The sequence below is a fragment of the Phacochoerus africanus genome, chromosome 11, assembly GCF_016906955.1.
Source record: "Phacochoerus africanus isolate WHEZ1 chromosome 11, ROS_Pafr_v1, whole genome shotgun sequence".
Lineage (NCBI taxonomy): Eukaryota > Metazoa > Chordata > Mammalia > Artiodactyla > Suidae > Phacochoerus > Phacochoerus africanus.
The window spans coordinates 135,236,225-135,472,884 of NC_062554.1; the positions used below are offsets into that span (position 1 = coordinate 135,236,225).

Consider the following 236,660-nt stretch of genomic DNA (forward strand, 5'->3'; position numbering starts at 1 on the left):
GCTGTGGCTCTGGTGTAGGCCGATGGCTGCAGCTCCAATTAGACCCCTAGCCTGGGAACCTCCATGTGCCACGGGTGCAGCCCTAAAAAGACAAAAGACCAAAAAAAAAAAAAAAGGCATATATGATATGTAATGAGAACACCTGGGAATACAGAAGACGCAAAATGTGGATGTGCACAATTTTATTTTTTCCTGATTTCATCTATGGGTTTTATTCTGAGAAAAATAGTTTCTCATTATAACATCAGCTAATTGTTCAACTACTTGTTCTAATACATAATTATTTTACATTAATAATACAACTCTTTGGGAGTTCTCCTGTGGTACAAAGGGCTAAGGATCCAATGCTGTCACTGCAGCAGCTCTGGTAGCTGCTGTGACGTGCGTTCGATCCCTGGCCTGGGAACTTCCTAATGCTGGTGCACATGGCCATGTATAACCAGTTACTTGTTTATGGATGAGAAGACTCTGTATTATCAGGATGTCATTTCTTTCCAACTTTATCTATAGATTCTATGCATTCCCAATCAAAATCACAACGGGTTCGTGAATCTTGAAAAAATGATTCTAACATTTCAATGGAGAGGCAAAATACACGGAATAGTAAACACAACATTGAATAAGAACAAAGTTGGAGAACTGACCCTGCATGACTTCAAGACTTACGACAGAGCAAGAGCAATCAAGACAACGTGGTAATGACAAATGACCAGATCAACAGAACAGAATAGAGAGCCCAGAGACAGACCCACAGAAACATAATCGACTGATCTCTGAGAAACTAGCAAAGGCAACACATGGAACGAAAAGATAGTCTCTTCAACAAATGGTGTTAGAACTGACATTCACCTGCCAAAAAATGCATATAAACACAGACCTTATGCCCTTCATAAAAAGTAACAAATAGGAGTTCCCGTCGTGGCGCAGTGGTTAACGAATCCGACTAGGAACCATGAGGTTGCGGGTTCGGTCCCTGCCCTTGCTCAGTGGGTTAACGATCCGGTGTTGCCGTGAGCTGTGGCGTAGGTTGCAGACGCGGCTCGGATCCCGTGTTGCTGTGGCTCTGGAGTAGGCCAGCGGCTACAGCTCCGATTTGACCCCTAGCCTGGGAACCTCCATATGCCGCGAGAGCGGCCCAAGAAATAGCAACAACAACAACAAAAAAGACAATAGCAACAACAACAACAAAAAAGACAAAAGCCAAAAAAAAAAAGTAACAAATAAACAAAAAGTATAATATCCTAGAAGATACCATGCGAGAAAACTTACATGACCCAGTAATAACTCTTAGATACAACACCAAAGGCATGGTCCATGACAGCAACAATTAATAAGCTGAACTTCATTAAAATATAAGAATTTGCTCTGTGGAGTTCCCACTGTGGTGCAGCAGAAACAAATCCAACCAGTATCCATGAGGATGCTGGGTCAATCCCTGGCTTTGCTCAATGGGTTAAAGATCTGGTGTTGCCATGAGCTATGAGCTGCGGAGTAGGTCACAGATGCAGCACGGATCTCACATTACTGTGTCTGTGGTGTAGGCCAGCACCTGTAGCACCGATTCAACCCCTGGTAGCCTGGGAACTTCCATATGTCATGAGTGCGGCCCTGAAAAGAAACAAACCAACAAACAAAAAAGAATTTGCTCTGTGAAAGTGTCAAGAGAATGAAGAGACAAACCACAGACTGGGAGAAAACGCATCTGATCAAAGATCGTTTGAAATGCTTTGCATACCTTCCAAAGTCTACAAAGAGCTTTCGAAGCTCAACAATACAGAAAACAGTTCAATGAAAAAGGGGAGTGAGCCACAGCCTTGCTAGGCAGCCCACGTGCGATATGTACATGACAAACAAGCACATGAAAGATGAGCCACATGGTGTCGGCAGGGACAAACAAATTAAAAGCACAATGAGGCACCACTGCATACCAGTTGAAACTCCAAAATCTGGGAGACTGACATCATAAACGCTGGCGAGAATGTGGAGCACCAGGAACTCTTACTCATTGATGGCGGAATGCAAAAAGGTACAGCCACTTTAGATGACAGTTTGGCGGCTTCTTACAAAAATAGCCATACTCTTACTGTATGATTCAACAGTCATAGTACTTAGTATTTGCCCAAAGGAGTGGAAAATGTATGTCCTCGGGAAAACCTGCATAGGGATGTTTACAGCAGCTTTAACCCTAATCCCTGAAATTTGGAAGCAAGCAACGTGTCCTTCGGTAGATGAGTGGATAAATAAACTGTGGTCCATCAAGACCATGAAATAGTGGGTGATAAAAGTGAAAGGAGACATGGCACAGAAAGCCATGAGGAAATCCTAAATGCGTATCACTAAGTTAAAAAAGCCAAGCTGAGAAGTCTACACACTGAACCATTCCAACTCTGACAGCCTGGAAAAGGCAAAACTTTGGAGACAGGAGAAAGGTCAGTGATTGCCAGGGATGGAGGAGAAGGAAGGATAAGCAGAAGGAACACAGGCATTTTAGGAGCATGAATATACTGCAAGATACCATAAAAATTCATTCATGTGATTACTCATTTGTTCAAACCCACAGAATATACAGCATCAAGAGTTAACAATAACGTAAACTACAGACTCGGGGTGATAATGACAGGTCGACGTAGGTGTATACATGTCCGCAAATGTACCACTCGGATAACAGGGAAAGCTGTGCTTGCGTGAGTGTGGGCGTGGGTATGTGGGAAATCCATCCCTTCCCCTCAATTTTGCTATGAACCTAAAACGCTCTAAAAATAAAGAGTCGTCATCAAACAACTTTTAAAGGAGAAGTAACTATTCCAGTTATTAACATAACATTTCCAAATTTTTATTCTCTCCGTTGTTGATTTATAAGTATTCTCTGTTAATATTTTAAGGTGATAAGTATACTAGTACCCACTGTGAAGAACTGTTGTTTCCTTGATAATCTGGGGTTTCTTATTGCATGCATGCATATATTTTAATAAAGAATAAGACAGGTCACCCCCTCAACTGTCTTCATTCTCAAACTACACTTAGCAAATCGTGGCGATGGGGGAGGGATTCGAGCAGAGTACATTCAGCTTCTGGATTTCAAGGGAGGATTAAACACAGACATCCAAATTTGCCCCTTCCAGATACACTTTTAAAGTAAAGGTTGGAGTTCCCGTCGTGGCGCAGTGGAAACGAATCTTTCTAGGAGCCATGAGGTTGTGGTTCCATCCCTGGCCTTGCTCAGTGGGTCAAGGATCCAGCGTTGCTGTGAGCTGTGGTGCAGGTCGCAGACGCAGCTCGGATCTGGCGTTGCTGTGGCTGAGGACAGAGCACCTCCCTCCCACTTCCCCAGACCAAGCTCCCAAAAGACCGTGGAAGGAGAGCCCTCATCCCATGACAGAAAGGTGAGTCTCTGGCTAATTCAGTGGAACCCAAGAGGAAAGACCTAAAGATAAGATGCCAGTGGTTTCCCTAAGCAGCTCCACTAGTCAGGTCAGAACCGTCAAGCCTCACCCATTTCAGAGCTTCCAATCAGCTTTTCGGCCCTCTATTCTTGATTATGAGATGAAAGCCATGTATTAGCAGATATGTGAAGAAAGCTCCTATCAGGGAAAAGAGAGACTTCCTGAAAGAAGAGGAAAAAACAAACAAACAAAAAACAGAAAAAACAACTTGGCGAAAACAGAGACCATGCTGGGAGAAGAAAACTAACAAAACAAAAAGTAACCTGCTCAGAGAAAGAAAAAACTGTTCTATAAATGAAGTAGGTAATTATATATAATTAAGAGATATATGTATGATAAATGTTTATCATAGTTATATGTAGTATACAGTTAATTTTATAATCATAGGTAATTCTTAATAAATACAAATCTTACATACACACATGTGTATACTTGACATATATACATTATGTCGTATAGATTAAGGTCAGCAAAGAGTAAAAAGTTCATAGGTATTGAGGACATGACAGCGTGAATATAAAAGTGAGGAGAGCAACTTACAGGGAGGTCAGGTCTAGAGCGTGGAGGAGGCAGATTCTGAGCTCACACCCTCCCAGGACACGCCAACGCTAGACTACATATTAAAACACAATTACATCTTAAAACAAAACCAACAGAGCAGGTTTTCTGCCCCGAGGATATAAAGAAAGGGGACATGGAGCCGGGAGGAGGTGCAGAGACATGGTCCAGCCAGAACCAGCACCCCCCGGGCAGCCACTCACCGGTGGAAGGAATATCCCAACCACACGAGTCCCCTGAGAAATGAGGGGTCCAAGCTCCACACTGGGTTCCCCAGCCAGGGCACCTGCACCGGGAGGATGAACACCCCCGCCCCGCGTCTGACTCCGGAAACCAGCAGGGCTTATTTATAGCCAGGAGAGACCGAGGGCTGTAGGAAGCCAAGACTTAGATCCAAAGGGCTCCCCACAAACTCCAGAGCAGAGGCAGCAGCTGGAAAAGCACCTGGGTCACAGGAGAAGGACAGGCATTGACTAATTTTAAGGTGTGTGCCAGGTGGATAGGAATCTGTTGGCACTTTTGGAACGTTCTTGGCAACAGATGCGCTGAGGGTCCTTTGCTTTTGTTCACTCTCCTTGCAACTAGCTGGCCCATCTCTGGGGGGCACCATTTCCGTCACTCTCCATCAAACTAACTGACCCTGTGCACCTTTCCCTGATGTTCCCCCCGGGGACTGCCTTCCCCAACACCCCCTCCCAGCTGACCCTCCAAAGCAGCTACTGCCCTTCTCTGCTGGAGCAGCTGCCCCACCACAGTGGCTCCCAGTCTGGGGGGCTAGCCTCACCCCCCCAGGATGCCTGCAGCAGTCATATAGCCCAAGCACAGCAGAGGCCCAACCAGGGGACAACCCTGGAGCGCCCAGCTCTGGTGATGGCTGGGGACTATACCCCTGGACCTAACAGGACACCTTCTACAAAAGGCCACTCTCCAAGACAGGGCATACAAATGAAAAGACACAAACACAGAGAGACAGTGGACAAACACTGCTGGTTTAAAAAGTGGGCAGAGGACCTAAATAGACATGTTTCAAAAGAAGACATGCAGATGGCCAAGACACCTTTGAAAAGATGCCCCACATCACTAGTCACCCGGGAGACCGCAAATCAAAGCCGCAGCGAGCTATCACCTCCCACCGTCAGAACGACCTTTTGTCTAAAAGAGAAGAAATAACAAGTGTTGGTGAGGATATGGAGAAAAAGAGCCCTCCTTCCCTGCTGGTGAGAATGCAAACTGCTGCAGCCACTCTGGAAAGATGTCAGCTACCTCCCACTGAGCGACTGGAAGGAGGTTTGCTGGACACGACAGCACTCAGCCAGGTGCTGCAAAATGATGACACTCAGGTCAAAATCGACTAGAAAAGTTCCGGGTAAGGAGAGACGAGCCCGTGCAGAGGACGTGGCAGGAGGGACAGACCAGAGCCTGGGGGTCCGGGAGCAGTGCCAGCTCCAGCCTCCATGGGGAGAAGGGGCCATAAGGTGATGTAGGAAGACAGTCATCAGATCAGAACTGGCATCAGAAGTTCCACGAACAAACAAAACTCCAATTGCTTCAGGCAGATTTACTGGACAGAACACAAGGGGACGGAAGCTTGAACCCTTTGTGAATTACTTCCTTGGACGGGAAGACAGCTGCCTCAAGTCACCTAACCTCATACCCCCGTTGAGACGAACACCACCCAGTTTTGTAAATATCGACAAGCGGATGCCCCAAGCATCACATGTCCTCCAATCTACTGGTAATGAGTGATGGACCCAATGGAAAGTCAGGGTTAATTAACGTTCAGAGATCATTTCAATCACATCCTTACCACCCTAAAAATGATTAAATACAGGCAGTAATCTGAAAGGAGGTTTTCAGTGAAAGGAAGCCCCCCCCACCAAGTTTATGGAGAAGTGCAGGAGAGGATTTGAAGAAAAAGATGAAAAGAGGAAGGAAAAGAAGCAGCAGGAAGACTCAGGCTGACTGACAGGCATGGACCACTAACTGATGCTTCTTCTCAACCACACTGTGTGGACAAAAAGCCACAAAATATCAGCAGAAGCTCCTTCCTCTGTGTTGACCACACTTCCACAGAGAGGCTGCAACCCGGGGTCTCCAAGGTAAGAAGTGGAGCCCGGCTCACATCCCCAGCTTATGGGCCCTTTTGTTCTAGGAAGGAAAAGGCGCCTCTGAAATCCCTGTGTCACTGACAGCCCCCCGGCGCTCTGTGTGAGCCCCTTCTCTGAAAGAGCTGGGCCCGCGGGAAGAGTCTCCTTTGCAGGCTAGAGATTTGCGGGAGAGGAGAAAGACAGCCCCGTCTCAGACATTGGCAGGTGGAGAAGCAGTGCTGTAATGAATGTGGGACCAAGTAAGGAAATGACTTTCTTTAATTCCCTGAAGCAGGTGGATCGGTGAGGTTCAAGGCTTCCTTGAAAATTTATTTGAAGAAGAATGGGGGGTTATAAAACAGGCCTCCTTGGTAATCAGGACTTGGGAAACGTAAGCTCTATTTCTAGCCCGTGGAAGCACCTATTCTGAGTCTCCCTTTGTTTCTGAGCCACAGTTCCGCAACATCCACCATCTGTGGAGAGATGAGCTTTGTCAGGATGGGTTTTTCCAAAGCAAAGAAATATCCAGGGCCACCTGCCAAATAAAGGTATCGATCAATTATAAGCAAAGTATTGTAAAGGGATACTCCACGTGCCAGCCGAGGACAAGGCCACAGACACTCAGGAGGCAAGAGGCCATGGAGCCCCCAGCTGTGCCTGTTTGTCACAGCAGTAAAATGTTTGCAGGCAACAGTCATCTCCCAGCCAAGCGACATCAGGGGCTGTTTCTAGACAGTTGAGATGGCCGAGCCCTCCTTCTAAGAATTCCAGTATCTTCCTCATTGGCGTCAGCTTGTAAGTTTCCTCATGACGGATGGATCCGTCCAGATGACCCACTCTGGCCTGGGATGCACACAGCCCTTCCAAGAGAAGGCAAGTTCAAGCGGCTGTGAAGCTGATTATTGGATGAACTCAAAGCTGCAAAAATGCAAGCAATCAGCTGCTGTGACTGGAACAGACTGGGTTCTGCAAAGGGAAATCGAGAAGATTCTAACCTTGAGGTTGGAAATTGCCTGTAGCATTCGGAGAAGCAGTGGTCCTGAGTGATAATTACTAAGACACAAAAAGCAGAGTGTCCTCTTTAGGCCTTCAGAATTGCGTGAGTGTGGGAACATACACGCAGTTGGCGTTTAAAAGCGACCTCGCAGGCTATTACGGAAAGCTGTTTCTGTAAATATGCCTAGAGCCGTGGTCACAGGCTGGCTGCTTGAGCCTGAGACACAGTGATTCTAAAAATATTACACACACGCTTTTTCATCTATATAGCATGAAAGGAATCCATCAAGATGCGAAGAAGTTGGAGTTCCCATCGTGGCACAACAGGATCAGTGGTGACTGCACTGCCGGGACGCAGGTTCCATCTCTGGCCCAGCACAGTGGGTTAAGGATTTGGCATTGCCACAGCTGCAGCGTAGGTGGCAGCTTACCTGCGGCATAAGGAAGATCAAGATTAGGGATCAAATCAGAGCTGCAGCTGCAGGCCTACACCACAGCCACGGCAACATGGGATCTGAGCTGCCTCTGTGACCTACACTGAGCTTGTGGCAACACTGCATCCTTAACCCACTGAGTGAGGCCAGGGATTGGACCTGAATCCTCATGGATGCTATGTCTTAACCTGCTGAGCCACAACCGGAACTCCAAGAAGCTTTTCTTAAGTGGTCAAATGACTGTTTATCCCTTTCCTAGACATTGGTATAATTCTCCAAATGTCCTTAAATGAGCGTATGTTATTTTTTGTTAAATGCCCTTCTAAGAATATCAGTAAGAAGAGTGTGTTTCCTGCCCTCAGGGAGGTCACAGTACAATAAACGAGTCCAGTTCCACACAACCTTGGCTTGGATCCTTCCCTAGAATTCAAGATCAGAAAGTTATCTCACTAAACGTCAAAAATCTCAACCAGCCAAGCTCTGATCACAGAGAAGAGTAGAATGTTAAAATAGGCGTATTTCTTTCTCTTATCTTTTGACTTGGAAAGAAGGGAAAGCTGTCATCATAATGCCTTCTTATACAAACTCTTAACACAAAAAGTCAGCATTATGCAATCAATGGAAATAGAGCTGTCAGGTTTCTAGCAAGTGAAAACGAGGGTGCTCAGTTAAATGTGAACTTCTGATAAACAACGTACAAACATGTCTCCTCTGGGATTCTATGCATGCACATGGCACTCTCAAGCACAAGAGCCCGGGGTTAAGAAGTCTTATTTTTCTGCTCAGATTCTTGCCCTTTCTCTGAGGATCTGGCTCTCAGTTTTCTGTGTTAAATAGGAGGGCTCACCACTGACTCTTCCGACAGTCTGTGTAAAGACCTGCAGGGAAAGGAAAAGTTCCTTATCAACTTCACTCCCAGAGGATGGAGGTGACTGACTAATTTTTTGTCCAAAGTGAGACCCAAAGATCCTGCACATGGACTTGGAGTTTTTTATATTTGTTTCATTGATTTTAAGTTTTGTTTATCAAATAATTTTTAAAATCATATAAACAGGTTCCACTTCAGTTAGTATTTAGAAGGATGTGAAAAAAAAATCCTTCCTATTCTACCCATAAAAAGTCATAGCAAAGTGGGTTTTTTTATTTTTTTAGTAAAGTTGATTTACAATGTTCTGACACTTTCTGCTGTACAACGAAGTGACCCAGTTATAGAAAAGTGTTTTAATGAATCACTGAGGAGCTGTGGCTGCAAAGAAATCTGAAAGAAGGAAACTCCAAAAGGTCCAGTCTATCCTAGTGAGCAAGGGCTGGCATCCTCTTCCATCATTCCTCAGCTTGGCAGCCGGTGTGGTGAGGGGGTGGGGGAGGTCAGCCTCAGACGGACTTACAGAAAGGAGAACCCACACCATCTACTTATAAACCCTGGGGCTGGCAGGACACCTGTGAGTCTGGAGAACATGCAAAGGCAAGGATTCTCCTTTCCACCCAGTGGTTCTGTAACCCATGCGTTTGGCTGAGGGATGCAGGGGGAGGGATGAGTCCGGAGAGCAGAAAGCAATGATGAGATCCCAGTGTGAGTCTCACAGTCCTGCTGGACACGGACCACAGCCTCCAGGTCCCCCAGCTCCCAGAGCTGGCCGTCTCTCAGTCCTCCAGCTACGCGACAAGCAGTCTCAAGGGCTCCTGTCCTTGAGGTGGGGCAGTATCCTTGCGCATAACTCAGGGCCCTGGAGCACTACAAGAGACAGGGGCCCAGATTCACCTTTAAAGCATTCGAAGGGAGTCTAAACAGAGATGCAACTAAACCCAAACCCAACTAAACTTCTGTTAAAATCAAAGGTTGGATATGTCCAGGCTCTTGGGATAGACCATGATGGAAGATAACATGAGAAAAAATATATATATATACGTATGACCGGGTCACTCTGCTGTATAGCAGAAATTAATGTAACTCTGTATATTCTCATAAAAAATAAATACGTAAGCAACAACAACAACAACAACAAAAAAGACAATAAATAAATAAATAAATAAATACGTAAAAGGTTGAAGACCCTTAGGGGTTCAGGAAATTGGAAGCCAGGCTGAAAAAAAAAAAAAAACAAAACTAACTCCTGGTGCTTAAATTACTGCTCTAGGTATTAAAGCCATGAACATCCATCTAACCAGTTCGACTCCTGATTGAATAAAACGGATCAGATCTAACGCTCCAGTTACATAGCAGAAAAAATGTTCTGAGAGTAAGGAGATTATTTCTACGTCTATGTCATGTATATCTGTATCTCAGTCTTTGTCTTAATAATATCTGTCTATACACACACACACACTTTCTCAGCATATATTATTCTCAGCATATATTATTCTCTTAGAAAATGTCCCGTGCATCAACATGGAATAATAGAGATATGAAAGAAAATGATTGACTGCAAATCACTTGATATTGAGAAATAGCAATCAGTAGAAATATGCCAATGGATAACTAAGATTTTAGAATCAGCAGGTAAGTATTTCAAAATACTAGGAAATGAAATTTTTAAATTATAGTAAAAAAGGGTAAAGAGAGGAAGAATTTTAGGTAAGATAAAAAAACTATATAAAATAAAATAGTAGAACCAAAAACATGTAAAATCTTAAATAAAATTTCACTGTATGGAATTGAGGGCATATTGGACACACTTGGGTGAGATGTCAATTTGAGGACAAGTCAATATATATCATACAATTTAAAGTACAAGTTGAGAAAATATCGGCTTTAAAAAAATGAATAGAGGAAATAAAAGAAATAGAAACTAAAAAGACAATAGAAAAAGAGTTCCCACTGTGGCAGAGTGGATTAAGGATCTGGTGTTGCCACAGCTGGGGCACAGGTCATGGCTTTGGTTTGGATTCAATGTCCAGCCTGGGAACTTCCATATGCCGTGGGCATGGCCACCAAAAAAAAAAGACAATATAAAAAAGTCAATGAAATTTGCAGCAGTTTTTTAAAAGATAAAATAGACAGAATTTTAGCTAGCACACTAAGAAAAAAACAAGAGGACTTAAATAAATAAGACTGGAAATAAAAGAGGAGATATTACAATGGATACCAGAGAAACACAATGAATGTTAAGCAATTGCTATGAACAATTGTACACCCACAAACTGAACAACCTAGAAGAAAGAAATGACTTCCTAGAAACACACCACCCACCAAGGACTGGATCACAAAGAAACAAAAAATCTGAATAGATCAGTAACAAGTAAGGAGATTGCAGGAGTTCCTGTTGTGGCACAGCAAAAATGAATCCAACTAGTATCCATGAGGATGTGGGTTCAATTCCTGGCATTGCTCAGTGGGTTAAGGATCCAGCATTGCTGTGACCTGTAGTATAGGTCACAGAGGCAGCTCAGATCCCGAGTTGCTGTGGCTCTGGTGTAGGCCGATGGCTACAGCTCCAATTCAACCCCTAGCCTGGGAACCTCCATATGCGGCGGGAGCAGCCCAAGAAATAGCAACAACAACAAAAAAGACAAAAGACAAAAAAAAAAAAGAAAAAAAAACAAAAAACCTCCCAACAAAGTCTGGGAACAGATGATTTCACTAGTGAGTTCTACCAAATATTTAAAGAAGAATGAATAGCAATCCTTCTCAAACTCTTCCAAAAAATAGAAAAGAAGCACATTTAAACTCATTTTTCAAGGCCAGCAATATCCTGACACCTCAGGTTAAAAATAGAATGACCATTTGATCCAACAATCCCACTCCTGGGTATTTATCTGAACGGGGGGAAAAAAATCACTATTTTGAAAAGCTACATGCACCTCCATGTTCATGCAGCATTATTTACAATAGCTAAGATACGGAAACAATCTAAGTGTCCGTTGATGGGTGAACAGATCAAGAAATATGGTATAACTGTACACAGAATAATTATTCAGCCAATAAAAGAAGAAAATGCTGCCATTTGTGGCAACATAGACCCAGTAAGCTAAGTGAGATAAGCCAGATAAAGACACTGCATGAAGTCACACACATGTGAATCCCAAAAGAAGCTGCAAAACTACAATGAGCTATCACTTCACATGGGTCAGGATGGCCATCATTAATAAAGTCTACAAATAACAAATGCTGGACAGAGTGTGAAGAAAAAGTGTAGGAACCTCCTACACTGTTGGTGGGAATATAAACTGGCACAACCACTATGGAAAACAATATGGAGGTACATCAGAAAACTATACGTAGAAGTACCATATGACCCAGCAATCCCTCTCCTAGGCATATATTTACACAAAACTTTCATTCAAAAAGTACATGCACCCGTATGTTCATTGCAACACTATTCACAGTAGCCAAGACATGGAAACAACCTAAATGTCCACTGACAGAATGGATTAAGAAGATGTGGTATATATACACAATGGAGTACTACTCAGCCATAAAAAAAGAACAAAAGAATGCCATTTTCGGCAACATGGATGGAACTAGAGACTCTCACACTAAGTGAAGTTAAGTCAGAAAGAGAAAGACAAATATCCTATGATATCACTTATACCTGGAATCTAACATATGGCACAAATGAACTTATGTACAGAAAAGAAACAAACTCATGGGCATGGAGAACAGACTTGTGGTTGCCGAGAGGGAAGGAGTGTGATGGACTGGGAGTTTGGGGTTGGTAGATGTACACTATTACACTGGGAGTGGATAAGCAATGAGATCCTGCTGTACGGCACAGGGAACTACGTATAATCACTTGTGATGGAACATGATAGAGGATAACGTGAGAAAAATAGCGTATACACATGTATAACTGGGTCACTTTGCTGTACAGCAGAAATGGACAAAATATTGTACATCAACTATAATATAAATTTTTAAAAAATAAAATGAAGCAAGTTAATAGATACAAGAGAACATCTTGGTGGCTGTCTCAGGTGGGGGTGGGGGTGGGTACAGTGGTACAGACTTCCAGTCAAGGTTAAGTTCTGTAATGTTCTGCCTGCAGTTAATAACACTCTATGCTAAGGGGGTGAATAAAAGTTCTGTGATTATGTCAGGTGGTGGATGTCAACTAAACTTTCCGTGACAGTCATTTCACAGCATGTACATTTTTGTCACATCCCTACGTTGTACACCTGCAACTACCACAATGGTATCTGTCTACTACATCTTAAGAAAACTGCACAAAACTTTGATAAAAAATAGAGCGCTGGTGACCCGTGTTGCTAAGCATTCAGATGCACTCACAAGAACGGGTTACTGGTGCCCCAGCAGGACAAAAAAAAAGAACAGGAAAGAAATTATTTTTAATGTTGGCCAATTTTTTTCACACTTGAGCAAAACGAGCAATTCAGAGATACAGGAAGCTCTCCAATCTTTAAACAGAATACGTCTAAATGAAAAGATACTTCGGAACAACATCGTTAAAAGGCTTAAAACCATAATATATAGGAAATCTTAAAAGAACCCAAAGTAAAAGTCATAGTAGGTATAGGGAACCAATGTTTGAAAACTGCTGGACTTTGCATTCAAAACAATGGAAGATCAAAAAGAGGGAAACAAAATCTTTAAAGTTCTTGGGAACATAAAAGTCTATCAGCCTAGAATTCAATATCCAGTGATAATTTCCTGAAATGGAGATGAAATGTTCAGAGAAATGAAGGCTGATTTTACTGCCAGCAGACCTGTACTATAAGATGTGCTAAGGAAGTTTTTTGAGTTAGAAACAAACTAAAAAGGGATACCAGATGGACATGTCTGTCTTTAGAAAGAAATGAAGAGAACTAGAAAGAATAAGCATGTGAGCAAATCACAATATTATTTTGCTTTTTTTCTCATTAAAAAACTTAAGTGACTGTTCAAAGCTATACGTATTTATATAGTAATTAATCCGTTATATTGGGCTTTATAACATATGTTAAAATAAGATGCCTAACAGTCTAGCATAAAGAATAGGATAGGGCGTAGATGGAATTCTATTGTCGTAAATTTCTTACCTCACATATAAAGTGCTCTAACATTAATCAAGGTCAACTGGCAAGTTGTAATCCTTACAGCAACCATGAGAAAAGTCATGCAAGGAGACACAGCTATTAGCTAATAAAAGAGATAAAATGAAATAATGAAAAATACCTAATGAATCCACAAGAAGACAAGAGAGGAGGAACAAAGGAGCAACAACATAAAGAGAAAGAGAAAACAAATAGAAGGTAGTCATAAACCAGATCATATGAAGAATTGTAATAAATGAAAAGGCACTAAACTCTTTATCTAAAAGGCAGAGATTTTCACTTAAAAAGCTATAAAGAAGGGACACAGATGCTCATGCCTCAGGACAGCCAGACGGGCCTTGCCCACGTTCGTGTCAGTCCGAGATGAATGTGAAATGCAATATCTGCAGAAAGAGGGAAAGAACAAGAAGGGATTTACCACCCAAACGGCTAGAACTGAAAAACCAATGTGACTACATCAATACCAGAGAAAACAGAATTTCAGATACGAGGCTGGCCAGATTGGAAGAGGATCGTTTCGAAATGGTAAAAAGGCCAAGTAATCAAGAAGTCACAGCAACCCTAAATGTGAATGAAAATATACAGTTTTTCATATGTAATTATGAAATACATGAAGCAAAAATTGACGAAACTAAAAGCAAATCCAAAGTCACAGTTAAAGAGTTTAATGCCTCACTCTTAGCAAATAACACAAAATATACACAAAAGATCACTGAGAATATAGAAAATATGAATAACATTATCAACCAGCTTGACATAATTGATGTTTGCAAAATGCTACACAAAATAGCTTCAGAACACACAACGTTTTCCAGAGCTCTAAGGATACTGACCAAGGCAGATCCTATACTAGGCCGTGAAACAAGACTCACTACATCGCAAAAGGTTAAGATCATAAATATTATCTTCTCTGACATTTATTTTATATTACTTAGGAGTTTGGGATTAACATAAACACTATTGCTATATATAAAATAGAAAAGAGTTCCCTGGTGGCCTAGTGGTTAAGAAAATACTGCTGTCACTACAGTGCAGATTCAATTCCTGGTCCAGAAAGTTCTGCAAATTGTGAGTGTGGCTAAAAAATAAGTAAGTAAAATAAAATAAGCAATCACCAAGGACCCATTGTATAGCACAGGGAATTTTACCCAATATTTTGTAATACTGTATAAAAGAATACAAAAAAGAATTTAAATACTATATACTCTTACCTGAAATTGTTTTTTTGTTGTTGTTGTTGTTGTTGTTCTTTTTAGGGCTTGTCCCACAGCATATGGAGGTTCCCAGGCTAGGGGTCGAATTGGAGCTGTAGATGCCGGCCACAGCCAGAGCAATTCCGAATCTGAGCTGCATCTTCAACCTATACCACAGCTCAGCAACACTGGACCCTTAACCCACTGAGCAAGGCCAGGGATCGAACCCACATCCTCCTGGATCCTAGTTGGGTTTGTTACCACTGAGTCATGACAGGAACTCCTTGAGATTCTATTTTGTCTGATATTAATGTAGTCACACCTACTTTTAAGTTCTAATATCTATAGATAGATAGATAGATAGATAGATAGATGAATCACTGTGCCATACGCCTCAAACCAATACAACATTGTAAATTTGTAACTCAAGTATATTTCGATTAAAAAAAATAAAAAATAAATATTCTTTAAAAATACTAAATTTAAATTCAATGTTAGTAATAATAAAATATCTAGAAATTTTCCAAATATTTGGCAAATTTGTGGCAGATTTTAAATAAGAAATAGGTCAAGGAAAAAAATCTCCAGAAAAATTAGAAAATATTTTGAACTTAATGATGAAAATACAACATATAGAGCATACGGGACGGAGATATAGTGATCCTTAAAGTACAACCTGTAGCTTTATTTTACTTTATTTTATTTGGCCACACCTGCGGCATGTGGAATATCCTGAGCCAGAGGCTGAACCCACACCACAGTTTTGATCTATGCCACAGCTGCAGCACCACCGGATTCTTAACCCACTGCACCACATGGGAACTTCCTAAACAGTTGTGTTTTAATAGAAGAATATAAAATCAACTATCTAAGCTTCCAATATAAAACACCAGGTAAAAACAGAACACAATATACCCAGTGAAATAGAAAGTAAACTACAGAACACATCAATGGAGCCCAACATTCGAAAAGATTAATTTCAAGAAAATAGAAAGAAAGCACAAGCTAGAAGGATGAAATTGGAGAGACAACTACAGATCAAATTGTTCCGGTATTAATAAGATAACAGAGGCATATTATGAACAATATTATGCCAAAACTTGACAATTACCCAGGTGGCACAAATTAGAAAATCTGCATTGTTATATATTTATTGTAAATACTTAATTTATAATGAAAATTCTACTCACGAGTGTTGGTTTGCAACCTCAGGAACTTCCCAGGTGCGATCTGAAACTGGTCCCCACGCACAGAAGGCAAGAGGAGAATGGAGAGAGAGGCAGACTCTCCAGATGGGCAGGTGGCCGTGTAACATGAAGGGAACTTGCTTATGAGGCTTGTCTTGTGTGCCTCACACAAGAAGGAGAACACTCGCCCACCACTGTCTTTTTTTTTTTTTTTTTTCAGCTGCACCCATGGCACATGAAGTTCCTGGGAGCCAGGGACTGAATCCTAGTCCCAGCTGCAACCTACACCACAGCTGCAAGGATGCCAGACCCTTAACCCACTGCGTCACAGCAAGAACTCCAGAATCTTAAAAGATCGCATGGGGAATTCAACTGGGTTCCGTCACATGTGTCCTTGCAGCGGTCTCCACAACACTGACTACCTCAAGGCTGTGTCCTGGAGCAGCTTCTGTCCTTCGGAAGGCAAGGAGGTCGCACTTTCCAAGGATGGGGGCGGGGGAGGGGGAGGAGCTTCCTATTCTCCTGTTGCCCTGGTCCCGCGGGAGGAGTCACCCAGCACTCAGGTCCTCTTAATGACCTTCTCCAACGGCAAGGAATCCCCCCAAGTGCAGATGAATTCATCAGTGAGTTGTATCATTTAGCGAAGAAATTATGTGAACCTTAAATGCTTTCAGAAGAAAGGATGAGAAAATGCTTCCCAGTTTCTTCCGTGAAATCAGCATTACCTAAAAGCAAAACAGGATAGAGATCTTACAAGGAAACAAATATAGACGGATGTTTCTCTTGAATGTGAATATAAAAGTCCTCATTAGGTACTAGAAAATTGAATCCAGCATCCTGACCTACTTGGGTTTACACCAGAAATGCAATATTTGTCCAACATTCAAAAATCAAGAAATATAATTCACATATTAAGAGAAAAGCATATGATCAGGTTAACAGATGCAGAAAATTGAGAAATTCAACACTTGTTCATCATAAAAACAATGAGCAAAGGAAAAATAGAAACTTATTCAATATAACAAAAGTCATCCACAAATAAAACCTACAGCCAACATTATACTTAATCATGCAATTTTGAATGCTTTCTGTGTATAATTGGAGACAAGTTTCCGAATCTTATTTTTTTTCCCACATTTTGCTGGAAGTCCCTAAAGAACGCAGTGAAGTATTAAAACATAAAACATAATAAAGACTGAAAAATAGTTAAAACTGTCTTCATCTGAAGCCCATATAATTCCAGCTTGGAAAATTCTGGGGCATATACAAAGTAATTATTAGAATTAAAAAGCCATTACCCAGGTCATAAGACAAGGTCATAAGACAAGGTCATAAGAATTAAAAAATCAACTTACCAGGTCAATATACAAAAACCAGTTGCAATACTATATACTAGAGATAAATAATTGGAAAACAAAATTTTAAAGTATCATTTACAACAGCATCTAAAAATGGAAAATACTCTTTCTAATAAATTTAAGAAAATATGTGTAGGACGGTTGCACTAAAAGCTCCATATAAAAAATAGAGCTAACCATGTAGAGAGATATACTATGTTCATGAATTAGGAGACTCAATGTTACTAAGATGTCAGTTTCCCCCAAATGAGTTTACAGACTCAACACCATCCCACAAGCATTTCTGTGGAAAATAAAATACCGATTCAGCTATTTCCATGAAAATTCAGAACACTTGGTAAAGCTAATATAATTTTTTAAAGGTCAGAAGGATTTACAGTAATTGAGTTTAAGGCTTATTATAAAGCTATTTAAATTAGACAAGACAGGTGTTGCCTGTGGATGTTTCTACAAATCCGTGGAACAAATGAGATATCCAAAAAATACACAAAGTGGTTGATAGAATTTTGACAATTCTGAAAGAAAAACTGTCTTAACAATGGTGCTGGGAAAACTAGATATCTAAGTGAAAAACAAATAAATAAATCTTGACCTCTAACCTGGAATACATGACAAAATTATCTTGACCTAAACATAAAAGCTAAAATTGTAAAGCACACAGAACAAACCATGGAAAAAACTGTTCTCAACCTCAGAGTAGGCAAAAATGTCTTAGAAAACACACCAGTACTGATGAACAAAACACAGCTTAGATAAGCTGGAATTTATGAAAATTAAAAATTACTGCTCTTCATGAAATTTTTTAATTTAAAAAATTAAAGCATGGACCTTTAAAACTTTATTTTCAGGGTTCTCACAATTTCACCGAGAGAATGATCCAACTTGTCTTTGTGGAGGTGCTGGTTTGATCCCCAGTACAGTGGGTTACGGATCCAGTGCTGCTGCGGCTGTGGCTTAAAATTTTTAAATGCAAGCTTTTAAGACTTTTTTAAAACAATGAAAACAGAGGAGTTCCCACTGTGGCTCAGTGGGTTAAGAACCTGACATACTCTCTGTGAGGATGCAGGTTCCATCCCTGGCCTGGCTCAGTGGGTTAAGGATCTGGCATTGCCATGTGGCATAGGTCACAGATGTGGCTCAGATCAGGTGTTTCCATGGCTGTGACACAAGCCTGTAGCGGCAGCTCTGATTCCAACCCCAGCCCAGGAACTTCCATATGCTGCAGGTACAGCATGAAAAAGGAAAAAAAAAAAAAAGGAAAATGGTAGGAAACATTCACAATTGTATGCAAGGAATTCTATCCAAAATGTATACTCCAGAAACTCAAAAAGACAGACAACTTTAAATATGGCAATTTCAAATAGTCTTCCAAACATAACACATACATATACAAAAGCCTAAAAGCCCATGAGAAAGTGTCCAACATTTTTGGGGTAATAGGCCAGGGAAAACCACACTGCGATTCCGCTCCACACCCACTAGCGTGGCTAAAATCGGAAAAACCGATCACATCGTTGCTGCCGAGGAGGTGGGACAGTGGGAACCTGCATCTTGCCAGCAGAAGGGTAAGATATTTACATCTGACGTGGAAAGTAGTTTGGTAATTTCTTACAAAGTTATGTGCACACTCAGCACAGACACAGCAATTGCACTCAGAACAAAAAAAAAAAAAAACCAAACCCGCATATCCACAAACAGACCTGTGTAAAACTGCTCATATCAGCCTTTATTCTAAAAGCCGGAAACAACTTAAATGTCCATTCGCAGGCAAGTGGAAGAACAAGCTAAGGTAGAGCCCACCCACAGCAATGAGGATGATCGGCGTCTTTGCCCACATGACACGTGTGGGCCATTCAGCAACCTTAGAACGTGTGACGGAAGCCAGACCCGAAGGGCTTGCTGGTGCCGTGTGGTTCCCGGTGTAGGAAGGCCTTAGCCAGCACAGCGCAAGCAGTTTTCGCGGACTGGGGAGTGAGGGTGGGGTTGGCGCTGAGCGCAGGGATTGACGGAAGGGATTCATAAGGAACCTTCTGAGGGCAGCGATGCCTATCTTGATTGGCGTGTGGCGATACACTTACGCCTTCCCCAAGATTTAGCACAGCCTGAAGTCTGTGCCAGTTATTGTTTGTAAAACATTCCTCAATGAAGTTGGTGAGAAATGCAATAAGCATGTTCTGGAGCCTCGGTGACCACTTACAGAGGACAGCGGGGTGGTTCATTTCCCACTGCGGGGGGCAGGCATCACTCTGCGGACCCCCCGCGGGGTACGATTTTAATACTCACGCACTAATTGGAAACAGCAGTGAGTGACCGTACGTACAGGACAGAAGCAGACTCACGGACGTAGAAAACAAACTTAGGGGTACCAGAGAGAATGGGGACCAGTGAGGGGGCATAAATTAGGAGTTTGGGACAAACATATACACACGACTATGCATAAGCGGAGGAACCAACAAGGACCTACAGGATGGTACAGGGTGCTCTATTCAATATCTTGGAATAACTTATAATGGAAAAGAATCTGAGAAAAAAATATATATATATAACTGAATCACCTTGCTGTACACCTGAAGCTAATACACTGTTGTAAGTTAATTGCACTTCAATTAAAAACGGTTGTTGAAAAAAAGAGCAGTGACGCTTCATAAATAAATGCAGTCGTGATAACGAGAGGCCGGGGACTTTATGGGAAGCCAGATTAATTAAGCACGGAAGTAGTTTGAAGAGAGAACATTCTGAAGGACCCAGACCCCCCCCCCCCCCCAATCCAGGCACAAATCTTCTCCCCATGCTGAGCTCATAGGAGCCCGCGTGAGGACACGGCCCCCACACGCTGAGAACAGATCCTCAGGGGTGTTTTGCTTCTCTTCTGTCTCCTTAAACCAACAGGGTTCCTTTCTGTGCCATTGGTTTCAGTGTATTTTATATCGGATCTGCAAATTTACCCTGACAGTTGCTTAAAAGCTAAAGGCCTAAGAGTGTATAGTAGTTCATATGTGCGTATATGTCGGTGCAATTACAACCAAAGAATTGAAGGTCTGGGAGAACACTTCTCCTTTTAAAGGGATCAACACATTATTCAAGGCTGGGAGATTGAGTATTCCTAAATGCCGTTATAATTGGAAGGGACCCAGAAATCTTGATTGGATGCTGGCCTGCCAGGGAAGAAATGCAGGAGTGCTGGCGGTCTTTGCACAATTCAGACACAGCTCTGCCTCTGAGCACACAGAGGCCCATTTGCTGGGATGGCATGAAAAGAATTCTTGTTTAGAAAACGCAGTGGCTTCATTTCCAAGTGAGAGGGCACTTTTGAGTATACTGACGAAAGGCCTAAAACCATTGACAGTCTAACTGTCACGGTGGGATTTGGGTGTGTGCAGATATACCGGGGCAGCTATTTGACTCATGATGTCACTGAATTCCATCCATGAACCATTCTACTTGCCAGAGCTTTCGATCTGCAGGTGATAAGAAAGCTCCAGTTCAAGGTGAATGGGGCAAAGAAGCTAGGCTGTGGCTTTGGTCACTGAAGACACGGGTCAGAGTCGTCTTTGAGGCTGTGAGGATCTCACTTTTTCAGGACTGAATTTGTCTTCTTTTCTTGCTTGCGTTTTCTTCCATGCGGTCTCCTTCTCGGGAAGAATCTACAATCAGTGATGCTCCTGACAAGTCCAGCCATAGTTGTTGTAAGACTCAAGTTCAGGGACAGAGAGGAAAAAAAAAACCACTTTTATTCCCAGATGATTCAAGCAGAAGTCATAGACCTGACTCCCCTTGTCCAGCAGGACCACAGAGACATCCCTGAACCGTCCATCATGGGCGAGGCACGGAGATGCTGGCCAACCCTGGTCCCTTGGCCCTGGCGGACAGCCCTGCCCGAGGAGCTGGGGGTTAAGAATGCAGTAGGGCTTGGTTCTCTAGAGGAAGCCAAGTTAATGTGTGCTACCAGAAGACAGAGCGCAGATATTGGGTGGCAAACATTTATAACCACCTAGAGATCTTTCTCTCTTTAACTGCAAGCATTCTCTCATGCAATCCATGTGAGTATAAATAAGTAAACACCACAATGTGAGGCATAATAACAGTACCCTTGGGCCACAAGGGAGAAGCATGATTTGAATGCAAAGATAGAAGGCGGCTTTGGAATTGTTTGAAAGATTTTATTCCAAAAGTACTAATGAGTCCACTGGTTTCCTCCTGGGAGCAAGCCAGTGGAAGTCCTCTTCTTGGTGACAGAAGCTTGAAGCTGTGCTCATCACATCTCCAAGTGACACGAAGGCCAGATGGTGAGTGAATTTGCTGGCAGGTAGGATGAGGGTCGCCAGGATGATGGGCCAACGGAATAACTTGATGCAAAGCATATACTACGGAGGCTGAGGATTACGTACGCAGACCGACTCCACGAGGATGTGATGAAGAACCGCTTCCGCTGTCAAGCTCCAGGAACACTGGAGAGAGAATTAAGCAAGGATATGCGCACCGTCTTACAGATGCTCAGGAGAGGAGATGTGAAAGCAAAAAGCTGGTGGCTCGGTGGGCAGTTGGGTGGTGTCAGCCTTGCTCTGGTTTGCAGGCTGCCTGGAGAACCAGCAGAATTGGCTCCCTCGGAAGTTTCTGTGGGCAGCAGAAAGGGTGGATGGGCCCGGGGCTGCCTCACTTCCACGTCCTGCCCATCACATGCTTTCTCCTGGTCCTTGATTCCTCCTGGTTTAAGTGCCAACCACTGACCACTTTCTTCTTATCTCAGATTTATGAAGTCCTGGACCTCAGGATGGTCCCATGTTTGGAGTCTATGGGGAAGTAGTTTGAGACACGGAAGCACCTCCATATTACTGTGGGCCCACGACATCTGTGATTCAGATGCTTACGTCAGAAGCCCCATGTCTGAGCCCAAGCAGTGTCCCTGGCCAACCATCTCCAGGATGAATGTCTTGTGGGCCCCCCTCCTCTAGCGCCACCATCACTGCAGTAGCTGGTGACATCCGCAGAGCGTTGAGAACCCCCAGAGAATTTCGCAGTACCCTGGGCATACCATGGAAGGATCTGGAAGCCAATCGGCTTAAGGCCCTAGCAAGATGCCATTCCAGGGAGACACGTTAACTGACTCCCCACCAGAGACACATCTACACCCACTCGTGTTATGAATCCTCCGGGAAACACCCTCCACTCCTGACACTGCTTTCTGCCAGGCTGCACTGTGCTATGTCCCACTTTGGGGGACCTGGAAGCAGAGGATAAACAAAGCTAGGTCTATGGCTGTGCTGTGGCCTAGTCTGGTGCCTGACCCCTGGGAAGACCAGGGAAAAGAGACACAGTCAGAAGAAAAGATGCCCCATCTGGATGTTCCCTGAGGTGGACTCCAGGTCTTTTTTTTTTCTGTCTTTTTTGTCTTTTTGCCATTTCTAGGGCTGCTCCCATGGCACATGGAGGTTCCCAGGCTAGGGGTTGAATTGGAGCTGTAGCCGCCGGCCTACACCAGAGCCACAGCCACGCTGGATCTGAGCCACATCTGCAACCTACACCACAGCTCACGGCAACGCCGGCTCTTTAACCCATTGAGCAAAGCCAGGGACTGAACCCACAACCTCGTGGTTCCTAGTTGGATTCATTAACCACTGAGCCATGGTGGGAACTCCTGGATCTTTTTGTCAACTACAAGGCAAACCCTGCCTGGAGTTGACCTGCTGCCCAGCAGCTGCCAAGCAGCCTCCTTTGGGACATCCAAAAAGGCAAAAGCCTTACACAGTGCCACCAAAGGCTTGTCACCACTGCTGGACACATCCAGGCCCCTGCTTCAGAGCCCAGCTTGTGCAGGGAGAGTCCGACGCCAGGTGCTGCCCTGCTGAAGCCGGTCCATTACTGACCGGTCCCATTAGGATTGGTTTTGAAACCTTTGCACTGGCCCGTATGTGTGTGCGGCCTCGACGCGAATGCCATGAGTGACTTTACAGTATATTCGAAACAGATCCCTGGACAGCTTCTTTCAAGAAACACGGGTTTGCCACTGACTTCAGAAGAATATCCATGAGTCATCCATTCGATTCTCTGAACAGATACTGCTGACTTTAGGCAGAACAGCAGGAGGGATGGGTCTCCGAGGTGCGGTGGAATCTGGCACCTGCACAGCTGGCCGGCCTGGGAGCAGTAACTCTTAGCCCCTGCTGTGGATCAAAGGCTGAGCGAGAAGGGAGCTGTGGCCTCTGCCAACCGGCAGCCAGATCCAGAGCTGAACTTTAATTCTTAACAGCCAGGTTTGCTCTGTGCACATTCATGAAAAGCCCCCTGAGCACCCAAGGTGGCTTCTCCGCTCATTAAATTGAGTTTGTGGTCAGCCTTCTGCCTAAAAAAAGCACAGCAATCGCACTGACCGCGACTTCAGGTGCAAGTGGCGTTTATTCCCTCTAACTAAAAGATGAAGATTGTACAGCGCTCCCTTTCCCCGGCCCATGTCCAGAATTAAGTTAAATTCAGATTTTGCGAAGGTGTGAACTAAATACAAACAACCCTCATGCTTCGGGCCCAGGCACTCAGTGACCGGCAGGAGGCAGCCAGAACCACTGTATTTTCTGCAAAAACTCCTGGGGCCGCCCGGACCTTACCTGGAACAGGAGCTCCTGGAAGGCTCTCCTTCCTGCAGAAGCTATGCTGAGTCTCCTCCCCTTAAAGGCTGGCAGCTCTGCCAGCCCAGCGTCTTCTCCGTCCACGGGCACCCTGGAGATGCTCGCCCAGCATCCCCAGGCAGCTCTCGACTTGTCCAGAAAGCACATAGGCCTAGGGTTACCCCCAGGTGTCCCCCATGTCCCTTCATTTCCCACTCTGTCCGCCGACATGCTCCCATCCCAGGGCACCCGGTCTTTTTCCCCCCAAGGAGAGAGAGACCTTCCCTCCGCTGTTCAAAGTCGAAGAAGCCAAAAGGGACTGGGATCAGATTTCATGGCCATACGGGGCCTTGGCCCCTCATGTAGGTGGGCCTGGCCTAAACACATGAACACGAGGACGTGTTCAGAACACACTGCCCACGCTCGTTCGTGCCATCCCTGCTGCCTGGCGGTGCTCTCAGGAGAGGATGCCCAGGCTGAGAAGTCATGTGGGGCAGGCTGGATCGGGAGGCTGCGGGGAACCGTGTCAGGTGCTGCAAGCCACTCACAGGGAGAGGCTGAGGTTTCTGTGCCAAGCTAGCTCCTGCCCCGAGGGAAGGGAAACTACCACGTCCCCAAGACCAGGGGTGTTGGACAAGATGATGGAGATGGCGGCAAAGGGGCCCAGGACGGTGGGAGGCATGAGGCCTGAGTGCCCTTCTCTCAGCTTTTCCTCCCGGCCCTCCTCCTGGGGTCCCTCCTCCCGGTGTCCCTCCTCCCTCCTTCCCTCCCCACTTGGCCCTCGCAGGTCCTGGATGGGGAGCACAGGGAGAGCAACCCCCTAGAGGTCTGCCCTTGTTTAATAAGCTGCTGTTTCAGAGATGGGTGCAGACTCCCTGCACTTAAGACACAGCCGCTGCTCCAAGGCCTCCAACAGACAGAATTGCAGCGCCACAGCAGCGAGGGGGGAGGCGAGAGGGCTTATGCCCAAGGGGACAGAAAGGCCATGTGGAGGCAGCTTTGAACTTGGCCTGGACCCCATCTGCTCCACTGCTGCTCAGGATGGGCAGGGGCCAGGCACAGACTCGCTGAAGAAGACCGGGCTCTTGCTATCGGGTTTAATCTGGATCCCAGAAAGAACGATGGGAGGGATAAAACGAGTTAAAACTGGATGAGGGGCCAGGAACATGCTGCAGTCCCAGGGGACTTTGGGGTGCCCACCCACCTGAAGATTTTTTTCTTCTTATTCCTTTTAAAGATGAGAAAACAGGGACCCTGAGACATCAGCTGTCCAAGATCACAAAACCGGCCCCTGGTAGAGCCCGACAAAACTCATGTCACTTCACTCCCTCACCCGGGATTCTGCTGCTGATGCTTCCTCTGCAGCTTGAGAAGAATGTAGATAAAATAAATAAAATAAAATAGGATTCGCAAACTCCATGATTGTTCTTCCAGTGTCGCAACTAAGCAAGGCTGCCCAGGCATCGTTCTCCACAAAGGACAGAAGTCCTCCTAAAATTGCTTCCCCCCCTCACCTCCCCACCTCCGAGTGTCGCTGCTGAAATAAAGAGGTTTGGACCTTGGGTAGCATAATTAGATCATTCTGTCCACCCTCCCTCTTCTCCGCGAGCTCCAGGTCTCATCATCTCAGCTTTCTACCCTGCCCCTGAGAGCTGCCACAAAGGCTTTCTGACTCAAGGGGACCCAGGATGGCGGTGGCATCAGAAGAGACTTTGTGATTCTCTCCATCAGACCCCCAAACAACTTTCCAGCTAGAAGTAGAATCTTCTGCACGTGCTGGTCCAGTTTTATTCTTATGAATTGCACCTATTTGGGGCCCCTCCCATGTAACCATACGACAAACCATGTTGTCCAAACAAAAACAAATGTGATCCAGAAAGACTTGAGAAGAGTTAGTCTGAGTGGCCAGGCTGCTGAATCCCAAGACCTCAGTCTCTTGCTGTGGGATAACAGGAAGAAAGAGGGGGCTGGCAAAGGCCGAGGGGCTTAAATCTTTCTAGACACGGAAACCATCCACCCAACTCTTTTTCATTTTTGTGTGTTTTGGTGAATTAAGGAGAAGCAGCTTCTGGCCCAGTCTTCCCAAGGCAGGGGATAGATGGGCTCCAGGATAGACACTTACAACCAGCCTCTTGTTTATACTTCCTGAGGGAGGAAACAAGTGGGCTGCAGGATGGACGTGTAGAACCAGCCACCTATCTGAACCTCAAGATAGAGCTAACAGGCACAAGGCAAATAACTGGTGGGTGTCTTCGGTGAACTTGTGAAATAAATGGTAATGACAGATCAGAAGAAGGGCTGAGCCCTGCTTGGGCAAAAGACCAAGAGGTCACATACTTCCTATCCGCAGGGTCAGGGAGACCCCAACTCCACAGGTGCAGCAAGACCCTCTGGGTCAGAAAGGGAGGGGGCGCCAGGCCATGCTAAGTCCAGATCACCTTCCCACCACGCCTTGCTCGGGAATCCATCTTGGCCAAAAGATGCACCTGCAGATCAGGGAGGGGCCTGGGTCTGGTCAGGTGTCAAAGAGAAAACAAGATAACTGGCCAAAGGAAAGCCAAGACCTGGGAGAACTGTCCTATGGAAGTGGTTTGAATCACCTCTCTGGTGCGCTCCTCATTCAGGGGGGTGCCTGCACCCTCACTCCTCTTTGTGTGTGTGTTACCCTTTGCTTCTGCATTAGATAAACAGACTAGTCCCCCCACTGCAACAGTGTATTATGTTCCTGGCATTAAACATTGTATCTATCTTTGTCTCCTTGAAACATTCTTGCTTCCAATGGGGATGGGGGCAAGAATCAGGGCAATTCTGCTTTAGCCTGTAGCTGACCTAGTGGCTGGGATTCCCAGTTTTCATCCAGGCTGCCCAGGTTCAATTCCTGAGCAGAGAATAAAAATCTCGCTTCAAGCCATCACCCACTGCTGTCTCTCCAAGATCATTCCTATGGCCTCCCTGTCTTCTGCAGTTCATGGAAATGGGGTTTGTCCACCTTTTTTTTTTTTTTTTTTTTAGTCTCTTTAGAGCCACACCCATGACATAAGGAGGTTCCCAGGCTAGGGGTAGAATTCAAGCTATGGCCAGCCACCTACGCCAGAGCCACACAGAGTCTGCAACCTACACCACACACAGCTTGTGGCAACGCTGGACCCTTAACCCTCTGAGCAAGGCCAGGGATTGAACCCACATCCTCATGGATGATAGTCGGCTCCGCTAACCACTGAGCGATGATGGGAATTCCTCGTCCACTTCTTATAAAGAAGTAGGGGAGGAGAAAAAGTGGTCTCAAAGCACCCACCCACAGCCCAGGGCCTGACCCCGCAGGGAAAATGTTGTATGTTCATACATCTGAACTTTTTCTTTCTGTCCTTTTAGGGCTGAACCCACAGCAAGTGGAAGTTCCCAGGCGAGGGCTCACTATAACACTTGTCACCACCATAGCCACTGCAGGCCAGATCAAAGCCAATCTGCAACCTACACTGCAGATTGCAGCAACCCTGGATCCCAAACTCACTGAGTGAGGGCAGGAATCAAACCTGCCTCTTCAAGGATACTAGTTCACTTCTTAACCCCCTGAGCCACAACGGAAACTCCCATCTGAGCATTTTCAGTGATTCTAAGATGACGCAGTAGGAATTTGGGAATGGACATCCCTATAGAAATTCCATTTTAGGGATTAATTCGAAGTTACCTTTTTTTCTTTATCCAAAAAAAAAAAAGTAGCACATCCATGCATCACTATCAAAAAGTAAAAAGAAGTCTGAGCCACACTGGCCACTGCCTAACAATTTGGCATTCTAGTGAAGTTCATCTGAAATCTTTCTATTCATGACAGGAGAGAGTGGACAGGGAAGGGGAGACAGAGGGATGGGGCAGACAGATCGGCAGAGGTTCAGAAAGTCCGCTCCACGGATTGCTGAGGACTTTCTTACTCTTACAGACCTATACCTCTGGGTTTCTTAAATGTAAGGAGGAAGGAAAACAAAACAAAACAAAGCAAATCCTCCCCATAGGCTGCTAAGCAAACGCGGCCTGCCTTCGAATTCCTGAATTCCTACCTGAGCACAGTTTGTTTCAGGTTTTTCCACAGTCGCAAGACCCCAGCTGTCCACAGGGAGGAAAGCCAGAGGGGGCCAATTAGGAAGGAAGGAATTAAAAGGAAGAAGAACGCAATGGAAAAAGCCCAGATGAAAGGTCCAGGGGAGAGGGAGAGACAAGGCAGGCGAATGGCAGCCGCCGGCGGAGGTGGGGAGGCGGCTGCGCGGGAGGCAGACAGGTGGGTCTCGGGCCAGGCAGGGAGCTGGCGGGCGGGCGGTCCTCCCCACCGTGGGCAGCGCCCGCCGCCGCGGCGACGCCTCCCGAACCCGGGCCGCAGAGGAGGGGGCGGGGAGCGCGCGGGGCGGGAGGCGGCTGCGGCAGGGGAGGCGGGGAGGCGGGAGGCGGGCGCGCGGACTCCCACTCCGGCCTCGGTGCCACTCGCCCGCCCGCCTGCGGTGCTCCGGGCATCTCCTCCGCCTCCGACGCGCCGCGGATACCCCAGCATCCCAGCCGCTTGGTCGCGGGCGTCCCCCGCTCCTGCCGGAGGCGAGAAGCGAAGCCAAGTCTGGGTGCCCCCAGAGCTCAATTCGTTGCGGAGACGCGGGGACCAGACCAGAGGATGAGCGGCGGAGGGCGGCGCGGGCACTGACGCGAGTTGGGGCCACGGCTCCCCACCGGCGGCAGCGCGATGAGCCAGCCCGCGGAGACGCCCTAGCCGGGTGCACGCGCCGGGCGGAGCGCGCAGGTGGGGCTGTGCTCTCCGTGCGCCCTGCGCGGGTCCCCCGCGGGCCGGAGGATGGGCGCCGGTGCCCTGGGCCCGCGCCCACCGCTGCTGCCCCCGCGCCCGCCGCGAGCCCGGCGTCAGGCCGGCCCCCTGCGCTCATGTATGTAGGCTGGGCGCCCGCCCGCCCTCCGGGATGAGGGTGCATGTTGGGAGTTCGCGTCCCGGGGCGCCCTTCCGCTTCCCTGCTGCTCCGGAGGGGTTCCCCCCATATCCCAAGTTTGTACTTAGGCATGATCACCTGGGCTGAGGTCGACCGGGCAGGGGCTGGGGGTGAGCAGAGGGCAGGAACGACCCCAGCCTGCTGGAATTGGGTGGGGATGAGCGGGAGGAAGCACCCCGAATGGCGCTGAATTGGGGGGCTGGGGGGAGCCGGAGGGCTAGGTGGAGAGGGGCTGGGTGGCCAGCACCCTGCAGCATCTAGGGTTCAGTTGGCCCCTTTGGGCGGAAGAAAGTTTGGGAGCCAGAAAGGCTTTCAGAACCTGGGAGAGGGAGGGGGACTAGACCCTGCCTTGCGCCCTCCAACCCTGGGCTCCTCCACCGCACACCTTAGTGCTGCCGGCCCTTCTGCTCCACCGCCACGATCCGCTTCCCAGTCAAAGAATTTAGGAGGCCGAGCGCCGCGGCCCACGCAGGGGTCAGTGCTAGCGCCGCGAGTCGCTGAGCGGCTGCCCCGGTGGCGGGTGGAGGAGCCAAAGCTTCCCGAAGCCCCGACACGCAGCCTGAATGGGAGGGTGGGCAGGGGGGGCGGGTAGTCAGGGAACTTCCCCGCAACCCCGCCTGGGGAGCAGGGCGGGGAAGGGGCGTTTGCTCCCTGCACCGGTGTTGTGTAAAAAGTTGTTAGGATGAATCACCAGATGCTAAGAGCTTCCTCCCCCCCCCCCCCCACCTTCTTCTTCCCCAAACACCCTCAGGCAGCGAGGAAGGGTTTCCCTCTTATTTTCCCGCACGACCGCCAGTCTCCACTCCACTGCGGAATTCTCCACTGAGTAATAAGCGTTAGGAAAGTGTGGCCAGGACGCAGAGAGGGGCGCCCGGACGCCTGGGTTATGTGGCTCCATCCCATCCTTGCAGGGGGCGCGGGCCCGGCTCGCTGCATCCCAGAGGCTCCGCCACCCGCTAATCAGGACGACACGGGAGAAACACTGCTGGCCAGTGTTTTTCTGGGACTTGGCCTCCATGTACGTGTCCGCAGTCTGGGACGTGTAGGAACCCTGGCCGTGCCCCGATGCTGCCCCTGCCCGCGTGGTCCAGCGCGCTCATCTAGGGAGCAGCCGAGCTGGGCGGCGCGGGGCCGGGTGGGGGCCGGGCGCGCGCGGGCCGCGGGGCTCAGCTGTGCTGCTGTTCTCTCCGCAGGGACGGCGGCTCCCGGCTGGCGGCGGCGCGCCCCCGGGCTGTGAATGCGACTCGCCCCTCGGCCGCGCTCCCCGCCCGCCCGCCCGCCGGGACGCGGTAGGGGATGCCCAGCTCCACTGCGATGGCAGTTGGCGCGCTGTCCAGTTCCCTCCTGGTCACCTGCTGCCTGATGGTGGCTCTGTGCAGCCCGAGCATCCCGCTGGAGAAGCTGGCCCAGGCGCCGGAGCAGCCCGGCCAGGAGAAGCGCGAGCACGCGTCTCGGGACGGCCCGGGGCGGGTGAGCGAGCTCGGGCGCCCTGCGAGGGACGAGGGCGGCGGCGGCCGGGACTGGAAGGGCAAAGGCGGCCGCGGGCTGACCAGCCGGGAGGCGTGGAGCAGGCAGAAGCAGGCCTGGCCCGCCCAGGGCGGGGGCGCCAAGGCCGGGGACCTGCAGGTGCGGCCTCGAGGGGACACCCCCCACGAAGAGCCCCCGGCCGCCTCCGCCCAGGACGCCGCGGGCTCGGACCCGGGGCCCACGCTGGAGCCGCCGGAGGAGTACGCGTACCCGGACTACCGCGGCAAGGGCTGCGTAGACGAGAGCGGCTTCGTGTACGCGATCGGAGAGAAGTTCGCGCCCGGCCCCTCGGCCTGCCCGTGCCTGTGCACCGAGGAGGGGCCGCTGTGCGCTCAGCCCGAGTGCCCGCGACTGCACCCGCGCTGCATCCACGTCGACACGAGCCAGTGCTGCCCGCAGTGCAAGGAGAGGAAGAACTACTGCGAGTTCCGGGGCAAGACCTACCAGACTCTGGAGGAGTTCGTGGTAAGAGGCGAGCGCCCGCCGGGCGGCTTCGCAGCTCCCAGGAGAGGGTGGAAGGCTCTGTGCGCCCCGTTTGGAGAAGAGGCGCTCTCTGGTTCTCAGAGGTGGACGGCGCTGTGCTCGCCTCTCCTTGGCAGGACCCCCTCCCCCCCATTTCGGTGCAGAGGTAGTTCTTTAAAGCCACGTGCCCAATCCACGTTCCTTCGTTTGGCCTTCGCTGTACAAGGGTTTCCTTAGAGGGAAGCCCGGGGCGCTAAAGGCAACAGCCAGAGCAAAAGTACTGGCTGTACTTTAAACATCAATTTGCTGCTGGTAATTTAAAAGTGTTACCGCTGAAATGCGCAACCTGTTTTCAAACAAAGGGTAATTCACCGTGCCATTTGGGATGTATTCTTCAGCTAATAGCTCATTAGGAGAGACTCTTCCCATAAATAAGCCATTTCCCTAGATTCTGTGTTGGATATCATGCAAACGTTCCAGAAATTACAAGAAAAAAAAAATGCTTTCTCACTGGATGCCAAAACAGAGTAGATGGCAAAACGGAGAAATCCAGTTTGAAGTTTTATTGAGTACGGGTGTTGGTGAATAAGCAGCCCTGGCTATTTCCTGAATGTCCACTAGGCTCCAGCCTGCCTTTTGCACCAGTATTAACTTAGTTAAACCTCATACCACACTGTAAAGTAGGTTATTGCCTGGTATTCCCAGTTTATGGAAAAGAGACAACTGAGACACAGAATATTTGACTAAGGTGTTGAAGGGCTAACATAGCTGTTAAGAAGCAGATTCATGTGTCCAGTGGGCTTTTACCCCCTACACTGAACCCAAAGCCCACCCCCACCCAGGGCTAGTGCAGATCAGGATACCACCCAGCATTTGCTCTAGTTGGGGGGTGAACTCCCCCTGAAAGCCTGCTTCTTCACTAGTAAACCAGGAAGAGAGGTGCTTGGCTGTTCAGCCATTCCAGGCCCCCAACGTAGGCTCCCCCCTCCCCTGGGCTGGCCTGGACTTCGCCAGTTGCCTTGTGTGCCAGAGGTTTCCCCGGGCCAAAGAGGGGGTCCTTGGCCCTATAGCCCCCAAAGCTGAGCAAGGAAGGCAGGTGGGGAAGAATCCCTCAGGGTCCCCAGAATATAGCCTCTGAGATCTTCAGATTCAGAATGTGCCCAGGATGTGACAGCGTGTAGTGAGTTGTAGGAGTCAATTCCCAAGGTTTGTAGAAATACAACCTAGGAAAGACAGATCTATAGAAAATGCCCCAGTGTTGTTGAAAGACTGCTGGGATTTAGTCAGGAAACATGAATTCCCATACTGGTGTTGCCACTAACCAGCTGCGTGACAGGGACAAAGCACATCTCCCCTCTAGTTTTCTTTTTCCTCATTTGTAAAGTAAGGGCCAGCCATTCCTAAGGCTCTTTGGATCTGTAGCCCGGGGTCTGTCTCCAAGCAAGCCTGTTCAATACAGTTCTTTGGAGCGACAGATAAGAACCTCGTAGGAACCAGGCCCTGGCCATACAACAGAAGCAAGTCAGGAACCCGGCCCTCAAAATGCTCCTGGAGTACCTGTCCAGGTGTTTGGGGTGCAGTCCAGAAGTGCAGAAGTGAAGATGGCCGTAGGAGCTGGTGAAGCCTAAGGAGGGACCCTCCTCCATTTCAGCCTGGGACAGCACCTAAGGAGTCTCCAGAGTTTTAATTTCTTAAGAAAATCCAAGCGTTTTAAGATCAAAGACGAGGAGTTAGTTTTTAATGAAGAATTTTATTGTTTGCGTTATATGTAGTTGCATAGTCATTTAAGAGTCCCGTGAGCCAGGCTGCGGGCTTACTAGCATTTTGATCTCAAAAACCCGAACACATCACAGGGCAGCCATCCCAGATAGAAGGAGGAATTCAAACTTCTGTTTCAGTTACTCATTGCTAGAGGCTGGATGCCATGAAGCTGCCTCCAGCCTATGGGGAAGGGGGTTCTTACTGGATCTCTCTTTTCAAAAACTGGTCCACAGCTAGAAGGTGTTCTCCACTCTGGAGATGGGAGATGAGAGTCACAAGAGAGATGGGGAAGATTATAATCTGGGGAAGAATCAGAATACCAATAAAGCTCTTTTTAGAGTATTAAGTGCATTCTTTGTCTTCAGGTGACACTCCATTCTCTTAACTTGCACCCAGTCCTTACCAGCTGCTAGGAGGGGCATGGACACATGCATGAGGGTGGCACAGCTGCCACAAAATTTTAATTATAATTATATCCCCCCTGCTCCTCCAATAGATACAACTACTAATGATTTCCTTGTCTATATCATGCTTGTTCATTTCTGTTAGTATCAGAAACATTGTGGGCCTTTGCACAATTTAGTGTGGCTTCGTGTGAGTTTCCTGTCACTTACAAAAGAGGATGCAGTACTTTGTTGGGGAGGATGAGTGTAGAAGGGTGTAAGGTCAGCTGGGGGTTCAAGGGGGTTGTGGGCTGCGGTGATGGAGCGTTTTGTGAGGCTGGGGCCCCAGGGCAAGACTGTCCCGTGTCTGCTCTGGGTCCCCTGGGCTTCAGAGGAGCTCCGTCATTGCCCACAGTTTGCATGGCCCAAAGTACATGGAAAACGGAAAAGGGAAGCGTGTTCCACCTGAACGCTTTAAGCTTCTCTGAAGAAAATGAAATTCAGTGGAGGCTCTCGTACCATAAAGATCAGGCTTGGAGCAGTGGTCTTGGCGGCAGAAAGGAGGTGAAAGGGAGTCCTTTTTCCCTGGGAGGCATCCAGGCGCTTAGGCAGTCTGTCTCCTGCTTTCCAAGAGAGGGAGGAGGTGGCTGCTGAGGCTGGGAGCGTGGTGTGGGTCTGGAGTGAGAAGACAGAACCAGGATGCTGCTTGCGCCTGTGTTGAGCGCATGGCCCTGGACAGCTTCGCTTCTCCCTGCTCTCGCCCTTTTCTCTATCTTTGGGTACCCACCCGCCTGCAGTGTGTGGGCCCAGTGCACAGGGAGGCCAAACAAAACAACCCTGGGAGATTAGAACAGAGAAACGTGTATTTATTGCAGGCCCTTCAAGGAGAATGGGGGACTCAAGCTCAAAAGACCCAATGGGTTTCAGGGAAGAAGGTTTTACAGGCAAAATCCGGTGGGGGTGAACTGGGGTGTGGGCCCCTCCTCTGATTGGCTGGTGGTGAGGGCACAGGGCGGGGCTCCAGGAATCTGGGCTCCGCCTGAAGTTACCATCCTCCGCTGGGGTGGGTGCCTTAGTTCCTGCAGAGCAGCTCAGAGGTTGGTGCCGGACATGTATGTTCACCCCAGGAAGAGCCAGGACTGAGCTATTTTTTCTTGCTGCATTCCCACATTCCCCTAATTAGTAGCTGTTTGAATCTGCCCTTTGGAGCTCTGGGAAGGTCTCGGAGGCTGGAAGCTTTTTCCCCCCCGCAAACAAGAAACAAGGGGCACAGAAAGGCTTTTATACTTGGAAGGGCCCTGGGGCCCTGCTCAGTTTCACTCTCTGCCCCATTTTCTCTGTACTTCAGACCCATCTGTCCCCTTCTCTCCATGCTCTTTATCCCGTTCAAACACCCGTTGCCTACAGCCTGGGTGCTCTCAGCCAGATGTCAGCAGAGAGCCTCACTGCTTCCATGAAATACCGTTTGGTTGCTAATAATAATTAGAATAATATCCTCCATCCCCCAGAGATGTTTGTTATTTCATCTGCATCTCCAGATAAAACCATACTTAGCAGTAGAATGGTCACCACTGCCCCTCAGATTATACCAAGTGTCCTGTTCTTCAGCTTATAGCAGCAGGTCTTCAACTTTGAGTGAGTAAAAGCTGGTGTATTGGTTTATCATTTTTATAGGCGAAGGCCACGTCCTGTGCTCTCTGCTTCCCCGGGGGTCCATTTGCACAACAGAGTATCACAGACCCAGTGGCTTAAACAATAGAAATTTAGGGTTTCACAGTCTGGAGGCTGGAGTCAGAGGTCCAGGGGTGGGCAGGGCTGGCTCCTCCTGAGGCCTCTCTCCTTGCGGTGTAGACCTCTGTCCTCTCCCCGTGGGCTCGCACAGTCTTCCCTCTGTGTGCGTTCCAGTCGCCTCTTCTTCTGAGGACTCCACTGCATCAGATTAGGAGAAGCTCACATGACCTTTTTTTACCTGAATTGCTTCTAAAAAGACCTTTTCCCAAAAAACAGTCACAGTGTGAAGCATTGGTTTAGGGCTTCAGTGTCTGAATTTGGGAGGGGGCACAATGCAGCTTAAAGGTGGGGTGTCAGGGACCGGAGCCGACCTCACAGACCTGGGTCCAACAAAGTATAAGGCAGGTGGCGGGGGAGGGTAAATCAGCAGGTTTGATCAAAACCAGTATTTATAGAGCAGGCACAGAATTATGGGAAATGCACTAAAGGCCTGATAAACAGAACTCAGCCGCCCACCCAGACCGTGGTGATTCTGTGCCTATTCCATTCTGAGCGCCACTGAGGAATTCTTCAGTGACTTGTGTCGGTGGGTCCTCGGAGCCTACATATGAGGCCTCACTTTTAAATTTCCCCTGATAACTACCATAAGGGCCAGCAGCAAGTCAAATTTGAAATTCATTAATAATAATAGTAATAATAAAAACTATTCCATTTTGGGCAACAAAAGAATCTGTTCCCTTCCTGGGACTCCTGATCCCTGGGGAACTGTGAAGACAGAAATGGGGTCTGCAAGCTTGTCTCTGTGTTTATAGGACCTAGTGGAACCGATGTGACTCCCCGAGATAAGGCCACCCAAGAGAATTAAAATTTCACTTTGCTTTTGGTTGGGTTGCTGTCAACTCAGTGTGTCCATGCTGGTTATCACGGCATATCTGGAGCGCTGATTGGCAATTGTATAAGTCTTTGAAGAAAAAGAGGAGATGAATTATTAATCAGTGCTGCTTGCTAGGCTGTCTTTCAAAGCATGGGGACTGTTGGACTGGTGATAAGTAACTAAACGTGTGAGTTGCCGGTGAAATGATTTGGGACTGTTGAGTCACCCCAAAGCCTCTCCTCTGGCCTCAGCATCTGACTTGTTGCAAAATCTCATTTCCAGGAGTTTATTAATGAAACACATCTTCCATGAATTTTGGAATTAAAGGCTCCATTTAAATATATCTCTATTGCAATTATGAGAAAGTGCCAAGAAAGACAAGGACACAATTCTCCCTATTTTTCAGTCTAAGGGTATTTATATTCATTTGGCTGATGTTGCTTAACCCCAAACCATGCCGTTATTATTTTTCTTTGCGTGTAGATTGAATGAAGTTGTGTCAAGGTGATGGTCTTTCCTGTAAGTCAGTTTAATATGCGTCCTGCTGCTGCCAGTGACAGTGCTTTGGTTTCTAGTAAGATGTGGCACATTTGGGACTTAGTTTCTGCCTTTCTGTCTAAAGCCATTTAAACAGTTAACGATTAAAAAAAAAAAAAAAAAACGGAGAGTCCATGTGGCTTATCTGGACCTTTCAGAGGCACCCCTAACTCAGGTGTGAGAAACGCAGCCTGGATGGCTGCTCCTTTACACATTCCGTGCAATACTTGGTTGCACATATGAGGAGATAAATGCTAGGAAAGTTCCTGAAGGATCCTGGGTCCTGGCCAAAACTTCCATAAACTCCTGGTCCATAACATATTCTGTCCAGGCCAAAAGGTCTCTGATATTTGCAGGACCATTTGCTCTGGTCCAAAACTTCCATAAGACATTTGGTCCGTACCAAAAGGTCCTTGAAGCAAGATAAATGGAGAGTCTCATACTAACTGATGTCAGACAAAGACAAAGACCCCACGATATCACTTATATGTGGAATCTAAAAAAAAAAGAGATACAAATGAACTTATGTACCAAGGAGAAACAGAGTCACAGACACAGGAAACAAACTCATGGTTACCGAAGGGGATGCTGGGGAAGCGATGAATTAATATTTTGCGATTAACAGATAAGCACTACTGTGCACAAAATCGATGAACAACAAGAACCCACTGTAGAGCACAGGAGACTCCAGTGGAAGAGCATCTGAAAAAGGACAGGTGATCTGTATATGCATGATGAAATCACTTTGATGTCCACCTAGAACCAACACCACACTGTAAATCAACTCTGCTTCATTAAAAATGGGTCCTGGATAACTTGATATTTGGTTCTGTCCAAAATCACCTGGTATGGACTCTTGGGATGGAACCAGATTTCAAGGACCTTTTGGGGTGAACCAAATGTCTTTTGGAAGTTTGGGACTGGACCACATGGTCCTGCAAACATCAGGTCCTTTTTTGGCAACGATCTATGGGGACCAACGAAGTTCTATCCACATCGCAGGGGAAAAACCGCTTGCTCACGTGGGCCTCGAGGTGTGCTGTGCTGAGTGGGGGTCTCGGGAGGTTCTGCCCCGTGGAGGGCCTCACCCCTGGGGCTCTGTGTCCCCTAAATGCCTCCTTATCCCCTGCTATCTGCAAATCTCATAGGTCCCAACAGAAAACTCATGCTTGCATCGATTTATTCAAAAAGGATTTTTTTGAATAAACATCTGCAGGCCTTGGGCCAGATCCTGGAGATATGGTGACAAACCATCAGGTCCCTCCAGGAAAGGGGCAGGGACCCTAGTGGGTGGGATGTGTTAAGAGGACGGTCACCAGGGACCCCGAAGGGCCAGCAGACGGAGGTCCCTCATCTGGACCCCAGTGCTGTTGATGGTTTGTTTTCAAGGACAGAAGAATCCTGGGGCGTATTTCTAGGGAAAAGCCCAGAGCCTGTTTCAACTCGAGCAGTTGTGAGTTTGCCTAAAGGATCCGGTTTTTCTGCTCACATCTCCATCCCCTGGAGCCATCCTTCATGGCTCAGTCCTGACCACAGAGCCGGAAAGCCTTCTTGCGCCTTATCTGTTCCAAGGCTGAGATCCTGCCAGCTGGATTTCACTTCTCATTCTATTTCTGTCGGGCACTGGGGGGCGGCCAGGACATAGAGTGCCTTTCGAATCCGCAGAAAGCGATGACATCAGGCATCTGCCGTGGCCCTGCGATTTCTCTGGGAAGCCCTAGGCCCCTGGGAAACCAGAGCAATGGAAAAATTAAGATACGGCGTGGCTCCGCCTAGCCCTCTTGCGGCAGAACCAATTTTGCCTGTGAATGTGGAAGACTCATCGCCTGGGTACACACTGTTTACCAAAGTCAGGAAATCCTGGATGTCATGTGATGAGAGACATCTTAAAATTACATCTGGCATGGCCCAAAAAGGGAGAGAAATTAATCCCCGGAGATGGGTGTGGGCATCCAGAGAGGAGAGTCAGCCTTTCAGAGGCTGCCAGCTGAAGGCATCCACGGCTGCCAGGCCCTGGACCCTTGGTACTCGAGGCCAGGCTGGAGCACCAGTCATGTCAGACACCCACGGAGAGAGTCAGCTGGTCACATGTCTCATAAAGCCAGGCCCCCCGGAAGAGCCTGTCCTGCAGGTCGGCCTCAGCCCAGGGCAGGGCTGGAGGCGCCTCTCTCCAGGGCACGTGGCCTCATATTCACGCTTTGCTTTGTATTCAAGCATATTCACACCTCATATTCTCCAGGGTGCCTGCCGAGAGCCCATATGCATGCTTCCCTGAGGGGTCTGGAAAATCCAAGTGGCACATTCGTATTTGAAGGGGTCTCAGGATGGCAGGGCCCACAGGTGTCCCACGGAGGCACACACACTCTGGCTGCAAAAGATCCCCACAGATAAGGTTCCAGGGTATGTGATGTCAAAATAACAATTACGCAAGAGAAGAAAGGGCAGGATAGACAAGAGTCACCGGAGACAGAAGCCGCCGGATCAGATCCAGATGTTGGAATAGAAAGAGAATATTTTTATGTGCAAAGAAATAAATGCTGCAGTAGAATGCATAGGTAAACAACATAAGCCAATCCACAATACCCCTCTGCTTCAAAAAGGAATCATCTAGAACCTTTATAAATGGGGGATACGGTAATGGCACATACCACCCCACAGGAGGGTTGGAGTACGGTCAGTGCGGAAGATGAGATGGTTTAGTGAAGCGGGGGGCGGGTCTGGAGAGGCTGCCCAGAGTGCAGCACAGGTGCGCGGATGGAAGGTAGGAAGAAGGGGTTCCGATGCACGGAGGACAGAGAAGGTCTAACACAGAGCCAGTGAGAACTTCGAAAGCGGCAGAGGAGAGCGTGAGCAAAGTGAAGAGATGGAGTTGGACTTTCTCATCGAAAGACCTCTATTTACTGCTTCAGGAATCCCAGTGAATCTAAAGAAAGATAAATAAATCGATAGATAGAGGAGTTCCTGTCGTGACGCAGTGGAAACGAATCCGACTAGGAACCACGAGGTTGCCGGTTTGATCCCTGGCCTCGCTCAGGGGGTTAAGGATCCGGCGTAGCCATGAGCTGTGGTGTAGGTCGCAGATGCGGCTCAAATCTGGCATTGCTGTGGCTGTGGTGCAGACCAGCAGCTATAGCTCTGATTCGACCCCTAGCCTGGACACCTCCACATGCCATGGGTGAGGCCCTAAAAAGACCAAAAAAAAAATAGTAATAAATAAATAGAGAGATAAATAAATAATAAAATATGTGTGATCTATAAATAAATAATAAAATATGTGTGATCTATAGCATATATTATATTTATCAAATATAATAAATAATAAATTGTCATCTATTCTAATAATGCATAATAAATGTACATATGTGTATATATACAGGCAGATAGACAGATAAATATAAATATATAACATACCTAGTGGGACTGCAGAATGCCAAAGAGAAAGGAGATATTTTAAGGGGGACCACAGAGGAAAGACTTTACCTACAAAATGATAGTAACTGGACACTAACATCTTGTCAAGAGTAGAAAACCCACAGCCTTCGAAGAACATCTTTAAAGAACAAAATAGGTGTTAATGTGATTTCTGTATCCAGCAAAACTGTCTCTTAGGAATGAGCCTGAACAAAAATATTTTCAAACAAAAATCATGTACCACCAAAAAAATCGTTACGTAAAGGAGCTCCCGTCGTGGCTCAGAGGAAACAAATCTGACTCGTATCCATGCATCCCTGGCCTTGTTCGCTCAGTGGGCTAAGGATCCGGCGTTGCCATGAGCTGTGGTGGAGGTCACAGATGCGGCTCGGATCTGGCGTTGCTGCGGCTCAGGTGTAGGCTGGTGGCTGCAGCTCTGATTCTACCCCTAGCCTGGGAACTTCCATGTGCCTCAGGTGAAGCCCTAAAAACTTAAAGACCTTGAAAGTGTAATCTACAGGTTGAATGTCAAAGAAGAAGGACCCGGATCCAGAGGCAGAGGCACTGCCGACGGGCGGTTCTCAACTGGGGGCCACCTTGTGTTGACTGGGGACTTTTGGCCGTGAGTGTTTTGTGGTGGTCATCACTGGGGGTGGGCAGGGGGGATGTTACACAGGCTGCTGGAATCCTACTGAGTCTAGAACAGCCCAGCAGCCGGCGTCAGGAGGGCAGGGCTCGAGAGCCCTGACTGGGACTCTACCTAAGGGGGCCTCCAGGATGCAGATGGCTTATCTGGAGATGGAGGTACTATTTCTTCACGCTGCGGGGTTTGGTGTGTCTTGCACTGAATTTTAAGTTGTGAACTTTATCCTTAAACAAACAGGAGATGCCATGAAATTCAACTTGGGAAAGTTCTTGGGGAAAAAATGATTGTGGTGGGGGCGAGGGGGCAGAGTGAGGGCAGTTTTAGGCCAAACCATGAAACAGGTGAACGTTTTCAAAGGCCCCTTTTGCTGCCCAGGGCTGCAGGTCACAGATGACACCAAGCTCCCCTTGGCCATAGACGATTGCTCTGTGCGTCCTGTAAGAAAATTCAGTCACTTCTAAATGAGATGCCCTCTTGCATGGCTCTTGGTATTTGGTCCCCAGGCAGCTTGCGAATAAATAGTACTAGCAACTCTACCAGATGGACTGATCTTCTATCACATGTCTTTGCCTTCGGCATAGGTTGGCGAGCTGCAACAGGGTACATCTTCCTGTCCAATGTTTAAAACAATTTCTCACATTTTACTTTTAAATTTCAGGTGTTGTGTTTTGTTTTAGTTTAGTTTTATTTTATTTGTATTACAACACTCATGGCATATGGAAATTCCCAGGCCAAGGATTGAATCCGAGCTGCAGCTGCAGCAACACCAGATCCTTCAATCCACTGTACCAGGCAGGGGATCAAAACCGTGCCTCCACAGCAACCCGAGCTACTGCAGTCAGATCCTTACCCCGCTGCGCTGCAGCGGGAACTCCTCCTTTGTGTTTTTGAAAAAGTATCTTCATATATTTTTTAGAAGGCTTGAAACAAATAAAATACGAAATTAGTTTCGAGCAGGCCAGGGCTCATAGCGATTAATTCCTGTGATGGTATCAGCAGCTATAGCACTGTTCTTGGTCACCCTCTTGCATGGTTGACAGGTCTGTTCTGGGGACACAGGGCCCTCAGTCCACTGGACAGGCTGTCACAGTGCCATCTTTGTCCCCTGGGACTTCAGCACAAGGAATCCTCAGGTGAACAGGATGCTGGTGGTCCCCCCGCCACCCCCCACGTGGAGCAGAGCTACCCTGAGCACCTCTGCCTCAAGCAGCCTGCAGTGTCGCCCTGTCACACATAACAGAAATGTCAGGGACAGGGAGGGAGGAGAAGAAAGAATTCTGACAAGGCTGCTCCCAGGGGACGTGGGTGGCCCGAGGGATAAACTGTGCTCTGATGTCAGCCTCTCAGCTCAGGTCACCTTCTGCCAATAGCCGCATCGCCCTCTGGCTTCAAGTGCCCTCCAGGGAGCCAAGGAAATAAGCTCCTCATGCTCCGGGGTGACAGCAAGAGGGGACTGACACAATTTAACGGTTCGCTCGCAGGGACAGGTCTGAGCTCAAAGCTGGATCCCTTTCTTGTGCCTGCGCCTCGCAGTTTCTGAAAACCCCACGGACATGGACCTCATTAACTGGAGACCTGGCCGTGGCCGTTTGGCCTTTCGGGATGCTTTGGAAGAGGCTCAGCTTCAGGGAGACATGCAGGGCAGAAGGTGTGAGCCCAGGATGCCCGCGCGCTGGGCTTGGCCTGTGGTCCAGCACCTTCCAGGTGATGGGCAGGTGAGGCACGTCGATGGCAGCCAGACTCTGACCTCAGGTGGCACCCAGATGGTGTCCATGTGACCCCTTTTCCATTGGGGCTTGTGAGCCCAGTTCCTGGAGCCTGGTCAGCTCAGGGCAGCAGAAACCAACACCCTCCCCAGGGCACCTGCTCACTGCTCCCCGCTCAGGGTGTAAGCGGTGTTCCCACTGTCGCAAACGAACAACAGGGAGCAGCATGGCTTGGTTTTCTTCTGGGGCTGGGGTGTCTGTGTGTGTCTCTGTGTCTGTGGGTTCGGAAGAGATACACACGTTGGTTGCGAGGCATTAAGTGTCTGTCCCCATCGTCCCTGTGGCCAAACCCAGTGCACTGCCTCGGTTTCTGACGTGACAAGCCCCTGAAAGTCTTTGAGTTTGGAATCTCGGAGAGAACGGATCTCCGTATCACACCTCACACCCATCTTTTAAAAGCCTATTCTTGGAACGCATTTAGTTTCAGTCGTTTACATAATGAATGAAAACCAAGTGCCATTTCTTTCTGCTAAGGATTATTTATCTTTAATCCTATAACACTGATTCTAAAACAAGTGTTTTAGTACGTCCCATTTTTAAGAGGCGTTTGGCTTTTACAGAAGTGTTCACAGGGCCCTTCTCCCTCCTCTGCCCCCATCCTCGGGGGTCATGCCCAGCTGGCCTCATGTCTCTTCTGGTAAGATCTTAATTTAGAAGTCTGTGAATGAGGAGTTCCCATTGTGGTTCCTTGGATTAAGAACCTAACTAGTACCCATGAGGATAGGGGTTCGATCCCTGGCCTTGCTCGGTGGGTTAAGGATCTGGCGTTGCTGCGAGCTGCCATGTAGGTCTCAATGTGGCTTGGATCTGGTGTTGCCATGGCTGTGATGTAGGCCAGCAGCTGCAGCTCTGATTTGACCACTGGCCCAGTAACTTCCATTGGCAGCAGGTGCACCCCTAAAAAGGAAAAAAAAATCTGAATGAGCAAAGTATCTGTTAAAGTAACTCCATCAAAATCTCTCCATCATCCATGCCCTAAATGGGAGGAGCCCCACTCTGTTTGTGCCCAACGTCCAGGATGGAGCTCTGAGTCTCGCTGCATGTGGCCCTGGGGTCCCTCAGCGCCTCTCTGGCCCCACCTCCTCTCTGTATGGCTCTGTGGGTGGCAGGCCAGAGGCTGGATGTCAGGCGCTGGCCCACCATGGGGACATATCTGCCTCCACTGCAGAAATGGGCACGCAGCTGGTGCCTTAGTGCGGGCTTCCAGAACAGAGAGCATCAGAGTGGGGGCTGCAAGGCAGGCCTTTACCTTCTCTAGTTCTGGGAGCTGGAGGCCCAGGTCAGGGTGCCTGCACGGGCTCCTGCTGAGGCCCCTCTTTCTGGCTTGTGCACGGCGCCTTCTCACCAGGTTCTCACACAGCGGAGAGGGGGCTCCCTTCCCCTCCTTATAAAGGGCCCTCCCCATGAGGGCCTCCTCTATCCCGTATCACCTTCCAGAGGCTTCACCTCCAAATACCATCCCATCGGGGGTTTGTGTTCCACTGTATAGATTTTAAGGGGGACACAAACATTCCACTCGTAATAGGAGGCCAAAAGCCAGCAGGGTTTTTCTGCATCTGGTCTGACTGCGTGATCTGTCAGGTCGGTGCCCTTCCTGAGCATTCGCCAGGTCCTGCTCGGTCTTCGGCCGAGAAGAGGCAGGCTTCTTCATTCTCATCCTACAGCTGCTTGACTGTTTGGCATGGGGTGAGCTACACCGTTGTAAACCCTGTCAGCACTTCTCCCCTGGTGAGTTCCTGCTCCAACTCCCTTAATCCGAGGGAGGTATTCACAGGAGCATTTGAAAGACAGTGTCCTGCCTCAAGCGAAGCCGTGAAGAAGGAGTCCGCATGCTGGTGCCTGAGAAGAAAGCAGTGCCTCGAAGGGTTTTCAGACCATTGTGCTGTGTGTGTGTCTGTGAGTCTGTGTGAGTCTGTGTGTGTGTGTGAGTCTGTGTGTGTGTGTGGCAGATGGAGTTACTTTCTTCCTGAGACTGGAAGCTGACAGCTTCTGGGGACAGTTCTTAATTAAGTCCCTTTGTGTGCAAATTCATTCTGTGACAGAGAGTGGAAAGACAAAAAGGACAAAACAAAGCAAAAATCTTTTCTGAAGGCACAGGAAGTAGCAGCTTGCACTTGCTACAGCGCCGGCGACTTGTATGGGAGGCTGGAGGTGGACGTGCATCAAGTTCATGTCACGTCAGAGAGAGGATGGAGGAGCAGGGTGTGTGGGCGGGAGCCCTCCACGCTGGTCCTGATGGATGTGGGGCGCTCAGGCAGCATCCGGAACCTGGAGGGTGCAAACTGTTGCAGGAGGGGGCGGGATGGATGCTCTGTGTCCAGGCAGCACCCCTCTGCTTCCCAGGGTGAAGGCTGAGCTCAGAGATGCCTCGCCCTAGTTTAAGACAGTTTCAGGTAAGGAACCTGGAGCAAGGTTGGGGACAGATTTAGTTCCAGGTGACTCTGATCTGCTTAGCACCTTCCAGGCTTTCTGCGGGGAGTTGGGAGGCTGGTCAGAGCAGGCAGGGTGGCTCAGGACACCCTCCTGAAGATGGCACGTGAGTGGCCCAGTGTTCTGAGCAGACCTGACTTGCCGTGTAGGTGTCTTGGCACTTGCCCAGACTCGTGGGCGTGTGCTCACCCTCTGACAAAGCAGAGTTGAAGCACGCTGCCCCTCTGTTTACCCCAGCTCCAAAATAACACAGCTTCCCTGGGTTATTAGAAGCTGATGAGACCTAGTGGTTTGACTAGAAGGGGACTTTGTCATTTCCCTTAAGTGCATCATGCTAACAAGTATGACAGGGGCACTTTGGGGAAGACACGCAGCAGCTGGAAAGGACACTTTCGCCATCTGGTGACAAAATTGTGACAGTGGCTTTGGGAGGCTCTGTCATCGGGGCCAAGCAAAGACGGCTTTTGGTGCAGGGCAAGTGGAGCTCCTGACTCTGGCAACTTGGTTCTTAATTAAAGGTTATCAGAATAATTGCACAACAGGGTCAGAATGTGTAAACAGAACGCAGATCTTATTCTTTAGCTTTAGAACAATTCTTTGAGTTCTGCAGTTCCCCGCGGCTGCTGATGGTGGCAAACATTTGTTCTTACCCCTTTGCGATGTCTCATCTCCCCAGGGAGGGGTCTCGGCCCCCCACCCCGATGGCCCCCTTCCCCAGCCGCGCCTTCCTCCGCAGCTCTGTCACCATATTCCGCTCTTGTCTCTTCCCCTCCCTCCAACATTAAAACTGGTAATAGGAGGAGTGCCCTGGTGTCTCAGCTGGTTAAGTATCTGGTGTGGTCACTGCTACGGTTCTGGTTACAGTTGCAGTGTGGGTTCGATCCCTGGCCCGGGAACTTCCGCATGTGCTGGTGTTGGCCAAAAAAAAAGTGGTACCATGCACACCTCTCCCTTGACACCTGCCATTTCCGGCCCTTTTGTTTCTCTCTCACACATGCTCATGTCTCAGCTCCCCAGGCAGACCAAGCACAGGGGTGAGTGACATGTCTCTGTACCTCCCTGTGAAAAGAGAGGCAGTGAGCCTGGGGGTCGGCTCAGCGGATGAAGGAGATGGAGGACTTGATGGTGGGCCTGGGGGGCCTCTTCCTGTCTGCTGTCCCGGGACCCACAGGAGCATAATCCCCAACCTGCAGGGTGGGTGCATCCATCTGCATCTTACATCCCCTCCTGGGAAGATTTAAAGTTTGTCGACTGGCTAAGTGAGTATGAATTCTCAGGTACTGCATATAAATTGCAGCTATTTCAAGGAGACACTGACACACAGAGTAGAATGCTCAGCAAAGATGCAACAGGCCGAGCGTGGAGTGCAGGACTGTCCCAGGTGCAGGACTGCATTGCTCCAAAATCTGCAAGTTTTGCTTCCTGACCTCGGCCGGGCAGCCGTTTCTTTACACAGAGTCGGATCCCCCCTGCAAGGTCACTGCTTCGGTGTTTATGTCATTCTAGTGTCTACATCTTCTCTTCCATTTGTGGATTAAATGTTTAAATCCAATCCTTGACCCCTCATAAGAGAAAGATTTGTCTTTGTTCCCTTTGCCTTGTGTGTGGGTTTTTAATCCCTGAGTAGCTCCTCAGCAGGTGGTGAGCAGCCCTTCCAGAAGCAAAGCTGTAGATTTTATTTATTTTTTTATGTTTTTCATAGTGTGCTGTGCAGGTTAATTTCAGCTCTTGTGTCTTTCCAACCATTTCTTTTTTGACTCAGTCAATATTTATTGAGCCCGTTCAGCGTTTTGCAGCGGCTCAGTCACTGTGACAATCCTGGATGTGACAGAGACATGGCCCTGGCCCTTGAGGTGCACTGAATCTAGTTGGCAGCTCACCTCGGGCTGGGATGGGGGCTCTCAGTGACAGAGAGGCTGTGCTCAAGACTGGCCTGCCCTGGGGAATCCAAGGCATCCCGGGGCTCATAGAGATTCAGATTTGAAGGAAGATGAGGTCAAGAAGGAGGAAGGGAAACGGGACCCCAGATTTCAGGGTTTCTTTTCATTTATACATTCATCTTATTCTGTGTCATCGTAGAATCTGACAGTTTTAGGGGGGTAGAAAAATAAATGGAACCTCTCTGCTGATGGACAAAATAGTGAAATGGAGAGAGAGGGTTTATTTTGAGGTTGAATGGTTTTATTTTATTATTTATTTTTCAACTTTATTGAAATATAATTGATTTATGGTGTTGTTTTACTTTCTGCCCTACAGCAAAATGAGTCAGTTATATATACATATTCCTTTTTTATTATCTTTTCCAATAGGGTTGATTACAGGATATTGAATATAACTATACACAGGACCTCGTTTATCCATTCTATATATACTGGTTTAAATCTGCTAATCCCAAACCCCCAAGCCTTCTGTCCCTCCCCCACCTCCCCCATGGCAACCACAAGTCTGGCCTCTGTGTCTGTTTCGTAGATTGGTTCATTTGTGCTATATTTTAGATTCCACATATAAGTGATATCATATGGTATTTGTCTTTCTCTTTCTGACTTACGTCACTCAGTGTGATAATCTCTAGGTTCATCCTTGTTGCTGCAAATGGCATTATTTCAGCCTTTCTATGGCTGAGTACTATTCCATTGTATGTAAGTACCGTATCTTCTCTGTCCATTTATGTGTCAGTGGGCATTTCCATTGCTTCCAGGTCTTAGTGCTGCTGCAAACACTGAGGTGGATGTTTCTTTTAGAATTATACTTTCGTCCAGATATCTGCCCAAAGTGGGACTGCTGGATCATGTGGTAGTTCTGTTTTTCCTTTTTGAGGAATCTCCATACTGTTTTCCATGGTGGCTGCACCAATTTACATTCCCACCGACAGCGTATGGGTTCCCTTTTCTCCACACCCTCTCTGGCACTTGTTATTTGTAGGCTTTTTAATGATGATCAAGGGGTTTAATTGAGAAAGGTCTGGACTGACAGCCATTAGCTGCCTGTCACCTGTCTGTTCCTGAGGAAGTGTATCTGCATCGCCCAGAACCACCAGGAGGCGGTGCATCCGGCAACAGTGGGGTTTCATGGTGCCGAATCTGGCAGCTACAGTAAAAAGTTCCAGATTGGAAATACAGTGGTGGTCACTTTGCAGACAGCTGGGTTCAGGTGACACAAGGCATCTTTTTTTTTTTTTTCCTGTCTTTTGTCTTTTCTAGGGCCACACCCGCGGCATATGGAGGTTCCCAGGCTAGGGGTCTAATCGGAGCCGTAGCCACCGGCCTATGCCAGAGCCACAGCAACATCAGATCCGAGCCGCATCTGCGACCTACACCACAACTCACAGCAATGCCAGATCCCCAACCCCCTGAGCAAGGCCAGGAACCGAACCCACAACCTCATGGTTCCTAGTCGGATTCGTTAACCACTGAGCCACGATGGGAACTCCAAACACAAGGCATCTTTGATCCTCATCCTGCCATGGCCTTTCTGGGCAGCACAGAGCAGGAAGACAAGTCTAAGCTGGATTGAGGCACGTATGCTGGCATTCCCACAGGACATTGATAGCATCCTGCTGGCTGGGCGGGATGGAGCAAGAAGACGTGTCTGGAGACTAGTTTCTTTTTTTGTGCATGAATTTTCCTAGCCGCTTTCTGGGTAACAGACCCTAAACTAGAAACATCCCGAAGGTCCATAAGCAAGTACATGGCTAAACCAGCTGTGGCGTATCTGTCCAGTGGGATATTATCGAAAAGGAATGAAGGGCTGGTATGTGCTCCAACATGGGCACGTCTCAAAATACTTTCAAATAACCATGCTGAGTGAAAGACATCAGTCATGAAAGCGTATGTATACACGGTACGTGTCCGCCTTCCGGAGTGGAAAAGCACTGGCGACATAGACACGAGTGGGATCCAAATTCACCCTGCTTTCTGCCGTATTTCAGAGCCCGGTCTTTCTGATGGTCGGAACGATCAGAATCGCAGTAATGAAATTACCCAAGGCAGAGCTCCTTACACATAGATCTAATTGCATCCAAGTTCATGAATGTAAAATATATGTGATAAAACGCAAGTGCTCAGAGGCGACTTGTCTAGAACGGACGTTACCCACCACCACCCGCCTGCTACCCATGCGTGACGTGTGTGCATTGATGGGAGCAGCGTCCTTAGGAAGCCCTCCTCAACCTCTGAGAGTTGTTGCATGTGTGAATTATACAGCTGCCCCTATTACCTGTTTAGGAAGTAGATTCAGTATTGATTTTATCCTTGCCGCCTAGGTGCATGGGGTAGAGACATATATATCATTACTGAGCATTTCAAGGGTCTAACTAATTATGAAAATACTCTGGTTTTTTTGGCCGTGCCAGGGACTGAATCCACACCATTGCAGTGACCCGAGCAGCTGCAGTGATAACATCAGGTGCCTAACCCACTGAGCCACAGGGAACTTCAAAAATACTCCACTTTAAACACCATCAAGTTAACACCTCTCTTTCACCTCTGCTACGCAGTTTGCATTCAGAGTGGCTTCACTGGGTGTCTGTTCATTGTTTTGCTTCAAACTTGAGGGTAGATTTCTTAGATCCACTGTGAAGAGCTGTCATTCGTAAGCCGCAGTCACTCTGGTGACTCTGAAAGCAGAGGGGCTGGTGAGAGAGAGCAGAGCTCAGCATTGGTCCTGGGTCCCGTGCTGGTCCAGGAGCTGGGCCTCGCCAGCCTTCCTCCTCCCCTTCCCCCCCCCCCCCCCCCCCGCGGCCACCATCCATGGTCCCACCTTCCTGGAAATGGTGCAGGTGGGATTCATTGGTCTCGACTTGGGACTGGGACGAATGAATGAACCACCTAGAGCTTGTCCTCACTTTCACTCCTGATTCTGAGAAACCGTGGTCTTTATATCCAGCACAGCTGTTGATGGCTCCAGCCCACAGCGGATACCTAAAGAATGATACGAGTTTTCCCTAGGCTCTGCATCTAAGGTCTATTCATACAGAACTTGGAAGATTGCGCAGGATGGTAATTCTGTCTCGAGTGTGTCCTACAGATGTAGGTTGCTGTTGCTACCAGGAGCGACTGCAGAAACACACCTCAGAAGTGTCTGTTGCTGCTTGTATTTGCTGCTCGCAGGTTCAGTAACATAGCGCACTGGGCATCCTCATCTTGAGATTCCGCAGAAGGTCAAAGAACGGGATGGCAGGAGGCCTGGTGGTGCTTGAGCTGGTAGCTGAGGACTTGGGCTTTGGGCAGTGCTCAGACCTGGTGCCCGGACTCTGAGCAGCAAGGGGGGAATCCAGCCAGGTCCTGCGCAGCGGCATGGATGCTGGAGTTGAGGGCCCGCAGCTGCTATTGGGGGGTGCCAGCCACACATGTGGGTTGGGGACAGCAGAGCAGGGGCGGGAGGTGGGGGCCTGGGAGGGCCACTCATGAGGACCCATCTCTAAGCCTCAACTCAGATATTTGAAAAGTAAACAGATCTCCAAATAGTTGAATCAGGAGTTCCAAATATTTTGTGATCGTAAAATGTATAATCGAATTTTTGATCAAGTTGCAAACCTTTAAGAAACTAGCAGTCCTGGAGTTCCCATTGCGACTAGCACCCACGAGGACGCAGGTTTGATCCCTGGCCTCTCTCAGTGGCTTAAGGATCCGGCGTTGCCGTGAGCTGTGGTGTAGGTCGCACACGTGGCTGGGATCTGGCGTTGCTGTGGCTGTGGTGTAGGCTGGCAGCTACAGCTCCGATTCCACCCCTAGCCTGGGAACCTCCATATGCTGAGGGTACGGCCCTAACAAAGCAAAAAAGACAGAAAAGAAGGAAACTAGCAGTCCAGGCCGTGTGTGTCCTGGGAGCCGTGGTCTGTGGTGGGACACGGTGAATTCTCAGGCCCACGGCAGGGCCACATAGAGGAGCACAGAATAACGGGTAGAGTTCTTGGCTCTACAGCGGGCCCCCATTGGCCAAATCAGTGTTGTCTTTCTTTTGCGACTTTCTAAGTAGCACACACACCCTGCACAGGAACATGCCTGCGTCTTGATGCCCAGCCAGCCTGTGGTCCAGTGCCTGAGAAACAGGCCTTAAAATACACCTTGAGCGTTTGCTTCATGCAATAACCTGGCCATTCCGGGGAGACTGCCGGAGACTTGTCTTCTGCGTGGTGTAGACAGAGCAAGCACTCATGAGGGCGGTGTTCGTCCACCTGGCCCGTGTTGGTGGAGTCGTGGGTCCCATATGCAAAGGTCTGCTGGGGCCTCCCTGCCCAGGAAATTCCATTTGGCCCCCCACCTCCACTGTCCCCTAAGGCACCTATTTCCACGTCCCAGCTCCTGACGGCTGGCTCTGCCTGTGCTGTTTCTGCTTTGTCACGGGTCGACCCAGATGAAACCCCACTCCGTCGGTGGTTTCCAGGAACACAGTCGGCCCCGTCACGCCCGGCCTGAGTTTGCATAGGAGGGCGTGTTGGCAGTGCCAGCCTTTCCAGGAACGGCCGCTCTGCGTGCCTGGAGTGCCCCATAAGGGAGAGCTGGAGCCAGTGGCTGGCAAGTGCAGCGAGGCTAGTTGGACCCAGGGGACAAAGACGACAGTGGGTGATAGAAGGGGATGACATGTGAGACCCATGGAGGAGAGTGGAGCTGCCCTGGCCTTTGCAGCCTGGAGCCCCGCCTCTGATGAACGGTCTGCCCACAGCCAGTGACCTGTCGCCTCCAAGTCTCCGTTTCCTCACCAGAAACAAGGGCAGTCTGTTTTGTTGGATGTAAAATTGTATTTTTTTTTAAATATTATTGAAGTATAGTCGATTGAGGGCAGTCATTTTACAGGTGTGTTTCAGTGTGGCCGTGAGCGCTGGTGAGGTCCCCTTCCCGCCAGGTGCCCGGCTCTGGGAAGCCCTGCGTTTCTCCTTCCCTCACTCCTGCCCACCCTGTGCTGCTCTGCTGTCTTCTCACAGTGGGAGGCTGGGAGGGTGCGGGGGTGGGGGGGCCAGGTGGCCCTGGGCAGAGCAGAGGGAAAGGGTTCATCCGCAGGCTGCCTGGTTGGGCAAGAATTCAGTGGGCTGTACTGTTTAATTTTTAAAGAAGCAAAAGAAAGAAAGATGAAGAAGCTCACTATGTGGATGAATGAAGTCAGGGGCCCCTTGCGGAGCTGGGAGGAGAGAGCAGCCCTGGGCCCCATGGGCGTCCTTATCCCCTGGGAGCCTGCTCAATGTGGGGGACCCCTCTCTACCCACAGGGGAGCCTGCTTAACCCTGGGCCCCCCTCTTTACCCCAGGACAGCCTTAACCCCAAGCCCTGTCCTCACGCCCTGAGAACCTTGGGTGCGGGTGTGACCTTCCCGGCCGAGGATGGAGAGGCTGTGCTGTGACCATGGCCTGTGTTGCAGGTGTCGCCGTGTGAGCGGTGCCGCTGCGAGGCCAGCGGGGAAGTGCTGTGCGCGGTGTCCGCGTGTCCGCAGACGGAGTGTGTGGACCCGGTGTACGAGCCCGACCAGTGCTGCCCCATCTGCAAAAACGGTAGGTGGACGTGCGCCCGGCCCCTGCGCCCCTGGTCCCGCGCCCCCGCCGGCTCCTCTGGGCAGATGGGCTGGATGCGGGTGAGTCTGCACAGGCGCGTCCGCCCCTTCGAGCGTCTCCCCGCCCTCTGGGCTCCAGCGACTTGCGGGAGCTGGACCCCAGCCCGGCCTGCCCTCTCATCGGTGTCAGCCCCGTGTTTTACACGCAATAGGAAGTTCTTTCGGGAGAGATGCAATTTCCACTCTGGAGGAGAGTCGCTTATTTCCATTTAACTTTATTTGTTCTTGCAAAGCAGTTTCTCTCTTTCCAAGACAAATCAAACATGCTGGTTGGGCTCATTTACTTTTCATTACTAAGTGAATTAAACTTGAAACATCGTTGAATATTTTTCATAAGCAATTTTGGCAGGAAGAGAACTCCCTCGTATTCCCAGCGGGAGCCGAGGGAGATGAGAAACCTCGTCAGCACCGTCATTGAGGAATGGCTGCATGGCCTCTCGATCGTCAAGGGACAGTGGTCCCTTGTCCGAAAGACAAGAAGTGCTTTGCCCCTAAGGTGCTGACCGGCAAGCGGGCATCACACCTGAAGAGGGGTTGATGGGAGTGGGTCCCAAGGAGGGTGGGGTGACAGACGGTGGCTCGGGCCGGTGCGGATAAACAGCTGAGTGCAGCTTGGGAGAGAGCGGGCCTTGGAGGTGCCGCACCTCCAGGCAAATGGGGGTCCCGGCCGAGAGGGTCGGGCCGTGTCTGTGTGGCCCCGAGGCGCGGCGGTAGGACAGAGCCAGGGCAGGTTGTCCCAAAAAGATGAAACCATCCGGAGCACTTGAGAGCAGTGGGCTCCCTGACCAGCTCGTCGGCCGCGGGGTTGCTGGGCGTCAAACCCTGGGACACGGGCTTCGCGGTGGCGGTCATCCGTGCCGGAGGCGGTCCTGCGCCTGCAGCCTCCCCACCAACATCGCGTGGGCCGTGAGGTCCCACACACGCCCCTCGCCAGGTACACCCAGAGACGCACATTCCACCCCCAGGAGTTTGAAAACTCTGGAAATGAAGCAGTAGAAGAGGAAGTGAAGTTTCAGAGGAGGAGGGTGGTGGCAGCCCCTCCCTGGGGTGCGGAGAGGGATGGAGGCGCGGCAGGGGGAGTGGTGCCTGCGGCAGGATGGGCGACTCCGGTGGCGGTGGCTGGGGTCCAGGCTCAGAGCCTGGCTCCTGGGGGCATGACTCAGCCTCTCAACGGTTTTCAGTGCTTGGCTCCAATACAGGTTGCTCAAATGTTTGGCATCGGAAGTGTATCAAAGACATTGCTTGTTTCTCTGGTCAATTATGATAAGAAAAAATTTTGGCCTTAATCAGGGAATCCTTGATTGGACCTTGTCAAAAGATCGGAAGACACTGGAGTTCCTTTCGTGGCTCAGCAGTTAACGAACCGGACTAGGACCCCTGAGGATCTGGATTTGATCCCTGGCCTCACTCCGTGGGTTGGGGGTCCGCGTTGTGGTGAACTGTGGTGTAGGTTGCAGATGCAGCTCAGATCCCCTGTTGCCCTGGCGATGGCTGTGCCTGGCAGGTGTAGCTCGGATTTGACCCCCAGCCTGGAAACCTCCATATGTCTCCAGTGTGGCCCTAAAAAGCAAAAAAAAAAAAAAAAAAGTTAGGAAGAAATGATTTACCCATCGCTGAGGATTTTTTCATTCCTCATAACTTTATCCAAGTTTCAAACCTACAGAAAAGTTGAAAAGCAGCGCAAAGAAGAGTGGTATACCTTCCACTGTACTTCCCTAGTGTTCGCATCTTGCCCTATTTGCTCCATCTCTTTCGATCTCTGTTCCTGTCTCCCCATCTCTGTATATGACCCAATACCATCACTGCATTCTTTTGTTTGTTTTTTCCCATAATACTCACAGGATACCTTTTATTTATACCACCACCAGCAGGAAACGTAAGAGTATAGTTTAAGGTAGTTTGCAGTGCTTTTTGCCCTCAGGATGTATCCCACTTAGGGTATGGAGTCAGAGAACTATGTTTAGAAATTATTTGAATTAATTCTTTATCACGTGTGGATGTGTTTAAATTTTATGAAGATTTAACGTCACTCATTTCTGTTTGAATTCATTTTTTGTCATTGGCACAATTTTTTTCTTTCTTTTTTGGCCACACCCGCAGCCTGTGGAAGTTCCCAGGCCAGGGACTGAACCCACATTGCTGCAGTGACCCCAGCCACAGCAATGACAATGCTGGATCCTTAACCCACTGAGCCACAAGAGAACTCCAAGATACGGTTTTATTTTTTGAATAAGCAAACTGTTCAAAAGCAAAATCTGTACAAATAAGGTAGTGTCTGCGGTTCACAGGATGTTTGGAGATGGCTGTTTCCCTGATGGCAGAGTTCACAGATGCTCCCCCACTTGGAAAGGCAGCACACGATGAAGTAAGGCAGGATTGGGGGGTATTATATTAGAGAGTCTTAGAAGGAGGTTTAATATGTTTAAAAAAAAAAACTTGAAAAAGGATTACAGGTTACATGTAGATTTGTATTAAAAACTTTGATTTCATTGAATTGAAACATCAACAAGTTTTTTATTTTCAGGAATACACGTAGAAATAAATTTCAGTATGTCTAGTTGTGTAAGTACGCTTAGGTTTTGTTATCACCTGTTCACTGGATATAATTTGGCTTTCCTCTGTCTCTGATTATAGGGTATTCTGACCTTGACAGGGCAAATAGAGCTTGGAAATCTTGGTAAAAAAAAATAGCTTAAAAAATGAAAATAGTTTCTATAAGAAATGCATGTCCCGTAATAATTGGTTGAGATTAATGAATAATTTACTGCAGTCTAGCCTTGCTGCTGCACACAAAAATCAGTGTTTTCATAAGAAAAAAATACACGTCTGATAGATCACAGATTATGAGACATCAAAAATGATGCCTCATATAAAATTAAATGCTTGGATAGACTTAGCTTGCCTGGAACATGAAGGTTTTAACACTTGATCTCAGGAAATTGGCCTTTCCTCCTCACCCTCTGATGTTTTGACCTGTGGCATTAAACAGCTCTTTCTCCCAACAGAAGGAAAATTATGGTTCTGTGGCCAGTTGCCGAAATCACTTGCATCAAAGGAGCAAATGTTTGAAACCACACATGCTTGGAATATAGATAAATGATCACAAATCCCATACAGCTTCATACATCCCCTTTGTTGACTCGTGCAGATCAGTCTCCCAAGGATTTTCTCTGATAAAATGGATGTTTGCATGGGACTGGCTTGGGTTTTTTGTTTTTTGTTTTTTGTTTTCCTAGTGATATAAACAGTGAGTGTTATATTGACTTTCCAGATTTCAAGGTTTTCTCTGGTGCTGGTGTGTTTCAGAGTCACAGCTCATGTTCAGGACACCCGGTCCCTTCAAGCCTCTTAATCTTGGCTGCATCAGTGAACACCCAAGCTCAGAAGCCCTCCATTCTGCATGAATCCATGCTACCTTACTTGAAGCATTCAAAGGAAGGAAACTGACAAATGTAGAACATTGACGTTGAAATAGGAGGGTCTCGTTGGGTAGCGCTGATGCTCTAAGATGGAATGGCTTTACCCGAGGGGCACACAGACACCAAAGCACACAGGCGCTCGAGATAAAGACGGCGTAGCTCCACGAAGCAGTCAGTGCTCTTTGAGGGTCATTATGTAGAGCTTTCCGTCTGTAAGAAAATGAGTGTGGATTTTTTTTTTTTGGAGGAAAATGAAAATGTTTATGAAATTTTTAAGATAAATAGTGAGACTTCAGATTATTAGAGGCACTTTCATGGAAAATAGAGAAGCACGAAGCATTGACTAAGAATTCGACATGGTTATTATTTTTTCTCGTGTGTACCTCAGTAGGATATGATTGTAATTAAACCACATGTGGACAGAAATGAATGGAGTGTGTGTGTGTGTGTGTGTGTGTGTGTAACATTCATATTAAGATCCTTCTTACAAGGAAAATGTATTCCCACAGTATGGCCTCATCATTACATTTTTCCGAAATTTTTACCAAAGGGATAATACCGATCTCATGGAAACCCTTGGCTATTATCTAAAGACCACATGGTTTTTTTTTTTTTTCCATAGAAATAAAGGAAACAACAAATATCAGAATTCATACTTGACTAAACCAAGTTCATTTTACAAGATCAATATATAAAAATCAATTGTGTGTCCCGATAATAGCAACAAACAGAAATGAAATAAAAATTACTCTTTCATGGAGTTCCCATTGTGGCTCAGCGGAAACAAATCAGACCAGTATCCATGAGGATGCAGGTTTGATCCCTGGCCTCCCTCAGTGGGTTAAAGATCCAGTGTTGCTGTGAGCGGTGGTGTAGGTCACAGATGCAGCTCAGATCCCGTGTTGCTGTGGCTGTGGTATAGGCCGGCAGCTGAAGCTCCAATTAGACCCCTAGCCTGGGCACCTCTATATGCTGCGAGTGGGGCCCTAAAAAGACAAAACAAAACTTCTACTCTTTCAAGAAGTTCTCTTGTGGCACAGCAGGTTAAGGATTTGGTGTTGTCACTACTTTGGCACAGTTTGGATCCCTAACCTGGAACTGCCACATGTTGTGGGTACAGCCCCCCTCAAAAAAAAAAAAACCTAAGAAAATGAAAAAAAACAGAACTACTCTTTCAAGTAATGTCATACCTATCAGATAATTAGAAGTAAATCTAACAAAATTGAACAAGATTGCCACACTTAACATCTTAAAGCTTTATTGAGATAAATTAAAGAAATCCTAAGTAATGGGAAGGCTAGAGAATATTCATGATTGGAAAACTCAATAAGATAAAGATGTTGGCAGCCTCAAAATATTCTATTAAATACCATCTATGGATTTGGCATAATTCCAGTAAAATAAATACAATGACTTTTTTTGGTTCAAATAACCAAACTGATTTTAAAATTCACATGGAAATACAAAAGTTACACACTAGCCAGTGAAATACCGAAGAAGAACCACAAAGCTGTAAATTGTAAACTAGAAAAGTGATAAACACACTATGATATTGTCTCAAAGATCAAAAGACTGACAATTGGGAACAAAATAGAGTCAGAAAAGACCCAGGCATAAAAGATTATACTAGATGCACGATTAAGCTGATAAGTGGGGAGAGGGGTGATCTTTCCAATAAATGGTGCTAGGTCAGTTGGATGGCAAGAAGAAGGTCAAAAGTATCTTGACCCCTTCCTGATACCATTCAAAAAAATCAATTCCAAATAGATTACATGTTTAAACATGAAAATTAAAAGAATGCTCTCAGAGCAAAACGTAGAACGTCTTTATGTTTTTGACGAGGCAAAAATCAACTTTAAAAGATCCTGAAAGCACCAACCATAAGGAAAGTATTGATAAAATAGACTTTATGAAAATTATGAACCTTTTGCTCATCAAACACTATTACACCAATGCAGAGCAGCCCACATATTGAGAAACATAGATGTACTGCATATATCTGACAAATGAATAAACCCTTCTAACACATCAAAACAGGGTAGATAGATGAAAAAGTAGAGATGGAAAGTAGAGAGAGGAAAATATAAGAGGACTCCCACCCTCTGTGGACCTCAGTGTCCTTCTAGTCCTAGGATCAGAAGGACAAAGCACTTTTTTCCCCTGCGTGTTAGGTGCTGGGTTGCCATTCACCACTATTTTCATAACATTGTAGTTCTATGATATGGCCAGTTCTTGATACACAGTCATGAGAAAAAATAAACCGAACTTCCTATTTAGTGAAATTAAGCTAGTATTAATCCGATGTAGATTGTGATAAATTAAGATGCATATTTTAGGAGTTCCTGTCGTGTCAAAGTGGAAGCAAATCCCACCAGGAGCCATGAGGTTGCGGGATCAATCCCTGGCCTCGCTCAGTGGGTTAAAAGGATCTGACATTGCTGTGAGCTGTGCTGTAGGTTGCAGATCTGGTGTTGCTGTGGCTCTGGCATAGGCCGGTAGCTGTAGCTCCAATTAGAACCCCTCAGGTTCGGCCCTAAAAAGACAAAAGACAAAAGACAAAAGACAAAAAAAAAGTATATTTTAATTGTTAGAATAATCACTAAGAAAGAAAGTCAAAAAAGGAATTAAACATAACACACTAAAAAAAAGTTACTCAACTTGAAAAAAAAAAGACAGTCACGGAGGAACAGAGAAATATAAAGCCAGTAAACTTGTAAAAAATGAATTAATAATAAATATGTGCTTAACAAGATAACCCCAAAATACAGAAAGTAAAAACTGACAGAATTCAAAGGAGAAATAGAAATTTAAAATAACCGTAGTTGGAAATTTCAACAAAGTATGCAATAATTCATAGAAAAACTAGACAAATAATTAGCAAGGATACAGAAAATTTGAAAGACACTGTCAACGCACTTGACCTAACCGACATGTATTTAGAACATAGTACCCGGCCACTGGAGCATTCTTTCCATGTTGGCAGACCTTCTCCAGGATAGACAATATATCAGGACATAAAACAAATCTTAAGAAATGTAAGGAACTTACTCACATAAGGTTTGTTCTTTGAACAAACACGGTTTAGCAGAATCAATAACAGAAGAAGTCTGAGAAATTTGCAGATATTTGCAAATGAAATAGCACCTACTGTATAACCCATGTATCAATGAAGAAATCACAGAGAAATTAGAAAATATTTTGAAGTCATAAAAATGATACCAGAACATATTAAAATGAATGCAATTATGCTAAAACAGTGATTAGAGAGACGCTTACAGTTTTAAACACATATGTCAGAAAAGAAGAAGGCTCTCAAATAAATATGTAAACTTCCACGTTAAGGAATGGGTAGAAGAACAATGAATCATCCCAAAAACATGCAAAAGAAAGAAAGTAATAAAACAGGCAGAAAATAAGAAAAGTTTAGGAACAAGTAAATCCAGTTAAGTCTGCTCTTTGAAACTTGGGCATTCAAAAAGATCAATAAAATTGACAGAACTTTCACTAAACTGACCAAGAAAAACATCAGAGGAGAAACAAGTCAGAAATGAAAGAGGGGACATTATTGCTGACCCTACAAAAGTGAAAAGGAAGATTGGTGGTATTATTAAGAACGTTTTACCAACAAATTAGACGAGTTGGAAGAGATGGACAAATTTCTAGGAAAAAAAATTACTAAAACTAACTCGGTTCATTTCTGAATTGCCCTAAAACAAATAAAAATTCAAATTAGTAATCGAAAGATTCCCACAAATCAAAACCCAGACCTGCATGGATTTATTTACTTTAAATATTTAGTCAAATATTTAAAGAAGAAATTATGCCAATCCTTCACAAAATCATTCAGGAAATAAAGGTGAAGAAACTCTTCTAGTTTATTCTGTGTTTATTGCCTTAGCACTAAAGCAAAATAAGGATATCATACACAAAAATACAACTACAGGTCAATTTCTTTCATGTTATAGATGGGAAGCTGACAAAATATTAACAATCTGAATCCAGCACCACAAAAAAGATAATACCTTATAACCAGGTGAAATGTTCCACTAATGCAAGATGGTTTAATATCTGAAAAATCAATTACTGTAATATGCATATTATCAAAAAGATAAAGAGTAAGAAAAATACATGACATGAATAGATGAAGAAAAGGCAGTGGACAATATTCAGCACTCATTTCTGATCAACGAAATAGCAAAAATGAAACTTCTCATCCTGATAAGGGGCAATTGTGGATAATCTATAGCTACAGCCAACATCATACATAATGGAGAAAAGCTGGATGTTTTTCCATAAGATTAGGGAGACGGCAAGAATATCCACTTTTGCCACTTTTATCCACTAATGTAGTGGAGGTTCTACATGATGGGGAAAAAGGAGAAGAAAGAAAAAAAAATATGATAAAGCAAATTAAGAGGTAAAATTGTCTTTACTCAGAGATGTCATGATCCTATATTTGAAAAATTACAAGGAATACACCCACACAACTATTAAAACTAATAAAAATGACACCAAATTAATATACAATCACTTTTGTAGCAAGCAATCAGCCACTCAGGGTAGATAGTAAAAATGAAATTAAGAGAAGAGTTTCATTTGCAAAAGCATCAAAAAGAATAGAATACCAAGGAATAAACTTAACAGATGTGCAAGATTTGTACACTGAAAGCTACACATTGTTACTGAAAGAAATTAAAGAGATATAGGTAAACGGAGAGACATTTTATAAATAGAAGACTCAATGTCAAGATTGCAGTTCTCCCCAGACGGATCTATCAAGTCAGTGCAATTTCTCTACAAATCCCAAGACAATTATTGGGTAGAAATTGACGGGCTGATCTTAAAGCGCATATGGATTATGAAGGGGAGACAAAACAATCTGGAAAAGAACAAAAGGGGAGAATTTGCACTCTCCAATTTTATGCCATATTATAAAGGCTTAATAAGATACTGTGGTGTTGGTGCAAGGATGGACATGCAGTAATGGAACAGAATTGAAAGTCTAGAAATAAATCCAGACTAGAAATCCTTTTGTGCTCAGAGAAAGTAAGGTTCTTATCTCATGGCAGAAAGAATTCAGAAAGGAGACAGGGAGATGGAGAAAGTAAAGTGAGGATTTTTTTAAGTGAGGAATACGCCCCTCGAGGGGGTTGTTGTTGGACAGGTGGGCGTCTGCCCTGTGTTTCTTTAATGCAGGTTCTGAGGGGCATACGAGTGAAGGGGGGGTGGGATATTCATTGGGGAGAGGGGCGTATTTCCTGATTTTCATCCTAGCTCCACCTTTCCCAGGGGAGAAGGAATTTTGACTTTGATGGGAAGTGTCCTGGCATCTGTGTATGATGGGAACTTATCTGCAAGGCTAATTTGATTATAATTTTATTGTAATGAAGGCATAATAAACAACAGGTTACATTCAGATGCTGGGGTTCCCTGCCTTTTCCCATCTTTTTTTACCCCCAGAACACTTATTGCTCAAAATATGTGGTTCCCTGCCAGTCTGGAGGTTCCAGCTTTTCTTTGCCCATGGACCCTGCTGTTTCCCAAATACGTGGTTTCCTGCCACCTGGGCCTTGGCCCCCTATTCCTCTGCTTATACTTAACTACGTGCCTGCTGTAACATTTACATAATTATTTTTCCCCAAGATATGAGGCATCTCAGTGGGGGAAGAATGAAAGCACAGCCTTTTCAAAAAATGGTGCTGGGGCCACTGGATATCCTTGTGAAAAACAAAAAAGAATTAACTTAGGTGACCCCATATACAAACATTAACTCAAAGTGAATCACAGACCTAAATGTAAGCGTTTAAACTATGCAACTTTTATGTAAAAACAAATGGAACATCTATGACCTTGGGTTGAACAAAGAGTTCTCAGATTTGACACCAAAATCACAACTCAGAAAAGGAAAAAAGACTGGTAATTGAATTTTCTAGAAATTAAAAGCTTTCACATTTCAAAGCACAACATTACAAAATGGAAATATAGGAGGTTCCGTCGTGGCGCAGTGGTAAACGAATCCAACTAGGAACCATGAGGTTTTGGGTTCGATCCCTGCCCTTGCTCAGTGGCTTAAGGATCCAGTGTTGCCGTGAGCTGTGGTGTAGGTTGCAGACGCAGCTCGGATTCCGCATTGCTGTGGCTGTGGTGTAGGCCGATGGCTACAGCTCCAATTTAGACCCCTAGCCTGGAAACCTCCATATGCCGCAAGAGCGGCCCTAGAAACGGCAACAAAGACAAAAAAAAAAAAAAGACAAAATGAAAATATAAGCTACAGACTGTGAGGAAATATTTATAAATTATGTATCTGATGTGTCATATCCCTATATACAGAGAACTCATTCAACTCGATAAGAAGATGAGCAACCCCCCCCAAAAAAACAACAGAGGATTAGAACAAACAATTCAGCAAAGATAAACAGATGGTAAATAAGAACATGAAAATATGCTCAACCTCATTAATCCTTAGGGAAATAAAAATTAAAGGTACAGTGAGATATCATGTATAGCCCCCCAGAAGGGTTCTAATAAAAAGATAAACAAAGAGTGTTGGCAAATATGCAGAGAAACAGATACCCTCAAGGTCAAATGATCCACAGGCTTTGGAAAAAGTTTGGCGTTTTCTTAAGAGCGATGGAAAACCACAGTCTCTGTCCTAGCAGTTCCATTCTGGAATTCTACCCAGAAAACTAAGAGCATATGTCCATACAAAGGCGTGTAGGTAAATACCCACAGTAGGATTATCCTTCACAGCCAAAAAAATAAAAGAGAGAGAAAGAAAGAATTTAAATGTCCGTCGGCTGGTGAGTAGATAAACAACATGTGGTTATATCCACACATGGAATGTTATCAATAGCAAGACATCAGCGAATGACATATGCTACAGAGGGGATGAGCCTCACAAACGTTATCCTAAGTGAAAGAAGCGAGCTTCAAAGACCACATATTGTAGGATTCTGTGCATCTGGAATGTCTAGAGGAAGCAAGTTTATACAGGGAGAGAGTGCCTTAGAGGGGCCCAGAGCTGGCATCGAACGGGAATTAACTGCAGCTGGGCACGAGGGAATTTACTGTGCTGAGAGGATGCTCAGTAATTGGGTTGGTTACTAAGATCATTAAATTGTACACTTGAAATGGGTGAGTTTTATGGTATTTAAAATATGTCTCAATAAAGCTGCTCAAAGTATGGACAGCCTCTTTAAAAGAGAGACAAGTGAAATTTTTGTGATTTCCTGGCTAACTTCCAAGGCCAGGATTGATTACACCTCCTTCCAACTTTCCTTAGCGATGCCTTTTCAAACCCCGATCTGGTGCCTTTGATAACTATGAAATCTTCTGATTAACCCTGTGCAAGCTGAGACCCGTCTGAGTACCTTGAAGAGCCAGGAGGCTGTAACAGATGGCAGACTTACAAACCCACAGAGATCCCCAGCTGTTTATGGACTCCCTGTGCTCTGGAGCCCCGTCTAATACGGAAGAGCAGCCCATGTAACCCTCTTTCTTACCCCCCCCCCCAGTCATACATACATATTCATTCTTTTCTATCTTCTCTTCCTTCCGATTTATCGCAGGGTGTTGGGTATAGTTCCCGGTGCTGTACAGTAGGGCCCGGTTGCTTATCCATTCTAAATGCAATGGTTTGCATCTGCTAACCCCAAACTCCCAATCCATACCCACCCCCCTTGGCAACCACAAGTGTGTTCTCCAAGTTGGTGACTCTGTTTCAGTTCTGCAGGTAGGTTCCTCTGTGCCCTATTTTAGATTCCACATACAAGCAATATCATATGCATACCAGCTTGTTACCAAAGATGAGCTTCAAATATGACTAGGTGCTTTCTAGCGGCTGAAGCAGAAAGGAGAAAATTGATAAATGTTACCTACAAAGAGAAACACCCTGCAGGAAATAACTTCATAAGGAACAATTTTCCTAAAAACAAATACATCAATAAATTGCTTTAATGTAAAAGCTTTACTCACCTTCCTGATAGCATTTCCCAGTGGAGACCAAGCCCTCCGCCCCAAAGTGTTAGCGGATTTCTTTCCATGGGTCTCCTGGATTTTGGCTTTGCGGGAACACTGACTCAGAGGGCACTCCGTGAATCCTGCAGAGCCCAGGGTGCCTCCATATTTGTGCTGGAGAGGAGCACTCGAATGTCCCATGCTGTTCCTCCTCCTTCCTGAACTACTACTCGCTCTGGGTTGGCTGAGGCCCTCGCCAGGCTTAGATGCTCAGCATCCTGAGCTCAGACAGCTCTCCGATCGCCCACTTTGGAGAACAAACTTCCACAAAGAGAAGGGGTGGGTCGGGATAGAGCTCTCTCTCTCTCTTTTTTTTTTTTTTTTTCCTATTTAGGGCCATACCCATGGCATATGGAAGTTCCCAGGCCAGGGGCTGAATGGGAGCTGCAGCTGCCAGTCTACACCACAGACACAGCGACACGGGATTGAGGCACATCTGCGATCTATGCCTCAGCTTATAGCAACCCCAGATCCTTCACCCACTGCATGAGACCAGAGATCGAACCCACAGCTTCTGGGATACTGGTGAGGTTCTTAACCTGCTGAGACACAACAGGAGCTCCTGGTTTGATCCCCTGCATTCAGGAACTTCATTGGTTTTCCCCTGTTCCTGAGATCTTTGAATTAGTGGCTCCTCTTTGCACATTTGTGAGTCGCATAGGATGACACTTTTGTTTGCAAAGATTGGGCAGAATCTCCATCTTTAAGGTAAGTAAATCAAGTGAGAACAGACTCTACCCCAAAGGAGTCGCTACCTGATTAGGACAATGAAGTGATTTTCTGCGTTCAGGTCACATCCAGACTCCTTGGCAGAAAGAGTATGACAGTGGCTTTACTTGCATGTTTCCCGGCGTCCAGCTGCATCTGGCCATGGGTTCCCCATGAAGCTGGGGCTCGGGTCACAGACCAGCCTCTGCAAGGCTGGGCCACTTGCACTTTACACTGCGCCCTTGGGACTTGTGAGCAGCCCTGGAGTCTTTCCCCCTCGCCACCTCTTTATAAAGACGTGTGTGCAAACGCCCTGACCTGCTTCCGAAAGCAGGTGATTCTCCCGTTGGTGCCTCTCGCCACACAGAGCCTGAGTCACCTTGTCGTCTAATGTAGGCAATGTGGAGACATGCAATTGAACATTCTCTTCTGTGGGACATTTGGTGTATTTGTTGAACTTTTTTTTTTTTTTTTTGTAAGAGGGCGTGTGTGTGGGAGAGAGAGCGAGCGTATATATATGTGTGCAGATATATTGCTTTTATAAAACGTGGAGGCACTTCCGTATATTTTGCATCAGATACAAAGATGAGTCCAGTGAATGCCCTGCCCGTAATGAGCTCACAGTCTGGAGGGGAAGTGGCTCCGTAAATAACCTCTCCGCTACTTTGCTTGAATGATGATGAGGGAGGTGAGGGAGGCGGGGAAACACTGAGTAATATTGCAGCAGACCTCACCATGTGTGCGGCCTTTCTTGGCTTTTGAACCATCTCATTGGGATAAAGTCCCAGGAGTGAGATGATGGGTCAAAGGCGTGGGACGTCTCTGTGATTCCGATACCTGCAGTCGCGTTGCTCTTCGGGAGGTTGTGCCACTTGTAAGGCCTCTGGTTTGATGATAACCCTGCTAACCTTTTATTCATTTTACTTCTAGAAAAAGATGCTCATTGTTTGAATAGTAAGCTCATAAACTTTAAACTGTTTTGCTGTTGGGAATTCCAGTCATGGCTTAGTGGTCACAAACCCAACTAGTATCCATGAGGATGTGGGTTCACTCCCTGGCCTCGCTTAGTGGGTTAAGGATCCAGCATTGCTGTGAGCCGTAGTGTAGGTTGCAGATGTGGCTCGGATGTGGTGTGGCTGTGGCTGTGGCTGTGGCTGTGGTGTAGGCCGGTGGCTGCAGCTCCAATTCAACCCCTAGCCTGGGAACCTCCATATGCCGCAGGTGCAGCTGAAAAAGAAAAAAAAAAAATTTTTTTTTGATGCTGTTTTTCCTACAATGCTTTTTTAAACAAAATATGGAATCTAAATTTTTATTATTAACATAAAGCCAATACAGCATATAAACAATATTAACAGGCAGCCATACTAAAGCCACATTAAAAGAGCACTCAGAATAGTGACATTTCTGGTGTACAGATACCTCATATATTAGGCGTCTCTACCTTCTTAACAGAATAACTTTAAAGAAAACTTAAATGGTTCCTAACAATTGAAAGTCAGTGGTGGGAAAATAAGTGATTGGACCTCCCCTGACACAGTGAGGTCTTCAGAGTAAGAATTTGATACAAGTAGCCTGAGACCTTTGCATCTTCTGGGAACTGGACATGGATGCAGCTACACCTGCGGAAGTTTTGTGATAATTAAGGAAAGCGATGGGTTTGGAAGAGCTTCATGAATTCCACCGTAGATGGTGATGGATCCCCTGCTCTGTGCTGCAGGAGATAAAACGGCAAACAGAAAAGATTGTGTGACCTCTCCCCAGAGGGGACGAGGCCTCGAGGGGCTTAGGGCACTGCAGTCCTGGGTGGGGGCCGGTAAGAGGGGTGCAGTGTCCCTGCTCATGGGCCGGGCTTGCTGCCCAAGCCTGGAGGTGGACGCAGAGCTGGGGCACAAGGATGGCACAGACTCGCTCACAAACGACCTTTATGCCATGTGAAGGGTCAAGATTTAATCCCGAGGCCATGAGGGGCTTTAGGCTGGAAATGGCACAGTTGTACTTGAACTTGAGCGGCAGCGGGCATTCTAGGGGTGGGGTCCAGAGCCCTGGGGAGGGCAGGCTGTAGGTTCTCTGGGGAGACCACGGCTCACAGACGCCTTCACTGTCCAGGGTGAGCTGTCAAGTTCAGCAGAAGTCCTTGAGGAAGTGCTGTGGGAGCCCTGGCTTTGGAGTTGGCAGACGTGACTTTCCCGGTCCCTTGGTTGGCCTTCAGTTTCCTCACCTGCCGATGGGCTGATGGGCCTGAGATGCCGGGCAGGCTTATGGCAAGGACTAAATCAAGGTGCCTGCCGCCCAGTCAAGTCTCAGGACCGTTTCCTTCCCTTTGGCCTCCTAGACGCCCCACTTAAAGTTGTGCTTCTTAAAAATACCACCCGTCACCAGATTTTCTTTCAGGGAAGCCCTAAATCCGTCGCAGAAACACCCTGGCAGTTGGCCGCACTTCAGCCTGGAGGCAAGACCTTGGCTGCAGAGGAGGTCATGTTTCCAGCTGTATTTCACAGGCAGGGCCCTTTGTCCTCTGGAAGGGGAGTGTCCTCCGCCATTCTTCATCTGGTAGAAGCCACTTGGTCATTAATACAGTGGCCTCAGATAGCTCCAGCCTGTGTCCTGGGCAAAAGGGAAATCAGTTGTCACAAGATACAATAGAGCCATTCGTCCAAGGCGGGGCGCCACCTTCTCCACATCCACGGCGTCATCAATGGTGCCGTTACCAGGGGCAACGTGGACCGCACCCAGAGCACCTCCGTGGGATGCATTCTGGTGGGACTGAGCTGTCGGTGGTGGGCCGGGTCCAGACGGATGGCCCGGGGGACAGCGTGCCCAGCCCGTCTGCGTCTTCAGAGGAGCAAGCCAGTGAAGGGCCTCAGCGAGGACTTTTGGGGGCTGCATCCACGGGCTGTAAAGGACCCTCTTTCGTGGATCAGAAGACACCTTCTGCTGTTGCTTTTGCTGCAAAGCCCATTCCTCTTATTTGTCTTTCAGGAAGATAAACCCAGGTATAAAAGAGCCCATCACACCAGGAGGTATCCATAAACCACCAGTTCCGAAAATTGCATCTCATCTTTTCTAAAACAAATGCCTTCACTTAAGAGCAGTTACAGTGTGGTAATCCTGACAGCTGGGACCTGGGTTTGTCTTTAGTCACACATTCGCTGTCTGCGGAAGGCACACAAGCCCTCCTTGAGGGAGCGTTGTTATCTGGGAGAAAACCCTCACCATCCGTTAATTAGGAGCACCTCATTTTAAGCTAATAGACCTCCGAGAGTGTCTGTATCTTAACCTGGGTTATAACCTGCTGCTCGTAACACTGGATAATTGCAGCTGTTTGAACAAGCCTCTGGTCATCTGAGGAGGTGACCTCACCGTACGTTACAAGCCACCCCCTGAGAGCAGCTGATGCTGTCATCTGCATCCAGGCCACTTCTGGAGACACAGACTATGGGTGTGTCTGTGTTGAAAGAAGGCAGACTTTTCTGACAGAGCTGTTCCTTAGGAGTTCCCACTGCGGCTCAGTGGGTTAAGAACCTCACCTGTACCCACGAGGATGTGGGTTCAGTCGATCCCTGGTCTTGCTCAGTGGGTTAAGGATCTAGTGTTGCCTCAAGATGAAGCTGGGGTCTGGCATGGATGTGGCTGTGGCTGGTAGCTGCAGTTCCCATTTGACCCCTAGCCTGGGAACTTCCATATGCCGCAAATGCAGCTAGGGAAAAAAAAAAAAAAAAAAAAGTGGAGTTCCCATCATGTCTCAGTGGTTAACGAATCCAACTAGGAACCATGAGGTTGTGGGTTTGATCCCTGGCCTCGCTCAGTGAGTTAAGGATCCAGCATTGCTGTGAGCTGTGGTGTAGGTCACAGACCCAGCTCGGATCCTGTGTTGCTGTGGCTCTGGTATAGGCCGGCGGCTACAGCTCCGATTAGACCCCTAGCCTGGGACCCTCCATATGCCGTGGGTGCAACCCTAGAAAAGACAAAAGGAGAAGAAGAAGAAGAACTATTCCTCAGAACAGCTCAGAGGCTGGGAAGCCCCTTCCAGGGAGAAATACTTTCCAGAAGGGACCAGGTGATGCGAAGCGGCTTTCTGTGCTATTATTAAAATCTGCTATTCTCTGATGCTGCTGCGTGCAGGTCTCAGGCATCCGTACTCAGCAGCCCACTGTGGATGCACAGAAAGAACCGTCTTCCTGTCTTAGGTTAATTCAGGCATTTTCTGGTTCTTTCCCATCTTTGTGTTATATCAGTAGGTCATTCTGTACGTTCACAGGGTAGGTAAATTGTTAAACCTAGGTGACCGCGTGTTCTCTGAAGCTCCACGAGGAGATCCCGCATCGCCTTCTATAAAGTGTCTGAAGAGACGCATCAAATCTGACCAGGGGGTCTGAGCTTCCCCTCGGAGCCTGGAGCTGGGGGTGGGGTTGCTGGCTCTGGTTCCACCCTCTGCTGCCACCACATCTGGACCTCACTCCCCTCATCTGGAAAAGAAAATAGATAAAATAGGAGACAGAGTGAAAAACTAGGAGTTCCCATTGTGGCTCAGTGGAAGGGAATCTGACTGGGATCCATGAGGATAGAGGTTCCATCCCTGGCCTTGCTCAGTGGGTTAAGGATCCGGCGTTGCCATGAGCTGTGGTGTAGTCACAGACATGGCTTGGAATCCACGTTACTGCAGCTGGGGTGTAGGCCACTGGCTAAAGCTCCGATTGGACCCCTAGCCTGGGAACCTCCATATGCCGTGGGTGCAGCACTAACAAGACAAAAAAATAAAATAAAAATAAAAATAAACCAAAGTAAAAAAAAATACATATATGCTATTTAAAGGAGGGGATATGCTTTAGGAAATAAAATAAATGTGATTGATAGTTACAAAAAGTATCATACGTTTCCCCCCTAAAAACCCAAAGTTATTTATCTCCTAATAATTATTTTTATTTTATTTTATTTTGCAACACCCACAGCACAGGGAAGTTCCTGGCCCAGAGATCGCATCTGAGCCACAGCTGTGGCAATGCCAGATCCTTAACCCACAGCACCACAGTGGGAACTCCAAACATTAGATTTTTTTTTTTTTTTTGGCTTTTAGGGCCACACCTGTGGCATATGGAGGTTCCCAGGCTAGGGGTCTAATTGGAGCTGTAGCTGCCAGCCTACACCACAGTCACAGAAATGCCAGAACCGAGCTGTGCCTGCGACCTACACCACAGCTCACGGCAATGCCAGACCCTTAACCCAGTGAGTGAGGCCAGGGATCGAACCTGAATCTTCATGGATCCTAGTTGGGTTCACTAACCTCTGAGCCATGACAGGAACTGCCCATTCGATTTTTTGAAGCCCCCTCTCCACCCCTTGGACAGGGCAAAACAAGACTCTGCTTGTTTTCAAAGGCCAGTGCTGATGTCTGCATCCTGCTTTGCAGGTGCTTCTCTTCTTCCTTTCATAAGAAATGCTGCAGGGGTTGGGGGGGTGTCGGGACCTTGGCCTTGGCCGCCCAGGAGTGGTCCCTCATTCACCTTGTTTCTTGGATGGCTCCAAGGCCAGGGCACAGGACTTGCTTGCTTCATCCTCGGTTCTCCCCGGCCATGGGATGGCTGTTTCGAATAAACTGTCCGTTATGACCTTTCTCTGCATGTTCCCAAGGTCGCAGTCCCTTCTAAGTAAGACCATGCTTCCCGCCTCTCCTTGAAGAGAGTGATCATACCAAGCTCCCTGGAAGGAAATTTTGTCTTTCCAGTTCTTAGAAATACCTTTCTGACTCTCGACCCCACTGCCTCTCCGGGCCCTGACCCATCTTGGGCACGGGGAACGTCTCCCATACACCTGCCTCAAAGCCCAGACCCCATGGAGTGGTGCTCGCCAAGGCAGCCTGCTGTTCATTATGTAAAATCCAACATCGGAATAATGAAGATGTTGAGGCTGCTCCCTCTGGGCCCCGTGAGCAATGAAAAGCCTCCAGGAAGGGCTCATTCATTAAGATTTTATAAGCAGGGAGAGAATAAAAGGATATTTGTTTTAAAGAAAGCTATTTTTGTCCAGGCTGGTCTTACTTTAGAGGAACTTTGTGGGGAATATAAACCAAAAAAAAAAAAACCGCAATAAAAATGAAATCCAGTGCCTGCAAGATGGTCTTTCACCTGCTGGTAAAATGCTTCACTAGCAACATTTTGTTCACAAATTCTAATCAAACAGACAAGACTCTGATTTTTGCTTTGTGTTCTGAAAGCATGCGCATGTGTTTAAGTGCATAGACTGGGAAGGCAGAGGAAAGCTTATCTCGCTGAAATTGCCTTTTCCCCATCGTCTAAACTTACAGTGATTTATGGTGACTCACTACACAGGCAAAAATCCAAAATTTCAAAATCCTTTTTAAACTTACTGAAAAAAAGATGAAAATGCACAATCATGCCCCACAGAACCAGCACTCAGCCGGACAGGGGTTTTCCTGGGAAGGTGATTGGACAGGGATGAGCCATTCTGCAGCCTGCTTCTCAAAGCTATTGAGGATGAGCTTTAAAATAATTGAAATGTAGTTGGTTTATGTGTTGTATTAGTTTCAAGGGTACAGTAGAGTGAGTCAGTTATACATATATAAATACATATACTTATTTCTACATTCTCTCCCGTTATAGGTTATCAAGATACTGGGTAGCGTCCCCTGTGCTGTGCACTGGGTCCTTGTTGGTGATCTATTTCATATCTATCTCCCAGTTTCCCAGTTTTATTGTCTCTTCTCCATCCCCTTTGATAGCCATAGTTTGTTTTCTATATCTGTGAGTTTATCTACTTTGCAAATAAGCTCATTTGTTTCATTTTTCATTTTTTATTTTATTTAGTTTTTTGGGGGGCAGGGCCGCACCCGTGGCATATGGAGGTTCCCAGGCTAGGGGTCGAATCGGAGCTGCAGCTGCCGACCTACACCACAGCCACAACAGTGCAGGACCTGAGCTGTGTCTGTGACCTACACCACAGCTCATGGCAACAATGCCGGATCCTTAACCCCCTGATCGAGGCCAGGGATCAGACCTGCATCCTCATGGATGCTGGTCAGATTTGTTAACTGCTGGGCCACAGCGGGAACTCCTGTATCATTTTTTAGATTCCACACATAAGTGATATCCTATGGTATTTGTCTTTCTCCGACTGACGTCAGTGTGATAATCTCTAGGTCCGTTCGTGTTGCTGCAAGTGGCATTATGTCATTATTTTTTATTGCCGCGTGATATTTCATTGTATAAATGCAACGCATCTTCTTCACTCTCGTCTGTCGATAGACAGTTAGGTTGTTTCCATGTCTTAGCTGAACTTGTACGTTGCACAAAAATGTGTCTAGTCATTGATGCGGGCTGTAATGAACTCACTAAATAGGTGGGAATAAACTAGAAAAACATCAAATCTGTTTAAGAAGCATCAGATTCTAGTTCACAAGTTGGTAGTAAGTTTAAGAAGATCCTCTAAAGACAATGACGTAAGACTCATGGCAGCAGAAGGCATGATTTAGCGATTTACCTGTTGCCTTCAGAGCCATGACTTGTGATTGAGAGACACTCACGTTCGGGTCACTTTATTTATTTTCCTTTGCAGGTGTTTTTATATTTGTACAGAAAGTAAAACAACAGCTGTTATATGTTGGCTCCAATAGGTGTAGAAACACATAGTAAAGAATTAAATACTGCCAACATTATTATAAGTTTTTCCCAAGCTTCACATAGAAAATCAGTTCAGTGAGGTTCAAAGACAAAGTCAGTTGTCTCTTTTTAAAACTCTCTTTCTGGGGTCGGCGTAAAAGCTTTTGGAAATTAACTTCATCAAAGGCAAACCCGCTAGTATGACTACTCTTCTGTTTTAGATGCATCTTCAAACCTTCAGTGTTGAGACAAATTATTTTGGACCAACAACTATGAATAAATCATGGGTAAAGCAGAGAGCATCTCTGTAAAAAACAAGACTTACCTGACTCAAGGAACTAGCGGAAAACAAGACCTACCTGACTCAAGGAACTAGCGGAGTAGAAATTGTGTCCCAACAAATTGATAGTATAGAAGCAGTAATTGTCAGAAGTTTTAAATGCTTTTCCAAGCATGTCTTTTTGTGAATAAAAAAGAAGAAATCTCAGCTTAACCATAGTGCCTCTTTTCCCAGTGGGATTTTTTTTTTTTTCGTTAGAAATGGTTGAACCTTGGGAGAGATACTAGGAAGTCAACCTAAGTTTCATTTGTTTTTTAGATGAATTCTCTGGTTTTGGCTGCATGTTTCTTTCAGAATCAACTGGAAGTCCTTAGTCATCGTATTCAACAAGTAAAAAAAAAAACAAAACCTTCAGCTTTTGACGTTTTAGAAAGCTACTATTGTTGCAGCTCCCCGTCCCCATCGTGGCTCAGAGGAAACGAACCTGACTAGTATCTATGAGGATGCAAGTTCAATCCTTGGCCTCACCCAGTGGGTTAAGGATCCAGCGTTGCCGTGAGCTGTGGTGCAGGTTGCAGACACGGCTTGGATCTGGTCTTGCTGTGGCTGTGGTGTAGGCCAGCAGCTACAGCTCCGATTCAACCCCTAGCCTGGAAACCTCCGTATGCCGAGGGTATGGCCCTAAAAAGACAAAAAAAAAAAAAAAAAAAAACTTCAGCTTTTGACATTTTAGAAAGTTACCATTGTTGAAACAAAACCTGTGAGCCAGATGGTGCTAAGATGTCTCTAAGACAAGTAAATTGCACAGCGTGTGTGTGTGTATGATTTAATTTTTCAATTTTCTTCTTATGTTTTGGGATGTATCAGTGTGTGGGCAGAAAGTTGTGATTGCGCTCCTATGTTTAATTGCATCTATATATTCTGCAGTGAAGTGACAGTTAAGAAAGCCTGTGATTTTTCCAACATTTGCATTTAGTGAGTACTCAAAAAAGTCATAAATAGAGATGAACTCTTTGGAGAATTTTGCCTTCAAATATATTTATTACGGAGAGCTACCCTACAGCTCTATAAAGATAGTACCTAGGAAAATCGCTTGCATAGAAAATCATTAGAAAGAGGAATGTCCACCATTTACCAGATTTTTCTCTACATTTACCCAGTATCTCTGCATTTGTAGAAAGAGAACATTTTCTCCATGAAAAATACACTCTTGATAGAAACTTTTAAAATGCTAAGTTTATTGAGAAACATCTCTCAAAAACTGGAATTGTAGGAGTTCCCGTCGTGGTTAATGAATCCAACTAGGAACCATGAGGTTGCGGGTTTGATCCCTCCCCTTGCTCAGTGGGTTAAGGATCTGGCATTGCCGTGAGCTGTGGTGTAGGTCACAGATGTGGCTCAGGTCTGGAGTTGCTGTGGCTGTGGTGTAGGCCGGCAGCTACAGCTCCGACTGGACCCCTAGCCTGGGAACCTCCCATATGCCATGGGAGCGGCCCAAGAAATGGCAAAAAGACCAAAAACAAAACAAAACAAAACTGGAATTGTAGAGTGAAGAAACGGAATGAAGTTTATGAACTGTACCAAAAATAATTATTCCCAGTGTAGGGGAGGAAAAAGTTTTCTTGGCCATCTTTAGGGTCCACGGCTGGGTCTGGAAAGAAAACTGATAAAGATTAAGAGGAGAAAAGCGCAAACACGTAATTAACATTTTACATCTATGTGATGGGAGCCTCTTCCCAAGAGAATGAAGGCTGAAGAAGGGACCAGTCAGGAGGCCTTGCTGCTTTTAGACAAACCGTACATCTGGGAAGAGTTGACAAGACAGAGTTTGGGGACGAAGAGGGCAGTGACTGATGACGATGAGGGGGCGTCTAGCAAGTTCGTTTGTACAGATTTTTCTTCATGGTGAAATCAGTTTAGTTTTATCATACGTAAATTATAGAGTGTTTTTACTTTAGCCTTAGTGGTTTTAGGGGGTTTTTTAGCATCTTTACGTTAAGCTGTAACAAGCCCCTTTGGGATCGTGCCGTTCCAGTCTCAGTTCCTGACCCTCAGACCTATAGCCCCCGCCGCACCCCCCCCCATTCCCCAGCAACTGCTGACCTGCCTTCTGTCATGGCAGGGTTTTCAACCTAAGCTGCCTCCTAGGGCATCTCGTGTGACTGGAATCACAGAGATGAGGCCTGGCCTCTGGCTTTGCTCGTGCACCTGTTCTGTCATATTCCATGTCCAGGGCCTCCCCTTGATCGCATGCCATTGTGGGAAACACCGGATTTCTCTTGCCTTCTCTTTGTGGTTCTACCACGCTTATCCTTTACTCCTTGCGGGACATTGGGTTGTTTTCAGTTCCTGGCAAATTCCAGCCGTGCGGCCGTGAACTGCCACACCTAAGTCTCTGTGCAGAACAGGCTGTCTTGGGTGTATTCCTAGGAATGGCACCTGGTAGGAGTGACCGGATGTGCATCTTTAACTTGGTGAGAAACTGCCAGCAGTTTTGCAAAGTGGCCGTTCCATTTTGCATTCCCTCCCGTAAATGGGAGGTGCTCCTATTTCTTTATTTATGGTGAAATAATACCGGGTTCTTTGGGTGGAAGGACCCAACAGAAAGGTTCGGCTCGAGGCAGGGCAGAGTCCTCTGTCACTTACAGCTCCAGAGGGGGTGCCTCCGGGGCAGGGTGGCAGCAAGCTGGGACCTTTGGAAGCTTTTGTACATAAAATGAGCGGCCCCCCGCAGTTAGCAGTGGGAGTCCTTGGGCTTCCTGGGGATTGGGTGTTTTAATAGTATTACGTAGTATTGGGTATTTACTAGTCTCTGTTCAAAAGGAGCCATTCCTGATGGGAGGTGCTGTTGCCAGAACTTGGCCTCTGCTCACCTCTGCCAAATAGAAACTCAGAAACCGAGTTTTGGGCGAAGGAGAAAAAAATAGCTTTATGGCTTTGCCAAGCAAAGGACGGTCACAGCAGGCTAATGCCTCAAAGACTGTGCCCCTCTTAGGAGAGATTGGGAGGTGGGTTTATAGTTTGGGGAGTGGAAAACAGGGCGGCAGATGAGGATCAGGGCAGAGGCAAGCTGGCATTGTTTTCAAAGCAGGTGTTCGGTGGGTTGGTGGTCTTTCGGGAATAAAGAAGGCTTCCTTAACATCTTCCATTTGTTGGGGGTTTAGTTCTGCAGAAGAGCTCAAAGCTACTGTTATCTATGTTCCTCGAGGGGACCCAGGACCTGCCCCGAGGCTGCGCTATTGTCCCTGGATGGCGGCTCCTCCCTGGTCTCTGCCTCCCCTCCCTTCCCCGATCAGCAGAACCTGCCCTTGGAACTCAGGGAAGGTCACCGAGGCTGAAGCCTACTCCCTAAAAACAAGAAAGGCTTGTGTGTCCGGGAGCCCTCAGGGCCCTGCCCAGTTTCAGTGCCAGGCCTCTGGCAGTTGGAAGCTTGTGTATTCTAACGCAGGGTGTCTGCAAAGGGAAGTTGCTGGGTTGGGAGCTTAGTAACTGCCCGGGGGAGGGGGACGGAGAGAGTTCAGCCCTGACTTCAAAGCAGGGTCCACACAACACCTGAAACATCACAGGTCCCAAGTTACTCCCTGTCCTGACAATGCTTGGTTTGCCAGTGATGGCTTTTAGAAATGCTGGTAGTTCTAGCGGAATAAACTTTGCTTTGACCCTCTGACTCCGGGGCATTTGACTGTGACCATATGTGCAGCTTATAAGGGAAGCGCCTTTTCAAATCTTTGGCTCAATTTTTATTGAGTTATTAGATCCTCATTATAGACTTGAAGAGGTTAATACAAGTCTTTGGATAATCGTGAATATTCTCTCTCAGTCTGTGGTTTACATTTTCATTCTCTTAATGGCACCTTTCAAAGGGCAGCGGTATTTAATTTTGGTGGCAGCTGCTGTGTCAATGTTTCTTTTGTAGTTTATACATTTTGTATCCTACTGATGACATATTTTACTAAATCAAGTTATAAAAGCTTCTCTTGTATTGCTTTTCAGAAGTTTTATGATCCAAGGCTCAGATTCACTGTCTGTAGAGCACACTTTGTCGTAGATGGTGACAAGTAAGGGGTAATGTTTGTTTTTCTTCCTGTATTGATATCGAGTTGTCCCACTAACATTTATTGAAAAGATTATCTTTTCCCAATGGAATTACCTTGACATTTTTGTCAAAAATCAACTCACATATAAGATCGGCCTGATTCTAGACCATCTGTTCTGCTCCATGGAACAGAACCCTGGCCTCGGAGGTACAAGCCCACCGAGGCCAGCAGGGCGGAGAGAAACTGCTCTCTTCCCGAGTCCTGAGCATTCCAGCTGGTGACATGTCAGGTGCCTCTTCCTGGCCAGCAGCTCTGCCGCCGAGATGACCGCACTTGTCTCCCAGGAGGTTCGTCCCTTCCAGGATTTAGTCCACTTGGGTTGCTCTGTGTCCACAGCTCTCTAATGATTAGCATGTTAGACAAACGACCACAAACCAGCTTTGCTTTTATAGTTTCCCCAGCCCCTTCTCGCTGGGGGGGGGGGGCATCTCCTGAGATTTTTTATTTTTTAATAATTTTAAATTTATGTAAATATATGGAGCTTCTGGGCCAGGGATAGATGTGAGCTGCAGTTGCGACCTATACTGCAGCTACAGCAACGCCAGATCCTTTAACCCACTGTGCTGGGCTGGGCACTGCAGAGATGACACCTATCCTGTTGTGCCACAGTGGGAACTCTTTTTTTTTAATGGCTACACCTGTGGCATAAGAAAGTTCCCAGCCTAGGGGATGAATCGGAGCTGCAGCTGAGACCTGTGTCACAGCCATGGCAACCCCAGATCCGAGCTGCATCTGCAGGCTGTGCTGCATGTCACAGCAGCACTGGATCCTTAACCCATCCCACTGAGTGAGGCCAGCAATCGAACTTGGATCCTCCCCAACACTATGTTGGGTTCTTAACCCTCTGAGCCACAGGGGGAACTTCCGGGAACTCTTTCTTTCTTTTTTTTTTTTTTAATACATTTTATTGAAGAATAGTTGACTTAACAAGTTGTGTTAGTTGCAGGTGTATAGCAAAGTAAATCAGTTATACGTGTGTATATATATATATATATATTTCCATTCCTGTTCAGATTCTTTTCCCATACAGGGTATTACACAGCGATGAGTAGATTTCCCTGTGCTATACAGGAGGTCCTTGTTACGCAGCTGTTTTATATACAATAGGGGGTCCCTGTCAGCCCCTACCCCCCTACTGGAGGCAGAGCTTCATGGCACTTCATCTGTATCTCATCCACTCTCCTTTGGGTTCGTGTTCTTTCTCTCGTTAATCTGCTCTCAGATCTCTGTGGCTGCTTGTAATGATTTTTACAGCCTCGGGTGTGTGTTTACAGAATTTCCTCTTGTCCTCCAGCTCCTGAGCCATTTTTTTTCTGCCTTCAAAGGAACAGTCCGCATAAGGGGGTGCGGAATTGGCAGGGGGCGACTCCCTCTCTTCTGACTTCCCTGCAACTTTCCTCTTCTTCAAAGCCCTTCTCCTTTTTGCCCTGGCAAGTTGTTGGAGCTTCAGGGTTTGTTTTTTTTTTTTTCTTTAAAGTTTTCAGAAATATCTTTGACAGGTAGGAGTCCTGGAGCAGAAGAGAAGCAGAGCTGCTCCTCCGTGGGGTGCTGGGTGCCGAGCTGCGAGGATGCTCTGAATTCTCCAGCATCTAGATTTCGTCCCAGGTGGGGTTTCCTGGGTGAGATTTCAAAGGTGCCAGTTCACTTTGTGTTATTATGTGATTCGTGTCTCTTTGGCTGATGACAGTTTTCCTGGACTGGCAGTTATCTAACCTCACTCTTTCATTACATCCTTCTAGTCAGGATGTGTCCCCTTCATCCGGAGTCCCCTGGAATTTGCTGTTTTAGCATGCCTGGCGCTGTAACATTTGCTTGTCTGCTTTTCCTGGGGAGCACCCATTTCTTGAATTCGGAAACATCTCCTGGCTCCGGGGTGGAGGGTACTTCTCTCCTGCTGCCTACTCTTCTGGTTCCAACAAACTTGTCTGTCCTGAGTGGTTTTGATATTTTAGCTTTCTTATTATTCTTTGGGGTAGTTCCTATTTATTTATTTATTTATTTAGGCATTCAGAAGTTCCCGGTCCAGGGATCAAACCTGCACCACAGCAGTGGTAACACCAAGTCCTTAACCAGCAGGCCACCAGGGAGCTCCAGTTCTAATTGATTTTGATGTGGGTTTTCTTTTTGTGAAATCATATCTTGTGATTTAGATTGCTGATATATTAATTTTTAAATTTTTTGTCACTGGCAGTCACAAAGAGGACTACTCCGTGCTGTCAAGACACCAGGATTTAAGGACATTAGGACAAATGTTGTATTTCCTTTTTTTTTTTTTGTCTTTTGTCTTTTTGTTGTTGTTGTTGTTGTTGTTGTTGTTGTTGTTGCTATTTCTTGGGCCGCTCCCACGGCATATGGAGGTTCCTAGGCTAGGGGTTGAATCAGAGCTGTAGCCACCGGCCTACGCCAGAGCCACAGCAACGCAGGATCCGAGCCGCGTCTGCAACCTACACCACAGCTCACGGCAACGCCGGATCATTAACCCACTGAGCAAGGGCAGGGACCGAACCCGCAACCTCATGGTTCCTAGTCGGATTCGTCAACCACTGCGCCACGACGGGAACTCCAGGACAAATGTTGTATTTCTTTAGCATCATTACTTGGAGAAAGAAGAAGATGAGGTCTCAAGGAAGAATTTTTTTTTTATAATGATTTTTATTTTTTCCATTATAGCTGGTTTACAGTGCTCTGTCCATTTTCTACTGTACAGCAAGGTGACCCAGTCTCACACACATGTATACATTCTTTTTTCTCACATGATCCTGCTCCATCATAAGTGACCAGACATAGTTCCCAGTGCTGCAGAGCAGGATCTCATTGCTTTTTCGTTCCTAAGGCAATAGTTTGCATCTATGAACCCCAGAGTCCCCGTCCCTCCCACTCCCTTCCCCTCCCCCTTGGCAACCCCAAGTCTGTTCTCCAAGTCCCTGAGCTTCTTTTCTGTGGAAAGGTTCATTTGTGCCATATATTAGATTCTAGATATAAGTGATATCATAGGGTATTTGTCTTTCTCTTTCTAACTCTCTTCACTTAGTATGAGAGTCTCTAGTTTCATCCATGTTGCTGCAAATGGCATTCTTTTGCTCTTTTTATGGCCGAGTAGTATTCCATTGGGTATATGTACCACATCTTAATCCATGCATCTGTCGATCAAGGGAGAAATGTATTAATTGAGGGCTTATTTCATGAGAAGGGGACTAGATTTATTCTCCTTAGCTTCAGAGAGCCCTCGCGTATACACTGACAGGTGGCAGCTTTTGTCTCCCTGTAAAGAGAAGCTTCTAATAATGGAGCTGTGCCCCAGGGAGATGGTTTTAGGGAGGTGGGGACCTCCAGCACGGGAGCTGGGTGGGCAATGCCTGCATGACCCCTGCTTCTGTGACACTGAGGAAATCCTGACTATGACAAATGCCATCTTGTTCTGTCAACAAGGCAGCAGGCTATCCAAAAAATAAAATAAATAAAATAAAACAACAACAAGAACAAAATAAAACTTAGTAAGGAGAGACATTTATGCAAAAGGATCATTGCAATGGGGAAGGAGCCCTTTGCAACAAGCAGGACCTCTGTTCCCATAACACTTGCCAGGGATCCTTAGCTCGCCATGCAGATTTTCTCTGGTAGAGACGAAGGATGGACGGGGCAGGGGGAGCTGGCGGTGGGGGTGGGTGAGAGGGGCGTGACTGGACGGTAGGTCCCAACATCCCATCCAAGCCCAGCCTCTTCTCAGGAGTTGTCCGCTGCTCGGGCCGAAACGTACAGATTGTCAGTCATTAATACTCAGCTCTTCCATCAGGACTCGAGAGATGCTTTAGGAGTAAAAACTGGGTTTTCAAGAGATTGCATGAAAAGGCTTCTTCTTGGATTTTTCCTGGGTAAACAAGAGGGCATCTGTGAGGTTCATCTAAGTCAAATGAATGCTTGGCAGTCTGCTGTTTTCCAGGACACAAAAGGGGGAGGAGTTTGTCCCCCTTCAGATAAAGTTCAACACTGTCAAGTTCGGTTAGCTTCTTGACAATGAGCTGTTACCAGGAGTCATTCCGCTTTTACAGAGCTTTAGCGGGTGCCCGCCAGGTGTTCCACTAGGCCCCAGGGCTCAAAGGGTGGACCCCAAGGAGATCACGCTCTCAAAGTGTCCTAGGGAGAAGGACTTTTCCAGAACTGCAACTATAGACCTTGCATGTCCTGCGTTGGAAAAGGGCAAAATCCAGAAAATCAGGGTGAGCAGAGTGAGGGCTGGAGATCAAAGAATATCAGCCTGATAACATTTGCTGATGGACTGAGCCCGGCACGAAAGACTGAGAGGTGGCCAGGTTGCCTCGAGGAGCAAGTAGTTGGATGATAGGTGTTGATTCTGAGAAGGATGTGGGCGCAGCAAGGTGGAGTTCAGGGAGGATTTTTTTTTTTTCCTTTTTTGAGTTTTCCTTGTATGGCCACATCTGCAGCACACAAAAGTTCCCGGGGCCAGGGGTCAAATCGGAGCTGCAGTTGAAGCCTATGCCACAGCCACAGCCAGCCCACATCCCAGCCACACCTTCGACCTATGCTGCAACTTGTGGCGACACCAGATCCTTAATCCACTGAGCAAGGCCAGGGATCGAACCTGCGGTCTCACAGATACTATGCCATGTTTTCAACCCACTGAGCTGCACCAGGGAATTCCATGGAATTAAATTTGGTAAGCCTATTAGAAATCCATGTGGTTTTATCAAGTAGGGGTTAGATTCTGGAACTCAGCGGTGGCAGTGGCGGGTGTCCAGGCTGGAGAAGTGCCTGTGGAAGCAGCCTCTGGACCATCATATCCAGGGACTAGGAGGTTGGCGTGTCCAGGGGGGATAGTGTACCGGTGGGGCCAGAGCAGCAGTGGTCCTAGGCTGATGGGGAGGTTTTGGGGGCGAGGTGGGCTTGCATCTTCTCCTTGAGCAGCGCCGTGTGCCTTGTGGAGGCCTGGGGCAGACTTCAAGGTTGACTTGATGCGGTTCATTTGCCCGTTCCTCCGTCCTCTGCGCATTATCCCCAGGGGCTCATTCCATCCCGTGAGGGACTCTGTGGGAATCAAACAGTTCAATTATATGGAGGATGAATCTGGGCAGAGAGCTTTCTTTGCACGCTAAGAAGCCCAGGCTGGAAACAAGATTCAGACCCATGGGAGCCGGCTTTCCTTTATGCAAATACTCCTCTGACAAGTTATTCAGCAGAGTTGTTAGTCCTACTAAGTGTCTATAGACTATGCTGAAGAATCGATAGACAAGGTAAGGGTTTCTGGCCACGTGACAGATGGAGGTTCATGAAACCCCTCCTACTGCAGAGACGAAATGCTGGCATGTGAGTGTGCATTTACGTGCTGATGCACAGTGAGGCCGAGTGAACCGAAACCTAGGCCTTTGGAGCTGAAAAGCTGGATCGCCAGCCAGGCAAGCCGAAGGGGCTAGTGTTTCCCAAACCCAGAGCTCCCCGAACGGTGTTAGCAAAGCCTTTTGTTTTTCCTTTTTATGGCTGCACCAGCAGCATGGGGAAATTCCCAGGACTGAATCTGAGCCGAAGCTGCAGCAACGCCATTCCTTTAACCTACTGTGCCAGGTCAGGGATCCAGGGAGCCTCTGCAGGCAGGTCCTTAACCCACTGTGCCACAGTGGGAACTCCCTAGCAAAGTGTGTTTAAAAGCCAGGGGGGGGAGTTCCAGTCGTGGCTCATCAGAAATGAACCTGACTAGTATCCAGGAGGACACAGGTTTGCTCCCTGGCCTCGCTCAGCGGGTTAAGGATCCGGCATTGCCATGAGCTGTGGTGTAGGTGGCAGATGTGGCTCGGATCTGGTGTTGCTGTGGCTGTGGTGTAGGCTGGCAGCTACAGCTCTGATTCCACCCCTAGCCTGGGAATTTCCATATGCTATGGGTGCAGCCCTAAAAAATCAATAATAATATTAATAATAATAATAAGCTAGGTGGTGTGGGGGGACCATAGGGTAAGCGAGGAGCTTGTGCACCGTTCTGGTTGGCTGATGGTGAGGTCACAGGGTGGGTTATCATCCTCAGTCCTTAGGCTCCAGGAGGTCTTCTGTTTGGTGGGGAGGGGGCGGGGTTCACATCTGGTTGGGGGAGGGGGCGGGGTTCACATCTGTCAAACAGCTCAAGAAATATGCATCAGATACTGTTATCTAGGTGCTTCTGAAACGAGCTAAAGCAGAGGGTATGGAAAACATACTTTTTTTGAAATGAATACTTGAAAAGTGACCAGCTTAGACTCCGTCCTTGTCCTTCTCCCTGGCTTAATTGCACCCTAGACACCATCACCCTTAAGCTAAAGATGAGGCACCCTGAGCACAACTGCCTGTGGGTTAAAGATTATTAGCGCGTGGTGTTTTTTCAGGAACTTTCCTGTTTTGTTCTAATCTCTGGTCAATATGCCCTTTTCCCGAGTACAGTTACTCGAGCAATAACCCAGACAACCACCACGGTGATCAGGCTGAGATGGCCTGACTCCAGCTTTGATGACTAAGATTCCCCCAAAGAGGGAAGAATGCCTGTTTGTCCCAGTCCTGAATCCCATCTGAAAACCTGTTTTTCACCTTTTTACTAGAAAACTCCCTGCAGTTCTTCCCAACGGAGGGCACAGTCTTGAAGGCATTAGGCTGCCGTGGCCTCCTTTGCCTGACACAGAAAAATCTGTCTTTTTCTCCTTCACCCAAACTCTGTCTCTGCATTTCTATTCAGCACCTGTGGACAGAGGCCGAGTTTCGGCAACAGGAGGAGACCAGTGTAGACTGAGCCTGAAGCTCTGTGGAGACAGAGGCTTTTTACGGGAGAACAGAGGGAGCGGAAGGGGGGTGAGGGCTCGGGAGAAATACAGGATCACAGAAGTGGGTGGTGGGGAGGCCACTTGGCTCTGGGGCTGGACGGCGGACTGTTTAGCAGCTTGTTTTTGTTGTCAGAACTAGGCCTCCGTTCACTGGTGCCACATAGAAATGCGAGAAAGAGTTTGGGGCAAAGGAGAAAAATAAAAAAAAGCTTTATTGCTTTGCCAGGCAAAGGAGGCCACAGCAGGCTAATGCCCTGAAGACTGTGCCCTCCCTTGGGAGAGATTGGGAGGTGGTTTTATAGTTTGGGGAGTGGAAACTTAGGGCCACAGATAAGGGTCAGAGTATCAGGTAGGTGGCCTGGTGATGTGCTGTCATGGGCTGGGTGCCACACGGGTTGGAAGAAGAATTTCTGGCATTTCCAGCATGGTGAAGAGAAAGTAGTTTATCGAGCTGAGAGACGCTGCTGGCCAGCAGGTCGACTTCCTGATGGTCAGGGAGAGCTGGCCCAGAGCACGTGGTTGTGCCTGTTTTTATAGCCCAGGGAGAGGAGAATTCTTGGGATACACCTGCTGACCTGCTGACTGGTTGGGGAAAGAGGGGTCTTATGATACACTTGCTGGTTGGTTGGGGGTGTGTAAGGCCCCAGTGGGGAGGAGTGAGGCGTGCCCCCCATACCTTTCCCAGTAGGGGGCAGGAGGGAGGGAGTAGGCTAGGTTGCTCAAGGTCAGGGAGGGAGGCGCCACAGCGAGACGGGAAGGGTAATTCTTGTCTTGGCCAGAGGCTTCGGGTTCTGTCTCCTGGATGGGTCTTGAAGCCCAACAGATGCAAAGCTTTCCTTCTTCCACTGGTGATAAGTTGCCCTGGGACTGGCTCTTGTGGTCCTTCTTTCTGGGTTTCCCTTGTTGAGGGGGTTAGTTCTGCAGAAGAGCTCAAAGATACTGTTATGTGTATTTTTTGAAGAGGAACCATAACCCGCCCCAAAGCTGCGCTGTTGTTTCTTGACTGCCCCTCTCTGGTCTCTGCATCCCCTCCCTTCCCTAATTAGCAAGTGTGGGAGCCTCCTCTTTGGAACTCCGGGAAGGTCATGGAGGCTGAAGCCTATTCCCTAAGAAAACAAGAAATGGAGGACACAAAAAGGCTTGGCGCCCAGGAGCCCCACAGTGCCCTGCTCGGTTTCATCTTCTTGAGCAAAGTTAAGGGGGCTGGGGTGGCCTTAGTGATGGCAGTACAGGACCTAACTGTGAGGACGAATGTTTGATCTCCGGCAGGCCAGTTTCTTTTACAGGGAGGACTCATCAGAACCTGGTGTTCCTTGCATTTCTGAAAATAAAGAATATGAAATGCTCCCAGTTATGAGGCCAAAAAATCTTTTAAAAAGACAGTGTAACTCAGTCTCACTGACAAACATAAACAAAATTACTAAAGTACCATCCAACCAAACCCATTAATAGGAACCAAAACCCACGTTGTGATCAGGTAGATTTACCCCCGATTCAGAAATGGTCAAGATAAGAATATCAATGAGATCATCCATCACATTAACATATTAAATGAGAAAATGTATGATTTTTCAAAAGATTCAATAGAAATATATGACAAAATTCTGTCCCCATTAATGGCTAAAAAATAAAACTCATCCTAGGAACAAAAGCAAAGATTAAAGATCTGAGTGGAGTATAATAACAACGCAAAGCAAATATATTTAAAGCTGAAACATAAGTATTCTCTTCAAGAAAAAGAAAGGAATAACCATGCTCACCATTTTGTAAAAGTCAACACCTTATTGAGAATCCTAATAAATATGATGAGACAAGTAGTAAAAACATAAAGGGCCTAAGAATTTTAAGGGGAAGGAAGAAAGTTTTATTCACAAAAGACACAATGTAGAAAATCCAAAGAAGCTATAAGTAAGCCAGTACAAATAATAACGGGGTTCTCTAAACTGTTGAAACAAAAAATAAATAAATAGTATTCCTATACACCAGCAACAACGAATTAGAAAACATCATAGAATAAGGGTATTGATTTGTTGATTGTCCTGGAAGGACCTATACAAACTACTGGCTATCTGTCTGAGAAAGTTGTTAATACCCTTTTTCCTCTGGCCATGCCCACACCCCTGCAGGAACCAGAGCTGCAGAAGCGACAACATCCGATCTTTAATCCACTAGGCCACCAGGAAACTCCCTACTTTTTGCTTCTTTGTTAACATGGTTCTTCCAATTTGTTGTAATGGCCATTATTTCTTAAATCAGAAGAGATGGGTCACCTAAAATGAGCAGACTGTCAGAGATTCCTGCAGCAAGACGGGTTTCTTTGGGGTCAGCAGAGAATTGCGAGTCCGGGTCTGCAGCCCTGGCAAAGCCAAGTGCGGATACCTGCAAGGGATGGTCCAGGATGCTTTCATGGAGGGAAAGGGAACGAGTCCACAGCCTCTCATTGGCTGAGTCCCTGCGGGAAAGGGGAGGGAATCTGTCTTCTTCCTCTTGGGCTCCGCTCTCGCTCTCGTCTCTGGGTGGAGGAGCTCTTGCATGCTGGCCTCCCGGCTCTATGGCATTGAGGCTACTGTTTATTACCTTTGGACAAAGCAAAACAATCAAGGCCTCTAAGATAATATCACAACTAAGTTCCTTGCATAAGACAATTGAACATAAATAAATTGCCTTAAGAGAATACACGTCTTTGATTATCCGTTGTTCCTGGGCATTCAGTGAAAACTTGGAGAAACGGTCATGAAGAGAAGCGTGAATAGATGCGGACGACTCGTGAGATGTTTCGTTTTCATCTGGGTCTAACCGAAGTCTGGGGCGGATGCTGTTCCCAGATGAAGCAAGTGTGGCACCAAGTCATCACATTTCATTTAGATAAAGTACTTTAGCCAGACAAATCAAGACGCATATTTATATTTGGTAGGTGTTTTGGAAGAGAAATGTGTAGGTCAACGGCATTCTTTTTTACACTTAAGTCATGTGTTTGTCTATAGCCTTATTTTAAACCGTATTCAAAATGCATTCCTAGGCATGCACAGAACTTATAAAGATTCTTCTTAAGCTCTGGTAAAAGTTTTCATAATTTTGATCTGGAAATATATGGAGATATAGACATTCTGAAAAAGAAACCCAACCGCCGTTGAGGTACAGACATATCTATAGTGTCTGTCTATCCTTCTCAGAGAGGAGCCAGGTCAGGAGTTCACACTCCCTTTGTTCTGTCTGTGACAAAGTTTCAGAAAACTTGAAAAGATGTGCACAATTATAGCTAAAGAATAGAGCCGCTAATGACGTGCAGCTTTAGTCTTTGAAGTCCAAGGTATCTGGTTTGTGCGACATTAAAAATTGGCTTTATAGATGGAGATATGTGGCAATGACTCTAGTGAGTTGAGAGCCTTGACAGAAATGACCTAGTTCTTCTGAAAGATTTTTTTTTTTTTAAACATGTTCCATAGAGATGCGAGGGCTTTAAATTAAGAATCACGACTGTGGTGTTCAGGAAGGGGGTATTTAAATAACCCGAGCTCTGTGAAACTCAATGGACTGTGCAAATGTTTCTCAGGCCGTCTTGTGTAATCGAACTTAATTAAATTTAGACATTCTTAGAATAATTGCCAAAAATTGTCTCTACCTTTTTGCAAAAACTGGCATTAAATGCAAGGAAACCAGTAACAAAAAGTAACCTCAGTTATAAGGTGTCAGTGTACCCAGGACAGCTGAATGACTTTGGGGTCCCTCAATTGACATTGGGGATCCTCCGCGAGGCTGGGTGCAAGAGTGGAGACGGTTGTGGATGTGGTCCCAGACCGTCACCTGTGGCACCTGCCCTGCCACAACCTTGGGGGCTTTGCTGGCTTCGTGTGTGTCCTTTGATCCAAGCTGGGCAGCATACATGAAAAAGGCATTTTATCTGCTGCACTGCACTTCATCAGAAAAAAGTAGGTGACACGGTTCATGCAGGAGATAGAATATGAAGAGATTAAAAATTTAAAAAGTGATGCAGTTTGAAAGGCGGGAGAAAAAAGTAAATCTCGTGGCAAAGTTAGGCCCCCAGCGTTTTCCCAAGGTCACATACACTGGTCGGAGGTGGAACGCACCTTTTGCTTTGCATTTTCTAGCAGCCCGGGGAGAAATTGTGTTAATAATACAAATAAAGCGTGTTGTTGCTGAAGAGGAGCAGATTTCTTTTTCTTTTTTCCTTTCCTTTTTTTTTTTTTTTTTTTGAGTCCCTAGAGAAATTTTCCCTTGAGTTCTTAGGCTATAAGATAATAAAAAACATCTTGGAAATCCTTACAGGAAATGCAACCATGAGTTTGAAAATCGGCTTCTAACCTTCTGTGGTTGTGATGGGTTCGTGCCAAGCAACGCAGCGGCAGCAATTTCAGGAGAAGCTGGCTGTCCAGTGGCGACAAGCAAGCCTCCAATGTCTGGTCACTCCAAGTATTAATTTCCAGGAGCTGTGGCACAGGACGGGGGCCCCGAAGGCGCTGTTCCACATGGGGAGCTGCTAAGCGCGGGAGGCAGAGTCAGGGGCTGCGTCCCCGGTTAGTGCCAGGGGGACAGGACCAGGGACAGTGAAGCCTGGTGCACGGAGCCGCTTTCTTCCGAGGCTCCCGAATGGTCTCGTGTTAAAGGCTCTTCATCAGACTTACCCACAATCTCTAAATAATGCCTTTGGGGTAGATCGAGCCTCAGTTTCATCTCGGAGGAGAACCGGCTGCACTTCTCGGGGGTCTGGCTGTGGGCAGAGTTTGCTCAAATTTGTCTCTTCAGGTCGTAATGGGAAAGTGGATGCTCACAGCTGGGATCCTTCCGGGGCCGGGCCACAAGGGACCCTCACCTTGTGGGGGGCCTCCAGGGCATCCTCCTGGAAACTCCAGGTGCTTTTTCCTACTGCTCTTGGAGAAGGTGGCAGCCAGGTGTGAGCCGTGTCCTGAGGGAGGGATGTGCCAGCCTCTTCAGAAAGCTAAGACGGTCGCAGTAATAGCTGTGAGGCACTGGTCAGGACCCCAACGTGTCTCGGCTTTTCTGGGAGTTCTTCATCTGTCGTATGTCCTTGAAGCCTCCCAGGGATTCTAGGAAATAAATGCAATGTACATTTTACAAGTCAAAAAACACAGCTTAGTGATGGCGTGTATGCCTGGGGTCACGCAGTGGGTAAGAATTGCTGGATTACTTCTCTTGGAACTGCTGGTGTGGAAGCCCTAACCCCCAGTGCGACTGCATTTGGAGACAGAGCCGGGGAGGGGTGATCAAGCTTATTAGGCCATACGGGGCGCGGGGATCCTTATCAGGAGAGGAGGAGACACAGGTAGACGCGGGGGAACCAGGGTGCTTCTCGGAAATGCAGTCGCCAGCACCGTGACCCTGTGTCTGCTGCCTTTCGGAACGGGGAGGAATAAAGGTCTCATGTTTAAACCACCCCGTCTGTGATATCTTGTTCCAGAGCTTGAGTGGAGTGAGACAAACCTCCCTAATTTGATCGCGGGATGCCCATCAACCCCTGTCCTTTAGAAAGCCCGTGGGTCCAGGACAGGCTGTCGCCGCCCGCCCCAGTCCTGCGGGTGATTTGTCGTTGCCTTACTCACGTCCTGCGCTGACCTGAGAGCTCCAGGTAGACGTTCGTCTCCGCCTCCGCCCAGACAGGTGCTGACACAGAAGTCCCCCGCTGCATATCTGTCCAATGAATTCCTAACTCCACAACGTAGGAAGCCACACATTTGGAGTTCCCATTGTGGCTCAGTGGGTTAAGAACCTAACTAGTGTCCATGGGGACGTGGGTTCAATCCCTGGCCTTGCTCAGTGGCTTAAGGATCTGGCGTTGCCACAAGCTGTGGTGTAGGTCGCAGATGCAGCTCAGGTCTGGTGTGGCTGTGTTGTAGGCTGGCAGCTGCAGCTCTGATTCGACCCCTAGCCTGGGAATTCCATAGGCTGCAGGTGTGGCCCTAAAAAGTTTAAAAAAAAAAAAAAAAGGAAGGCACAAGTTTCCCATCCTTTTGTAGTGATGTAAGTTTCCCAGAGCATCATTTGACAGGCAGCAAAGTCGGTTTCTTAATCACTCTGACACCTTGGCAGTTTTGCCTGGATGAGATAAAATATTATGATACAAATATCTGATTGTTTTTCTTTGAAGGAATAATTAGCAGTTTGACAGATTGCACACGTGAATTATTCAGTGTGAGGCTGTGAATTTCCTACATATAGACTTTAACTCTAGTTTGCAGGGAGCAGGAGGTCTGTGTTATAAATCTTGGACGCCTTTGAAAAATATTAGTTTATTGTTTGCAACATGTTGTAAAAGAACAGACAGCCATATAGATATGGTCTTGTTTTAAGATCAGATGAATTTTAGAAGGGTTACAGCCAGGGTATAAGAATTCTCTGCAGGAGGCAATATTAAAGAAACAGAGGAGTTCCTGCTGTGGCTCAGCTGGTTAAGATCTCTGACTGTATCCATGCAGGTTCAATCCTTGGCCTCACTCAGTGGGTTAAGGATCTGGCATTGCTGCAAGCTGCGGCACGGGTTGCAGATGGGGCTCTGATCCAGTGTTGCTGTGGCTGTGGTGTAGGCCGGCAGCTGCAGTTCCAATTTGCCCCTATGTCTGGAATGGCCCTAAAAAGAGAAAAAAAAAATCAACAAGAAAACAGAATGTTAGAACATATAACATAATGACTGATTAGACTCTAAATTCCATTTCTGACTGTATCAGCTCTGTGGCCTTGACAGGTGTATTACCTCTAAGCCTCAGCTTTTCTTATTTAACTTGGCATCATACTGTTGCTACCTGTGCTGTAGGATTGTTTTGTGGGGCACAGCTGCATGCAGTGTGGCCCTGAGCCCAGACCCAAGCCATGGTCCCTGAATGCCAGCCCTGTGTGGTCACTGTCAGAAGCCGGTTTCATGATTATTAGGAGGGGGAGGCCAATGGATCAGAAGACTTCCCAGGAGCAAGGGGCAGGCCCAGCCAGGATGGAGCCCCAGGGACATCGGAAGGCTGGAGGCGCGGCTGGAGGGTGGGGGCAGGATGAGTGGGCAGAGGACTGGCACTTGCGGACATAGGAGCTGCCCCAGTTGCTTGGCACCCACCCACAGTGACTAGGGCAGGGGAACGTGGCCACAGGAACAGAGGAGGCGGGGGAGGTGGGTTCTGGGTTTATGGAGAGCGCTCTCTTTCGGGGAGTTGTTTACTAAGGTCGGGAACTTGCCAGCCCTGGGAGGAGAAGTCTTTGGCTCCCAGGGCCCCTGATGTCAAGGCTCAGAGCACAGGAGAAAAAAGGCAGCCGAGGGGGTGGGTGGCTCCCTCGGCTCTTCTCTGGGACCAGGCACCAGCCTGGACCAGGGTCCGGGAGGAATCGCTGGGGACCTGTTCCTGTGCTGGATGCCGGGCCTAACACGTGGGGGCAGGAGAGGCTGGGAGGCCCGCAGTTGTGGGCGTGCCCTAATCTGCAGTGTGAGCCAGGCCAGGCGGCCTCCGCCCACAGCCTCCCCATCCATCCGAGAACCTCAATTGCCCTGGGAGGCCCCAAGGCCACACCCAGAGAAGCCGGTCTCCAGGCTGGCGGTGTCTCCAAACCTTTGGCCTCTGGCCTCTCGGACCTTCCCCACCTCCCCGGAGCCCCCCTTTTCCAGGACTGCACCGCATTTCCTAGCGAGGGCGTCCCGCACCTGTCGTGTGGTCTGTAGCACCTGGGACGGGATGGCCGACCAGGTCACACCCTGGGCAGACCCTTGGGTCCTGGGTGGCTCTAGGTCACGAGCTTAAAAGGCCTGGCTCTGCCCAGCTCTTTAGGGAGATGATTCAATTCCACCTTTAAATCAGATCTTTGTAATTCTTTTAAACTTGAGGGTAGAAAGGGCTGAAGACCAAACCCAGGGAAAAGGCTATTTAGTGGTTGTTTCTGTTTCTATGGGTTTTTGCTTTTCAGCTAGTTTTGGAAATGAAGAGGGTCACCCTGGCCTCAGTGCAGGTGTTAGGCTCGATCCTCTAGACTTACGCTGGGGGGTGGGGTGTCTCTGAATTAACTTCCTCCAGAGCCTGGGCCGGCACCTGCCCTAAACCAACCGCCAAATGTCTGGGGGCCTCCTAGACAGCAGCACCATCTGGTGGCGACATCCTTGAACTGCAAGCGCAGGGATCCGCGGGGAGGTGGTTTGGCTTCTTTAACATTCCACGTTGGTACACCTCGGCTCTGACCCAACGCCTTTCTCACGTCCTCCCCACAGTAAAAGCAAGAGCAGTGACAAAGGACACGGGAACTCAGCGTGGCCCAAACCTCCCTCCCACCACCCCAGAGTCACAAGGCCAAGGGGCAGGCATGACCTCCGCGGTGTGTGCCTGCATCCCTGTAGAAGCAGGGGGCATCTCCGAGAGGTGTGGCCCCTCTGCTGGGTGGGGGACGCCGCGCAGGCCTCCCAGGGGACCACAGGCTGCTCGGCGGTACTGCGTGCATGGTGACTGGTCTCCAGCACTCGGCGGTGGCGACATTCTTGAACTGGCCTTGGCCTTGGCGGTTGCTCAGAGTGGGTCTGCTCTGCGGCGCGGGCTACGCCAGGACTTGGGGCACCAAAGTGAGCCAGCCCTCAGGCGTCCTGTGGTTGCAAGGATGCAGTGGGATGAGCCAGGTGCTGACTTTTCCTGATCATGATGGAACCGGACCCCCGTGATGAGACCAAATGAGAAAATTTATATAAAGGGCTTTTATGTACATTTATTTTCCTACCGCCTTCTAGTGTCATACAGTCCACTGTCACACAGTCCACTGTCACACTTGTCACAACACCTGATGAGAGAGCTGTTGTCACCCACATTTTTTTAGGTGAGAAAGCTGAAGTTCAAAAAGGTTAAGTCATTTGTCCAGCGACTTGCCCCAGTACCTGCCTGGTCCCTTGGAGGGAAGGACTCTCTCCTTCTCGCCCTGAGACAGACGGTGTCCTAAAGCCACGAAATGGTACCGTCCTGCCTGTGTGGGAGAGATGAGGCGTTCTCAGCTTCCCTGTTTTATTTTATGTTATTTTTATTTATTTTCAGGTTCCATATTTTAACATGAAAATGGATATAGTCCTCGGGGAAGGTGTGAAAGCTCACGCAACCTTCTTGCTGGGCCGTTCGCGGACCGCGTGGCTCCTGCGAGGCACTGCTTTCTTTTCCCCACGGTGTCACCTTAGCAATTGGGATGTTTCCCCCCGAGTGGCTGAAGAGAACCGTGGGTCCCGGCCTAGCGACATTTCATTCTTAGGGACGATTCATGATCCTTCCGAGCATCCTGACAACTTAGACTAATTCAAATTCGAGTCCCTAGCGACTAGTCAGGTACAAGGACCTGGCCAGCGTGCTTGCAGGGGTGTTGGCCTTTCACGGGCCGAGGGGGAATGTCGGCTGGGTTGGTTCCGTGGTGAAGCAGGTGGGAGTCCAGGGAGGGGAGGCCAGGCAGGAGGGCATGGAGGGCACGCCCTTGGGAGATGCTGATCCTCTAAATCAGGACAGGCTTCTTGCTCAGAACTGGAGGACAGGGCGGCCTCCAGAACCACTGCTGGGGGCCTTGTGGTGGCAGGTGGTATGTAGTGAATCAGCCAAACCCAGCCCCGGGCCCCAGGACAGGGCGGCCCTCCCAGCTGCACCCTGCCAGGTGGGCTGGCTCCCGGCTGGAGCCCAGGGATCTGGTGACGGGGACAGAGCCAGGCAAAGAGGTGATGGAGGAACTGGGCCTGCAGTTCAACGTGGCTTCCGATTTGTTCACGTGTAGAGGACTGCCTTTCTGGGCCGACGCCCCCCCCCTCCCCCCTCCCCCGAACCTTCCAGATCTTGCTCCTGGTCTTGATTTATTTGATGAGAGAGAAATTGATTACAAACAGACTCAGCAATAGCATCCCCAAGGCACAATAGAAGTCATGCTGAGTCATGGCCTTCCTGGGGGCAGTGAGGACGCTTTGTGGGTCCAGAAGTGCAAACCCCACGCAGATAAGCTCCAGATCAATAAGAATGCTCTCTGGCACTAATAATGGGATATGGAGCTTTTTTTTTTTTTTTTTTAAAGAGCATTTATTCATTCATTTGTACAGTTCCCTCCACCAATATTTATTGCAAGCCTCTCATTCTAGACACAGTTGATAAATCATGCAGACAAGTTGCCTGCTCTCCTGCAGCTCATCGAGAAGGATGTTTGACGGGATGAGGGGGGTGGAAAGGAGATGGGAGAATAATAGACAAGTAAATAAATAATAATGAAGTTATTCATGTTCTTTGCCCATTTTTAAGAATTAGGTTGCTTGTCTTTTATGGTTGAATTGGAGGAGTGATACATATTCTGAACATTAAGCTGTTGTCAGATATATGATGTGCAGATATTTTTCTCCCATTCTGTGGGTTGTCGTTTCACTGTTTTGATACAATGATACACACTTTTTTTAAAATTCTGACAAAATCCAGTTTGTCTATTTTGTTTTGTCATACTGCAGCAGATGGCCATTCCAGGGCCAGGGATCAAACCAGCATCACAGCAAAGCCAGCTTCCTGACACCACTCCATCGTTATTCCTAAAGGTCTTTTTGATTTAAACAATTGTAAATGGTACTTTTTTAAAAATCAAAAAATATAGCTGATGTACAATGTTGTGCCAATTTCTGCTGTACAGAAACGTGACCTCGTCATACATATATACTCCCTTTCTTATACTATCTTCCTTCACGGTCCATCCCAAGAGTCTGGACATAGTTCCCTGTGCTGGACAGCAGGACCTCGCTGCTGCTCCATTCTGCATGGAATAGTTAACAGCGACTAACCCAGACTCCCCGTCCAGCCCACTCCCTCCCCGTCCCCCTTGGCAACCGCAAGTCTGTTCTCCTAGTCCGTGAGTGTGTTTCTTTTCTGCAGATAGGTCCCTCTGTGCCGTCGATGAGACCCCAGATATAAGTGGTGTCATGTGGTCTCCGTCTTTCTGACTTACTTCACTTAGCATGAGAAACTCTGGTTGCAACCATGTTGCTGCAAATGGTATTATTTCACTGTTTTTAAGGCTGAGTAGTATTCCGGTGTACACATATACCACCGCTTCTTAATCCGTTCAATGGACGTTGAGGTTGCTTCCATGTCTTGGCTCTTGTGAATAGTGCTGCAGTGAACATAGGGGTGCATGGATCTTCTTGAATTGTAGTTTTCTCCAGACAGATGGGATTGCTGGATTATATAGTAGTTCTTTATTTTTAGTTTTTTGAGGAAGCGCTATACAGTTTTCCACAGTGGTTGTGTACCAATTTCCATTCCCACCAACAGTGTAGGAGGGTTCGCTTTTCTCCACACCCTCTCCAGCATGTGTTGTTTGTAGACTTATTAGTGATGGCCATTTTGACTGGTGTGAGGTGGTAGCTCCTTGTGGGTTTGATTTACATGAATAATTCGTGGTGTTGAGCATTTTTTAATGTGCCTAGGGCACATGTGTTGTATTATGTTTTCTAACTGAATGTGTATGTGTGTGTGTGAAGAAATGTGATTGATTTTGTAAGAATATGAAATTCAGAAAGGGGACTCTTTCTCCCGTGGACCATGAATGCTGCTTGTTGGATAGTGATGAGTGGGTTGGATGCTGAAGCAGATTACCTGGACCAAATCGTGGCATCTCTCCCTTACATTTTGAAATTGTTGATGAGTTTCTTTACCTTTCAGTCCTCAGTTTTTTTCAGCTGAAAAACGGGGATGATGTGAGTACCGAGCCGCTGGTTTTTGCTGCATAACCAGCTACCACCAGGTTTCGTGGTCCGAGTGAGACGTATTTACTATAGTTCATGATTCCGCAGGTGGCCCTGTGGCTGGGATGGTGGGGCTTCTCTCTGCGTGGTCCCCCACCCTCAGGGAGGCAGGCAAGTCCAGGCTTCTTCACATGATGGGCTCAGGGCTCTAAAAGCAGCAAGAGAGGACTTTGCTGGTGGCACAGCAGGTTAAGGATCTGGCATTGTCACTGTAGCTGTTCAGGTCACTGCTATAGTATAGGTTTGACACCTGGCCTGGGAACTTCTGCATGCCAGGGGCATGGCCAAAAAACAATTTTTTTTTTTTAAAGCAGCGAGGGGTTCCCATTGTGGCCCAGTGGGTTAAGGACCTGATGTTGTCTCTGTGAGGCTGCAGGCTCAACCTCCGGCCAGGCACAGTGGGTTAAAGCATCCAGTGTTTTTGTGGCTGTGGAGTAGGCCAGCAGCTGCAGCTCTGATTCAGCCCCTGGATCGGGAATGTTCATATGCTGCTGGCGCAGGTAAAAAAGAAAAAAAAAAAAAGGCAGCGAGAGAGGACAGCCCTCAATGTGCGGGCCCTTTTTCAAGTCTCTGCTTGCATATCACTTGCTATTGTCTCATGACCCAAAGCAAGTCACAGATCAGGTTGAGAGCTGGACCAGCAGGGGACCACGGATGGGCTGGTCAGACAGGTGTACAGAAGGGGGCACTCACGCCCGCAGCCCCACCCAGCCCAGCCTCGGCACCAGTGACGCACCCGCCCCCAACACGCAAGTCACCAGCTGCCCCACAGCTCCCCTAACTCTCATCCAGGACCAGATGTCCTTCTGCTGTGGGCATCATCTCATGGCAGTGTGTGGGGGGGTAGCTCAATGTTTTTGTGATTGTCAGCCTCCTTTTGTCCAGCAGAGACCCTATGAGGCATCACCTGAAATCTTTCTTAGGTCTCAAATAAAAGACCTTACAGCCATACCTTGATTTTTATTATTTTTTATTATTTTTCCCCCAAGGCTGTTTCTTCCTTTGAGAGTTTTTTGCCAGTTGGCAATATTGGAAATGTGAAAATTTTCTTTTCAACCCAGAAACTTCTAGTTCCCCAATTTTGCTCTAAACTCTGCTTATAAGCTAAATTGTTCCTCCTTTGCCTCATTTTTCTAGCATCAGTAGCATCTTGCCACACACTCTGGAGACCCTCGGGCTCTTAGGCAGAGGCACAGTTTCTCCACCTAGTCACTGCCCATGTCAGGGGCACCTCTTTTCCCCCCACAGTTGAACGCCGGCTGTCCTTTTCCTGCCCTCTCTGCTTTTCCAACTCCTGCCTATGGCCCAGTCCTAAAGCAAATGCCACATGCTGGCTCAGGTTGCACTTGCTATTGGTCCACTGGCCAAACAAGTCAGAGGACGTCACGCAGCCACGTCCTGACGCAGAAGGTGAAAGCCAGGCTCCGGGCTTCGTGGGAGGCGCTGTGGTCCCATCACCAAGGGCGGTCGGGTGTCCAGTCTGTTTCAGGGGCCTGCTTTGTAAGATGACGGCAAGGGTGTTAGTTCCTGTTAGAAAGAGGGACTGAGATAGGAGTAGCTGCTTCGCAGGATGATGACCCGTTTGGTAGCTGGCGCTCTGTGTAGCTCGGCGCAAGGCTCTTGGGCCGCTGTTGATGGATGGGTCTGTGTTTGCGTCCTTTCAACTTGGACAGCCCGAGGCAGAAATGTGCCTGGGGTGGCCCCGGTGAGCGGGCGAGGGAAGCAGAGCCCTCTCTGAGGACAGAGAGATCCCGCAGCCAGTCCGTGTCCTTTTCTTGCTAAGAGACTCCCAAGAGAAGCCTTAGCCCGGAGCAGGGACCATCCAGAGCTGATGACATCATTACCCTTGTAACTCACAGCAGAGACAGGTGCCTCAGGGAATTTAAATGGCAGCATCCAACGGTCCCGCGAGTATCCCAAGCCATCTCTCCAGGGTCCAGGCATACAGAAGAGCGTGTGGATAAAGCCTTTTCATTTTAGCAACTTCCCACGAAGAGACTTAGACGTGATGTGATCACAGGGGAGGGATATTGATCAAAATATGACTAAAATACATATTCAAGGATGTTTCGCTCCTGGAGATGGCTGGAGAGGAAGCATTCTAAGAAAGTGAGAACAGGCTGTGTTGTCATTATCTATTTAGTGTCAACATTTGCTTCTCAGCACAGCCAGGAGGGGCCCAGAGAGCCCCCGATGGCAGGGGTGGCGGGACCCAGGGGGTGGGGCTGCACCACCCGCTTGAAGGAAAGATCCAAGACCTGCCCAGGCGGGTTCAAGAACCCACTGCCCACAGCAGCCTGGATTTGATTTCAGGAAGATTACATCAGAGGTGAGAAAGAGTGAGTTAATAATCTACTTTGCCTACAAAAACTGTGTTCTTTTCTTTCGAGGTACTGTCACTGGTTTCTCTAGAGTGTAAGGAACATTAGGTTTAATTAGGAGGAGACAAGCGCTCTTTGTTTTAAAGCAGACATGAGTTTAGGTCCTCTTTTGGCAACTTAATTTTGTGTACATTTCACAGTGTCCGTTGGAGGTTTACTTCCTTGATCACAGATGAGCTGACGATGACACTCCACGTTTGTGAGATGAAGTGCTTCTAACTCAGCGCTGCTCTGTCTACTTGGGGGCTGTGTCTATATTTTACGAAACATCAGAATCCCATATATGGACTATCACACACCTATGACCAGCTCTTTTCAGTACCAAGACGCATCATTTAAACAGTCCCAGGCAGGGAGGCAGTGAGAGATATTCTACAGAAGGACGTTGTCTCATCTCAAATTGATGCGGGGTTTTCTAGAATATAATTTCCAGAGGCATAAGCTACAACTTAGGAAAATATCAATTGCATATCTTCCTGAATGACAGGGAATTTTTGAAAATGCTACAAGTGAGGGTTCATTTGCTCTTTCATTTATTACTTTTAATTTTATTGTTATTAGTCTAGTTGATTCATGGTGTTGTGTCCATTTCTGCTGCACAGCACGGCGACCCGGTAAATACACGTATGTGTACATATAAACACAGAGACACTCTTTACCTCACACTGTCTTCCATCATGTTCTATCCCAAGAGATGGGACAGAGTTCCCTGTGCTGCACCGCAGGATCGCATTGCTCATATGTTCTAAAGGTCCTAGTTGGCATCGACCAACCCCACACTCCCAGTCCATCCCACTCCCTCCCCCTCCCCCTTGACAACCCTAAGTCTGTTCTCTGTGTCTGTAGAGAGGTTCATTTGTGCCATGTTTTAGAGTCCACCTACCACCCAATCTTCCCTCGGAACCCTGCGTCTTAAGTGCTGCATCAGTTGTGGGCACATACGAGTAACATAACATCCCGAAGCTCAGAAGAAGAGGTGACACTGGCCGTAATTCCACGTGGTAACTGCTGAGACTTAAGCACCTGCAAAGTGGACAATGAATGGAGGGTTCATGCCACCCAGGGCACCAGGGAGCCATGACAAATATCCCACAGAACCAACAAATTGGAAATGTGTCCCTAAGGATGGAGAGAGAACGGAACATTCCAAAATGGACATGGAAAAAAGCACTTTTAAGATAAAGTGATCTGAGAGTTCCTGTTGCAGCTCGGTGGGTTAAGAACCCAGCTAGTATCCACGAGGATGCAGGTTCCATTCCCGGTCTTGCTCAGTGGATTAAGGATCTGGCATTGCTGCAAACGGCAGTGTAGGTCACAGACGCAGCTCAGATCTAGCATGGCTGTGGCTGTGGCATAGCCCTGCAGCTGCAGCTCTGATTCGACCCCTAGCCTGGGAACTTCCATATGCCACAGGTTTGGCCCTAAAAAGAAAAATAAATAAGTAAATAAAATAAAGTGGTCCAGAGATACAATATTGGAATTCCCTGGTGGCCTCGTGGTTAAGGGTTTGACATTGTCATGCTGTGTCATGGGTTTGACTGCTGGCCTGGGAACTTCTGCATGCCATGGGTGCAGAAAGAAAGAAAGAAAGGATGGAAGGAAGAAACACGATGTCAATTTATAGCAAGAATTGAGTAGTAAAAATAAAAATGCGGGATGGTATCTATTGCTGGTATCTTGCGGAGACCTCTGACCCCCTTCTGCAGAAACAGTCGCGTGTGGCTGCCCCAGCCTGAAAGTTCATGTACGTTTCAAACCAGGAGTTGAAACCCCGGAACGACTGTGCGAGGGAAACCCCGGCACACGAAGCTCTCTCCCACGTTGCTGTCGTTGCTGTTACTATGACGCTGCCTGTAAGCAGAGTGCTCATCAGTAGTGGGCTGACTGAAGGGAATGACTCACATATGAGTGAGCTCACAGGTAGTGACTAAAAGGGACAACTTAGTTACAGATGAGTTGCTCAGTAGAGTTGCCATAATGTATTTTTATGGAGAAAAATAAGAGACAGAAGAGTCGTTTTTCCTAAGCAAACCATTGCACAAACCGAAACAAAAACCTAGAGAGTTTTTTTTTTTTTTTTCTCTTTGTTCCTCTAGGCTGTGAGAATGGAGTGATATGGGAGGGAACACGCTAGGGTAATACCTTGGTTTATGCAAATGTGGGCGGGGCCTTGGATTAGCGTGGGAAAAAATTCAAACAAATAACGGGTCTCTTCAAAAAAAGTCATGACCACAGAGAGGAGAATGCATGTTATAGTGAGGGCTGTGGGTAGTCGTGCTTCCAAATACACACATCAATGTGCATATACACGTGTCCACACAGAGGCAGACAGACACAAACAGGAGGAGAGGGGGGGAAAAGGGAAGAAAGAAGGAGATAAGAAAGAATAATGAGGCGTTCCCATCATGGCTCAGTGGTAAGGAGCCCCACTAGTATCCCCGAGGTTCCATCCCTGGCCTCGCTCAGTGGCTGAAGGATCCAGCGTTGCTGCGAGCTGTGGTGCAGGTTGAACACGCAGCTCGGATCTGGAGCTGCTGTGGCTCTGGCACAGGCCAGCCGCTCCAGCTCCGATTCGACTCCTAGCCTGGGGAACTTCCATATGCCATGGGTGCCGCCCTAAAAAGACAAAAAGAAAAAGAAAAGAAAAAAGGAATGAAATGATATGTGGGAAAAATGAATAAAACTAGTTGCAAAGGGGAAAGGGGTGGGGAGGGATAAATTAGGATTTGGGATTAGCAGACACAAGTCCCTGTGTATAAAGCGGGTAAACGACAAGGACCTACTGTATGGCACAGGGAGTTCCACTCAGTATCTGCTAATAACCTCTAATGGGAAAAAGAATCTGGAAAAGAATGTGTGTGTGTGTGGGGGGGGTAACTGACTCACTTTGTTGTACACTTGAAACCAACCCAACATTGTAAACCAACTATATATACTTCGCTCAAAAATTTTTTAACTAACAAGTAAAAATTTTAAAACACAGGAGTTCCCATTGTGACTCAATGGCTTAAGGACCCAACGTAGTATCCTGGAGGATGAGGGTTGGATCCCTGGCCTCCGTCAGTGGGTTAAGGATCCAGTGTTGCCGTGGCTGTGGCATAGGTTACAGCTGCAGCTCTGATTCACCTCCTGGCCTGGGAACTTTCATATGCCACAGGTGCAGCCCTGAAAAGAAAAAATAATAATTAAAAAGAAAAAACAATTAAAAAAAAATCCTATTGACTAGTCACAAGTACAGAGTAAAAGAGTGAAGTAGCATGGCAGAGGGGCTGCTGCTGAGGGAATTTTGAGAAACGCTTAAAGATGTGAGGGCTCTGCTTTAAAGTAGCCACCCACTATCCAGTCAGGTGTCCTGGGAATCACAGCTCACGTCCTGGTGATGCTGCTGCAGGAGAAGTTCCTGAAAAGATCAAAGGCAGTTTCCTCGAAAACACTGGCAACCAAAGTGGCTTCAGTCTTCCCCTCAGCAGTCACGGACTTGAATAGGCAACACCTACTTTAACGTTGGGAAGGTCTGGAGAGGAAAGAATCGTACACTAGAATTCGATAGTGAATAAAACTCTCATTCGAGAGCGAGGCTGAAGTAAAGTCCTTTTTCCTCCCATTTATGAGAACCAAGATCGAGTCATCCTCCGCTCAGAGGACTCTGCTGAAAGACGGAAGTTCCGCCTCAGCCGGAAAAACATCACTCATGCAGGAAGGCAAGGTCCCCAAGGAAAAAGATGTACAGAAGGATGACTTCCAGGAGCTGGGAGGCGGGAGAGCCCGGGATGTACGGAAGCTTCCCGGCACAGCCCCCAAGCCAGAGAGGGGCAGCGCCCTGCTGGACCCCACGCAGAGAAGGGCGATCTGGTCCTCGGCTCAGGGAGCCTCACCCTGTATGAGACGGGAATCCAGCTGGCCTTGGGCTCCACACGTGACAAACAGTCTTTGACTCTGTGAGAATCTAGAGCTTGCGAGGCCGTGAAATTTTTCTCCGTCAAGATTGAAAATATATAAGGCGTTTCCGTCATGGCTCAGCAGGTGAATGAACCCAACTAGTATCCATGAGGACGCAGGTTTGCTCCCTGGCCTTGCTCACTGGGTTGAGGATCCGGCGTTGCCGTGAGCTGTGGTGTAGGAGGAAGACGCAGCTCGGATCTGGCGTGGCTGTGCCTGTGGCTGTGGTGGAGGCCAGTGGCTACCGCTCCGATTGGACCCCTAGCCTGGGAACCTCCATGTGCCTCAGGCGCAGCCCTAAAAAGACAAAATAAAAATAAAAAGTAAAAATATATACATAGATGTGCAATTTTTTCTATAATAAAATATAAAATAGCATGAAAACAAGGATTTGGTCTCCGAAATGAATTAAATATTTGGGGAAAAGGAGTGGGAGCAGGAAGATGGTGCTGGCAAGAATGATATGAACCAGTGCTCAACCTGCGTGGTGTCCTGGGAACTGGAAGACAAGGCAGATGAAAGCTGAGTCTCACCCATTATTTGAAGAGTGAGAGGGACCGCTCTTGGCTCGGAAAACACAGCCACAGCCGGTGCGAGCATGCCTGCGAGGAGGACTCCGCCAGGGGAAACGTTTGGCAGAATCTCTCACCAGTGTCAGTGTGTACAGCAAGGTGCTTTGCAGCGCTGGTGCATTTTGGACGCTGGGCACATAGAGACCCTGGTGGATTTCGTACAAGGAACCTTGAAAGGGTACATTTGTCCTTTCTCATAACCGGGAAGAGGAAACAGCCTGCCAGGAGAATGGACAAGTCCATTACGGCTCCTGCATTCACTCAGGTAAGGTACTGCTGGAATCTGAATTCTTGTCAACATGGAGAAAGGCCAAAGGCCAAACGTAGAAATACGAAAAGCAAGATATGATAGTATTGTCTATTACGATATGCTTGTTTAAATGTAAAAATCAAGCAAATTAAAACCTATGGATTAAGGCGATTGGAGCACACGTGTGTGTGTGTGTGTGTGTGTGTGTGTGGTGTTGGTAATGGGGCCAGAGCACACACACATGGACGGACAGAGGTTTTCTCTGGGATGGGATGGGAGTTAGTGGCAGGAGAGCCCTTTGCTCTGTGTGCTGTAGCCACAGTTTGGAAACAGCACAAATAACTGCACACCCAGCCCCACAGTCACATAAAACAACCGGAAGCTGAGGGAGTTGCCAGGTCCGGGCGAGGGATGGAGGGCTTTTACGTTTTTCTCTTCCCTCCTCTGAGGCTTGTACATTTACTGTACTTGGGAAGGACCCTTCGGCGGCCCTGGGCCAGGCCACCGTCCTTCTTGCGACCTGGGGTGATGAGTCAGTTGTGACTTTCATGTCTTCTGTGTCCATCCTTCTCCGACCTCTGCTGAAAGTTCCTGCCCTCCAAGTGCCCCTCTCTGGAGGAGGGAGCCAGAATCCTGGCGTTCCGATTTCCCCTGGAAATTAGTTTTAAATTGTGCAAAAACATAGGTGAGATCGTTTTATCATTCTAATATTTTCAGTGAGTAAAATGTTTTGGAGACAGGACCAGACACAGTTTATGAGATTATTTTTATGAAAAAGAAAGTTTCTAGTAGACTTAAATCACAACGAAGAGTGGATCTGACCCACTCACCACGTGGGGCCCCTTGTGCTGGGCTGGCGACGGTCTAGGACAGCGTGTCCCTGGGGCGGTGCCCTGGGATGGGACGTTCATCCGAGTGATTATTCCATCAATGGGGGTGGCTCACAGTGCAGGGAAGCAGGCCCCTTTCCTTCTTAGCGCTGGAGCCCAGGTCACAACCTGACCCCAAGGTACCCACTCCCCTCCTCTGGCCAATGAGGTGGCTGATGATGGTCCTCTGGAGGGACAGGTGAGGGTTGCATCATCTGATGTGTGGTCAGTGCCCGGATCGCTGCCCGGCCGTGGTCGGGACACCCAGACAGTAGCTCTCGTTAGTTTCAGAGTGTTGTCTCCCCCCCTGGACTTGGCTCCACCGGGGCAGCCATCAAGCCGGGGGTGACACCACTGTCTCCTTGGCATGTAGGGCAGCAGCTAACAAACGGCAGCTGTTCCACATGAGCCGCAGTCAGTGCTGGGTTGTCCCGAGGCACCGATACTCTGCACCGCGACCACGAATGAAATCACACAGTATTTCGGGAGCAGCGCTCGACAGTGGACCTCAAGTATTTACAACCTTCAGATGTGTGGACCCAGGGATTCTACTTCTAGAAGTTTATTCTCAGGTAGTATTCCTGTTTGCAGGCCGAGACATCCAGGGAAGGCTGTCCTGGGAGAGTCAGCGATTGGCGAGGACCTGGGCTCTAGTGTCGGAGGCTAAGCCATGTCCGCGGGGAGGGAGGCGAGCACGTCCTGCCCAGGAACGTTAGAAAATACAGGGGACAGCTCCACGTGGAGAGCAGTCAGGGTTAGTTCCGTGGAACATTCGTGCCCTTTTCATTCGTTTAGAAGTCCTGGTCTTGATCTTTCTGCTTGCGGCTTTGTGGTTGACATGTTCGGCAAGTCACTCAATCTCTATGAGCCTCAGTTTCCACGTCTGTAAAGGGGGAACACAGCAGCTGCCTCACTGAGTTCTAAAAACAATTAAATGTACATAAAAGCTTTTTTAAGACCACAAACTCCTATCTTAAGATATTTCTTAAGGTGCACTCGGGCATGTCCTTTTTACGTAATTCATATTTAATTTAGTACTTCAATTAAATGCTTATTTGGAGAAAGTGCAAGCCCATTAACCAAGAGCAGCTCCAGGGCAGGAGTCTGGGGAGGACTTTCCTTTCCGTAATCCTTGACATTTCTTCCTGTTTTCAGATCCCCCTTCCTCCTCCTTTTCTCCTGACAGGCTGTATCTGCATTCAATCACTACCTGTCAGCACAGCTTCTTCTGCATAAATATGGCTTAATTAGCTTGAAAATGATTCTCTTAATTACAGTGGTAGAGTTCCTTTATTTGCTCAGCTTCACAGCTAAGGAATGTGCCACAACCTGCCAAGTCAACTTAAAACACAAAGTCTAAATTTATCAGCGAGATGCCTTTGAGGCGCTCCTTTCGTGGCTGTTTTGCCCAATTCCTTCTGATAGGTTTGGAGGGTTCAAATGCACTTAACCACATTTATTCCTTAGGCCAGCCCAGGGTTTCAGAGCTTTCTATCTGAATGTCACTCCCTTCCTGAATGAGAGACGACGCCAGAAGGGAATGGGAGGAAAGATGCGCCGCCAGCATCCATCCCTGCCGTGTGAAAGCCTGATGACATGATACCCTGGAGGAAAGAGCATGGCCATTTCCTGGCACCTAGTTGGTGCTCGGATATAGTCACTGAGTCACTTGTTCATCAACCTTTGGAGGCACCCTTTCTGTGACCGTAGCCCAGACTCGTGAATGGACCACTTCTGATCTGTTGCTGTGATTCATCCATCAGGGATGGACACAGAAAGCCATGAACTGGGGGCTCTGAGCCTCGTATCTGGCCCTGATGCTTATACCCTGGAGAGTCACTATCAGGCATCAGCTGCTTTTATGTAAGCCTTTCTTAGCCTGGTTTTGAAACAGGCAGTGGTCTCCGAAGTTGCCTCCATCGCGTCCCGCCACAGCTGGTGAGCACAGACTGCTCCCCATCTGCTGCCCCTCTGCTGGAACGTGGCTGCGTGTGGCGAGAGAATGTGCCCCCCTGTTACGGGGCAGCAGCCTGCCCACTTAGGGTTTCTTCCCCTCTCTTGGTTTCTCAGGGCTGTGTGAGGGTCTTTCTTTCGTCGTCTTCCCATTCCATTCCAATCATTGCCAAGCAGCTTTTTACATATGTTTTCTTGGAGGAGTTCTAGGTTTTAGGTCTTTAAGTCTTTAATCCCTTTTGTGTTGATTTGTGCGTGTGTTGTAAGACAGGGGTCCATCTTCACCCATTTGCATGTGTAAGCCCAGTTTTTTCAATACCGCTTTTTGAAGAGATGCTCCTTCTTTATTTTGTATGCCTATGCCTTTGCGGAAGATTAGTTAGCCGTGTATGTGAGGGTTTATTTCTGGGCTCTTTGATCTGTTCCATTGGTCCATATGTCCATCTTTATGCCATATGTTTTGATTACTATAGCTTTGTAATATAATTTGAAATGAGGAAACATGATGCCCCCAGCTTTGCTATGTATAGTGATACATTTAATATCATTTTCTTCACACAGTGGTCATTTATATTAACTCACATGTTTATGATTTTGCTGCGTTTTTGATTGTTCTGCCAATCCAGGCTCCTTCTGGGATAATATTTCTTCTGTTTTGAGGAGTGCCCATTAGAAAGGGCTTGGGGGAGTTCCCATTGTGATGCAGTGGTTATTTAATCCAACTAGGAACCATGGGGTTGCGGGTTCGATCCCTGCCCTTGCTCAGTGGGTTAAGGATCCAGTGTTGCCGTGAGCTGTGGTGTAGGTTGCAGATGCGGCTCAGATCCCACATTGCCGTGGCTCTGGCATAGGCCAGTGGCTACAGCTCCGACTGATTAGACCCCTAGCCTGGGAACCTCCATATGCTGTGGGAGCGGCTCAAGAAAAAAAAGGCAAAAAGACAAAAAAAAAAGAAAGAAAGAAAAGAAAAGAAAGGGCCTGAGGTGATGAATTCCTCAGTTCTTATTCATCTGAAACTCACATGTGTAATCTCAAAAAGTCCTCTCGAATTTATATAAAGAATTTTAAAACAACATTTCCTCAATGTGTCCTCTAGCTTAACTGTCATTTTCTTTCGCAGCTCTGAAGACTACATATATATATATATGAATATATATCCACACATATATATGAATATATATCCACACATATATATGAATGTATATCCACACATATATATGAATATATATCCACACATATATATGAATATATCCACACACATATGTGAATATATATCCACACACATATGTGTATATATATATATATATACACTCATATATATTTTTATACACACACACACACACACACACACACACACATATATATATTTTTTTGGGGGGGGGTTGCACCTATGGTGCATGGAACTCTCAGGCCAGGGATTGAACCTGAGCCACAGCAGCGACCCAGGCCATTTGCAATGGCAATGCCAGACCTTTAACCTCTAGGCCACCAGGCAATTCTCTGAAGATTTTTTTTTCATTGTTGTTGTCTCCCAGTGATCAACTTTACATTCAGGCTGCTTTTCACTCTGTTTTTCTCTGGCTACCATTAAGATGTTGTCTTTGGTTTTTTTTTCATTTGTTCATTATTGTTTTGTTCCCAGAAGTTTTATAATGAGGTTCAATGTTTATTCATTTTTAAAACGTGTATCCTCTTGTGTTGTTATAGGGCTTCTTTTATCTTTTGTGTAATATCTTTCATAAGTTTTGGAATCCCTGTTTTGAAATAAGCACCTGAAAAAGGAGATGAGAAAATAGTGAACCGTACTTGCATTTCTCAGTACGTCATTAGGGTCTTTATTAGGCTTTGGTGATAAAATTTTCCTGGCCTCCTGATACTACTCGGGAGCTCTTCATTTCTTCCCTATGGCAGAATAGTTGAAATAGCTGTAGGGTTAAAAGTTACATTAAAATCAGAGTTCCCGGGGAGTTCCCGTCGTGGCGCAGTGGTTAATGAATCCGACTAGGAACCATGAGGTTGTGGGTTCGGTCCCTGCCCTTGCTCAGTGGGTTAACGATCCAGTGTTGCCGTGAGCTGTGGTGTAGGTTGCAGACGAGGCTCAGATCCCGCGTTGCTGTGGCACCCGCGTAGGCCGGTGGCTACAGCTCTGATTGGATCCCTAGCCTGGGAACCTCCATATGCCACGGGAGCGGCCCAAGAAATAGCAACAACAACAACAACAACAAAGACAAAAGACAAAAAAAAAAATCAGAGTTCCCTAGGGGCTCGGTGGGTTAAGGATCTGGTGTTGCCGCTGCTGTGGTGCAGGTTTGATCCCTGGCCTGGGAACTTGCACATGCTCAGGAAAAAAAAAAAAAGGTTACATTAGAAATCAACTGTCAGTATGTGGCCTTGGTGCCTTTTGAGCGGCAGACTTTTAATCCCTCTTCTCTAAGGTAATTGACCCGTTCCTAAAAAGCCTGAACCTTCCTGGGCTCCTTGTTCATTCTCTAGAGACCTGGGTCTTGCTTGGAAGCACCCACCCTGGCCCTGCTCTTTCAGGCCCCGGGAGCGCATTTGGGTCTCACTTGCATTCAGGTGTCCTCGGGCCTTGGGAGCTACCGGCCCGGAGGTGAAGGTAAGTGGGTGTGAGGGGAGGAGAGTCCAGCTGGGCCTCAGCTGTCCTTGTTCTCACAGCTTTGGAATACGCTGCCACCTGCGTGCGGGCTCTGCCCCAGCTGACAATGTAGCTCCTCATGCTAGAGAAATTCAAGACCAAGGCAGGGAGTTCCCACTGTAGCTCAGTGGGTTATGAACCCAATTAGTACCCACGAGGACGCAGGTTCAATCCCTGGCTTCACCCAGGGGGTTAAGGATCCAGCATTGCCGTGAGCTGTGGTGTAGGTCGCAGACTCAGCTTGGATCCAGCATTGCTGTGGCTGTGGTCTAGGCCACCTTCGATTTGACCCCTAGCCTGGGAACTTTCAAGTGCTGCGAAAAAGATCACGGCAGAAATTATATTTGGGGTAAGGCTAAGGGGAAATCTGGAGCCAGAGGGAATTGCTAGAAGGGCGAAAAAATAAAGAACTCATTAGACCACATCCCAACCCCGCCTATACCCTTGGGCAAGAGGTCTCTTTGTCTTCTCTTGTTATGATGGTTGTGGGGTTGTCGCAGGAAATAATTACGACATTCAAGATCCAGGTTATCAGACCCACAAAATGTGTGTTGTAGTTTTATCAGGGAGGGAGAAAATTTCCTCCAAGTTCCTCTGGCTCATCTAAGAGGTCCCTTGACAGGAGACAGTGGACAAAGTTTAATCACACGTCTCTGTGGGAGACCCAGGAAAGGCAGATCACTCACCAACATGGTCAAAGCCCCACCTCAGCCACCATCCTCAGCTAAAGGCAGAAGATGTCGGGGGCAGAGGCCTGGCACTGAAACCGGGCAGGGCCCTGAGGGCTCCTGGGCACGCAAGCCTTTCTGTGTCCCCCGTTTCTTGTTTTTAGGGAGTAGGCTTCAGCCTCCGCGACCTTCCCTGAGTTCCAAGGGCAGGTTCTGCTGATCGGGGAAGGGAGGGGAGGCAGAGACCAGGGAGGAGCCGTCCAGGGACAACAGCGCCGCCTCGGGGCAGGCCCTGACTCCGCTTCAGGGAACATACCCGACCGTATCTTTCTTTGAGTCCCTCTGCAGAGCCAAAGCCCCAACAATTAAAACCAGAGGAGGGCCCTCGGAACCAGTCCTGGGCGCCTAAACACGCCTCCGAAGTAGAATGCAAGCTTCCCCGGGGCCCTATCTTCTGCCCTCAGACAATAAAAGCACTTCCCAGTCTCTCCCAAGAAGACACAACCTCTGGGGCAGTAGCCTTCTGTGGCCTCCTTTGCCAGGCAAAGCAATAAAGGTATTTTTTTTCTCCTTCACCCCACACCCTCTCCACCTTTCAATTCGGCACCAGGGGACAGAGGCCGCGTGTCAGCAGCAGAACTTCAGAGGGGAGGTGGAGGCAGTTCTGGGACAGTGAGACACAGAGGAGACTCTGATCTCTGGCCCTGCCAATCCCCCCCTCCCACACCCCCCGCCCACATTCTCTGCAGGCATCGCTGGTGGAATCTCTGTTCCAGAGACAGTCTTTTTATCCAAATTCTTTAGGAGGTAAAAAGACAGACCTCATGAGTCTCTGTTTCTTCAAATAAATCAGCTTAAATCAGTCCTCATGCCCAAGAGGCGCATTTTGCGGTGGCAGGTCCTTCCCCCATAGTTTCTTTGAGACATTCTCATTGTTTCCAACTATCGCGCCTTGCTTCTGTCCATGCAACATGCCACCAGGAAGTCATCCTGGGGTACAGCAATTTTTCCTAAATACCTCTGGTTTGGTTAGATTTCTATTAGCACAACTCTAAATAGCCCTTTGGAGGGAAATTTTTCTTTTTTAACAATGATTGAAATTATTTTCACCTAATAATAATAACAATGTTAACTGAAATGATTAGTAATTTATTTTTGCACTATTAAAAAGATATATATCTGAAGTCGAATTTTCATATTTAGAAAGGATAAACCAATATTAAAACAAACATTTTTATTTAGTTTAATCTCCAGTTGAGTCGTTTTTCTGCTGTTTGTTAAAAAATTGTCTTGAAAATATATTATTTTTTCATATCATTTTACATGCCTAAGAACATCCAAGTACCATCTGCCTGCTTGACTGTTGCTAACAGATTTGTTTTCTGTTTTAGAAATTATTTAACACAGACAATATCTGTGTAAATATTTAAGGGTAGATTTACATATGCCATTAAACTTGAGAACAAACTGGCAATTAATCAATATTTGCTGCATTCTTTTATTAATTGAACAGAAAACAAAACGAATGGAAGTGACTCACCCTTACAAGGAAGTTGTCCAAAGTTTGCAGACAGAAATAGGAGGATGGACCCCTGGAAGTTTCTCTTTGTTCTGCAGAGCCTGGCTTCAGCTGTGCTCCACCCCCACCCCATCTCCCTGTCTTAAAATATTTACACATGGCGATAAAAAGCAAATTAGAAAAAGAGAGCACAGCATACTCCTATGTCATATCAATAAACCACCCACATCTTTTTGGCTTCTAGTCTTTTCCCCCAGACAGCCCATCATTTAGACTGGACTCTTTTTTTTTTTTTTTAATGACTCTCGGGCTAAAGCAAGCAGATATAGGAAGTGGTTAACATACTCGGAAAAAACGGGAGAAACCACAAATCAAACCCAAACAATACATTCACAAAAACTCAATATCAAAGGACACAATAAAATAAAATTATCCAATCAATAAAAGAAAGGAACAAAGGAGAAACATAGAATCATCTGGAAAACAGGGTTTAAAATGTCAATAAATACATATTTATCAATAATTACCTTAAATGTCAATGGACTGAATCTTCCAATCTAAAGCCATAGAGTGGCAGACTGGTTAAAAAAAAACAAGCCCCTACAATGTGTTGCCTACAAGAGCTCACCTTAGGGCAAAGGACATATTGAAAGTGAGGGGATGGGAAAACACTTTTCATGCAAATGGAAAAGACAGGAGAATGGGAGTTGCAATGCTCCTATCAAGCAAAATAGATATTCAAATGAAGGCCATAAAGAAAGACAAAGAAGGACACTACTTAATGATAAGAGGATTAATCCAAGAAGAAAATATTGCATTCACAAATATATATGCCCCTTAATATAGGAGCACCAAAATAATACAACAAATACCAGCAGACATAAAAGGAGATACTGATGGGATACAATCATAGGAGGAGACTTCAACACCCGTCTCGCATCAACGGACGGAGCTTCTAGACAGAAACCCAATAAGGCAACAGAGTTCCTAAATGATGCAATAGAAAAGTTAGACTTAACTGATATTTTCAGGACATTACACCCAAAAAGCCCGGAATATACATTCTTCTCAGGTGCACATGGAACATATCCTCCAGGACTGACCCCATACTGGGGCACGAAACTAACCTCAACAAATTGAAGAGTACGGAAATTATTTCAAGGATCTTCTCTGACCATAACGGCATGAAACTAGCAATCACCCACTGGAAAAGAGAAGAAACTGACTACATGGAGGCCGAACACCATACTGCTAAACAACCAATGAGTCAACGAGGAAATCAAAAGGAAAACTAAAAATACCTCAAGACGAATAATAATGAAAACACACAGTTTAGAAGCTAGGCGTTCCCTGTGGGGCTTAGCACTAATGAACCCATAGAGTATCCATGAAAACGCGGGTTTGATCCCTGGCTTCATTCAGTGGGTTAAGGATCCGGCATCGTGAGCTGTGGTGTAGGTTGAACACCTGGCTCTGATCCTGTGTTGCTGTGGCTGTGGTGTAGGCTGGCAGCTGCAGCTCCAATTTGACCCCTAGCCTGGGAAAGTTCATGTGCCGCAGATGCAGCCCTAAAAAGACAAAAACAACAACAAAAATCTATGGAATGCCTCAAAAGAAGTTCTTAGCGATACAGACCTTCCTCAAAAAAGAAGAAAAATCTCAAATCAACAACTTAACCTACCATCTAAAAGAATTAGAAAAAAAAAAAAAAAAAGTCAGGAGAAGGAAGGAAATCATAAAGATTGGAGAGGAACTCAATAAAATAGAGATTCAAAAAACTACTGAGGCAGTTCCCATAATGGTTTAGCTGTAATGAATCTAACTGTGTTCGATCCCTGGCTCCACTCAGTGTAAGGATCAGGTGTTGCTGTGAGCTGTGGTGTAGGTTGCAGATGCAGCTCAGATCTGACACTGGTGTGGCTGTGGTGTAGGCCGGCAGCTGCAGCTCTGATTTGACCCCTAGCTTAGGAACGTCCATATGCTGCAGGAGAGGCCCTAAAAAGACCAAAAAATAATAATAATAATAATCCGTTTATGACAAACCCACAGCCAATACATTACTCAATAGGGACAAGCCAAAAATCTTCCTCCTAAAATCTGAAACAAGACAAGGATGCCCACGCTCACCACTCTTTTTCAACATAATATTGGAAGTCCTAGCTGTAGCAATCAGACAAACAAACAAACAAAAATTAAGGTATCCAGGAGTTCCTGTCGTGGAGCAGTGGAAACAAATCTGACTAGGAACCATGAGGTTGCGGGTTCAATCCCTGGCCTCGCTCAGTAGGTTAAGGATCCGGCATTGCCGTGAGCTGTGGTGTAGGTTACAGATGCAGCTCAGATCTGGCGTTGCTGTGGCTGTGGTGTAGGCCGGCGGCTCTAGCTCCGATTAGACCCCTAGCCTGGGGTGTGGCCCTAAAAAGACAAATAAATAAATAAATAAATAAATAAATAAAATAAAGTATCCAAATTGGAAGAGGTAAAATCATCATGATATGCAGGTGACATTACACTACATATAGAAAACATTATGGGTTCCACACAAAAACTACTTGAACTGATCAACGAATATTAGAAAAGGAATGTAAAAACACAACACCTTTTAAAATCACACCCCCAAAAATTAAATACCTAGGAATAAACCTGACCAAGGAGGTGAAAGGCTTATACAGTGAGAACTGTAAGACATTAATCAAGAAAATTAACAAGGATACAAAGAAATGGAGAGATATTCCATGCTCCTGGATTGGAAGAATTCCTATCATCTGGCCTTGGATCTGTCACCCTGGAAAGCCATCCCCCAAGGGCTTGATGGTGAGAAAAACACCTTTATCCTGTAAGGGTTGGGACACATGTTGGGACAGCCAGCTCTCTGGAGAGCTATGAATTGGAGACAGAATTATTTGGAATCAGAACTTAGAGATTTCGAAGATTCTCAGCTTATCCATATTTCAAAAACTGAGAAAGCTTGCTCTAAAGAGAATGCAAAGGATGCAGCTGAAAAACCTTTGGATAAAGAGACGCTGGTGACCTGTAGATTTAATCCGCCGTCTCAGCAGAGGCCAGGAACAGAGATGGGATTATACCAGCAGGAACACGACCGGTTTGAACCAAAGGGACAGAAAGCAGAGCGGAATGAAGGAAGGGTTTCTCCACAATAAATCCCTAGAGCTAGTCAGCTCTAAATGTGTACAGTTCTTCAAGGAATTTATTGTCTTAACTATTTTTATTTCTAAACAAGGATAAAAATAAGTCAAGTAAAGGGAATTCCAGTTGTGGCGTAGCGGTAACAAATCTGACTAGGAACCATGAGGATTTGGGTTCAATCCCTGGCCTCCCTCAGTGGGTTAAGGATCCAGCATTGCCATGAGCTGTGTGGTGTAGGTCTCAGACGAGGCTCGGATCTGGTGTTGCTGTGGCTGTGCTGTAGGCCAGCAGCTGTAGCTCTGATTGGACCCCTAGCCTGGGAACCTCCATATGCTGCAGATGCAGCCCTAAAATGACAAAAAATAAATAAGTCAAGCAGAGATTCCAAAGGAGAGAAAAATAAAAAGTTCAAAAATAACACAGAAGTTAATAAAACACAGAGGGGAGTTCCCTTGCGGCACAGTTAGTTAAGGATCCAGCATTGTCACTACTGTGGCACAGGTTTGATCCCTGACCCAGGAACTTCCACATGCATGCCATGGACTTGGCCAATAAAAAAAAAAAAAAAAAAAAAAGAAAGAAATAAATACAAGCAAACAGATAGGAAAATAATGAATTAGAATTTTTTTTTTGTCTTTTGTCTTTTTTGTCTGTTGTTGTTGTTGTTGCTATTTCTTGGGCTGCTCCCGCGGCATATGGAGGTTCCCAGGCTAGGGGTCGAATCGAGCTGTAGCCACAGGTCTACGCCAGAGCCACAGCAACGCGGGATCCGAGCCGCGTCTGCAACCTACACCACAGCTCACGGCAACGCCGGATCGTTAACCCACTGAGCAAGGGCAGGAACCGAACCCGCAACCTCATGGTTCCTAGTCGGATTCGTTAACCACTGCGCCACGACGGGAACTCCAGAAAAAATTTTTTAAATAGGGAGAATTGATAAAATGAAAAACTGTCTTTGACCAAATCAATAGAATTATAACGGCTCACAAGTCAGATAAAGAAAAAGATACAAAGCACTAATTTCATAAAATGAGGAAAAATAAAAAGGATATACTAGTTGTGGGGCTGAATGTGAAGTTATGGCAGAATACTTTGTACAACTGTAATTTTTATTAATAGCATATAAAACTCACATCAAGTGGGGACTCTTTGTGTTTACAGAAATGTTCCGAATTTCCTCATCTGTGTGCCACAGGTTTGCTCTTTCCATAAAGTTGAACCAGCTAGAATTAGCACATAACCCTTCCCCTTAGGGCAAGGGTCTCAGGCCCGAACAGCCTGGCCACATGGTCCGGCTGATTCCAGGTCCGCGGCTCCTCCCACAGTCACCCGAGGGCAGCGCCGGGGCGGGGGGTGAAGGTAGGAAGGGCCAGTCCTGCGGCGGGTCTTCTCTTCCCGGTGCCGTCTGCGTGCCCGCTGGTCAACGCTGCGCAGAGCGGCACCGGGTGCCCTTTCCTCCTCCTCCTCCTCCGTGGGGTGAATCCCCGTGCACGTGACCCGGAGGGGCTCCTGGCTTTACTTTTCTCCGCTCTTCGTGTGAACTTCGTGGTGATCCAGGCTGTCAGCTCTGTAGCCTTTTGCTTCAGCTGCTCCCAGGTGTCCTGGACCCAGTGCTTGTTCAGAGAGGAGTTTTGGGTGGAAGAAGACGAGAAAACTGTGGTTTCAATACATTTTATTAGGATGACAGGTAGTTTCTAATTCGTACCATGATTCTGGATGGCAAGGCTTACCTTTCGAAATTAATGAGAGCCTCACGGCCTTTGTTGGAGCTCAGTGTGAGGGGCTCTGATGGATCCAGGAGCCCACGGAGGAGGCACAGAAGCCCATCCTCCACGGCTGGGTGGCTGGGCTGTGCCACAGGCTGGCTGTCTTGCTGCCTGCGTATAAAAAGCAGCAGATGAGATGAAGGCAATAACAGGCTTGATATAACACAGTACATCCAAAATATTATCATTGCCACACGTAGTCAATTTAAGAAGTATTAATTTTAAATTTTACATACTTTTTTGTACTATATCTCTGAAAGCTGATGGGTATTGTATACACACAGGACATTTCAACTTGGACGCTAGACGCTCACATGAAGTACGCAAACTGCATTTAGATTTTGTAAAATTTGCAGCTGTAAAGAAGATTCACACATCCCGGTTTTTCCAGGCTTCTGAAAAGTTTTCTATTAACTGAGAGGAGCTTCAGCTTCTTAAATTTAAAGAAGCTGACATTAAATAACTGCAAGTGGGACCAGATCGCGATGGCAGGTGTGCCTTTTGTTTCTGCGGGTGCAGCACAGTGGTCCCGTTTCTGATCTCGACACGTTTGCTTTGTGATCGTGGTCATTCCGGACCTTGCGTTTGTCTCAGGTGACTATGTGGCTACGAAAACTAAAAGTGGCCTTACTGAGGACTACAGCCCAGGAAGGCACTCTCAGGTCGCCCCAAGGAACGGTTCCAAAGAGGTAAGGGAGGGGCCAGGATGCTTTTGCCGGGGGGCGGGGGAAGCAAACCAGAAAGCATGTAGTTGAACATCAAAACATTACTTCTAATCACAAAACCCAGACATCGCAAGTCACGATTTTAGTGCTTTTCTCTGTATGGGAAGATGCCAGAGTCTGGGCTGGTTGAGAGATCATCCTCTTGATATGCACCCTCTCAGGTGCCAGCGCCCCGTTTTTCTCCATCCTGAGTCCTCTCAGGGCACACCGTCCAGGGACGGCCACAGTGGCTGATGGCCCGATGGCCCCAGGGTGCGCTGTTTACTGGAATGGCAGGTGACTTTTTTGTCCATAGATATATTAATGGAATTTGGAAAGGCACTATTTTCTGGAGTTGCACTTTCTTCATTTTTTTCAGGGTGCTACTTAGGCTTCTGTTTTGAAGGTTAAAATTGGTGCTGTGCCATCATAGTGAATGAAGCTGGATCTAACTAACAAAGTAAGATGGCCTCAAGTTCTAAACTGCCTGGCATCAACACCGGTCTTTATCTCCCCAGGTAACTGGATGTTCATGCCCCGTGTGGGGGTCTGAGGGAAGTCCTGACTGCCGCGGAAGGCAGGAGAGGCTGGCACAATCTGGGGGCTTGGGCGTTAGAAGGGTCCCTTGAAGGATGAAGTCCCCGAGCCTTCGAAGGGGAGAGAACCGGGCAGCAGCTGCAGGGTGGGGCCTGCATGGAGTGTGGGGACCTCAGGGGCCATCCCTGTGGCCCCTGCCTGCTCCCCCAAGAACCAGCAGTGTGTCCCAGGAGCTGCTACGCCGCCTTTCCACCGTGACCTCTAAAAACGTAAAAGAAAAACCTGATTACTCTGCTTCTTAATTCTATTTTAATTCAGGAAGCCTTAGTCGGCCTTTGGCAACAAGTGGTGCCTTCTGGTCGTCATTCACGCTTGCGATTTTGAAATCGGAGGGCCAGCTGGCATACGTGATTGTACCAAAAACGTTTGAGAGACAAACACACGTTTTGCAAGAGAAAATCAGATATACGATCTCAATTCTAATCTCTTGATATTCCTAGGTTTCAACTTTCCCATCTGTGCGTGGAGGGACCCCAAACCAAAGACCTCCAAGGTCTAATATTTCGCAGTGTGAATATTCTAGACTTCAGTTTTCCCACCTGGCAGCAAAAACCCTTAGGAACAAAGAGGATAAAGAAAGACGAGCAGAACTCTGAGTGCCTAACAAGGAGGACCGCATGTAAGGTGATGCGTTATCCTAGTCATTGCTGGTCAGATGTGTTTCTATAGACGATGAAGTTGAACGCTCATATAAATTATAAAATATGTTTTTACATTCGTGGATAGACTGCAAATACAAAATTGTACTTCATTTGCTAATGACAGAACATCAGGAAGACAAAAGAGCTGGTTCAAAAACAGGGACGCACAGAATCATTTGGGAAAGGGGTGCATATATGAGATTGCTCAATGAGATAACCGGCGGTTTGACTTTTTGGGGACCAATAAAGCTGTAACACCTTTGAGTCGACATCGCTACTTGCCCAACGGTTGAAAATATCTCCCCAGCATTTACAGGGGACGGTGCTGTCTTACAGGGCTGCTCATCCTCTTCTGTCTCCTCTGGGAACTGTTGGTGCTGACTGGAAAAAAAAAATGCACAATGGAAATTTGAGAATTAGGAGTTCCCACTGGGACTCAGCAGGTTAAGAACCCAACATAGTGTCTGTGAGGGTGCGGGTTTGATCCCGGGCCTTGCTCAGGGGGTTAAGGGTCCGGCATAGCAACAGGCTGCAGTGTAGGTCACAGATGCAGCTCAGATCCAGTGTTGCTGTTGTGGTGCAGACCGGCAGCTGCAGCACCGATTCAACCCGTATACCCCCACGTGTGGCCATAAAAAGGAACAAAAAAAGTTTATAGAGTTCTGTTTTATTTGGCAGAAAAAACTGAAGACTCAAGCCCAGGACTCAGCCTCCCTTGTTGCCCTGAGGGACCGCTCTGCAGAGGTCAGGGAGGAGCCAGGATGCGTAGGCGGTTTTGCAGCAAAGACCTGGTAGTGGGCACATCAAAAGATGACTGTTAACTAAAGAAAAATAGACCTCTCGAGTTAATGAATTTAGAGCTTTTTAAAAAAAATGTATTGGGGTAGAATTGACTTACAATGTATTAGTTTCAGGTGTACAGCGAAGTGAAACAGTCATGCATATACATATATCCATTCTTTTTTTCCCATACAGTTTATTACAAACTATTCAGTAGATTTTCCTGTGCTACAGTAGGTTCTTTTTAATTATCTATTTTATACAGTAGCGTGTATATGTTATTCCCAGGTTCCTCCCTCTCCCCAGTAGTTTCACTTACGATCATCCTAAGCTTGGTTTTGAGATTTTCTCTTCTATAAATGAGTTTCTGGTATCCTTTTTTATTGGATCCTACATATACGTGATGTCATATTCTGTTTGTTCTTCTCTGTTGTGTTTACTTCACTCAGTGTGACCATCTCTAGGTCCATCTATTTTCTAGCAAATGGCATTAATTCATTCTTTTAATGGCTGAATGATATTACATTGTATATATGTACCACAGCTTCTGTTTTGGGTTTTGCTTTTTGTTTTTTTGGTTTATTTTAGGGCTGCACCTGCGGCATATGGAAGTTCCCAGGTTGGGGGTTGAATCAGAGCTACACCTGCCAGCCTACGCCAAAGCCACAGCAACTCAGGATCCAAGCCATGTCTGCAGCCTACACCACAGCTCACAGCAGTGCTGGATCCTCAACCAACTGAGCGGGCCAGAGATCGAACCTGCATCCTCATGGATACTAGCTGGATTTGTTTCCACTGCACCACAGTGGGAACTCCCTGCACCACATCTTTCTCCATTCCTCTTTTAAGGGACATTTAGGTTGTTTCCATGTCTTTGCTGTTTTAAATAGTGCTGCAGTGAATTTTGGGGTGCATGTATCTTTTTGAATTATGGTTTTCTCTGGATATATGCCCAGGAGTGGGATTGTTGGATCATACAGTAGTTCTGTTTTTTTTTGTTGTTGTTGTTTGTTTTTTGAGGTTTTTTTTGAGGAATCTCCATACTGTCCTCTATAGTGGCTGCACCAAGGTACATTCCCAACAGTGTAGGAGGGTTCCCTTTTCTCCACACTCTCTTCACCATTTGTTTGCAGACCTTTTTTTTTTTTTGTCTTTTTAGGGCCACACCTGCAGCATATGGAGGTTCCCAGGCTAGGGGTTGAATCAGAGCTGTAGCCGCTGGCCTACACCACAGCCACAACAATGCCGCGTCCTTAACCCACCGAGCGAGGCCAGGGATCAAACCCGAAACATCATGGTAGATTTAACTTGCATTTCTCTAATAATTAGAGATATTGATCATTTCCTGTGCCTGATGGCCATCTGGATGTCTTCTTTGGAGACGTGTCTGTTTATATCTCCTGCCATTTTTTGATAGGGTTTTATATATGTATATATAAAGCTCCATGAGATGTTTGTATATTTTGGAGATGAATCACGTGTTGGTTGCTTCATTTGCAGAGATTTTCTCCCATTCTGTGGTTGTCCTTTTGTTTTGTTTATGGTTTTGTTTACTGCACAAAAGCTTGTAAGTTTAATTAGGTCCCATTGGTTTATTTTTATTTTCATTATTCTAGGCAGTGGATCAAACAAGATATTGCTGTGATTTATGTCCGCGTTCTGCCTACATTTTCTTCTAGGAGTTTTATAGTATCTGGCCTTACGTTTAGATCCTTAATCCATTTTGAGTTTATTTTTGTGTGTGGTGTTAGAGAATGTTCTAAGTTAATTCTTTTACACGTAGCTGTCCAGTTTTACCAGCACCACTTATTGAAGAAACCGTCTTTCCTCCATTGTATATTCTTGCTTCCTTTGTCATTGATCCATTGACCATAGGTGACTGGATTTATCTCTGGGCTTTCTATCCTCTTCCACTGATCTATACTTCTGTTTTGTGCCAGTGCCATACTGTTTCAATGACTGTGGCATTGTAGTATAAACTGAAGTCAGGGACTGATTCCTCCAGTCCCATTACTCTTTTTCAATATTGCTTTGGCTATTTGGGGTCTTTTGTGTTTTCATACATACTTGAAAATACTTTGTTCTAGTTCTCTGAAAAATGCCATAGGTAACTTAATAGGGATTGCACTGAATCTGTAGATTGCCTTGGGTAGTATAGTCATTTTGACAATTTTATTCTTCCAAGAGCATGGCGTAATCATTTGTGTCACCTTTGATTTCTTTTTTTTTTTTCATGGCCATACCCATGGCATATTATATCCGAGTCACAGCTGTGACCTCCACTGCAGCTGCAATAATGCTGGATCCTTTAACCCACTACACGAGGAAGGGGATCAAACCCATGCCTCTATAGCGACCCAAGATGCTCCAGTCAGAGTCTTAACCTACTCTGCCACAGTGGTAACTCCTGCCACCTTTGATTTCTTTCATCAGTGTCTTTTAGTTTTCAGAGTACAGGAGTTTTGTCTCTTTAGGTAGGTTTATTCATAGTGATTTTATTCTTTCTGTTGTGATGGTAAATGGGATTGTTTCTCAAATTTTTCTTTCTGGTCTTGAATTGTTAGTATAAGAAGGCCAGATATTTCTGTGTATTAATGTTGTATCCTGCAACTTTACCAAATTCATTGATGAATTCTAACAGTTTTCTGGTAGCATCTTTAGGATTTTCTTTTTTTTAAAATGACTTTTTTTTTCCCATTATTTGCTTTACAGTGTTCTGTCAATTTTCTACTGTACAGCAAAGTGCCCAGGTCATACATACAGATATGCATTCTTTTTCTCACATTATCCTCCATCATGCTCCATCACAAGTGACTAGATATAGCTCCCAGTGCTACGTAGCAGGATCTCATTGTTTATCCATTCCGAATGCAATAGTTTGCATCTATTAACCCCAGATTCCCAATCCACCCTACCCCCTCCCCCTCCTCCTTGGCAACCGTGAGGCTGTTTTCCAAGTCCATGAGTTTCTTTTCTGTGGAAAGTTTAATTTGTGCCATAATATTAGATTCCAGATATAAGTGATATCATATGGCATTTGTCTTTCTCTTTCTGACTTACTTCACTTAGTACAAGAGTCTCCAGTTCCATCTATGTTGCTGCAAATGGCATTATCTTGTTCTTTTTTATGGCTGAGTAGTACTCCATTGTGTATATATACTACATCTGTTTGTTTTGGGTTGTTTTTTTTTTTTTTTTGTCTTTTTAGGGACGCGCCCACAGCATATGGAGGTTCCCAGGCTAGGGGTCAAATCAGAGCTACAGCTGTTGGCCTACGCCAGAGCCACAGCAATGTCAGATCCAAGCTGTGTCTGTGACCTACAGCACAGCTCATGGCAATGCTGGATCCTTAACCAACTGAGCGAGGCCAGGGATTGAACCCACAACCTCATGGTTCCTAGTCGGATTTGCTTCTGCTGTGTCACCATGGGAACTCTTCTTTTGTTTTTTGTTCTTGTTTTTATCTTTTTATACCTCATCTTCTTAATCCACTAATCTGTCAATGGACATTTATGTTGCTTCCATGTCTTGGTTATCGTGAATAGTGCTGCAATGAACATATGGGTGTATGTGTCTTTTTCAAGGAAAGTTTTGTCTGGATATATGCCCAAGAGTGGGATTGCTGGGTCTATATTTGGTTTTCTGAGGTACCTCCATACTGTTTTACATAATGGCTATACAAATTTACATTCCCACAAACAGTGTAGGAGGGTTCCCTTTTTCCCACACCCTCTCCAGTATTTGTTATCTGTGGACTTATTAATGATGGCCATGCTGATTGGTGTGAGGTGGTACCTCATAGTAGTTTTGATTTGCATTTCTCTAATAATTAGCAATGTTGAGCATTTTTTCATGTGCTTGTTGGCCATCTGTATATCTTCTTTGGAGAGATGTCTATTTAGGTCTTTTGCCCATTTTTCAAATGGGTTGTTGGGTTTTTTGGCTGTTGTGTAAGTTGCTTGTATATTTTAGAGATTAAGCCCTTGTCAGTTGCATCATTTGAAACTACTTTCTCCCGTTTCATAGGTTGTCTTTTTTTTTTTTTTTAAATGGTTTCCTTTGCTGGGGAAAAGCTTTTCAGTTTGATTAGGTCCCATTGGTTTATTTTTGCTTTTATTTCTGTTGCCTTGGGAGATTTAGGATTTTCTATGTATAGTGTTAGGTCATCAGTAAAAAGAGACAGCTTTACTTCCTCTTTTCCAGTGTGGATTCCTTTTATTTCTTTTTCTTCTCTGATTGCTATGGCTAGGACTTCCAAAACTATGTTGAGTAACAGTGGTGAGAATGAACATATTTGTCTTCTTCCTGATCTTAGTGGAAATGCTTTCAGCTTTTCACTGTTGAGAATGATGTTAGCTGTGGGTTTGTCATATATGGCTTTTATTATGCTGAGACAGACTCACTCTTTGCCTGCTTTCTGGAAGGTTTTTATCAGAAATAGGTGCTGAATTTTGTCAAAAGCTTTTTCTGCATCTATTGAGATGATCATATGGTTTTTATTCTTCAGTTTGTTGATGTGGTGCATAATACTGGTTGATCTGTGGATACTGATGAATTCTTGCATCCCTGAGATAAATTCCACTTGATCATGGTATATGATCTTTTTAATGTATTGTTGGGGTTTGGTTTGCTAAAAATTTGTCAAGGATCTTTGCATCTATGTTCATCAGTGATAATGGCATGTAATTTTCTTTTCTGTGTGTCCTCTTCATCTGCATTTGGTATCAGAGTGATAGTGACCTCACAGAATGAGTGTGGGAGGGTGCCTTCCTCTTCCGTTTTTGGGAAGAGTTTCAGAGGAATAGGTGTTAACTCTTCTCTGAATGTTTGATAGAAGCCATCTGGTCCTGCTCTTTTGTTTTACGGAAATTTTTTTTATCACAGTTTCAATTTTAGTACTTGTCTATTTATAATTTCTGTTTCTTCCTTTTTCAATCTTGGAAGCTTGTGTGAACTTAGCACTTTTCTAGGTATGGGAAGAGGCAAGGACCTGGGCTCACTGAAATCACTGCTTTGATATGCATCTCAGCTTTCTGGGGCAGGTGTCCTGTTCTTTTCTGCCCTGAGCCCCCTCGGGTTGCACTGTTGGTGGGGTTGCTGTAGAGATTGAGAGCTGCAGCATCCTCTGTGTAGTGATACGGCAAGCAACATTTTTCATTCACACCATGATAGAGTGTATGAAAAAAATCCCCCTCATTGAGATCAGCTCTAATGTTTAGATAAAATAGACACGCATTTCCAAAAACTTGTTTGAAGATATCAGAGAGAAAGGGACTTGAATGGCTGATGCAGAGAGAAGGCAGGCTCACTGAGCTAAGCTCCATCTTCACTGCTCCACATTTGCCAGGGGCCTTTGCAGGTTCTGGAGCAGGGATAGATAACACCCTAAAAAAATGAAGCCCGGGGTGGTAGCCTTCTGGCTGAGCTGGGAGCCAGAAGTCGGCATTAGGGCCACCAGAGCAGCTGAGAATTAACAGGGAAGCTGCACTTAAGAAGAGGCAACCACAAAGAAGTGAGGCCAAAATTCTTCATGGAATTTTCCTTCCAGGCATCTGCAGGCTCCACAGCCACCATGTGCCAGGCAAGACAGGCAGAAGCCAAACAAAAAGCAGCAGCTGGTGCGGGGGGCAGGGGAGGGGGGGAGGCTGGAGCTTGTGCTCAGGAGGGAGTGGGGAGGAACCCAGCAAGCAGGAGAGGTTTTCACTCAGACCTGACGAGCCTGTGCCCCAGGAAAGAGGGCTCCCGGGACAAGACCAGCCCTAACAAAGCCTGAACTTCATTCTGAGCCAGATTACTATATTCTGTCAGCCAGAAGGCTCCGTCCAGAGCCCATATAATGTATCTTTCACACTATCTGTCATTTAAATAAGAGATGCTAGGCAATCCATGAAAATACCACCCGACCCCCAAACCAAGAGAAAAGCAAAATAGAAAATGAGAAATAGACTTACACATTATCAAGATATGGTGAATATTACAAAAGGTTTTTAAAGTAACAGATTAACATGCTCAAGAAGACAGAAGAAAAGTTGGAGATGAGTTCCCTGGTGGCTCAGTGGGTTAAGGATCTGGCGTTGTCTCTGTCGTGGCCTAGGGACTTTTGCATGCCACAGGTGCAGCCAAAAGAAAGAAAGAAAGAAAGAAAAGTTGGAGAATTTGACTGAGAACTGGACTGTATTGAAAAGTTGAAATTGAAAAATGCTGTTAACAAATTAATGAGTAGCAGGGTTTGCTAAAAAGATGGGGCAGAGCAGAAGTATTATTGACCTAGAAGCCAAATGCTGGCCCTGCTGGGCTCCTGCTGCGTGGGTTTCCACTCACTGCCCTGGCATCCTGCTGGGCTGGGCTCCTCCTCAAAGTTCAGTCTCTGGTGAAGGAGGAGGAGGTATATCCCCTGGAACCCATCTAGGTCTTTCTTTATTGCCACCCTGTCTTCGACTACTCCTAGTGAAAATCTAAAGCATCTTGGCAATTTACCTATCAATGTGGCTGTGGCAGTTCTATTTTCATCTAAAATCATAACTCAGCTGTACCTGTCCTGAGCTTCAGCTCTGTGCTGCAGGCAGTGCTATATACACTGAGATGAAACTGCAACCTCGTTGTGGCTCCTGACCCCAGGGGTTTCCTACTGGGTAAGGGCATGGGGGTACTGAGGGCTGTCGTTGTGACAGGCAGGTCCACTGGGGACACAGGGCAGCCAGGAGGAATGCTTAATTACAAATGGCATAGCAGGATCAGGCTTGCTTTGGAGTTTGTAAGGCTTAACCTAATTTATTGGCACTCAGTGAGTGCACCTATTATGGGCTGGATTGTGCTGACAGCTATTGCAAAAAACTGCGTGACCTGAAAGTTGAGAATCATGCTTTGTTTTTGTTTTCTTTTTTAGGGCCGAACCTGCGCAGATGTCAGTTCCCAGGCCAGGAGTCGAATGGGAGCTGCAGCGGAGGCCTGTGTCACAGCCACAGCAATACCCGATCCAAGCCGCATCTGCGACCTACGCCACAGCTTGTGGCAATGCTGGATCCTTAACCCAGTGAGCAAGGCCAGGAATCAAACCTGCATCCTCACAGACACAATGCGGAGTTCTTAACCCACTGAACCACAATGGGAACTCAGAGAATTATGTTTTATTCGGCAGGAAAAACGGAGGACTTAAGTCCAGGACCCAGCCTGTCAGGGAGCTCTAAGGGACTTTGCCAAAGAGGACAAAGAGGAGCCAGGAGGTAAAGGGGTTTTTGCCACACAGACCAGGTAGTCAGAACATCAAAAGATCACCGTTCATGAAAGAAAACCAGACAACTTACGCTAATGCATTTGGCGTTTTCCTGTGCACAGGACGATGCAAGGCTCCGGGCTCACTGGAGTCGTCCCTTTGACTTGCACCTCAGCTGCCTGGGGCCAGCGTCCGGTGCTCTCATCCTGGGGCTGCAGCTGCTGACGGCTCGGTGGCGGCCTCCTGGTCCCATCCTATGTCCCCTCAGGGCTCACTGGGTACTGGGGGCGGCTGCCCGGGATGGCTGGATGGCTGCAGCCTCCTCTGTTTCCTGATACGGCAGCAGCATTTGTCACCCCCCGCCCCGGTAACCAGGGCAAAGCTGGGTTCTGACACATACTCTGCATTTTGGGAGAGTTGATGTGGAGGCCCGTGGCCCCGCGTCCCTCCGCCAGCCGGCCCCGGTTCCTGTGCTGGGCCTCATTCTAGCTCTTCTGACACTCTGCGGTCAGTCAGAGGGAGAGGGGTTCACGTGCTCTTGGGGCCCAGCTGAGGTAAGGGCAGCCTCCACACTGTGGACTCTGCCCGGAAGTCCAAATAGTGCAGGAAATTCACTTTAGCAATGCCTGCCCACTGTCTACTTGAACGACTGTTCCTGAGGCAAGAAGAAATTACAGGCTGTGTTCATTTTGAAAGTAGCCCTTTTTAGCCTGAGGGTCCTTGAATAACAGCCAGGGCAGATCAATATAATTTAATGTATCAGTAATGAATTATGAGACCTGTGACTTGGACTAATGTTTTATCCCTCCAAATCTCATTTCCATATTTCTAAAATTCTTCTGTGTGCTTCATATTTCTTTTAAAGTGCCATATACACATGAAAGCGAGATATTTTAATTAGATTAATTAATCAAGATTAGAAAGAGTTTCTTTCTATCCCCCTACTTCCTAATGAAGCTAAATTATAGAAAGGCTTCTTTGCCACTGAATAATCATAGTGACCAGAACTTGCTTTTTCATGGCAGGAGTCTCTTTTGGTAACTTACTTATATTTTAGTTCAGCAAGTTATCATATATGCTGCTTTTTCCTCAAGCTTTTTATTGGTTCTTGGGCTACAAGTCTATAAAATTAAATATTTCATGAAAATGAAAATACAACTAACACATCAAAACAGAGAAAAGAGAACTGAAAGGGAAATTTATGGAACTTAATGGTTACATTAGAAAAGAGGAAAACTTTCAGATCAATACTATGTCATCAACTCAAGAAACTAGAAAAAGAAAAGTGAACTACTAGAAAAATAAAATAGTAAAGAATAAAAATCAATAAAATTGAAAACTGAAGGTCCATTGTTAAAGTTAACGAAATAATTTTTTAAAAGGCCAACAAAACTGATAAACCCCTACAAGACAAAGGAAAAAAAATAGAGAAGATGCAAATTACTAATATTAGGAATAAAACAGGCAATGCAATTACAGATTCCATGGAAATTAAAAGAATAATAAATACTGTCGACAACTCTACACACATAATTTACCAACTTTGAACTGACTCCTTGAAAAATATCAGCTACTGCAACTTACCCAATATGAAACATAATTTGTGTGAAAGCTATTAAGGAAATTAAATTCATACTTTTAAAACTTAAGGAGTTCCTACTGTGGCACAGCAGGTTAAGGATCTGGCATTATCTCTGCAGTGGCTCTGGTTCAATCTCCAACCCCGGAACAGTGGGTTAACGATCCATCACCATGGCTGGTAAGCATTACATCTGACTTCTCCTTGGCAAATCTGCAAGCAAAGAAAGAGAATGGAGGAGTTCCCATCGTGGCTCAGCAGAAACGAATCTGACTAGTATCCATGAGGACGCTGGTTCGATCCCTGCCCTCGTTCAGTGGGTTAAGGATCTGGCGTTGCTGTGGCTGTGGTGTAGGTCGGCAGCAGCTACAGCCCTGATTAGATCCTAGCCTGGGAACTTGCATGTGCCGAAGGTGAGGCCCTAAAAAAAGACACAAAGAGAAAAAAAAGGGAGAAAGAATGGAGTGAGATGTTTAGTGTTGAGACAAAAAAAACAGCTTTGCTAGAATTCTGTCCCTCTATTATCCTTGAAAACGGCAGATGAAATAGTTTGTCATATAAACAAAAATTGAAGGGTTCTTCTGCCAGTAGACCTCCCTTGTAAGAAATATTAAAAGAAACTCTTTAGAAAGAAAAAAGATGTAGGTCAGGAGCTTGGATTCTGCACAAAGGAAGATCAGAGGAGAAGGAGTAAGTGAAGGCACGACGAAAACATTTACTTTGCTTATTCTTAGCTGATACACTAGCTCATAGTTTATTCAAACTAACAATGTATCCAAGTGTATGCCGGCCTGTAGACAGATGACAGATACCCTTGTTTATGCTCATAAACAAGTGAAGTGAAAAGCAGTGATGCAATGGATGGGAAACAGAGATTAGGATGCTTCGTCATTATTTAGTATTGTTCACACTCTTCACGAAGTGTTATATGAAACACTAGGTAACGTGAAAGTTGACTCGCATTCGTTGTAAGTGTATATTGCAAACTCTAGAATAAACATTCGAAAAAAAGTTAAAAAAGAAGAGAGAAAAATAGTGGAAGACAAAACTAAGGACAAAGGGAGACAAACAAAATGGTAACACGGGATAAATAGGAATCCAAAGATATCAATAATCACTTTTGGGTAAATGACCTAAAAGACAGAACTAGAGTGTATCAAAACTCACGTCCCAACTGTATGTTGTCTGCAAGAAACCCCCTGTAAGTAGAAAGACGACAGATTAAAAGTGGATGCCATGCCGTTTACATCTTCAAACCTCTGGAAGGGACAACACCGAGAGCGGGCCCTAATGCTAACGGGGACTTTGCGTGAGGACAGCGTGTCCGTGCAGGTCCCACTCGCCCGGGTGTTGCTGTCGGAGGAGGCTGTTGGCGCGTGGGGTAAGGGGTGTACGGGAAGTTTCTGTGCTTTCGCTTCAGTTCTGCTGTGAACCTAAAACTGCTCTCAAATGAAGATTATTTTAAAAATCTACCAATGTAAACCACCACGTGGACAGGTTAAAGAGAGAAAAATCACCTGATTTATCAATTTAATGCAGAAAAGGCATCTGACAAAATTCAAAGGCTCTCGTGACAAAATCTCTCACAATCGAGGAGAGGGTAACTGCCTCAACTTGATCCAGAGCGGCTACAAAAGGCCGTAGCTGACTTCGATCCCCTGAGATCAGGAACAGGTGAGAATATCCACACCACACCGGAAGTTCTAGGCTGCACGAGAAAAGGAAACAAAAGGCGGAGAAAAAACAGCGAAAATAAAGCTGTCACTATCTGCAGATGGCATGACTGTTAACACAGAAAAGACCTAGAAACTTGAAAGAAAAAAAACCTGTCTACGACTAGTAATAGAATTCAGCAAGACCACGGGACACAAACTCAACACCCTAAAACCAATGCATTTGTATTACTAGCAATGAATGTTATGAAAGTGGAAACTAAAAACATACTACCCTTGAGATAAGGTCAAAAAATGACATACACAGGTGTAACTCTAACAAAACAGGAACAGAATGCCAACACGATAAGCACTGGTGAAAAGAATGAAGGGAAATGTAAATAAGTGGGGATCCATACCATGTTCAGACATGGGAGAGGCTGGACGTGGCAGAGTGTGAAGGACACGGGGACAGCCTGGAGTCCAGGCCCCTCGCTAGCTGGATTTGATAATTTGACCATAAAAAAATAAAGATGACCATGGGCACAAACCACTGAAAAGAAAGATCCAAAGTCCTACCGTGATATAAACAGTAAAGAGATAAATTAATAATAATAAAAACTCATTGGCAGTGACTACTATACATGGGGAGTTCCCTGACAGCTCAGTGGGTTAAGAATCTGGTGGTGTCACTGCTGTGGTATGGCTTCAATCCCTGGCCCCAGAACTTCTGCATGCCGAGGGCACAGCTAAAAAAAAAAAAAGAAAATGGAAAGAAGTGACTACTATGCTGACATAGAAAGATTAATTGAGGCCAGAAGGATAGGAATTTGCTAGCATTTGTTGAATAACGTAAGGGCAGCAGTGTATCATCTGGTTTAATCCTCAGGTGACCCTGCGAGCTATTATATTCTCACTCTGCAGATGAGGCCAGGAAGGCTCAAAACAATGAAATCACTCTGTCCAGGATCACATAACCAGTAAGTGGTGGGACCAAATTTTGAATCCAGCATTTTCTGCAGAGGAGATGAGCAAGGCTCCCTGATCACTTGTATCAAAGGGGACAGGTTTTCTGGGCAATGATGGGGTGCTCTCAATGTGCAAAGCACCCTGCTAGATATTAGAGTGAATGAGAAGGAGAATGAGCCCTGAAATTAGACTCCGAAAAAGAGACAAACAGAAACAAAGAAAAAAGAGCACGCGCATCAAGTGTCCACATCAGGACATCCCAGGAGCAGAGGGGGCTGCGTTCCTAGAGCCGAGGACGCCGTCCAAGGTGAGGGCAGGAGGCGGCCCGCCTGTCTGGGAGGGCAGGTGCCAGCAGGTGGCCGGGGCCCACAACTCACCAAAGCTGCTGCAGCAGAGACTTCACCGCCACCAAGCCTGCCACGCCAGACGCGAGAGGCCGTGGGCCCAGGCGTGGCAAGTGGGAGGGTGAGCAGGCCCTCTGGGAACTCAGAAGGGAGGAAACCAGAGTGGAACTGACCTTGGGGTTGTCTCTCAGGCTGCAGGTCAAAGTCAGGCCTCTCTTTAGGCTGCGGGAAGGTCCGACGTCCCGTTTCAGAGGAGGGTGGAGGCTGAGCAGTTTCCCATCTGAACCCCTCAAACAGCCCAACTTGACCACGTCCTCGGCTTTATGCGGAGTGGCATCTTTGTGGGCCGAGGAGCTTGTCCTTCTTGGGGATTGAGAATCGAGGGACCCTCAGCTCTCAGGGAAGACGGGAGATGATGGGCCCTTGATTCCTGCTCAGACAGGGGTGGCCCTGACCAGGGCATGGGCCCTCCCTGGGTGCTGGTCATCAAAGCGAACTCCCTGGCCCCAGCCAAGCCTGGGCGTCAGAAGCGCAGGGTGGGGCCAGCGACCAGCGTCTCTAGAGCCGTCCAGGTGGGTGTCCTGTGTGCTGAGCGTTGACACCTGCTCTGAGAGCCGCAGAGGTGACCCTGGATTCGTGTCCTTTCAAGCCATTTGCTTTGCTTCTGCTCCCTCTTCTAAGAAGACTAATTTGCCGAAAGTCTCGGCTATGGGTTTTTCCATGACTACTGAGGGTTAATTGGATCAAACGATTGCAGGTTTGGCCTTCACAGCAGGTCCCTGAGCTGACTGATCTGCTGGTGAAAGCCGCAGTGTTGTCAGTCCTCACCGTTTTACATAACGCTGCTTTCATTTCAGGGAAAGAGTGGGAGCACGTCGCACGACGAAACGGTAGCTTTCTCACGGCCCTCCGTGCACGAGCGTGGCTGCAGCGGACGCACAGGGTCAGGCCGGCCTCCCACCCAAGTACGTGATGTGCACACATGTAACAGACAACCCTCTCCTCCTTTTCAGGCCCCAACTGCTTTGCCGAGACGGCTGTCATCCCAGCTGGAAGAGAGGTGAAAACAGACGAATGCACCATCTGTCACTGTACCTACGAGGAGGGGACGTGGAGGGTCGAGCGACAGGCCATGTGCACGAGACACGAGTGCAGGCAAATGTAGGGACTGGGCCCCCAGACCCGGGCGCTTCCCAGAATCCCTTCCTGGCCTGGGCCATCGGGGTGACCCTGGACATACCCCACGCAAGGGGGAGACTCGCGATGAGGAGTCACGGCGGATTTGGGGCACTTCTGCTTTTCTTGGGAACAGTGACTGCAAGAGAAGGAAATGGATCTATTTCAAAACATCCACACGGACCTTGGGCGTAAAATCCGTCTCTAAATAAATGTGCTATTTTCACAGTGAGTACACTAAAGTACACTATTATATATGAAATGTATTTCTATAATCCCTCTATTAGAGAGCTTATATAAATGTTTTCTATAGATACAGATTAAAATGCTGTGCTGTCCACTGTCCTCGCGGCGTACCTGCCTTTCTTTTCGGTCCCGAGTCCATCACGTGAGATTATTTGAGGCCGCTGGTCCTCCTTCACATCTGGGAAAAATGCACCCATTCATGGATCCTAAGATAATGGAACTGATTTTTACGGGGGTTCTGTCTAAATTCTGTTACACTACACACACACACACACACACACACACACACACACACACACAGAGTGTTTCTCTTTGGCAGATCCAATCTAATTGACATAAAAGTAATATTTCCTTCTTACAACTTACTGCTTTTATCATCTCCATTCTCAGTCATTTGGGAGGTGTAAAGATAACCAGTCCACACTTTCTCTGTTCATTCAAAGCTCCCATGCCGTGGGCCATCAGTGGACGCACGGATCTATTTCATTTTCACTTACTTTACTCCCATCATCCCCTGAGCTGAGGAAGAGGTAGGCAGCACAGCTTGCCTTCGTGGTGAACGAAGCTGGAGCACGTGGTAAAATAGGGGGCTCCCTTGTTTCTCTGCAGGAGAGTTAAAGGAGACCGAACTCCTGAACAAGTCTACACCTGCGGTCTGCATGCGGTGTAGACACCCTAGCTCTCCAGTCCGCGGCCTGTGTTTGCTGGGAAGGATCCTCCATCCCCCGTGGCAAGCATGGGCAAATGCTGAAGGGTCTCACGTAGTTACCGTGTGAGAGCAGAGCGAGAAGGCAGTTCCACTGATTATGTGAGAGCAACAGCACAGAAGGTCACGCGCACTCGGCGACTTGCTGCAGTTGCCTTCCTGCAGTTGCATTTCTGGGCCCTTTCAAACCGACTCCGCGTCTCTTCGTTTGGGTAAAAGAAGCCAGTGCCATTCCCGATGATCTGGTCAAGGTTAAAGAACATTTCTGCAGCTATCCATCACATCAGTACTGGGCACCTTGACGAACAGGTAGTTTTAATAGCTTTAGGGTTAAAAAGCAGAACTATCGTCACTACTTGATGCCTTTAAAGCTTCTTCCCCATGCATTTATTTGTCCTAAAATTTTCATTGAAGCATTTCCATGCATTTATTTATCCTAAAATTTTCATTGAAGCATTTATCACATACAAATAATTGTGAGAACAAAAACAACCACAAAAAATGAAGCAGGTTTCCTGCCTTCATGGACATTGGACCTCTGGTGCAACACAGATAAGAAAGTACAGTGCATTGTGGTCAGAGGTCCACTAGCGGACAGCGAAGGGAGGTCACGGAGGCTCCCTGCAATGAGCAGAGATTACAAACAAAATCATCCCATACAGAAGAAAGCAGCTCGTCATTAAAGTCTAGAACACTGGCTCCTTTTAACATCACTAGAAAGTTGACCCATCGAGGTCCTCCGTAACCCCACAGCCATCACTAGCTGAATCCTCAGGACATTTACATATGCGTACATTTCATTTTTATCTTGTTTACCAAGAACATCTTGGGCCATATGGGCTCCGCACACAGCTTTTCGAGAAAATCCTCAGGGGAAATACCCATTAGATGCTCTTGGGGGATGATCGGCTTCCCGAAACTTAATTTTTACTGTTGAGGCCACTAGATATCAGGCACCTCTCTGTCATCCAGAGGTAGATTTTTAGGAGACAAGATTATATAAAGGTCTGATTTTGCCAACAAATGGCCCCAGTCCCCGGGAGGTGGGTCACCTGAGGTCTCTTAACAGCTACAAGCAGCCTCTTCGCTCCCCGCCAGGCAGGCTGCACCTGGAGAGTCTCAGCTCCTGGGCCCCAGGGTCTCCCTGCTTCCCCAGGAGGTGTCAGCCCCCCCACGCGGGCAGTGAGCTCTGAAGTTACCGCGATGGCCTCAGATGGGCGAGGAATTTCGGGAGACCTGCGACTGTGCTGCACAGAGATGGCAAACGGGAGATGTCTTGGGAAATTGCCTGTCTGCACCAGTGTGACCCTCCCATGTCCCAGGCGTGCCCAGGGCTGGAGCCCTGTGGCCGTTTTACTGTAAAGTAACCCCCCCACCCCCAGTTTCAAACACTCACTCCTCTTTCCACATAAGGACAATACATAACCAAACACAGGGCGGAACTTGGGTCAGTGAGGCTGCTTAGACTTAATGCATAATGATGTTATTTGCACTGTTGTCCAAGAAAAAAGTGACTCTCGGGTTCTTTATTTCATGGTGTAGATTTAGAGCTTCACGTCCGTGAAGCGTATCAGGCTGGAATTTTGTTTTCCTCCCCTCTGTTCCCGTAGAACACGCTGTTGAGATTACTGATGACGAACTGCTCTATCCAATAAGTGTAATAACCTCAAAGCCTGCATTTTAAACAGAGGAGAGTATAAGTCCAAGTTTCCGATCCAAAATACTATGGTTTTGACACAGTACTGAAAAAAGGAGCCTCAAAATTCAAGTTCAAAAGTGGCTGGAGAGCCACAATTCTTTCAATTCAAATAGGCCCACTTCATAAGCACCCAGTAATTTTTGTTGAATGATTTATTCCAGTTAAAAAAAGGACATCAGGGAGTTCCCGTTGTGGCTCAGTGAGTTAAGAACCCAACCAGTATCAATGAGGATACGGGTTCGATCCCTGGCCTCACTCAGTGAGTTAAGGATCTGGTGTTGCTGCGAGCTGTGGTGTAGGTCACAGGCAGCCTGGATCTGGCATTGCTGTGGTTGTGGTGTGGGCTCAGCTGCAGCTCCAGTTCATCCCTTAGCCTGGGAACTTCCATATGCTTAAGGTCCAGCCCTAAAAAGAAAAGAAAAAAAAAAAAAAGGCAGGAGGCGGGGTTGGAATCATGCTTACCAATGTATTACAAGAATTATTTTTCAAATTTTTCAACCTACACCTATAAACTGAAAACATGAAGCAACTAGTATAAGCCAGAGAGTGATTTTGGAATTTATCTAGTCTGACATGTTCAATTTTTGAATTAGATTCATTCTTTCCATCCTAGGCTATTTCCTTGTTGGACGGACCCATCAGTACTTTCACATTTCACAGAACCCTTGGATGGTTACCAAAACTTGTATTTATTACTGCTTGTAACTAACATTAGCCACACCCTGGCCATGTGCCAGAGCTTGCAGTACAGATGGGGAGGTGAACACAGCCTTGACCTCAAGTTTGTACATCATGAAACTAATTTACCTTTATTTCGTTTTCAATCTTTGAATACTTTCAAGTTCTTCATCTCCTAAGTGCAGTAAAACATAGTAGGAGGTGAGTTCTCATACATTTTAAAATTTGTGGCATCACGAATGTAGTTTAATAAACTCTTTACTCCCCCACCATAAGTGTTGTATTTATATAATGTTTTAAAAATGTCCAAAATATTGCAGAGAATTCAGATGGTTTCTTTTTTTTCTTTTTTTTTTTTTTTGGCCACACTCAGAGCATGTAGAAGTTCCCTGGGCCAGGGATTAAACCCCTGCCCCAGCAGCAACCAGAGCCACAGCAGTGACACCACCAAGTCCCAATTGCTAAGCCCCCAAGGGACTCTCTGATATTTTATTTTGATTTTAAATGTTGAAGTGGGTTTTTTTATGTGTCCATTAGGTGAAACATGCCAAATATATACTATTTCAAACAAGCATTATTGAAAACTACCTCAATTATTTTAAATATAGATTAAACATGTAGAAGACAAAAACACAGCAAAAAGCCAAATTAGCAAATATTAGCAAGTTACTCTATTTGCTTTAATAAGCAAGAGGCCAAGTCTGAGTTGTATTACTTTTAAAAAGGCCGATGTGGCAATGCAATGCAATGAGGAAGAATGAGGTAGGCGGTGTCCTGCTGGCACAGAGGTGCCGCTTCAGATGGCCCAGTCGGGAGGCGCCGTTGGTAGCAGCACGGGGCTTCTTCAGCCACTACAGTTTGCAGCAGGATGTCCTTCCTGCACCTGCCCCTCTGCTCTTCTTTGGCCACTGCTAACACGGCTGACGGCGGATGCAGTCCTTTTTCCTGAATGATCAGGTTGAGAGCAGTTCGCTGATTCTAGAATAAAGGCATTTTACAGCTCGTACGTTTCTGCATTTCAGCTGCCACCCCTCGTTGTTCCACAGTAAAACTGTTTCATGCCCCGTGCTCCAAACCAGCCTCCCGAGCCTAAGACTCGAGTTTCCTAAACATAGATTTTGTCTCTGACCGAAGGCTGCCTTTGCACACAGAACAGCCAGACTCCTCAGCATGGCAGACTGGCATCTTCATGAGTAGGCTGGGGTCCAGACCCTGACCCGGTCCTGCCGGCTCGTAGAACCTGAGGCTTTGGGGGCCTCAGACTGTGCTCTGAGCATGCTTCTACTTCCCAACTCCCTGCTTCTTCAGCAGAGGAGAGAAGAACCATTTTTCTGTTTCAAACTCAAGGTCCATTGCTTCTTTAGTCCTAATTGGATTTTCATTTTATGCCCTGCCATACTGCTCATTTGGTATATTATTTTAGTGTGATTTAGAAATAATCATGCTTTGTTTATTTTTGTTGTTGCTGGTTTTTTTTGTTTGTTTGTTTGTTTGTTTGCTTTTTTAGGGCCTCCCGTGCCAGCATGTGGAAGTTCCCAGGCTAGGGGCTGAATCAGAGCCACATCTGGCCGTGACCTACACCACAGCTCATGGCAATGCCAGAGCCTTCACCCACTGAGGGAGGCCAGGGATTGAACCCGCATCCTTGTGGATACTAGTCGGGTTCGTTACCACTGAGCCACAACGGGAACGCCGCGTTATAGTCAATTTTATTTTTGCTCTATTATTTACTGTAAAATCCCTTCGATTCAGGCTGTGGAACACTCAGCCCCCAGGGCAGCTTCTGACATCTTTACGTTAAAGGCTTGTTGAGTTGTCCTCAATATATTAATTCAGTTTGTTTAAGGCCAACATGTTTCCTGAGGAGCAACTCAGTTTCCATTACTGTCGGCCTGTCCTGCGTCTCTTGGTGCCTCCGTTGACTTGAGGACCTCAAATGTCCAGGGCCAAGCACCTGGGACCTACCAAATCCCCGTGTTGCAGAGTTTAGGGAGAGCAGCCATGAGACAGTCGTTGGCCATGTCTGATGCAAATATCTTCTGGCCTGAAATGTCTGAGGCCAAATGTAATTTCTTACGCTGAGGAGACACTGGTTCATACTGAGGATGAAGCACATGTACAGTTGTGGTATTTATTCACTGCTTATTTCCAACGACTGGACTATAAATCTCTTAGACTTTCTTTCACTGTTTTGAGTATTCCTGCATATTTTATTTATTTTTTACATAATATAATTAAACACCTCAACAGGTATCTAATCAATTAACAAATCAATGGACTGAGTTATCTAAGCAGAAATACAACAGTTTCCATAGCCGGTTCGAAAAATATTAAAAAGTGTCAAATTTCAGTCTGAATATGCAAAGAATTTGCTGCTTTAACCTAACAAAGAAATGTGGAAATTAAATCCAAATGCCTGATTTTAAAAGTAGTAAATGTCACTGAACATTAGGTGACACAGAGCAATCACGCCGGCCGGGAGGGCTCAACCAGAGTTTCAGTGGCATTAAAAAAATGTAAATGAAAATGTGCTCTAACTGCCTGGCACATGGGGATTTTATGGTCTAGGAAATGTGTTTAACTCCCACCTGTTAAGAGAGAGAAGGACATAAAATCCATGGCTGCCATGTTACATAGGATAATATAATCAAAAATAACAAAGGATATACCTGCAGTCATTTACTTTAGTACATAATTGACACAGTCTGATGAGTTAAAAACAACTGTAAATATTTACACCAAGTTTTAAATTCAATTTTCCAGAAATATAAACAGATCTCAATTTTATTTACTATTTAATAATATTTAATGATTAATTTTCTATTTTTAAAAATTTCTGAACTTAATTTCAGACAAAACTATTTTTAAATACACTTTCTAGGAATATTTGTTTTTCCACTCTATTTACTATATTTACATTATCAGAGGAATAGTTTTATTTTTATTTCTATTTGATTTCAGGGATTGTCCCTTCATAAACATGTATGTCCTAAAATTAAAATGAGAAATGGAATTCCCATTGTGTCTCAGTGGTAATGAACCTGACTAGTATCCATGAGGTTTTGGATTCAATCCCTGGGCTTGCTCAGTGGGTTAAGGATCCGGCGTTGCTGTGAGTGTGAGTGGCTGTGGCTGCGGCGCAGGCCCGCCGTTATAGCTCCCATTCAACCCCTAGCCTGGGAACCTCCATATGCTGCAAATGTGGCCCTAAGAAGCAAAAAAAGAAACAAAGAAAGGAAGGAAGGAAGGGAGGGAAGGAGGGAGGGAAGAAGGAAAGGTCCAAAGTATCCAATTCATAACATCTTTCTGTGAAATTATTAATATTCTACATATAACTAAGTAATTTATTTCACAGTTTCAAGTAATCCTTATTAGGCAGTCAGTAAATGTACATTGTAAAACAGGAATTACGCAATTTCCCCAGGCAGTAGTTAACATTATCCCCCTTTTTTTCAGAAAAGTAAATGTAGGACGTTCAGAAGCTGGCTCAAGCCTCAGTCTACACCAGAGCTTTTACACCAGAGCCGGGAACCTCAAGTCCATCGTTTGCTCTTAGAGCCAGGGCTTCTAGAAATTAGACAGGAATTGCCAAAGTGCGCTACTCTAACCCACACGAATCCGGAAAAGTAACAGCCGCAAACGTCCTTAATTCGACAGGGCAATGTCAACAGCTGTGAGAGTGACAGGTAGCTCCTCACACAACGGGACCTCCCTGGTCTAAATGCTTGTCCCGTATCCTCACTCCAAACCAAACCACATCTAGATCTCGTGTTAAAACGGTATTCGGGCATCACCAGTGCTTTATATGTCTTTGTTTAGGCACAGTCTTGTACTGAAATTTATAACATATGACCAAATATCATGACGCGTCTTCATGTGACACATAGCACAACCGACACCTCCGAGTCTTCCTGTGACTTCTTCCTCTAGTCGACTCGACTATATCAATGAGGAAATTAGGACGTGGTAGGCGACCGGTCTAGGTTTGGGGATAGAACCCAGGTAGGTCTGTCTACCCATTTCCCTGCATGGGGCACAGTCAGGGCTGGAATAAACGGTACCACCTGCAGCAAACATTCTTCCAGAGGAGTGCTGCTGATTTGCTTCACCCGCGGATAGCATTTTATCGATCTATATCAAGTTGATACCATTTGTCAAATACGATTTAGGCCTGGATGATTGGGGGCCCATGGAGCCCTTACTTGGTCTAGGACACCCTCACAGGATCTTAAGTCAGGGAATATAGGGAGGACATCACGTGCGGTTTTGAACTTTTGCATTAAAGTCGTTAACTTGCATCAGTATCACCACCCTTTTTAACTAATTTGGGGGGGGCTGTAGGTGCGGCATGTAGAAGTTCCCGAGCTAGGGTTTGATTGGGAGCTGCAGTGGCCGGCCTACACCACAGTCACAGCAATGCCAGATCCTTCACCCACTGAGTGAGGCCAGGGATTGAACCCGCGTCCTCATGGACACTGGTCAGGTTTGTTTCCACTGAGCCACAATGGGAACTCCGGCACTTATAATTTAAAATAAAAAAAAATCTTGCTACCTCCTGATATACAGTAGTGATTGAATTATGAAGTGAAGACTACACGGAACCAATAATTTAAAAAGCATCAAGTGCCTTCTTGGGTGAGTCACATTTTGTATGCATTTCTTCTATTTAGGCATTGTAAACTTGAGTTGCATTAATATAAATTAATTCCAAATGTAACTTTCCCACATTACATGACATGAAATCTGTGATTTCAAAGCATATGTTATTTCCCCAAACAAAAGCAAAGACTGTCCCATCCCAAATAACCCCAGCAGCAGTAGAGGTGGTTGGGAGAGTGAGAAGGTCCCTCCAGGCACTGACCGGAGGACTATAAGCGGCCAGGACGACCCCACGTCTCCCATCCTCCCGCCCTCACTATCTTCTCTGGAAGAAACCGTTCCTATTTACAAATGGGCAGACTTCCGCAGTGGCTCAGTGGGCTAAGGATCCGTTGGCGGTATCACTGCCGTGGCTTGAGTTGCTGCTGTGGTGCAGGTTCAACCCCTGGCCCAGGGACTTCCTCATGCTACAGGCCCAGCCAAAATCAATCAATCAATCAATCAGTAAATAAATAAAGGCATCACTGCAATAAAGGAGCTTCATGCAAAATATTACTTCCTAGCTATCTTTTTGTAGGTTTAGATTAATTATGGTGAATCAATACCATAAAAAATGCAGATCTTACAGCAGCCACACTGAAGTAAACATGAAATGTGTCCTCTATTTATGCAAAGAACCTAAATGTCTTTAAAAGCAACATAATGGGCTTTTTTTTAAGTACAATAAACAGCATACTTACACTTGAAAGGACAGATAATGTTATCTACTAAGAAGGGAGGAATGTAAAGGGATGAATAATTCAGATATGGAATCAAAATGGAAATGTTGAAACTTAGATTAAATACATATTTTAAAAGGTGTGTCAGAAACCTTTAAAATATCAAGGAATGTGATTTAAAAGCTCAAAAATTACAGTATATAATGAATTGCTTAAGGAAAAAAAGAAAATACGTCTTAAAAAGTAGTCTTTGAGTGAGATAATTTCCAATTTATTCCAGAGAATTATTTCTATGTTCAGCTGGAGGCTTTCTTTCCGTACATGCAGGCATCTACCCAGACAGTTAAACAGCTACCCTCTGAGTTCACTGAGATCTGAAGTGTAAATATAAATCTAAGCAGGATCAGATTAAAATAAAGCAAGACAAAAGAAGGTAATGCATTGAAGTAGGTGTTTCTTTTATGTCAGATATCAAAGAAAATTAGCTATAAGCAAGAAAAGGTGCATGGAGCAGCCTGAGAGGGAGGCTTCCGATTCAGCAGGCTTTGCCTCCTAATGTGTCTATGCAAATTGCTCACAGCTATAAGTACAACCATGTGTATATACACATATTACTCAACTGTGGTATTTACTACCTACCATTTGAACTGATTTTTAAAAATGACTTTAGATACTGATGCCATAAATCCAGTATTTGAAAATGAAAAAAACAAAACTATTTTAAATGGCATCATTTGCAAGTATGCGTGATGATTTACAAGGTACCAGACGAATGTAAAACCATAGCTTTCTGTTTTCATTTTCAACAGGCTCTTGCAAGGGTTGTATTTACCACACTTGTGAGTTACAGTTTCTTATAGACTGAGAATGACAATATATTTTTAACATCCTTCAGTGCAAGTGAGTCTTCCGGTGTTTGTGTGCTACACAAGTTTATCAGACAACATCAATCTTATCTACCACGCGTAACAGTGAAGAACTCTCCAACCACCGTTGTTCCTGCTCATCTGACAGATGAAGAATGCCACGTTCAGTGTTGAAGATACCTGGGGAACTCCAGCTGGAGAAAACGGGAAGAGGAAATTGATCCTCGGGGAATGTCGATGCTTTTAGGAACAAGGGCTAGACCACGCTGATCTGGGACCAGCAGAGGATGGCATGAGTGAAAAGGTACAGGCACGTGGCACCCATCCCTGGCATGGGCCTTATTCCATATGACAGCCTCCAGAAACAAAGGCCAGAGCATCCTTTGAAGAGTTACCCTTCATAGGTTTCCTTAATAGGTGTTTGCAATCTCCTTGCTTTACGCAACTTAGCAGTTAAGACTCTGGCCATTGGAGGTCTAGTTCTAATCACAGTCCTACCACTTACTGATCAGGTAAGGGCTACTTAGTTACCTGATCAGGTACTTATTGATCAGGTCCATGCTATATGCCTCTAATTCACACTGCTCATCAGTAAACCCATAAGACAATTAAATGAGTTAATATTTGTCAAACACCCAGACTAGAATAGATATTTTTTTGTATAAGTTTAAGATAAGTGCAAAGAAAGGAAAAAGAAAAGAATGTATATATATTTATGTCAGACTGGGTCACTCTGCTGTACAGCAGAAATTGAAGGAACATTGTCCATTAAATATATTTTAATAAAAAAAAATTTTTTTCACTAGAATTTCCTCTGCTGTAGCATGGAGAAAGATTTCTTTAAAAATAAATAAAAAAACAAAAATCTTTTTAAAGCTAAGAACTTTATATTCATGAGCTGGCAGATCAGGTAATTTAGGGGAAACTTCCTGCCAAGAGCAACAACCAAAAAAGCTGGAGAAGAGAACAGATAGTCCCTCCGTGGAATTCTCAGGACAGCTGAATATCTTCAACGTGCTCTGAAGGAAAATAACTGCCAGCTTAGAACTGCATATACAGAAAGAGTACCCTCTAGACTACAGGGTCCGTAAGTGCCTTATCGAGATCTAATATCTGCTGATGCTTTTATACAGACTGCAACGTCTGTCTCACTCCATTTACCTTATGTATATTTATCCCCTTAATGCATTTCAATCCTGTCTGTTTTAGATCTGACAAGTCTTTCCCATTATTTTTCTGATAGTCATTATTTGTTTAGCTCTATCCTTGCACTTTCCATTTGATTGGTTTTAATTCCTTCTTTCATCTTCCATTGTAAATCGTATTTCTTCTGTCTGAAGAATACTTTTTGGTGTCTCTTTCAGTGAATTGACTGGTGGTCTTTTTTTCACTTTTCATTTGACTGAAAATAACTTTTATGTTAGCTGCATTCTTAAGTTATAAGGATACAAAATGACAAAAAGCATGAAGTCTTGATATGAATATATACTATAATTTATGGGGTAGGATTGTTATACATATATAACTAGTATATAAACCTAAAAAACTTACAGGATACACTTTTAAAATTTTTTTTACGGCCACACCTGTGGCATATGGAAGTTCTCAGGCTAGGGGTTCAATTGGAGTTGCAGCTGAAGCCATGCCACAGCCACAGCAATATCAGATCCGAGCCACATCTGTGACCTATCCTGCAGCTTGCAGCAACACCAGTCCCTTAGCCCACTCAGCGAGGCCAGGGATCGAACTCACATCCTCACAGACTCTATGTTGGGTTCTTAACCTGATGAACCACAACAGGAAATCCCAGAACACATATTTTTTTACAACTACATGCGGAAAATTTATAAACAATGGCTTGATGCTGAGCCATAAACAAAGACTCAACACATTATAATGAACTGACACCATACAGCTTATAAATCCTGACAACGGTTCAAATTAAACTGTAAATCAATAAGAAAAATAAAAAGTCTCCACATTTGGCAAATTAAGAAACAATTCCAAATACCCCAGATGACAAAAAAGATGTCACTGTAAAAATTATAAATCTGATGAGATTGTCCACGAACAAAAAGAAAGAGAAGGAACCAATAACCAATGTCAAGAATGGAAGAGGCAAAGTCACTTGAGACTTGGAAGACACTAAGATGATAAAATTATACTTCGGGTGACTTCTGACACTGCCAAAACAGAGTGGTCCCATTCCTCCAAGATGCTCCCTCCTCCTATCAAATCCCTGGACATAACAAAGAAGGAAAGAAGACTCTGAAAGTTGCAACGGAGGAGGAGGAAGCTGGCTCAGTTCCATGGGATTGGAGGAACACGGCAGCAGTGGGCTCCCTGGTTTCCTTACTGTGCTCCTAAAATCCAGATCTGCCAACAGGCACAGACCAAAGATGCCCCAAGAAAGGCTAAAGGATGAGAAGAGGACGACCTAACAACAGAAGACTTCTCTCCATGCCTCCCACGCTCAGGTGCTTGCCAGCGGAAAACTGTACCCCCACTCCCTTCGGGGGAGCTGGCCTCTCGTCTGCCCTCCATCCTGCAGCGGCAGATGGCACTCCCCTGCTGGGGGGGTGGTGGGTCCCTTCCGGCACCTTCTGTCAGCCCCGAGTAGTGGTGCTGGATACACAGCCTGGGTATACATTCCGGAAAGGATGACCCATTGGAAGGAGATGAATGTCATCAACTTGCTACCTGGATGCTGGTGTCCTTGAGGCACAGGCCATACTGGGAACTCAGCGTCAGCCTCTGCTCCAGACAAGCGGACATGCAGCGGTGGCATTACCTACAAGAGTCCAGAGAGCAGGAGCCCGTGCACTGAGTGCACACGTGGTGTCATCTCTCCGTCCTGCTCTCTCTGTATTCCCCTGTGGGGTTCTTGTGTGGCTGATGATGACAGCTGGCAGGGGTCCCCTGGCTGAGACAATTTACCTCCTTGCTTGTTCAGGGCTTCTCCTAGGACACATGCTTCTGCTGGTTGGTAACATGTGATTCAAAGTCCTCTCACTTGTGGCCACACCCCTATGTCCATCCACAGACCCCTGGTGCAAACACTGGTGTCCAACCTTCCAGTCTTTTCCCTTCCAGCACCCTGGCAGCCAGTCTGTGGACCACTGCCTTCCAGCAACCTCTGCAGTGGGGCAGCCCCTCATAAACGTTGGCTTGTGCTCATTGACAAGGCCAGTGCAGCTACAAACCAAGCTCAGGATACTTCCTCGTCCTTGCGCTGGTTGAACTGATGCGAGCTCGGGAAGGGGCTCTGGCACAATGGTTGTGGATGAGAAGGGGGTCTGGACCCAGCTCAGGTAGCAAACTTAGGCTCTTTGGTCCTGCTGGGACTCGAGCTTCAAGGTACCACTTCCATCTAACAACGGGCTGAGGGTCAGCCTTGGCACAGAGGGCAGTGCTGGGTCCATGATCGCTGAGCCCACGGCCAGGGGTCCCATCAGGTGGTTTCATGACTGCATTGCCTGAGTGTCTCTCCTCTCATCAGTCCTGGCTGGTGGTTCATCCTACCAATGAACCGCCTAGTGATGCTGGTGCTGTGTGACCCTCACATCCCTGGTGGCCCTGTGAATGGGGTACCCTTGAGCTCCTTCGTGGAATACAGTGCCCTGTTGGGATTCTCAGCCTCGCGTTACTTATCAACTCCAGCATCTCAGTCCTCTCAGCTTCTGCATTCTGTTCTCTGTCACCTTCCCAGGGCAGCTCCAGCATTCCTCCTTTGCCCAGTGGTGCTCTTCACTCTCCCAGCCGGCTAAGAGCTCCCCTCGCAGGATGTGTGCCCATAACCTAGGGTCCTGCAGGCCTCAAAGTGTTCTTGTCAATGAATCCTCACAGAGTCCATTTCATATTCCAGTTCCTCTGATCAAACACCCTCAAACATCCATCCCCCAGTTCCTGCCGCTGAAATTAATAGGGTCTTTCTAGCTACCAAAGGAGCCCGCTGTCACCCACAGTCTATAGTCATTTGTTAAAGGCCTTCGGTTTCTCATTATTTTTTTTTCAAAGCATCAATTTGACTTGGTATGTCGCCAACTCTGTTGGCCTTGTTGAAATCACTGTCCCCGTCGTCTTTCAGATCACCACACCTGCAAAGACACGGCACTCAGGAGAGCATCCCTCTGCTCACGAGGTGGCCAGGGAACAAGTCCCAGAGCCACAGCTTATTGCCTGTATTCTCGGACCACTTCTGGCTCCTGGCATTTCTTGGATTAGTTTAGATCCTTAGAGAAACAGTCACAGAAAAAGATGAGATGTACATGAGATTTCCTGGGGAAACTGTCTCTAAGAGAAAATGGGGCGGAAGAGGGAAGAGGCAGAGGGAGGCTCAAGACCATGATGCAGGCTGGACCCCAGGAGGCAGCAAGGCGGGGAGGCCTTCGGGGGAGCTGCAGACCCCAGCGCTCAGGAGGGACTGGCTGGTGACGGGCAGTCCTCAGGCCATGGCTGCCCATCAGGAAACTCCCACGTGTGCAGATAATCAGCCTGCCTCAGGCCCTCTGAGTGCTCAGCCACTGATGGACAGCAGCTTGCCGAAGTGCAAACAGTGGAGGACTCAGAGAGCAGCAGGGTGCCATCGGGACGTCACCGCTTAGAGTAGAAGCTGGCAGGGCACAGTGTCGAGCCACCACACCCGCCTCCTGTGCCGCGACCAGCCCCAGCTACCCTGGGCACTGTGGTCTTCAATCCACTTTGCCACAGGACAAGAGCATCTCAGACACGCTTGCCACACGGCGCTGCGGGAACCCAGTTTCCTCCTGAGGACTCTAACCTGGCCGGTCAGCGCCGTTTCACACACTGACTCAGGAGATGCAGGGGAAGATTCCAGCTGAGAGTCTCCTCGAAGCCCCCCTCCCTTGGTAAATGACACCTCAAGCCAGCAGGGCCCCGGGCTGCGGAGACCAGAGCCTGCAGAAGTGTGGCGTGAAAGCGCGAAGCCGTGCCCAGGACCTACTCCCACGACACACAGAGTTCTGAGACCCAGCGTCTTAACTGCAGGAGTGACGCTACCCCATATACTATCGTCAGTATGCACCCTTCTCAAAATAATATGCACCCTTCTCACGGGCATAACGTCGATGAGGAGGACGTGGCCAGTTGCTACCAGCTGGTGACGCAAAGCGAAGTCCCACCCAGGAGGACTCTACCCTAGCCCCCCGCAAGGGACGTCATCCAGCTGCACCACAGAGCTTTCAGCTGGCCCCCCGCCATCCTGTCAGTGCCAACATTCCCGGGTAAAGGGGACACGGTAAGACCAGTGAGTTACACGAGCACAAGCCCACGGCTGTGCTTTAGCTCCTGTGAAGTGAGTTCCCTGGTCAGCAGCAGTGTCGTGAGGAATAACATGACAGCAATAAAGGCATTTAGTAAATCCACAGATGGTGGTTTGGGCAGAAATACTGGAAAGCAAATCTGTATCCTTGGTCCCGCTCCAGTGGAGGTGCCACCCAGGTGGCTGGCCGTAAGGGGGCTCACTGTTGGACCTTTGCCCTGGAAGACTGCACTGAGAAGGGGCTGTAGCAAGACTGCGTCTTGATAAACAGGCAGGGCCACCGTCTTCGTCACCATGGCCCCTGGTCCATGGTAAGGAAGACAGGCTGACGGCTGACCACAGGACTGGATGAGTTTCTCTTCGGCGTGTGCATTCTGAGACATCTATTCACATACACTTTCTCACTGTCACCAAATGTCCCACCTTGTCCCACTCACCTTTTGCTTATTGTTTAAAAGTCTATGCAGCTCCAAACTTCTACTTGACTCTCTCTGACAAAGTGGAGAAACAAGGGTGCTGCTCACAGCTCATCTCCTGAGAAGCTCTCTCCCTTCGCTGCCCTCCTATGGGACCACCGTGAGTACGGCTAACTGTGCACCTTGGATGCTTCCAACACCTGGGGTACAATCACCTATAAATGAGGCTAAAACTTCTTCCCAGTGTACGTGTCCCAGGGGACTGCTCGTGAGGTCGCGGGTGCAGAGTGAAGGGAGGAGGCGGGAGCAGGCTCAGGAGGGGTGGAGCCCACGCCTCCAGGACCAGCCCCAGCCCCCCTCACAGCCACTGTGCAGGGGTCCCACCGGCTCCTCTGTGTGTCCCAGCGAGAAGCAGCTTGTGCAGGGCCCAGAATGGCTGCAGAGCCGTCGCTTCCTCTGAGCCTCCTGCAGAACTGGCAGCTTTTTAGTGAGCGGAGTAAATGAGCAGGAGAAACACATCCGATAGAAATAAATACTAACTCCAAAATCAAGAGAACGCCCCTCTTTGGCTTTGTACCTCTTCCTTGCTGGAAGCAGCCAGATGAAGATGTTTTTACACAGTCAAGGAAGGATATCGGCATAGCCCAGATCACAAGACCCCTAGAAATTTCCCCACGGCAGCAGGCTTCTGCACTTCTGACACGTCTGCTTCTCACAAAGGTGTGTGCAGAATGGGACGTTTCCTATTAACATGTGCAACCAGCATGGTGCCTTCAATGAGGCGGGTCGGCCTGGTGCCCTGTGGAATTGAAATGTCAGGTTATCTGCAGAAGAGAGGACAGAGGCTGGAATGTGACAGAGCCCTGCAGTAGGGCGGTAACAGGTTATTACTGGCTGGCCAGCTGAGAACAAACTGGTTCTGTTGGGCTCTACCTGGAAGTATGAAGAAGAAAAAGCATTCACCAGATCAGCAGCTGTGGACCATATGCCATGTGCCGTACTAATTTATTCTCATAAACAAACAACAACTGCAAAGGAAGTTGCAGCCGGAGCCCACCTGCTGGAGGTGGGCGGTCATCCTCCTTCTTCCGAAGCCGGAGCTGATGCCGGTGACGACGTAGGAATCACTCTCCTCTCGTTTTCCTAGTCTTTGAACATGGCGGTCATCTCTGAAATCCTCCCAGAAGGACAATGCTGCTCTTGGTTTATTATTTTGGGAGGTAGGGACAGTTCTAGGGAGCTCCGCCATCATCTCATCGCCGTAACTCTTTAGTTCATGGACCAACAAGAGGCATTCGTCCAGTTGCTCTTCCAGCTATGGGATCTGGAACTCAGAAGAGCCATACAGTGGACCAGGGCCCATCCAGCCCCCACAGATGCAGCGGACCCCACGTCCCTTTGTTCCCCCCGAGCATGGCGGCCTCCTGAGTTCCGACGAGGAACATCGGTTGAGAGCCAGAGTCAAGTAGCCCAAAATATTTGGTATTTTTCATCCTCTTATTATGCAATCACCCTAACAAATGGCTGTGGGTCTCTCTGGGGAAGGCTGGAAAGATGTGCAGCATAAATCTTTGGCAGTGTAGTGGGTCCTTCTGCAGGAGAGCCATCTGGGGCTGCCTCTGCCCAAGGTACACATCCCTCCAAGTCTATCCAATCCAAGTGAATTGATTCAGTACTGGAAGTTAGCTTCGTCACACTTCCCCACTGCCGTGGCTTAAGCTAGGCTTCTTTGAAGCAGGCCTGCAGCTCTGATAAACCGCCTGAATTAGATCCAGTGATAGTCTGAGTAAAGCAAGATGGTCATCCTTTATACACCAGGAAGTGGGGGCCATGCCTGGGGTCACTGCTCATCTGCAGAGCCAGGAATGCTGGGGCAAGTCAGACGCACAGCAGAGGAGACTGGGGTGAGCGGAGGCCTTCGAGGGCACCCATGCATCTTGTGCACCCAAGTTGTGTACCCAGTAACGGGTTATTACTGGCTGGCCAGCTGAAAACAAACTGGTTCTGGTGGGCTTCTCCTAAAAGCATGAAGAAGGCATTCACCAGATCAGCACAACACAACCAAGTGTAAGAGAACCATACTGCCCTTGCATATCCAAAGCTTGCCAGTGACAGTTCGTGAGTGTCCTAGGCCCCTGATTGCTAACAGAGGGGACGTGAAACTACAGTGCAGCTTCCAGAAAGTAGAAGAGAATGGAGAAGGAACCAGGGACCAAGCAAACTTGCCCCAATCGGATAGCAGGAAGGTCTCACTACATCTCATCCACCGGCATGGGGAACTGGGATGTGTTTCTCTTTCTCCTCTTTTCTGAATGGGTGTTTTGAAATAGCTGGTCTTTCTTCTTGCACGTTTTATTTTGGTAGATGGGACGCACATCAGCTCTAGACCATAGGGAGCACCTGCACATCACAGATGATGCTGAACGGCAACCTGAGTGCACTGACTGGAAAAGAGTTTGAAGCTGAATCATGCGGGAGAGAGAGGACGCATATCATACGTTAATGTGAAGGCGTGTTGTTGAGGCAGACCAGCTAAAGGGACGATCTGTATAAATAAACCGCGCGCCACTCATCCCCCGTCTGTCCGCTTTTAACCCCTTTCTCTGTCATTGAGGATCAGAGACGAATATTGTCATTGCCCACTCCCTGATAGTGTCACACGGCCTTGGGACATGGTTCCACAATGTGATACGAAAGTCTTGCTCGGGGTTTTCATTTGCATCTTTATTCTGAATGGAAGGTAAATTCAATGCCTAGAAGCCCAGCAGCCACCTGCCGCCACGAAGACAAAAGCTACACTAAGGAAAGTAGAGCAAAAGGGGCAGGTGGCCCAAGGTAAGGACAGCACTGGAGCCACTGCACCAGCTCTGACCTGACCCTTGCTGGACCTGAGGGAGAGCAGAGGCCACTGAATCAGGGCTGTCTGTGGCACGCAGCCTTACCGCTCTCCGGCTGTGTAGATTTGAGGAAGCCATGTAATTATTGTGACTCATGCTCTCATATATGAAATGAGAATAATCTACGAGTAAATCACAGGAATTGGCAAATAAAATACAAAAATATATATAAAGGACCTCAGCACAAATCATTTTATATAATAAGCACTTGATAAAATAACTAGCGTTAGCATCACTAGCAGTATTATTATACCAGGAGAGCTCAACCTCACCAGTACAACAAAAAAAATGCAAATATAATATAGGAAGCTATTTCCATCTATCGAAATAATTTAAAAATGAAATTCAGGAGTTCCCATGATGGTTCAGTGGTTAATGAACCCAACTAGTATCCATGAGGATGTGGGTTCCATCCCTGGCCTCCCTCAGTGGGTTAAGGATCTGGCTTTGCCGTGAGCTGTGGTGTAGGTTGCAGACGTGGCTCAGATCCTGCATTGCTGTGGCTGTGGTGTAGGCTGGTGGCTACAGCTCCGATTCGACCCTTAGCCTGGGAACCTCCATATGCCATGGGTGAGGCCCTAAAAAGACAAAAACAAAAAAATTAATTCAGAGAGGGTGCAGTGAAATATGTATTGTGATCTATCACTGGTGGGACTATAGATTGGTACAATTATTTAGGAAAATTAGGCAAATGGTCCCAAGGATGAGAAACATCCAAACCCACTAATTCTACTTCTGGGCCTCAGCATAGCGACGACTTAAGAACATCACAGAGTGTTAGGAAAGAAGATGTTAGCTGCAGTCCTCCATAAAACAGTGACGCTCGGGAAGCGGCAGAAATGCCCCACCATTAGAAATGGTTAACCATGGATTACAGGAATTTTCCCGAAATGCATCAGATATCATAGTCACTGAAAGTCTGTTGAAACGAGGTAGATAAGATGGCATGGAAAATACAAACGTAAGGGAAATACTGGCTGCATATACATGACGAAAACATATAACACGAATAAAAAAATCACGCAAAAGTAGAAAATTTCCCAAAATGTTGAACACTGCTCATGTCTGGGCTGTGAAACTGTAGGTAGTGTTTTTCCCCTTACTGCTCATTTCCTCTATTTTGCCTAATTCCTGTAATGGACACTCTACCAATTACGATGCTTTTAGCTGCAAGGAACAGAAAACCTAACTTGCTCCAGGCAAAGGGACTTTCGCGTCTCACAGAGCTGGGAGTCCAGGGCAGGCGGGACTCAGACCCGAGAGGGCAGCGATGCAGCGTCCCCATCAGGCCCAGGTCTTCCCGTCTCCACTCTGCGTCCCCAGGGCCGTCACCTCGTGGTTTCCACAAAGCAGCTGCCGGGAAACAGCCAGGGGCTGAGGGCCACCGACCACCCGGTGCTCTGTTCGGAAGAAGGGGGGGGTGGCCGTGGAGAGGTGAGCCTGACATCTCCTCCAAAGTGCTACACTGCCACTTGCAGAGCATGTTTATGGCTTCCAAGATTTTGAAGAGTAGCTCATTTCACTGTAGAAAACCGGGGGAACAGAGGGTTTGAAAGGAGACCTCCCACATGATGCTGCTGCAGAGACAGGGTGACCACGTTAACACCATGGTCCACTGGTGCGAAAATCGAAACAATATTCCAGAACATTCTACCATTTGGAAATGGCAAAATTTACTTGGTTGCTTCACTCTTGTAGATAATCTGCGTTAACTCCATTTTCATTGTTGCACATACTGCAGCAGTTAGTACCCCGGACGCAGTGGTTCACTGATCTCTGATGTGCTTTCTTTGGAGCTTCCTTTGAGTGCAATTACTGGGCCTCGTTTGCTAAGACTCTTCACGTACCGTCAAATGAACACATGTTACGCATCCGTAATGGGAAACAATCTAATCAACGAAGTACAAAAAGGGGTCACTTTTGCCATCACTTCACACGTCAATGTAAAGATCGGGTCTATAATTTTTCAAAAACTGTGTTGTTAAAAATGAAGCATTATAGGTAGTTCCTCCCTGTGGTACAGTGGGCTGAGAATCCGGTGTTGTCTCAGAGACGTCAAGGAGCCAATCCCTGGCCCAGCAACGTCCACAGGCCGTGGGTGTGGCCAAAAGAGAAGAAAAAAAATTGAGGCATTATATAAATGTAAGGTATTATTTTGTGTAAACAGAAATAGCAAACACTCAAAATTCTCTTATGACAATAATCTTTCCTAGGGATTAGTTTAGTTTTTATCATACAAATTGTCACCGCTTAAGACATCTTTCAACACTTCACAACTATCTGCTAATATAACAGCAACTTCTATCTTAGGTACTCAAGTATTTACACGCACAGGACCTTACTAATCTATTGATTGATTTAAAAATCATTAAGCACATGACCACGTGCTCTGAAGACCAGGGAAGCACGAACACTCTAGCACACCTGAAGGTGGAAGACAGACTACACACAACCAGCTGAAACGAATGTGCTCAGGGGTAAAACCCAGCAAAGAGCATTTCACTCAGACACCCGTAAAAAGCAGCAGTCAACCCTTCTTTTCTCTTTTACTGTTTCATTCTCTGCTTGTTTCTGCGCCCTGTTCTCTCGCCTGGACTTTGAAACCCGAGCTTGCCCTGCGCTCCGAAGGTCCTGTGGCCTTGGTGCTGGCCTGCCGTCGAAGCTGAGCACTCTCCCACTCCTTGTTCCCGTCCCAGGCCGCCCATCTCTCTGACCGGCTCTGACCTCCAGTGCCCATCACCACCTTCACCACCGTTATCCACCTGCTGCCGCTTTTCCCAGGCTGACGAGCTGGTCGGCTAACACCGTTCATGGCTCAGAAAGATATACTGGAAAGTCAATTCCCCTGGGCTTTTCAATAATAGGAGAAAAGTAATCCAATCTCTGGGACCACAAGGCAAAGACTATGTGTTCAAATTCATCTTACTATACCATGAATAAATTAACTGTACTTAAGAAATTTGGACAACTGTAGGAGTTTGTGCAGCTTTTACAAATGGAGATTTAATAGGTCTTTTACCAGTTACAGAAAGCACGTGCTGGAGTTCCCGTCGTGGCGCAGTGGTTAACGAATCCGACTAGGAACCATGAGGTTGCGGGTTCGGTCCCTGCCCTTGCTCAGTGGGTTAACGATCCAGCGTTGCCGTGAGCTGTGGTGTAGGTTGCAGACGCGGCTCAGATCCTGCGTTGCTGTGGCTCTGGCGTAGGCCGGTGGCTACAGCTCCGATTCAAACCCCTAGCCTGGGAACCTCCATATGCCACGGGAGCGGCCCAAGAAATAGCAAAAAGACAAAAAAAAAAAAAAGAGAAAGCAAGTGCTGGAAGAACAAGAAAACAGGACAGTACAAACAGTACAATGGCAAAGAAGGCACTCGATAAACTCAAGAAGGCTCTTGAAAAACTCAAAAATATATGAAACAACTACACCACAACTATGAAAGTCCAAAGGACATCGCCAGGGTTAAAAAGAAATGCCATTTTTCTTCCCTTTGCATTTGTGCGAGAATTTCAGGGTAATATTCGTCTATAGGATGACCACGTGAGAAGCTAATTTATTAACTGGCCATTTTCAAAAAGCCTAGTAAACTTTTCTTCCGTCCAGGGTGTTGCACGGTTGTGCTAGATCCAACCTGTGCACCTTTGCCACTTATAAATATTTACGTCTTATGAAAGGAAGTAAGAAGAGAAAAACAGGGCGTGTTCCAAGAGGGTATAAAGTGGACACAAATATAATTAAAGCAATAATTAGAAAGCAGAGGACTTACTAATTTTATAATTTACACATGTATTTCCCCGGTGATCTCTCATATTCAAACACAACACTCCGGGGAAGAGAGGAGACTATGAGACGGCAGCAGCACCTGCCTGTCACATGCCCTTTCAGAGTGAAGGGCACGGAGAAAAGTTGGGGGGGTTGCTTGATTTGTATCCCTAGCGGTGCTGTTGGGAAGGAAACTGCTGTTTCTCTTTCCAGACTGTGAAAGTTCACATGTTCGTTTAGGCACATACGGGGATTCCTCCTTCTAAAATGTGAAAAAGGTCATCAGAGGGGCTTTAAAGTGGGAAGTTTAAGCTTTACCACATTGAACGATATCAAAAGCCCCTAGTGTGTTTGCGACTTGGTCTTCAATGGCCAAAAACTGCAATAATAAGACCTGCAGGCTTTTAAAAAGTGACCTTTGAGCTATGAAAGGTCAAACTGTAAAGAACAAAATCCTATAAAATTAAAGCAAAGGAATGAGACAAGTTGAAATTAAAAATGACTGTGGAAGGATATGGTGGCCTGAGATTAGTCAACAAATAATGAAAGAATGGGCTATTTTTTAAAAATCATGAAAAATATTTTGGGCCAACCCAAAATTGTACATTTTAAACTGTTTTTGAAACAGTAATCCAAGAAAGATTTTGGAGTCATATGGAGGTCTGGCATTAATAAATAAAGATTATTGGATGTTCTATTCACAAAGCATTTAGAAATGCGTTTCCATTAAAACGATGACACTGTTTTTTGGTAAAATCTAATATATTTAATTTTGGCACAATAGCAATTTATTATATATTAAAATTTCAAATATATATTTTTGTGTTTAATAAGTCACCAAAGAACTCAAAATAATGGTCTATAAGCATGCTTTTGCTCCAAACACCAGGCTGCTATTGCACTGAAGGCAGTGAATTCCGTCACGGGAGTTATAAGTTCCAGGGCTGCAGATGACTGTGAATAAAAAATAAGTTAATAAGTAACAGTCTCCTAATGCCATGTGAATTAACTTTACATGGAGGATAAATTTTCAAAGAAGGTTCTTTTTTTCTTTTTAATTGCAGTAAAATGCACATAACATAAAATTTACATTTTAACCATTTTTAAGTATACAGTTCAGTAGCGTTAAGTATATACAAATCATCCTAGAACTAATCTCCAGAACTTTCTCATGTGGGAAAAACTGCATCTCTATACTCAATAAACACCTCCCCCCTCCCCCTCTCCTAACCCTGCAGCCACCATTTGTTTCTATGAGTTCGACTCTTCTGAACACCTCATATAACTTTTCACTCTAATCCAGCTTAAACCAAGTCGATGACCTGCGATAGTTTTACTGATCACATGACGGTGACATCAGAAGGCTGACTAGGCCACCCTGTAAATTACAGAAGAAGCCACAAGGGGCCAAGAGCCAAACGCAACCATCGGATGGCCCATGATGACCACGCTTCAGACGCACAGAGACCGTTTCCAACGTGGGGAGGGCTTGCAGATTATCTCTAAGAAGCCTCTGATTTCAAATCCTAGGTCTGTCACGCGCTAACGGAGTAATTTTAGAAAAATCACTTCGCCTAAAACCACACAGCCTGGCCGTCACTCACACGAGAATCACGCGCAGCACGAGTGATACGCCTCGCCTGCGGGAAGTGCGAAGGCAAAGAGAGGGACAAGGACGCCGGGTCAGACCCATCCTCCGTCTCGGATGGCCGCTGGGATCCCGGGCAAAGCAGTCGCTTCTTGGCTCCGGTTTCCTCATTTGGAAAACAGGTGTAACACCAGCCGAGCCACCGGGTGCTGTGAGGACTGACATCAGATGGCTGAGCTGAGAACCAGCAGCCTCTGACAGGCATCAGAAAGCGCTCAACCCTGTGCACGGCAGGGCCGCTGCCTCCCCGCGCTTGCTCCACTCGGGTCAGGGCTGCGAGGCCCCTGCGTGCCAGCTGCCCTCTGACGGGGCCTGGGCCAGGGTCTCTGACTCTCCTGGTCCTGCTTCTCTACTGCAAATGTAGCCAGCTAAGGGGCCACAAGATGCTAACAGCACATCTAAGGCGTGGCTATTCCGGGCTCCAGAGGAGATTCTCTGTCTAGCACCACGATTTAATAATACATGTCACTGAGTGGATCTGGACCATATTACATTACTTAACTCTACATCGTTCTTTCTAAAATGCAGTTTTTCATATTGGGAAATATCCTAACTATCCCTCAGAGAAAGCATTTTCCAGTCGAGGTTCCACAGAGCTCCTCGAGTTTTAATAGACATTTTATTTGGAAATTAACATTTCAGACACGAAAAAAATATGGTAAACAAAGTTAAATAGATTTGTTGCCGTATTAACAAGGATGTTTACAGTGAAAATGTATATGGTAAAATTTTAATGATACTATGTTTCTCAAAGGTGTATGGTCATGGTACACTTTCTCTCAAAACATATAATATTTCTTGAAGAACAAATATAGAAATACTCAGCAAAGACAACAACTGTTAAGTCATTAGACATACAGAGAGAAATCTGCATGCAGACTGACACAAACAGAACTGACACTGGCATAAAATCATTTCAAATAAAATTTAAATAATGATATTCTAATAAATATTCTTATAATTTTAAAAACCTTCATATGTGTAACATCGCCGAGTCCTTATTTGTAGCAGTCTCCTAGGCTATATCCTGAAATATTCTCTTTTAAGTGGAATTGAGGAAAAATGCTAAAATGTTATGTAAATTTAAAGTACAAACTTAGTGGAGTTATCTTCCAGATTTAAGTTTCTGTGAGTGAAACCTCTCCCAACTACAATTAAAAGAGCAGTCTGATTAAATACTGGTTATTTCAATAAGAAGAGAAAGCACTGGTGACTGATGGTATTGACACATAAAGAAATAATAAGTAACGCAGGGGAAAATCTTCACAAATTTTACATATGGAATAATTTCTTGCCTTTTTTTTTCTTTCTTTTTTTTGTCTTTTTAGGGCCACACCCATGGCATCTAGAGGTTCCCAGGCTGGGGTGGAATCAGAGCTGCAACTCACAGAAAAGCTGGTCCTTAACCCACTGAGCAAGGCCAGGCATAGAACCCAGGCCTTTATGGATACTAGTTGCGTTCATTACTGCAGAGCCACGATGGGAACTCCCTGGAATAATTTCTTAAAAATGGAAATTTCTACTATAGCCATAACAGAAAACAATTGATACAAATGGTATTACAATTAAGAACTTGGTAAAAAAAAAATCATAAAAGTAGCAGTAGTCAAACAACACGACTAGGAACTAGCTGCAGATGTATAAGCGATTAAGTGCTACAAAGTGACAGTAATTTAAATGGTCTGGTACTGGCATAAAGGTAAAATTACAAACAAAAATAACAGAAGAGAAAGCTTAGAAAAAACATTCAAATAATTTTTAACAAAGGTACCAATATCATTCAATGAGGAAAGTCTTTTCAACAAATGGTGCTAGGAAACTGGATCTCCAAATGAAAATGAACCAGGTTGACTCTTATCTTATACCATATATTCAAAATTAACAAAAAAATGGATCAAAGATCTAACTGCAAGAGCTAAAATTGTAAAAATTCCTCAAAGAAAATGTAAAGAAAAAGTTCTATGACATTAGATTTTGCCATTTTTTTACATGACACCAAAAACATAAGGACAAAAAAACAAATAGGCAAGTTGGACTACGTCAAAACTACAGCTTTCTCTGCACACTTGAACCAAGGACAGGATGTGTGATGACAAATCACGAGCAGGGGGCGTGCTGTGCCTCTGCAAGCCCAGGACCCTCATCGGAAAGCCAATCAGCCCAAACTGTGAGCTCAGACCTCCAGCCTACAGAATTGTGAAAACAAATTTCTGCTGCCTAAGCCATCTGGTATATGGAATTTTGTCATGGCAGCCCATCCCAATACAGTATTTATCTGAAAGAACTAACAGTAGGATCTTGGAGAGATACTTGCACACCCATCTTCATTGCAGCATTATCCCTAAGAGCGAAGAGGTGGAAGTGACTCAACGTCCATTAACAGATGAATGGACAGAGAAAATGTGGCACACTAGTGCTGGGCCACCTGATGTGATGTCAGGGATGAAAGAAGTTCTGGAGGTGGATGGTGTTGATGGTTACACAGCAATGTGAATGGCCATCTGTGCCTTTCAGCTTGCTTTCAACTTTAAAATGTTAAGTCTTATGTCTATTGTACCACAGTAAAAACGTGATGCATTACATACGCATCAGATTGCAAATATTTAGTTTGGTTATACAAAGGATTGGCACAGACGTAGAAAAACAACATTTGTCTTACACTGCTGTTGCAAAAGTGTTTTCTAAATTTGTTGTATTAATCCAATCTGACATAGTTTAATGAAGTGCTTATCTTATGATCCAATATTAGCTAAAGACATTGAAGAATACTGGATACCAGGATATATAAACAAAAACACTCACAACAGCATTGTTTGTCATGGCAGAAAAACTGAGGAGTAGAAGCAATTTCAGTGAACAATAAAACCGATATACACTCCTGATAGATTCATAACATATTATACAGAAATGAAATTATTAAAAATTGTGTTATAACTACAAAACTGTGACTGAATCTCCCAGACAAAATTTGAAAATAATGCGAATCTGTTAAAACAGCTTACCATTGGACAGATTTTCAGACTGGATTTTTAAAAATCCAACTGTATGCTATTAACGTAAGATGCAAATTTTAATCAAATTAACCTATACCTGCATTGCACACACAAATAAAATCCCAACTACAATTTTACTTTAAGTAACTTGATAAATTGATTTAAAATGTGCAATTTTTAAAAAGAAAAAAGAAGGTGGTTTACCCTCTATACAATAAGACATTTAATTACCACAGTTCAGTAAAACAAAAAAAAAGGGATGCTTTAAAAGACATATATATTTGTGTGTATGTGAATATATGTATATACACATATAAATGTGAGTATATATATATATATATATATATATACACACACACCATATATTATAAGTGTATATTTGCACACACAACACATATGGTATGTACTCTTACATCATGGGTCTGAAGGAGAAGAAATGAAATTTGAAATTAGTAAAATAAATTACTAGAGAATTTTTTCATGGTTGAAAAGCAGGTAAGAAGAGGAAACAAATAGAGAAAATAAGCAATAAGACACTACATTAAACAAAAAATACCAAAGATAATGTCAACAATGTTAAAAAAACAAGTAGCCAATAATTCTAATTCTAGCTTGTATTAAATTGATCAAACAGAAAAAAAATAGTGACAAAATCTGGAAAAAGGAAACATACACCATTGAATGGAACATACACTACTGTACTGAAGAGGCAGCAAAGACAGGCAGATACTAAAGGCATGTTAACCGAAAGAACAGAACTGTACTGAGGAGAATCATAGTATGTTACAGCAGTGGGCACTTACCAGTCTATGCAGTGCGTGGGTGGCTAAAACTGAAGCAAAAATGATGTCCAAATTGGTTACAAAAAATAAGAGGACAGACCTCTGGGTCACCAGAAGATATAGAAAGTAATGGGAGTAATTCAAGGAAACAGGATGAAACAGAAGCTGGGCTTCCAAAATCCTCATATAAACTCCACGCAGATCGCTGGCTGATGTGTGACCTTCCTGTGGGTCAATGATATTGCAAGAAGTTCAGCAAACAGCAAGAGTTTGAATGCTGAACAAACGAAGAATATCCTGCCTACGCCGGGAGAGACTGTTTAGATTTTGAATCTAGCATATTATTAGAACATAAATCAACACTCTTTAGAGGAAAATTAAGCCAGAAGACTTTATATGGCATTCCCAATAAAGTGCGGCATATCACAACAATTATTAGATTGTCAAAAGCACAGAAAATGGTAACTGACAGTCAAGAGAATAAAGACATTCAAGATAACAGAGAAGTGGTAATTAGAAGATAAAGACTTCAGCGCAGTTGGCATAAATGTATTTAAGGACATAAAGGACTAAATTATTGTAATAACTAAACAGATTGAAAAATTCATCAGAGAAATGGAAACTATAAAGCACAAAAATTAAAATTATAAACTGCAAAAGCAAAATATTTGAAGTGAAACAAAACAAAACTGGATTGCTTAAGAGCAGAATAAAGACAAAAACAGAATATGTCAATAAATACAAAGACATACCTATAGAAATTACTTATTATGTAGAAGAAGGAGAAATAAGACGTTCTGTTTGCTTGTTTTTTAAGGCCACACCTGCAGCATATGGAGGTTCCTGGGTTAGGGGTTGAGTTGGAGCTGCAGCTGTGGCCTATGCCACAGCAACATCCGTGACCTACGCCTCAGCTTGTGGCAAGGCCATATCCTTAACCCACTGAGTCAGGGATCGAACCCACATCCTCACAGACACTATTGTACGTTCTTAAGCTGAGCCACAGTGGGAACTCCAAGAGTATTTTAAAAAATGAAACGAATAGAGTGACATTAGCAAAAATACTGGCAGGTCCCAAAGGCAATGCCAACTAAAGAAACATGAAAAAAATCAAACAAAACTCTCAGAATTAATTTGAAAGAATGCTAAAAAAAAAAAATTCTCTGACAGGAAACAGTAAAATGGCAGAAAAAGTCTGTTCTTGTCAGTAATTACTTATAATATAGCTGGATGAAATTTCTCAGACGACAGAGATAGGCTGAATGAACAAATAAAACATGATCCAACTATATACAATCTGGAAGAGACTCATTTAAGAACAAATGAAACAAATAGGTTGAAAGTGAGAAAATGGAAAAAGATGTAAATAATAGTGAAAAGAGAGCTGGGGTGACTAATTCAGACTAAAAGACTTTAAGTCAAAACTGTTATAAGAGAAAAAGAAGGAAATTACATATTCATAAAAAGGTCAAATCACCAAGAAGATATAAATAATGTTACAAATTTATACACAATTACAAAAATATACACAGCGAACAACAAGTAAAGAAAATATACAAAGAAAATATTGACAGGATTAAGGGAGACATAGAGAGCTCTACAGTAAAAATTGAAGATTTCATTACCTCACACCCAGTAATGGACAGAATTTCTAGCGATAGGGTCAATGGGGACTAGAGGACTTGGCAACACTATAAATCAACTAAATTTAAAGACATATAAAGAGTATTTCACCCACAGCAACAGAATACCCAGTTTTATCAAGTGCACATGGAATATTTTCTAGGCTAGATAATATTTTAGGCTGCAAGACAAATCTCCATAACTTTAAAAAGAACGATATCATGGAAATCATCTACAATCACAGTAGAAAGAAGCTAGACCAGTAACATAAGGAAAAATAGAATTTTCACGAATATGTGGAAATTAAACAACACAGGACAAACAGGATAAAGATACCAAAGGGAAACTGGAAAACATATTGAGAAGAACTAGAATGAAACAAAACACACCAAACCATATAAGATTAAGTGAAAGTATAGGAACATTTATTATCAGAAAATTCCTATATTGAAAAAAAAGATCTTACATCAATATTATAACTTTACACCTGAAGGGATGAGAAAGGAGCAAACTAAAGCTATAGACAGCCAAGGGAGGAAATTAAAAAAAAAAAAAAAAGATTAGAGTGAATAGTAATGACAGAAAATTTTTAAAATACAGAAGGGGAAAAAAGTTAATTTTTATAAAGATTAAAAAAGGTAACAAACCTTTAGGTATATTGAGAAAAGAGAGCAGACATAACTTTCTAGAATCAGAAGGAAAGATGGGACATCACTACCAAACTTTCAGAAAAAAAGTGAATCCTAGGAATAATTATGTGCCAACAGATTAGGTAAGGTAGAAAGAAATGAAAAATATCTGGAAACATACACGTTACAAAAAATGACTGAAGAAGAAACAGAACATCTGAAGAAATCTATAACAAGTAAAAACATTGTGGGAGTTCCCTTCATGGCTCATCGGTTAACGAACCCTACTAGGATCCATGAGGATGCCAGTTTGATCCCTGGCCTCACTCAGTGGGTTAAGGATCCGGTGCTGCCGTGAGCTGTGGTGAAGGTCACAGATGCAGCTCCGATCTGGCTTGCTGTGGCATAGGCTGGCAGCTGTAGCTCCAATTCGACTCCTAGCCTGGGAACTTCCATATGTTGCATGCCACAAGTGCAACCCTAAAAAGCCAAAAAAAAAAAGAAACAAAACAAACAAACAAACAACAAAAAAAAAACAAGTAAAGACACTGTGTTAGTAATTGAACACTTACAATAAAGAAAATCTCAGGGTGAGATGGCATCACTGGTAAATACTACCAAACAGTTAAGGAAGAATTAAACTTTTTCAAAAATATAAGAGGAGAGAGACATAGAGCCCACCAAAACTGAATCAAGAAGAAATAGATCACCTGAACAGACCAGTCACTAGAAGTGAAACTGAGTATGTAATAAAAACAAAAGTTCAGGAGCAGACGACTTCACAGGGGAATTCTACCACACATACAAAGAACTTATACCCATCCTTCTCAAACTTTTCCAAAAGACTGAAGAAGAAGGAACACTCCCAAAGACATTCTATGAAGCCATCACCATCCTAATACCAAAACCAAAGATACTACAAAAAAAGAAAGATATAGACCAATAGAGACACAAAAACTCTCAACAAAATTTTAGCAAGTTGAATCCAACAACACATAAAAAAGATCATACACCATGACCCAGTGGGATTCATCCCAAGTTCACAATGATGGTTCAACATATTCAAATCAATCAATGTCATAAACCACATTAACAAAAGAAAAGTCAAAAACCACACGATCATCTCAATAGATGCAGAAAAAGCACTGGACAAAACCCAACATCCATTCATAATAAAAATTCTTACCAAAGTGGGTATAGAAGGAACATTCCTTCCATAAGAAAAGCCATTTACGACGAACCCACAGCCAGTATAATACTCGAGGGAGAAAAGCTGAAAACCTTCCCACTAAAATCTGGAAAGAGACAAGGGTCACTCTCACCACTCTTATGCAACATAGTATTGGAAGTCCCAGCCACAGCAATTAGACCAAAAAAGGGGGGTGGGGTCAGAAAGATATCAAAACTGGAAGAGGAGAAGAAAATTGTCACTGTATGCAGATGACATGATGCTATATATAGAAAGCCATAAGGACTCCACACACAAACTACTCAAACTGACCAACAAATTAGGCAAAGCAGCAGGATCTAAGAATTAACATTCAGAAATTGGATGCCAATAGTGAAATATTAGAAAAGAAATATTTAAAAATACATTTTAAAATCGCACCAAAAATATAAGATACTTAGGAATAAACATGACCAAGGAGGTGAAAGACTTATACACTTAGAACTACAAAACATTAATCAAGGAAATTAAAGAGGATTCAAAGAAAGGTAAAGATATTCCATGGGCCTGGATTGAAAGAATTAATATCATTAAAATGGTCATTCTACCCAAAGCAATCTACAGATTTAATGCAATCCCTATCAAATTACCCATGACATTTTTCACGGAACTAGAACAAATAATCCAAAATCTTATATGGAACCATAAATGATGCAGAATTGCCAAAGTAATCCTGAGTGGGGACAAGCAGAAGGCATAACTCTCCCAGACTTCAGACTATGTTACAAAGCTAGAGTAATCAAGGCAGTTTGGTACAGAAACAGACATACAGATCAGTGGAACAGAATAGAGAACTCAGAAATAAACCCAGAAATAAACCCAGACACCTACGGTCAACTAATCTTCAACAAAGGAAATGAATATAAAATGGGAAAAAGAGTCTCTTCAACAAGTGGTGCTGGGAAAATAGGATAGCTGCATGTAAATCAATGAAACTAGAACACACCCTCACACCACGCATAAAAATAAACTCAAAATGGCTTAAAGACTTAAACATAAGACAAGACACAAAAGAACTCCTAGAAGAGAACATAGGCAAAACATTCTCTGACATCAACTATAAAAATGTTTTCTTAGGTCAGTCTCTCGAAGCAATAGAAATAAAAACAAAAATAAACCAGTGGGACCTAATCAAACTTTGCACAGCAAAGGAAACCATAAAAAAAAAAAAGATAATCTATAGAATGTGAGAAAATAGTTGCAAACAATGCAACCAACAAGGGCTTAATCTCCAAAATATACAAACAACTCCTACAACTCAACAGCAATAAAACGAACAACCTAATCAAAAAATGGGCAGAAGACCTAAATAGACATTTCTCCACAGAAGACATGGATGGCCAACAGGCACATGAAAAAAATGTTCAACATCACTAATTATTAGAGAAATGCAGATCAAAAATACAATGAGGTACCACCTCACACTGTTCAGAATGGCCACTTTTAGTAAGTCTACAAATACCAAGTGCTGAAGAGGGTGTGGAGAAGAGAGAACCCCCCTACACTGCTGGTGGAATGTAAATTGGTAGAACCACTATGAAAAACAATGGAGGTGCCTCAGAAAACTAAATACAGAACTACCAGGAGTTCCCATTGTGGCTCAGCAGAAATGAACCCTATTAGTATCCATAAGGATCAGGTTCTAACCTTGGCTTCATTCAGTGGGTTAAGGATCTGAGGTTGCCATGAACTATGGCGTAGGTAGCAGACACAGCTTGGATCTTATGTTGCTGTGCCTGTGGCATAAGCCGGCAGCTTTAGCTCCAATTTGACCCCTAGCCTACCAACTTCCATATGCTATAGGCATGGCTCTAAAAAACAAACAAAAAAAGAAACAAAAAAACCCAAGAACTACCATATGATCCAGTGATCCCACTCCTAGGCATATATCTGGACAAAACTTCCATTGAAAAAGACATGCAACCCTATGTTCACTGCAGCACTATTTACAATAGCCAAGACATGGAAACAACCTAAATGTCCATTTACAGATGAATGGATTAAGAAGATGTGGTATATATACACAATGGAATACTGCTCAGCCATAAAAAAGAACAAAATAATGCTATTTGAGGCAACATAGATGGAACCAGAGATTCTCATAAAAAGTGAAGTACGTCAGAAAGAGAAATACAAATACCATATGATATCACTTATATGTGGAATCTAAAATATGGCACAAATGATCCTATCTAAAGAATAGAAACAAACTCATGGGTGTAGAGAATAGACTTGTGATTGCCAGATAGGACAGGGAGGGAGTGGGATGGACTGGAAGTTTGGGGTTAGTAGATGCAAACTATTACATTTAGAATGGATAAGCAATGAGATCCTTCTGTATAGTGCAGGGAACCATATCTAGTCACTTGTCACGGAATATGAGGAGGATAATCTGAGGAAAAGAATGCATGTGTGTGTGTGTGTGTGTGTGCGTGTGTGTGTGTGTGTGTGTGTGTTTATGACCGGGTCACGTAGCTCTATAGATGAAATTGACAGAAATCTCTGACGACAAAGTCAAATAAAGACAGGGAAATAAATATCAATATCTCTTTTGAATGCAGAGGCAAAAATCCTCAACAAACTACTACTAACCACTTATAGCACTATATTAAAGTAGTATTCTCCATAATAAAGCAGGATTTAACCCAGGAACAAAAAGGTGCCTAAACATATAAAAACCAATCAGTGTAATATACCATATAAATAGAAGGGAAAAAACTATATGATCATCTCAGTTGATGCAAAAAAAAAAGCCATTTGACAAAACCCCAAATTTTCATCATAAAATACTCAAAAAACAAGAAACAAAGTAGGAAAAAAATTCAATTTGAAAAAGGGCTTTTATGAAAAACTCAATACTAACATCATCTTCAATAGTGAAATATTAAAAGCTTTCCCCCAAGGCAACAATGTCCTAGGGGAATTTCTACAGAGAGTAATTAGGAAAGAAAAAGAATAAAGGCACCTGAATTATGACAGTAAACTAATTGTAGATGACTTGATTATGTGTATGTATACACATACGCACTGTGAGAGAGAGAGAGGAACCTCAAAATACACACACACTACTAGAGATCATAAAATAATTTTTGGTAAAATTACAGGATACAAGATCAACAGAGAAAAATCAGTTATGTCTATACATTCACAGTGAAAAATCCCAAGAAGAAATCAGAAAAACAATTATATTTACATTATAATCCACAAACAATCTAGATGTAAAGTTAACCAAGGGGATTAAACACTGTACAATTAAAATTATAAAACACTGCTGTAAGAAATAAAAGATATAAATGGAAAGACAGCCTGTGTCTTAAAGACTTAATATTCTTAAGATGACAATACAGTGCAAAGTGGTCTACAGATTCAATGCATTCTGGTTCAAAATTCCACCACTTTGTCTTGAAGAAACGGAAAGTTGATCCTCAAATTCACATGGAATTGAAAGGGTCCTCAAATACACAACATAGTTTTGAAAAAATGAACAAAGATAGAACACTCACACTTCTCAATTTCAAAACTCTCTACAAAGCTACAATAATCAAAACAGTGTAGTACTAGCTAAGGAGAGAAGAAACACTAAGCGAATGGAAGTGAGAGTCCAGCAATAACCTCCCACATAAACGGCCAAGCTCTTTTCAACAAGGATGACAAGATCACGCAAGGTGGAAAGAATAGTTTCTTCAGGGAAAGGTGCTGGGACAACTAGATAGAGATACGCCAAAGAATACAATCGAACCCCCAACTCATATTGTTTTATAAAAAGTTATCTTGGAGTTCTCATCATGGTTCAGCAGTGATGAACCTGACCAGTATATCCATGAGGAGGTGGGTTTGATCCCTGGCCTCGTTCAGTGGGTTAAGGGTCAAACATTGCAGTGAACTGTGGTGTAGGTCACAGATGTGGCTGGGATCCCGCAGTGCTGTGGCTGTGGTGTAGGCCAGCTTCTGCAGCTCCGATTCAACCCCTAGCCTGGGTACTTCCATGTGCCGCCAGTGCGGCCCTAAAAAGACAAGAAAATAAAAGATCAGTAGAGGACTTGCCTAGACATTTTTTCAAAGAAGATCTACAAGTGGTGACCAGGTATAGGAAAAGATGCTCAAGGTCAACTGAAATTTGGGAAATGTGAGTCAATTCTGGGATATACCACTTCACATACAAGAGTATCTGTAAGTTTTTTCAAAGGGCAATCACAAGTGTGGTTGAGGAGAAACAGATACCTTTGTATCTTCAGTTGGACTTTAAAACTGTATAGGCACTCTGCTAAACAGTCTGACTGTTACTCAAAAAGTTAGAGAATTGCCATATCATCCAGCAATTCCACACTTCGTATATAACCAAAAGACTTGAAAATGGGTACGCAAGCAGATACTTCTTCATGAATATTCACAGAATGGTATTCGAAACAGTCAAAATGTGTAAACAACCCAAATGCCCCTAAGTAGATGAATGGTAAAAAAAATTAAGTATAAACAAACAATGCAATATTATTCAACCATAAAGAGAATGACATACTAATACATGGTACAGTGTGGGTGAATCTTGAAAACATTATACTAAGTGAAAGAAGCCAGACAAAAGTGATACATATTGTATCTTTTCACTTACATGAAATATCCAGAATAGAGACAGAAAGCAGACTAGGAGCTGAAGGTAGAAAAAACAGGAAGTAACCACTTGTAAGCACAATTTATTTTTGAGGTGATTAAAATATTTGGGAATTAGACAGAGTGGTAGTTGCAACATATTGTGTACTAAATGCCACTCAGTTGTACTCTTTGAAATGGTTTTATGTTACATGAATTTAAATTTAATTAAAAATTGACTTGAGCTTCCTTTGACCCATGGGCCAGTATAAATTGGTATAACGTGTGTAATTGATAATCAAAAAGGGAGGGCAGAGAGAATAATGCAGAAAACAATAAATGACATAAATGACCCCAAATCCTTGAATCAAATAAAAAACATAAATGAATAGATCAAAAAAAACTCAGCAGGAGTTCCTTTCATGGCTCAGTGGTTAATGAACCATGAGGATGCTGGTTCGATCCCTGGCCTCCCTCAGTGGGTTAAGGATCTGGCATTGCCGTGAGCTGTGGTGAAGGTCACAGACACAGCTCAGATCCCCAGTTGCTGTGGCTGTGGTGTAGGCTGGCAGCTGTAGCTCCGATTCAACCCTAACCTAGGAACTTCCATATGCCACAGGTGCAGCCCAAAAAAGCAAAAAAACAAACCAAAAGACTCCATGAAATGTACAGAAACTCTACCCCTATGCACAACAAAGTCAAACTGCTACAAGCCTAAAATAAGGATAGTCTAAATGCTATAGAGAAAAAAAATGACACATTAAATGTGGGGGAGGGGAAGGAAGAATGATGAGTAGCAGCTCACTTCTCATTAGAAACAATAACTGCTAGAAAATAGTGGACTATTAGTCGTGATGAAAAGAGATAAATTATAAAGACGTGGAGACATAAATGCATACTACTAAGTGAAGGAAGTCAATCTGAAAAGGCCATATACTCATGATTCCAACTACATAACGTTCAGGAACAGGCAAAACGAGGGAAACAGTAAAAGATAAGTAGTGAGGGGACAAAGGATGAAGGTGGAGAGCAGAGAACTTTCTGCACAGCGAAGCGACGCTGTGTGATATTCTAGTTGTAAACATTGTACTTTGTCCAAAGACCACAGCACGTACAACGCCAGCAGTGAACCCTAATGCAAACCACGGACTTTGGGCGGTGATGTTTCACTCACGGCAGGTTCGTCAGTATGACAACTGCACCACTCTGCGGAGGGATGCTGCTGATGGTGGAATGTAAGCATGGGTGGGGCCAGGGGACCTATGGGAAAGCTCGGTACCTTCCATTCAATTGCAATTTTGCAATTTTCCATTCAATCTCAATTTCAATCCAAAACTTCTCTGAAAATAAAGTTTATTTTTTAAAAAAAACCATGAAAGGTAAAAAAAAAATGGTAATAAAATTTAGAGACACTGTAGAACAGCAACCCTCGCCACAAGCAAGGCTGAAGGACGTTCCTCCGCTTGAAGAGAACGATGACCAGAAAGAATAAAGGGAATAATTTACCATTTTGCCTGAAACAACCAAAACATAGTAACAGCCACATAAATACACGGAAGATGGTTTTCAAGAAACTGGACATCAAAGCAGGAGGGACAGTGATCCCAAGGGACAGACAGGAGACAAAATCCACGAGCCCTACAACTGCTGGAGCTCACGGCCTTCAGTGGGCTTCCAACTCGTGGCACACAGAACTGAGCTGAAGCTCAGCAATGTCCCTGAAGTTCAAAGTCCAAAAAGACCATCAGTGCCTGTGAACCGGGAAGGAGGTAACCGCAGAGACAGGGAACCGACGTCAGAAGAACACGCTGCTTGAACACACAAGAGGAACGAGCACGTGTGTCTGCGGACGCTGTCTACACATGGGGAAAGGATCATCAGCTTGGCGAACACGAGAGGAAAGGGTGTCAAGCAGTGTCTGCTCCCAGTAACCGGAATGACAAATTCATGTTCAAGGCACTCGAAGAGCACTTAGGAAGAGAGAAGAAAATGATCAGCGTTAGACAGAATACGGAACCACAACCGCCTATTAAATCAGAAGAGCAAGACATGAAATGATCAAATTGTTTCCAATGATGTATTAACTGCATCTGGAAAAAAAAAAAACCCATACAATTCAAAGGAATACAAAGACATGCAGCACCAAATAAGGTGAAATCACAACCCACCCAAAGATTACTAGGTATGAAAAAGAGGAAAGGGAGTTCCCTCATGGCTCAGCAGGTTACAAACCCGACTAGTATCCATGAGGATGCAGGTTCAATCCCTGGCCTGGCTCAGTGGGTTAAGAATCTGGTATTGGATCCAGCAACGTGGGATCCAAGATTGGTGTAGGTCACAGACACAGCTTGGATCCTGCATTGCTGTGGCTGTGGCACAGGCTGGCAGCTGCAGCTCTGGGAACCTCAATTTGCTGCAGGTGCAGCCCTGAAAATCGAAGGCAGGCAGGCAGGCAGGAAGGGAAGAAGAAAGAAAACACATAAGGAGGGGAATACTCAAACAATGAAAATCCAACTAGAAACTAGGAGGTGAAAGACTCATAAACTAAAAACTATAAAACATTGCTGAGAGAAATAACAGTAGAACTAAATAAATAGAAAGTCATCCTGTGTTCCTGGCAGGAAGACTTAATATTAAGACGTCAATATTAACCAAAGCAATTTAGAGCTTCAATGCAATCCCTATGAAAATTCCAACAGCTTTTTTTTTTTAAGAAAGAAAATGAAAAGCCAATCCTCAATTTGCATTAAATTGCAAGTGGCCAAAATAGCCAAACCACAATCTTGAAAAAGAAGAACAAAGCTGGAGGACTCATGCCTCCCAATTTCAAAATGTACTACAAAGCTCCATTAGTCAAAACAGACCTATAGAGTGATGGAATAGAAATAAACCTATTTATTTATCACCAGCTGATTACTGATAAGGGTGCCAAGTCCATACAATGTGAAAATAATAGTCTCCTCAACAAATGTTGCTGGGAAAATTGTATTTACACAAGCAGAAAAATGAAGCTGGACCCCTTATTCCTACTATATTCAAATATTAACTCTAACCTAAATATACAATATGTATATATAATGCCTAATAATTCCTTGAAGAAAACGTAGGGCTAAGAGTTCCCCTTGTGTCACAGCAGAAACAAATCTGACTAGTAACCACAAGGTTGCAGGGCTCGCTCAGTGGGTTAAGGATCTGGCATTGCCCTAAGCTGTAGTGTAGGTCACAGGTGAGGCTTGGATCCTGCATTGCTGTGGCTGTGGTGTAGGGGCTGGCAGCTACAGCTCTGATTCGACCCCTAGCCTGGGAACCTCCATATGCGGCAGGTGCAGCCCTAAAAAAAAGAAAGAAAATATAGGGCTAAATCTTCATGACTCCGGGTTTGGGCAATAAATACTTAAATATGGCAACAAAAGAAAAAATAGATAAAGTGAACTTCATTAAAATTAAAAAAATTTTGTGCATCAAAAGACATTATCAACAACTTCATCAAATGGCTAAGAAGAAATATCAATAGGGTCTGTCTTTGACTGGCACAAGATACAGGCACTAATCATAAGTGATTACATTGATATCTAACAAAGTAGACGTCTAAGCAAAGAATATCATCAGGAGTAAAGAAGTAGTACATAATGATGGACAGTCAAGTCATCAAGAAAAAAACAGCAATTCTAAATATGCCTGTTTACTTAATTACTAGGTTTCACAATACTCCAAAGAAAATAAATAGTCCAATCGACAATTACAGCTGGCAGCGTCAACATTTCACACTTGCCAATTCACTTAACGAGTGGAAACTAGAACAATAGGGATATAGAAGACTTAACTTCTACCTAAATATCAGAATAAATTTATTATTCAAGAGAACATGGAACATTCATCAACATATCCCTAGCCCTAAAACACTTCTCAAAACAATGAAAAGATTTAAAGTATTACAGGGTAAAACGAAAAAAAAATTAGTTGGAAATCAACAATATAAACTGTTATTGATACTGATCTGTTATATGAGAATCAAACCAAATACCACTAAATGAGCCCTGGGACAAGGGAACTGGAAAATATTTTGTACTGATTGAAAACTTTAAATAAAATTAGTGGGATGCAGGTAAAATAATGGTATGGAGAAATGTATTGCTTTAAATACTTATACAAGAAAAGAGAAAGGAGTTCTTGTCATGATGCAGCAGAAACGAATCTGACTAGGAACCACAAGGTTGTGGGTTCGATCCCTGGCCTCGCGCAGTGGGTTAAGGATCCAGCGTTGCTGTGAGCTGTGGTGCAGGTCACAGATGCAGCTCAGATCTGCCATTGCTGTGGCTGTGTCATAGGCTGTCAGCTGTAGCTCTGATTAGACCCTGAGCCTGGGAACCTCCATTTGCCGTGGGTGTGGTCCTAAAAAAATAAAAAATAGGAGAGCGCGAAAGATATAATATCAATGTGCTATGCTGCTCTCTTAAGAAACTAAAGAAAGAAGAGCATATTAAGTTTCAGATGAGGAATAAAGCAAAAATTATAAGGAAATGTTAAAGTAATAAGAGATATTAAATAAAAATCAGGTAAGTGAAAACTCCAATAACCTAAAACCTGGCTGTTTGAAGGGACTAATAAAATGGACAGCCCTCTAGCTAGAGCTTGTAAAACCAAAAACCAATTAGTCAAGACAAATGAGTAATAGCATCGAGAATGAATGAAGAAAGATCACTACAGATTCAATGACTGTTAAAATAAGACAATGCTGTGATAAATTTGCGGAATAAGTTTAACCATTTATGAAAATGGACAAACACCTTGCATGTACAAATTATAAAAATGGACTCCGAAAACCTGAAAAGCGTTCTGTCAACTAACAATTTTAATTAAAATTCTTCCCACAGGGAGCTACGGTTCTGCTGAGGTGGTCAAATCACCCCATGCCCATTCAACCCACTGGTTATGCCTAAAAACAAGAACTGAAGATTAATTAACTATCTGGTGTCTCTAAAAAGCAAAGGAAATGAGATGAACTCACAAGGGTGGTCAAAAGAAGCAACCCACCCAGAGGCAAGTATCTCATTTGTTTTAGTTTCTCTCTCAGCCTCAGCACTGGGGTTCACTGATTTACAGAGCAGCGCTGTGCAGGTAGACAGAGCTCTGAGAAAACACTTGCCATCCTTCTGGCCAATGGACTCAGGAAGTAAAGCCAAGGGAGCCCACAGTGGGAGGGCGACTCATGAGGCAACTGATGCTAAGAAAGAGTTCCCTTAATCCTGAGTATGAGCCTTCACAATACTCAGCAAAACCTGTATATCCTGTGTACGCCACATACAGTGTAATGTAGTATACAAGCCAACATACAAAGGCTTAGAGAACTAACCTGAGAATGGAAACCATACGAGCTGCATCCTAACTCCTGAAGATGCATGCATGGAAAAGAACCCAAACTAGCATAGCCTTTGAGAACCAAACTGGAATTGCATTGGATTTCCTGCTAGGATAAAATTCAACCTTTTCCAGATCATTATAACAGAATTCAGAGAATATATAACATGCCATTCATAGTCATAAGGTACAACAAAAATTAAGTCAATATCCAAAAATCCAGGAAAATTTGACCTATTACTAACAAGAGAAAAAAAAAAAAACAAGTAACTTCAGGATGAATGATGTTTGAATTATCAGACAACATGCTAAGATATATCAATAAATGAAATAAACTGAAGAATGGAGATTTTAAAAAACTTTAAAACAATCAGAGGTGGAAAGAAACAAAGCCTCAGGCATCTGTATTATATCAGTTGGTATAACCTATGGGTATTATTGTCAATACGAAAAGATGAATACGGTAACTAGAGATGGGCAATAGAAGACCTATCAATATATAAAAATGATACTACAGCATTTGGCAAACTACATAAATTTACAGATTCAAGTATCCCAGAGAACCCTAAACAGGATAAATTCAAAGAAAGTCATGTCAAAAAACATCACATTCAAATTGTTGACAAGATATACTTGCGGAGAGCAGCTGGACAAAAGTGGCAAATTATGTACAAGGAAACAACTTAAATAACTGTAGATTTCCAACCAGAGCCATGCTGGTCAGAATGCAGTGCACAACAGTTTTAAAGGCTGAAAAAATATTTCAACTCAGAATTCTATACTTAGAGAAAATATCCATCAAGAAATAAAGAACAGACATTTATAGATACAGAAGAGTCGTCTTCAGATAGAAAACAGGTAAGAGAATTTGCCACCAGCATATCTGCTCTACAAGAATTTCCGAAAGAGTAAACTCTTTCAGATGACATAATACGTAAGGAAGAGGAAAACTTGGATATTCACGAATGAAAGAGTATCAGCAATGGAAAACATCTGGATAAATTTGAAAGACTATTTTCCCCCTTAAGTTATTTAAAATATGTAAGAATCTTAAAATAAAAATTATAATAGATCTTGGAGGAATTTTCCGTGCACCTATATGCAGGAAATACGATTATGACATAAAGAGCAGTTTTGAGAAGAGGCAGCCAGATAAAGGGCTCCTGAGGATTGTAAAGTTTCTACGTTTTGAATTAGTGAATTAGTGCAATATGAACTAAAGTAGACAATGAAATTGTAAGTCTGCGTACTCTTTACCAAAAACATACAAAAAAGTACAGTCAAAAAGGAAATTGAATGAATTAAATACAGCTAACTTACCATTGAATAATTTAAACTATAATACTTAAAATATTCAAACAATGTATTTTTTAAAAGGTTGCGGATCAAAAACCACAGGAGGCAAACAGAAAATAAATAATACAATGATGTAAACATTTTAATTGGCAGGCAAATATTGACAAACTAGACTTAAAAAAGTCAACTATAAGCAACCTACAGTAGATATATAGATCAGCTGAAGGCACATGGCAAAAAAAGACAGTGAAGATAAGAATACTGGAACTGCTACACTAATATAAAATAAAATTCAAAGAAAAGGGTAATTGGGTGAAGACAGACATTTCATAATTATAAAAGGGGCAATTCATCAGAAAGACAAAAATACTGAAATCTGTAGGTGCCTAATAATAATCACTAAGGGTTAAAGAACAATTCCACTGTCAGGAAATAACTAGATCTTAAACTATTAACGACCTGATCTGCTTATATTTTCAGAACACTACATCCAACAACTGCAAAATACCCATATTCTTCATTAACTTCAGTCAACACAGGCCGTATAACAGACTATAAACCAATTTAATGAGTTTAAATATTCTCTAACCATATACTAATTAAATTAAGTGTCAAGAACAGTAAGATATGTAGAAAAACAAATACCCAAAATAGTTTTAATTTAACAACAATGAAATGTGACATTAAAATTAATGGAATGAATTTAAAGCACTGCTTAGGAGAAATTATAGATCAATAAATTGATAGATACAGCTTTTATTGGAAAAAAGTAAAATCAATGACAAAAAAAAAAATTCCAAGAACTCACAAAAAGTCTCCTAGAATATTGAGTTTAGCAATGTATCAGGAAGTGAAGTTGAAAAACAAAAACAATATTTCTAAATACTAGCAATAAACAATTGGACTCCAAAATTAAAACTACAATACAACCTAGCTCTCCTCAAAAGGAAATCATTAGATATGAATATAACAAACATCTTTAAGATTTGTATGATAACTATAAACTACTGATCACAGAAATCAAAGATAACCTAAATAAATGACAGATACACTATGTTCACAATTTGGAAGATGCAGCATTGCAAAGGTAATGTAAACCTAAATTCTAAATTGATCTATATGTTCAATACCACTGTTATGAAAATTCCACAAGTATACTTCCATTTTTGTTGGTACATACAAAACAAGTTGATTCAAGTGTTATATGGAAAAATAAATGAGCTGGAATAGTTCAAACAACTTTGTGAGAGAAGAAAAAAGAGAAATCACAATAACTGAACTTAAAAGTCAACAGCTACAGTAATAAAGACAGGGTTCTAGTGGAATAATAAACACATGGATCAACAAAAAAGATCACTTTCCTGATTAATCCCATCAAATAGTAAAAGACAGAATAACACCAATTTTACGTAAACTCTTTTGGAAAATAAAGTTGGAGGGGAGAATGCCAAATTCATTTTAGGATGCCAGTGTAACTGTATTTCATAAACATGACAAAGACACTATAAAAAATACAAATGAATACTCTCCTTGAAAAAGGTACGAATGTTAACAAATTAAGGCAAACAATAAATAAAGAGGATAAAAGATCATGATCAAGTAGGGTTTATCTCAGGAATACAAGGTTGGTTCAATATTAGAAAATCAATCAATGCAAATTTCTACACTAATATAATAAAATAAAAAAATCTTCTGTTTATTTTTTAAAAGTTCAGATAAAGAATGAGGTAAAATTCACCAACTATTCATGATCAAGACTTCAGCAAACTAAGAACAGTAGGGATCTACTTCAAATTGACAAGTACCTAAAATAGTGCTAGTGCTAATATTATATTTAATGTTGAAAAAGTTATTTATATCTAATATTGAGGTCAGGATAAAAATGCCTGCTTTTATTTCTATTCAACATCATACTGGAGGACCTAGTTATTGCAATAAAGTAAAAGGAAAAAAGGCATATATATCCGATGAAGAAGTAAAAATGTTATTCGTAGATGATATGCATACTCATAAAAATACAGAACTATAGAACGATTATCAGATATAATCACTGAATTAAACAGAGACACAGAATCTAAGTTAATACTTAAAAATCAACTGTATTCCTATACACTAACTGGAAAATTAAATAATTAAAACAAGTAAATTCACAGGAGAGGAAAAAAGTAATGTGAATAAATACAAGAAAATATTTGCTAGATATACACAATAAAAACTACAAAACATCCTTGAAACAAATATAAAAGGATTTACACAATGAAATCACCATATTCACTGTTTGGAAGACAGTATGTTTAGGGTGACAATTATCATCAATTTTGTCTCTAGAATCAATGCAATCTACTCAAGTTGCAGTAGGCTTCTTTGTATAGCTTGACATGCTAATTCTAAAATTTACACGTAATTCAAACTGAAAAAGCAAAGCAAATTTTCAACGTAATACAGTAGTTATTATAAAGCTACATTAATTGACCCTTTTGTACTGGTGAAATGTTAACATAAAGATGAACAGAGCAGAAGTAAACCCCCATGAATAAATAGTTGAATTTCTGACAGAGGTAACAAGGGAAATTTAATGGGAAAAGAAAAGTCTTCAACAAATGGTGCTGGGTCTTCAGGTTTGGCTATCTGTGTTATAAAAAATGACTACTGTCCTGGATATCTGTATTGTAAAGGATGACTACTGACCCTTACCTCACATCAGATAGAAAATTTAACTTAATATCTATTATAGACTTAAATGCACAAACCCAAAGCGCTAAACAAAAAGCACAGTAGAAAATCTTTGTGACCTTAGGGTAGGAAAAAGTTTATTAGAACACAAAAACATATGAACTGCAGAATAAAAAAATTAATAAATTGGACTTCTTCAACTTGTTTTTTTTTAAACAAAAATGAAAGCCATAGTCTGGGAGAATATATTCACAGCACAGAAAAGAACTTCTGTCCATGTAAACTAAGAATTCTTACAACTCAATAAAACAACCCAATTTAAAAATGGAAAGAGCTTTGAACAAATACTGTACAAAAGAATACCAATATCCAATAGGAATTTGAAAATATCTTTTAAAAAGGAAAATTAAAATAAAAAACACAATGAGATACCACTACACATACATACATTGGAATGGCCAACATTTAAAAGAGTGACAATTTCTCATGCTTCGGAAATTATTTGGAACAACTGGAACTCCACAACGTTGCTGGTAGAACATGAAAATTGTATAGCCACATTAGAAATAATTTGGCTTTTTTAAAAAATAAAGTTAAATACACTTACCATATGACCCAGCAATCGCAAGCATAGGTATTTTCCAGAAGAAATGAAAACATATGTCCACACAAAGACTTGTACGGGAATGTTCATAGCAGCTTTATTTGTAATGGCCTAAAACTGGAAACAACCCAAATGTCCATCATCAGGAGAATGGATAAACAAAATGTGGTATATCCATACAATGGAACACTACACAGCAATAAAGAGGAGCAAACTAACACATTCAATAATACTGATGAACCTCAAAATCATTATGCTGAACGAAAGAATTCAAAGGTTATATATTGCATGACTACATTTATAGAAAATTATAAAAATGCATGCAAGTATATATTAACACAAAACATATCAGAATTTGCTTAGGAATGGATGCTGAAGTAGGGTTGATTACAAAAAGGCATAAGCAAAATTCAGAACTATGGCAGAGATGCTTTTCTTGATTGTAGTGATAGTTTCATAGATGTATACATGTTCAAGTCATTTGACTGTATAATTTCAACTGATGTGTAGGTAACTGTATGTCAAGGTTGAGCCCCAAAAAGCACATTGATACCTTTTTTTTTTAATGGCCGCACCCATGGCATACGGAAGTTCCTGAGCCAGGGCCTGAATTCAAGCCACAGCTGTGATTCTGAACCCACTGCACCATATCATCTGTTAGTCGGATGATAATCCCAGATGTATTCCAGCTGAGGCAATGCCAGATCCTTTAACACACCTGGCCAGGATTGAACCTATGTCCCCACATCAACCAAAGCCACTGCAACTGGATTCTGAACCCACCGCACCATAGCAGGAATTCCAAGGTAAAACACCATTTATTTATTATCACACAAACCAATAATATTTGCTATTGGTTGCTTCAAGATGAATTAGAAGTATAAAATCCTGAATTGGTGTTAAAAAACCAACGGACACATATATGCCAAAAGGGAAGACAATGGATTTGCTGAGGCCTTCACGGGAGGCTCTGGCTGTGCCCTATTTAAACGTTAGGGTATGAAGCAGTGCTGGAATATGAAACTTGTCTGGAATTGGTGATAGGCACGTACTTGTTTACAACACCATCTTCTACATTTTTAGACATTTGAAATATTACATTATAAAAAATTCTGTTTCCAAAGAGCCATAATAAATCAAAGGCACATGTGCGCACACACACACACACACACACACACACACACACACACACATATGCAATCTTCCCCTGAAAACCAAAACTAGACAAGCCTCAAGGTGGAGTTTTTCAATAAGGAATTAAACACTTGAAGGAAAAACTGTATAAATTTTACATAAGCCATTTAGAAAAAGCAGGAAGAGGGAATGTTTGCAATTCATTACAATTGTACATATATTTGCAAGAAAAATACAGGCCAAAGTTTCTCATGAATATAGACACAAAAACCCTTAAAAAATGTCAGCATCTAAACCTCAGTGATATACAGAAATTGTGAATAGTGATGACATATAATTTATATTATAGGTCATTTTATACAAAGTTGCTTTAATGTCTATGTATCAATCAACGCACCATAAAATATATAAAACATATGATCATCTCAATGGTGTACACAGGACAAAATTCAATCTCACTCATGATGAAAAATAAAAATAAATAGGGAATGGAACAGAATTTCCTTCATCAACCTGATCAATGGCATCTCTGAAAAGCCTCTAACTAATATCACGATTGCTAATTGGGAAAGCCCACAGGCCTTGACAGTTGGAACAGGCAGAGAATGCTGACCACTCCTGCTGAACACTTTTCTGAGCATTCTGGCCAGACTAATGGGGCAATAAAAAGAAATTAAAAGCATGGAAATTATTCCTATGTGAGATGATCAGGTATGAAGAAAGTCCTAAAAATAAAAAATAAACTCTTAGAACTATAATTGAGGCTTATTAGCAAGGCCGCACAATGCAAGGTCAGTATTTCTAGAAGAAAATAGGAGAAATTCTTCATAACTTTGGGGTAAGCAAAATTTCCTTGAATGGACATAATACCTTTATTCCATTAAGAAAAAAATGGAAAAACTTAGTCTTGTCAAAATTGAAACTTCTATATTTGAAAGAAACCATTAAGAAAGTAAAAGAATATATATGGACTGGTTTCCAGATATATAAATAAGTCTTGTAAGTCAATATTTAGAAGAAAAATAACCTGATAAAAGCGTAGAGGAAAAGATTTGAACAAACAGTTCACAAAAGCATATATGTGAGTGCTGAAAGAAAAAATGAGAAGATATTTGATATAATTAGGTATAAGGTAAATACAAATTATATTACAAATAAAACAGCACTACACTCTGATCAGGATGGTTACAATTTAAAAGATGGACAGTATCAAGACTGTAAGAACGTGAAACTAGAACGCTCATGCACCGTTGGCGGACTCACAAGGTCCTACAACCACTTTGCAAAAGCCGAGGTGTTTCTGAACAACCTAAAAATACTTTGCCACATTACCCTCTTACTTAACTCCTGTGTATTTATCCAAGAGAAATGAAAACATAGGTCCTCAAAAAACAAATGCAGACATGTTCCTACAAGCTGTATTCACAATAGCCGAAAGCTAGAAACAACCCAAATGCCCGGCAAAAATGGAATGAATGAATAAACCGTGGCACATCTAGTAAGTAGCTGTAAGTGGTTGTGAACATAAGGGAACAGTCCGGGGAATGCACATCTCCATCTTCACAGCAGTATCAGTAAAAAGGCTGAATACGCTTGTCAAAACTCCCTGAACTGTACAATTAAAACGTGCCCATTTAAAACTAAAGTGAGTGCATTTATTACACTTTCATAACATTGACTGAAATGTGTTTCCACAAATACTGCAGGATCTTACCTATATGCAAAATCTAAAACAGTAACTCAGAAGCTGGATGCAGAATGGCGGTTCCCGGGGACTGGTGAGAGGGAAAATGAGGAAATGTTACAAAGTTTCCGTTATTCAGGGTGAATAAATTCTGGAGATCCAAGTACAGATCTAACCTGCAATATTGTATTGCATGCTTGAAATATGGCAAAACAGTAAGTCTCAAGTGATCTATGAGAGGCGTGGAATGTGTTGGTATGTGAATTAGCTTGATTGCGGCGATCGTCAGTAATGTATACATACAGCAAAACATCGAGCTATCCTAAATACATACGAGGGTTTGTTAATTATACCTCAATGAAGATGAAAAACAGAGGTAGGGACATAACACCTTTATGAACATGAAGCCTCCTTGCTAAAGCATAACCCTCCCCGGCCTACTGAAAATGAAAACTGACCAGCTGATTTGAAAAGAAAGGGGGACATAAAGGGCTCGGTGGCCCACTGTGTTTCTCGAAGACGTAAATCTCTATCTTCATAGCAGTACTGGTAAAAAGCAAGCAGTACTGGTAAAAGGATGAGCACCCCTCCTACACGTTCTCACACTGACCCATCGGAGCAGCAGAATCCACCCGTGTCATCTCCTCTTGACACGGAACTTTGTATTTTAAGTGACACTAGCTGACTTCCAGGCTAGGTCATAAAACACATGGCTTCCATAATTTTCTTAGGCCCTGAACTTTTAGATTCCACCCACCCTGTAAGGTAACAGTGCCCAGTGCACACACAGGACCAGTAAGTGGGCGTGATCCCAGGCGTTCGTATGGAAACCTTCAAGAATAGCAGGCTTATGGTCAGAGTAAACAGAAATTCTCGCTTCAGTAGTGGGGATTGTGGCAAATAAATATTAAAAACAAGACCAGAAATGATTGAACTGTTTCCAAACAATTTTTCTGTGTGTTCCAGAACAAAACTCAATAACACAAAAATATAAAAATACAAAAATACTGAATATCAAACAACAAAATATTCACAGATACCTGGCATTTACCTCAAAATACATAAAGACATGCTTTATGGCGAATTGAGACTCGTTAAAAGTTATAACTAATTTCTGCAAGAACAGACTAAAAAGAGAGTATTCAGAAAAATATCTACTGGGAATTCCCTGATGGAACAGTGAATTGTCACTGCTGTGGGAACCTCTGTACGGGGCACTTGTAGCCAAAAAGAAAAAAGAAAAAAAAAGAAAAAGAATTCAATAAAATATCTGCCTAAATAGATACTTAAAGTAGCCCTGGGTAAAAGGTGAACTTTTTAATAAATCATACTGAGAAACTGAGCATTCTACATGAAATAAAATCAGACTACAACTTCATATACCATAAAAATAATTTAACGGGTACTCAGTATCTATCACCTACTCATGTTTAAACATAAGCATCACCCTTTATTCCTCACCGTCCTCCTGCTTTTACATCCCATGAATACTTCTTGGTTTTGTCCCAAATACATTAAATCTACTTCCTCTTTTCATGGCCAGTCATCAGTTCTGAAGCATGTCATGCTTAGTCCTGCCTTTGTATGTCAGCAAAACCCAGTACACAAATCTCTACACATCTTCTTTTTATCATGCAGGGCTCAAGAGTCACTTTGAGTAAAGCCATTCTTGAAAATGCAATTTATGCTGTCCCGACTCGCCCCTAGATACTCTCCGTGGTGGTCTCCAACTGCACGCACACCCAGTCCATTTCCCACCCTTGTCTGCCTCTCCCTCCTCCCTCCCTCTCTTTCTGTCTCCCTCCCCCTCTAACTCCCCCCCACCTCCCCCCTCCCCACCACCGCTCCTCTGGCTCAGGCCAAAGGAAGGCTCCATGAGCGGACGACAGGACCCCTCTTGCCTCCTGCCACTTTCATGGGGCGGCTGCCTCACTGGAGCACAGGGCTCAGCTGGAGTCAGGCAGCCACGCTTCCGCAGCTCTCACGGGCTGCTGCATCATTCTTTCCTCATCTTCATTCTTCGCGCCTGTGGATGGTAACTGCTTCAAGATACTGAAGTCCCAGGAAGCTCAACATCCTCTAACCCTGCCCAGACCTCTGACAATGGCACTTTCGTTAGATCCTATTCAAAATACCAGTGGGAAGGCCTCCGGGTTACGGTTTAAATCCTGACAGGTTCTCCAGGGCACATCACAGCACCTTGTTTGATGTCCATCACTGTGCCCTTCATCGTGTGCAATGACCGTCTGTATACAAGCTGCTGGACCAGATAAGATATAAACACAAGAGAAGCAACATGTTTGTGTATCCGCAGTGCCTGGCACTCAGGTATGCACTCTATGTATTTCTGAGTTCCAGCACATTTCCTAGATGAGGAAAATATAAATAATGACATCAGTGCTACAGCGGAGGTATTTACGACTTGCTAAAAATAAGGAAGAACTGGCTTATAAAGGGTATAGTAAGTTATGCTTTGAAGCTGGGTTTTATCAATGAAGTTTTTAAAGTAGTTACATGATTACATTCAGAGCTTAGAAGCATAATGGAAGCGATGTGGGAAGAGACTGAATAAGGAGAATGAGTAAAGGGATTCCAGCAGGGGAAAAGACGGTAAGCCCTCCAGGCACAGGAAAATGAAATCCAAATTGAGATGGCTACAGTGGGAACGAGATCAAGCAGATAAATCTGAGTGAAAGATCCGAAAAGGAATTTAACTGGAGGAGAGCAGTGAGGGAGAAGGAAGGGAATGGAGAGTTGAAAATGCGGTGGGATGCTGGCCTGTAACAAGCCCTGCATGGCGCATCTGGGAAGTTCTGGCAGACGGCTTGAATGCAGCAGGGTGAGGGATCCAGCCCTTGCTCTGCATGTCTAGAACATTTTGCTATTCATTTTTTGAAAAGTCACATTCAGAATCCATTAAAGGACATTCCAAAACACCTGTAGTCACACATATATTGTGAGAGAGAGATTACAGCAGTGTGAACATTTTGAAGCATTAAAATAACACACCAAAAAATCAGAAGTGTTTATTACTTGAGATTAATACTCACATTTCTATAAATCTATAATAGGAAATAACTCAAAAGATAAAAGCTGGTTAATTGTAAATAACATGTAATATAATAATAAAAATGGTAAATAATCTAAATCCAAAATAAAATGTTGTTTAAGCTTTGGGGAAATGTGAATTGTTTACCTTTTTGTTGCAAAATCTAACACAGAGAAAAAAATAAGACACAAACGTACACGATAACGAATGTTTGCACAGAACACTCAAGGCCACGACACAGGACGCTGCCCTCCCTCCCCACGCCTCCCGAGCCGCGCTCCACTCAGACGCCCTCCCTCCACCAGGCAGCACCAGCCGTCTTTCCTGTCACGGTGCTAATTTCCTTAGATCGCATTACAGGTTCAGATTTCAGCACTCGTGAATAAAGCTCCACAACCCACAGCTGAGCGATGCCTAGGTTACATGGATTCTACCATGCTTAGCTTCTTTTCCACAAGTCATGTTCATAAAATGTATCCGTACGGTTTCATTCCCGTTCACTCATTACAGCCATTCCCACACAGCATATTCCATTGCATGAACATATCACTCTGTGTTCGTACGTTTACCACCAGTGGACATTTGGGTTGTCTCTAGTTTGGGACTATCAAAAACTAAGCTGTGCAGACACTTTCCTGAGAGTCGAACTGCAGAGCAAGTGTGTCGTTGCATTTTCGAGAATATCATCAAACTGTCCCCAAGGGGCATGGTTTACCCTCAGGCAGTGTGTCACTCCCAGAGCTCCGTATCCTAGTGTACTAAGACGTTTGTCTTCTGCCCAACCAAGAGGTGTGTAGTAGGATCTCATGTTGTTTTAATTTACATTTCCCTGATTACAAAAAGGCTGAACATATTTTCATGGGGCCACCAACCATTTGGAATCACTCTTTTTGTGAAGTCCTTGTTCAAACTTCTTCCAAGTTGTTTTGCCTTCTTAAAAAATGTTTAGGAGAGGTTTCTACATGTATTAGTCTTTGTTGCTCATATCCATTACAAATAATTTTCCCATTCTGTGGATTGTCTTTTCTCTCTTTGCAGTTTCTTTTTATAAACACAAGTATTTCATTTTTATGTAGACTAAATGAACACTTTTTATTGAGGTTAGTGACTTTTGTGTGTTTTTTAAAAAATCTTTTTCTGATGCTGAAGGCGATTTTTTTTGTTACATTCTAAAACATGCACAACGCTTCGTGTATTTATGTCTGTAAAACACCTGGAAATAATTTTTTAGCTGGGTCCAATCCTTTTTTTTCTACATGGCTTTATATGTGAGGACTACCTGACAATTTTTGTTTTATGTATTTCAGACCTATGTTATTAAGAACTCAAAGATTCAGAAATATTTTATTATCATATCTTCTTGTTAGATTTATTATTTTATCATTACGTAATGCCTCTTTGTATCTAGTAAGGCTCCTTGCCTTAAAGTCTGTTTGGTGACATCAGCTTGTTGTTGTTGTTGTTGTCGTTATTTTTTCTTGTTTCTTAGACATAAAATTAAAAATTGAGTTCAGGGTTGCATGTCTGAGCATGATAAAATTTTAGAGCCTAAAATACCTTATTAATAACAACTGTATCTACTAAACAATTCACTTTCACTGTATAAAGTACAAAATTATACCTTATTAATAAAATTATCTCAGAATATTTAACCTGTCCCCTAATTATGTAACTACTGACATAGACACTATATCACTATGAAAAAGTTCTTTCCTTAAGTTTCCTGGAACTCCCCAAACTTTGCATGTGCAACAGAAAACGTTATTTGTAAAGAAAGCAGCAGAAAATAATGTTGCCCAAACTACTATTGATAAACACACATATTAAGCCATAATGGTCAATGAAAACCAGCCTGTTGCCTCAGCAGAAGGAAAGGTATCCTCCGTAGGCATTGCTTTATCAGCTCTAACACTCAGAAGCTCAAACTTCCACATGCATCAGTCACCAAGGATACCAAGGATGCTTACTGCAAATGAGCTCTCTGGTTCCCACACCTTGGATATATTTTTGAGAAGGTCTTCAGATAGCTTTCAGAGACTGCCATAGTTTAATGAGGAAGAAAAAGGAGGCGTGGAATATTATGTCAAAATATGCTATTTGGTAAAGATTAAATAAGAATAAAATAAAGAGGAAAACAAGATGTGACAGAGTCCTACAGAAATAAGAGAAACTATAAAAATTGCACAGGAAAATATATTTCAGAATCTTGTCAAAAATTCTATCAGAAACAATATAATATTTTAGCTGGTCTTTGTAGTATGACATAATTTATGAAATTATGAGATATCTATAATTCACAAATTAGGACTTTTTAATTATTCAGTGTCAAAATGATCGACATAAGGTTGCATATGGTAAGCAATGCTAAGTGTGAAGTTAAAAAACAGTTTTAGGAGTTCCCGTCGTGGCTAAGCGGAAACGAATCTGACTGGCATCCATGAGGATGCAGACGCAATCCCTGGCCTTGCTCAGTGGGTTAAGGACCTGGCATTGCCGTTGAGCCGTGGTGTAGGTTGCAGGCGCAGCTCAGGTCTAGCACTGCACAGCTTCGATTTGACCCCTAACCTGGGAACCTCCGTATGCCACGGGTGTGGGCCTAAAAAGACAAAAGACAAAACTACAACAACAAAAAAACAATTTTGCCGTGAAAATAAATTGAAAATGCTAAACTAACTAGAAAATAGAAAAATAATATAGGTAAAAAAATGTCTCCAGGCCTATAAGCAGCAGAGTTTTATGTGTCATCCAGTTGTAAAACTACATGAGTAAAGTGACACATCCAAAAAGAAGAAACCATCACTGCTGACACAGCCAACGGCTGAGAAAGTAAATAACCCTCCGTCACACAGCCGAGGTGCTGTCTCAATGTCTTCATTTGGGAAGTCGTTTTACAAAGCATCTCCTATGTTTTACATGCCTCCGTCCAGGATTACACTCCACATGGGAATGGATTTTAGGTTCACTTACTATGTTAATTCTGTCTTGTAACTATTGTTATATTTTATACTGCCTTCCAATCTGAAGAACTATTTGTTTTTTGGGTTGTAAGTGCTCTTTAAAAATTTTAGAGTGATAGCCTCTTATAATACAGACAAAAATTACTGTATATGATGGGGACCTGAACGCCACTTTATACTTAATGAATTCTGTGCAAAAAAGGGAGCTCTGTTTTAGTCTAACAGAGACGATAGCACAAAGGTAATTCTAAATTAAAATATTCGTTTATCACAGAAGGACACAAAACGAAACACAGTACGTCATTAGGTGATATGTATACTGAACAACAATAATGATCTCATAAAATTTAAAAACGTTATTTTTCTCCTCTGCATAAAGAATGGACTCCAATCACCACATTGAACTGGACTCTCCCACTTTGCCGTCAAAGGCCACCTGCCCCATGCTCCTCTGATACTACTCCTCTAGCCCCAGTTGACCAAAATCCCCCTGAAATGCTCAGTCATGCCCTTGATTGGATGGTGCTTGCTAAGCCCACACCTTCAACGTCTTACTTCAAGTCTCAAATCACTCAGAGGGCTTTTTTTTTCAATTACCTTAATCCTCTATGATTGGTCCTAACTCTAATTCTCCTTTTTTTCTTTTCTTCTCTGTAGTCTAGTGGTCTTGCCCTAATTGTTTCATGAATGCACTTCCTATATATCTAAACTCTGTGGGCCAAGAGCATTAATTTGGGAGAGAAAAACAGTATTTCAGAGGTAGAAAATATTTTAAAAATTTATATATAAGTTTTATTATGTACTTCTCATGGGGTCTGCTGTCAGGAATAAAAGTTATTTAATGAACTTGATCAACTACTAGAGCAAATAATAACTTGAATGTTATAATTACATAATAAAATTAGAGTACCTAAAAATTGTGACATCTTAACTTTTATAAATGCAAAAAAATATATGATGAAATTATTTGTACTTCTCAGAAAACCAAACCTATACTTTCACTTGAAAGATCTATGTTTAACTATTTAAAAATTCTTGGAATTAATGAGATATAAATATTGAAGTTTTTTAGTTTAAGTCTTTATTGAGTGACAATGTCAGTGCATTTAATAGACTGCTAACTATTAGGATTTGTTTTCATTGCCTCCCAGGCTTTTCTTTATCATTTTATGTGCTCCTGAGAGATACACATAATCACACATTATGAACATAGTCATGTGGTTGGCATTTGTAAGTGCTTTACTTATTTGTCTTGTATTTCCTAAGATAAATTTTCAGTACATCCTGTAAAATTTCATATCCTTAAGAAAAACAAAATCACGAAAAAATAAAGCAAAATCTAACCAAGTTAAATAAAGCAAAGCAAAAAAAAAAAAATTTAGTGCTCTATCGTACAAAAACGTTCTTAATCTAACATAAGATAGTAAAAGAGCAGGAAAGAACAGAGACGACTCAACAAAAATGGTACCAATTTAATGATATTTATACTAGAAAGTCTTTGGAGACTGAAGATTAACTGATGCACTCAACAAGTGAAAAACAAATTCAAAGACTTTGTTTGAATCCAGGCCCTTATCCTAAACAGCCTCTGCAGACTCCTCTATAATAAGCAGGGAGATGGAGGAGAGCCAGGTGGAAGCTCAGATCCTTTACAGAGAGGAGCAAAGATCAAAGGGAACCACTGGTAATAAAGCAATCCACACACTTATTTTTTTAAGTAAAAAGATACCTAATAGATTATAGACAAATGTGTACTCATCAAAAAATTGCTTCTAAAAGAAATATATTTGGGCTCTTAAGTAATTCTAAGTCTCTGGCAACTAGTATTTGCTTTTCCTCCCAGACAACTGCCTAATGTCCCCATGCCCCCCTCATTATGATGTTAAAACAAGGCCAAAATCAAGAGAGCTTTTTTCTTTTATACCTTCCGATTGACACGTCTTTCCAAACACACTACTTCAAATCTAAATGCTATAAAAGAAGTGACAGACATGCACTTAGTCCTAGTGAGAGTGAGTGAGTTTTCATAACTATAAACCAAAAAATCACAGTTCCCTACATACCACAGCACTCAGGACACTTCGGATGTTTCAGGATGTTCATTCCATACCCTGGAAAGCAGCGGTTAATCCAGACCATCTGGAGAGTACCTTCGATATAGTATATTTCTGGCAATGGCTCTGCACGTCTGCCCAGAACTTCTACTTGTTGATTAAAAAATCTTTCTATGAGGTTTTTAGCCTAAAACAGAAAAAAATATGAAAAACATATTATCACAAATAAATGTAATTTTAGAACAAATAAGGATGTTTGTGTACTTAGAAGCGGAAGAAACACATTCTCATGGTCCTTATTTATTCTTGAATTCATAGGATATAAACAATACATATAAAACTGGAAAGCTGTCATCCATAAACTTCAAATATTTCCAAATGTACTTTCAAATACAACACAAAGAATACATCGCAATATATAACCAAAATTCTTTGTCCTTTGGTTTTGAATAATATACGGATGGGCATAAGAGCAAAAGCAAGACAGCTCTTTGAAATTAAAGAGCACTTTCAGAAAATATACTCTTACGACTGAAAGTTCTTAAAGAAATGTACTTTAAGAATTTTTAAGAAGCACATGCTGAGGTATCTGCTCCACACTTTCAACAAAGAAAAATTAGGTTTAAAAAACAAGGGCGGGGGGAGTTCCCATCGTGGCTCAGTGTTAACACACCCAACTAGTATCCACAAAGATGTTGGTTTGATCCCTGGCCCTGCTCAGTGCATTAGGGATCCAGCATGCCGTGAGCTGTGGTGGAAGTCACAGATGAGGCTTGGAACCTGTGTTACTGTGGCTGTGGTGTAGGCTGGCAGTTGTAGTTCCGATTCAATGACCGCCTAGCCTGGGAACTTTCATATGCTGCAGGTGCAGCCAAAAACAATAAAAAAAATAAATAAAAATAAAAGGGAATACCACACATGTTAACACTTCTAGCTCTGTGGGGGTTTTTTTAATCAAATTTTACAAAAGAAGTAAGGCAACATTCTGATCTATAATTATTTACCATTTTTTCTTTTCATGGCCACACCTGTTGCATATGGAAGTTCTTGGGCTAGGGGTCAAAGCAGACCTATAGCTGCAGGCCTACACCACATCCACGGCAACACCAGAAACGAGCCACATCTGCAGCCTATGCCACAGCTCACGGCAGTGCCAGATTCTTAACCCACTGAGCAAGGCCAGGGATCAAACCTGCATCCAGGGACAATATGTCGGCTTCGTAACCCTCTGAGCCACAACAGGAAGTTCTAATTACCTTTTTACTTGTAATAATTATTCTATCTTGACTCCTAAAATTAACAAGAGGCTTATACTTTTCAGTGACTGGCAAGTTTTACCTGTTAAAGCATGAGGAATGGTCATGACTTCAAACCATCTAAAAGCCAGTTACTCCTGCTCAGTTCTCCTATGCCTAACCTACACCTCTCATCTAGTCAGGAGCAGGGTAAATAAATTCATGCTGATCTAAAACCACTAATGGGGTGTCTCAATCTACTGATTTCTTCAGGTATTTTGAAAATAATAACCCCCCCATAAATAATTATACATTTTTAATATACTGAATTCAACTCTTACTCTATTACTGAATTATGCATTTTACAGTCTAAATGGTTTTCCTGTATTTCTAATAAAGTCTGTCAAATTTGTTGCTATTTCCAATTTTGGTTAAGGAAGTGCTTATGAATTAATTAGCTACAAATCTGGTGTCTAATTAACTATATTTAAATGCAAGACTACAAATAAAAGTTTCAAGAAACACAATCACAATCATTTAGCTTCCTGACACCCATGCAGAAAAAAATTAATAAAAAAATGCAAGTAGACCTTACTAAACCTGATAGGAACAAAAATAATTATGCAAATCAGATTCCGGTTTCCTGTTTTCCTTCTAAAAAGAATAATGAGGAGAAATCTCTTTTTTGACGAAAATAGCAAGAAGTTAAGACATGATTTGAATCATTGACTGAACTTTTTTATAATGAATACTTTGATGGTTGATATGGGGTTAACTATTTGTACCAAATAAAGGATGAAATTAAAGAATTCTCTGAATTGAGTAAGGATTAGATTTTAAGGCAAAACTTTTTAGACCGATTTGGATGATGTAAGAACAAATCATACTGGTGTAAATGAAATACTCATTATAAGAAAGAAGAACAAATCATAATTATAGAAATTCTTTATGAATTAATCACCTAGTTTAAGATACAAAGAAGTAACATAACTGAATAAATATCAAATTGCCTACCCCACGCTACTCCTCTCTTCACAAACTCCCCCAAAATTTATAACATGATTCAGCATATTTGGGGTGAATATGTTCTGTAATTATTGGTTATTGATTACAGGACCAGAACAAGAAATAAGCCACTTCAACAACAAGCAATTCATAAAATATATAATCCTCTGCATAGAGAAGTTGAACAGCTTGGTTTAATTACTGTGCCAAGTTAGGTACTGAAAAAGGTGACCAAATGACTGCAATGTTTGCTCTACATTAGTCAGCAAGCCCAGAAAGCAACAACTACTTAAAATTATGGGGAAGTCTCAGATAGGCAAAAAAAGTCATACCTTACAGAAAATCAAAGCAGAACTGGAGCTCCAATATCCACTAGGGGAGAATTTATATGTACCAGATGTTACAGACGTTACACTTTTAAGATAGAGTCCTTTGGGAACCTCTGGTTAACATCTATATTTGGGAATCTCTTTAGGAAATTACTAGAGCCTTCAAATAGGGCTGGAATTGATAAGTCAAAAAAAAAAAAAGTAGAGGCTTAAAATATGGAAAGAATTGTGAACTTGCATAAAAATGACTGGTGATCTTGGCGCTCAGTGAGCAAAGGAGAGGTGGTGCGTCCAGATCTTAAGACTGCCTCAGCGAAGAACTGTCGAAAAAGATCAGACCAAAAACACAAAGTTGTCCCTCTTCTGGTAGGAACACCAACCTGGGTAACGTACACTCACTCCTATCAGTGCAAGAGGCAGAGAACTATGGGATAAAGCTCGGTTTCGAGGCAGAAGCAAAGGGAAGGGGAGGAAAAGGCAAAGAGAAGGCATGGCTTCCCCAGCCTTTGGGTCACTCCCCACGAGCACTGCTTCTGGAGGTCTGCTTCTCTCTCGTTGCACCCAGAACGCTGAGGAAATCAGACAGAAAAGAGCAAAAAAAAGAGGTGACAACTCATGGTAACGGGCATGTGTGCCCTGCCACTGAGGCTCCTTGTGCCCCCGCAGACAGCACACAGATCTACGCAGCCAGTGTGGAATTCAGCAACCAGTTTAACTCTGTGAAATCTGACAGAGGCGCCCAACACTGACACTGCTCCTTCAGGAGAGAGGAAGAGATATGGAGCTTGTACCCCTGGCTCAGAACCTAAGTGCACTCCCTTGGGGAAAAGAGAAAGGTGACGCCTGAGGCACTTGGCATGACTCTGCAGACTGTGCAGAAGAGCAGCATGCAAGACGTCCTCTCTAGGAGGGAGGGAAAGAAAGGGAAGCTGCACGAAAAGCCTTGGCATTTCAGGCACTGCTCTCAGAAAAGGAGTGATTTGATCTTAAGACCTGACGTGGCTCTCAGAATCTGACATGGCTCTGTGGGACTTAGAAAAGAAACCCACTTCTAAGACACCCTTCTAGGAAAAAGCAAGAGTTGAGAAGGTGAGCCATAAGAAAATTTTGAGAGACCTCCAGAAACTGGTATATGCCATCCTCTCCTGAAGACAGAACAGGAATCTTTTCTTTAAACGCACAAGCACCAAAGCAAAGTACCAGGATCACAGAGAATCAAGGAAACATGACACCATAATAGAACAAAGAGGAGTTCCCGTCATGGCACAGCAGAAATGAATCTGACTAGGAACCATGAGGTTGCGGGTTCGATCCCTGGCCTCGCTCAGTGGGTTAAGGATCAGGCACTGCCGTGAGCTGTGGTGTAGGTCGAAGATGTGGCTCGGATCTGGCATTGCTGTGGCTTTGGTGTAGACCAGCGGCTGTAGCTCCGATTTGACCCCTAGCCCTGGAACTTCCATACAGGTATAGCTATGTATGTATATATAAGAATATAATGATTGAAGTCAAAAATTCAATAGAGAGCTTCAGAGGTAGATTCAATCAAGCAGGAAAAATAAAGAATTAAAAGACATATATCACCTGAAATTACCCAGTCACAGAAGCAAAAATGAAACGAGAGTGAAGAAATTCTATGAGACTTCTTTGACATGATCCACCAAACCAATACGTGCGCTATGGAGTCCTTGTAAGGAAGAAAAGAAGGAGAAAGGACTAGAAACCTTATTTGAGGAAATAACGCCAAAGAATTTTCTTTTTTAAGGTCTGTGCCTGTGGCACATGGAAGTTCCCAGGCTAAGAGTCAAATCAGAGCTACAGTTGCCAGCCTACACCACAGCCACAGCAATGTGGGATCCAAGCCTCGTCTGCCACCTACACCATAGCTCACAGCAATGCTGGATCCCCAACCCACTGAGTGAGGCCAGGGATCAAACCTGCATCCCCACGGATTCTAGTTGGATTCATTTCCGCTGAGTCACAATGGGAACTCCCCCAAAGAACTTTCTTAATCTGCAGAAGGAATGGACCCCAAATTCACAAAGTTTAAAGAACACTAAATATATCCTACAAAGAGGACTACAGTAAGAAACACTATCATTAGTTGGACAACTTTCACAAAGAATTATGAAAGCAGCTAGAAAAAAGTACTTCATTAAATAAAGGGCACTTTCCCCACCAAAAAATACTATCTGGATTTCTTGGCACAAAACTTTCAAGCTACTAGAGCAGATGACGATACATTTGAAGTGCAGATAGAAACAAACCAACAAAACTATGAACCAAGAATATGACGCCTGTCAAACTGTCCTTTAAAAATGAAGGAGAGATGAAGATTTTCCAGACAAACAAAACCTCACGGAGTTCAGCACCACTACAAGTACTGGCATCGTCTCAGTGTTCTGCCGCAGTGAGGGCACTGCCTCTCAAGGTGTGCTAGTGAGAGTTCAGCAAGTGAAGCAAAAGGATACTTAATACTGACATAAAGAAGTAAGTATAAATCTCACAGCAAACACAGACTAAAGTAACACTGTAAAGGTCACACATAAACCACAATTCAAACCAGTGTAAATGTTACTGGCAAAATTAAAGAAACTGTTAATTAATTAATTAATCTGTAATTACAAAAAAATCTGTAATTGGGTGCACAATATAAAAGATGCAAATTGTGGCATCAGTAACATAGTGTGTCAGATAAGAGTATAAATGTCGACTTTTATGCAATTGAACTAAGTTAACATCTTAAAACAGACTGTAATAACTATAAGATTTATCTATAAGGTTTAGGACAACCACAAAGAAAATATCTTTAAAAAAGAGAAAGAAATTAAAGTGTATCAATGAAGAAAAAAAAAAAAACCTGACATAAAAAGGAAAACAGGCGTTCCCATTGTGACTCAGTGGACACAAACCCAACTAGCACCCATAAGGAATTGGGTTCGATCCCTGGCCCCACTTAGTAGTTTAAGGATCTGGCATTGCCATGAGCTGTGGTGTAGGCTGGAGATACAGCTCAGATATGGTGTGGCTGTGGCTGTGGTGTACGCTGGCAGCTATAGCTCCAATTCAATCCCTAGCCCGGGAACTTCCATATGCCATGGGTATAGCCCTAAAAAGCAAGAGAGAAAAAAAAAAAAAAAGAAGAAGGAAAATAGCAACATGAGAAGAAAGGAACAAAAGAAATACAAAGCATACAGAAATTATTTAACAAAATGATAGTAGTAGGCTCTTATCTATCGATGGTAACTTCAAATGTAAACAGATTTAACTCTCCCATAAAAAAACATACTATGGCTTAATGGATAAAATAAGATGATCCAATTATATGCTGTCTACAAGAGATGAACTTTAGATTTAAGGATATTTATAGGCTTAAAGTGAAACATGGAAAAAGATATTCCATGCAGATGATAACCAAAGAGAGAAAGGACGGATATACTTACGTCCAAAAAAATCACCTTGAAATAACCAAGAACTATAATAAGAAACAAAAAATGTTTCTTCATCATATGATGATTAAAGAATCTATTTGTCAGGAAGATATGACAATCATAAATATATGTATATACCCAACATCAGATTACACAGATATAAAGCAAACATTGAGAAATCTGAAGGGAAGAATAGACATCAATGCAATAATAGTAAGAGACTTCAATACTCCAATATGAATAATGGACAGAATATTCAGACAGTAAATCAGGAACCATCAGACTTGAACAACACAATAGATCAAATGAACTTAACAGATATATAGAATATTCCATGCATCAGCAGAAGAACATGTATTCTTCTAAAGTGCATACAAACATTATCCAGGATGAGTCATATGCTAGATCACAAAGCATGTCTTTATGAATATAAAAATATTAAATGCTCACCAAGTATATCTTATAACCACAACTGAAACGAACCTAGAAATCAATAGCTGAAGGAAAATGAAACAATTCACGAATATGTGGAATTTAAAAAACACATCCTGAAACCACTGAGTCAAAGAAGGCAAATAATAAAATGAGAGAAATATAAACAAAAATGCAAAATATTAAAGTTTGTGAGATGTAGCAAAAGCAGTACTCTGAGGCAAATTTATATCAAAGAAATCCTATATTAATAAAAAAGAAAAATATCAAGTAAACAATCTAACCTTACACCTCAAGAAACTGGAAAAAGACAAACTAAATCCAAGGAGAAGAAAGAAAGACTAGAGCAGAATAAATGAAGTAGAAAACAGAAAAACAATGCAACAATGATAAAACTAAGAATCGTTTTTTTGAAAAGATAAACTAAAAAGACAAACAATTAGCAAGACTAACAAAGAAAAAGAGGAGACAAATAAAATCAGAAATAAAAGAGATATTACCACTGATATCACAAAGAGAAAAAATATAAAGGACTATGATGAAAAACTATATGCAAACAAATCGAACAAGTTAGAACATATGGCAAATTCCTATAAACATACATAATACAGAGGCTGAACTAAAAAAAAATAGAAAACATGAGCAGACCAATAAGAAATAAGAAAACTGAATCAGTTATCAAAAATCTTTCAGTGGGAATTCCTATTGTGGTGCAGTGGAAATGAATATGAGTAGTATCCATGAGGATGTGGGTTCGATCCCTGGCCTCACTCAGTGGGTTGGGGATCTGGAGTTGCCATGAGCTATGGTGTAGGTTGCAGACACGGCAAAGATTCTGCATTGCTGTGGCTGTGGCATAGGCCGGCAGCTGTATGTCCGATTTGACCCCTAGCCTAAGAACTTCTATATGATGTTGATGCAGCCCTAAAAAGCAAAACAAAAACCTTCTAGCAAGGAAAACTCAAGGACAAGATGGCTACATAGATGAATTCTAACAAATATTTAAAGAAGAATCAATAACAAAACTTTTCAAACTTCGTTCAAAGAAACAGAAGAGGGAACACTTCTAAACTCATTTTGTGAGGCCAGTATCACTCACTCTGATACCAAAACCAAAGACACCAAAAGAAAAGAAATCTATAATATCCCTGACTAACATACATACAAGAATCCACAACTAAACACTAGCAAACCAAATTCATCAACATATTGAAAGGAACATACACCATGACCAAGTGGAGTATATTCTTGGGATGCAAGGATGTTTCAACATACACAGATAAAGCATTAACAGAATGGAAAACAAAATTCATATGATTATCACAACAGATGTAGAAAAGTATGATTTCACATTCATTTATGATGAACATCCTCAATGAAGTAGGAATATTAGGAATTTACCTAAACACAATAATTAAGTCCCTATACAAAATCCCACATCTAAAAATGCATTCAAAAATGAACGACTGAAAAATTTTTCTCTAAGACCTGGACAAAGAAAGGATGCCCAGTCTTGCCACTTCTATTCATACAGCACTGAAGTCCTAATGAGAGCAAATAGAAAAGAAATACATATAAAAAGCACCCAAATCTGAAATGAAGAAGTAAAACCACTCTGTTTTCAGATGACATATTCATCTATGCAGAAAACACAAAAGACTCCACAAAAACTATTACAGTAAGCAAGTTCAGTTAAGTTGCATGATACAAAATCAACATTCAAAAATTTGTGTTTCTACACACCATTGAGAAACTATCTTAAAAAGTTATCAAGAAAATAATCTCATTTACATTAGCACCAAGAAGAATAAAATACTTAGGAATAAAAGTAAGTTGGAAGATGAGAGACTTGTACATAGAAAACTGTAAAACATTGATGAAAGATATTTAGAAAACACAAATGAATAGAAAGACACTCTATTTTCAGATGGAAGAATACTGTTAAAATATCCAGAATACCTAAAGGGATCTAGACATTCAATGCAACCTCTTTCAAAATTCCAATGGCATTTTTCCAGAAATAGAAAAAAAAAATCCTAAAATTCATCTGGATCTACAAGACATTCGATACAGTCAAAGTAATTTTGAGCAAGATAAACAAAGATGAAGGCATCACACTTCCTACTTTCAAATTACATTACAAAGCTGTACTAATCAAAACAATATGGTACTGTTATAAAAACAGACATACTGACCAATGATCCAGAACAGTATACAGAAATAAACCCACACATACTGTCAACTGATCTTACACAAGAGCGCAGGAACATACAGAAAGGAGAGTCTCTTCAATAAATGGCATTGGGCAGATGATTTTTTTTCCAGATGAAAAATGTATCTTATATTTTACACAAAAATCAAGTCAAAATACATTAATGACTTAAATGTAAGGCATGAAACTATAAAATATCTAGAAAAGAATATCAAAGGGAAAAAAGTTTGACATCGGCTTTCGCAGTGAGAACTTGGATATGACACCAAAAAAACAGGCAACAAAGGCAAAAACAGACCAGTGGGATTACATCAAATTAAAAAGCTTCTGAACAGAAAAGAAAATACACAAGAAAACAAGAAGAAACCTATGGAATAGGCGTGTATTTGTTGTGTCTGGCCATACCACTGTGACCGTGCTGGATCTTGTCTGATCTTGGAAGCTGAGCAGGATTGGGGCTGATTAATACTTAGGTGGGAGGAGGTATTTGTAAACCATGTATCAGAAAAAGGGTTGATTTCCAAAATAGATAAGACATGAAACTCAATAGCGCAAAAAAAAAAAAAGTCTGAATTTTAAAATAGGCAAAGGAACTGAATAGAATTTTCTCCAAAGAAGACATACAAACACCCAACAGGTACGTGAGAAGGTTCTCAACAGAACTAAACACAAGGGAGATGAAATCAAAACCACAACACACCATCAACTCACACCTGTTAGGATGACCGTATCAGAAAAACAAAAGACAGAAAGTGTGGGCACAGATGAGTAGAAAAGGGAATCCTTACATTCTGTTGGTACAAATGTAAATTGAGGAAGTCACTATGGAAAACAGTACGGAAGGTCCAAAATATTAAATAGGATCACCATAAGATCTGGCAATTCCATTTCTGATTTCTCCAAAGGAATTAAAATCAGGATCTCAAAGAGATGGCCACACTCCCAAGTTGACTATTCACAGTAACCAAGACATGCAAGCAACCTAAAAGTCCACTTACAGTTGAAAGGATGTATGAAAAATGTGGCATATTCATATAATGGAGTCTTAGCCATGAAAAAGAAGCAGTTGTAAGGACATAGTTTAACTCAACACTATTAATCAATGGTGTACGAATCTCTTGATTCACGTGACTTCAGGGGAATACACATTCTACTCAAGCTTAAATGGACTATTCCCCATGACAAACCACATTGCCCACCATAACACATACCTTAGCAAATTTAAAAGAACAGAAATCAAACAACATTTACCCTCAAACCATGATGGAATTAAACTAGGAATCAAAAAATAACCAAAAGATGACTGGAAAATCCCCAAATGCAAGGAGAGGCAACAAAACACTTCTAGCACATACGTCAAAGGAGATGTCTTGAGACTACTTTTAAATATTTAAAAATTTTTAAATTTTAACAAAATACTAACCAAATTTGTGGTTAGAGTAATAATGACTAGAGTAGTACTCACGCATTAAGAAACAGAATTAGAAAAACAAGATTGTCTTCTCCTCTTAGTCCCCAAAACCTAACTCCTATTTAGAAAGTAAAGGGATGAGAGGTAATCCCTAAGGAAGTTTTTTAAATGGAAATAACCTGGAAATAAATAAATAGATGATTTATCTATCTATAAACATTATATACTTTTATATACTTAGATAATGTTTACAGGTAGATTATAAATATATATAATTACATTTCAGGAAGCTTAGTGAATACAAATTAAGAGCTCATTTTCCCAGGCAAAAGTAATGGATATTGACCTAAATGTGCATTACTTATGATTTTAATAGGAAAATTTTCACATTCATCATAATATAAATTATTTATATTCCCAATATTTTAAAATATTATTTGAACAAAGCATTCAGGGTCACTGAAGAGTAATCTAAGATGGGAAAATGTGCCATAAATATACTGAGCATGAAAAATATGCTAAGTATAATATAAAAGAGAAAATTAAATTGCTGCTGAGAGTTTCAACATAATTTTTACCCTAAGCATAGTTTCACAAGACGCTGGGTACAGAGCAGCATGAAAACAGTAAACATTAGAGAGATAATAATATCTATTGTTTCGGGTGAGAATGACATTAACATGGAGAGAATTCTACCTGATCATTCGCTGTATATGAATTTGCAATAGCAAACAAGGCCACAGAAATGGAGAAAAACATCTTTCTTCAAACCGTCAGTTACAAAATGTTAAATTTCAAAGCATTCAGTAAGATATTAACTCTACTAAATTTCTTATCATTTAAAAACATCTTTCTTAAACAATCAGTTACAAAATGCTAAATTCAAAACATTTCATGAAAATACTAGCTCTACTAAATGTCTTATAACTTATTGTTTGATGAAGTCTTATTTCCACGGTCTGTGTGCTGGGCGTGGCGGTGACACGTGAACCTACACTGCCATGTTCACTGTCTCTGCTCTTTTCTCACCTCCCACGACATACCTTCGACAGCCTTTTGGAAGATTCGCAACTATGGCCTGCACATGGCTTGGGTCCTTTTTCAGTGTCTAGAGATGAAACTGAGAAAATAGATTAGATTGCATCATAGGTCTAAAGAACTATATATAGTACAGCATTTAAACTGAATTTTGACATACAGATCATATGTCTAATATTTCTATGCCACTAAAAAATTAAACAGATTTCCGAATATTAAATCACTCTTTTTTGCTAATAACCTAAGGAAAAAATTTATTTCATATAAATAAGGAAAATTACACTATTATAATGAACTCAAGAATAATCCATCATTTTGATAGTATTTGGCAATTGATTTCATACAAGTTTTGTTTGTTTGTTTGTTTTTGCTTTTTAGGGCCAAATCCATGACATATGGAAGTTCCCAAGCTAGGGGTTGAATCGGATGCAGGCCTACACCACAGCCACAGCAATGTCAGATATGAGCCATGGCTGTGACCTACACCACAGCTCATGGCAACACCAGATCCTTTAACCCACTTAGCGAGGCCAGGGATTGAACCCACATCTTCATGGATACTAGTAACTGGGTTCATTACTGCTGAGCCACAATGGGAACTCTGATTTCATACAATTTTCAACAATAGAATTATTCTACCTTTTATAACATATATGTATATATGTATAAATACATGTATTCCACCAATATCCTACTTAATTAACTCTACCTATATAGTGTGTGTCATTTGACTAATTCAATCTCTACAAAGACATAAACCAATATAACAATACTGGAAAGGGAATGAGGCTGGACTAGAGGAATGGCCATGGTAACTAAAATGAGAACACATTTATCTGTGAATGCATGTACTACTCATTCGACAAGTAATTATCAGGAATCTACAACATACGGAGTTATTCTATGCGTCTGAGATATATAAAGTGATCAAAATCTACAAACTCCCTGACATTTTAGAAATTGTATTCGAATGCAGAAAATTAGAATGAACAATAATAATACATACAAACAATAAACAAAAATCATTACAGAAACAGACTGTGAGAGCTCCCACTGTGGCACAGCAGAAACAAATCTGAAGAGTGACCATGAGGTTGTGGGTTCGATTCCGGCCTTATTCAGGGGGTTAAGGATCTGGCGTTGCCGTGAGCTGTGGTGTAGGATGTAGACGACCTGGTGTTGCTGTGGCTGTGATGTAGGCTGGCAGCTGCAGCTCCAATTCAATCCCTAGCCTGGGAAGTTCCATATGCCGTAGGTGCGGCCCTAAAAAAAAAAAAAAAAGAAACATGTCGTGTGATATGGTGATAAATACCAGAAAGGAAAGAGTAAGGAAAGCTATAACCTACAAAACTAACCTTCAAGAGGGAGAGAGAAATTAAGACTCTCCTAAATAAACAAGAGCTAAGCGGTTTGTTACCCCTAGATCTGCCTGGCAAGAAGTGAGCAGGGAATCCTGCAGGTGAAGTGAAAGGACACTAGACGGTAGCGTGCAGCTGTACGATGAGAAACAACGACCTCAACAAAGGTAAACACGTGGGCTATGACCAAAGCTGCTATTACTATCAGATCAGACTGCAACACAAACTTTTCTGCACATGATTTAAGAGTCTTCATATACTTGAGAAAAAGCCACCAGTCTAAAATCTAGTATGATTGTAACTTCGTAACTCCACGCTTTGTTCTCTATATAAGCTAGGGGACTAATTCATTTAAAATAATAATTAATTTATATTTGGAGGTGAAGAATTTATAAAGTAGCTATCTTCTATCAACAACAACTGAAAGAGGTGGTAATACAGATGTTTAAGTAGAGTTTTCATCTGGTATAGAAGTTCAGTTGGCATAAATTCAGATTAGCATGTTATAAAATTGGGATGTTAAATACAATTCCCACAGGAACAACAAAGAAAATAACTATAGGATATACAAAACAGAACATGAGAAAGATTTAAACATCTAACTATAAAAAGTCAACTAAACAAAAAGACTATAATGAAGAAAATGAGGAACAATGCAGCTTTAAAGTATAAGGAAAACAAATAGCAAAGTGGCATAGGTAACTCCTGCATTATCAATAATCGCCTTTAAAGTAAATTGATCAAATTCTCAAACTGAAAGATAGAGATTGAAGAATGAATTAAAATTATCCAAATATACACTGTCTTTAGGAGACTGGCTTCAGATACAAAAACAAAAGTACACGAAAGGATGGAAAAAGATATTCCACGGAAATAGTAACCAAAACAGAACAAGGGTCACCACACTAATAAGATATAAAACAGACCTAAAATCAAGAAAGGGTGTAGGAGACATATAAAGGTATTACATATTAATAAAAGGCTCAAAATAACAAGAAAATGCAGAACTTACAAACATTTACATACCTGAGACCATAAAAATTTTGAAGCAAAAATTAATAGAAATCAAAAGAGAAATACATAGTTCTACAATAATATTTGAAAAATTCAATACCTCACAATAGTGGACAAAACAGTCAGACAGAAGGTAAATAAGAAAATAGAATACTTAACAGCACAACAATAAACCAGGATCAGGTCACGTCAAGGGAGAATTTTACAATTATAAGAAGAATTAATGTGAATCCTCTCAAACACTACCAAAAAGTTGAAGAGGAGGTAACAGTTCTAAATTTATCCTTTGGATGCAAAAACCAGGCAAAGATACTCTAAGAAAAGAAAACTATGGATTAATATCCCTAATTAACACTGATGCAAAACTCCTCATAAAATACTAGCAAACCCAGCTCAGGAACTTATTAACACGATTATGTACCCTGAGCACATGGGATTTAGTGCCAGAATATTAAAAAATCAATTGGAGTTTTAGGGTGTCTTATCTTATGTTTAAGTCTTTAAGCCATTTTGAGTTTATTTTTGTGCATGGTGTGAGGGTGTGTTCTAGTTTCATTGATTTACATGCAGCTGTCCCGTTTTCCCAGCACTGCTTGCTATTTTCTATTATTACCCATTTTCTATTATTACCTCCTTTGTCGAAGATTAATTGACCATAGGTGTCTGGGTTTATTTCTGGTTCTCTATTCTGTTCCATTGGTCTATGTCTGCTTTGGTACCAGTAGCACACTGTCTTGATTACTGTAGATTTATAATATTGTCTCAAGTCTGAGGAGTTATTCCTCCTGCATTTCTTTTTTTTTTTTTCCCCAGGATTGCTTTGACAATTCTGAGCCTTTTGTGGTTCCATATAAATTTTTGGATTGTTTGTTCTAGTTCTGTGAAAAATGTCATGGGTAATTTGATAGGGATTGCATTAAATCTGTAGATTGCTTTGGGTAGTATGGCCATTTTTACAACCCAGGAACATGGAATATCTTTCCATTTCTTTGAACCCTCTTTAATTTCCTTGATTAGTGTTTTACAGTTCTCAGCATATAAGTCTTTCACCTCCTTGGACAGGTTTGTTCCTAAGTATTTTATATTTTTGGTGCAATTTTAAAAGGTATTGTAGTTCTGTATTCCTTTTCTAATATGTCACTGAGAATATACAGAAATGTGACTGATTTCTGAATGTTAATCTTATATCCTGCTGCTTTGCTGAATTTGTTCATCAGTTCGGGTAGTTTTTGGGTTGAGTCCTTAGGTTTTTCTATATATAGTATCATGTCATCTGCATACAGTGACAATTTTACCTCTTCTCTGCTAATCTGGATACATTTATTCCTTTTGTTTGTCTGACTGCTGTGGCTAGGACTTTCAATACTATGTTGAATAAAAGTGGTGAGAGTGGGCATGCTTGTCTTGTTCCAGATTTTAGTGGTAAGGCTTTCAGCTTTTCTCCATTGAGTATTTTTTTTTTATCATGAATGGATGTTGGACTTCTCAAATGCTTTTTCTGTATCTATAGATATGATAATATGGTTTTTGGCTTTTCTTTTGTTAATGTGGTGGATGACATTGTTTTGTGCATGATGAACCATCCCTGTGAACCTGGGATGAATCCCACTTGGTTGTAGTGTATGATCTTTTTGATATGTTGTTGAATTTGGTTGCCTAAAATTTTGTTGATAATTTTTGTATCTATGTTCATTAAATACATTTGACTATAATTTTATTCTTTGGTAGTGCCACTGTCTGGTCTTGGTATTAGGGTGATGGTGGCATCACAGAATGTCTTTGGGAGTGTTCCTTTTTCTTCAATCTTTGGAAAGGTTTGAGAAGGATGGGTATAAGTTCTTCTTTGTGTGTTTGGTAGAATATGCCTGCAAAACCTTCTCTGACACCAACTGTATAAATGTTTTCTTAGGTTAAAAAACAAAAAAACAAAAACAAAAATAAACTAATAGGACCTAATCAAACTTACAAGCTTTTGCACAGCAAGGGAAATCATAGAAAAAGACAACCTATGGAATTGGTAAAAAATGTTTTCAAATGAGGCAAACGACAAGGGCTCTTAATCTCCAAAATATACAAACATCTCATACAACTCAACAGCAAAAGAGCAAACATCCCAATCCAAAAACGGGCGAAAAATCTATATAGACATTTCTCCAAAGAAGACATATTGATGGCCAATAAGCACATTTGCTCAACATCACTAGTTACTAGAGAAATGCAAATCAAAACTACAATGAGGTACCACCTCACACCTGTCCGAATGGCCATCACGAATAAATCCACAAATAACAAATGCTGTTGTTGGGAATGTAAATTGGTATAACCACTATGGAAAACAGTATGGAGGTACCTCAGACAACTAAATATAGAGCTACAACATGATCCAGCAATCTCACTCCAGGACATATATCCAGACAAAACTTTCATGAAAAAGATACATGCACCGCTATGTTCATTGTAGCATTTTTCACAATAGCCAAGACATGAAAACAATCTAAATGTCCAACAACAGATGAATGGATTAAGAAGATGTGGTACATATACTCAATGGAATATTATTCCACCATAAAAAATAATGCCATTTGCAGAAATACGGATGGAACTGGAGATTCTCATACTAAGTGAAGTAAATAAAAAAGAGAAAGACAAATACCATATGATTTCACTTATATCTAGAATCTAATATATGGCACAAATGAACCTATCTACAGAAAAGAAACAAACTCATGGAGATGGAGAACAGACTTGTGGTTGCCAAGGAGGAGGGGGAGGGAATAGGATGGACTGGGAGTTTGGGGTTAATAGATGCAAACTACTGCATTTGGAGTGGAGAAGCAATGAGATCCTGCTCTACAGCACAGGGAACCATATCCAGTCACTTGAGATGGAACACGATGGAGGATAATGTGAGAAAAAGAATGTGTGTGTATATAAACATATGTATGACTGGGTCACTGTGCTGTACAGCAGAAATTGACAGCACACTGTAAATCAACTATAATAAAAATGTTTTAAAAAATCAATTGGTAACTCCTGCTGTGGCACAGTTGGTTAATGATCCAGCTTTTCTCTGTGGAGGCACCAGTTCAATTCTCAGCCAGATGCAGTAGGTGAAGGAACGGTATTACAGCAGCTGGGGTGTAGGTCACAACTCTTGCTCAGACTCCATCCCTGGCCCAGGAACTTCCATAAGCTGTGGTGTGGCCTAAAAAGAAAAAAAAAATCAATCACTATGATACAACACATTAAAAGAATGAAGGTGGGAAAAAGCCCATAGGAATATCTCATTTGAGGCAGGAAAAAAAGTAGTTTACAAAATCAAACATCCTTCATAGAAAAAAAGCTAAAAAACAGGAATAGGAGGAGAAAAACACATCATAAAAGCTAAAAAACAGGAATAGGAGGAGAAAAACACATCATTTTGTAGATATACAAAATCCACATCTAACATACATTCAGTGGTTAAAGACTGAAAGTGCCTGCTCAAAAAACGAGAAACAAGTAAGAATGTGCACTTTTGCCATTTTTTCTCAACATAGTAATGGTCGTTCCAGCCACTACATTGTGGCAAGAAAATGAAATAAGAAGTACCCAAATTGAAAAAGTAGGAAAATTATTTCTGTTCACAGGCGATATCATCTCACATGCAAGCATTAAGATTCCATGGATAAAACTATATTAAAATTCCATAAATAAATTCAAGAACTTTGCGAAATACAAAGTCAATACACAAATCAGTTGTATTTCTACACACTACAATGAATAGCCTGAAAAGAAAATAGTTGAAACAATTCCATTTACAGTAAACATAAAGAATAAAACACTTAAGAATGAACTAACCAAGAAGGTGAAAGACTTATACCATGAAGACTACAAAGCACTGCTGGAATAAATTAAAGACGACATAAATAAATAGACATGCATCCCACGTTTACAGACTGGAGACTTAATATTGTCAAAACGTCAATATTATACAAAGCAATCCATAGATTGAATGCAATAAATTTGAACATTCCCAACTATATTTTCTGCGTAAATATAAACATCCACCTTAAAATTCATGTGGCATCACAAGGGAATTCATATAGCCAAAACGGTCTGGAAGAAAGAATAAAGCTAGAAATCATAAATGATTTCAAAATTTACTATAAAGCTGCAGTAGCCAAAACAGTGTGTTATTGGCATAAAGACAGAAATACAGACCAATAGATGATACAGACCAAAAATAAGCCTGCACATATGATTTTTGACAAGGGTGTCAAGACTATTCAATGGGGAAATGACAGTCTTTTCAATAAATGGTGCTGGAAAAAACTGGATATCCACATGCAAAAGGATAAATCTGGGTCCACACATAACACCATACATGTAAATTAACTCAAAATGGATCAAAGATCTAAATGTAAGAACTAAAACTAAAACATTCTTAGGAGAAAACTAACGGCAAAAGCTTTACAGCATTGGATTTGGCAACAATTTCTCAGATATGTCACCAAAGGTGCAAGCAACAAAAGAAAAAATAGCCAAGTGGACTTCATGAAAAAAAATCTTTAAGTATGAATCAAAAGACAATATCCACAGAGTTAAATGGCAAGCTACAGAATTTGAAAAAAAAATAGTTCCAAATCACATATCAGATAAGGTATTAATATACAGAATATATAGAAAACTCCAAAAGCTCAATACCAAAGAACACAAACAACCAGATTAAAAAATGGGCAATGACCTTGAAAAGGCATTTCTCCAAAGAAGATGTACAAATGATGAATAAGCTTGGGAAAAAATGTTCAATGTAACTAATTATTATGGAAGTTCAAATCAAAACTATATTGAGATGCTACCATGTATCCATTAGGACGGTTACTATGGAAACCAAACAACATGACTTGTGTTTGTGAGGATGAGTGAATTGGAACCCTTGTGTACTGTTGGTTGGAAGGCAAAATGCAGCCACTGAGGAAAACAGTGTGGCAGTTCCTCAAAAAAAATTAAAATAGAATTACTACATGATCTAGCAAATCCACTTCTGAGTACATTCTCAAAAGAAATGAATGCAGGGTCTCTAAGAGATATGTCTACACCTATAAACAGCATTATTCATATGGTTATCTGTTGAAATGAGCCAAGTGTTCTTCAATGGGTGAATGGATACCAAAATGTTTTATATACATAGGATGAAATACCATTAATTCTTAAAAAGGAAGGAAATCCCTTTATATGCTACAACATGGATGAACCTCAAGGACATAATGTTAAGTGAAATAAGCCAGAAACAAAAATACTGTATGACTCCACTTATATGAGGTAGTTAGTTAAAATCCCAGAGATAGAAAGTAGAATGATAAATGCCAGGGACTGCGTGTGTAATAGGGATTTATGTTTAATATTCTAAGAATTCCAAGATGAAAGTGATGATAGTAGTTCCACACAAATGTATTTAATACAACTTAAATGTGAAGATTAATTTTATGTTATAAGTTATTTTATGTTATACGTATTTTATGACAGTAAGAAAAATGGAAAAAAAATAAAAGAATTAAATCAGACTTTTCTTCAGAAACCATGCAAGCAAGAGGAGAGTACTATTAATGATTTTCAAGTAGTTCTTTTTTATTTCTTTTGTCTTTTTAGGGCCATACCTGTGGCATATGGAGGTTCCCAGGCTAGGGGTCGAATCGGAGCTGTAGCTGCCTGCCTATGTCACAGCCGCAGCAACAAAGGATCCAAGCCATGTCTGTGACCTACACCACAGCTTATGGCAATGCTGGATCCTTAACCCACTGAGCAAGGCCAGGGATCGAACACACAACCTCATGATTACTAGTCAGGTTCGTTAACCACTGAGCCACAACAGGAACTCCAGTACTGTTAATGATTTTAAACACAGTAATGAAAGGAAAAAAAGGGAGTTCTCTGGTGGCATAGCAGGGTAAGAATCTGTGTTCTCACTGCTGTGGCTCAGGTCACTGCTTATGGTGCAGGTTTAATCCCTGGTCTAGGAACTTCAAAATACTATGGGCATGGACAAAAAAAAAAAAAAAAAAAAAAGAAGAAGAAGAAAGAAGGAAGGAAGGAAAAAGGAAGGAAGAAGAGGGAGGATGGAAGGAAGGAAGGAAGGGAGGGAGGGAGGGAGGAAGAAAATGCCACCAAACTAAATAAAGACTTTCTCAGAAAAACAAAAATTGAGAGAATCTGTCACCAGAAACTTAGACTTGCAAGAAATGTTAAAAGAAGTTCTTAAAGGAGGAAACCAACAAACGACCAAAACTGGGATCTACATAAAGTAAGAGCATTAAAAAAGGAATAAATAAAGGTAAGAGTAAACCTGTTTTTTTTATTCTTAATTGATCTATCAGACACTATCTTGTTCAAAATAATAATATGAATAATGTATTAATTGATTAAAGCTTATGGATAAGCAAAATAAATGACTACAGTTTTACAATGGAAGAGAGGACAAATTTGCAAATTCAGTTGTAAGTTACTTTTACTACCCATGAAATTGTACAGTGTTATCTGAAGAAGAATTTTATTAATCATAAATGCATATTACAAACATAGGGCAACCACTTAAAGTAAAAAATGAATTATAATTGATATGCTAATGTATCAGGAAACAAATGGAATCATATAGATGCTTGATTAACACCAGAGAAGGTAGAAGAAGGGCAAGACAAAAAAGAAACAAAGAACAGTACAAATACAGTAACTGTTACTCCAGCTCCATCAATAATCATTTTTAACGTCAATAGCTTAAAGACACCAATTAAAGGACAGAGACTATCAGAATGAATTTTTTAAAGACCTTACTATATCTTATCTGCAAGAAACACACTTTAAAGACACTGACAGACTAAAAGTAAAGTGACTGAGAAGAACTTACCATGCTAACACTGGTCAAAAGAAAGCTGGAACAGCAACGTGAAGACAAAAGAGACCTCAGAGAAAGAGAAATTATCACAGGTAAAAATCTCAGTTTTCCAAGAAGAAATAAAGAACCTTAATGTGTCTGAGCCTTACAACACGGTGTCTACATTCATGAGACAAACACCGACAGAGCTAGAAGGAGCGATAGAACAACCCACAATATACAACTCCAGAAAGCAAAAACTCTGCAGGCCCACCTGGCCTGAACCACACCATCAGTCCACTGGATCCAACTGCTAATGACAGAACGCCTCGTCCAACAATACAAACCCTTCTCCGGCGCACAGGGAGCATTCACCACGACAGACCACATCCTTGACCATTAAACACAGTCTGGAGAATTTTTAAAAATAAAAAATACACAACGTATGCGCGCAGACGAAAATGAATTAAACTAGAAATCCGTAACAGAAAGATTCTTGTAAAACCCCATAACACTTTGGACATTAAACAACAGACTATTACTAACACATGGGTCAAAGACGTCTCAAGAGAAATTTTAAAATATTTTCAACTAAATGAAAGCGAAAATAACAATTTACCAGAATTTGTGGGATTCAGTGAAAGCACCATTTAAAGAAAAAAATCTGTAGTGTTGAATTCATAAATTAGAAAAGATGAAAAATATAAAATCAATAATTGAAGTTTCCACCTTTAGGAAAAATTTTTCAAAAGGACAAATTCAACAGGAGAAAACAGAAGAAAAGAGATATAAAAACTACAACAGAGGAGTTCCCATCATGGCTCAGCAGTTAATGAACCTGACTAGCATCCATGAGGACGTGGGTTCAATCCTTGGCCTCGCTCAGTGGGTTCAGGATCCGGCATTGCTGTGAGCTGTGGTTTAGGTCACAGATGCAGCATGGAGTGTGCACTGCTGCATCTGCATAGGCCAGCAGCTACAGCTCCGATTCGATCCCTAGCCTGGGAACCTCCATATGCCACGGAGGCAGCACTAAAAAGACAAAAAAAAAAAAAAAAAAAAAAACTAAAAAGAAATGAATGAAATTATAGGCAGAAAATCAGTCGACCAAACCAGTGCAATCAAACTAGGAGAAAGAAGGAAATAATACAGAGTAGAGTAGACATAAACAAAATGGAGAATAGAAAAAAATAGAGAAACTCAAGGAAAATATAATTGGTTCTTTGAAAAGATCAACAAAATTGACAAATACTTAGATTAAGAAAAAAAGAGAAATTAGAGGACATTACTACCTAATCCAACATTCATAAATAAAAAGGACTGTGGAGTTCCCGTCGTGGCTCAGCGGATAACGAATCCAACTAGGAACCATGAGGTTACAGGTTCGATCCCTAGCCTTGCTCAGTGGGTTAAGGATCCGGCGTTGCCGTGAGCTGTGGTGTAGGTCACAGACATGGCTCGGATCCTGCGTTGCTGTGGCTCTGGTGTAGGCCGGCGGCTACAGCTCTGATTAGACCCCTAGCCTGGGAACCTCCATATGCCACGGGTGCGGCCCTAGAAAAGGCAAAAAGACAAATAAATAAATAAAAATAAATAAAAAGGATTGTAATATTATGCACAATTGTGTGCCAAAAACTAGATAACCTAGATGAAAATATAAATTATCTAAACTTACTCAAGAGGAAATACAAAACATAAACAAGCATGTAACAAAGAGATAAAATCAGTAATCGACGAACTTCCAATAAAGAAAATCCAGGATCCAGTGGCTTCAGTGGTGAATTCTATCAAATATTAAAGATTTTAAAAAATGCTTTTCAATCTTCCAAGAGAATAGGCGAGGAAGGGACATGTCCTAAAAACTCTTTTCATTAAGCTAGCATTATGCTGATATTAAGGGCAAACAATCACATCACAAGAAAAGGAAACTCAGGGCCAGTATCCATTATGAATGCAAATAGTCTCAATAATATAATTACAAATAATTCCAGCAGCATACCATAAATATATGCAGAAAAAATAGATCTATATTTATAGTATATAAATATTTATACATACACACACTCACACAACCTGGCCAAGTGAAATATATCACAGGATGCAAGCATTGTTCACCTTACAGAATCAAAATTTATAACACACAACATTCACAGAAGGAAAAAAAAATGTGACCATCACATCTCATTTGAGACAGAAGAAACATCTGACAAAAGCTAACACATTTTCATGATAAAAACACTCAAACTAGGATTAAAGATTTAAATGTGAAACCTCAACCACAAAACTCCACCAAGAAAACACAGGGGAAAAGCTCCTCCACAGAGGGGCTGGTAATGACTTTATAATATGACACCCAAAGCCCAGGCAATGAAAGCAAAAACAAACAAGTGGGACGACACACAACTAAAAAAAGCTTCGTCACAGCAAAAGAAACAACTGACAAACTGAAAAAACAATCTAGAGGATGGCAGAAAATATTCGATAATCAAATGTTTGATAAGACGATAATATCTGAAATATACATAGGGAACTCATACAATTCCAAAGCAAAACCCAAATAATCCAATTCAAAGTGGGAAAGGACCTGAAGGCACTGTTGTTTCTAAGACGGTATTCAAACAGCCAACAGGTGTGCGAAAGTGCTCGACATTACAAATCACCAGGAAAATTCTAATCAAAACCATGAACCATCACCCCATACCTGCTAGGATGATTATCGTGCAGAAGATAAGAGAGACGCACTGTCGAGAATGTGGAGAAAAGGGAAGCCTTGTACAGCATCAGCGGGAATACAAATCGGTAGAGCTACTATAGCTACTGCAGAAAACAGGAGGGAGGGGCCCCCAAAAGTTAGAGAGAATACAACTGTCACATGATCCAGCGAGTCCTGGATATACATCTGAAGGAAATGAAATCACTGTCGCATAGAAATATCTGTACCCCCATGTTCACTGAAGTATTATTCACCACAGCTAAGACGGAGAAACAACCTAAGTGTCCGACAAATGAAGGATAAATGAAATACATGAGTGCACATACGTTTATGCACACGATGGAATATTATTCAGCCACGAAGGAAATTCTGCCATGTATGACAAGGTAGATGAACTTTCAGCATATTTGGTCAAGCGAAATTAAGTCAGAGAAAGACACAAACTGTATGATCTCATTTGCATGTGGAATCTGAAAAAACGAAACTCCCAGCAAAAGAGGCCAGAGTAGTGACTGCCAGGGGCAGGGGCAGGGGGTGGGGGTGGGGGTGGGGATGGAGGATAAAGGGCACAACCAACAAGTCCGGGGACGGAACACAGAGCAAGGCGGGCACAGGCAGCAGCACTCTACTGTATACGCCGAAGTTGCTAAAAGAGTAGATGGTAAAAGTTCTTAGTGCAGGAGTAAACAAATACATTTGTAACTAGGCGAGATGACACGTGTTTATCCTCATAAGGAAATCACCTTGCAATACGTCACATCCCCAGGCTGCACAGTTGAAACTTCCATATTGTTATATGTCAGCTCTATCTCCATAAAGCTAGGGAAAAAATCAGAACTGGACAAAGGACTGAAATAGACGTTTCTCCAAAAAGTATGTACAGATGTTCAAGGAGCACATGAAAAGATGCTCAATATCATTGGCTGTTACAGAAATGCAATCAAAGTCCACAACGGCCCATTTCTGTTGAAAATAACCTCTTTGCCCTCATGCGCTCAGGTACACTTTCAGGTTTTCTAAACACTATTAGGTGCCTATTAATAGCACCTATTAGGAAGTTCCCCTTGGGGCTCAGTGGTTAACCAACCCAACGCATCCATGAGGATGCGGCTTCCATCCCTGGCCTTGCTCAGTGGGTTAAGGATCTGGCGTTGCCATGAGCTGTGGTGTAGGTCACAGACACAGCTGGGATCCCGCGTTGCTGTGGCTGTGGTGTAGGCCGGCGGCTACAGCTCCGATATGATCCCTAGCCTGGGAACCTCCACATGACATGGGTGCGACCCTAAAAAGCAGAAAACAAAAAATAAAAAAATAGCACCTATTAAATACACCAGGTACAAAGACCCCAAAACTTAGGAATGCTAAGAGCATGTCTTTGATGAGCTAAAGAAAGAACCTACCTTTCACAATTTGTCTAAAGGGCTGGAGAATGACTCAAAGTTTTTTCGGAAAAGAGAGAGAGAGTAAGGAAGATAAAAGACAGTGAAAATGGAGTTGAATGCCTCTTGTTCTCTCCCTTGTAAGCACCACACCTCTCACTTGTGCCTAAACGTTTACTCCTAGATGGTCAGGAAAGAGAGAAGGGAATCCCAGAGAAATGAGGAAGTGTAAGCAAACACTGAGGGCAGAGGAGTCGAGGACAGAGAAAGGAAGGCAGGAAGGAGAGAGCACACGGCACCATCTGAGATGAGAAATGCCCCGGGGACCCGGGAAGACACACACGCTGACTCCTGAACTCGTGCAGAGCAGGCCCTTCACACATCTAACGCCCTCGGATATGAAGTCCAATTCTTGACGTTCCAGGAAATGCTGGGTTTCTACTCAGCGTCATCAGGCAAGGCACACCGATCTATTAAAACGGTCCCTCTGGTCTAAACTGTTAACCTATCTTCTCACATAACAGCACATTACCCAGCAATGTTTAAGTCATTTGGGAGTCCAAACTTTTCACTGAGTACACGAATCAGCGGAATTTCATGTGGGGGCTACTACAAGTAATAAGTGAAAATGAAGAATGAGAAAAATTCAGATTTATAACTTCACATGCTAAAAACGCTGCTAGTCACTCACAACAGGTATTTAAAGTTGCTTTTGCATTCTCAATTTGTTTTCTTTAAAGACCTGCGTATACTTACCTGAAAATGTAAAGAACAATTCATTTTGCAAACCAGCTCTTTGCATTTTAACACGATGGCATTCGGACTTGAGCAGGGAAACTTCACACGAAAGGTCAAGAACTAATTTGCTTAAAATCTGAAGAAGTTTCTTCTCAAAAGAAATATTGTAGATACTATTGCAGGGAGCCGCGTGGTATCGAGCGGTGAACTGGTAATAATAACGGGGCTCACGATAAGCTGCAAAAGTTAAATAGAGCAGCACAGGTTATGTTATTCGAACAACTCAAATATACTTCACCTATCTAGGAGAAATCATTATTTGGAGTAAATCACTGTACAGTTGACCCTTGAACAAAGCAGGGTTAGGAATGCCAACCCCACCCTGCAGATTCCTGGCAGAAAGCCCTGGAAGAAGCTATAGTTGGCCCTGTTTACCCGAGTTCCTGTGTATCCAGGGTTCTGCATCCAGGGATACAGACTGTGTGGTGCTGGAGTCGATACTACTGGAAAACATCCTTGTGTAAATTGGACCCACACAGTTCAACCCATGTTCTTCAACAGTCCACTGTGTATGCTGGTATACAGAGCTAAATATGCATTTCTTTTAATTTAACAAACACTTGTCTAGCTGTTACTGAGTGACAAATGCTGTTGCAGGCACTTTACAAACAGGAACTCACTTAAATCTCCTGAGATGATGAAAGGCTGGTATTGTCTTTAGATCCATCATGAGGAAATTGAGGGGTGCAGGGATTATGTCACATGCCAAGGCTCTATGCTGTCAAGTCTAAGATTTTACCCAGCAGCCTGGCCCAGAGCCCGTGCCCTTCCTCACTGTATTAGGCTGCCTCAATCTCAGGAACGAAACTTCTCTGAGTGTAAATATTCATCTAGAAGAAACTGGAGTCATATAATTACCAACTAATAGGCCCCCCCAAAAAAGTATGATTCTAACGTAACTACAAGCTCTATTGAGTCACTTATAACATCTGAAACGGACAATATATTTTTCCCTTCCATTTCAAAATCTCACTGAAATGACATAAGAAATATAAAAATGATAAGAAATCCATAATACTAGAAATACTAGAAATCAGAAAATTTACCTTCTGTGACAGGTAGCTCTGTTGCTACTTTTGTTACTCGAGGGCCCCCCACCTGTCTCTGACTTACCCGAGACATTCTCCAGTCACACGACAGTGGGGGCCGCCCTGGGCACCTCCCCACACACTCATTTAAACCAAAACGAAGCGCACAGACCAAGCTACTGTCAGCCATTGTTATTCAAGACCAGACAGCTTCCAATTACTGAGAAAATGAACAATTCCATTTACAAAACCACAGATTCCCCTAACCTGAGTTTGGGGAAATCTAGGAACACTAAGGAAAATCAAGAAAATGAAAAGGTAAGGAAAAATAATATAACAGAAAATTAATGTAGGAAGTATTTATTAAAAATCTTTTTATATTAACCAGTAAAGATACAAAGTATATCCAATAAAACTATTATAAAGCTATTGTAGAAGTGACAGTAAATAGGAAAAATGTCCTGTAAAAATTTTAAAAATACAAATATAAATATCGATATCCTAAAAATTAATTGAGGTCATAGACGAAAACAAGTTTATTTATTTATTTATTTATTTTTGTCTTTTTAGGGCTGTACCCGTGGCATATGGAAGTTCCCAGGCTAGGGGTCTAATCGGAGCTGGAGCTGTCAGGCCAGCCTACACCACAGGAGGCCAGGGTGGGCTTCTCCAGTTTCTGCTCGTGCTATGTGCCTGCTGTTCCTACCGTGTCCCCTCACCTTAGCCTTGAGTACAACTCTGCTGAGTCCCTCAAGTCCTTGCAGCAAATCCCTGCAACAGTGTACAAAATAAAGTCCTCACATGAAATTCAGAAGCTTTAAAAGAAAAAAGAAAAAGATTTATATGGCTCCAGAAACACGAGAATGATAAAAAAAAAAAAAAAAGACATAATCCATAGGAGCCGTTCTCAAAAGTTTTGGTCTCAGGATCTCTTTACATTCTTAATCACCGAGGACCAACAAAGAACGTTTATGTGAGCTGTGCCTACTCACATTTACAACACTAGAAATGCAAACTGAAAAACTTTTAAAATGTTTCATTTTAAAATGATACAAAAACCCATCAAGCAGTAACATTAAAAAACACCTTTAGGAATAATAACACTCTTTTCAAAAAAATCATTGGGAAGAGTAGTATTGTTTTACATTTTGAAAAGCTCTTTAATGCCTGGCTTAATAGAAATCATACTTGCTTGTGCATTCACTAAGATGTGACGTGTTGGTTTATTGCCTCGTAGAGACATGCAGTTGGCTGGAAAGAGAACACTTTGACAGTCTTTTCAGGTAATTGTGGAGGGTTGTTCCACAGCAGTTTACTCTCTAAAATTGTCAATCTCAACACAGTGAAAACAGTAAACAGTATCACAGTATAATCATAAAAGGAGTTTTCACCTTACTGACCCTCTGAAAGGGGCTCAGGAACACCCAGCAGTCCACAGTCCACAATTGGAAAACTACTGATGTATATTCAGAGTCAGAGTGTTTGTACTTACTAGAACTGACTAGAAAACAACTTAGAAAACAGATTTAAAAAAAATATAGAAAGCCTCCAAAGGAATAACAAACACAAAAAAAGCAGCTCAGCAGTAAGGAAAAGGCAGTCCTAACTGCGGCACTGCATTTCACACCCGCTATACAAATAAAAGAGCAGTGACACCTATTTTGTGAGGTATATGGGTAAAAACAGCTGTGTGTATGGAGGGGGTCTTTCTAGGGCTGTACCTGGCGGCATATGGAGGTCCCCAGGCTAGGGGTCAAATTGGAGCTGTAGCTGCCGGCCTATACCACAGCCACAGAAGCTCTGGATATGAGCCATGTCTGTGACCTACGCCACAGCTCACAGCAACGCTGGATCCTTAACCCATTGAGCAAAGCCAGGGATTGAAGCTACATCCTCATGGCTACAAGTTGGGTTCTTTAACTCTTGAGCCATGACAGAGGCTCCGTGTTTGCATGTATATTATAAAAATTTAAAAATAACAGAAGTATATCCCCAAAATATTAAAGAGTAACAAATTAAGAAAAGGAAACGATAATACAAAAGCAGGTAGATAAAGAACTTCACTTGGAAATACTGGAGATGGAAAGTACAGTCCCTAAAACAGAAAACAAAGGTCACCAAGGTTAAAATAAAAAACAGAGTGGACAGACCAGCTAAATAGCAGACTTCACATCTCTGAAGAGAGGTTAGATAAGCTGGACAATGGTACTCCAAAAAACACATACTGAAGACAAGTTAAAAGATATGGATGATAAACTAAGGAGCCCTAATAAGTAGGTTTAACTGGCATTCGAGAAATAAAAACAGAATAGTCAAGGGGCAAGATTCTTAGAGCTCATAAAGAAGTCAATGAAATCCAAGAATTATGTAAGCCACATTCTCTGATACAGAGAAATCAAAATCAAAATCAACAATTAAAATCCCTCAAACATTTCTAAACAAAATACTAATAAATAGCAAATGGTATATCAAAGTAATGACTATTGTAACAGCATTTTAAAAATTACTGTAGGAGAGGAACTTTTTTTTTTTTTTTGCCTTTTAAGGGCCGCACGCAGGGCATTTGGAGGTTCCCAGGCTAGGAGTCGAATCAGAGCTACAGCTGACTGCCTACACCACAGCCACAGCAACGCGGGATCCGAGCCACGTCTGCTCACGGCAACGCCGGATCCTTAACCCACTGAGCAAGGGCAGGGATCGAACCTGCGTCCTCATGGATACTAGTCAGGTTCGTGAAATGCTGTGCGATGACAGGAACTCCTAGGAGAGGAACTTCTGATATTAGAGTTGAAGGACTGGCACAAACCCAGTCTCCAGGGAAATCGAGGGAGATTATTTAAAAAAAAATTATAATCTCTGAATATGTTCCCAAGGACAAAGAAAAAATGAAAGCACATTTATTCAAGAAAATCTACTGCAAGTCAGAAAGACGAGTGAGTCTCCAGTATCTGAATGCAGGTCTCCACCTCCTCCCCCAGCTCAGCTCGATGGAAACCCTACTCCGGACTGGGGCAGGCAAGGGCACAAGCCTCCTCCCTCACCTTCCAGAACTGTCTGGAAGCTGCAAGTGAGTGCAGATGAGGTTCTCACCCACAGTGGCAGGTACATAAGTTAGCACAATCTTTGTAGGCCAACTGGCAGAATTATCAAAATAACATTGTGAAAACCCTGTAGAAGATTTTACCTTACAGGTTCACCTCATGGAAACACTAACAATTTAACCTCTACGATACGAGAATACTGGTGTGTATTTAGACACAGACAGACGAGGGACTCACACACACAGAGAGACACCTACAGAGAAAAGGAGGGAAGGAGGGGGGGGGGGAAGGTGCTCCATGCACTGCTGTTTGAGGAAGGAAAAATCTGAAACAAAATGATCACCCACCGAGGAAGGTACAAATAAAATCTGGAATACTATGCAGCCATTAGAAAGAAAGTGGGTGCTGAAAATGAAACAGAATCAACTCCATGATGTAACAACAGAAACAAGAGGTTTGCAACATAAGAGCTCATTAAATGCTGTGTCATCCTGCTTGCATTAGTCTTACAGTGGCGCACAATAGGACATCATAAAAGATAAAAAGACTAACTCTAGAACGAAAATCCCTAGACTCAAAACTGAGTCTCCCCACATTCTAACTGTGTGGTCTGAGCAGGTCACCCAGCCCATGCCACGCCTCAGTCTCCTCATCTTGACAAGACAGAAAAATGCAGTACCTACTATACGAAATCACTGTAAAAAGTAAATACGCTGAATATAAATAAAGCACTTCAAAAAAGCCTTAAAAATAAAGCAGTAGATGTGTTTTGCTGTTTTTATTATAATTACATGTAAAAACACAGCACTACTGGGCATATAATAAATGCTCAGTAAATACTGTCTATCATTTTCATTACTATTACAACAGCATTCATTCTTACGCACTGTTACACTACTCAGTTTATGTGAAAATACTCTTATGAGAATTTTCAGATTATATTTGTTATAAATTATATAAATTACATGAAATAACATACAGCTATATCTATATCGTGTATTGCAGAAAAAAACCACATATCAAAAATTAAGGAGTTCCTATCGTGGCGCAGTGGTTAATGAATCCGACTAGGAACCATGAGGTTGCGGGTTCGGTCCCTGCCCTTGCTCAGTGGGTTAAGGATCCGGCGTTGCCGTGAGCTGTGGTCTAGTTCGCAGACACGGCTCAGATCCAGTGTTGCTGTGGCTCTGGCATAGGCTTGGCATCTACAGCTCCGATTGGACCCCTAGCCTGGGAACCTCTATATGCCGTGGGAGCGGCCCAAAGAAACAGCAGAAAGACAAAAAAAAAAAAAATTAAGTGTAACTAATTACAAAGTTTAAACAAATTATTTGCCTAACAAAGTTAATAGAATTTCTCATAGAGATTACGTCTTTCTTTGGATATACAGGATCATGGGGAGAGGGTTTTTTTCTTTTTCTTTTTTTTTTTTTTCTTTCTATAGCAACACCTGTGGCATACAGAAATTCCTGGGCCAGGGGTCAAATCAGAGCTGCAGCTGCAGGCTTAAGTCACAGCCGTGGCAACACTGGATCTGAGCCACATCAGTGACCTACACACAGCAGCCTGCAGCAATATCAGATCCTTAACCCAACAAGCGAGGCCAGGGATCAAAGCTATATCCTCACGGACAATATAACCTGCTGAGCCGCAATGGATCAGGAAATCATTAATAATTCTACCATTTGTTATGTATTTCAGCCATGAAAACAATGGTATATGTTTCCTATTGGCTTAAAATAACACAAATGTAGTATCTTACAGTTTGGCAGCTCAGAAGTCCAAAACGAGTCTTACCAGCCTAGAATCAAGGTACCCTCGCTCTAGAAGCTCTGGGGTCAGATCCACTTCTCAACCACCTTCGGGTTCCAGAGACAGGCTGCCTCTTCGGCTTGTGCCCCACCCCCACCCCATCTTCAAAGGAAACTGCCCCGCCCTCTGCTTCCACGGCCACGTTTACTTTTTCCGCCCTCGGCCCCCTTGCAGTCCTCCTAGAAGGACCCTGTGATTGTCCAGGTAATTCAGGACAGACTCATCTTCTCAAAACCCTTAATTACATCCGCAGAATCTGTGACTGGAGGGTAACCTATCCAAAAGCTCTGGGGGTTGGACATGGACAATGTTGAGACCCACCACCCTGGCTCCACACATGGGCCCCACCAGTGAAACGGAACAGCTCGGGCTGCTCTCCTGGCCGCTCCACCACCAACGCAGCTCTCCAATCTCAAACCTCGACAGATCAACCTGCTTATAGAAAAGGGGACCTTTTTGTTTGGGGACATGATAGCACGCCATCAAGCACAATACTCAGAATTTTAACCTAGCTGAGACCACAAAATCATCGTCACACTGAAAACGTGATTTCCATACCACCCCGTGTGTATTCATTGCCGCAAAGTGATTTGTGCACGTCAACACCCCCCCCCAAGAAAAAAGATCTTCCCTTAAAAAGTCCTTCGTAAAATAATTGAGACTCAAAATAACAACATCCCTTTAAAACAAACCAGTTAAAATATGCAAATATTCGAAAACATTAAGAAATGTTAAACTACAACGGAAATCCCTTCTTACCATATATAATATATTTCAGTTGAAGGTTTTTAACGATTTCTTCCACAGTAGGTTTATATTCCAGGAAGCACGTGTAAACGCCACTCATGCTCTCCTCGAAGTTCTGGAACACAAGGCTTCCTGTGGAGGTTACCTGCGCAGTGCTGTTTTCTAAGAGAGGGACAGGACACAGTGAACAGGGGCTTAATGTACATGAGACTGAAATAAAACAACGAAGCATTTGCTGCAGAGAGAAAACCCATCAAAATTTACCTGCAGAATCATTAAAGGAGTCAGGGGCCTAAGCAGTGCATCTGGAGGTGTCGACAGTGGGTGCCAGGATGTACGTCTCAGGGTCAGAATTTCACTAACCAGATGCACCCAATGCGTAGCTGCCTAAGTGATAAGACACTAACAGTGACACGTACATGACGTGCTCCTGGTCCGCTCGCTGGACTGACCTTGGGCACCATCAGATATTCGGTCACATATACAATAGCACATATACACATATTTTATTCAGGAGTTCCACTCTCAGTAAGCACACAAACTATATCCGAAAGGAATGGAAGAGTGTGCCCAGCACAAAGGCTAACTCGTGTGATCACTAACTCCTATGGATTTCTTGCCATTACATATGATACTAGGAAAAGCTGGATTATAACCCTGAAGTTGCAGAAGAAAGACAATAGGCGATTGGACACTTGCCTAAAGTCACACAATCAGAATTGCAGTGCTGGGAGTGAGAACTGGCTGTAAGATCCCTTTTCACTTCAACAGGCTTCATGACTTAGCTGTCACACTGGGAGAGAGCCATGCTGCATGATGGACAAGAAGCCTGGTCTTGAAGCATTAACAGCTGGATGGGAGGTATACCTTTCTTTCTCACAAACTGTGTGATCCTGGGGTAGTCACGTCATCTTTCTGAAGTCCAGTTCCCTCACTTGTACAACGAAGAATCATAACCTATGACAATGTATCTCATAGAATTGTTTTTGTGTAATAAGCACAACGAATGTTAATGACCTGAAAAGCTATAAAATGTTAAGCAATCAAAGTTGTTATTCTGAAAGTTTATAACCATGGTTTTGCACTAGAAAAAATCATTAGATATTAAAACTCATGTAATCATTTAACAAACCATGCATTAGAACTGAAAATATTATCTTAGTAAATAACTGCTCATCTTTTCCTATTTTAAGAAAATAATTTATTGCCTATAAATTTCAAGTTGAAATTTATTTCAAAGTAATGTATTGCTTCAAAAGAAGACAAAAGATGAATGTGCTTAGTGAAGAACTGCTCATTATTAATTTTTCTCACTAACAACCTCTTGGGGTTCTAGCACCCGCAAGGCCCTGTTTCAGCGACTGGGGAGAAAGGAACAGATGGACACGCCCGCCCTCGAGGAATTTACACAGAGCATTACGCCCTGACAGCGCCCCGTTTCTACATCCCGGACGAAGCTGAACATGTGGTACAAATTTAGACTACACTTCCACTGTATTGCCTATTTCTTCATGAATATTTTTTGACGAAAGAGTACACCTTTACCATAACATGCTGTCTCATTTTTAACACAGACTAAAAGGTTTTTTAAGTTTTCTATGCATTTCAGCAGACACGGACAGATGCACCACAGTAATATGATAAAAGGTGCCTACAAATGTGAAGAAATTTTAGAATATCATGTCAGCAATGAGGCTCTGCACTCCCTGGCAATCATTTGAAATAGAAATTTCGCAAGCCGGAGGCATCAATTAATAATAATACAAACACATATTTGAATGCCTCCTACAACGTTAAATATTACGACAGCCGGAAAATCTGTTATCACACAATTTGTAAGAAAGCATCCTCTGACCACCTTATTTTAAAAATGTTAAAAGCATCACACTTTGGAAAGATGTCCAGAGCAGTACCTTGCTCTCTCGCTGCCTCTGTTTTCTACGTATAAAATGGGTTAAACAGCTGTACTTACTGCAAAGAGCTGCTGTGAGATTTAAATGATTCATATGTGTAAACTGCTTAGCACAGTATCTGACACATGATAAACTGTGTGTTTATTATTTTTAGAAAATTCAAAATAAAAACACTAAGGGAAAAATAAACTCACTGAATGCATCCATACATATATCTATATTTATATAGACATAAATATGTGCATTTACTCTATGCATGAATACACACACACACATGTATATGAACTTGCGAGTGTGTAATTAAATATATAGGAAATGCATAAAGAAAAGCTAAGGAACATATTTTAAACGTTGAGGATAGTGTTTACCTGACAGGGGCTGGGGACAGATGAATGGGGATTTTTAAACATTCAGAAGGCTCAATGGTCTTGATAATGGTATATCTTGGCTTTTATAGCAAGTTCAAGGATATCTGTTTTATCATGCTGCATAACATATATCTTATACAGATTTGTATATATCAGATGCTTCATAATAAAAATCGTAAGGTAGAGGAAGGTATAATATATGATCTCATTTGCAGTTACAGGGTAAAGCTGAACATGTGGGGGGGGGGAGGTGCTTACATATGCTTGTGTGATCATTTGGAAAAGTGGGAAAGTCACACACCAAAAAGCATTCATTCATCAAAACAGTATCAGGGTTGGAGTCAGAGGTACAGGTCTTATTGCAATAAAGAAAAAATACTGGGAGTTCCCATAGTGGCTCAGTGGTTAATGAACCGGACTAGAATCCATGAGGACACAGGATTGATCCCTGGCCTCCTTCAATGGGTTAAGGATCCGGCATTGCCATGAGCTGTGGTATAGGTTGCAGACGCAGCTCAGATCTGGCCTTGCTGTGGCTGTGGAATAGGCCAGCAGCTGTAGCTCCAATTCAGCCCATAGCCTGGGAACCTCCATGTGCCATGGGTGTGGCCCTAAAAAGACAAAAAAAAAAAAAAAATACTGGAAGAAAGAGAGAAGAATACCACAAGAGAGACCGGGTGGGGGGGGGGGGTACCGAGCCGACCAATCTAAGACTTGGCCGGCCCCTACACTTAACAACTCATCCGAACAATCTGAGAATTTCTTTCCAAAGAAGTGTGCAGGTCCGTAACTACACACCCCTTCGGTTCAAGCTTAGGGAACTATCTTTGGAATGTCCACAATTAAGGTAACTAAGTCCAGAGACGGTCTCTGTTTTTCGAGCTCTAAGGAAATTGGACATTTCCCAGGTCTTTCTGCAAGAACAATGACAGGACTGAGCTTGAACGCAGCAGGGAACTATGATGTGACACTGTACTGAAAACCAAACTAGAATCATGATGTCGGAATTCCAGGGCTGTCTGGAACTGTTTTTATAAATACAAAAGCGTTGCATCAATATGCTTTTGTCCTTACCTGGAAATAGCTATGCTTCTGAACATCTATTTTCCATTATGAAAGTGAGTAAAATAAAATATCACTTTAAGGAATCAAAATTCACTTACATACTACACTCTGCAATTCAAACTGTAAGATCTGGCCTGGCATCTTAGAGAAGAATGTGTTTCACACTTCAATTTCCACATCAAAGGAGTGACAAATTACAACACAACAAGTGAACACTTAAATGCTTCTATTTTTGAACTCACAAGAGTTTTGGAATCTAGTGTAAAATATGTTTAATATACATGTGTGCATTATATACTGTGCTATCAGAGAGCAATAAAAATAAAATATGATTATATTTTCAGTATCCGATGCCTTTGCACGTGGCCCCGCCCCTGATTTACATTAACGGCCCAGCCTCTTCGGGTTTACACCACTGCCCTCTGCTGGTTGCTTCCTGTGCGCTATAGTGCAGTCAGGCAGAGCTGCCGGCCGCTCTCTGTGCCCCTGATAGCTCAGCACGCATCCTCCACCACCGAGTCTCCCACTAAGAGCTGAATAATTCACTCTGAAGACACACCACCTAACTTAAGAGTGGAGAAACTCTTTAAACCTGCAGCATTTTAGCGTCAACGTAAAATATTATAGTAATGTACAACTGAAATTGTTCATCTCTATTAAATATGAATTAAAAATATTTCAGAATAAATATTTCCCATGAATGTTTCTTCACAGGAAAAGCATATGTTGCTTTCCTCTGTCCAAGTCCACAACATAAACCTGTAGGTTTTCACCCACAAGCATTACCCGAAATACCAATAAGGGGAGGGAGGGGGGAAAGGAAGAGGAAGGAAGAGAGAGTGGCGGAGAGAAGAGAGAGAGAAAGAAAACCTGGTGAATAGAGTAAGAAAGAAAAATTTCCTCAGGAGGTAACGCAAAAAGGTGCTTCCTTGAGCAGATATTTAGGATGAAAATTGTTCTACGAATTTTCACTAAGGCTGAAAACAAAACCAGCTTTTATTATCATCATCATCATTATTATTATTATTTGTCTTTTTGCCTTTTTAGGGCTGCACCCACAGCATATGGAGGTTCCCAGGCTAGGGGTCAAATCGGAGCTGCAACTGCCGGCCTGCACCACAGCCACAGCCATGCGGGATCTAAGCTGCATCTGCGACCCACACCACAGCTCATGGCAATACCAGGTCCTTAACCCACTGATCGAGGCCAGGGATCAGACCTGCATCCTCATGGATGCTAGTCAAGTTCGTTAACCGCTGAGCCACGATGGGAACTCCAAAACCAGTTTTTTAAACTATACTGCAAAAACGAATCAGCTTTTAGCAAATGAAAAATTATAATAAAAGTAAGACAGGCATCTCAAAATAATATAACAAGAAGCTAAAAGGAGAAAACGTTCATCAAATCAGTCATACCAATAGTAATATCTATGTGGAAAAAAGTTATCTCATGAGAATAATATCTTATTTTCTTAAAAATTTGCAAACTCTAAGGTTACTATTTAGATGTCTCAAGTCCATCTCCTCCTCTGGATAAAGACCCAAGTATTAAATTTCCTCTTTGTAAGCACAACATCAATAATATATTATTCCACAACTACTGCCAATCCATGCTGTACATTTAAAAGTATGTTTTTATACTAATATACTGAATGTTAAATTCAGCATTTTTTTTCTCAAAATGGATAATAATATTTAAGCTTAATTCAAATAGAATCCATATTGTTTGGTCAGGATTTTGGACAGAATGAAATATAAGATCAAAAAATACATAAAATCATAACTACTAATAAAGTCTCAAGTTTTCCCTACATGGGGCTGCATAAAACAAGCAAGACCATAGTTATAAATCTAGAGCTCAAAGTGCTCCTTTGTATTTTTAACAAAAACCAGAATCATATTTACTTCCTCACACATTCTTTGCTAACAAAAGACTAGTTGAAGTTTTCAAAATGACTCTATGAACTTCACCAAAAAAAGGAACTTTTTTGAAATCTGAATGCTTCGCAACGTCTCCAGTTTAGTCATCCAGCGTATCTCTATCTCAAATTAAGATCTGTGGAAATGGTCACTCCACCTACATTGTTGGATTCTAACTCCAGAAAGACATCACAGGAAGAAGAAGTAAGCTGACACTTGTATATGAGATACAAATATTCTTTTTGTTCTGAGTACATTTCACACATTTTTAGTTTGACAACTGAAACAGAATCCTACCTGAAACGATTTTTCCTTTTGGCCCATGCCATTGGAATGATGGGTCTACCAGTTCAAAATTCCGCAGCCGTTGGGTTACACATAACACATGTGGACTCTTTTGATGGAGCATAACATATACTTTCACTGAAAACACAATATTAAAATGTTCCAATAATATTTTATGTTCATTTATGCTCTATAATGGCTTACATTTCTGTAGTTTCAGTTACATGTTTTCATAAGGTTTCTTTGGGTTATTGCTATTACTAGATGAGACTAAATTTCATTGCATTACATATAACTAACATTCAAAAATATACACTTATTTTATTTGGGATTATGAGCGTATCTCAGTATAATGCATTGGTCTTTTTATTCAGAGTTCATACACACTAACTTATTCTATTCTCAGAAAAAAGAAATTTTTGGCCATATCCATGGCACACAAAAGTCCCCCAGCAAAGGATCAGATCTGTGCTATAGCAGTGACCCTAGCCACAGCAGTGACAATGCTGGATCCTTAACCACCAAGCTATCAGAGAACTCGTCAGAAAATTATTTTAATTAGGGAGTATTAAGAGAATTCTATATCTAGACTTAATCTGTTTTGCAAAAGATCAAATCTCAAAGAAATTTACAGGATAAATTCTGTTTAGATAAGGGGAATAATACATTATTCACAATGACACAACACAATATACTGAATTTAAAAATTATAAATATGATTAAAAATTGACAAATATTGATGGATTTTTAATTATTAAGCATTTTCCCCACTTGTTTTAAAATTCAAAGAATATTGCTCATTAAACAAGCAAAAGTAATAGTCTATGAAATACAAAAGGAACACAGTAAAGAGTCAATTGTTTTGAATTTACTCATCAGGAAGCCTTTAGTAAAAGTTCTAACAGCATTGATCAACCACATACTAAGATATCTGTGATCCAGGAAAATAAAAGTTGTTTATGAGAATCAAAATTCTCCTTAGGTCTAAACAGAGTAATCTAAACTTCCACCACACAGCATGAAGTTTGCTGAACGCAGTTTTTAGGTAACTCACCTTGCTTAGGTTAAGAAAGTTTGCCTCTATACAACCACTATGGAAAAAAGATGTATGCAAAAAGACATATGCACCCCTATGTCCATTGCAGCACCGCTCACAACAGCCAAGACATGGAAACGATCTAAATGTCCATCAACAGAGGAGTGGATTAAGAAGCTGTGGTACATGTACACAACGGAATTCTGCTCAGCCATAAGAATTTAGAATGAAATTTGCATTTGCAGCAACATGGATGGAACTAGAGACTCTCATACTGAGCGAAGTAAGTCGGAAAGAGAAAGACAAATACCATATGATACCACTTATATCTGGAATCTAATATAAGGCACAAATGAACCTATCTACAGAAAAGAAACAAACTCATGGACATGGAAACAGACTTGTGGTTGCCAAGGGGGAAGGGAAGGAGAGGAATGGACAGGGAGTTTGGGGTTAGTAGATGCAAACTATTGCATTTGAAGTGGATAAGCAATGAGATCCTGCTGTATGACACAGGGAGCCATATCTAGTCACTTGTGATGGAACATGATAATATGAGAAAAAGAATGTATATATACACATATATATGTATGACCAGGACACTTTGCTGTACAGCAGAAATTGACAGAACATTGTAAATCAACTATAATACAAAAAATGAAAAAAATAAGTACCAAAAAAAAAAAAAAGAAAAGAAAGGTCCCCTCTACCCTTTGTTATTTGTTTTCCTGGGATACTTGCATCTATATTATAAATGTAACTGTGTATAAATTTTCTTATATCATCCTTTGCATTTTTCCAATTTCAGTACAAATTTGATATTTATTATTTAGTATTATTAAGACAGCCATCTAAGATTATAATAGCCATATAAAATGAACTAGGCAGATTTTCTCCTAGGAATTTTCTCTGAAAGAATACGTAAAGTGTTTTGTCCCTGGAAAACTGTGTAGCCTGGTAGTTTTTTGGCAAGGAAGGATGTAGGAGAACACATTTTTTGATTGCCAAGCAGGAGAATTTAATTACGAATTTACTAAGTAATTTAATCAAGTCTGTTTTAGAAACTTACATTTTATTAGCTATTCCCTACAAGTTTATTATGTAAAATGGTTAAGAATATTCAGTTATGATTTTAACTTTTATGATATCTTTATTTATTCACAATATTATTGTACTTTTGGTATTCTCTCATGAAACAGTTACCAAAAAATGTGTCTACTAATTGCTCCAAAGGCAACTCTGGGGTCCATTCAACTTATTTTCTTCTCTGATCTCTTATTAATTTCTCTTCTTACTTATCTCCTGCTTACCTTGGTTTAAATGTCTCTTCTTTTCTCGCCTTGGAATGAGTGTCTCTTGTATGACAGCGTCGCTCCCCAGCACAGCTTACTGGCTTTCCTCTCCAGGATCCGTCCTTTACACACACCTCATTACGTCTCTTTTCACACTCCTTGCCCTAGCCATGCCCGGCCACTCCGACCACGCCTCACCGGAAACTCAGCACACCTCATCCTTTCTGCTCTGGCTTGGGCAGTCCAAGTACCTCATACCACTACTGCTGCTTCCTCGAGACCCTACTAACCTCTGTACATACGTAAGTCACAGAAAACATAAGTGAATCCAGAAGAGTTTCCCAATGCAAGATCAACATACAAAAATAAATAACTTTTCTCTACATCAGTAACAGCACCTTAAGTTATACAACAGGAAACAAGGTAACACTGAGAAAGCACTAAACAGAAGTTAACCTTTGCTCAGATAAGACCAACGTGAGGAACAAGTTCACACTCCCTCAAGAGATAAGCAGTTAGACCACACGCCTAATCACGGGAGTGCACACTTGCAATTGTAAAGATGCCAACCTATCCCTCTATTGACAGATATAAGCAACATAGTTATAAGCAAAATCCAGAAGAATTTTTAAAGAAACTCTTGAAGACTGATTCTAAAAATGTATTTGGAAAATTAAAGGTTCTTAAATAGCTAAGACAATTCTATAGAAGAAAAGCAGAGGAATGAATAGCATTACAAGTTTTTACAAGCTATTAAGATGAATTACAAAGCCATACTAATTATAACAAAGTGTTCTGTTGTAGGAACAAAGAATAGTGGGTCTAGGGGAAAAAGCAAGTATGAAAAGACTATTATATAATAAGAGTAGCACCTTAGGTCAGTGGAGAAAAAATAGATTATTCATAAATCATGTTTAAAAACTATCTCAATATATAAACAAAACTGAAATTAGATTTATATCTCACACCACATACCAAAAATAAATTCCAAATAGACTGAAGATTTAAAGGAAATCATTATTTAAAGAAAATGTAAAATAATACCCTTATGTATTTGAGATATGGAAGGACTCAACGAAAAAAAGCATTAATTTTTCATATTAAAAAAAGTACTGAACTCAACTCCTGAAGTATTAACAATTTCTGCTCAATCCTATAACACAGGTAAAGGTAACATCTGGGATTAAAAGCATCACCAGTTTGACATCTGGGAGAACATGCTGGAAACAAAGATAATAATGAATTTATAACCAGAATATAAATAGGAAATGGACTCCTTTGAAAACAGCAGGAAAATGATGTGCACAGGTAACAACTTTCAGTTTAGCAAAAGTGGGAAACCTGGGTGGTACTCCATGCTGGAGGAGGTGTGAACTGGGGCGGCCACTTTGAAGTGCGATTTCAATGGCATTGAGAGTGCTCAGGCCTCTGATGATGAACTTCTACTCCAGGACACCACAGACCCGGACCCCTTCTGAACATGCACAAAATGAAATATTCAAAAAGGTATTCGTCACACGTGCCAAAAATGTAATGAACTGAAAGTACAGCTGTAAAATTATTACTGAGTGAGTGGATACACGGGTGGGTGAAAACAGAAGACCACCTGGTCAAAAACAGTAAGTGAAGAGAGAACAAGGGAAAGACAGGGTCACAGAATGGGAAACTGGCCTCCACAGACAGATAGTGTCACTTTGCATAACAGAAAACACCAAAGAAATTCTACACAAGACAAATTAGGCGGTGAGCCTTTTACAGAGGCTCACCTAGTCACACAGGTAACAATATGCTTTGTGATGTAAAAAATACACACCCGCCTGAAATGTTAATTCACTGCAAGGATAAATTTAAGCACATCCAATAAGAGAAAGCAATAAAAAGGGAAGTTAGTTATATGTAACTATTATAATTCAGGTTTAAAAGCTGTAGTTTTAAAACAAAAGCTGTGTTAAAAGTGTGGTATCAGTGAAAACGGCAGAATTAGAAACTCCAAAAAATAATCCCCTTCATAAAGGAAATGAGGAAAATGGCACATACCGTTAGAATTAACATTTATAGAACTCCGGAAATTAGTCAAAGACCTGCAGCAACCCAGGAAAAATGTATTCAAGAAAAACAGCTGAATCTCGGTTTGATGGGTTGAATTATGCCTCTCCCTAAATTCATATCTTTAAGTCCTAATCCCCAACACCTAGAAAGTGAACTTATTTAGAGACGGAATTTTTACAGAAGTAATCAAGTTAGAATAAGGTCATTAGGGTAGGCCCAAATCCAATACGATTGGTCTCCTTACAGAAGGAGGAAATCTGGACACGCAGACAAATACAGTGGAAAAACGAAAGCCATCTCCAAGCCAAGGAAGGAGAACTGGAACAGGTCCTTCCCTTAGGGACCATGGCGGGACCCAACCACACCTCCTCAACTGGACGTCTATCCTCCAGAACTGTGAGACAGCACATTTCTGTTATTTAACCCGCCCCGTCTGCGGTGATTGGTTACACAAGCCCTAGCAACTAAAACACCTGGTAAAAGCAGTGAGCTTATAGCATTTTAAGTTTCTCTATTCCTGTTACCCCTTCCCGGCTCTGTAGTTAACTTTGAAAACCAATCTGCCACAGTCATTATAGGAACCAGCAGCCTGGCAGCTACTAAAGGGGAACATCGGGAAAGATGGACTTCAATGCCTCCTTCCCAGAGAACTGTCATTATTTGACCTTTCTGGCAGTGCCCTGGAAGGTACCGCTCACCAAGCTATCTTTACATGACCTAACTTGGAGCTCACCCACTGTAAAAAGCCTTTTCCCCAAAGGCATTTGTCAAAAACAACTAACAGTGAGCAATCCAAATACTAAATTGAGAATAGCATTCTACTTACAATAGCATAAAAAGAATAAAATGTTTAGAAATAAATTAAACAAAAGCAGTACAAGAAGACATATACTGAAAACAAACGTCATTGAGGGAAAATTAAGAATACCTAAATAAGTGAAAAAACACAACATGTCATGATTTGGAAGACTCTATAGTGTTGATATGCCCAAAACTGATCTACAGATTCAATGCAATTCCTATTAAAATCCCAATAGGCTTTTTTCCCCAAAATTGACAAAGCTGTATCTAGAATAACATAGAATTTCATGGGACCCAGAATAGCCAAGAAAATCTTGAAAAAGAGCAACTTTGAAAGAGTCACATGTAATAATTTCAAAACTTAATACTATAAAGAAATCATCACCAAGACAGCGTTGTACTGGAAGAGGGACAGACATATCTACCAATGGAATAGAATTTAGAGTCCATCAAACAACATACATCTGGAAGCTCCCGTCATGGCACAGTGGTTAACGAATCCGACTAGGAACCGTGAGGTCGCGGGTTTGATCCCTGGCCTTGCTCAGTGGGTTAAGGGTCCGGCGTTGCAGTGAGCTATGGTGTAGGTTGCAGACGCAGCTCGGATCCCGCGTTGCTGTGGCTCTGGTGTAGGCTGGCGGCTACAGCTCTGAATGGACCCCTAGCCTGGGAACCTCCACATGCCTCGGGACCGGCCCTAGAAAAGGTGAAAAAAAAAGACAAAAAAAAGAAAGCAAAACAAAACATACATCTACGGCAAACTGCTCTTCAACAAGGGCACCAAAGACATTCAATGGAGAAGGAAAAGCTTCTTAAACAAATGGTGCTGAAACAAGTGGATCTCCACACAGAAAACAAGTGAAGTTGGACCTCTGCTTCATATCATATGCAAAAATTAGTTCAAAATGGATCAACAACTTAAATGTAAGCACCAAAACTATGAAATTCTTTTAAGGAAACCATAGGAGTAACACTTTGTGACTGTTGATTAAGCCATCATTTCTGATACATGACTTCTAAAGCACCAACACTAAACAAAAATAGAAATTAAGCTTTAACAAGTTTAAAATGAGCACTTTAAAGAACACCCTTAAAAAGCGAAAACATGATCCACAGAATAGAAGAAAATATTTGAAAATCCAGAATTTGATAAGGGACTGTTTTTGTATGACAAAACAAAAACAAAAAACCTCTTCCAATTCAATAATATGAAAGACAGCCAGATTTACTAGAGATTCTCATACTAAGTGAAGTAAGTCAGAAAGAGAAAGACAAATGCCATATGATATCACTTATCTGGAATCTAATATATGTCACAAACGAACCTTTCCACAGAAAAGAAACTCAGGGACTTGGAGAACAGACTTGTGGTTGCCAAGGGAGAGGGAGAGGGAATGAGATGGACTGGGAGTCTGGAGTTAATAGATGCAAACTACTGCATTTGGAATGGATAAGTAAAGATATCCTGCTGTATAGAACGGGGAACCAAATCTAGCCACTTGTCATTGAGCATGATGCAGAAAACTGACAGAACACTGTAAACCAGCTATAATGGAAAAAATAAAAATCATTTGAAAAAACAAAATGTAAAAAAATGGGCAAAGGACTTGAATAGGCATTTCTGTAAAGAAGGTGTCCAAATGGTCAGTCAATAAACACTTGAAAAGAGGTTCCACATCATCTGTCATCAGGGAAACGCAAGTAAAAACCACAATGAGAATCCATTTCACAGACATAGGGTGGCTACAATTTAGAAAGATGGACAATAATAAATGTTAACATGGATGTTGGGAAATTTGAATCCTCGCAAGTTTCTGGTGTGAAAGTACAATAGTTCAAACTCTTTGAAAAATAGTTTGGCAGTTCCTCAAACGTTAAACATAGAGTTCCCATATGCCCCAGAAATTTTACTCCTAGGTCTATACTCCCAAGAGTATACTCCTAAGAGAACTGAAAACATATGTTCACACAGAAACTTTTCCAGGAGTGTTCATAGCAGCATTATTCAAAATAGTCAAAAAGCGGAAACTTCCTAAAAATCCAACAATTGATAGATATACAATTGTAGTATATCCTTATAAAAATGAAATATTGATACATTCTATAACATAAATGAACCTTGAAACCATCATACTAAGTGAAAGAAGCCACACACAAAACACAGAATGTATGATTCCATTTATATGAAATGTCCAAAATGGGTAAATTCATAAGAGACAGAAAGTGGATTAGTGGTTTCCAAAGGCTGAAGTGTGACTCCTTAATACATGGGTTGTTTCTTTTTAGAGTTATGAAAATGCTATAAAATAGCGGATGGTTTCACAGCCTGGTCAATAGAGTGAAAACTACTCAATGGCATACTTTAAGAAATTTTACCTCAATAAAAAATATACACAAAAAAAGTTATAGATACTATGCCTCATGTAGCTACTGTAAAATCTTATTCATACAAAATATTTATGATATATGTAGATCTCATCTGAAAAAAGTTTTAGCTTAAGAACTGCATGTATTTAATATTATTTATTATACAATAACAATAAAAAACACTGCAGACAAATTTAACTAGATTACTTTTAGAAATAATTATTTTTGCACACGCAAGCAGTTATAGCAAATAGAATCAGACTGTAAGTCTATGGAAACAACTTTAATCCACGTCCATAGAAGGAAAAGGGCCACGGAGTCTAGGATAACTGGGGGACCTTAGCCTTTTGCAAAAGACAGATAAAACTTAAGCAAATGCCAATTACTTTCTTACAATTACTGCAAATCAGTTTATTAATACCTGGAAAATTTGGTGATCCCACTATTTTCGCTGATTCTTGGGTCAAGTGAAAACTTCTTGGTAATCGATCCAAATGTCCAACTATCAAAAACAAAAAGGAGAGAAATGATCAAAAATCTGGCTTATGATAAATTTCAAGACATTCAGATAGTATCATGTCACAGTCTATTTTATATTTGTTGAAGGGGAACTGACATTCTGCATCTCTGTTCCAACTCTATCTCCTTCATGGGCTCCAATGAAATAAGCATACCCACTCCTTCCCCTTTTATGTCTCATCTCCAGCTTTTTATACATCCACTTAGAATAGTCCCATTTTTAAAAACTGAGGTCCCCACCTTTCAAGACTCAAATCACAAGTCCCTCTTCCCTCAAGACTTCTCTTTGTACTTATTATCTCTTAGCTTCCATAATACATCATCAGCACCTCTCTTGTAACACTCACTCTACATTATATTCCAATTCTTCCTTATTTTATTATAAGCTCAAGAGACAGTAGTTTAAGTGTTTATGTCAACATATCAAGAACCGGTCCCTTTTGACTGCCTTCATCCAACTCCCCCCGCTCTTGCCTCTGGTGACCACAAATCTGATCTCTTCTTCAATGAGTTTTTTGTTTTTGAATTGACTTCCAACACTCTGTTAGTTCTTATTATACAAGAAAATGATTTGATATTTCTGTACATTTCAAAATGACCACCACCATTAGTTTAGTTATGATAAATCACAAAGACATTACATAGCTATTGACCATATTCCTCACACTATATATTTCATATCTGTGACTCATTCAATTTGCAACTGGAAGTTTGTACCTCTTAATCTCCCTATTTATTTCTTCCCCTCTGGCAAACACCTCTTTGCTCTCTAGCTATAACTATTTTGATACATGCATTCTCATTTGTTTCATTTTTTTAGATTTACATATAAGTGAAATCAGGTGGTATTTTTCTCTTATTTCACTTAACATAATGCCCATTGGAGCAAATGGCAGCTTTTGCTATTTTCTATGCCTGTGTAATAGTCCACTGTATGTACATATGTCTTCTTTATCCGTTCATCTATGGACGAGCACTTAAGTTGCTTCCATATCTTGGATATTGTAAATAACACTCCAATTAACATAGGGAAGCATACTTCAGATTAAAATTTTAGAATGGTATTGTTGGCTCATATAGCAGTTCTACTTGTAATTTTTTGAGGACTCTCCATACTGCTTTCCATAGTTACTGAATCAATTTACATTCCCGCCCCAGGGCACCAGGGTTCCCTTTTCTCTGCAGCACCACCTTGAACATTTATTTGCTGTCTTTTTGATGATAGCTATTTTGACAGGTGTGAGGTAACTGCCCACATGGTTTTGATTGACATTTTCCTGATGGTTAGTGACAGCAGGCATATTTTCATATGCCTGTATACCTTCCTTGGAAAAATGTGTATTCAGATCCTCTGCCCATTTGTTAATCAGATCGTTTGTTTTTTGATGTTGCGTTGCATGTTGTTTATGTATTTTGGGTATTAACCCTTTATTGGGTATATATTGCTTGAAAATATCTTCTCCCATTCAGTAGGTGGCAGTCAAAAGGTATAAATTTTCTCGTTGTTAAGTACTAAGGAATGCACTACGCATATGATTAATGTAATTAACACTGCTGCATGACATTTATGAACTGTTGAGAGAAAACCCTAAATTTTCAACACAAGAAAAAAATTTTTCTATTTAATTGTGTACCTAATCATTCCCTAAACTTATTGTGATAGTCACTTCATGATGTAAATCAAATCATTACGCTGTATGCCCTAAAATTATACTGTATGTCAATTATATTTCCAAAAAAACTGGGAGAAAAAAACCAGGACCCTTAAACCTGGAGGAAACAGTGCTGGGAGGCAGAAGAGGAAGGCAGGGCCAGATTGGGAAGGTCTTTGCAAGCCTTGCTGTGACACTGCAAAAACCAGGAAGCAAATAAAAGATTTATTAAAAAAAAAAAAAGAAGCCTGTGTTTTCTAGGTAAAACCAATAGATGGAGCTCCACAACCACGAAAATTACAAAGCCTTGGGCTGTCTACTCATTTTGCAATATACTGAGATCCCGAGCCCAGTACATCATGGAAAACTGGCAAAGGAACATGGGCTGATTCGAGGGTTACTAACAGCCAATGTAACCTTAAACCTTGAACTGTGGGTGTTTTAACGACCTCTCCAGTCCATACGTCATCAATGTCCAGTCCTCTGCTCCGCACCTACACCCTATTCAGTGTACAGTGGGTGTCGGTGATACAGGCCTTCCCATCAGCAGGTGCAGGCACGTGACATGCGAAAACCTCCGGGAGCCTCGGGAGCCGTCCGCCGCCGATGCCGACGCCTCACCTGACGGGGGCGCCCGCAGCACCAGCGCGGAGAGCAGGAGGACCACCGCGGCCCGGGAGAGGGGGGAGCCTGCGGCCCGGGCCCGCCGCCAGCCCCGCCGCGCCCGGTCGGGGGCCGAGGCCTCCATCCACACGCCGCCGCCGCCGCCTGCCGACCGTCGACGCAGAAGGTCGTTAGGGGGCGCGCGCGCCCACCCACCCTCCGGATGCTGGCGGGCAGCGAACCGGAAGGAGGTCGGGAGAAGGGCCACGACTTCCGTCGGGTGGGGGCGGGGCCCGGGGCGGGGCCCGGGCTGCCCTCGGGCCGCTTCCTGTAGATGCCAGAGGAGCTGGTCAAAGCCGCCCGCAGGGGGAATCCGCCGCCGCTAGGCGAACTCAGAGGGCATAAGGGATCTGTGGAAGGTTCTGGACCGGATGGAAGAGCCACGGACCTCGCAACCCGCGCCTGAGCTTGGTGCAGGCATTCGTGGGCCCAGCACGGGCCCTGAACCACAGATGGGAGGGTCACGTGACTTATCAGTGGTCCAGCCCTTGGAGGCCTTCTCCTGATGTCACCTGTGGACCTGTGGGACTTAATTGGGAATGAAAGTGGGTCCTTGGCCACGGGTAGAGTGGAGCAAACAGCCTTGGATCAAACTGACCTTACTGCAACGCTCTGCCTGGAAAATTGTGTTTTATCATCCAAATTCAGAAAGATGTATTAAAGCATCCTTACCCCTAAGTGGCCACTTATAGCCAGAACGTGTTAAAACCCTCTGCTTCTCTGCAGCTGGAAAGATTTGCTTAACATGAACAGAACTACCATGGAAGTACATCTTGTGCAGTTGGTGCAAATACATAGAAAAAGAATGACATTTAAGCAACTGAAGAAGAGAGAATGCCTGTAGCAGGAAGAAATGAGTGATTCAGAGTCCACCGGAAACCATCACAGGGCGTTCTTCGCTCAAGGCAAGGGATTTCAAACTGACCGCCTAACTACCCAAGTCAGCCTCCCTGCTTGTTTGGTAGCTTACCTCAAACGTTGCTGCCTTCCCGTGTATTTTGGTTGCACCACTGATATCATCACCCCGCTGTCTTTCCGTTGGCCTTCTTTATATGTCCTCAAAGCTAAGATCTTGTCTGTTTTGCCACCATCTTGATTTGACCTCAACTCCTAGGATAGTTCCTGGTATAATGTAAGCATTCAAATAGTCATAAATTTTAGAAAGAAAAGGAAAGGGAGTTCCCGTTGTGGCTCAGCAGGTTACGAACCCAACTAATATCCATTAGGATATGGGTTCCACCCTTGACCTCTCTCGGTGCATGAAGGATCCAGTGTTGCTTTGAGCTGTGGTGTAGGTCTGCAGACATGGCTGAGATTTGGCGTGGCTGTGGCACAGGCCGGCAGCTGCAGCTCCAATTTGACCCCTATCCTAGGAATTTCCATATGCAGCAAATGCGGTGTGCCCCCCCCTCCCCCCGCAGCCATGCAAAGAAAAGGAAAAAGAAAGTAATAGAAAGGGTTAAGGCTTCTTTTTAATACCAGAACCAGGACGAAGACATGTCTTAAGGACCACATAAAAATCCTAAGTCCTTGGTTCTTACTAAGAAAATAAAATGAATTTTATGCATCTTCCTTGAGTTTCCTGGCCATGTTTATGCATGTGTTAAATTGGTAAAATGTATATAGTACATTTTATTCCACTGAGTAGAGTCGCTTATTTAGAAATTCTTCCTAGTCTATATAAAATCCCAAATTTAACCTTTTCAGGCATGTTTCATAAAAAGAGACCTGAATGATTTAGATCCAGCCAGCATTTTGGTTAAAGTCCTGCAGTTGCTTTGAGCACTCCTAGGAAACGTATTTTACTGAATAGTGCCCAGTCAGTCACTATATTTGTCCAGGTATGTATTCTGCTAAAAATACTTTCAATTTTTATAAGCAAGTAAACCTGCACAATAGGATTTTTACCAAATGAACTTTGGACCATGGACTTCTAAAGAATAAAGGATAGAGAGGACTATTCAGACGTGCTGAATCCTGAAATCTGGGTTTTCTGTCATCGAGAATTTGCTTCAGGTCATCAGTCTCTCCTGCCGTGGTCTGCTGTGTCACTTTCTAATGTTAAGCTGAGAATCGGCTGTGATATTGGAGCTCTTAGGTAATGAGCAGTGTGATTCTAAAGGTGGAAAGCTAACTCCTAAAATCAGAAAGAAGGTAGGTCTGTCTGTTTATTTATTCGTATTTGTTTACTTTTACTCCAGTGGGGATGGTGTGAGCTCGTGTGCCCAAATTCTCCCATCTGGAATTTCTTTGGTAGCGTTCATGCAAGACCAAGTTATCTCAGTGCAATGAGCTTTTATATGAACAGTATATTGATGACCTTTTTTTTTTTTTTTTTGCATGTGAGCTAATACCTGCTATTTTTTGTAGTCCTGAAATGAATTTAGGAACCTTATTGAGGGGGAGTTCCTGTTGTGCCACAGCGGAAACCAATTTGGCTAGGAACCATGAGGTTGAGGCTTCGATGCCTGGCCTCGCTCAGTGGGTTAAGGATCCGGCGTTGCCGTGAGCTGTGGTGTAGGTTGCAGATGAGGCTTGAATCTGGCGTTGCTGTGTCTGTGGTGTAGGCCAATAACTGTAGCTCGGATTTGACCCCTAGCCTGGGAACCTCCATATGCTGTGGGTGCGGCCCTAAAAAGACAAAAAAAAAATTTATATTTAAGTACATGTTTTGTTAGTTATATCTATGACATAAATACTTAAAGTATATAGAGATGTACTTTAAAAAATGTGTATTCTCATTTCATTAACTGCCACCCTTTACTAATATCATTTACCCATACAATATCAACTTATGGAAAAAT

At 43.5% G+C, this 236,660-nt stretch overlaps 2 protein-coding genes across 3 annotated transcripts; one reads left to right on the forward strand and one right to left on the reverse strand.

The window, feature by feature from the left end:
- The first annotated feature begins 30,109 nt into the window (after positions 1 to 30,109).
- VWC2 (von Willebrand factor C domain containing 2) lies at positions 30,110 to 130,163 on the forward strand. Its single transcript, XM_047753418.1, has 3 exons — positions 30,110 to 30,817; positions 51,707 to 51,836; positions 129,769 to 130,163. Exons 1-3 carry the CDS (start codon positions 30,122 to 30,124, stop codon positions 129,918 to 129,920), a joined length of 978 nt encoding a protein of 325 aa, XP_047609374.1. The 5' UTR covers positions 30,110 to 30,121; the 3' UTR covers positions 129,921 to 130,163.
- A 22,424-nt stretch (positions 130,164 to 152,587) lies between these two features.
- On the reverse strand, positions 152,588 to 234,110 carry ZPBP (zona pellucida binding protein). 2 transcript variants are annotated; one of them, XM_047752693.1, is made up of 8 exons: positions 233,815 to 234,110; positions 231,444 to 231,524; positions 223,490 to 223,615; positions 217,940 to 218,089; positions 211,258 to 211,476; positions 197,193 to 197,269; positions 186,107 to 186,284; positions 152,588 to 152,752 (listed from the first exon to the last, which is right to left on the reverse strand). In XM_047752693.1, exons 1-8 carry the CDS (start codon positions 233,939 to 233,941, stop codon positions 152,658 to 152,660), a joined length of 1,053 nt encoding a protein of 350 aa, XP_047608649.1. In that variant the 5' UTR covers positions 233,942 to 234,110; the 3' UTR covers positions 152,588 to 152,657. The 2 variants fall into 2 exon arrangements, with proteins under 2 accessions (XP_047608649.1, XP_047608648.1); XM_047752692.1 differs by lacking the exon at positions 152,588 to 152,752 and having other exon boundaries at positions 185,433 to 186,284.
- Positions 234,111 to 236,660: the final 2,550 nt, after the last annotated feature.

Coding starts and splice junctions, on each gene's coding strand:
- ZPBP (XM_047752693.1), bottom strand. CDS start 233,941: ATGGAGGCCTCGGCCCCCGACCGGGCGCGGCGGGGCTGGCGGCGGGCC. Junction 231,525..233,814: donor GCTGCGGGCGCCCCCGTCAG/GTGAGGCGTCGG, acceptor TGTTTTTGATAG/TTGGACATTTGGATCGATTA. Junction 218,090..223,489: donor AAAAGGAAAAATCGTTTCAG/GTAGGATTCTGT, acceptor TCCCTCTCTTAG/AAAACAGCACTGCGCAGGTA.
- VWC2 (XM_047753418.1), top strand. CDS start 30,122: ATGCCCAGCTCCACTGCGATGGCAGTTGGCGCGCTGTCCAGTTCCCTC. Junction 30,818..51,706: donor AGACTCTGGAGGAGTTCGTG/GTAAGAGGCGAG, acceptor CCTGTGTTGCAG/GTGTCGCCGTGTGAGCGGTG. Junction 51,837..129,768: donor CTGCCCCATCTGCAAAAACG/GTAGGTGGACGT, acceptor CCTCCTTTTCAG/GCCCCAACTGCTTTGCCGAG.